This window comes from Hemitrygon akajei, chromosome 10, assembly GCF_048418815.1.
Source record: "Hemitrygon akajei chromosome 10, sHemAka1.3, whole genome shotgun sequence".
Classification (NCBI taxonomy): domain Eukaryota; kingdom Metazoa; phylum Chordata; class Chondrichthyes; order Myliobatiformes; family Dasyatidae; genus Hemitrygon; species Hemitrygon akajei.
The window spans coordinates 169,794,863-170,067,222 of record NC_133133.1 but is presented as its reverse complement, the minus strand read 5'-3'; the positions used below and the strand labels follow the sequence as shown (position 1 = coordinate 170,067,222).

Sequence of the window (272,360 nt, the reverse complement as noted above, 5' to 3'; positions counted from 1 at the left end):
CACACCCGCACACAGAGAAACTCAGCAGAGCAGACAGCATCTATGGAGAGGAATAGACAGTGGCCGTTTCGGGCCGAGACCCTTCTTCAGGCCTCCAGCATTGTGTGTGTATTGCCCTGAGTTAACAGCGTCTGCAGAATCTCCCGTGTTTATCACCTATCACCTGCCAGTGTGTACTCTTCCCCCCCCCCCCCGCCCCACCCTCTTATTCTAGCTTCTGCCCTCTCCAGTCCTGATGAGTGGTCTCATAGAATGTCTATTCCCCTCCATAGATCCTGTCTGGTGTGCTGAGTTTCCCCAGCATCCTGTATGTGCGCCACTCTTGCGATCTGCTTTTATATTTCTAACTTAATTATTCTTCGCTGTTTCGTTTAAATTCCATCCAATCTGATCTCCCACCCATTCTCACACAGTTGTTAATTATTGGTTTTTTAGAGCCCTGGAATCCTGCTGCCCAGGATGAGTCCTTTTGGCCCAGCATCTCCTTACTGACCCTCTATACTCATCTCATTCACCAGTACAGTTCCTGGCCATTTTTAAGAATGATATAATTTTTTAACTTTTTAGTTCAATACAAACGAAAGAACCTCCCCATAAGATCATTTATTTCCTTTTCAAATGTACCGTAATGTAGATAATACCGGTGATACAAATCGGTATTGATAGATATCAGCTGATCGAACTGTTGGCAACATGATACATCACTTTGCTGATGATTGAGTGTACATGGATGGCTGAAATTGGATTTGTTGTGCTTTTTGCAGATAAGAGAAACTTGGGCAATTTTCCAAACCCTTTGTTAAATGCTTGACATGGTGGCATGAAGCAGAGGAGGCCCTTTCTACAGGGTAATTACATGATTCAAAATGCAGCGCCAGTCAGCGGCAAATGGACAATGATAATGTCTCAGATAACAGGGAAGACATCAGTCATTTCAATTCAAGACCCTTATACTGGTCCAATAATAGAAAGCATTGTCTTTCAACTCATCCTGCATTATCATCTACCACTGTATGTCCTCCGAGAGTCTGCACAGGTTTTTCTCTGGGCGGTCCAGTTTCCTCGGACTGTCCAAGGATGTACCAGTTGGTAGGTTAATTGGTCACAGTAAATTGTCCAGTGATTAGGCTCGGATTAAATTGGTGGGTAGCTGGATAGCATGACTCAAAGGGCCAAAAGGCTTAGTGTGTGCTGTACCTCAATAAAATAACATAAACTAAACTCTCAGCCACTACTTTATTAGACACCTCCTCTTTCTAATGAAGTGGCCACTGAGTGTATGTTCATGGCTTTTCCGTGACTGTAACCCATTCATTTCAAGGTCTGATCTATTGTGCGTTCAGAGATGCTTTTCTGTGCACTACTGATATTGTTAGGAAGTATTCTGGAGTTATGTGAATATAACAGTTATTATTTCAAACAAATCCAGCCTTCAGATCCTGATGCAAATTTAAATTGCAAGCAGTAAATTAAAGCTGAAAGCATGCCTTTGCTAATAAACAATAAGAGATATGATTTGCAAAATGGTGACCATGAGACATTTCCATATGCATCAGCCAAACTTTAAGACAATGGGGTTGTGTTAATTGGCCGGCGTCAATCCAAGCAGGCAACTCTGGGTTTCGTCTTGCTCTCTGTCATCAGAAGTTTTTAGAATATCAGTGTTAATTATTTTCTCCCAACAAAGATGTCTTATCAATTGCAATGTCCCTCAAAGAAACCGTTTGTCAACCGAAAGTATTGAATAAACAATGTCTTTGTGACTATTGAAATTGTATTGAATTACCCACTGTTAACTTTGATCTTAAGCGTGTAAAAATGTGATGTACTTGAGGGTTTGTGAACCTCTACAAGTGTCTCCATGAGCGTGTCTGTCTGTCAAGATAAATAAAGATTTCTATCAGCAGCTTCACTGCCATTCCAGTAACTTTGATTGGTCACAACTGTCACACTTGTCTTTTTAAGTTACTGTTTCCTTTCTGTCAGCTTGAACCAGCCTAGTCAACCATCATTAACAAGGCAAATCTGACTACAAACTGCTGCTCATTCAATGTTTTTTTTTGTTTTTGGCAGCATTCTCTGTAAATGTTAGAAACTATTGTGCATGAAAATCCCAGGAGACTGGTAGGTTCTGAGACACTCAAACCACATTCATTCTGTGGTTAAAATCACTTACTTCACATTTCCTTCCCCTTTCTGGTGTTTGTTCTGGACTCTGAACAACAACTGAACCTCTGACCATGCCTGCATGCTTTTATGCACTGAGTTGATAGCTGACTGGCTGATTAGGTATTTGCATATATATAGCAGGTGTCCCTAATAAAGTGGCTACTGTGTGTACTTCAGACAGACATGATATGAAAGAAGGAGAAAATCTATTGTGAATGGATAGAAATGCAGAGTTGAGATTGCTGTCAGATCAGCAATAATCTTATGTAAGGATGGAGTGGGCATCTCAGGGTCCTACATCTATTCATGTGGTTAAGTTCAAAAGTTCAAAGTAAATTTTGTTATCAAAGTACATATATTTCACCATATACAACCCTGAGGTTCATTTCCTTGTTTACTACTCAATAAATCTATAGAATAGTAACCACAGCAGAATCAATGAAAGGCTGCCCAACAAGGGCAGTACCTCCAGAGAAGTTTGCTCAGATTGTAAAATGGGAAAAACATTTGATTGAGAAACATTGGAAAACTGAAGTCTTCTCTTCCAAAGAAGGTTTAGATACAGGGTTAATTGGATCTTCAAAGACAGATCATTCTCTAGTCTTCAAGGAATGCATGTAATGATGAAGATCCCAGTTTCCCATCATCTGTTCTGTTTATTTTGGGAACTTACCAGTTATCGGTTATCGGCCAGCTTACCGGTGTTTCTTGATCTTGTTACCAAAAGGTTCTCCCTACTTCCCAACCAAAGGAAACAATCTCTCCACATCTAACCTATCAATTGATTGACATTTTAAATAGCTTGATTAAATCATGTCTCAGTTTGTTATATAGAATACCAGTTTATGCAAGATTTTCTCATAATTTATTCCACAAAATTTATGGTGTTTTTGAAGGCAAGAATGGTAGAGTGTTATAGACAGTGTAAAGGATTATCAAGGATACAGTGAAGGGTGGGGTGGAGATGCCCCTAGCAAGGGAGTGTAAGGCACTCCTTCCCTCCGCTAGCCTGCAGGTCACCCTTGGTCAAGGTGTAGCACCTGATTAGCCCTCAATCAGGGTCACATGAAGCCACGGAACCAGGTAGCAGATGGTCACGTGAGAATCTGGTGCATGTCATAAGTCCTGGTTATGCGACCACTGACAGCAGACAGACTATCTCTGAAGAGTATTGAAAATGTCTAGGGTTAGCCATCTTGTAAAGACACTGCCCGGAAGGAGGCAATGGCAAACCACTTCCGTAGAAATGTTTGCCAAGAACTACCATAGTCATGGAAAGACCATGATCGCCCATGTCATGCAACACGGCACATAACAAACGAACTTATAGATCAGTTACAGACATGGACAGAGAAGTGGCAGATAGAGTTTAATCTGGGAAAGTGTGGAGTGTTGTACTTTGGGAGAAGAATGTATACAATTAATGCTAGGCCCCTTAGTAGCACTGAGGTACAGAGACATCTTGGGGTCTAAGTCAATAGTTCACTGAAGATGACTATGCAAGTGGATAAGGTGCTAATAAAAACATAAGGTATACTTGCCTTCATTGCGGGGGTGTTGAGTACAACAAGGTTCAAGGTAGATTTATTAACAAAGTGTGCATGCAGTGTACAACTCCGACACTTGTCTTCTCGGCACAGCCACGAAACAAAACAAAAACAATAGAAGCCATTCAAAGAAAAAACATCAACCATCCCATCCACCAAAAAAAAACCCCTCCCCACCCTCAAGCATAAATAAACAAGTTTTGCAAACAGCACCAAGAAAAGAACTGGCGAAAACCTAGAACATACAGCACAAAACAGAAAGACTCTAAATGAGCTATAATCCAGTTCTTCAGTCATAGACCCAGAAGCAGAACAGTAAGAAGGTCACGCTTCCACAGTATAAATGTTGTGGGCCGAATGGTCTGTCAATTGTTGTACTGTTCTTTGTTCTATAAAGTCCTTATGTTAGTCTGGGTCGTGTTATTTCTTGAACTGATCGATGATGACTGTGATACTGAATGTCACACCCAGCTTGATTCATTGGTGACTCAACCTCACTGTGATGTGGTTGACTCTGAAATGCTTTTCTTAGAAAACTGCTCAGCTGTACAGTAATTAGGGCTGGACTACTCAGCAGTCACAAGTTCTGAGGTTGAATGATGAAGAAAATTCCAGATGAATACAACCAATTCTCTGGCAACATGAGTGGATCTGCAGATGCTGGAAATAAATAAAAAACACAAAATGCTGGCAGAACTCAGCAGGCCAGACAGCATCTATGGGAGGAGGTAATGACGACGTTTCGGGCAGAAACCCTTCATCAGGAGTGAAGTAACAATAGACAATAGGTGCAGAAGTAGACCATTCGGCCCTTCGAGCCTGCACCGCCATTTTGAGATCATGGCTGATCAATTACTATCAATACCCGGTTCCTGCCTTGTCCCCATATCCCTTGATTCCCCTATCCATAAGATACCTATCTAGCTCCTTCTTGAAAGCATCCAGAGAATTGGCCTCCACTACCTTCTGAGGCAGTGCATTCCAGACCCCCACAACTCTCTGGGAGAAGAAGTTTTTTCCTTAACTCTGTCCTAAATGACCTACCCCTTATTCTCAAACCATGCCCTCTGGTACTGGACTCTCCCAGCATCTGGAACATATTTCCTGCCTCTATCTTGTCCAATCCCTTAATAATCTTATATGTTACAATCAGATCCCCTCTCAATCTCCTTAATTCCAGCGTGTACAAGCCCAGTCTCTCTAACCTCTCTGCGTAAGACAGTCCAGACATCCCAGGAATTAACCTCGTGAATCTACACTGCATTTCCTCTACAGCCAGGATGTCCTTCCTTAACGCTGGAGACCAAAACTGTACACAATACTCCAGGTGTGGTCTCACCAGGGCTCTGTACAAATGCAAGAGGATTTCCTTGCTCTTGTACTCAATTCCCTTTGTAATAAAGGCCAACATTCCATTAGCCTTCTTCACTGCCTGCTGCACTTGCTCATTCACCTTCAGTGACTGATGAACAAGGACTCCAAGATCTCTTTGTATTTCTCCCTTACCCAACTCTACACCGTTCAGATAATAATCTGCCTTCCTGTTCTTACTCCCAAAGTGGATAACCTCACACTTATTCACATTAAACGCCATCTGCCAAGTATCTGCCCACTCACCCAGCCTATCCAAGTCACCCTGAATTCTCCTAACATCCTCATCACATGTCACACTGCCACCCAGCTTAGTATCATCAGCAAATTTGCTGATGTTATTTTCTATGCCTTCATCCAAATCGTTAACGTAAATGGTAAACAGCTGTGGTCCCAATACCGAGCCCTGTGGCACCCCACTAGTCACCACCTGCCATTCCGAGAAACACCCATTCACCGCTACCCTTTGCTTTCTATCTGCCAACCAGTTTTCTATCCATGTCAATGCCTTCCCCCCGATGCCCTGAGCTTTGATTTTACCCACCAATCTTCTATGTGGGACCTTATCAAATGCCTTCCGAAAATCGAGGTACACTACATCCACTGGATCTCCCCCGTCTAACTTCCTGGTTACATCCTCGAAAAACTCCAACAGATTAGTCAAGCATGATTTACCCTTGGTAAATCCATGCTGGCTCAGCCCAATCCTATCACTGCTATCTAGATATGCCACTATTTCATCCTTAATAATGGACTCTAGCATCTTTCCCACCACCGATGTCAGGCTGACAGGTCGATAGTTCTCTGTTTTCTCCCTCCCTCCTTTCTTAAAAAGTGGGATAACATTAGCCATTCTCCAATCTTCAGGAACTGATCCTGAATCTAAGGAACATTGGAAAATGATTACCAATGCATCCGCGATTTCCAGGGCCACCTCCTTTAGTACCCTAGGGTGCAGACCATCTGGACCTGGGGATTTGTCAGCCTTCAGTCCCATCAGTCTTCTCATCACCGTTTCCTTCCGAATGTCAATCTGTTTCATTTCCTCTGTTACCCTATGTCCTTGGCCCATCCATACATCTGGGAGATTGCTTGTGTCTTCCTTAGTGAAAACAGATCTAAAGTACTCATTAAATTCTTCTGCCATTTCTCTGTTTCCCATAACAATTTCACCCAATTCATTCTTCAAGGGCCCAACATTGTTCTTAACTATCTTCTTTCTCTTCACATACCTAAAAAAGCTTTTGCTATCTTCCTTTATATTCCTGGCTAGCTTGCGTTTGTACCTCATTTTTTCTCCCCGTATTGTCTTTTTAGTTAAGTTCTGTTGTTCCTTAAAAACTTCCCAATCATCTGTCCTCCCACTCACCTTAGCTCTGTCATATTTCCTTTTTTTTAATGCTATGCAGTCTCTGACTTCCTTTGTCAACCACTGAGGCCCCTTTCCCCCCTTTGAATCCTTCCTTCTCTGCGGGATGAACTGATTTTGCACCTTGTGCATTATTCCCAAGAATACCTGCCATTGCTGCTCCACTGTCTTTTCTGCTAGGCTATCCATCCAGTCAACTTTGACCAGCTCCTCCCTCATGGCTCCATAGTTTCCCCTGTTCATCTGCAACACTGACACCTCTGATCTGCCCTTATCCTTCTCAAATTGCAGATAAAAGCTTATCATATTATGATCACTACCTCCTAATGGCTCCTTTACTGCAAGATCGCTTATCAAATCCTGTTCATTACATAACACTAAATCCAGAATAGTCTTGTCCCTGGTCGGCTCTCATACAAGCTGTTCCAAGAATGCATCCCGTAGGCACTCTACAAACTCCCTATCCTGTGGTCCAGCACCAACCTGATTCTCCCAGTTCACCTGCATGTTGAAATCCCCCATAACTACTGCGACATTACCTTTGCCACATGCCAATGTTAACTCCCTATTCAACTTGCACCCAATATCCATGCTACTGTTTGGTGGCCTGTAGACAACACCCATTTGGGTCCTTTTGCCCTTACTGTTCCTCAGTTCTATCCACACAGACTCTACTTCTCCTGACCCTATGTCCCCCCCTTGCAAAGGACTGAATCTCATTCCTCACCAACAGGGCCACCCCACCCCCTCTGCCCACATTTCTGTCCCTACGATAGCACGTATACCCTTGTACATTCATTTCCCAGGTCTGATCTCCCTGCAGCCATGTCTCCGTTATCCCAACAACATCATAGTTACCCATTCACACCAGGGCTTCAAGCTCATCCGCCTTATTTCTGACACTTCGTGCATTCAGATATAGAATTTTTAACCCATTTCTCCTCTCTCTGTTTGAATCACTGCCTATTGTGCTTAACCCAGCTCCCCGAACTCCCATCGGGCTATACGCCCCAAGAATTTTGTTGTCCTTCCTACATTTACTTATTCTTTCAACACATTTAACTCCATGTTCCGTCAGACCAGCCCTCTGTACGTGGGATGGTCGAGGGGGGATAAGAAGTGGGGGGAGGGATAAAGTAGAGAGCTGGGAAGTGATAGGCTGGAGGGAAATGGGCTAGGGGGAAGGTGGAGAATTATGGGAAATAAAAGAGAAAGAAAGGTAGGGCTGGGGGGAGAGATTATAGTGAGGGGGGAAAAGAGAGAGAAAGAGAACCAGACTAAAATAATAGATAGGGATGGGGGTAAGGGTGGGGGGCAGGGGTATCAACGGAGGTCAGTGAGTTGGATGTTCATGCCGGCAGGAAGGATAGATAGATAGATAGATACTTTATTCATCCCCATGGGGAAATTCAACTTTTTTCCAATGTCCCATACACTTGTTGTAGCAAAACTAATTACATACAATACTTAACTCAGTAAAAAAATATGATATGCATCTAAATCACTATCTCAAAAAGCATTAATAATAGCTTTTAAAAAGTTCTTAAGTCCTGGCGGTAGAATTGTAAAGCCTAATGGCATTGGGGAGTATTGACCTCTTCATCCTGTCTGAGGAGCATTGCATCGATAGTAACCTGTCGCTGAAACTGCTTCTCTGTCTCTGGATGGTGCTATGTAGAGGATGTTCAGAGTTATCCATAATTGACTGTAGCCTACTCAGCGCCCTTCGCTCAGCTACCGATGTTAAACTCTCGAGTACTTTGCCCACGACAGAGCCCGCCTTCCTTACCAGCTTATTAAGACGTGAGGCGTCCCTCTTCTTAATGCTTCCTCCCCAACACGCCACCACAAAGAAGAGGGCGCTCTCCACAACTGACCTATAGAACATCTTCAGCATCTCACTACAGACATTGAATGACGCCAACCTTCTTAGGAAGTACAGTCGACTCTGTGCCTTCCTGCACAAGGCATCTGTGTTGGCAGTCCAGTCTAGCTTCTCGTCTAACTGTACTCCCAGATACTTGTAGGTCTTAACCTGCTCCACACATTCTCCATTAATGATCACTGGCTCCATATGAGGCCTAGATCTCCTAAAGTTCACCACCATCTCCTTGGTCTTGGTGATATTGAGACGCAGGTAGTTTGAGTTGCACCATATCACAAAGTCCTGTATCAGTTTCCTATACTCCTCCTCCTGTCCATTCCTGACACATCCCACTATGGCCGTGTCATCAGCGAACTTCTGCACATGGCAGGACTCCGAGTTATATTGGAAGTCTGATGTGTACAGGGTGAACAGGACCGGAGATAGTACGGTTCCCTGCGGCGCCCCTGTGCTGCTGACCACCGTGTCAGACCTACAGTCTCCCAACCGCACATACTGAGGTCTATCTGTCAAGGAGGCTACCTAGGTGGGAGATAAGGTATTGCTCCATCGACCTGCGTGTGGCCTCATCTTGACGGTAGAGGAGAATTTTCTCTCAATTCCTCCGCCGCATCTGCTCTCAGGGTGAGGCCTTTCATTCTAGGACAAAGGAGATGTCTTCCTTTTTTAAAGAAAGGGGCTTCCCTTCATCCACTATCAACTCTGCCCTCCATCGCGTCTCCCGTATTTCACGCACCTCTGCCCTCACCCCATCCCCCCGCCAGCCCACCAGGGATAGAGTCCCCCTGGTCCTCACCTATCACCCTACCAGCCTACAGATCCAACGCATAATCCTCTGAAACTTCCGCCACCTCCTACGTGATCCCACCACCAGCCACATCTTCCCCTCACCCCCACTCTCGGCTTTCCGCAGGGATCACTCCCTACGCGACTCCCTTGTCCATTCATCCCCCCCATCACTCCCCACGGACCTCCCTCCGGGCACTCATCCCTGCAAACGGAAGAAGTGCTACACCTGCCCCCACACTTCTTCCCTCACCACCATCCTAGGCCCCAGACAGTCCTTTCAGGTGAGGCACCACTTCACCTGCGAGTCAACTGGGGTGATATACTGTATCCGGTGCTCCCGATGTGGCCATTTATACATTGGGGAGACCCGCCGCAGACTGGGAGACCATTTTGCCGAACACCGGCGCTCAGTCCTCCAGCAGTGGCGGGATCTCCCTGTGGCCACACACTTCAATTCCACAGACCACTCCCACTCTGACATGTCTGTCCATGGCCTCCTCTACCGTCAAGATGAGGCCACACCCAGGTCGATGGAGCAATACTTTATCTCCCGCCTAGGTAGCCTCCTTCCTGCCGGCATGAACATCCAACTCACTGACCTCCGTGGATACCCCTGCCCCCCACCCTTACCTCAATCCCTATCTATTATTTTAGTCTGGTTCTCTTTCTCTCTCTTTTCCCCCCTCACTATAATCTCTCCCCCCAGCCCTACCTTTCTTTCTCTTTATTTCCCATAATCCTCCACCTTCCCCCTAGCCCATTTCCCTCCAGCCTATCACTTCCCAGCTCTCTACTTTATCCCTCCCCCCACTTCTTATCCCCCCTCGACCATCCCATGTTACTTCACTCCTGATGAAGGGTTTCCACCCGAAACGTCGTTATTAGCTCCTCCCATAGATGCTGTCTGGCCTGCTGAGTTCTGCCAGCATTTCGTGTTTTTTACAACCAATTCTCTATTCATCTGAACATTACCTACTGCTCTTTGTAGCCACATATTTGAGATAAACAGTTAGCAAAACGCTTTACAGTACCAGTGACCAAGATTCAATTCCCACTGCTGCCTGTAAGGAGTTTGTACGTTCTCACCATAACTACTTGGGTTTCATCTGAGTGTTCTGGTTTCCTCCCACAGTCCAAAGATGTACCAGTCAATAGGCTAATTGGTCATTGTAAATTGTCCCGTGATTAGCCAAGGATTAAATCCAGGGCTTGGTGGGCCGAAAGGGATTATTCCACACTGTATCTCAATAGATAAATAAAATAAATAAATAAATAACGATCAGCACTCCATCAAACATTTTGATAGTTTTGATTATTCTGGTCCTCGTGAACTTGTGATTCCAAATGTTCTTACTACTCCATACTCAGACTGGCATGAGTCTTGGCCTGTATCACAGTTGAAAAGATTGTGGGGCAGTATCCAAACAAAATGAGGATGAAGTTGCAAAATATATGAAATCTTTTTTTATATTTTATCACACAAATACTATTAATACAGTAGACCAAATGCCACAAATAATGAAGAACGTCACATCTGTATTTAACATGCAATATCAAGATCACTTAGCCAAGGACCGCTTAGTAGCTTACTTGTGTTGGTGCATGGCCAAGTTAAGACATTCATCTAGTGATCTGAAGGTCGCTAGTTCGAGCCTTGGCTGAGGCTGTGTGTGTGTCCTTGAGCAAGGCACTTAACCACACATTGCTCTGCGACGACACCAGTGCCAAGCTGTATGGGTCCTAATGCCCTTCCCTTGGACAACATTGGTGGCGTGGAGAGGGGAGACTTGCAGCTTGGGCAACTGCCGGTCTCCCATGAAACAAAACCTTGCCCAGACTTGCGCCCTGGAAACTTTCCAAGGTGCAAATCCATGGTCTATTGAGACTAACGGAGGCCTACACACACACTAGGTAGCTTACTTGCATTTAGTAGGTTTAAAACAACTTCTAGTGGCACAACGTGAAAATATTTATCTAACACAATGCTATCCACACCAATCTGAGAATTCTAGAGCTCCATTAAGGAGGAAATTTAACACAGAAAGCTAGATGGTGCGAAACTAAATACAGTTGGCGTCACAACTGGTAATGTTTGTGTTGAAGCTGTTGACAGCCTGCTTGGAACACGTAGAACAATAATTCCAGGTTAAATTTTTTTCTTCTGTCTTCTTGAGTCAATGCTAATTTATTAAAACCAACACGATATTTATGTGGCACCTTTAATGTGGTTAGATAATCACAGGGTATGTCACAGCAGTATCATCAAACAAAACTTAACATTCGATCACATAAAGAGATTGGCCAGTGGAAAACGTAATGTGCACCATGGAAACATTCTGTCTGGATTTGATGACACCAAGAAACTACAGGGGGTTATAGACACAGCTCAACACACCACAAGAACCGGACTCCCCTCTGTGGATTCTGTTTATACTTCTCGCTGCCTTAGTAAAGTAGTCAGCATAATCAAAGACCTTGCCCACACAGACATTCCCCTTGGGCAGAAGATCTATCACTAGGCCCAAGGACAGCTTCCATCCCACTGTTATCAGGCTCTTGAATGTACCTCTTGGCCTCACAATCCACTTCTTTATGATCTTGCACTTTACAGTATTGTTTATCTGCTTACTTACTTACTGCTTGTTATACCACTGGTGTTCAGGGCAGCAATGAGGGTCCTCCATCTCTGGTGCTGTTCAGGGCTTCTGTCATCATGTCAGTAGCTCGGTTTTCACCACTGTCAGTCAGGGGAGTCCCTGGTGGAGACTCGGGAATACTGTTGCACACAGATGTAGAAGGATTTTTCATTGCTGTTTTACCGTTCAGGGTTGTTAGCCCTGAGCTGAATCTCCCCGAACCTGGAGGATCGGTGGACCACTCTTAGTCTGGCCTCTACCCTTTGACCTGCTCGGCACGGGTGACCCTACCAAGAGCCAAAGCATAAAGTCCTGTCTCCAGCTAACATAGCTCTCCGGGTCATTGAGGCACAAAAGCCTCCAAACTTAATGGCAAGGTTGTGGTCCTCTTGGAGGTGTTTGCCCGCATTGCATTTTTGTTTTTGGTAGTTTTTACACTTTATTCTGCATCATTATTGTTTTAGCTTTATTCCAACTCAGTGGCCTGGGCAATAACTTAATCTGTATAAGCAGTATACAGGTTAAGCTTTTCACTGTATTTTCACACATGTGACAATAAAAACCAATGCCAATACCAGTGATATAGATTTTTTAGAATGTTTTTCAAGGAGAGCCCTGTTGGCAGCCAATGGGGTAACATCTTTTTAAATTTTGCTCCTACCTCACCTATCTTTTTATTTCCTACCAGTTTTTTGAAACCTTATTATAAATCTGAATATTGCTCTAATATGTCTTTGAGAAAGACAAGAGCCTCTGCAAAAGAAAAAGAAAAAGACTCTCCAACTATTTTGGAATCAATTGGAGAGTTCCTTAAAAAGCAAAGAACAGAACTCTCTGAGGAATTTCAACATCTTAATGTTAAGTTGGACGCTATTCAACAAACTTTAATCAAACATGAAAAGCGAATTAAAGAGAATAAAGAAGCTTTGTCATTACTGGAAGTGGACTTAGAAGACATGAGCAAACACAAGGAAATCTGCAGATGCTGGAAATTCAAGCAACACACACAAAATGCTGGTGACCAACACAGCAGACCAGGCAGCATCCATAGGGAGAAGCGCTGTCGACGTTTCGGGCCGAGACCCTTCATCAGGACTAACCGAAAAGAAAGATATTAAGAGATTTGAAAGTAGTGGGGGGAGAGGGAAATGCGAAATGATAGGAGAAGACTGGAGGGGGTGGGATGAAGCTAAGAGCTGAAAAGGTGATTGGCGAAAGTGATACAGGGCTGGAGAAGGGAAAGGATCATGGGACGGGAGGCCTCAGGAGAAAGAAAGGAGGGGGGAAGTACCAGAGGGAGATGGAGAACAGGCAAACAACTAACTATGTCAGGGATGGGGTAAGAAGGGGAGGAGGGGCATTAACGGAAGTTAGAGAAGTCAATGTTCATGCCATCAGGTTAGAGGCTACCCAGCCGGTATATAAGGTGTTGTTGCTCCAGCCTGAGTTTGGATTCATTTTGACAGTAGAGGAGGCCATGGATAGACATATCAGAATGGGAATGGGACATGGAATTAAAATGTGTGGCCACTGGGAGATCCTGCTTTCTCTGGCGGAACGAGTGTAGGTGTTCAGCGAAACGGTCTCCCACTCTGCGTCGGGTCTCACCAATATATAAAAGGCCACACCGGGAGCACCGGACGCAGTAAACCACACCAGCCAACTCACAGGTGAAATGTCACCTTCCACCTGTGACACCTTATATACCGGCTGGGTAGCCTCCAACCTGATGGCATGAACATTGACTTCCCTAACTTCCGTTAATGCCCCTCCTCCCCTTCTTACCCCATCCCTGACATATTTAGTTGTTTGCCTGTTCTCCATCTCCCTCTGGTGCTGACCCCACCCCCTTTCTTTCTCCCAAGGCCTCCCGTCCCATGATCCTTTCCCTTCTCCAGCTCTATATCACTTTCGCCAATCACCTTTCCGGCTCTTAGCTTCATCCCACCCTCTCTGGTCTTCTCCTATCATTTCGCATTTCCCCCTCCCCCCACTACTTTCAAATCTCTTACTATCTTTCCTTTCAGTTAGTCCTGATGAAGGGTCTCGGCCCGAAACGTCGACAGCGCTTCTCCCTATAGGTGCTGCCTGGCCTGCTGTGTTCCACCAGTATTTTGTGTGTGTTGTTAGAAGACATGACTAAGCTTTGCAAAAAATTATCATTATCTAATGAAAAATTAACAAAGAAGATTACCAACCTGAAAAGCAGAAGTGGAAGGAACAATCTACGTATTCTGGGTCTTGAAGAATCAATTGAAGGTGCCCACCCCATGGAGTTCTTAGCAAGTTTTTTAAAGCAGCTATTTCCTGATTTATTGCCATCCGTGCCTAAGTTGGACCACGCCCAACGATCACTGGTCCCCAAACCAAAGGCAGGAGAGCCTCCCAGGTCAATCATTTTATCTTTTCATGAATTTCACACTAAGGGGCTTTTAATCTGACATACCCGTTGAGTTGGAATGATTGATTTCAACAGGAAGATGACTAGATTCATGGAAGATTATGCACTGAAGATTATGGCTGAATGTGTCAGGTATAAAGAGGTCACGTCGCTGCTTTATAAGGAAGGGTTTAAGCCCTCCCTTTGTTTCCCCACATGTCTTAGAATCGTTTTGAAAAATGGTGAGCAGAAATGGCTGGGATTGGTTGAAAATGCACAGAAGTTTTCGGAAGCATAAGATTAATTGCATTATATTTCTTACAAGGGCCATTATCTTTTAAATGTTGAACAGAATAAGGTTTTAACAAACTTACGTTTTGATCATTTATATATCATGTTTTTTGATTTTTTTGGTATTTTTCACTATTTTATCATTTGTGAGGTTTTTTAATATATATTTCTTTTGAAATTGTTAAAATGAATCCTCTTATGTTTTGGATTTTTGATCTAAGTTTTTTCTATGTTTTGTCTGGGTAGGAACATAACATCTTTGGATGATTTTGGAATTTTGCCAGCAGGATTCCATGCAGAGGGTTGTCTGTAGGGTTAGTATGCCAGCTGTCCTTTGACTGGCTTTTTTGGCTTTGAGAGGGGGAGGGGGTGGGGTTTCTTTTTCCTTTTTTTCTGGAAACTGGGTTGGGCTATCATCCAAATTTTTTGTTTGGGTACCTTATTTTATGGTCTGTCCTGTAGATCTAATAATTTATGCTCAGACCTCTTAACTCTTCTGTTAATTTGAATGTCAAATGGAACGAAATATTAACTTACTTAGTTTTAATGTGAAAGGGTTAAATCGTCCTGTGAAACGGCATAAGATCTTTGTTTATATTAAAAAGCTAAAGGCCCCCATTATTTTTCTACAAGAAATGCATGTACGTGGCTGTGATAATGCATGCCTTTTTAATAGCTGGAGGGTTTACAATTTCATTCTTCATTCAGAGCAAAATCTAGAGGGGTCTCAATTTTTATAGATAATACAATTTCTTTTGTTCAACATAAAGTTGTCTCTGACCCTAATGGGCCATTTGTCATAGTGTCAGGGAAACTATACAATGAATTAATTGTATTTGCTAATGTGTACACTCCCAATGTGAATGACCCAGGATTTTTTGAGTGTTTCTTTTCATTCTTGCCAGATTTGAGTTTTTATTCTTTAGTGATGGGAGGAGATTTTAATTGCTGTCTAGACCCAGTATTAGATCATTCTTCTCTTAAATTAGCCACACCTAATAAATCAGCTTTATTTATTCAATCCTTTCTAATGAAATGTGATATTGTTGATGTCTGGCGTTTTCTTCACCCAGCAGAAAGGGAGTATTCATTCTTCTCTCATGTCCATCATTCCTATACTAGGACTGATTTTTTTTTTATTGATAGTAAAATGACTCCACTAGTTCAATCTATTGAATATAAAGAAATAGCTGTGTCCGACCACTCTCCTGTATTTCTATCTTTAGATCTTCCTGGTTTCACTCATATGAACTGATCCTGGTGTTTTAATTCAACTCTATCATCTGATAAGGACGTTTTAAAATTTCTGGAGAATCAAATTATTCTTTTTTTTGAAGAAAATGTGTTGGAAGAGACTTCTTGTCTTATCATTTGGGACGCCTTTAAAGCATATATCAGAGGACAAATTATCTCTGATACTGCATATAATAAGGAAAAGCTAATAAAGAGAGAACTGATTTAGTTAATCAATTAAAACAAGTAGACCAGAAATATGCTTTGGCACCAGACCCTGAACTGTACAAAAGACGTATTGCAATTAAAACTAAATATGATTTTCTTATAACATATCCAATTGAAAGCCAACTTTTAAAAGATAGAAGCCAATTCTATATACATGGAGAAAAAAATGGTAAACTATTGGCTAATCAATTGAAGACCTTTACAGCTAAACGGCAAATTAAAGACATTTGTAAAACCAATGGTGATATGACAACTGATCATTTTGAAATAAATGACACTTTTAGAGAATTTTATTCTAAATTGTATAGTTCTGATTCTGTTAAAGATAATACTGCAATGAACAATTTTTTAGACCAATTAAATATTCCTGGACTTTCGGTTGATAATCAAAAGCAGTTGGATCAACCTATTTCCCAGGAGGAAATCACTGAGGCTGTACATTAATTGCATTCTGGGAAATCTCCAGGACCCGACAGATTCTCTGGAGAATTTTATAAGGCTTTTTCTTCATTGCTTTTGCCTTATTTATGTTCTACCCTTACTGAGTCCTTCAAGGTTGATATGTTGCCACAGTCATTTTATGAATTTTCCATTTTGCTTATTCTTAAAATGAATAGAAATCCCACTGAATGCTCTTCATATAGACCAATCTCTTTACACAATGTTGATGCTAAGATCCTATCTAAAGTTTTGACCTGTAGACTTGAAAATATTATGCTTTCTATAATATCTAATGATCAGACAGGATTTATTAAAAATCAATATTCCCATTTCAATATACTGCGACTATTAAATGCTATCCATTCTCCGTCCAAATAAATATTGAAATGTGTGATTTCTCTAGATGCAGAGAAGGCTTTTGATCGATTTTAAAACCTTAGAAAAATTTAATTTTGGGCCTAATTTTATCCATTGGATTAAATTACTTTATTTATCTCCCTCGGCTCGGGTCCTTACTAATTTTCAGATTTCTGAACCAATTAAACTCCAACATGGAACCAGACAAGGATGTCCGCTGTGTCCTGTGCTTTCTGATTTGGTATTAGAAACTTCAGCAATTGCCTTTCGAGAGTTTAAAATATCACCGGTATCTTAAGGAAATGTACTATTCATAAAGTTTCACTTTATGCTGATGACCTATTGCTTTTCATATCTAATGTTACTACTTCTTAACCCTCTATGTTTCGTTTACTGACTAATTTTAGTCAGTTTTCAGGATATAAATTGAATTTACATAAGAGTGAATTGTTTTCTTTAAACAATTTGATATTAACTGACATTAACCTTTCTTTTAAAATTGTAAGAAAGTTATTTACATACTTGGGCGTAACAATCACTAAGAATTACAAAGATTTATTCAAAGAAAATTTTTAACCTTAATGAATTATGTGAAAAAGACACTTTCTAATTGGTCGCCTCTCTCTTTATCATAGATTAGTTGAACTAATTCTATTAAAATGAATATTTTTCCTAAATTTATACACTTCTTTCAAGCTGTACCTGTTTTTATTCCTAGGTCTTTTTTTGATTCTCTAGATTCGATTATTTCTTCCCATATATGGAAGAATAGAAAAGCCTGATTTAAATAAAGCCCACTATCAAAAAAGTAAAAAGAATGGTGGCCTTGCTTTACCTAATTTTAGGTTATATTATTGAGCAATTAACATTCGAAATCTTACATTCTGATTATATTATATTAATCGTGAGGCTTGTCCAATATGGGTCTTTTTGGAAGCTGATTCTGTTACGAAATTTTCTATTATTTCTCTTCTTGGATCCTCTCTTCCTTTATCTGTAAATAAATTAACAGACAGTTTGGTGGTTAAACACACTTTGAGGATCTGGCTACAGTTTAGAAAACATTTCACTTGATTGAGATTGATATTGAGGGAGCTGATGTACGGTTAGAATGACAATAAAGTTTTTGAATCTTGAATTTTGAATCTCTTTTTCCAGTCATATTTTTTCTAATTTTTTTTAAACTATCTACGACCGATCTTTTTTTTAGAGAATGGGATCGATTAGCCATTAAAAGATTTCAGGATCTGTTTGTTGGATTGAATCTTTCTTCTTCTGAGCAGTGTTCAGTGAAATATAACCTATCAAATACCCACTTTTTTCAATATCTACAGATTAGAGATTTCTTACACTCTAAACTACGTACATTTCCTACTAGCCCAGATAAGAACATAAAATTTAAAAAGATTGAGAAAAAGATCTATAGACTTCATTATCTGATGACACCTGGAGGGTTATTTTCAAAATGGTTAATTCTTCATCATTATGTGCTCATCATTCACTTCTACAATTTAAAGTAGTACATAGGGCTCATATGTCTAAAGACAAGCTCTCTTGTCATATTGCAGATATATCTCTTTACTGTGACAGATGTAGTAATGGAGAGGCTTCATTAATTCACATGTTTTGATCATGTTCGAGCCTTGAAAAATATTGGAAAGATGTATTCCAAACTTTTTCTGTACGTTTTAAAGTTAGTTTTAAGCCCAATCCTTTGACTGCCTTATTTGGTATTGTTGAGGAAAGAGTTATAATTTTGAAGTCTTCTCATTCGCGGGTACTGCCTTTTGTTTCTCTTATGGCTAGGAGGGCGATTTGCTTAAATGGAAGGAGGTTGCCCCCCCCCCCACACATGCTCAATGGTTATGTGATGTTATGTCATGTTTAAATCTAGAGAAGATTCGATGTTCGATTTCTGATTCTAACCAAGATTTTCAAATGTTATGGGGATCCTTTCTGAACTATTTTAAAAATCTTTGAATTGTTATTAAAATATAGATCTGGGCTATTATTATAAAACACTATATGGTAAAGTACTCTTTTTTTCACTTGTTTTTTTTTACCAGCCAGCTTTGTCTTGGTAGGGGGTATAGATTATCTTTATAATATACTTAACCATATTATTGTATTTCTTCATTCAATTTATTTTATTTGATTGATCATCATTATGGGATACCATGATTGTACCAGTCTGATTTATATACAGTGTATTTTGTGCTATTTTATTTTGATTTATAATAAGTATCCTAATGAATTCTGTGTTTGTGTATATCAAATTTAATTTTAAAAATTGGGGAAAAAAAAGAAAAGTTTTTTTTTGGAGAAGGTGGGGACTTTGTCAGCTGAATAGTGGAGTGTTAAGTTATTTCTGATCAAGAGCATGCTATTAGAGGAACACAGCTACTTGTACCAAGAAAAGTATTGAGACAAATAAAGATATGGTTATGGGTTTTCCTGTATTGTGTGTGGCCTCCATCAGTTGGGGTCAGCCATGGGTACTGCACCTCTGGTAGTCACTGGTTTGTCACGCAGCATTGACTGTGGTTATTGAGGCCGATTCTAGAACAGCAGGCTCTGCCACAGTTGCCGCAAGTGTAGGGCATTGTGAAATTGTTGTCTGCTGTCCGCTGTGCTCTCTGTTTAGCTCTCCGCTCCTCAAACTGACTCAGGATCACTCTTTCGCCTTGCTCTAAGTGTTGCTGAAGAGTACCTCGCCATTTGTTGCGGTCAGCTGCTGTATCCTCCTAGCACCCTGTGTTTCCTGTAATGACGTAGTTGTTATTATTAGTTCAGATAAAGTCTGGAGTATCACTTGCAGCTTTCTGTTTCATGAAGTTATCTATACCTTGCTGATTACTGTATTTATCTTTCAGTCATGTTTCCACTCCTTTAGAAGAGTTCTGGGAGTTTTTTCATACTTTGATAAACTTGGTAAGTTAGCAGTTAGTTTTATTATTGTCACATGCACCAAGTTACAGTGAATCCTTGTCTTGGATACCATTCATATGGATCAATTCATTACAGGGAAAAACAATATCAGAGTGCAGAATAAGGTCTTGCCATTATGGATAAAGTACACTGCAGGTAGACGAAGGGCAAGATCATAACGAGATAGATTGTGAGATCCAGAGTCCATCTCATCATATCAGAGAATCGTTGGGGAGGAGAAGGGAGGGAGTAGGGGTAGGAGGAGGGGAGGGGGAGGGAGAGGGAGGAGGGGAGGACAGACAGGTGGAGTTTGAGTGAGAGAGAGATTGAAATTGAGAGAGAGAGAAAGAGTGAGAGAAAGTGAGTGTGAGAGAGTGAGAATGTGAGAGTGAGAGTGTTAAAGACAGTGTGAGAGAATGAGATAGACAGTGAGAGAGAGTAAGAGCAAGTGAGAATGAGTGAGAGAGAGATTGAGGGAGAGATTAAGTGTGAAAGAGTGTGAGAGAGTGAGAATGTGAGAGTGTTAGAGAGACTGAGAGAGTGAGAGTGAGTGAGTGAGACTGAGATTGAGAGCGAGAGAGACTGCAAGTGCAAGTGCAGGTGAGAGTGAGAGGGAGTGTGAGTGTGAGAGAGTGCAAGTGCAAGTGCAGGTGAGAGTGAGAGGGAGTGTGAGTGTGAGAGAGTGCAAGTGCGAGTGCAGGTGAGAGTGAGAGGGAGTGTGAGTGTGAGAGAGTGCAAGTGCGAGTGCAGGTGAGAGTGAGAGGGAGTGTGAGTGTGAGAGAGTGCAAGTGCAGCTGTAGATAAGAATGAAAGAGTGTGTGCAAATGCAGGTGAGACTGCGATTGAGAGTGAGAGAGAGTGTAAGTGCGAGTGGAGGTGAGTGTGGTCACTGCGACAGGTTACACCTGGTGCCTGATCAGCAAGGCCATTCATTTCACTAGATCCCACAGCTGCAGACAGAGAAGAGAAAGAGAAAGCTTCTGTTTCACTTACTTATATTTGCTGTTATGATATTATGGAGACTTTAAGTAGGCAAGGTAGCAAAATACCTGGTACTTCTTCCTCCCCCACACCACACCTTATTCTGCCTTCTTCCCCCTTCCTTTCCAGGATCTCAGCCTGAAACATCGACTGCTTATTCCCATCCATAGGTGCTGCCTGACCTGCTGAGCTCCTCCAGCACACTGTGTGTATTGCTTTCGATTTCCAGCATCTGCAGTATCTCTTGAATGTAAGATTTTTAAATTGTTTATATTTTAATAAAGGCATTCACAACTTTAGATTTAAATTCAGCCAAATTTCATGAATTGTATTATCTGTATTTTGGTAGAGTGTGTTCTAATGGGCAATGAGCAGTGAGGAGCAGGTGTTTAAGCCATTCAGCCCTTCAAACCTGCTTTCCCATTCAATATCAACATGGCCTCAACTCCTTTTCTGTGCCACTTCTTCATCACCTGCAATTCCCTGATCTTTACCTACCTTCATGTTAAAGATCTATAATTTAGAGGAGCAAGATATACCAGCTAGTTGAGTGGTGTCACAGCAACAACCTTGCACTCAATGTCAGTAAGACCAAGGGACACAAATCAATCCTCATAGAGGGATCAGAAGTGGGGAGAGTGAGCAATTTCAAGTTCCTGGGTTCAATGACTCTGAGGATCTATCCTGGGCCCAACGTATTGTTGCAGCTATAAAGAAGGCAAGACAGTGGCTATATTTCATTAGGAGTTTGGGGAGATTTGGTATGCCACCAAAAACACCTGCAAATGGTTACAGATGTACCATGGAGCATATTCTAACTGGCTGCATCACCGTCTGGTATACGAGAGGAGGGGGTGGCTATTGCACAGAATCGAAGTAAGCTATAGAGTGTTGTAAAATTAGTCAGCTCCATCATGGGCACTAGCCTTCATACTATCCAGGTCATCTTCAGGGAGCGCTGCCTCAGGAAACCAATGCCCATCATTAAGGATCTCCACCATCCAGGACATGCCCTCTTCTCAATGCTACCATCAGGAAGGAGGTACAGAAGCCTGAAGGCAGACTGTCAACAATTCAGGAACAACTTCTTCCCCTCTGCCATCCGATTTCTGAATGGACATTGAACCAATGAACACTACCTCACTACTTTTTTCTTTTTTCTATTTCATATTTTTTGCACTCATTCAATTTAACTATATATAATATATAGTTCCATTGGCATGTGGCCAGGTGGTTAAGGCATTCGTCTGGTGATCCAAAGGTTGCTAGTTTGAGCCTTGGCTGAGGCTGTGTGTTGTGTCCTTGAGCAAGGCACTTAACCACACATTGCTCTGCGACGACACCAGTGCCAAGCTGTGTGGGTCCTAACGCCCTTCCCTTGGACAACATTGGTGGCGTGGAGAGGGGAGACTTGCAGCTTGGGCAACTGCCGGTCTTCTATAAATAAAACCTCGCCCAGGCTTGCACCCTGGAAACTTTCCAAGGTGCACATCCATGGTCTATCGCAAATAACACATATATTTAGTTACATTTACAGTTTATATATTATTCAATTCACAGTGTTCTTTATCTCTCTATTATCATGTATTGCAATGTACTGCTGCCACAAAGTGAACAAATTTCATGACATGTGCCGATGATATTAAACCCAATTCTGATTCTGATTTTAATTCTGATTCTTGATATGATCTAGTGTAGAGAATTTTAGTGATTCTTCACCATCTTTAAAAAGTCATTTCCATGCGCCTTCTGTTTAAATGACTAACTCCATGCATGATATCTATGCCCCCTCATTCGAGGCCTTCCTTTCAAGCATCTCAACATCTACACTGACATGCTTGCTCAAGATCTTGTCTCTAAAAGATTACACTGTTCATTATAGCAATAGAGCCTCATTCTGTGATGTGGGTTTCTATAATTCAATGAAGATCATTAATAATTTCTCAAATCATTTTGTTCCAAAAGACTCTCTGTTTAAAACTGCTCAAACTTTGTAAAGTGTGTGTCCTCTATTCAAAACCACTTCCATGACAGATTCAATCATGATGGTTGCCATAGTGATGTGATCTCTAGTTAGGCTAAGTCTTTCAAAATGATCTTATATTGCTGGTGCCAAATTTGTAATCATTTTAACATGACATTGATTTCTATATGGAGCTGAGTTATAAATGCCTGCAAATTTTCTTCCATTCAGCTGCACGTTCTGTTACAAATGTGCCACAACTCTGAGGGGCTGAAGGGTACAAAGTAGCCCCCTTCTTTTCGAGAATCGCAAGATCGCTATTAATTCGGGTCTGGGACCCAGGAAATGAGAGAGAGATGTCCAGAATACACAGGTTTTGGAATGTGTGCCCTGGCCCCAGAAAGGCAGAACCATTGATAACGGCCATTGTCTCTTGGAGACGGAATTGTGTATTGAGTACTGTACTATTCATTGAAGCCCTCAGCGAATGACCAGAGTGGGCTGGTTGAGGGATTGCATCATCCCAACCTGATTGACATCTGAGACCCCGTGAGTAAGGATAAAAGAGGGTCTGGGGAACAACCCCTTTAGATGCACCAGGAGAAACATATGAGACCGGTGGGGGCTTGTGTGTGTCCATCCTTGCCCGGATGACAAGTCTTCCACGGAACGGCCTTGCTAAAGGACGAATACGGATCAAGATCGGATAAAGGAAAGCTGGCAAGTTTCTAAAAATCTGTCTCTCTCTCCAACCAAAAAGCTGCAGCCTGAATGAACTGAGTGACTTTTATATTTCTATCGGACAATACATTATCCCCTAGACAACGATAGAGCTTATTTCTTATTGATTATTATTATACCTGCACTTTTAGATTTAGTATTGACGACGTATATTATCTGTATGTTTACATTGATATTATTTTTGTGTATTTTTATCAATAAATGCTGTTAAAAATAGTACCATCAGACTTCAACGGACCTCTCTATCTTTGCTGGTAAGTGACCCAGTTACGGGGTTCGTAACAACTTGGGGATCTCATCTCGAGATTTGATACCAAATTGGAGGGCCAGTGAATCGGGCTTGTAAATCCAAACTTGGATCTGGTTGTGCGGGTAGCCAGACGGGAAACCACCAAAGATGGACGTGGGTGAATTTATAGAAAACCCGACTCTGGAGGCGCTAGAGGCGGCCACAAAGTCGGAATTGATAAATATTGCAAAAGGATTAAACCTCGCAGAGGTGAGGCTGTCGATGAAAAAGTGGGAGGTGCGGAGGGCCATAACTCAGTATTATATTGTGAAGAATGTGTTTTCAGCTGAAGTATTGGAGAATATCCCTGAAAAGGTACCAGCTAGTGGGACGGCTCAGTTAGAGTTGGAGAAATTAAGGTTGGAACATGAAATTAAGTTAAAGCAGCTGGAAGCAGCTGAAAAAGAAAAGGAAAGAGCCGAGAAAGAAAAGGAAAGGGCCGAGAAGCAACGGGAGCATGAGCTCCAGCTAAAGGAGTTAGAGGTGAAAAGGGAGCATGAGCTCCAGCTAAAGGTGAAAAGGGAGCAGGAAAGAGCTGAAAAAGAGCAGGACAGAGCTGAGAAGCAAAGGGAGCATGAAATTCAGTTAAAACAGCTGGAAGCAGCTGAAAAGGAGAGAGAAAGAGCTGAGAAGGAGAGGGAGGCAGAGAAACAGAGGCAACATGACTTGGATATGGAGAAGTTAAGGCAAGAGCGAAGACTTCAAGGGTCAGACTGAGAGGAGCGGTTTAATGTTAGTCGGGAGTTGAGGGTAGTACCTCCGTTTGAGGAGATGGATGTTGATAGTTATTTCTTGCATTTTGAAAATGTGGCAGCGAATCAGAAGTGGCCCAAAGAGCAGTGGGTGGCGTTGTTACAAAGTGTGTTAAAAGGGAAGGCACAACCGGCATATGCGGCGTTGTCCATGGAGGAGGAAGAGTCTGAGAATTATGAAAAAGTAAAGGAGGCCATTCTTTGGACCTACGAATTGGTACCTGAAGCGTATAGACAAAAGTTCAGAAATTTAAAAAATGGGTGGAATCAGGTGTATACCGAGTTTGCCTATGAGAAGGGTGTGCTCTTGGATCGTTGGTGTGCAGCAGAAATAGTGGAAGAAGATTTTTGGCGTCTCAGGGAGTTAATTCTGATTGAGGAATTTAAAGGTTGTGTTTCGGAGGATATCCAGATGTATTTGAATGAGAAGCTGAATAAGTCCATCTCCGAATTTGCTAGGTTCGCAGATGAATATGCCCTAACCCACAAGACAAAGTTTTCCTCGAATAAAAGTTACCAGAGAGACCGTGGGAACGGTAGAGAAAGCCCGCCGGCTGAGGCAGAGGTCCCGCCGGGAGCTAGTGGTAAGATTGAGGAGGAGAGGCAAGACGGCAGGAGAGTTCCTGGCTTGACCTGTTTTAATTGTGGAAAGGGGGGACATATTGCATCTAGGTGCCTTGCTCCGAGGAAGGAGACAGGAAAATGGAAAGCAGCAGTCCCTATAGGATGTGCTGTGGTAATCAGTAAATCGAAGAGAAAGCCCCAGGTAGACAGAGTACGAGAAGGGTCTGAGCAATGTATGTCAAAAGGAACCGTGTCTGTGAGAGAGGGAGACATACCAGTTCCAGTGCGGATCTGGAGAGACACGGGAGCTGAACTGTCATTGATTAGCAGTAAGGTACTGGATTTTGGTCGCAAGACGGGAATGGTAGCTTTGAAAGGAATAGGAAAAGGGACAGAAACGGTGCCCTTGCATAGGATCATTATAAATTGTGATCTGGTATCTGGACCAGTTGAAATAGGGGTGCGATCAGAATTCCCGAGAACTGACGTGGACGTCCTTCTTGGTAACGATTTAGCCGGTGGTAAGGTTTGGTCAGCAATGAAGCTGATGAGCCAGCCTGTGAATGTTGAGGTCCCGCCCCTAGATTCCAAGATCTATCCCGCATGCGTGATCACTCGCAGCATGTCAAGAAAGGCAGCTGAGAACGAGAGCAGTTTAAATCCGGCCAGTATCGATTTGGCCGAGACGTTTTTACCAACCCTGTACCACGAGGGTTTAAAGGGTGGTAAAACGGAGAGTAGTAAAGTGAAAGAGAGTAAGGGAGAGGAGGTAGTTCTACCCTTAGCCAGAAGAAAATTTATAAAATTTATAGAGGCACGAGGTAAAGATGAGAAACAGATAAAGCTGTTAAAAGGTCCAGGGTTGGACACGGATGATCTGTCTGGTTTGGCAGAACTGTTTGAAGAAGTTGAAAATTCTAAAGGTGTTCCTGATAATGAAATGAGGGCAGTCCTAGATGAAAAGGATGCCATTACCTTGAAGAAGTCTGCTGGGTTGGCAGATGAGGTTGTTTCAGCCCGCAGAGTTGAGTTTACTCCGGAAGGGAGTTGCCCAGAGAGTAGTTGGGAGGTTCAGGGAAATTTAGAATTTGAAAAGGATACGGGTATTGAAAGCCTGGAAGAGGCAAATGTCCTGTTTGAGTGTGTTCAAGATGTGGATGCACGTGGTACTGAACCTAGTAATGGAGCTCAGAAAAAGTCTGAGGTATTTGATTCAGTTGAAAAGGAATGCAGTTCTTGTGGGTCAGATGGACTTGGTTCAGTGAAGAAAGGGTTAACCTTGGTAATAGTGGGAAGTGAGAATTCCCAGTTGTTTGTGTTCGAAGGTGTGTTAAAAGTTAGTGGGGAGATAAAAGGTGGTGATGTGAATCTAATTATTGAAGGAAAAGGGAAAAGTGTAGTTCCTAAGTTGGATGAAGTCTGGATTGATGTCAGAAGCAGCAACCAGGCTACAGAAACAATGGCTTGGTAACACGGTGCCTGCGAATCAATTACAGGTTGAGTTGGAATGTAAAGGTGCCCCACACGCTATTGTTATTCAAGGGTGTGGTGTGAAAAAGCAGAATTCGAAATGCTGTTTGAACAAAGGGGGATCGCTTTCAGATCTTAAATTGAGAACTAATAGCCTGAAGGATCCTGAAGAGAAAACTAGCAACTTGCTTAAAATTAAAGAATTCTGTGGAAATTCGGAAAATGGTCTAAGTTTGGAACACATTGTTGATAAAATAACTCCTATGAAAGGAGCGGGCGAAAGCCTATTTCGCCATGGTGCACAAACTCACCACGTGGGAGTTAACTGGAAAAGGGGCGAGGGTTGACGGGCTGCCATTTTTAAATAGCAGGATCTGGTTTTAAGGGATTTCGACAAAGCATGTGAATAATAAAGACAACCCCCATGGAAGATTGACTGTTAAGTTTGAAAGTAACATAAAGATTAGTATTTGCATGAACTTTTGTAGTATACACGTAAGCTAAGATCACAACTCTTTAGTTTTTGTTTGCTGAAGGAAAGAAATTAAAAAAAATAGGTGGTTATTAAATTGAAGTCTGATACTACAAGACTTTAGTAAGGTACAAGCTGTTAAGATATTAAAGGCAGCGACAATGTAATCGTTAACTGTTTAGATGCTGAATTGAATGTATAACTGTATTACTCTGTAGTGGAAAAAAAACGTTTGTATTGTGTTAGATTCTAAAATCCTGTAAGACTCTGTATTACTTCGTTTTTACCGATGGTAAAAATGCTTTGAAGGAAGGGGGTGTTACGAATGTGCCACAACTCTGAGGGGCCAAAGGGTACAAAGTAGCCCCCTTCTTTTCGAGAATCGCAAGATCACTATTAATTCGGGTCTGGGACCCAGGAAATGAGAGAGAGACGTCCAGAATACACAGGTTTTGGAATGTGTGTCCTGGCCCCTGAAAGGCAGAACCATTGATAACGGCCATTGTCTCTTGGAGATGGAATTGTGTATTGAGTACTGTACTATTCATTGAAGCCCTCAGGGAATGACCAGAGTGGGCTGGTTGAGGGATTGCATCATCCCAACCTGATTGACATCTGAGACCCCGTGAGTAAGGATAAAAGAGGGTCTGGGGAACAACCCCTTTAGACACACCAGGAGAAACGTATGAGACCAGTGGGGGCTTGTGTGTGTCCATCCTTGCCCAGATGACAAGTCTTCCACGGAACGGCCTTGCTAAAGGACGAATACGGATCAAGATCGGATAAAGGAAAGCTGGCAAGTTTCTAAAAATCTGTCTCTCTCTCCAACCAAAAAGCTGCAGCTTGAATGAACTGAGTGACTTTTATATTTCCATCGGACAATACATTATCCCCTAGACAACAATAGAGCTTATTTCTTATTGATTATTATTATACCTGCACTTTTAGATTTAGTATTGATGACGTATATTATCTGTATGTTTACATTGATATTATTTTTGTGTATTTTTATCAATAAATGCTGTTAAAAATAGTACCATCAGACTTCAACGGACCTCTCTATCTTTGCTGGTAAGTGACCCAGTTACGGGATTTGTAACAGTTCTGAGACGCTGTGACCTGTAGTGTGAGAGCCTGCCATGACATCTAGTGGCCACATGGTCTTAGTCAGGTGTGTCAGACATGGCTTTAATTCAACAGAAACAGTTTAATGATAAAAAGGAAACTACACTAAGAGGCCACTCTTGTTACATGCTCTAGTTACATGCACGTGCAGTTCAACCCTTTGAGTAATTATGTAGAAAGTTTGCAGTTCAGAACTCATCTCCTTCTACCTGAGGCCACGAACTTATCAATCACCCATCTGTGGACACTTTCTGGAGGTCCAAGATCCATATGTTCCACGACCGCTGGACTAAGTGTGTAAATGTAGGAGGGGACTATGTTGAAAAATAAATGTGCTAGGTTTTCTAAAATAGACTCCTACTACCTTAGGCCACGGATTTATCAACCACCCCTCGTAGTTGCCACACAGTGTTGAACTCAACGTAGGACTACCTTAAGGACACGAGGTCCAGATTTTTCCCTCAGGGTTTACTCCTGAAGCCTCCCCGTGTGTAGGTATAGCTGCAAGGCAGCGGAGGGTTGAGATCAGAATTTTCTTTCTCCTGAGTGAGCTTCCAACCGTGGCTGACAAGCCCCATCTGCGCAAAGCAACTAGTTTTAAGGTGCCAGTAACCCACACTTACTCCTTCTCCTGTCAGTAGAAGCGGTTCTGCTGGGCTTAGTAGCTAAGCCACACATGAAGGCCAGGAGCTGGACTTGGTTGTCAGAGGCTATTTGAAGTGCATGGTATTGGGAGCATTTGATAGATAGTGGGGGTTTGTCCCCATTACTATCCCCAGTTATAACAACCTTAAGGAATCTAAGAGCAAATTAAATGAAAAGAGAGCAAAATAAGTGAGAAAATTTCAGATTTATACAAGTCACTAACTTAATAGTTCAATATCTATACATAAGAAATTACTAAGTGCAAACATTTGGACAATTCCAGCATTCATTAGCAGTGATTAAGTTAGTTGTAGTTTGGGAGTAATTTCTCATCTTAACTGTAGATCACGAACTCAAATCTACATCCTCTTGCAACCACTGCGACGTCTCGCATTACTATTATTGGTAGATCTAAGTGCAAGAGTCTTGGGATCCATATGCAGGGATTGATCAGAGAGGCTCTGGACTTGTTTTGGAGGACTTTGGGGTTCTTGTTACGTGTGTTCCTGGATTCTGGTTACTTTTCTTTGCAGTTTTTGAGCAGTTTGATTGAAGCAGTCGGGGGCACTTCAGCAAAAAATGCTTTACCTTGCGGCCTGCAGTGGGCTAGCAGCGCGAAGCGGAACTGAGCTAAACTCCTGAAGTACTACTGGAGTCCTGGTTTGATGCTTGATATTCTGCTTGCTCCTTCCATTTGCGCAATGTGTTCTTTATTTTGTGTGTTGGGAGTTCAGCATTTTCTTGAATGTGTTTTATGGTGTTTCCTTGTTTTGTGGCTGCTGGCGGGAGGATGAATCTCAGATTTGTATACTTTCATAATAAGTGTACTTTGAATCTTTGATACATACCATAGCGAAACAGGATTAACTTAATGGGCTCCGAGATTATTAACTTCAGTAATAATGTATAAGTGTATGATTAAAATCTCATTTCTGGTCAAGCTATATCATCCTTCCTGTGACCTCTGGACAAGACATCCGAAACTCCAAGGGCTACAACCAGGAGTGTAGTTGGGGGATCACAAGTAAACAAGGGAATAATAAATACAAGGTTCCTTAAGGTTGTTATAGCCAGCGGTAGTAATGGGGATACACTCCCGCTACCTATTAAATGCTCCCAATGGTGCGTTTCTCAAATAGCCTCTGACAACCACGTCCAGCTTCTGGTCTTTGTTTGTGGCTTGGCTACTAAGCCCAGTGGATTTGTTTCCACTGACAGGAGGAGGGGCAAAGATGGGTTACTGGTGTCTCAGAACCAGCACGGGGCAGATGGGACTTGTCAGCCGTGGTTGGCAGCTCACCTAGGGAAGGAAAACTCTGATCTCAAGCATCCGCTGCCTTGCGGCTATACCCACTCATGGGGAAGGCTTCGGGAAGAAACACCAAGGAAAATCCAGAGTTGGTGTCCCTAAGGCCGTTCTACATTGAGTTCAAAGCTGACTGGAAACTCAGGCGACACCTCTGCTGCCAATATCGATCTCAGCCGCCAATATCGATCTCTGCCGTTCCTTTGGATTCATCAGCTGCGTGGAGAGGGGGAGCCTGCCACTTGTGTGACAGCTTGTACTGCCCTGGCTTGTATACTGGCTGGTGTGTCACATAGACATCCATGGGCAACGGAGGGTCTCGAAAGCAAATATGTGATCCAGAATCTGAACGTCGTGCTAATGTGTCAGCAATTTCCCATGTAATAACTTCATAGTCTTTGGTTTGTTAGTGGGAAAGGTGCCAAGCAGAAGTTGTATCTTTCAATATCTGTTCAATATCTGTTCAATTTTCAGTTCCAAGAAAAGAAGTTGTCACACACAAACCACTGGAGCAACAGATGAAGATATTAAGGGCAATGCACTGGTCAAGGAAACTGGCTTTTAGGCCCGATACACTGAGCTATGATACTTCTTGTGACCCAGCTATTGACTCTTCTCCTATCATCCATTTACAGCTGCCTGCATTGAAGCTCCAGACACCGGATACTGAGACACAAACAAGAGAAAACATGCAGATGCTAGAAATCAAAGTAACACACACAAAATGCTGGAGGAACTCAGCAGGCCTGGCAGCGTCTATGGAAAAGAGTAAACTTCCAATGTTTCGGGCTGAGACCCTTCATCAGAACTGGAAAAAAAGAGATGAGAAGTCGAAGAAGGTGGCGGGAGGGGAGGAAGCATGAGGTAAGAGGTGATGGGTGAAACCAGGAGAGGGGGGGTGGGTGAAGTAAAGAGCTGGAAAGTTGATTGGTGAAAGAGATAAAGGGCTGGAGAAGGGGGAATCTGATAGGAGAGGACAGAAGGCCATGGAAGAAAGGGAAGGGGAGGAGCACCAGAGGGAGGTGATGGGCAGGTAAGGAGATAAGGTGAGAGAGGGAAATGGGAATGGGGAATGGTGAAGGGGGGAGGCCATTACCAGAAGTTCGAGTTATCAATGTTCATGCCATTAGGTTGCAGGCTGGAGGCTATCCAGACTGAATATAAGGTGTTGCTTCTCTAACCTGAGTGTGGCCTCATCACACCACTAGACTCAAGAGCAGTTACTGTGCCCAAGCTGTCAGGCTGATCAATACCTCCATTCATTAACCCACCCCACCAACCCCCAACACCACTACATACACATCACCTAGCGGCACTTTATGTACATACAAGCAGTCTATGTATAGAAGTCATTTGTACATTGTGTTTTATAGGATTGGTATTATTTTATATTTACTATATGTTTTTGTTTCCTATTGTGATTGTTATGCTGCATCAGGTCTAGAGTAACAGTCAGTTCGGTTTTCCTTTACACTTGTATACTGAAGAGTAATGTTAAACAATACTAAATATACAATTGAATATATAAAATGTTTCAGTCTGAAACATCTGTTTACTCTTTTCCATAGGTGCTGCCTGGCCTGCGGAGTTCCTCCAGCATTTTGTGTGTGTCTCTTTGAGTGTGTGTCGCTTTGATTTCCAGCATCTGCCGATTTTCTCTTGGATATATTTGGGAAACTTGCAGATTTTTTCACCTTGCACAGCAGGCGGCAGCACTGTTGCAAAAAATGGTCTGTTACAATCACTGCAATGGGAGAAGGGACATGGTTTTAACCTTTGGTTTATACCAGCATTTGGATGAGTACAGCACCCAGCCAAAACGCGAGGAATAAAAATTTTGTAATTCAATGTGTAACCCTCTCATGTTGTTGACTGTGTACTGCACATCTATAAGAGAGGAATTTTGGAACAAAAGTTGGAGCTACAATTTCAACTTCCCCATTTCATAAATCTAACAATAAAATCACATGAATGAAAGCATACACGAGGAAATCTGCAGATGCTGGAAATTCAAACAACAACACACACAAAATGCTGGTGGAACGCAGCAGGCCAGGCAGCATCTATAGGGAGAAGCACTGTTGACGTTTCGGGCCGAGACCCTTCGTCATTCCACCAGCATTTTGTGTGTGTTGAATGAAAGCATGATAGCATTAGTTGGTTAGTAAGCTTCATAAAGTATACTTGTGTGACTAGATGATTTATACTAAAGGTTCTTTTTTAAGTAAACTTCTTAATAAAATCAAACTTAACAGACAGGATACAGTGATTCCCGGAAACGGAAACCTCAGAGGGACAGTGCCTGCTTTGTTCTAAACATCAAAAACAGACGGTGGATACTTTTGGTGGCTGTTTTACAATATTTTATCTGTGATCAGAGGGCTTCTGGAAATGAATAACAGAAGCAAGAACGTGATACTCTTTGCCAACTTTGCCAGCCCCACCTCACTTTGTTCGACTGTAAACAACGTGGAGTGGAATGAAAAGCAACAAAGGAGAGAGGGGGGAAAACACATTTGTGTGCAGGAGCAAGAGGTCCAAAGGATGCATTCCGATTGATTGAGTTTATTAGATAGAAGCGTACAGCGCAGAAAGTGATTCTTTCATCCCGACTCGTCCTTGTCATGTGATGTTTATCTAGAGTAATCCCATTTGTCTACATTAGGCCCACATCCTCTCTCTCCATTCCTGTCCAAGTACCTGTCCAACTGCCTTTTAAATACTGTAATTGTACCTGCCACTATCATTTCTTCTGAAAACTCATTCCATAGATCAGCACCCTCTGTGTGGAAATATACCCATCAGATCTCCTTTGGATTTCTTCCCTCTCACTTTAAACTTATGCCCTCTAGTCTTAGATACCTCCACCCCAGAAAACATAACTGTTCTATCTATGCCCTCCTCCAAGAGGACCACAACCTTGTCATAGTGTTTGGAGGCTCGTGTACCTTAGTGACCCAGAGAGCTATGTTGGCTGGAGTCAGGGCTTTAGCTTTGTCTCTTTGTAGGGTCACCCATGCCAAATAGGTCAAAGGGTAGAGGCCAGACTAAGAGTGGTCCACCAAACCTCCAGGTTCAGGGGTTCAGCTCAGGGCTAACAACCCTGACTTGTAAATCAAAATTGTAACAGAAACAGCAATGAAGAATCCTTCCACATCTGAGTCTGACAGTTTTCCTGAGACTCCACCCGGGACTTGCATGACTGACAGTTGAAAACTGAGAGGAAGCTACGGACAAGATGAAGGAAGCTCTGAACACCACCAGGGATGGAGGACCTTCATTACTGACCTGAACACCAGCGTGTAACTGGCAACTTATTTATCTATGCTCTGTGTAATTTTATAAACCTCTGTAAGGACGTAAATCAGCCTCCTATATTCCAGTGAGAATAAACTCAACCTACACATGCTCTCCTTATAAATTAGGCTCTCTATTCCAGGGAGAATCCTGGTGAATATTTTCTACATTCCACCTTTTGCTGCTATATACCTTCTGTACTACAATGACCAAAACTGGACACAATATTCCAAGTGTGGCCGGACCAATGTTTTGTAGAGATGCAACAGGACATCCAACACTTATGCTCAATGCCACAGCCTATGAAGGCAAGCCAGCTGAATGCCTTCTTCACTACCAAATCCATCTTTGTCGCTATTTACAAAGATCTATGGACTTGCGTCTGTTAGGTTTCTCTTGAAGTACCTTCCTTTTACTGTACCATGTGTGTATACATATATATATATATATATATATATATATACACACATACACACACATATATGCCTAAGAAATTTGCACAGTACTGTATATAACAGACAATAGTCCCCAGCACTGATCCTTGCAGTACCCCATTGCTAATGATTCATCAGAAAAACACCCATCCTCTACTACCATCTGCCACCTCTCACAAAGATAATTCTGTATCCAGTTTACCCACACACTTTGGATCCTATGTGCTCTAACCTTCTGGATGAGCCTGCTGTGTGGGACTTTGTCAAAAGCCTTGCTGAAGTCTACGTGAACCCTATCTACTGCACTTAGTTACCTCCTCAGAAGATGCAATCAGATTTGAGAGATAGGTTTTCCTCCGCACAACTCCACATTGACTCCTTCTAATCAGTCCCTACCTTTCCGAGACATAAATCCTGTCTCTTTAATGTTTTTTCCAGTAATTTCCTGTTCTTGATGCTTGGCTTGCCAGTCTGTAATTCACTGGCTTATCCCTACTGTCGTCTATGAAAACGGGAACAACATTAGATACATTAGAGCATAGAATATCGATGACCATTGGAGTTCATCAATGTTTCTGCAATCCATTGTATCCACTGTACAGGCTTTGGCCTATAAAGCTTCACCACAGCTTGTTGGCTGGCCTTACCCATTTCTACTTCTCACGATGGGGGTGTACAATTGACATATGCTTGCTTCCTTCTTATTTCTGATCAAACCTTCAATTACCGTTACACGAGAAATCCTTCAGTTGCTGGAAATCCAAAGCAATTCACACACAAAATGCTGGAGGAACTCGGCAGATCAAACAGCTTCTATGGAAATGAATAAATGGTCGATGTTTCAGGTCAAGACACTTCTTCAGGAAATTTGCCTTTCAAATTTCCTTAGTTAATTAAGATTTTCTAATGAAGCCATCTTTGCTTCTGCCATATTGACTCTGAACTCTTACAACCTTGCCATTAAACGCCTCCCACTTCTCAGATGTTCTTTTTCTCACCTCCAGCAGCTGCTCCCAATCTTGTTTACAAGATCATACATTACACAATGTCAGTCAATTTAGTTATTTATTTAATGAGATACTGTGTGACATAGGCTTTTTCAGCCCTTCGAGTTGCGCCGCCCAGCAGTCCCCCAATTTAATCCCAGCCTAATCATGGGACAATTTACAATGACCAATTAATCTACCAATCGGTCTGTTCTTGGGCTGTGGGAGGAAACCAGAGCACCCAGAGGAAACCCACACAGTCACAGGGAGAACGTATAACTCCTTACAGACAGAAGTGGGAATTGAATCTGGGTCACTGGTACTGTAAAGTGTTGTGCTAACCACTACGCTACTGTGCCACCCTAATATTTAATATCTTTATTCCAGAATCAGCCTTCGTACTTCTCCATGACTACCTTGAAGGTTAGTGAATTTTGGTCACTGTTTCCAAGTGATTCCTCCACAGATTATGGTCTATGATCATTCCCAAAGATAACACTGAATACAACCCTTTCCAGTAGGGGTCTCTGTATTCTGCTTTAAAAAAACCTCTTTAATCCACTTCATGATTTCCTCCCCATCTATGCCCCTTATATTAAGGCAATTCTAGTCAATATTGGAAGAGTTAAGATCACCCACCACTGCAACCCTATTTCTTTTATACAGCACCTTGCTGCACTTTGCTTACATACATCAGAATCAGAACCAGGTTTAATATCATTGGCATATGTCATGAAATCTGTTGTCTTTGAGGCAGCAGAAAATGCAATACATAATAATAGAGAAAAAATGAATTACGGTAAGGATATACATAATAGTTAAATAAGTAGTACAAATAAAAGATAGTGAGGTTGTGTTCATGGGTTCAATGTCCATTCAGAAATCTGATGGTAGAGGGGAAGAAATTATTCCTGAATCGTTGAGTGTGTGCCTTCAGACTTCTGTACCTCCTTCCCAATGGTAACAATGAGAATAAGGCATGACCTGGGTGATGGGGGTCCTTAATGATGGATGCCGCCTTTTTGAGGCATTGCTCATTGAAGATGTCCTGGATACTATGGAGGCTAGAGCCCATGATGGAGCTGACTGAGTTTAAAACTCTCTGCAGCTTATTTTGATCCTGTGCAATCACCCCCACCCCTGTATCCTATCTGTTTTAACTCCATCTTAATATTGGGAGGCCTACAGTATAACAGTATCAAAGTTATTACTCCTTTCTTATTTCTAAGTTCTCTCCATATCTTCCCTGAATGCTGCCATAATGTTCTCCCTAACCAGCAGTGCAATGGCCCATTCCTTTTATACCTCCCTCTAACATGTCTAAAAACTTCTGTACCCAAGCTACCAGCCCTACCCTCCAAAGAGAAAAGCCCAAGCTCACTCAAACTTCCCTCGTAAGACATGCTCTCTAATCTAGGCAGCATCCTGGTGAATCTCCTCTGCATCCTCTCTAAAGCTTCCACATCCTTCCTACAACGAGGTAACCAGAACCGAACACAAAGCTCTGAGCGTGGTCGAACCAGAGATTTATAGAGCTGCAACATTACCCTGTGGTTCTTGAACTCAGCCCCCTGACTAAAGAAGGCCAACACACTAAATGCCTTTTAACCACCCTGTTAACCTGTGCTGCAACTTGAGAGATCCATGGACACAGCTGAGAAACCTCCATTAACAATGTATTCTACCTTCAAGATTGACCTTCTAAAGCGAATCACATCAAACTTCTCCGGATTGAACTCCTTCTGAAAATCCTCATCCCAGCTCTGCATCCTGTCCATGCCCCATTGTAACCTACACCAACCTTCTACACTATTCACAACACCACCAACCTTCAGGACTTCCTCATCTAAGTGACTTCTAAGTCACAAAGAGCAGGATACAAGAACAGATCCTTGTGGACCAGCAGTAGTCATGGACTTCCGGGCGGAATACTATCACCGGCCTCTGCCTTCTGTGGGCAAGCCGTTTCTGAATCTACAAAGGTAAATTTCCCTGGATACCAAATAATGGTCATCATTGTAGGGATGCCAGGGAAAGGTGTCCCTGAGGAAAGTATATCAACCATGATGGTCTTATTGTAATTCTAAAGGTTCTTCCTTTGAACTTTCTTCTAAAGTCCCAAGTTTTCTTTGTAGGATGTCATTTTTCTTCTGCACTGTGATTATTACCAACATGCACCATGTCCTCTGGTTTATTACACCTCTCCCTCCCCTCCGAGTTGATGTGTACCCTGTCCAAGACAGCTTGACCGTGGCACAAGAGAGGCAACACACCATCCTAGAGTCAGTGAAATGCCTGTCTGGCCCCCTGTCTGGAGTCTCCAATTACTACCGCTCATCCAGATCCTGTCCTTCCCTGCTGTACCAGACAGCTGGTCATGGGGTGGAAGGAGCTAAAGATGGCACCAGAGGTTTTTGCGGACCTGGGCAATTTCTTCCAGTTCATCCATGAAATAGTTTAAATCTCTTGTTCTCTTGTCTCTTTTTCCCTTTTCAAGGTGGCTGGGGTCCTGTTGGAATCGATGATCTACATCAGAGAGGGGAAAAGCCACAGGACTCTTTGCCTTCCCATCCTGACCATCACCCACCAACATCTGGCTGAACTTGTGGTGTCTCCACCTCCTTGGAGATCCCACCTATTGCACTTCCTGCCTCTTGTACATTCCACTGTGAGGCCAAACATCACTCCACTGACTGATGCAGTTTGAGGGACACAATTCCTGCATACGTAATAAGAATGAATTGGGTGAAATTGTTATGGGAAACAGAGAAATGGCAGAAGAATTTAATAAGTACTTTAGATCTGTCTTCACTAGGGAAGACACAAGCAATCTCCCAGATGTATGGATGGGCCAAGGACATAGGGTAACAGAGGAAATGAAACAGATTGACATTAGGAAGGAAACGGTGATGAGTAGACTGATGGGACTGAAGGCTGACAAATCCCCAGGTCCAGATGGTCTGCATCCTAGGGTACTAAAGGAGGTGGCCCTGGAAATTGCGGATGCATTGGTAATCATTTTCCAATGTTCCTTAGATTCAGGATCAGTTCCTGAGGATTGGAGAATGACTAATGTTATCCCACTTTTTAAGAAAGGAAGGAGGGAGAAAACAGAGAACTATCGACCTGTCAGCCTAACATCAGTAGTGGGGAAGATGCTAGAGTCCATTATTAAAGCTGAAATAGTGGCATATCTAGATAGCAGTGATAAGATTGGGCCGAGCCAGCATGGATTTATCAAGGGTAAATCATGCTTGACTAATCTATTGGAGTTTTTCGAGGATGTAACCAGGAAGTTAGACAAGGGAGATCCAGTGGATGTAGTGTACCTCCATTTTCAGAAGGCATTTGATAAGGTCCCACATAGGAGATTGGTGGGTAAAATCAAAGCTCATGGCATTGGGGGGAAGACATTGACATGGATAGAAAACTGGTTGGCAGATAGAAAGCAAAGGGTAGCGGTGAATGGGTGTTTCTCGGAATGGCAGGTGGTGACTAGTGGGGTGCCACAGGGCTCGGTATTGGGATCACAGCTGTTTACGATTTACGTCAACAATTTAGATGAAGGCATTGAGAATAACATCAGCAAAGTTTGCTGATGATACTAAGCTGGGTGGCAGTGTGACATGTGATGAGGATGTTAGGAGAATTCAGGGTGACTTGGATAGGCTGGCTGAGTGGGCAGATACTTGGCAGATGACGTTTAATGTGAATAAGTGTGAGGTTATCCACATTGAGAGTAAGAACAGGAAGGCAGATTATTATCTGAACAGTGTAAAGTTAGGTAAGGGAGAAATACAAAGAGATCTAGGGGTCCTTGTTCATCAGTCACTGAAGGTGAATGAGCAAGTGCAGCAGGCAGCGAAGAAGGCTAATGGAATGTTGGCCTTTATTACAAAGGGAATTGAGTACAAGAGCAAGGAAATCCTCTTGCATTTGTACAGGGCCCTGGTGAGACCACACCTGGAGTATTGTGTACAGTTTTGGTCTCCAGGGTTAAGGAAGGACATCCTGGCTGTAGAGGAAGTGCAGCGTAGATTCACAAGGTTAATTCCTGGGATGTCCGGACTGTCTTACACAGAGAGGTTAGAGAGACTGGGCTTGTACACGCTGGAATTAAGGAGATTGAGAGGGGATCTGATTGCAACATATAAGATTATTAAGGGATTGGACAAGATAGAGGCAGGAAATATGTTCCAGATGCTGGGAGAGTCCAGTACCAGAGGGCATGGTTTGAGAATAAGGGGTAGGTCATTTAGGACAGAGTTAAGGAAAAACTTCTTCTCCCAGAGAGTTGTGGGGGTCTGGAATGCACTGCCTCGGAAGGCGGTGGAGGCCAATTATCTGGATGCTTTCAAGAAGGAGCTAGATAGGTATCTTATGGATAGGGGAATCAAGGGATATGGGGACAAGGCAGGAACCGGGTATTGATAGTAGATGATCAGCCATGATCTCAAAATGGCGGTGCAGGCTCGAAGGGCCGAATGGTCTACTTCTGCACCTATTGTCTATTATAGTTGACAGAGACGCTGGACTTCTACCTGATGTCCATAGAAGGATCATACTACTGCACTGCATTTCCATGCTGTTCTGCTGAACGTTGTGGGCGTGCTCAGTTTGCGCTGCAATGTCATGGCGACACAGTGCACCATGTTGGTGTGTTGGCTGTTAACACAAATGACACAGTTCACTGTATGGTTTCGATGTATCTGTGATAAATAAATCTAAACTTGAATCTGAATCTACCTGCTATTTCTGCTCCCCATGTTGCCTTAAAAGAAACTTGTTTTTAAAATGCCTTAAATGAAAATGATAGCTCTTACCTTACTTTGTCACTGTTCAGACTCCCCACCCAGGCTTCCTTCATCACTTCAACTACAAATCAGCCTTTCTCAAAATGGCCACTCCAAAATGTCCGCTCAGTCTAAGCCTCAGAGTCTACAGCTTGCTGTTCTTTTATATGGTGTTGCTTAATTAAGCTAAAGCTTAATTACTTATATACATAGAATATAACGGTTCACAGACAGAAAAATAACTGGAAAGCTTCTGTTTGGAATACCAAATGGCCATAAAGATAGGAATTAGTAAGAAAAGACTGGCAATCATTTTGCTGGTGTTATAGTACAGGCAGGTTGAGTGGAGGTTTGTCTCTACAAAAGGAGGTGAAAGGTACTCCTTGCCTCCACTAGTCTGCAGGTTACCCTTGGGCAAGGAGTGGCATTTGCTTAGGCCCCTTAGGATCACATGAAGCCATGGGAGCAGGTGGTGGACAGTCGCTTGAGTGGCTGGTGCATATCGCAAGTCCTGGTTATGCAATCATTGACACCAGGCCGACAATCTCTGAAGAGTATTGATAATGGTGGGGTCTTGTTAAGGCATTCCCAGAGGAAGACAATGACAAATCACCTCTTTTCAAGGGAGAGTTAGCAAAAATTCAAGGACAGCATATCCTAGGGTCATTATTTTGCAACTTCACAGAACACTGATTTTGCCATATTTGGGGTACTGTGTGTACAGTGTTAATGCCCTCACTATCGGGAGGATGTGATCCTATTGGAGAGAGTGGAGAGAAGATTCACCAGGCTGTTGCTTGGATTGGTGGATTTTAGTTATTGGGGAGATTGGATGGGTTAAGTTTCTTTTCCCTGGAGCAAAGGAGTCTCAAGGGGGTGACCTGATGGAGGCATATAAGATCATTAGAGGCATTCATAGGGTCAAAACTTTTTTTAATGGCAGGGGATTTAAAAACAAGAGGACAATGGTTTGATGTGTTGGGCTGATGGGCCCAGTTCTGTGCAACTCTATGTCTCTAAATGAACTCTGGAAGTAAAGCCCTAAATGTTATTATCTCTGTGGATTCTGCTTTTTGGCAAATGTGGGGTTTAATAAATGTAGTGGTGTTGAAAGTATTTTATGTGTATAGTTGCAGATCTAATTTTAAAAATTGTGAATGAAATATCCTATATATTATATGGTTCCTTAAGATTGTCATAACTGGGGGGTAGTAATGGGGACAAGCTCCCACTACCTATTAAATGCTCCCAATGGTATATGTCTCAAATAGCCTCTTACAACCAAATCCATCTCCTGGCCTTCACATGTGGCTGAGCTACTAAGCCCGGCGGAACCGTTTCTACAGACGGGGAAGGGGAAAGGTGGGTTACTGGCACCTTAAAACCAGTTGCTTCAGGCAGATGGGGTTAGTCAGCTATGAGAAGGAAAACTCTGATTTCGAACCTTCGCTGCCTTGCAGCCATACCCACTCATGAGGAGGGCTTTGGGAGTAAACCCTGAGGGAAAAATCCAGAGCTGGAGTCCCTAAGACAGTCTTATGTTGAGTTCATGCTGACCGGCAACTCCTGCGATGCTGATGCAGCCTGTTGGAATGCTGTCTATGGTATATCTGCAATAATACACTGTCAGAGTTGGGATGAGACATCAAACCCAAATCCTGGTCAACTCTCACAGGTAGATGTAAAATACCCCATGCTCCAAAGCTGAAAACATCCTTGGTGACCTGTCCAATATTTATTTCTATTCTGTCATTGCCAAAATATCCAACACACTTCTTTTCTTATGGTTTCTTTAGCTTTCGAAGCACTTTCTGTCATTCTTGGAGATTTCTTTGGATTGACTCGCTAACCTTATATTCCATCATGTGGACTTACTAATTCGCCTGAAAAAGCAAAAAAAAATTGTAAATTCTGAAAATATGAAGTAAAAGAAAATAATATGCCAGAATTATTCACATGAGAAAGTCTGCAGATGCTGGAAATCCAAAGCAACTCACCCAAATGCTGGAGGAACTCAGCAGGTCGGGCAGCATCTACGGAAATGAATAAAAAGTCCATGCTTTGGACCGAGACCCTTCTTCAAGACTGAGAAGGAAGGAGGAAGTTACCTGAATAAAAAGGGTTGGCGGGGCGGGGGACTGGAGGAGGCTAGTTGGAAGGTGATAGGTGAAGCCAGGTTGGTGGGAAACTGAAGGGATGGAGAAGAAGGAATCTGATAAGAGAGGAGAGTGGACCATGGGTGAAAGGGAAGGAGGAAGAGACACAGGGGGAGGTGATAGGCAGATGAGAAAGGTAAAGGGTCAGAGTGGGGAATAGAGGAAGAGGGAATGGTTATGCAACGGGTCAGTCAGCATTTTTGGAGACAGAAACCAAATTAACATTTCAGTTCAATGACCTTTCAGCACTTCATGGCCTTACTAGTTCTGAATCTTTGTGTTTTCCACTGCATAACAAATCTTATCTGTTCTCTATGATGTCAGATTCGTTTCTGGAAAAAATATTTTCTCACACTCCAGTCTGTAGTTCCAAGCACAAATCTGTCACTGAGTATTTCTTCCACATAAAATTCACAACTTCAATTATTTTTGCAATGTTATTCTACAGGGATCATACAGTTCTCCTGTAAATTCATAGCTCTCAAAGGAATTTTGTTTTTGCAGTTGTCTGCACTGAGAAAATTTCCTCTTTTTTGGTCTGGTTCATCCAAGTAGTAAAAACATCACGTTTCCCGTCCCAACCCATGGACTTTTTCCATTTCCAACCCCATCAACACAACGTACACTCATGTACCTCCTGCACCTAATAAAGAGGTTACTGAGTGTATATTTGTGGTTATCTGCTGGCCATTCTCCTCTGACCTCTCTCATTAACAAGGCATTTTTGCCCACAAATCTACTGCCCACTGAAGATTGATTTGGTTCTCTCAGCATTCTCTGTAAACTCTAGAGTCTGTTGTGTGTGAAAATCCCGGGAGATCAGCAGTTTCTGAGATTCAAACCACCCCATCTGGTATCAACAATCATTCCACGGTTAATGTCACTTAGATCACATTCTACCCCATTCTGACATTTGGTCTGAACAACAACTGAACCTCTTGACCATGTCTACATGTTTTTATATATTAAGCTGCTGCCATATGATTGGTTGATTAGATATTTGCATTAATAAGCAGGTATACACTGAGTGCAATTCTGGTAAAACTACCTTGAGTATCCTGCACCTTTCTAGAACAATTATGTTTTTGAAAACTTGTGGGACTGGTAGTGCACATTTTGGAACCATCATGCACACAATTAAGAGTTCAATTAATGTTAAAATATCATGACCAACTCCAAGATATTTAACAAATCAATATTGTCCACAATGCATCATTTCCTCTTGAATTATAGTTTCAGCCAAGATTTGTCACAAAGAGAAACTGGCTAAAGTTGTGTAACTTCATTATTTTTGGACAGTTTAGACTGCTGATTTCACTGGGACAATGCAAGTGTACAAATTTACTCTGACCTCACTGCAGTAGGACTTACTTAGTGAGGACATACCATTTTTTAAATTATTTATTTGTTTTTTTTTGAGACATCAGAGTAACAGGCCCTTTGGGCCCAAGTTACACCCGTGTGACCAGTTAACCCACTGACCTCTGTGTCACTGGGATGTGGGAGGAAATCAGAGCACCCAGAGGAAATCCGCATGGTCACGGGGAGAACATACAAACTCCTTACAGGCCGTGGTGCAATCTGAACCCCAGTTGCTGGTGTTGTAAAACATTACACTAATCACTACACTACCAGACAGACAGACAGACATACTTTATTGATCCTGACGGAAATTGGGTTTCGTTACAGCCGCACCAACCAAGAATAGTGAAGAAATGTAGCAATATAAAACCATAAATAATTAAATAATAACAAGTTAATCATGCCTCTGGCTGAATGTACTCCTGTGCCTAACCAGTACATTATGAAGTGGATGGGAGTCATTGTCCAAGATGGCATGCAACTTGGACAGCATCCTCTTTTCAGACACCACTGTCAGAGAGTCCAGTTCCACCCCCACAACATCACTGGCCTTACGAATGAGTTTGTTGATTCTGTTGGTGTCTGCTACCCTCAGCCTGCTGCCCCAGCACACAACAGCAAACATGATAGCACTGGCCACCACAGCCTCATAGAACATCCTCAGCATCGTCCGGCAGATGTTAAAGGACCTCAGTCTCCTCAGGAAATAGAGACGGCTCTGACCCTTCTTGTAGACAGCCTCAGTGTTCTTTGAGTAAGCAAGTTATACATTATAGCTGGGGACGCTTTATATGAAAGCTTTATTATATCTGATTTGCATGCAGCAAGGCTCCACAAAAAGCGATTAGATAATGACTTGAAATTGCTTTTGGAAGCTGGCCCAGGGATGGATGGCGTCCTTAATACTAGCAAGATCTCCTCGAGTTTTCTTCACATAATGTCATGGGAGCTTTCATTTGCAGCTGAGAAATTTGAAGGGGCCAAGGCTTAAACTGTCATCCAAAAGAAAGCAGATTTGCCAGTAAAGGATTCCTTCTGCACTGTACTTGAAGTGCCAACTTGGTTTGAGTTCGGGCCAATAAATAAATTCAAGGCATAGTTATTAGCTTTTGAACCACCACCTAGCTACTCACTCATTCCTGCCAAGCAGAGGCCCTGACCAAGTCTCCTTTCTGAAGCTTCTACTATCTCCTTGTCCACTGTCTCCCACGAATTCCAATAGACTAAGTGATGCACTGTCCTGTAGATGAACCAGGGAAGCGATTTGTTGAATTATTCTCACTCCCACAGATCTTCTTCTAAATAGTGCACTCTGTGTCACTCTCTGTGGGTTCTTAGGGAATCCCACTGCAACTTTAATTCAGAATTCTTGTAACCTGATCGCTGACTTTTCTCACACATGATCCAAAACATGGATTGTACTTACTGTTGCAGTCCAGTTAAAGCCCAACTATGACAGTAATCTATCAATTTACTAAAGTTTATCATTTAAATTGTTTCCAGTTTCATAATGATTATCAACTATCTTCAAAGTTCAAAGTAAATTTATTATCAACGTATACATACTGTATCTCACTGTGTACCTGAGATTCATTTTATACAAGCATTCATGGTAGATCAAGGAAATACAATGGGATCAATGAAAAACTAGACAAAGACTAACAAGCAGTCAATGTGCAAAAGAAAACAAACTGTGCAAATGAAAAAGAAATAACAAATAAAAATTATAATAAATAAATAAATAAATAATACTGAGAACATGGGATATAAAGACCTTGAAAATTAGTCCATAGGTTGTGGAATCTGTTCAATGTTGAGGGGAGTTATCCACGCTGGTTCAGGAGCCTGATGGTTGAAGGGCAAGAAATATAATCTTAGGGATTATATTTGTTTAACAAACTTTCACCGATGTTTATTACTGTCTAAGCAATCTATATTTTACAACAAGACCAGAGACTTCATCAAAATACTGTAGACTGTTAATCAAATTTCTCCAGTAAACATCCACGCATATTTTTGTTATATTCCAGATCTTCCATGTTGTTTGTTAGCCTTTCTCGGTATTTTTATTCCTGTCCTCATGACTAACCATAGAAATCAATCACTTAGCAAATTAGCAGATAAAAACTGCTCGAGAAACTCAGTGGGTCAAACAGTATCTGTGCAGGCAAAGGGATAGTCAACGTTTTGGATCAAGACAGATGCAAGGTCTTGTCATGAAACATTGACCATTCCTTTTCCTCCTTAATTCCTGTTTAACCCATTGAGTTCCTAAACTGTTTTATGTTCTGGCATAAAAACATGCAGTCTCTTGTACCTTTGTTTACATAGAAAATTAGTTCTCTTACACCCATCTTAATTTTACTTCTATTTCTATGCTATTTAAAAGCCTCCTTCTCCTTCTCCTATAACTACACTTTTAACATGTTTCCACATGGTTTATTTTGACTTTCATTTGGTTAACCTCACCCCAAACCTTTCACTCACAGGTTTTCAGGTCATTCCTTAAGCAACAGTCAGAAAAGGCCACATTTGAAGTTTTAATTCTTAAGTCCAAGGTGATAATTTTGGGAATAGTAAACAATACCCTCAATAATTTTAATACTTTTTGTCATAAAGATGAAAATCTGACTTGAGTTTTGACTCCTTTTGCTGGATATGTTCTAAATTATCGACCCTTACTTCTAGTACTTCTCAAGTTATTTCAATTCAATTCACTTCAAGTGTAACTGTCATCCACCCATACATGAATACTCATGAATACAGCCAAATGAGACACCGTTACTCCGGGGTCAAGGTACAAAACACAGAACCAACAGTCAAGCACAGCAGAAAGCACACACAAGTTAGCAGGCCCAAATGGTATCACAATCATGCAATAAGATTCCTAAAACCTGTGCGCACCATCACTCTACAGTCGACCACAATAGAGGCTGTCTCCTGCTGAGCAAACTCAGTGTAGTGCACCAGTCCCAATGCCCCCCTCGCCCCACCGCTGGCCCCATGACTTGCGGCCTAGTCTTCGCACATACAAAGCAACAAGCAAGGCAGCAAGGCATAATATGTCTAAAGTTATTGGCTCTTATTTCTAACATTTCCTAAATTATTTCTAATACATCGTAAATTACCAACTCTTGTTTCTAATATGTTTTTAAATCCAACTAACATCAGTGGATCCGTTTTCCAATGGTATCGCGCATTTATTTATTTTTATTCCTCTTTGTCGATTTTGTGCTCCTCCTGTCACTGTTTAAATTAGACAGCAAACATTAGGCGACACAAGCCAGTTTTAGACCATCACATGGAGCAATCGACATGATCTTCACAATATGACAACTACAAGAAAAATGTCGTGAACAACTTCAACCTTTGTACATGGCATTCATCGACCTCACCAAAGCCTTTGACTCGGTATCGAAGGAACTCCTATGGGATGTCCTATCCACCTGTGGATGCCCTGTAAAGTACATTCGAATCCTGAGACTCCTCCACGACGGCATGCTTGCCACAGTCGTGGTCAGCAATAGTAACTGTGAGCCTTTTCAAGTTAGATCAGGGGTAAAACAGGGATGCGTGATTGCCCCAACTTTGTTCACCATCTTCATTGTGACAATCATCCACATTATCAAGGACAACCTACCCCCAGAAATCGAAATTGTCTACAAAACAGATGGCAGACTTTTCAATCTTGCCCATCTCAAGTCCAAAAACAAGATATCCACGAGTTCCCTCATCGAGTTCTAATACGCAGATGACAACAGTGTTGCAGCTCTCTCAGAAAACCACCTACAACAGATTCTGACTGCCTTCGACCATGCATTCATGAAACTTGGACTTACCGTCAATTCCAAAAAGACTCAGATCATCTACCAGCCGTCACCAACTGAGACAAATTGGATAGAACCAACAATTCAACTTGGCAAAACAACTCTGGAAAACGTGGACCACTTTCCGTATCTTGGAAGTCACCTCTCCTCCAATGTCGACCTTAATGATGAGATCCAACAATGTTATAAATGCGCTGGAACAGCTTTTGGACGTCGCCGAACAAGAGTCTTTCATGATTGTGACATCTGAACAGACACCAAAATGCTAGTGTACAAAGCAGTGGTGATCCCAACACTCCTGTATGCATCAGAAACCTGGACAACATACCGACAACATCTGAAGGCACTTGAAAAGTTTCATCAGTGCTGTCTTCCAAACATCTTAAATATCAGCTGGGAAGATAGAAGAACCAATGTCAGCATGCTAAATGAAGCAAAAACAATGAGCATTGAAGCCTACATCATCAAGAACCAACTAAGATGGAGCAGTCATGCTGTTCAGATGAAAGATGAACGTCTGCCAAAACGAATCTCCTACTCCAAGCTTAAAGAAGGCAAACGTAAAAGAGTCAGACAACAGAAGAGATTCAAAGACATCTTAAAAGCCAACATGAAGAAATGTAACATTGACATCAACAATTGGGAAACCAATGCCAAGGACGGAAAACTCTGAGAAGCCATCACCCAACAAGGAACAGCAACTTCCGAAGCCAACAGATGTGCAGAATTAGAAGAAAAGAGAAGAAAAGGGAAAGAGAGGCAGCAACAACCAAAGCCCGACCTGCCATCTGGAACTACTTGTCCTGAATGCAGAAGAACTTTCAAAGCCACTTGAGAGTCCATAAATACAAACGTTTGTAGATCAACGGAATGAAGACCATCATATTTGATCTTGAGGGATACACACGGCAACGATGATCTCCTTCTCCCATTCTGCCTCCTGCTCCAATTTGTTTCCTCTTATCTACAACATACTGCAACAAAAAAAATGCATTATTAAGAAGTGTCCATCAGCAATTCTACAGAGAAAGAAAAGTAACTAAGCTAGGTCTGGCAGAATTAATATTTTCCACCCCATTCCTTGTCTTGGAGCTCCAATGCACAATTATTTATTATGAGTTTCTCCTTCAAACTTCAAGGCTTCAAAACATTTCTATTCAATTATCCTGCCAAAACTTGCCCTGAATCATAAATAATATTCATAGTGCACTAAACATATTTTTGGAATAAGATTAAGAGTTGAATAGAAAACTTCCCCGTTTGTCATATATAAAACTTGCATCTGGATGTATTTACCATCAGATTCCACAATAAATTCCAAACCCCAGTGTTATAATAGAAACTAACTTTGTAAATTACTAATAGTGTAATTACAATTTCTCATTATTCACTGGTATTGCAGAGACATCAGTATGAATGATTCTTACAGCAACACATTTCCATTATGTCTATCAGACTTAGATTTATAATGGCAATTTAACTATCTGCAGAATACTTCACATTCAAATGAAGACACGATTACACCTGAGCACCCTGTCTCAATTATTCAGCCAAGTACCAACATGAAATCCAGAACCTGGGCTGTTGAATTTGAATCCAACATCAGCAGCAGGAAAAATTAAGTTAAGTAAATAAATAAATAAATCTGTGATAGAATAATACAAACCTGGCTGATATCAATAACAGTCGTCCTTTAACGCTCTGTGTTATTGTAAAATTACCATTCAAATAATCAGAACTAATTGTTTTCCTAGCATCAAATATCATTGCCATAGAACGTATTAATTTATATCTTTGTGGGTTGAACTGTTTTCAAACTTTATTCTTGCAGGGCCTGGTTCTAATTAATAAATCTTGCCATTAGTCAAAGAATCTATAAAGACCGTGGAAAAATTGCTCCTTTTGCAGTCCCTTACAGTCTCTCCCCTCTAAAAGGACCACAAACTTGTGGTGGTTTGGACATTTGCTTGCCTCATTAACCTAGAGAGCTTTGTTGCTTGGAGTCAGGGCTTTATGCTTTGGCTCTTGGTAAGGTCACCCATGCCAAACAGGTCAAAGGGTAGAGGCCAGACTAAAAGTGGTCCATTGGTCTTCCAGGTTTGTTGGTTCAGTTCAGGGCTAACAACCCTGCCTGGTAAAACAAAATTGCTACAGAAACAGCAATGAAATATCTTTCTACATCTGAGAGGCCAAGAACAGACAGAGATGGAGGACCTTCACTGCTGCCCTAAATAGCAGCAGTGTAGCTGGCAGTAAGTAAGTACAGTCTCTCCAACTTTCTTTTAGTTGTCCTCAATAAATTGAACACTTTGATCTTCATCTGCAACAATCTATTCTTTAGAGAATTCTGTAAGGGTTGCGTAAGCTCTTATTTTCTGTGCCTTGGTCTCAAGTATTGCCATAATAAACCTTTCATCCAAAGTCAATATTTTCTGCCTTTCTTCACATTTCAAAAATGTGTTTTTGAACTGATGTAGTTATATCCCATTTCTATTTCCCTTCATTAACTGTGTGTTCCTGTCAAATTTGGCAGCTTGAGAAGTAAATTTTCCAGGCCTATAAACACCACCTTCAACAAATTGAAATCAGCCATTATGCCTTCCTTACCAGTCATAAAATCTGATTTCTTTTGTTAGCTCTCTATGAATCCCTCTAGCCCAGAGGCTCCCAGTCTTTCTCATGCCATGGGCTAATGCCATTAAGCAAGGTGTCCATGGACCCCAGGTTGGGAACTTGTGCTCCAGCCTCAAACACAGATACCTTGCAAGATTGTTAGTGTTGTTGAGCTGCGAGGTGAGATAGAACGAGGCCTTTGTACAGCTGTATGATGACTTTCACCCCCCCCCCCATGTAGTAAAGTAATGTTCCTTTGATCATATTGATTACTTTCTGTGTCTTTCTGTGACTTTGGGCATTATGGTAGCATAGTGGTTAGCCCAACACTTTGCTGTACTGGCAACCCGGGTTCAATTTCTGCTGCTGCCTAGGTGGAGCTTGTACGTTCTCCTTGTGATCATGTGGGTTTCCTCCAAGTACTCCTGTTTCTTCCCATTGTCTAAAGAATTACTGGTTGGTAGGTTAATTGGTCATTGTAAATAATCATGTGATTAGGCTAGGGTTAAATTGGGAGATGCTCAGACAGTGTGACTCGAAGTGCCCAAAGGGCCTGTTCCACACAGTATCTCAATACATTAATAAGTCTTGCTGATCCATAGACATCCTTTTTTTTGAGTTTCTTTGGACTTGAACTGTTCTTATCTTTTCTGATGGGCTTTCTCTTTAACAGAATGATAGAAAACAAAACTGATAGAATGATGGAGAAGGAATTGGGCTAAATTAGAGTCAAATTAGAATTAAGTGGAAAGTAAAAAGAAAGCAGTGGAGTGAAGAGAAAATAACGAGAAAGGTAAGCACCTTTTAAAAAGAACTAATTGAAAGAATATATTTTAATTCAATTGTGAGAGTTAAATGTTGTTATAGTCTATAAGAAACTAAGTGGAAGGCCGGATAGTTGTGCAAAATAAACCACAAGGTATTCTTGAGCCATGAGGTATTGAACTCTCTCAAGATAATTATGAACAGTATTTTACTAAAGTAATGGAAATCCAACTAGAATAAAGGCAGAACCATTTTATTTACCTTCCAACATGCTGCTGAATAATGATCATGGAGTTGCTGACTCATCACATCAATCAGTCTCAATTATTTATTTTACACTAGGCTCAGAAATGAGTGGGAAACCCCAGTTTTTGGGAATAGGGGTGAAGTCATCTGTTCCTCCCAAGCATACGATACCTACTGTTGTATGTCTCAAATGACTCAAATAATGTAATTTTTTAAAGATACTGATTTTTTTTAAAAACTTTGAATGCTGTCCATTACTTCATTAATTTCTAGTTTTCTGGTCCCAGCCAGTTCATTTTCATCACAGACTTACAATACCTTGGTACTTCCATCCCACATCAGGAGTGCGTGAAGGTCCTCTGCCTCTTTTTGAAGAGAGGCTCAACCATTTCCCATTCATCAGCACGCATAATGGACTGGTTGAACTCATCCTCGCATTGAACAACTTCTCCTTCCACTGCAATGTTTTCCAAATCAAACACATGGTTACGGGTACTCATCTGTTCCTGTCTTTTTGTGAGACACATGGGATGATCTTTGTTTCAGTCCTACATCGTTAATGAATACATTGTTTCTGCTTCCTGCACTCAAACAGAACTCAAATGTGGTCACTTTTGCTGCCAAATCCTACCCTGCCCTCACCTTCACGTGCTCCATCTCTGGCTCTTCCGTTCTGGGCCTTGCAGTCACCATCTCAAGGTTGGCCATGAATATCTATAAAAAGCCCTCAAACTCCTCAACTGTCATGACTACGCTTCCTCATACTCTTCCTCAAGAACATTTTTACAGTCCCTCCATTTCCATCACAGGTGCTCTGATGATGAAACATTTGACGTGCCTTCTGTTGGCCAGAAGAAACTACAGTCTAATCAAGGACAGGGGAGGCAGACAAACCAGTTGTCTTTTTTTCCCCCTATTGTGTGGACCCTGAACTGAATAGTGCTTTGGCATAATCTAATCAGAGCAATTGAATGTGGACACAAGAAGCTTCAGGTAATGGCCTGCTAAATCTGAGGCCATTCTCAGAGGAGTAGCTACTTATTACCTAAAATGCCAGACCCATCAAAGAAGCGATCTGTAATCTCATTCGACTTCAGCTGAGTTGCCTCATTTAACTGGTTTGGACCAGTCAGAGTGTAAAGGCACAAGTACAGAAGGCTGGGATGGGCAGAACCATCAAGCAATGTTGGTTGTAGCCCCGTACAATGACCAGCAAGAAGATGACCCAGGTAGGTCAGGTGACCTTCAGCCAACGGGATGGAGATCCACCAATTCAATTGATGAGGGACTCTATAAGAGTCAGGAGCTCCAAATACGCAGAGACGATAACTCTCTGGCAACCAGAGACCAACCATCGCGGATAAGGAGGACGCCACAGACCATGAGGAACACCTGGCCAGCATAGACTCCTTTCCCAGATAATACCTTTTATCTTCATTGACTGTTCCTGGGGTGGTCAGGGATTCTAGTGGGGTGCACACAGGTAGTTAGTTTGTGAACCCATGTGCTTTTTTAGCTGAGACAATAAAAGTTACTCATTGGAAAATATGGAGTCTATCGATCTCACTGATCATTATTACAAGGGGTGATTCTTGTAACACTTCCTTCTTCCTGAACTATGTCTGCCCCTCTAACATAGCAACAGAGCTCTTGACTACATGTTTCTATTTTCTGCATGTATGCTCTTGCACTCTCCTTCTCAACAGAGCAGGAACAAACATACCATGGTCCTCATCTTGCACCTCACTGCACTCCAGTTTCAATGGATTACCATTCTCAGTTTTTGCCAGTTCCTCAGAGTGATTCCATTGCACACATATTCCCCTTCCTTTCCTTTCAGTGTTTTGAAGGGTTCAAGCAAAAGGCCTGAAGGGATCAGCAGTATCTATGGAATAGGCATCATTATGGAAATGAATAAACAGTCGTCATGTTAAGCCGAGACCCTTCATTAGGACTGGAAAGGAAGGATGCAGTGCCAGAGTAACAAGGTAGAGGGAGGGGAAGGGAGGAGATAGTAGGTGAGTGAGAGCGCGGAGAATGAAGTAAGAATCTGGGAGGTGATAAGTGGAAGAGATAAGGGCTGAAGAAGGAATCTAATAGGAGAGGACAGTGGACCATGAACAAACTGAAAGGGAGGAGGTGGGCAGGTGAGGAGAAGGGGGTGGGAGGTTAACCAGAATGGGAAATAGAAGAAGAGAGAAACAGGGAGGAGAAATTGATGTCCATACCAGCAGGTTTCAGTCTACCCAAACGGAACATGAGGTGTTGCTTCTTCAACTTGAGTTTGGCCTCATCATGGTGTTATATACCTCTAGGGTTCATTTTTACTGTGGACTGTCACTTTAAAATGCCGATAGAATGAGACTGACTTTTAGACACTGTTGGATTTCTGCTGACTACAAAAATCGCTTGGTTACTATGGTGAGAGAGGTGGAGTTATTTGATGGACAATGAATGTTTATGGCTTCTCGTGGCTTGTTTTGAATAGACAAGGACACACAGAGGCACACACAGTTAGAGTCAGATGGACTCAGTCAATGGAAGACACCAGTGTGTCGGTCGCTGGTTTAAACTTTCAGTAGCCCAAAAGGGGTGAGTTGAGATCAATCCAGAGTATTGATAAATGACTCTCACAAACTGCTGCAACTAGAAGCCATTGCAGGAAGAAAGGGGAGGAGAGGAAGGTTTGAAACAGAAGAAACCTAGTGATAAAGAGATCACTGCTTGAACTATCTGTCCAAGTAGCCCGTAAGGGTGAGTTTGTTTCTGTTTGGATATGGAAGTGTGATTGTCACGTAGTTAATCCACAGAAGTGGGTTCTCTGGTGAGGGGAAAACCTTTGTGAATACCACATGTGTGTTTACCCTTTGTCTGGTCGTGATTATTCACTGAAGAAAGGCACCGATGTGGCAAATCACTGTTGGAGTTATTTCGTATGTTGTGGAACTGGATAAGTAACTATCACGTTGTGAGTGATTGGGGTAACCTTGTGGAATCTACCGGTGTGTCGACCCTTGCCTGGGTGGTGGTTCCCTTGAAGATGGTCCCCTTTGTGACAAGCTGCTGTCGGTGATATTTTGTGTGCGGATTCAGAGGACAACGGGAAGATCGATGACACCTGTTTGTTTGGATTACAAATATCTCTCTCTCACTTCAAATTCCATGGATTGAACTGAACTGAACTTTCTTACATACCATCGTAAGACTGTAACTCTTGCCACTCTTGAATAAGTTTGGGAACTTTATTTTTTTCAACTATATATGCATAACACTGCTAACCCTTGGTTCACCTGGTTTAAGTTACTGTATTACGTAGATACTAATAAAATAGTGTTTGTTAACAGCAAAACCAGACTCCAGGTGTGTTCTGTTGCTGCTGAAACTTTTTAGTGTTGCATGCATGTCAGAGGTACTTTCCTCAGGGTTGTGTGTACGTAACAATGGCCAAGAACAGACCTGTCGGAAATGAAATGAGTGGCCACTGTGATGTCCTGTCCTTTGCAGTAGACAGAGGGAAGATGCTCAATAAAGCAGTTCCCCAATCTGTGTTGCGGCAGATCTATTATGCCACAATGAAGCCCAAAACAAGCCTGGGACATAATACTTAATCTTCTGTCTGTGCATGTTGCAGCCCTTCTGGCTCACTATTGAATTCTCTAGCTAAAGGTACCTCACTCTTTCCTTATGTATCAGAGCTGGTTGCTTCAATCTGTCATCATTTTGCCTCAATTTCACTAACTCCGTTAGTGAAGCTGGAGTATTGTGTTCAAGAGCTGTGAGGTAATGTTCCAACTCTTTAAAACTTGATGGAAGTATACAAGACGATAAGAGGGATATATTGAGTGGATAGACAGAGACTTTTTCCCCAAGGAAGAAGTGGCTAGTATGAGGAGGGCATAATTTAAGGCAAATGAAGGAAAGTATAGGAGTGATGTCAGAGGATGTTATTGTGTGGTGAGTGGATGAAATGCCATGCCAGAGATAATGATAGAGGCAGAAACATCAGCAGCATTTAAGAAATTCTTAAATGAGACACATAGATGATATAATAGGGAGGGCTACGTAGGAGGGAAGGATTAGACTGATCAGAGAGTCAGTTAAAAGGTTGGCATAACATCTTTGGTGGAGGGGCCTGTACTATTCTGTGAAGCTCTAGTCTGGCTTGCTGGCCATGTCCCACACTTGCTAGTTTTGTAGCACCTAATCTGATTCTAAGGGCAACATCAACTCCTTTGGTTTCACCCTATTAGAGATATTCCCGTTGCTTGAACCCCATTTTCTCTGCTACTGAAAACTAACATGTTTTCTTTCTACTCGTCACTGAGGGTCTATGACTTGACACATTAGCGACTTTTCTTTCTAGAGGTCCTGCCTGACCTCTACATTTCCAGCAATTTTTATGCTTGAAATATAATTATCTGGAAAAAGTCCACTTGCTTTGCATTTATGAGTTTCAACTTTACATCCTGAAAAATACTGTCATTCAACACTGAGGAGAATGAGTGGAAAAACTGATAAATAAAGCCAAGGGCAATAAAACCATCTGGCAGCTGCTCATGACTTATAGGAGTTCTGAAGTTCATTTGGGAGACTTGGGTGTGATTATATTTTCACGAGTGAAATTGTTTTGCAGAATGTGACATATTGGAACTCATGGGCCAAAACAGCTTCATAACTGCTCTCCGGAGAATACTGCAATTCTCCTCTACACTGGGGTGACTAAACACCTTTGGCAGCCCCTGGGAATTGAGGATTCCTTGCTTCCACTCCAGTTGTGCCTCCATAATCTGTTTTATCTAAGAGTCTTTCTAATACCCCTAAAGTATCTGCCTCTACCATTAATCCTGGCAGGGAATTCCATACACTCACTATTCTCTGTATAAAAACTTCCCTTGGACATCCCTCCAATCACCTTAACATTATGCCCTCCCCATACTTGCCATTTCTACCTTGTGGAAAAAAAACCTCTGCCTATACACTGGATTTGTTCCTCTTTTAATCTTGTGCCGCAAGGCCCAAAGTGTGAACTGCCGGTTGTCCACTCAAGCATCAGGAGATGACTGACAGGGCAGGTGAATGGTAGTTTGGGAGGTGCTGTGTTCCTTCTACCACTTGTGTGTGGGTTCCTGAAACTGGGCCCCATAGTACCATCCCAAAAGCTCCATCGCCACTTGGAATGGTTATGACCAGAGACTCTCAGGAATCAATGGGGGGTGTCGATTTGTTGGAGGAAGCGTTGAACACAGCTTTGAAACTTTATCTCTTCTGTTGGTCTTCTCCCAGGGCAGTGCTCGGAACAGAGTCAGTTTGTTTGGGAGTCTGGTGTCAGGCACGCAAGTGACTAATCAGAGGCAGACCTTGCAGAACACCTCAGGTCAGTGAACCCGTTCCTGCCCAATCTTACTCGGACCTGTCTCCCACCGGCCTCATACACTGTTCGAACGAAGTCGGCACCCGTTAATTCTCTGACCCAGCACGGTACAGCCTTACAGATTCGGCCTTAAGTCCAACAATTTATTTAAAAGATTAAAAAAAGGATTAGCTTTATTTATCACATGTACGTCGAAACATACAGCGAAATACGTCGTTTGCGTCAAATCGAATCAGCGAGGATCATGCTGGGCGGCCCGCAAATGTCGCCGCGTGCAGCCGGCGCCAACACTGCATGCCCACAACTCACTAACCCTAACCCGCACGTCTTTGTAATATGGGAGGAAACCAGAGTGACTGGAGGAAGTCCAGAGAGTCTCGGGGGAAACGGCGGGACTCTCCCACATCCACCCCACCCCCGTCTCCGCATTTTTCACCTTGCGCTATTCCTGACGAGTCCCAGTTGCGATCAAAGTTAAGTTTATTGTTCTCCACACAATTGCTGGCTGAGCATTTGCAGTATTTTTGTGTTTTAGTTCAAATTTAAAACACCCGTGATATTTTGATTTTATAGTTTGCTTCCTTACAGATTGATGGATTCTGGATTGCCAAATTTTCTCCAGCTATTTTTTTTCGGGTAATGTGGCTACTTGGCCAAGGAATGTGAGTGGCAGTGAATAGTTTACAGGGTGTGTATGTGTGGGGGAAGGGGGTGACGGTTAATTGAATTGCTCTGAGAGCCTGCATAGCCTTGATGGGTCGAGTGCCCCCCCCTACGTCCTGCCCCTTACGACGGGGTTGTATGAGAAGGACGAAAATGGGGGCAGGCGGGGGGGGGGGAGCGTTTCTCATCCGTCGCTTCTATTGCATATTAACTCTTAAAGCCATCGTAATAACTTCAGCAAGGGGTGGGGGGATGTTTTACATGAAATAGCGTTCACCTGCCCTCTGCTTTGAAATTTTAACTGGGTTGTGGCTGGGGTGTTACCGAGGTCGCCTGTAGGAATTAAAATCGCGGTTAATTTTATGAAATCATGATGATAATCTATTAAGTATTTCATTGCAGTTTAGGTTGAAAGCAATCCCGTTTGAAACAATAAATGTTGCAATTTAAAGAGATGCCATGAGCGTGTCCCGCCTTTAACGGCATCGGGCAAGGTTGCATTTCTAACATTAGTGGGTCCCACCAGGTGATTTTTAAATTTGAAGCCCTGTGAAAACAGAAGGGTTCTTTGACGTTCTGAGAAGGCAACTCACAAAGGCGGGGTGGGGGGGGGGGGGGTTGTACAAAAGAAAAACAAACTGCACAAAGCTGCAAGACCTTCCCATTATCTCAGCCCCAGGAATACATTCCACTAAAGTTCGGCACCTTCACTCCCTCCCTCCTGCTCGCTCTCAGCCCATTGCTCACTCAGTGTCCTTCCGTAGTAGGAATGTAAGTTATGTCATCTCCGGGACGGGAAGCAAATTACACACATTTTTTTTAAAAGAGAGAGAAATAATGACTAATCCTGGAAACATTACACCAGGTGCGAGGTCTTTGTCTACCAAGAAGCTTATAATTAACAGAGCAGATCGCTGAATGCTCAGGGCATCAGTCATCCAATAGAGAAACGCTACCTCTTCCACTTCATAACTGGCGAGCTGCGGCCAATGTCTTAGAGCCAGCAGGGAACTGCAGGCTGCATTGTATCGTATCCAGCACCTGGATGTTATCACATTCCCACGAACGGAGTTACAAAGAAAATGTAAACTTCCATCTACATTCAGGACATTGTTTCCGGGGCTACGTTGTTGCAACTACGCGTCTAGATGACAGAGAAATACTTGATTGTGCGATGTCACAACCATTTCCTTCTCCTTTGCTCAGTTAGAAAATGATCGAAAGTAAAATTGTAAACACTATTGATACAGATTGATTACATAACACATCTAATATACTCGGCCTAAAGCAGATTCGATATTTTCTAAGTGCCAATAATTCCCGCGGATTGTCGCATATGTGACAGTCCGGGTTAAATGGTGGGAATTAGGTGATGCAATTTCAATTTAAGAAAACTTTTATAGAACGTGCATTTAGTTAGCTGGGCACACAAAATGCTGGGGGAAACTCAGTAGATCCGGCAGCATCTATGGAAATTAATAAGCTCGACGTTTCGGACCGAAACACTTCTTCAGGACTAGTTAGTTCGTTTTAATTTCGTTAGTCTTCGCTTTCTTTCTATACTGTATACTATTCACGTTTAAATATTTGAAAATATTTTTGTGATAGAGCAAAATGGACTGGCCCTTCAGTGGTTTGTTTTAAGATAGAATCAATTGATTTTTGTTTCATTCTGTTAGACGGTTTGTTGCTCTGGTGTGCGTACATGAACAGTCGGATTGCAAGCTCACGTGTTTTATATGAAGAAATAATATTAATGACATTAATCAAATCTATTGTCATAATTTTTAAACATTATTCCAATATAGTTTTAAATGGGAAATTGGTAAAGCGAAGAACAAAAGCCCTTTTAAGTAACGATGTGGTGATTAATTTCACACATTGAGGTAGAAACTATTTTCCATGTGTTAATTTGGCTCCTCTTTTCCCGTAGTTTCTAATGCTCTTTCCTTACCTTTCCCTGCCTCTCATAGCTTGCCAGTCGCAGTGCCTGAGTCCCAAGATTTATATGTTCCGGCATATCTACCAGTTTCTTGAGATTTAGAAGTGGCACCAATAACAACTTTCCAAAGTAGTGGAAATCTTGGTAGCTAAATGCTAAAAAGTAAAAAATGCTAAATGTTTAAAAAAAAACACCGCTTGGCTTCATCCCAAGTACGGATAAATCTTCATGTTATTCACCAAAAAACTTTGAAAAAGTAAACTTTATTTATTTATTTATCTATCGAGATACAGAGCAAAATATGTCCTGCCAGCCCTCCGAGCCATGCCTCCCAGCAATCTCCAATTTAACCCTAGCCTAATCACGGGACGCTTCACAATGACCAATTAACCCCTGCTAAGTCTTTGGACTGTGGCAGGATATCGGAGTACCCGGAGAAATCTCACGCAGTCCACCGGCTCCACCGGTACCACCGCCATACAGATGATGCCAAGATTGAACTACAAACTCCGGCGCCCCGAGCTGTAATAGTGTCGCAAACAAAACCTCCAAAAATTTAAACTTTAACTTCACGTATCAAAGCGTGACTTTTGGCAAGATATCAACCAACACATAATTAACGGAGCAAAACGCAACAAAAAATGCCGGAGGATCTCAGTAGGTCAGGCAGCATCTATGGAAACAGTCGACATTTCGGGCCGAGGTCCTTCATCAGGACTGGGAACAATAAAGTGCTTAATACAGGAAGGAAACGTACAGGGGGCTCTGGGGCATGTTCTGAGTGTGGATGTAACTGGTGGCTCTAACGCGAGGACGAAGAAAACGTTATGTTTAGTGCTGCGCACTATTTGGTTGTTACATACTTACAGAAGACTCTCTCAATTGAACCTTCTCAAAACATAGTCAAAGTAAAATTTATTATCGAAGTACGTACATTCTATGTTACCTTGATCTGCATCTTCTTGCAGGCGTCCACGGAAAATCAAAGGAATACTATAGAATTTACGAAAAAACATTTAAACAAAGACTGATAAATAACAAATAGGTTAATACTTTAAAAACTCGATCAAATCGTATTTAGCATGAATATATCTAAAACGCTTTTCTATTACTCCCTTCCTGCCGCGGAAGCCTAATTAATCTCCGTAGTTTATTGGAAATTAAATAAGCTTTTTTCTCTCTCTCTTAGAATTTTGACGCGGATTAGGTTCTTGTCTGAGATTTTAAACAGACCTTCCGATTTGGAGTGGAACAGCTCCTTTTGTATATATCCAAGAAAAGAATTACTATGACTTCCAGAATTTTAAATACTCTGCACTCACATTAAATAAAAAGCTATGCAAACACGGCCACCGCAGCTTACATTTCAACTGCAGGATTTTCCTTCCTTCCCACTCTCATAACGAAATGTCAGCGCGGCATCATAATGCGAGTTTCATCCGCAGGCGGCTTGAAGTGGAAACACGCAGTTACAGATATTCACTGAGGAGACTACAAGGTCCCAGGATCACCGCGGTCCTGGGACCTTGTAGGTCATGTAATGGAATTGTACCGCACGGGGTCGAATATGCATTCAGGCGGCTATTAATGTAATGTATCCAACATGCACAATGTATGCAGAGCGGTGTACGCTGGGTTAGGTACAATATGTATTTGGAAGGATATGCATTAAGATAGTTCTGCGCTGTGGCTACATCACTGTGATGGATGTGCATTGGTGACTGTGCGCTCGGATGGGTATTCGCTGTCAGAAATCGGCCCCGCGACATTCACACGCAGTGATGGATATGTTGTGTGCCTGGAGCGATGTAACTTAATCATCTGATTTTATGTAAATTTCGATTAGATTATGATTTATTGTTGTTATCATCATCATTATTATGTGTCGTGTCGCATGACGTGGACGATCATGGTCTATTATAAATTATAGATTTGGTTAAAATGTTACTTATTTTAATAGAGTCGCCTCTACTTCCTGAGGATACTGAGGTCCTTTGGAGTATGCAGGCCTCTCCTTCACGTGTTCTACCAGTCTGTTGTCGCCAGTACAATCTTCTATGCGGTGGTGTGCTGGGACAATGGCATCAACACGGGTGATGCCAACAGGCTCAATAAACTGATTGGAAAGGCTGGCCCTGTTATAGGAGTCAAACTGAACATACTGGAGGTTGTGATACAACAAAAGACTCTGCGGAAAATCCTGGCAATTCTGGACAGTGTTTCACACCCTCTGCATGCCACTTCGGCTGAACAGAGGAGCACTTTTAGTAATAGAATAAGACAATTGTGCTGCTCCAAAAATCCCTATGAGAGGCAACTGTTACCCTCGGCCATTAGGCTCTATAAAGAGTCAACCTACAGAACTGATGAACCGCCCCCCCCCCCCCACCCAACCTCCTGTTAGACTGAGGTAACTTTTTTTTTATTCTTTCTTACTTCTCTTCCATTATTTGTATGTCTGTGCACTTGTAATTTCCACTGCGACACTGTAATTTCCTCGGGGATCAATAAATTATATATCATTCTGTCCGTCTTGAGTTATAAAATCGAAACAGTGAGATTATTGAATGTTTATCAATGACTTAGTTCGTTTTCAAGATACTGTATTACTAAAGGATGAAATCCTGAGTATGCAATCAGGCAGGAGTTTGTCCCAAAAAGATGAGACTAGAGACTGGAATCTGAAACAACAGACAAGGTGCTGAAGGAAATTAGCGGGTCGAGCAGCATCTGTGAAGGGAAACGGACAGACAACCTTTTGCGCCAAGACCCTTCACATGACTATCCATTTTCCTCCACAGATGTTGCGGGGCCCGCCGAGTTCCTCCAGCATCTTGCTCGTTGCTCGACTAATTCCGAGACATTTTTTTCCACCTCTCTGGAGTTGGAGCGTCTTTTTGAGACGAGCACATGTTGTGGTAAATCAACATTTTCCTGATGATTTTCTGGGGATTTATTGACGTGCTTATGACGAGTATCTAATGCCAGCCGAGCGTCAGTCTTGATTCTATGAGATTCGCTCTTCACCACCCCTAGCCAGATTCCCAAGTCTTCCACGGCAAACTATGCCTTCCAGCAATACCTTGAGATTGCTGTCTTTCGTCGGAAGTGCCCGATTGTGCTTTTTTCTCTTATCCATCCATGACATCTTCCTTTCCCTCCATTCGCTCCATTCCACCTTCATATACTCCACCCCCATCGCCACATTCATCCCACATCCCAAAGTCACCAAACTTCCATCCGGCTCCATGTTGCTTCACCACTTCAACCAGAATCTCCGTTTCTTTTACAGAGAGTTCGCTCTATTAATATCTATCTAAAAATCTAGTATACTAGGAGAGGTTTATAGCAAAGTGTGATGGTTATCCACCGTGCTCAACATGACAAAAAACCTGCGTGGGAGAGTTTTTAACGTGGAAAGGCCGTTGCGCAGGGGCAGTTCCGTTCTCTCGACCTCAGAAATCCATTCCCAGTGGTACAAACAAGCGTCGCAAGGGCTCTTCCTTGGTTGTTGGGGATGACCATGACGCCTTCTGTGCCTTGGCTCTCCACCGAGCGTTGGATCTCACTGTAGATCTCATCCGCCGGAGGTGACAATATGTATGGTCCAGATATTAACAAAAATGTATTTTACTTTCAAGACGCGACATTTCATCTCAAATATATTTAACATTTAGCGTACAAATACATTTAATTTTAAGAAGCACGAATACCATTGACCGTATAAGTTTGACGTATTGGAGTTGCACTGCATATTTGCAATACAAGACCATTAGCCTTATTTTTAATTAATTTTATTACATAGCATGCGACATTCGAGGATACCAAGTCCAAACGATTCGAGATCCTGTAAATGTTTGTAAAAGTTCGGAAAGCAGTCCTGCCCATTTTCAAGCAGATCTTCAAATGCCCTCCCGCCGAGTAAACTGGATTTCATTCGTAAACGGAACAGCCGACCTCATTTTTAATGCGAGTGAGTTTCATTCGCACTGTTATAAGATAGTAATGGCCGAACGTTGGGAGTTTGCGGTAATGTGACAAAGGCAGGTCGGTTTGTTCACGAAGGGGCGTAGTGGGGAGACGTTGATCAGAATCAGAATCGATTAATTGTTGCCAGTATGCAAAACATACCAGAATTGATTGTGGTTCGGGGCCAAGCGTGAAACACTGGACAAAACCGTAACGGACAACAACAATAGCAACCAACAATTTATAAGACAATCGTGCAAGCAGCCCCGAGCAATCAGCAATTAACAGAACGGTCACATGCACAAACTTCAATAATCCGACTTAAATAAATGTGAACATGTGACCAGACTCAATAATTATCAACAGAACACGGAGAGCAGGGAAGACCATTTAACGGAGGTTGTGCAGGGACAGTCAGAATATTACACCTGAGTGAGTTCTGTTGAGAAGTTGGCTAGCTAAAGGAAATAGGAAATACTGTAGTTTCGGAGATGTGTAGTCCCACTCACTTTTGCTGCGTGCCGCATGATTTATGTATTTGATGCCTTGTCGAGGCATGATTACGAAGGGGTATTGCTTTAATGCCTGCGCTTTAGGATGGGACGTGTATGCATTTTCACTGTGCTTTAAGACGAAAAGGTGGAAGTTTGCGGTGACCTTTGCCCACGCCCCGAAAACGACTTTGCATTCCAACCATTCTCCGCCTCCATCCCCTTCAAAACACTTATTATCCCACTATTTCTTAGAGACAACTCCGGTCAGTTCCTATTCCCTTTTTAAAATTCATTCCCTCTGCCTCAGCCGCTTAACGCTATATACTTGCAAGTGAAGGTTGATACTATCATGAGCATTTGAGAGTTTCGACTGCACGGACAATACTTGCATGCATTGATAGAATCACATTTTTAAAATAAAGTTCGAAGTAGATTTTATTATCACAGTACATGCGTATATGTCACCATATGCAACCCTGCGATTCCTTTTCTTGTGGGTACACTCAAGTAATCCATAGTTATAACTATAACAAAATCAATGAAAGACCGCCCAGCTAGGACGTTCGACCAGAGGGCAAAAGACAACAAACTGTGCAAATAAATGCAAAAAAAAAGCAAAAAAGAAAAACACAATAATATAAATACTGTATATGCACCAATAAACATCGAGGACATGAGCTGAAGACTCCTTGAAAGTGAGTCCTTAGGTTGTGGGAACAGTTCGGTGATGGGACCAGTGAAGTTGAGAGAAGTTATCCCCTCTGGTTCAAGAGCCTGATAGCTGAGGGGTTGTAACTGTTCCTAAGGCTCCTATACCTTATTCCTGATGGCAGCGGTGAGAAGAGAGCGTGTCCTGGGTGCTCAAGAATCGTTCACATCTTCCCAAGGTGGTTCATATTTGCTGGAAGGCATCCAGAGTGCTCAGGTTTGTTTTAACAATCGAGTAACTCTTTCGAGTTAGCAGGGTGATTGACAACCCGTTATTGGTGTGGAAATAGGTGACTGACAGCTACCCCGGGGCCGGTGGGTGACACGGGGGTCCACTCACGCGTGTGCGCTGCTGCCCTTTGCCCAGGAGAGCGTGGATTGGGAAGTGGGACGGGGAATGGATGGGATGGGGACAGAGGTTTGGAGAAGAGCGCTCGCCTCTGTGTGATGTCAGAGATGGGCGGGGCGCTTATTTAAAGGGGCCATGCTACCACTGCTCTGGAACTTGAGGCTGGCGCCGGCGCGGCATGTGGCTGCGTGGCCGGAGTCCGAGCCCCTTCGCCGACTGCCCGTAGAGACATGAGGCGGCCGCGATTGCTTCACCTGTCCCTGCGCCTGCTACTGGCTTTGCCGCTCTGCTTCCCCTCCTCCCAGCCAAGGAAAGGCGGCTGCCCGTCTCCCTGTCGGTGCGAAGAAGACGGCGTTCTGGTACGAGTCGACTGCTCGGATAGTGGGCTGACGACGATTCCTGCAAACCTCAGCAGTTTCACCAGCTATCTGTAAGTGTGTTTGATACCCAATGTCGGCTGAGTCGGGGTTTGCAACGTAATTATGTCAGGCATTTAATGAATGAAGTACTAACTCAATGGCTCCTCTCCCGAAAGTAGTACTTTGCAGGTAACCCTTTGCAATAAAAGTAACTCGGACTCCTTCAACTGCATGGATTTATTTACAGCCACTGCATTGAAATCAGCAGCATTCGGGGTCAAAGCAGCTTGGCGGGACGAAAATCCGTGACACCTGTAAGCAAGTGTGGGGTGCGAGAGAAGCGCACAGGGCAAAGATCCCTGGTTTGCTCATTCAGAAGCTGTCGATGAACCGCGCGAGCAACCAAACGGGGAAGAAGTGCAAACTTAGCTCCAGTCTGCAGTTCGCCTCCCGCTACGGCCATTAGTTCCGCGCGTGTAAAACGGCGAGTCGATCACTATTTAGCGACGAATGCGCGTTGTGTAAAAAAGTACTTTCAAAAGGAACTTACCTTGTCAATAACTGTGCTATTTTATTGATTGTCGTGAAGGGGAGTTTGGTTGTAAGGTTGTGAACTGGGTTTGTTTGCTGGTGAACAGAAGACAAATAATTCATTCGCTGTTATTTATACCTGTTTCGATACTTTGACGTGAGAGTAAAACCGAAAAAGTATTGAAGGCAGACGGGGTAGTAACTTTCAACTCACCTTGAAAGGGCTATTGAAGTTGAAATGTTCTGTTGAAGAGCCAGGGCAGACCGCCGGCTGTAGATATCGACTGGTCTTTTGCAGCGCAGTCTAATACTCCGATTCCGAGCGGCTTGTTCAGGCAAGCCACGGTTTTGCTGGGCGCTGTGAAGTGCGGACATGAAATGTCCCTCAACATTGTCTGATTTTTTTTTAAAAAATCACGCTCGCCGGTCTTTCTCCTGACAAAATGTCTGTGTGCTCATGATCTGAGGCGTCCCTGCACCTGTTTGATGTCGGCATTCGTAATGTAAAACTTACGGGACAATGTGTCATGCGCTCAGCCCCGAGACTCTGCCAAGCCGCCTGTTACTCGACTTACCCCGCGATGTTTAAGTGGGCGATTTCCCCGAACGCGAATGAAGATAAACCGGAGAGGAAGGAGCGAGATCAAATCAGAGCGAGAGCGACTCGAGGCTGCGATGCGACTGTGAAATCTTGTCAGATCAGGTTGCTGTTCTGCATATCACCGAGTAAACATACTTAGTGATTTAGATCAGCACTGAATGTGCATTTCATTATAAATTAAAACATCCACTTAGCAAGTTAGAACCTTCGCCGGTGGTCATTAAACTTAAAACCTTATTTTTTTCTTTACAATAGTTTCCTTTTGTTCTTAATGAACGGAATTGTAACTTATTCTCCGCTGAATGCTGCTGTCTCCGAGCAGCAGGGCTGAAGGGGATTCGGGAGCGCGCGGAGCCACCTCGCGGGCTCGTTCCTGATCTTTAGGTATCGCTTTCACGGAGACTGAGAGAGAAAGCGATCGGCCTGGGCTGAACAGTGGCTCAAAATAATCATCTTTCACACTTCACTGGAGGCATTCAAACGTGTCCTTCAGAATTCGGCACCAGATACAAATGGCAACGTGGAACCCCTTTCTAAAATAAATCCTCGGTCAATTAATCGAAAGACCAAGAGCAGCCGGCTCGTAACACGCCACAAACTAAAGAATTGTGATGTTATGCACCGGAAAAGTCAAAGACCAGGGAAAAGTTAACTGCCAGCTGTTAGGTTGGAGACAACAATCGTTTTTCTATCTACATTGGGATTTAATTTTATCTGAAAAAAATAAAAGTATCTGGTAAAGTCCTGCTGAAGGGTCTCGGACCGAAACATCGACGGTTTACTTTTTTCCACAGATGCAGCCTGGCTTGCTGCTTCTTCCAACATTTTGTGTGTGTTGCTTTGGATTTCCAGCATCGGCAGATTTTGTGTTTCTGTTAAAGTTAACTGTTCTTCGGATGATTTGGAAATTATGAGATTGATGCTTGTACAGTATTTAGTTCTCGTACGTTCTATGAGTGGTTAAGACATAAATCGTAGGGCCTAATGCGACTGAATCCCGGGTTTCGTGTGATTTCTGTTGGTCCGCCGGGGTCAGTCCGTAATCATTCAAATCCAGCCCTGTAGAACCCACGAGTGGGCTTTTCCAGCACATTTCCCATTAAATAAGTTAACAGATTACCACTTTCTTTGAGAGGGATGCAGTTCCTTGTAAATAGCCTGACCCCTCAGTTTGCTATTTCTCTCGGAATGCAGAAATATTGGACATTAGTGTTAGTGTTCCAGGAATCTGAACGGTGACATTCATAAGGTCTGTCCTCACGTGGGTGTGTGAATAGATCGAGTGATGGCAGATGCCTCGTTAACTTCATTTGAGAATACAAAAGGAGCGTTTTGAAAACAAACCAGACAATGAATGCTTATGGAATCAAATACCAATCGCGTATAATGGGCTAACCATGACTCATTCCATAGATTTCTGTGGTATAATGAACGGCTTTATATTTTCTAATACTCCTCTTTAACGGAGGCGCGCGGAAGAGTCGGTGCAATCTGATTCTGTCCGAAATATATCAACAGTCCGCCTGTGTACCTCAAGCACACGATGAAGTAGATATAAATATGTTGGCTCCCTGGCGGGATAACATAAGCAGCCCATTGTTTTCTGTATTCTTGTTTAAATGTGTTTTTTCTTCGCGCACTGCAGTCTCGCGATATGGATTGCAGTGAAATTCCAGTCGGGGGGGAAGGTGTTTTCTCTTTCAGACCCTAACAATTGAGAATTCTCACCCAAGGAGCGGGTTGTTGCGATCATATGGTGAATAATGTCACACATTATCTCCTGCATCAGTTTGACGGACAGGCAGACAGGGAAAGCATAAGGTCCTGCGCCGGGGCCACACAATGGAAGGCTGCAAATTGGAGAGGATGGCGCTTTCGTTGGCTACTTGGCGCTCTGGTCGGAAGTGGGCTGCTGAAGGCAGCCGACTCCAGCGGTGAAGGTGTGGCTCCTATTGAGCGGGAACCTAACGTGCTCGGCGACCTATTAGCAGCCGTGAGCCAGCCGCAAAGGAGCCGTAAGGCCCTCTGAAACTCACGTATCCAAAAAGCCACAGAGAAAGCCACCTTGTCACTTGTAGGCCCGCAAAAAAAGAAGTTAGTGCAAGGGACAAAGGCTCTGCGATTGATATATCCGAGAATGAGAATCAATGCTGACTTATATTTAGAAAAGAATGGAGAGAAAAAAAGTAAAACGGTTTAATAAACCCTTAAAAATAAACTGAGATATAACAAGATGGCTTTGTTCATTTCCCTCAATCTTCACCGTTTGGATAAACGTTAATCTTAGTCTATGCATTAGTATATGGAATGGGCTGGATTATTAGACTCACAAGTCCAGTTCGAGTGTCCAGGAGATGTGGTAACCAGCGTACAAAAACAATAAAGTAACTTAAAAGTAAATTAAAAGAAGCTACAGAAAGTTGTAAAATGACGCAGCACCATCTTGGGTACGCTAGCCTCCGTAGCATACAAGAGATCTTCAAGGGCCGTGTCTCAGAAAGGCGGTGTCTATTATCTAGAACGCTGATCACCCAGGACATGCCCTCTCCTCATTGCTATCATCAGGAAGGAGGTGCAGAAGCCCGAAGGCACGCACTCAACGATTCGGGAACAGCTTCTTGCCCTCTGCTATTTGATTGCTAAATGGACATTGAACCCATGAACATTACCTCGCTCTTTAATATATATTATGTCTGTTTTGCACGATTTTAATCTATTCAGTATACACATATACAGTTACTGGAATTGATTTATTTATGCAATTTCTTTCTATATGATCATGTTTTGCATTGTGCTGCTAAGTTAACAAATTTCACCACATGCCGGTGGTAATGAACCTGATACGGGTTTATTATCATAAAACAGAAAACATAAATATACCACACAGAATACTACGTAGCAAGTTACAAAGATTTCAGAGCTCAGGATCCTCAGCCGACACTTCACTGTCGCCTTTGCCGGGGGAAGCTCCGAATTACGACATGTGAAATCACCCTGGGTCCGTCCTAGGCACCTATCGAGCGGAATCCTTGGTCTAGGCGAAGTCCCAAGAACTGAGTGAAAGGTGCTTCAGTAAATCAGGACTCAATCCGCAAACACACAGAGAAAGATAAATATTTTGGTTTTTGGTTCTCCTGCCATTAGTGCCTGAGGCTAAGAAAGAATCCAGGGGTTGATTAGCAAATATTTAACAAAACCTATAGTGTAAGAATACAACAGCTATGAACAAACATTTAACACATCTACAGTGTTTAATTTGTATAGACACTTTATATGCTGCAGGCTCACAAAGAGCTAAAGTGTCTCTTGGAATTGTTCAGACTTTCATCTAATATTTTTACAAAATTTAATACACCTCGACACAGTACGCTCTGATGATATTCATTCACTTTGTTGTAAACATTCAAGAATGCATTTGGATTTTAGCACCTTTCACCTTTAGGAGATTATGCACAGAGCTTTACAGCTGCAGAATTATTTCAGTAACTGGTTGCAATTGTAATTAGGCAAATGCAAATACAAAATGCAAATGCTAAATGCACAGAACAATATCCAACAGAGCGAGAAATAAATGGCCAGTTCAGTCTAACAAACCATCACACAAGATCCTTCAAAGACACCCAGCTCATCTCATCATCATCATCCATCTATTTAGACTAATCCTATAATTATTTATTTGAGTCATAGAAATGGTCCTGTTGGGCCATCACATCTGTGCTGACTCTAATCCCATTTTCCTGCATTGGGTAACATCTTTCTGTGCCTTGCCTATTTGAAGTGTCTGCCGAAATGACTCCAAGATACAGTAATTTTACTGACTCTACCAGTTCCTCTTGGCAGGTGTTCCAGGTATCAGCAACTTTCTGTGCTAAAAATAATTACAACCAATCCCTTTAAAAATTCATTCCTCTCACCTTAAAACTATGTCTTCTAGTTTTTAATGCCTCTCATCATTATGTGCCTTGTCATACGACATGGGCAATCATGGCCTTCCATCGGTCTTTAATTTGAGAAGTTCTAATAAGCTCTACAAAACTTTTGCACGTCCAGCCCTTAATGTAACTCGGAATGTCATGATAACTCTACCATGGGAAAAAGATTACGATTTTGTGTCCTTTCTATACCTTTTCAAATTTGATATTCCTCACTCACGTCATCCCTTAGTCTCCTCTCCAGGGAAAACAAATCCAGCCTATTCCCTCTCTCCCCATAACTAAAGACTTTTAATCTAGGGATAATCCTGGTTTATCTCCTCCAGTTCTTCTTATACCATGGCAACTAGAACTGCACACAATACACTAAATCTGGTCTACCTAGCTTTCTGTAAAGTTGGAACATAACATCCCAACTTATATATACATTGTACATGTCCTGAGAACAATCTCAATCTCAATGATCCACATCTCCTCCTGCACCGTCTCTTTAGCCACACATTCACCTACCTTATCCTCATCCTTCTACCCTCACAGGAAATAAGCCCAAAATTATGACCCTAAAACTCCTAGTTCGGCTGAACTCTGCAAACTCACTTTGTTGGACAGTATCCATCTTTCTTCCAATGTCTAATGTATACCATGACCTAAAGCTGTTCTCCCTTTCCCACTCACAATGTTTAGCATCCAGTCTGAAACATTCCCAACCATTCCCACAGTCTCAACAACTGTCCTCGAATCCCACCGCTCACATACAAACTGGGCTAGTTTTCCATGTGGCCAGTTTACAATCCATAAACCTTTGGGAGGCGAGAGGACTACATGTTCATAAGGGAAGTGTGCACACTCTATGCATACAGCATCCAAGGTCAGAACTGCAGCAGGGTCTTTCATTGTAACTTAGCAGTTCAACTAGCTGCACTGTTGCACAGGCCATTATGTCCAGCTAAACAAGCTAAAATAGACCATAAATCACAGGAGCAGAATTAGGCCTAGGTTCCCAACCTTTTTATGTATGGACCCCTATTGTTAAGCAAGAGGTCCATGCACCCGGGTTGGGAACCCCTCAATTACACCATTCAGCCTATCAAAGCTGCTCCGCTATTCCATTATGGCTGTTTTATTATCCCTCTCAACCCCATACTCCTGCCTTTTCCCCATAACCTTTGACTTCCTGATCCTGATGAAGTGTCTCAGCCTGAAACGTCGACTGTTTCTTCGTCTCACAGACGCTGGCTAACCTACTGTGGGCTCCCCAGCACTTTGTGTGTGTTGACAGAAATGTCAATTGCTTTTCCACAAATGGCAATTGACATCAGGTCAATTGTAAATTTTGGAATTTGAGCCTGAAAAAAAATTGTTTAACTTCTTTGATAACCTGGAATGTTACGAGATAAAGGGTAAAGTTGGGGGGTATGGGGCAATGGCAAACATCAGCCATGTTCCCATTCGATGGTGGAACAAGTTCAAATGACTAAATGGCTGGCTCCCACTGCATTGAACATCTGAGCATGGGAGAAGATTGGGAGGTCATTTGATTATTATTTTCAGAAATCCAAAGAAAACAGATACGGCAGGCCATGACAAGTTATCTTGTCCAGGGCAGTAGAACCAGAACACTGGGCCTCCACTTGAAGGGATACATTTAAAACAAATCTTTGGAGTTATGAACAAGTAAGACATCTGTGAACCAGACTCACAATGAAAGCATTGGAAGTAATTACATGGATCTGTTCAGACGCATATTATATACTTAATATTCAGGAAATGTCAATTGGAATAAACTATCTGAGTAATTTGGAGATGATAGGGTAAGTGTTTGGGATGAACAAATAAATCACTTGGTCCTGAAAACCTGTTATACTGAGGTCTTGGTGGTCCCTTTCTGGATCTGTGCAAATGAATGGAAAGTAACTGATTACTAATTGAGCAATCATCCACATCTCATGGCTCTGCTAAGAAGGCAGAGGATGACCCAGCAGTTCTCATGTTTCAAATAATGTTTAAAGCTCAAACTAGAGAACATCTGCTGGAAATACAAAGCAACACACACAAAATTCTGGAGGAACTCAGCAGGCCAGGCAGCATCTATGGAAAAGAGTAAACAGTTGACATTTCGGGCTAAGACCCTTCTTCAGGATTGAGAGGGAAGGGGAGTGATGCCTGAATTAAAAGGTGGGTGGGGGAGGGGGTGGAGGATAGCTGGAAGATGATAGGTGAAGCCAGGTAGCTGGGAAAGGTCAAGGGCTGGAGAAGAAGGAATCTGACAGGAGAGGAGAGTGGACCATAGGAGGAGCAGACCCAGGGGGAAGTTATAGGCAGGTGAGAAGATTGTTGGCAGGTGAAAGCTGACTGTTATGCATAATAGTTCAGTCAGTGTCACATGCATCTTTGCTGGGCATGAATATAAAGCAGGGATATGTTCCAAGCTGAGCTGTAAGAGGAATGCTGAAGATATAGTAGCGGTTACCATGCCATTCACTGGTTTGTTTATTATGTGTCGTATCTTATGACATCACCATTATGTGCTGTGTTGTAAGACATGGGCGATCGTAGACTTTCCATGACCATGATTGCTCTGGGTCAGTGGTCATATAACCAGGATTTGTGATATGCACCAGCCATTGGTACCAATGATTAAAAAAAACATTTCTAGTAAACTAGAAAGTTTTCAATTTAAATACAATCTGCCTTAATAATCATCAAATATAAACTTGTTACACTTTATAGATTGAGTATTAATGTGTTCTTCATCCATAACAGATGGGACATAGCAACCACGAATGATTGAATATTTTCAGATAATTTACATTTGTGGTTGAATTTTCTACAAGATAAACACAAAATTGTCTTAGTAAGCTAATTTTCAGCAAAGTAACAGCAAATTATTGTAACACACACAAAATGCTGGTGGAACACAGCAGGCCAGGCAGCATTTTGTGTGTGTTGCTTGAATTTCCAGCATCTGCAGATTTCCTCATGTTAGCAAATTATTGTACCTAGAATTAGTTTTCATCTTTGGGAGGAGTGAAAAAAGAATGCTTTCACGTAACTAAAGATGAAGGTTAGACCAAGATCGAATACCAATTAGAGGCCATTGTAGAACATCGAAGAGTACAGCACTGGGATAGACTCTTCAGCCCGTGATGTGCCAAACTATTTAAACTAATGATGCCTAAGTAAACTAATCCCTTCAGCCTCCACGTGGTCACATCCTTCAGTCTCTGCAGATTCATCTGCCTATCTAACAGCTTCTTGAACTCTTTGTCATACCTGCCTCCATGGTGGTGCATCCAAGTATCTACTACTCTGGGCAAATAAACATCTCCTTTGAACTTAAATGCCTGCTCTCTGGTATTAGACATTTCAACCTTTGAAAAAAGATATTGATTATCTATGGTCCTCATAACTTCATACACTTCTGTTGTACTTGCAGGCAAGTATTTTTTATCATCCCAATGGCTACAATGCCATTGGCTAGAAACATACTGAAATCCCGGCACTGTTTAGAAATGTTCAAAGTAGTCAGGTGGCAGACCTGCCCCTGTGGACACCTGTTCCTAAAACAACGCCAGAAATCCTGCCTTTCGGCTGATGTAACTCTAGTGGGATGCATTGCCTGAAAATTCAACCCTTAAGAGTTCCTGACTTCAAGTGTTACTGTGTGCTGTTAGTTTGCTTACTTGGAAGAACAGTTGGGGTGTTAATCATTAACCCCAACTAAGAAAAGGAGAAAACAAAGACAGCAGAATTCTTTGTTGAGACCCTGAGACTCATTTCATCAATTAGACAAAATAATCTGTCTGGTTGCAGTCATATACCAAACAGCTTGCTGCTCCTCCCTGTCATTCTCATTGCTACCATCAGGGAGGAGATACAGGAACCTGAAGGCACAAACTCAACAATTCAGGAAGAGCTTCTTCCCCTCTGCCACCAGATTCCTGAATGGACATTGAACCCATGACCACTACCTCTACTTTTTTTTTCTCTTTTTGCACTACGTATTTCATTTAACTTTATATATATATTATATATGTACTGTAATTTATTATGTATTGCAATGCATTGCTGCTGTAAAACAACAAATTTAATTACATATGCCGCTGATATTAAACCTGATTCTGAAAGACTGGCAAATGAAAATTATGGTTGTGCTAGGTATGAGGTGATTGTCAGCCACTTCTGAAGTGAATTTCAGTTTCAGAGAAGCATAGAGAAGATTAGAGAACAGAGAAGGACTGGGAGTGAGGTAGAGTGGGGCAGTAGAGGTAATGGTGAGGAGGAAGGAGATTATATGAAGCTCAAGGCTGATAATAGAATGGCTAGAATTATAAAACGGCATGAAGTAAAATGAAGATGGGGAACTGCATGTCTTCAAAAGTTGACATGGTTTATTGTTTCAAGAGATCAGCTTAATGAATCATACAGCAGGCTGTCTGTGGTCACTGATTTCATCCCCAGATTGGTGCATGTGTTTAAACTTCCACTGACCTGAACTAAGTTTTAGTGCATAAATGCCATTTCCAGCAAACATAAAAACTATACATTCAAGGATTTAATGTATACATGTCAGATTTTCACTTTATATACAGTGGTGCTCTGTTTTTCTGAACTGAATATTGTTTGAGTGAATCAGTATCATTAGAACTTTTGAACTGACAATGGCTTGTGTTCTTAATTTTCAACTGTAAAATTTCACTATGTAAACACACTGAAAGTTTGGCTTAATTACCATTTACATTACTGGGTGTAGTCCTGTGGCATCATTCCTTTATTAACCCAGCTACTTTGAAATGGTTAATAATTCTGCTGTGGAAGAGAACACTGGCTCAGTAGCACTACCACTGAATCAGAGGATTATGAGTCTGTGCTGTACTCCAAATAGCAAATAGAGACCTGAGTCTTTGTATATTGACTTGACACCCAGCAGATATTTGATATCATTTGTATAGTTTAAATTTAAAATAATGGTCAATGGTTACTAGCTTATCCAACAAGCAGTGCTTTACAGCACCAATGAACCGAGTTCAATTCCCACTGTTGCCTCTGGTTAAATCAGGGTATTGCTAGGTGGCATGGCTTGAAGGTCCCAAAGGGCTTATTCCACACTGCACCTCAAGAAAAAAGTAAGTAAATAAACAAATGAATGAAGGGAAGGGATTGCTGGGCACCACGGTTTGAATGGTCAGAAAGGCCTGCACGTAAATAAAAATATAAGTTAAAGAAGGCTGGCCTGGAGACCAGGGTGGTATCTGGTCTATCCTGGGTAAAATGAGAATAGCATTAGGTGCTTTAGTCCCTGTGTGGTATGAAGAAGAGAGACATTCACATTCTGGCTGCAAATTAGTAGTGCCAGTAGGAATGGGTAAGTGCATAGGTTAGCATGGTGTTCACGGCTGTGCCTTGATTGATTAGCCTACAGCCACTGGTTGCCAAGATAAACAAGCTGTACCCTTCTTCTGTGAACTATAGCAGGAATCCTGTTGCATCAATCAGTTAAGATCTCCTGAACATGTTGAGGAGTGGAGGTGGGAGGAGGTTGCAAAATGAATGTTGGAAATTTGGCAATTTGTGTCCTATTGGCTGATGAGGCTGAGTTAAAGAGATAGACTCTGCACAGCGAACACATGGTCACTGGAAACTCATTTATTTACTTAAGTGAGTTGGACTGAAATGTGCTGGAATCCTTCTCACACTATGTCCTGGAAGACATTTAAACCTCCCTCCTGATCTTCGCAGGAGATGGCATGAGTACTGGCATATGGGGAGATTTGGCAGTTGTGCTGAGTATGATGGGCTTAAAAATTCTGCTAATCTTTAATCCACTTTGTACGTTTGAAGCTACATCCTTTTAATGTTAGCATGTAATTTGAGACAATATCCAAAAAAAAGCGTTATTCCCTTAAGCTGTGTGGGTGCACGGCCACACAACAACTGAAATGCTCCCACGCACATAGTCTTTGTTGCCGTGCAGGCTGGAATTTTCTCTTATAGAATACTAATATAATTTTGAACTTTAAGTTAACATAATTGTGAAATACGCTGTAGAAAATTAATTAGAATTAAAATTATTTTTTTCTTAGTTTTAGAAACTTTTTCTTAATTCTAGAAAATTAATACATTATTAATTGTGTGTTAATGAATGTAATCCATAAATTTTCTAAATAATAAATGTACCACAACCTTTACTTCGACATGTTTTAGAGCTACAATGTATTTACATTGTGTTTCAAGTTACAACTCTGTAACAAATTGTAACAATATACACAGAATGGAAGTCAGTAGCTCTTTGTTAATAAACCGCCAGCCTGCTGACTTCTGAAGCTGTAGCATACATATTTTTTTAAAAAATTTAAGTGCTGTGCAGTTTTCAGGTCGTGCACAAATTTTCTGCTCAGAGTGATGGCTGGTCTGCAGAACTGTAAAAAAATAGAGGGAACATTGAAGAAGAGCATCTTCCCATCAGAACTTCCTTGTTTGTTTTTAAAACAACTATATAGAAGCTTATAAGAGTTGCATCAAAGAGAAAAATGAATATTGATAATGGCTAGGAAAAAGCAAGAGGCAAGGGGTTAGCCTCAGATGTAGACCATTAGTGGTGGTTGCAAAGAAGCTTATAAGGCAGCCCTGTGGAATCTACAGTGACTCATTGGAATTTGTTTTCTGATCTTAATCTTAATGATTGCCTTTGATCATGATGATTTAATACTATTTATAAAAGCACAATAAATTATTCTAAACACACCATCTTGTTGTTAGTAAGTAATATTCACTGATTATCAAATAAAGCAATATGGGGAAATAAATACTTTACTTTTATTGCTTTGATAATTAAATATTCCAGTGTTATAGCTATATTTTTATGGAGCACAAATTGTACTTTGAACCCACAGCTTGGACTGATGAGGATACTTTGTGCGCACCAGTACTTGGCAAATGATGTTGCTTACCGCCTCTTGATGGGAAGAGGGGTGAAGAAGCAACTATTCTTTTTAAAGCAAGACCCATCAGTAAAACAAGAAGGAATGCACCAAAATTCAAGACATTTCATCTCATCTTTATGTACGCACTGAACCAGATAAAATCCTGAGCAATGTTCAAATGCTATTACTTTGGGGTTTGAGACTATCTTGCCAACAGGGATAATGCAACTTCTGCATTACATTCAGCACTGATAACTGAGGCTGAACCAGACTCAGTTAAAATGTAGTCTTTGTGTTTCACAGAGCATTGAACTCTACAGTATGCCATAACCAACTCTGCCTCTCTTTCAGCTCAATTGCTGATCAAGCCTACATAAATGGCTCTGTTCCCTCTGATTTGAGTACTCCAAAGCAACCTTAACCATTATCTCTCATTATATGTGTTGTCACGTTGTCGTGGAGGAGAAGCTTATGTGGTCCTGAGATACCGAGAACGATGCCGTCTGGAGCTATGCTCCTGATAGGGTCACCCATGGTGGTAAGGTCGAGGGTGAGGTCCCTGACAAAGAACAATCTAACCAAGACCTCGACAGTGGAACAGGCAGACGAAGTTACTTTGAACTCAACGGCTGTGAAGGCGGATGAAGGCTGCAACAAATCCATCAGCTCCAATCGTCACGGTTTCCATGCTAGTGGAATCAGTTGGTTGAGTTGTGAAGTATTGTGTGCTTCTTGGAGTGCAACATCAAGTACACGTTAAACAAATACACACACAGGCATCTTTGCTCCGTGGAAACGCAACAAAGACCATCATCCTCGACCTCAAGGGATACCCATGATGCGCTTTAATGAATCTTCTCAAAGCTTCATTGCCCATGTTTCAAGAGTGACTATATTCCTTCCACCAGTCACTCCTGTGCTTAAGACCCACTTTGGATCCTAGTTCACAATACTCCTCATAAAACCACAATTTTTTTCAATTCCTTCCATGTCTCTCATATTTCTATAATTCCCTCTGGCCTCACAACTGTACAAATTACTTATTCTCCTCCTATTATGGAAGGAGAAATTGATATTCATGTCATCAGGTTGGAGGCTACCAAGATGAAATATAAGGTTGGTACATCGCCTCATCTTGGCACAAGAAAAACCATATACTAACATGTCAGAATGGGAATGGGAATTTAAAAATTTGTCCACCGGGAATTTCCCTTTGATGGAGCTTAAAGCAGATGGAAGGTATCTTAAAAGGGCAATATTTTACATATTGTGCTAATTTCCTATGTTTGTCACGATCATTTGAATTGATACATTTCTTTGATGTGTACTATATTTGATCTTCTGCTTAGTTTTACCATCTTTACGCATCACCTGGGTCCCCTTGACACATCAGCTAAACAACAATTAGATTTGTTCCTCCAGCATCTTGTGTCTGTTACTCTGGCTTTCCAGCTTCTGCAGAATCTCTTGTGCTAACAGTGATCTATATTTCAGTGCTCAGATCCGGTTCATTAACATTTCCTCTTTACATTGTGTCTCTAACTGCATTGGAAATTGATGAGTAATTTTGACATTCAAAGTAAATTCATTATCAAAGAACATTTATATCACCTTATACAACCCCTGAGATTCGTTTTTATTTTATGGAGATACTGCCCGGATTAGGTATTCTGGCCCTTCAAGCCATGCCACCCAGCAATCCCCCAATTTAAGCATAGCCCAATCATGAGACAATTAACCTACCTTTGTTTGGACTTATGGGAGGAAACTGGAGCACCTGGAGGAAACCCACGTCGTCATAGGGAAAACAGGCAGCAGGAAATAAGCCCAGGTCACTGGTACTTTAAAGCATTGTGCTAACCACTACACTACTGACATCCCAATATTCTTGTGGGCATACTCAATAAATCCAATCAACGTAATAGAATCAATGAAAGACCACTCTAACAAGGAAGACAAGCAGTGGTGTGCAAAAGACAACAAACTGCAAATACAAAAAGAAAAAAATAAATAAACAATAAATATCGTGAAAAGAGTTGAAGAGACCTTGAAAGTGACAAAGAGTGTGGGAACAGTTCAGTGATGGTGCAAGTGAAGCTGAATAATAATATTAGGAGTCTAAAACCAGAATTCACAACCTTATTGGATTTTCAATGAGTGGGTTGAATGACAGTTAATTTAAGCATTTCGTACTTTATTTCCTTTTCTATTTAGAAAGTGTTTTTGCTCTCTCTTGTTTCACACCATCCATCACTAATCTTATTTGTTTATGTTGAGACTTGCAACATTCCAATTTGTTGAGATAATTAACTTGTTCCTCATCCTTAATCAGATACATTAATGAGTCCTTTGTCTCGTGGATTTAGGAGATCTCCGTGTGTGAACTGTTTGGAGAATTTGCTACTTGTTAGGAGGAATTTACACTTCAAGATGAAGTCGCATAGTTACCTCCTTAGGTTAAAATCTGGTCCTTCGGTGGTCAATTTCTAATTTGGATCAAGCACACAAATCAAAGCACCATTTGAGATCATAGAGATAACTTCTAATTAGCTATTTTAAAGTAATTGGAAAAGAATCCTATAACAAATAAAAAGATGATGCATTGGGCCAGGACCTTTTATCAGGTCAGGGAAGAAAGAGGTCATAAATCAGAATAAAAAGGGTGGGAAGAGGGGGAGGAGCTGGAGCTAGCAGGTGATAGGTGAATCCAGGTGAGAAGAGAAAGATGCTGGCAGATTGTACTCTGAAATCTCATTCTAGAATATTGGCTTCAGGCCATTGTAACACTCTTCATTGTCTCAGGTTACTGTAAAGCTCCTCATTGTTTGATTACATTCTGCAATGACTCACGATTCAAGACTATTTTTCAATCTTCAGTACACTAGCGCAATGGAGAGCAAAATGATTGTTACTCTGGATCTGATGCTGTATAAAAACAAATTGCATTTGTTCTAAGCTTACAAACAAAAATAAAAAAACACAATAAATATAAAAGCAATCCTATAAAATGCTGTACAAGTAACCGTGGCAAACATAGACTGTATGTAGATAAAGTGACACCAGTTGATGTGTGTATAGTGGTGGTGGTGGGGTGAATTAGTGGGTGGATGTGTTGATCAGTCTGACAGCTTGGGGGAAGTAACTGTTTTTGAGATCAATGTTCAAATTAATTAAAATTATTATATCATTTATACTATATTTTATTTTCAATTGTGTTTAGAAAATAGAACATAGAATAGTACAGCTGTGTATTAGCTATGTAAAAACAGGATACATGTGAACTCCATAAAACTATGTTACATTGTATTTAAATTCTAATATGTAATTTATCATCATTGTCATTAAGATTATGTCTATGCTTTCAAGTATGCTGTATACTGTATGTGAATAGATAAGGGGGCAAACAGTTTGAGCATTAAATCGGTTCTGAAAGGACTGAGATGTAACTCCTTTCCAAGTCTCGGATTTTTAAGATTAAATTCTTCACTGGGCACACTGTTTCTACAGCTCATGAATTTTATTGAACACCACAGAAACGCAGTGATGTGTAGTCACCTAACTGTGTTTGTTTTACAGCTTAATAGTCTCTGCTGGTAGCCTTAGATGTGTATTCAATTCATTAACATTGAATCAACAATTAGAGCTTCTTTCTTCTTTTCTTTAGTGGGATTAATGGATATTGGCAGGGTTAGTACATCCACCAGTGCAATCTCTTGCTGGGAAAGCTAGCAAGCTTGACTAATTCCCAGCAGCACTAACTTCATGACTTTATTCTGTGCTTTTAAGTTTGACTGAGGGGTTTAAAGGTAATGCCATCATGCTGTTGCCTTTGTAAATGGGGCAGTTTGCTCAATAATGCATTGTGAACATTGTATAATCACTAAATGGGAACCGCACATTAAATTGCAATGTAAAGTACTTCTACATTGTATCAAAAGGAGACTGTAGTGCAAGCTATCGTGTTAAATTTGGAATTTATTTCTGTACCAAGCACTAAATTTTTCAATTTCAATTCGATTTGTCTATTCAACAAATCTATCAACTAATCTGATGAAATTAAAACATCCTTACAGAGAAAAATTGCAAATAGTGTTTCCTTTTGACAAAACTGCCAAACAGCTATTGAGCAGAGTGGAATTAAATCCACACAAAAGACTGTGCCCAAACACTGGTGTGACAAATGACAATCCTGTCCATTTATTGCGATTTATTTTCCTACTAAAAATGCAATTGCCAATGTGTAATTGCCAAAAGAAAAGTTCTGGCTGAATCGCATTCTCTGGTGCCTAATTAACAGCCTTGGCCTGAAAGAGAGACCCTATGACTATGCCATGAAATGTTGCAGCTGCATTGTTCTTCCGCTTCATCAGTTCTCTGAAAAGTCGGCTGGACATTGGCAGCGGTGTTAAAAGAAAATTCAATAGGTGTTTTGTATTGTGCCAACTGAAGTGAAAAAAGGCAGCGATTAAACTTTCAAATGGGCAGCTGCAATCTGCTCGTTAAATGGAGCTAAATATGAGATTTACAGTTAATTCATAGTAATTACATATAAATAAAAACAGCAACAATATCTTTATATATGCACGAGAGACTGGGGCAGTTTCTAAATGCAGGAAAACTGCATTTTAGTTTAAATGTTTATAATTTACTCTGTCATTTAACAAGGTATGATATTCTCAATTCCCAACAGTGAATAGTTATTATTTAAAAATACAAATTAAGAGTTTAATTCATGTCATAAACTCTTATAACACGGGAGCATGCATTCAATTTAAAGTAGACTTTAATAATAGACTTTAAAATAGACTTTTATTAATCTCAGATTAAAATTGTACAAATATTGTGTTTACTGCTTGTGGCCTTTTTAAAGCAACTTAAAACGTTCAAATGCCAACATCTTTTAAAAAGCACCATAATGACGGAATAAAGATGACATTTAACTTTGCCCAGATAGAGCTTCCATTTTAAAAATGCAATTAAAATGATTTAAATTTAAATGTTTGATGAAATGTTAGCAGAGAAGTTCGTAGCTCCCACTGCACAAAGGCTGAACTAAGGAACTTTGGTCACTGTATAAGAACCATTGTCCTGGTCGCTATGTCGGTTAGAAACAGAGTCCAGCCTGGTCGTGGGAAATACCTACATATCTGACACTAGACTCATTTCTTTGAGAAAAGGGGTGGAATAGAAAGTGTGGTAATATTACTGTTGCATTCCAATCAGCCATGGTCTGCCTAATTTTCTTTGATCTGTAAGATAAACTAATTTTCTTATAGGCTGGACAAAAGTAGTTAGCTATGTAATGCTTTTATGTTGCCTGAATGGTGTATAGAGAGAGGGCAGGAATAGTAATGGTGGGAGCACAACCTTTCTCTCAAACTCATCCGCAGTCACTACTGTTTTGAAATCAGAGCCACAAGCAAGAACTACTGGACTGGCATCGACTGTGCAGTCTTCCCTGATTGGTAACTTGTAAAATAAAGAGCGGTTATATTAGCGTTGGCTGAAATGGAGTTTATTTAGCCAAATGTTTTCTGTTTGCCTCAAGAACTAACTGTGATAATTAGATTACATGTGTGAAAACACTCGCATTGAATTTCAGCAGTCTTTCTGCATTACAAGGCAGGCAACTTGCTTCTTAATTTTTCTTTAGCGCAAGCGGGAAGAAATTTTCTAAAGCATGCAGACATTGCATTCTTTTTTTTACGCACAAAGTAACAGAGAAGAGTTTTGTTTCAGGAAAGATTTAATCTAAGTGGATTGCTTTTCCTGTCAAAAGGCCTAAAAGGAAGGGGTTGACACAATGAATTGAGTAAAATACCGGATAGGAGATTAAAACTGGCCAGATAGTGGGTTTTGTGAAGAATCATACTCAATAGTGCATCCGACCAGGAGTTTAACAGATACGCCGGCACTTATGTTTATTGTTCATTGTGTGGATCAAGTGCCTTTTAGACTCCTGAAAAAGTATCTTCTGTTGTGAAATTGAAGTTGAAGGTTACATTTGCCTTATTTCTGCAGAAATACCGAAATGTATATTCGAGTAGCGCCTTTTTCCTTTCAGAACGATTGACCAACATTGCAATATCATTTTTGAAATGTAGTTATCCCAACATAGAAAATGTGAGGGTTTGTGCTAGTCTGCAAATGACTAGATCCCCTAAATAACAATTGTGCTAGTGAACAGAAGGAGCATTAAGTTCATGTATCAACCAAGCGAGCAGAGATAACTTTTCCTCAAAATAGGGCCGTGCCATATTTTACATTCATCTGACAGTGGCATTTCATCTGAAGAGTGACATAGTATGCTTTCAGCATCATAGCAGTGTATTAACAATCATAAATAAAGAACCAGGATGCTTACTCAGCTCTACGCTGAACTGAGTTTGTAGCTTTACGTCTGTCGACGACGACTCTCTTTCATGTATTTTGAACTTTGAACCTCAACGTGTTATGGAGTTACGTTTGGGCAGAAACGAGTCCTTCAATCTGCAGGGGTGTGCTGGACATCATTCACTCCACTAAAACCATTTTATTCAAAGATTCAAAGTGCATTTATTATCAAAATATTTATAGTATACAGCCCTGAAATTCATCTTCCCCATGGACAGTCACGAAACAAAGAACAAAAATACCATGCAACTCGTTCAAAGGAAAACATCAACCCCCCCCCCAACACGCAAATGGCAAAAAATGAGCGAAAAACACAGAATAGAAAACATCAGACCACAGAGTCATTGAAACAGTCTAGGAACGTTCAGTTCAGTTCAGTTCAGTCAGTTCATTTTAGTTCTGTGTCATTCATTGTCCGCAGGCCGCAGAGTAAGGATGCTCCAATCAAAATCAAAATTCTTCTCACGTGCTCATAAACTCCCTGCAGACTCTACACCTGCCGGCACACTAGGGACAATTTATGGTAACTGACATTGGAGAGGATCCAGAGGAGATTTACAAGATTGATTCGAAGGTCGAAAGGGTTAATTTACGAGGAACGTATCGTGGCTCTGGCCCTGTACTCATTGGAGTTTAGAAGAATGAGGGTGAATCACATTGAAAGGCCTAGATAGAGTGGATGTGCAGAGGAAGTTTCCAATAGTGGGAGAGTCTAGGACCAGAGGGCACAGCCTCAAAATACAAGGATGCCCCTTTAGAGCAGAGGTGAAGAGGAATTTCTTGAGCCAGAAGATGGTGAATCTGTGGAATTCATTGTCACAGATGGCTGTGGAGGCCAAGTCATCTGGTATACTCAAAGTGAAGGTTGGTAGGCTCTTGATTAGTAAGGATGTCAAAGATTAAAGAGAGAAGGCAGGAGAATGGGGTTGAGAGGGATAATAAATCAGCTGTGATGGAATGAGGGAGCAGACTCGATGGGCTGAATGGTCTTATTTTGTTCCTATGATTTATGGTCTTATGGTAACTAATTAGGCAACTGAGGAGGATGTCTTTGGAAGGTGAGAGGAATTCAGGTAGAGTACAAGACCAGGTCACTGGAACTGTGAGTCTTTACTAGTTGTTACATTAGTCTAGCCTACATTTTCTGTCTCTGATGACTGCATCCAGCTGCAGCTTCCACCAATCTGTGCAAAGAAGTTGGAATGAGAATTGGATGAACTCCAGATCATTCAGGAGACTGAGGGGATGATAGGTAAGACATACAGAGAGCTAGTTACACTCAGGGTGCAGGACACAGGAAACTGGGTGACAGTCAGGAAGGAGAAAGGGGGTTAAGGAGCCAGTGCGGGGTACCCCTGTGGCCACCCCCCTCAACAACAGGGGATGACCTAATAGAAGAAAGTCACAGTGGTCAGGTCTCTGGCACTGAGTCTGTCTCTGTGACTCAGAAGGGAAGGGGGGAGAAGAGGTGCACTGTGGTGATTGGGGAATTGTTAGTTAGGGGAAGGGACAAGAGGTTCTGAGGGCGAGAATGAGATTCCCGGATGATATGTTTCCTCCCGGGTGTCTGGGTCTGGGATATCTCAGATCAAGTCCTTAGCATTCTTAAGTGGGAAGGTGAACAGCCAGAAGTCGTGATCATGACATGGGCAGGATGAGTGACAAGGTTCTGCATTGGGAATTCAGGGAGTTAGGTGCTAAGTTAAAGGGCAGGAACTCCAGGGTCATGACCTCAGGATTGTTACACGTGCTAGTGAGGCTAGAGCTAGGAAGATTATACAGTTTAATACATGGCTAAGGAATTGATATAGGAGGGAGGGAGGTTTTTGGATCATTTGGCCCTCTTCCAGTGAAGGTGGGAACCATACAGAAGGGATGAATGCACCTGAACTGGGGGGGGGGGGGGGGAACTAATATCCTAGCAGGAGGTTTGTAAAGCTGCACGGTGGGGTTTAAACTAGAGTTGCTGGGGGATGGGAACCACGGTGACACAACAGTTAGTGGAGAGGTTGCGGAGGAAGATTTTGGTAAGACCTCAGACAAAGTTAAGAATCAAAAGGTTGAGCATGGTGTGACTAGTGTCCTGAGCTGCAAGAAGTATCACAGGAAAGGTGGACAGTAGTGCTGAGGATGAGGTAGCTGGTTTACAAACAGAGGCAATGTGTAGTGAGGAGAGGCTTCTCAACGGGCCAAATGGTCCGGTTCTGTTCCTATATCTTATGACCTTATAAACAGAATTGCTACCAACTAAGTCACAGCTGACAATTATACAGTACTACATTGCTTTCTGTCCATGAGTAAAAGTTGTAATCTCAGCATTAAATCTAGCTGACTTGTTGTGCATCAGTATTTACCACATTTACAATATTAAAGCTTTAATAATTTCCTTTTCCATGCAATAAATGGGTGTTTTCTTGTCTGAAACTGAAGATAATCTGTTTAACCTCAAGGCATCTTTTCCTTGTAAACAAGGTACTAGACACCTGGAACAGCTACAAAACTTGTTGAATGTTGAATCTATTGGAAAGCTGGAATGATGAAGAAGATGTTTAACATTAAGAATATTTTCTAAATGATTTTTTTTTACTTTTTCTGCAATTGGCTTCAAATTTGTGGCTTTGTATCCTTTATTAAACTCAAGCATCATGTGTTCATGGAAAAATACGGTGTTGTGCTTTCACAAACATGCAAAAGTCTGCAGATGTCGGAAATCCAGAGTTACACAGACAAAATGCTGGAGCAACTCAGCAGCTCAGGCAGCATCTGTGGAAATGACTAAACCGTTATGTTTCAGGCTGAGACCCTTCTTCAAGACTGAGAAGGAAGGGGGACCAGAATAAAAAGGTGTGTGGGGGGGAGGGGAAGGCGGATAGCCAGAAAGTGATAGGTGAAGCCCGGTTGGTGGGAAACGTCAAGGGCTGGAGGAGAACGAATCTGATAGGAGAGGAGAGTGGACCACAGAAAAATTCGAAGAACGAAGGGACCAGGGGTGGGGGGAGGGCGTGAAGAGGCAAGAGGCCAGAGTGGGGAATAGAGGAAGGGGGGAGGGGGAGGGACAAACTTTTTTACTGGATGGAGAAATCAATATTCATGCCATCAAGTTGGAGGCTACCCAGACAGAATATAAGGTGTTGACTCTTCACCCTGAGGTTGGCCTCATCTTGGCACAAGAGTTGTGCTTTCAGTTGCCAGGAAAGATCTATAAGGTTCAAGTTCATAGTTTCATACTTTTCAGCCTCCTCAATGCATCCTCTGCTAAAAAGTCAGCTGCTGACTGCACTGAATTTTATAGCAGAGGGAATGTATTTGCACTAGGAAAATGTGGTGAACCATAGCGACCTGTGGCACAAAGGGAAAGAATTTAGTCCACCTTGTCTGCCGGCACAGAGAACGCTATTCACACTTCTTGTCTATTTGATTCAAATATCAGTCTATTCTCCCTTTGTACATTATTGTAATTGCAATCAAGAGAAAATCTGTAGATGCTGGAAATCCAAGCAATTGGCTTTATACCTCTTTAATGCACCAAAGGTTTAATGTAAATATATTTCTCCTCATCTTGCTGGTAACCTCATTGTTGTCCTTGTCTCATTCTCATTGAATCTACAACCAGTAGAAATAGATATTGCTTGTTCACATGATAAACTCTTCATAATTTTGAACCCCACTCTATTATCTTTTGGTTTTGAGGCACATCACTGACTGCTTTGTAGACCACAAACATAACGCAAAAGATTAAAAGAATCAGGTTTAATGTCACTGAAATTGTCACAAAAATTGTTGTCACGGCAGCAGTACAGTGCAATGCATAAAATACTATACAGTGCCTATAAAAAGTATTCACCCTCCCCCCCCCCAGGGAAGTTTTCATGTTTTATTGTTCTACAACCTTGAATCAGAGTGGATTTAATTTGTTTTTTTGACACTGAAAGACTCTGTCCCTGACCGTGTCCGTGTGTGTCTCTTTGGTGGATGCCTGGAACCCTGGAATGAGCTACCTGGTTATGGTGGTAGAGGCTTTTAAGAGATGTTTAGATAGGTACATGGACGTAAGGAGCATTGAGGAATATAGACATGGTGTAGGTAGGCGTCATCAGTGTTTGGGTGTTTTCGATTTGCTTTCTAACTGGTTCAGCATAACATTGTGGGCTGAATGGCCTGTTCCTGTGCTATACTGTTCTATGTTCTATGGATTTATTTATTTGCTTGTATATACACAAGCACACACAAACACACTCACACACCAAAATACAAAAAGGTTGTCATCTGAGAAGAAGTGAAACAGCTTGGGACTTTCTGGAGTTTAGAAGAATGGGAGACAATTTTATTGAACCAAGTGGAAACTATTGTTGTCAGAATTCCAGATGGAGTCAAGAGGGCGTACAGTCGCGAGATATATCAGCTGGTTGAGTGGTGTTGCAGCAAGAACCTGGCACTCAACATCAGTAAGAACAAAGAATTGATTGTAGACTTCAGAAATGGTAAGATGATGGAACACATACCAATCGTCATAGAGGAATCAGAAGTGTAAAGAGTGAGTAATTTCAGGTTCCTGTGTATCAATGTCTCTGAGGATCTATCCTGGCCCAACATATTGATGCAGCTGCAAAGAAGGCATGACAGTGGCTATACTTCATTAGGAGTTTGATGTGTCGCCAAAGACACTCTCAAATTTCTACAGATGTACCATGGAGAGGGTTCCAACTGAGCGCTTCACTGAGCAGCTACATTCCATTCACTAGAGAAAGTAGGATTGCCCAGTGGCCACCCATTTTAATTCTTCTACTTCCCATTCCCATTCCGATATGTTAGTCCAGGGCCTCCTCTACTGCCGTGTTGAGGAGCAAGACCTTGTATTCCGTCTGGGTAGCCTCCAGCCTGATGGCATGAACATCAATTTCTCAAACTTCTGGTAATGCCTCCCCCCTTCTCCATTCCCCATTCCATTTCCCTCTCTCACCTTATCTCCTTACCTGCCCATCACCTCCCTCTGGTGCTCCTCCCGGTTCCCTTTCTTCCATGGATTTCTGTCCTCTCCTAACAGATTCCCCCTTCTCCAGCCCTTTATCTCTTTCACCAATCGACTTCCCAGCTCTTTACTTCACCTTTCCTCCTCTCCCAGTTTCACTTTTCACCTTGTATTTCTTTCTCCCCTTCCCCCTTCTCATCTTTTTGTCTCCAGTCCTAATGAAGGGTCCCAGCCCAAAACGGTAACTGTTTACCTTTTCCCATAAATGGTGCCTGGCCTGCTGAATTCCTCCAGCATTTCATGTGTGTTGCTTGGATTTCTAGCGTCTGCAGATTTTCCCCTTGTTCCTAATTTGGAGTATTATGTGCACTTTTGGTCATCTGCCTACAGGAAATATGTAAATGAGGTTGAAAGAGTAGATAGATAGATAGATAGATAGATAGATAGATAGATAGATAGATAGATAGATAGATAGATAGATAGATACTTTATTCATCCCCATGGGGAAATTCAACTTTTTTCCAATGTCCCATACACTTGTTGTAGCAAAACTAATTACATACAATACTTAACTCAGTAAAAAATATGATATGCATCTAAATCACTATCTCAAAAAGCATTAATAATAGCTTTTAAAAAGTTCTTAAGTCCTGGCGGTTGAATTGTAAAGCCTAATGGCATTGGGGAGTATTGACCTCTTCATCCTGTCTGAGGAGCATTGCATCGATAGTAACCTGTCGCTGAAACTGCTTCTCTGTCTCTGGATGGTGCTATGTAGAGGATGTTCAGAGTTTTCCATAATTGACCGTAGCCTACTCAGCACCCTTCGCTCAGCTACCGATGTTAAACTCTCCAGTACTTTGCCCACGACAGAGCCCGCCTTCCTTACCAGCTTATTAAGACGTGAGGCGTCCCTCTTCTTAATGCTTCCTCCCCAACACGCCACCACAGTACAGAGAAAATTTACAAGGATGTTGCCAGGTCTGGAGAACCTGAGTTTAAGGAAGGATTGAAAAGGTTAGGACTTTATTCTTTAGAACATAGAAGATCAAGGGGAGGTTTGATATAGGTGTACAAAATTATGAGAGTTATAGATAGCGTAAATGTAAGCAGGCTCTTCCCAGTGAGGTTGGGTGGGAATACAACTAGAGTTCATGGATTAAGCGTGACAGCTGAAAAGTTTAAGGGAAACATAAGGGGAAATGTCTTCACTCAGATGGTTGGGAGAGTGGAATGAGCTGTCAGCACAAGTGGTGCATGTGAGCTTGATTTCAATGTTGAAGAGAGGGTTGGGAGTAGGCAGTTTAACTGGTTTGGCATGGAATAGATGAGCCAAAAGGCCTGTTTCTGTGCTGTACTTTCCCAAAACCTATAAATACTGTGACTGCAAGAGCAGCTCAGAACTGGATACTGTTGGCCACTGACACACCAAGAGGTGCAAATCAGGAGTGAGGTGGAATATTCTCCACCTGCTTGCATGTATGAAGCTCCAAGACTCAGAAAGCTCCATCCCATCCAGGGCAAAGGGGCTACCTGACTGATACCCCATCCCTTCCACACCAGCATGTACTATCTACAAAATGGACTACAGCTCCTTGCCCAGGCTACTTTGACAACACTTCCCAAACCTGCAACTTCTCACACCAAGGACAAGGCTTGAGAGACAGGACAGCAACAGCTGACTGCAAAATTCATGCAATTTGTAGGAATTTTCCTGGATTGAAATAAAAATCGTGTTGGCTGAGGTATAACAATAAACTGTCTAACACTCTTATTTTGCTTTGCACTAGTTTGTGATTCACAACTTGCCTCATTTGGATAATAATTTCTCCCCAGAAATGGAGAAACATGTTCTAGGCACCTAGTGAGGGTTGAGGTGAAATAGCTTGGAGAGTGTAGAATTGTGATCATTGGCCCAGTCAGTAAATAAGTGGTTGAACACTTAGAACTGAGGGGAGGAGGAGCATCTTCACCCAGACATTTGTGAACCTATGAGATTTTCTGCCTCAATCCCAGCAACTGTATACTTTAAATGAAAATCAATAGGTTTTTGGACATCAACAGAATCAAAGACGGTGGTGATTATATATGATGGAGGGGGTGTTGCTCAGCTTATAACTTTCTCGCCTCTGAGTTAGGAGATGGTGTGTTGAAGTTCCAAACCACAGAAGCTCTGGCTGACATATCCATAGGACCATAAGGTATAGGAGCAGAAGTAGGCCATTTGCCCCATCAAGTCTGCTCCACCATTCAATCATGGGCTGATCCAATTCTTCCAGTCATCCCCACTCCCTTGCTTTCTCTCCATACCCCCTTGATGCCCTGGTTAATCAAGAACCTATCTATCTCTGCCTTAAATGCACACAATGACTTGGCCTCCATATCCACTCATGACAACAAATTTCATAGATTTACCACCCTCTGACTAAAGTAATTTCTCCGCATCTCTGTTCTAAATGGACGTCCTTCAATACTGAAGTCATGCCCTCTTGTCCTAGACTCCCCTAGCATGGGAAATAACTTTGCTATATCTGATCTGTTCAGGCCTTTTAACAATATCAGTGCAGTAACGAATTGTGTAGTACTGTTGAAAGCACCATCTCTTTGAGATACATACATGAAGGAGAGGAAGAAATGCAGAGTTGGATACTAACCTAGGTCAATGATTATAAGATAAAAAGATGAATATTAGCTTTATTTGTCACTCATACATCGAAGCATACAATGAAATGCATCATTTGCATCAACCAAGAAACACATTCCAATAATGTGCTGGGGACAGCCTGCATGTGTCACAAGGCTTCCAGCATAAGCATAGCATTCCCAGCACTCACTAACCTTAACTTGTATACTGCTGGAATGTGGGAGGAAACCGGGGCACCTGGAGGAAACCCACACCGTCACAGGGAGAACATACAAATCCCTTCCAGGCAGTGGCTGGAATTGATCCCTAACCGCTGGCAAGGTAAAGTATTGTACTAACCGCTATATTACAGTGCCAATTGTCCATGCTATGCAACATTACCTTGTGTTCTAAGCATCAGAAATTGCAGAGATATAAATTACAGGCTAAGTTGTGTAATAAAGGTAAATAATTGCAATGCCCCTCAGAACCAAAATTGTATCTTGCATCATTAAATCTTTTGCCTTTGGGTTCTGGAGAAAGATTGCCACTATACATTAACATCATCTAAGCCCCTTGTGTTTTACAAAAGTGATTAAAATAATTCACAAAGGGAATTCATCATTGTCCTGTCTACCATTCTATTAAAGAAACTTGATAACTCGAGTGGAGAGTCCTTTAGAAGGTTAATTGCAGGAACATTAAAAAAGAGGCCTTCAGTAATAAATTGATTCTGACAAAGTAACTTTAGCAACTGCAGAAGTGCAAGTGAACAGGAGGACAATAGGAAAGTGTTCTGGTTGGATTTCACGTCCGTCGTTTTGATAACTCTGTCCATTCCCGGCACGTTACCACAATTGACATTCTTTGTATCAGTGTTGCAGAAGAGACTACTGAGGTGTTTATTGTTTTTGAAATCCATCCTGTAATATCTTATTTATCCACACACTCACACCTTCAACAGAATTATCAATTTTAATGCATACCGGAAAACTCAAAGCTCTATGAAAATTAAAAAAAAACAAGTTGTGTAAATGAGAGGTTTCTACTGTGGCTTCTTTGTTGCCCGAGTCAGACAATGGTGAGTCAGAAGGTTGTGAACCCCACTCCAACCTGCTGAGCTTATTTATTTACTACCCATTACGCTGCTGGTGTTCAGGGCAGCAGTGAAGGTCCTCCATCTCTGGCGGTGTTCAGGACTTCCTTCATCCTGTCAGTAGCTTCCTCTTGGTTTTCACTACTATCAGTCATGCAAGTTCCGGATAGGGACTTGGGAATACCGTCACACTCAGCATTAAAATTATCTGCAAGATCACAGAACACAGAACATTTCAGCACAGCACAGGCCCTTCAGCCCACAATGTTGTGCCTACCTTTTAACTTGCTCTAAGATCAATCCAGCCTTTCCAGAGCCCTCCATTGTTCTGTGATTTACTTACTGCCTGTTACACTGTTGGCATTTAGGGGAGCAATCATGGATCTTCATCTCTGGTGGCATTCAGGGCTGTCTTCATCATGTCAATAGCTTCCTCTCATTTTTCCCTACTGTCAGTCAACAAGTCTATAAGACCATAAGGTATAGGAGCAGAATTAGGCCATTTGGCCCAACGAGTCTGCTCTGCCATTTCATCATGGCTGATCCATTTCCCTCTCAGTCCCAATATCCTTGTATCCCTTCATGCCCTGACCAATCAAGAATCTATCAACCTTTTCCTTGAGTATCCCCAATAACTTGGCTTCCACAGCTGCATGTGGCAACAAATTCCACTTATTGACCAATCTCTGCTTAAAGAAGTTCTTCCTCATCTCTGTTCTAAAAGGAGCCCCTCTATTTGGAGCTTGTGTCCTCTGGTCTTAGACTCTCCCACCATAGGAAAAACCCTCTTCACATCCACTCTATAAAGGCGTTTCACCATTCCTTAGGTTTCAATGAGGTCACCCTCATTCATCTGAATTCTAGTGAATACAGGTCCAGAGCCATCAAATGCTCTTCACATGAGAAGACATTCAATACTGGAATAATTTTCATGAATTCCTTTGAACCCACTCCAGTTTCAGCACATCCTTACTAAGATAAAGGGCCCAAACCTGCTCACAATACTCCAAGTGAGGCCTCACCAGTGCCTTATAAAGTCTCAACATTACATCCTTGCTTTCATATTCGAGTCCCCTTGAAATGAAAGCTAACATCACATTTGCCTTCTTCACCACTCAACCTGGAAATTAACCTTTAGGGAATCCTGCACAAGGACTCCCAAGACCCTTTGCACCTCAGTTTTTTTTTGTGTTTTACCTCCATTAGAAAGAAGTCAACCCTTTAATTTCTTCTCCCAAAGTGCATCACTATTTACTTTCTGACACTGTATTCCATCTGCCATTTGTTTGCCCATTGTCCTAATCTGCCGAAGTCTTTCAGCAGCCTCCCTACTCCCTTTAACCTACCATCCCCTGCATCTTTCTTCATGTGGTCCGCAACAAAGTCATCAATTCCATCATCCAAATCATTGACATATAATGTAAAAAGAATCAGTCCCAACACAGACCCCTGTGGAATCACTAGTCACTGGCGGCCAGCCAAAAAAGGCTGCTTTTATTCCCACTCTTTGCCTTCTGTCAATCAGCCACTGCTTTATCCATGCTAGAATCTTTCTTGTAATACCATTCACTTGTAGCTAGATGAGCAGCCTCATGTGTGGCACCTTGTCAAAGGCCTTCTGAAAATCCAATATACAGCATCAACCAATTCTCTCTCCTTTGTCTATCCTGCTTGTTATTTCTTCAAAGAATTCCAACAGATATGTCAGGTAAGATTTTCCCTTGAGGAAACCATGCTGACTGTGGCCTATTTTATCATGTGCCTCCAAGTACACTGAGAACTCGTCCTTAATAATCGACTCCAACATCTTCCCAACCACTAAGATCACTAACTGGCCTATAGTTTCCTTTCTTCTGCCTCTCTCCCTTCTTGAAGAGTGGAGCGACATTTGCAATTTTCCAGTCTTCTGGAACCTTTCCAGAACCTAGTGAATTTTGAAAGATCATTACCAATGCTTCCACAATCACTTCAGCCACCTCTCTCAGAACTCTGGGAAGTACACTATCTGATCCCGGTGACCTATCTACCTTCAGACCTTTCAGTTTTCCAAGAACTTTAATTATAGTTATGATAACTTCACACACTTCATCATCCCTGACCCCTGGAACTTTCACCATACTGCTAGTATCTTCCACAGTGAAAACGGATGTAAGATACTTATTCAGTTCATCTGCCATTTCATTCTCTCCCATTGCTACCTCTCCAGCATTCTTCCCCAGTGGTTCGGTATCCACTCTCACCTCTCATTTAAGCTTTATGTATCTGAATAAACCTTTGGTATTGTCTTTAATATTATTGACTAGCTTACTTTCATCTCCCATCTTTACCTTCTTAATGACTTTTTAATTGCCTTCTGTTGGTTTTTAAAAACTTTCCAATCTTCTAACTTCTCACTAATTTTTCTTCTATTATATGCCCTCTCTTTGGTTTTAATGTTGGTTTTAACTTCTGTTGTTAGCCGTAGTTTTGACACCTTTCCTTTAGCATTCTTCTTCATCTTTATGATTATATATATATGTATGTATGTATGTATGTATGTGTGTGTGTATATATATATATCCTGTGACTTCTGAATTGCTTTGCTGCTCTACTGTCATCCCTGCCTGTATTCTTTTCCAATCAATTCTGGCCACCCCCCCTCTCATGACTCTGTAATTTCCTTTACTCCACTTCCATCAGGGTCATTTTAGCCTTGCAGTTCCTGAGCTCTATCCACAGTCATTCAATATCTTCGGAACCTATGTCACTTGTTCCTAATGATTTGGTTTCATTTTTTTACTGACAGAGCAACACCACCCCTCTGTCTTTCTGGCTATCCTTTCGATACAATGGACATTTAGTTTCCAGTTATAATCTTTCAGCCATGATTCAGTGATGCCTACAACATCATTCATGCCAATTTGCAACTGTGCTGCAAGTTCATCTACCTTATTCCATGTACTGCGCACATTCAAATATAACGCCTTCAATCCTTTAGTCTGCCTTTTACATTGCAACTCATCCTGGTGACTGCAATTTTGCCCTATCAGCAGCCTCTCCTCACTACACACTGCCTCTGTTTGTAAACCAGCTACCTCATCCTCAGCACTATTGTCCGCCTTTCCTGTGATACTTCTTGCAGCTCAGGACACTAGTCACACCATGCTCAACCTTTAGATTCCTAACATTGTCTGACGTTTTACCAACGTCTGAATCTACAACCTCTCCACTATCTGTTCTGGCACTCTGGTTCCCATCCCCCTGAAACTCTAGCTTACACCCCACCGTGCAGCATTAACAAACCTTTCCTCTGGGATATTAGTCCCCCTCCAGTTCAGGTGCAAACTGTCCCTTCTGTACAGGTCCCACTTTCCCTGGAAGAGAGCTCTATAATCCAAAAATCTTATGCCCTCCCCCTACACCAACTCCTTAGCTATGTATGTTGTCTCTACCTCGCTGTGCAGATATAAAGAAGAGGGAAAAAAGACTTGAGCTTTTCTTCCCTTTGCTTTCTCTGAATGAAGCCTCAACGAGCTAAAGCCTCAGGATCACCACTCTGACTACGATGTCCACCACTGCACTGCCCCTGCCTTCGTTTAGTTTGCATTTACTAATCAATCCCAAACACCGTTTGATTGCTGGTCAAAGTCCCGGGTGGAGATTCAGGAATATCTTTATACTCAAATGTTAAGGATTCTCATTAATGTTTCCGTAACACTCTGTCATCAAAGAGTTCCCTAAATGCCCCTAATGTATCTGCGTCTGTCACCACCCCTGGTTCACCCTGACCCCCACTATACATTTTTCCAATCACCTGAATATTATGTCCCCTCATATTAACCATTTCCACTCTGTGGATAAAGGTGTCTGGTTATCCACTGGATCTGTGCCTCTTATCATCTTGTACACCTCTATCAGGTCACCTCTCATCCTCCTTCACTCCAAAGTGAAAAGCCCTAGATCGCTTACCCTGTCCTCCTGAAACATGCTCTCTAATCCAGGCAGCGTCCTGGTAAATCTCTCCTGTGCCCTCTGCAGAGCTTCCACATCCTTCCTATAATGAGGCAACCAGACTGTCTAGCCCACAGCCAGCTTCATAAATTGAGATGGCCCTAACACTTAACTCTCGCTGCTTTTGAGAGTGCAAAACATCTGCCCAGTTTTCTTCATTACAACAGCAATTGCGCTTTGAAAAATCACTTCACAGACTGTAAATAGCTTTGGCATTTATGGATGGCGCTATCTGAAGGCAAATCCTCAAAAGTTTTCAGATTTTGTATTGTCAACAGGTCAAAGTTTTAGATCTGACTTTTAGGCATTTCTATACTTCCTTTATTTAGCAAAAGCGTGTTGCTGTCTGGCTATTCACTGTTACAGAACTGAGGCATTCTGTGGAACCAGTCAAACAGGTTTTAGATTTACACTTATCTATTGCATGCCCTCAGAAAGAGGAGATGTTACTTTCATTATCAACAAAGAATTGCTTCAGCTGGTTGTTATTTAGACATTAAAAGGGATTACGTTTTCAAAGGGAGGAATAGTTACCCCTAATGTAAGACTAGGTTTACTTGAAAACTTCCCAACTTGCCGTCACAAGGCACCCAGTGTTGTTCATGACACAAATGCGGACTGAAATATTCGCTGATAAATGTCGCTTGTGAAATGGCTGTGTACACAAGGTGAAGGCTGAAGCCTTCCCTTCTGAATGGACCTTTTAATCCAGGCATTATCTTTCCTTTGACAAAGAAGAAAGTTTTCGGTTGCTTGACGTACAGATTAATGGAACATGCCAAGGCTTCGATTTTGGGGCTATTTGCGAAAAAACAGTTTTAAGGATTTACAGGCAGTTGACAAGTGCCATTTATTCTTTCAAAGTCTTCGAAATGTCATTGAAAAGAATCTGAAGGGAAAGCCTCCCACTAAAGAAGAGAAGACATTGGAAGGATCTCTCTGTTAGCTTCTTTTGCCCACATCATTCATTGCTTCGCTTCAGGAGAAAGAATTGAGAAGCACGTGGCTGTGGAGCAGGGAGAGTAAGGCCCTCTCTTAAAAACATTGGAATGAAATAGAATGTGCCAATCTGCTTTTGTTAGTAACCATGAGAACTGAATACAACTGTTTCCACAAAATCTGCCTCTGTACTTGTGGGTACGCCTTTGAAAGGCTCTGAGCTCGTTTAGTCTGGTAGAATAGAACACAGGGAACACCTTTGTTAAATGCTGTATTCACCAAGAACCAGAAAAGGCTGCTTTGAGAGTCAATGTTTTTTTTTCCCCTTTCCTGGCCTAATTCTAGTTGTTTACAATTCTGTGTTGATTTGAACATCTTTCTTATTACTTACTGAATGGAGAACATTCTGTTGTTCTCAACTCTGCAGTTTTAGGCTTCATGGTGAAACTCAGGTTGTAATGTGGAAAAATAAAAATACTTGCATTTGCACACAGTGGCCACTTTATTAGGTACCTAACAAAGTAGCCACTGAGTGTATGTTTGTGGTCTTCTGCTGCTGTAGCCCAATCCCTTCATGGTACGATGTGTTGTGCATTCAGAAATGCTCTTCTGCTCATCCCTGTTATATGAGTTAATATCGCTTCCTATCAGCCTGGCCATTCTGCTCTGACCTCTTTAATTAACAGGGCATTTTCACCCACAGAACTGGTGTTCACTGGATATCTTTAGTTTCTCGCACCATCTCTGTAAACTCCAGAACTGCTGTGCGCGTAAACCCCCGGAGATCAGCAGTTTCTAAGATACTCATACCACCCCATCTGGCACCAACCATTGGTCAATTTACAATGAACATTTTACCCACTAACAGGTACATCTTTGGATTTGGGGAGGAAATTCCGGAGCACCTTGAGAAAACCCACAGGGAGAATGTACAGTGGATGCCAGGATTGAACTCTGAACTTCTGTCCCCCGAGCTGTAATAGCATTGCACCAACCACTATGCTGCCAAAAAATACCAGGGTCATAATATTGATCATATCTTAAACATATTTTCTTTGCACGGAAATCCCAGTTTGAGCCAGATTTGTCCTGTTTGTATTTGATCCTCTATCTCGATGGATGCCAATCTCATTTGCAAATTTTCTCTGTGAAATTAGTTCTTATTTTACTAAATTGCTGTAGTAATTACTAAATCGGCTGTACTTTTGATGTTCTCACACTTGTCATTTTGTGCTGCTTCCTATTAGTTTCCACGAATGCAGCTTGATCAAGTTCTTCCTGCATTTCAGAGAATGTATGCAGTACGCAGCCCGAAATTCTTACTCTCCACAGACAGAGATCCCATAGAATGCATGATAGGAACATCAGAATCCCAAAGCCCCACCGCCCCATTTATGTCAGAGATGTTAGAGCAACTGGAGTTTTTATTTGCTTTCCCGTTGTTGCACAGCTTCTAATCTTGACAAACCTGTTTTCTGGAGGTTGTAACCAAACATGGCAGGATTGCTTAGGGAGAAACTGGGCTTCAAAAATGGCTGGAGGATTACCTATACTATTGCAGAATACATTACATATCTGTAACATTCTACTAATCAATAATAATATGTAATATGATTTGTTGCTGGCATAAATATACAAGGGTCATCATCATTATCATTTTGTGCTGTGTCATATGACACAGATAATCTTGGCCCAGTGACCATGATTGCTGTTGGCAAATTTTTCTGCAGAAGTGGCTTGCCATTGTTGCCTTCTGGACAGTGTCTTTACAAACGGGTGACCCCAGCCGTTATCAATAGCCTTCAGAGATTGTGTGCCTGGTCTCAGTGGTCCCATAACCAGGACTTGTAGTATGCAAACACGAGGAAATCTGCAGATGCTGGAAATTCAAACAACACACTCAAAATGCTGGTGGAACACAGCAGGCCAGGCAGCATCTATAAGGAGAAGCACTGTCTCGGCCCGAAACGTCGACAGTGCTTCTCCCTATAGATGCTGCCTGGCCTGCTGTGTTCCACCAGCATTTTGTGTGTGTTACTTGTAATATGCACCAGTTGTTCATAAACCATCCACCACCTGCTGCTGTGGCCTCACGTGACTTTGATCGGGGGATGGGGGGGGGGCTGAGCAGGTGCTACACCTTGCCCAAGGGTGATCTGCAGGCTAGTGGAGGGAAGGAGCACCTTACACCACCTTTGAAAGTGATGTATCTCCACCCTGCCACCCAAAACTTCATGCCATCTTTCCTAATTACTTGCTGTGCTGTAGTGTATGGTAGTGTAGCAGTTAGCATGAAGTTACTCCCATGCCTGCAAGATGGGGCTTCAGTTATGCTGCTGGCTGTAAGGAGTTTGTACATTCTCACTGTGACCACATGGCTAAGCAGGTGCTACACCCTTGCTGAAGGGTGACCAGCAGGTGGGAAGGAGTACCTTGTACCTCATTTGGTAGAGACATATCTCCACCCCACCACCCACAAAGGGCAAGAGCACAGAAAATTGTTCTATAACTAAAATGTAATTTTTTTAAGTGATTGTTTATTTACTTAGAGGTATGGCATGGTAACAAGCCTTTCTGGCCGAACAAATCCATGTACACCCATGTGATCAATTAACCTACTAACCCGTACGTCTTTGATATGTTGAGCAGAAACCAGAGCACCCAGAGGAAATCCATGCAGTCACGGGGAGAATGTACAAACTCCTTACAGAAAATGGCAAAATTGAACCCTCTTGCTGGACAGTAAAAGCGTTACGCTAACTGCTACACTACTGGGGGGTTGCACCTCCAAGAGGACCATCACCTTGCCATGCCTGAATGACCTGGAGAACCATATTGGCTGGAGTTTGGTAGGGCCACCCATGCCAAACAAGTCAATGGATAGAGGACAGACTACAAGTGATCCACTGGTCTTCTAGGACCCTGACGGGACAAAAAAAATTGTTATGGAAGCATCAATGAAGAGTTCATCCATACCTGCGTGCAACGGTATTCCTGAATCTCCACCAGGATCTGCATGACTGACATAGTGAAAATCAAGAGAAACTACTGGCAGGATGAAGCCCTGAACACAACTAATATCAAGCTTGCCAAGAAAGATCTCAAACCACGCCCTACTCCTTCAGTATCGCCAAGAGGACATGGTCGCAATCATCATGAGGAAACAGAACTGCATTGGACACATGATGAGAAGAGAGGCCAACTCCATCATCAAGACAGCACTTCATGGGACCACTGAAGGGCAGAAGAAACATGAGAGACCAAAGACAACTTGGCACCATAACATGGAGGCAGAACCACTGAACCACACCTGGTGAATAGTGACTAGTGAAGAAGGCCAAGGACCAACAGAGATAGAGGACCTTCATTGCTGCCCTAAACACTAGCGCCATATCAGGCAGTAACTAACTTTGTGTTGCACAGTTCTGCAGCATTCCCGCAGGAGAAACCTTCATTCGGTCCTCCCCTTAAGTGCTGTCTGTTTGAAGCTTACACATTCTCTTTCCAATCATGTGGGTTTCCTCCGGGTGCTCCAGTTTCCTCCCTCATCCCAAAAACGTGCTGGTTGGTATGTTCTTTGAGTATTGTAATTGTACGTTGTGCAGGTGCGTGGTTGAATCTGGTACATGGGCATGGGTGGGGGTAGAGGTTGGGGAGAAGTTAATGAGGACATTGGAAGAATGAAAAATAGAATTAATGTAAGATTAGTGTAAATGGGTGGGTGGTAGTTAATTGCTGTTGAAGAATCAGTGGGTCTATTGGACTGATTCTGTGCCATAGCTTTCTAAATTTTTGACTGCAAGGAGTCTTTCTAAATAAGAGAAGGTTCACATTTATATAGTGAGAAGTGGGACTTTCTTTAGACTTGTGGCCAAAAGTTTACAATTTCTCTTCTAATTGTAGAATTAGGAGATGAGTTGTGATCTTAAATTGAAGTTGAAGAGATCCAGAGTTAACAGTATAGTTACAGCCCATTATGACTCTGGCATTTAGGGCAGCAATGAAGGTCCTCCATTTCTGATGGTGTTCAGGACTTCCCTCATCACATCAGTAGCTTCCTGTCCGTTTTCACTACTGTCAGTCATGCAAGTCCTGGGTGGAGAGTCAGGAATACCGTTACACTCAGATGTAGGAGGAATCTTCATTGCTGGTCTGTAACGATTTTGTTTTACCAATGAGGGTTGTTAGCCCTGAGCTGAACCCTCAAACCTGGGGGACCGGTGGACCACTTAGTCTGGCCTCTACCCTTTGACCTGTTTGGCGTGGGTGACCTAGCAAAAGCCAAAGCAAAAAGCCCTGACTCCAGCCAATATGACTCTCTGGGTCATTGAGGCACTCAAGCCTCCAAACGTTATGACAAGGTTGTGGTCTTCTTGGAGGCTGCATTATAGGGAAAGGTCGAATAGGTTAGGACTTTGTACTCCGGAACATAGCAGAGTGAGGGGAGATCTTATAGAGGTATACAAAATTATATGTTGTAAAGCTTCTTCCTCTGAGTTTGGATGAGAAAAGGCAAGAGGTCAGATTTAGGGAGAAAGGTGAAAGCTGAGGAGGAACAACTTCTCAGATGATGCAGAGATGAAATAAGCTGTCAGTGGATGTGATAGGTGTGGGCTCAATTTTAACACTGATGGAAAGTTTAGACTGGTACTTTTATGAAAGAGTATAGAGGGTTGTGGTCTGGGAGCAAGTAGATGGGACTAGGCAGAAAAATAAGGCAGCATGGACTAGATGGGCTGAAGGGACAGTTTCTGTGCTGTAGTGCAATATGATTCTATCACACATGCAGTGGCCCAAAATAATAATATACTGGGGTTTAGTGCCAATCAGAACACTAATGCAACCTTTCCCAGTTCTGACTATACTTGCACAGCAGAAGAAATTGTCAAAGAAAACATACCATAGAGAAAACTGATCATTTCAACAAAGAAGGCAATAATACAGAGGGCAAGGTAGGCAATTATTCACGGTACAATTTTTGCAAAGCGGACAACAACGTATGGTTAGTTTTAAAAAAGCACATTAAAATGGCCAGTTCCTACTTGCATACTGACTTTGTATGATCAAATTACAGGCTAGAGCCAGCACTTCCCCTGAAATCCTCAGGTTCATCACCAGATCTAGTGTTTCATTTCAAATGTAGATGACATATGCCAACAGTACTATCTTAACCACAATATACACGTTTGTATAAATGTAGCTGCTTCACATATAGATACTGAAAACTAGGGTCTAGATTTTCAATTATCACCTCTCAACAGCAAGTCTCTATGGAGCTGACAGGTTCTTGGCAAATTCACAACTTATTTATGAACTCTGTGTTACAATTCCTTCATATATGGCTGACACTTTACAAATTAATTTAAAAATGCACATTTGCAGCATTACAACAGTGCTCTGCTTATTGGAGAGTTATGGTGGCAACCCCCCCCCCCCCCACCCCATTAACACAAAAGCTATTTCCCTGCATTCTTGACACAAGGCTTCAGACCTTTAAGTTCTCAAATAATTTTGATGTGAAATCTCTTCTTGTACAGTGAACTCATTCACACCATCTGCAATCAAGCAGAAGTGTCTTTGTCAATTTTGTTGGCACTTTGCCCTACACCATGCATTTTCTGTTTGATCTTCAATCTCTTCTAGTGATTGCTTCTTTGTCCTGCTCCCTCTACTGGAGTCTGGGCCATACTGAATGCCAAAATATCACTCAGTGGCCACTTTATTAGGTACCTCCTTTATTAGGTGGTCCTCTGCTACATCCTGCACTTGGACATCCTTCTGCACACCACTGTTTTATCACGTGCTTATTTGAGTTACTGTCACCTTCCTGTCAGATTGAACCAGTCTGGCCATTCTCCTCTGACGCTTTTTCATTAACAAGATGTTTTTCCCACAGAAATGCTGCTCACTAGAAGTTTATTTTTTGTTTTTCGCACCATTCACTGTAAACTCTAGAGACTGTTGTGCATGAAAATCCCATGTGGTCAGCACTTTCTGAGATACTCAAACCCCGCTCCCCACCGTGTGGCATCAACAATCATTCCACGGTCATGGTCACTTCAATTACACATCTTCCCCATTCTGATATTTGATCAACTAAACCTCTTGAGCATGCTTTTTATACATTGAGTCGCTTCCACATGACCTGATATTTGCTTTAACAAGCAGGTGTACAGGTGTATCTGATAAAATGATCACTGAGTGTATATTGTGCCCTTCACAGACTAAGGAAATGTTTACGGCCATTGAAGTACCACCAGTGTGGTGTAGACAATATGGCAGCCAATGAGTGCGCAGCAAGTTTTTATTTATTTGATGAAGTAGATATGGGTATCTGTTAGTGAGAGAAACCAGGGGAATGGCGTCCCTGTTCTCATTGTTACCATCAGGAAGGAGGTACAGGAGCCTGAAGGCACACACTCAACAATTCAAGAACATCTTCTTCCCCTCCATCTGATTTCTGATTGGACATTGAACCCATGAACACTACCTCACTACCTTTTTATTTCCGTTTTTTGCACTGCTTATTTAATTTAAGTGTGTGTGTGTGTGTGTGTTGCACACTGCGATTCAGGCAGCATTGACTCGGTGATGTCAAGTCAAGTCAAGTCACTTTTATTGTCATTTCGACCATAACTGCCGGTACAGTGCATAGTAAAAATGAGACAATGTTGCTGACGAGCCTCTGAAGCATTACCTTAGCCCGGACCTTTCCAGCAACAGAAAGGTCTGTTGACACTACTCACTGTTGGTGATGAAAAGCTGCCAGTAGCGCCATCTTTCAAATATCTGGGGAGCATTCTCTCTGAGGATAGCGGCATTGACAACGACATCCAGAGCCGCATTAAACAGGCAACAGCTGCCTTTGGGAGACTTCGGCGTAGAGTCTTTCAGAACAGGAGACTTCATCCCTCCACAAAGGTCGCTGTATACCAAGCGGTCTGTGTCACCACCCTCCTTTATGGCTGTGAAGCTTGGGTAGCCTACAGCCGTCACATCAAGTCCTTGGAGCACTTCCGCATAAGCTGCCTTCAGCGCATCCTGGGAATTACCTGGCGTGAGCGGGTGCCTCACACTGAAATACTTGTAAAGACCAACTGCAGAAGTATCGAGGCCATGATCACCCAGCATCAGCTGCAGTGGCTGGGGCACGTGATAAGGATGCCCCCATGTCGGCTACCCCACAGAGTGTTATACAGCCAGCTACATCATGGTTGACGCTCAGCTGGACGGCTGAAGAAGCACAATAAGGATCAGATGAAGAATGCTTTAAGGAAGAGCAAGATCAGACCTGAGGACCTGGAGGATGTTGCTGCTGACTGTAACACTTGGCGACAACTGTGTAGGGACGGGGTTTGTATTCTGGAGATGGAAAGAATAACCAGAAGACAGCAGCAGAGAGCCAGGAGAAATGCAGCCATGGTTGCCATCACTACCATCACTACCACATATACATGTCCCACCTGCAATAGAACTTGTGGGTCCAGGATAGGATTGTATAGTCATCAAAGATCTCACCGTTAAAGGAGTGGACGGATTCCGATGGACAACCGAAGAAAGAGTGTGTGTATAATACATATAATATTTGTCTCTATTATTATGTATTACATTGTACCGCAGCAGCACAGTTAACAAATTTCACAACCTATGCCTATGATATTAAACCTGATTCTGATGGCCTAGCATGTAAAGCTCACCCCATGTATGCATGCTTTCATGCATGGAGTTGCTGCCACATGATTGGCTGATGCAATATTTACATTAATGAGTGGCCACTGAGTGCATTTCCCAAACTGATTAACCATCCACTCAATTCATGCCCAACCTAGTCATGGAACTCTATCTGGTTACTATCTGACCCTTGCCTTTGATTTTTCAGATGTTTACAATCAAAGCCATATAAATAACATGCAGATGAAATCATAATTGAAATCACAGGCTAATGGAGACTATTCAACCCATTGCACCTGCGTCTCTTCTGGCACTTACCTGCAGCCACGCACTCCCATTTCCCTCATAACTTCATGTCTTTTCTTTTCAAACTCTTATTTCAGCACCTATTAAATTATACCATAACCTTGTTTTTTTTATTTCACATGTGCTTCCCATGACTGCAATATCTCAATCCACACATAATATAATTTCATTGTCGTCCAACAATGTATGTGTCAAAATTACATTGGATTTGCCATGGTGCCTCTGTGATAAAACCCAGAGTGGTATCAGAATTTTTACTGTTCTTTTTAGTACATTCCATCCCTTTAACATCTATGCACCACCTGGCCAGATTATTACTTAGGATGGGCATCCTTTCCTGCCTCTTTTATGCGGAATGATCTTATTCACATTTATTGATGCCAAAGACCCATCTGCCTGCATTTTTTAGTCCGATATCTATCTAACTGTTCTGTTTCTTCCTCAAAGTTTGTTGCCTAGCAATTTTGAATCATCAGTAAACTTTCTTTTGTGAGAAATCCTCCAAATTATTTGTTATTATTTTCATTGCACCTCGCTGACGATCAACACTGGCACATCTCAGGCAAGCCCACTGCACCCATGACTGTGTGGCGAGGAACAGCTCAATTGCCTTCTATAAATTTGCTGATGAGATCCTCGAATGGTGACGAGAGGGCGTACAGTACTGAGATAAATCAGCTAGTTGAGTGGCATCAACCTTACACTCAATGTCAGTAAGACCAAAGGACTGATAGTGGATTTCAGAAAGGGTAAGATGAGGGAACATACACCAGTCCTCTGTGAGGAATCAGAAGTGGAAAGAGTGAGCAACTTCAAGTTCTTGGGTGTCAATATCTCTGAGGATCAATCCTGGACACAACATATTGATGCAACTACAAAGAAGGCATGGCAGTGGTTATATTTCATTAGGAGTTTGAAGAGATTTGGTATGTCACCGAAGACACTCACAGATGTCTACAGATCTTCCATAGATTCTAACTGGCTGCATCATGGTCTGGTGGAGGGTCGACTGCACAAGATCAAAATAAGTTGCAGAGAGTTGTAAACTTAAACATTATGGGCACTGGCTTCCATAGTATCCGGAACATCTTCAAGGAGTGGTGCCTCAAAAAGGTGGCGTCCATCCTTAAGGACCCACATCATCCAGGTCATGCTTTGTTCTCATTGCTACCTTCAGGGAGAAGGTACAAGAGCCTGAAGACACACACTCAACAATTCAGGAACAGCTTCTTCCCCTCTGCCATCCGATTCTTGAACGGATATTGAACCCACAAACTCTACCTCATTACTTTCTTATTTCTTGCACCACTTATTTAATTTAACGAATACATATATATATTTACCGTAATTCAGGTTTTTCTCTATTACGCACTGCATTGTACAGTTGCCATAAAGACAACAAATTTCACAAGCTATGCCAGTGATAATAAACTTGATTCTGATTCTCTCAGAGTCAAACATCCATAAAATGTACAATTTGACCCTAATGTTTCTGTCCTCCAGTTTTTCCTCTAGAGCTTTAATTTTCCACATATTCTTTGCAAAGGTCTTGCAAAAAGTGAATAACTTATTCATCCCATTTACCTCCTACCTCATCTCCATTCAGGACCCCAAACAATTCTGCAGGTGAGGCAACACTTCACCTGTGGATCTGTTGGGATTGACCATTGTATCCGATGCTCCTGATGCATCCTCCTCGACCCTGGTGAGACCTGACATAAATTGGGGGACCACTTTGTCAAGCACTTCTGCTCCATCTGTAAAAGTGGAATTTCCCGGTGGCCAAACATTTCAATTCCTACCCCCATTCCCATTCTGACATATGTCCTTCTCTTCTGCCATGATGAAGCCACACTCAGGGTGAAGGAGCAACACCTAATATTCCATCTAGGTAGTCTCCAACCTGATGGCATGAAAATTGATTTCTCATTCTGGTATATTTTCTCTTTCTTCCCCCCCCCCCCCCCCCCTCTATTCCCCATCCTGGCCTCTTGCCTCTTCTCCTCACCTGCCTATCACCTCTGCCTGGTGCCCTCCTCCTTCCCTTTCTCCCATGGTCCACTCTCCTCTCCAATCAGATTCCTTCTTCTCCAACTATGTGCCTTTTCCACCTATCACCTCCCAGCTTCTTAACCCCTCCCACACCCACCTGGCATCACCTATCACCTTTTCGCTAGTCCTCTTTCCCCTCCTCTCACCTTTTTATTCTGGCATCTTCCCCTTTCTTCTCCAGTCCTGAAGAAGGATCTCGGCCCAAGACATTGCCTGCTTATGGATGCTCCCTGACGTGTTGAGTTCCTCCAGCATTTTGTGTCTGTTATTTTGCTCTGGATTTCCAGCATCTGCAGAATCTCATGTTTTGATTATTCTGGCTGCTTTACTGAGGCAGTGAGAAGTGTAGACAGAGTTTTTTTTAAGTGTTTCTGCTTACTGAGAACAATGAAGAAGTTAATGCAGTTGTGGTGATGGAATGACACACGGAGCTGGTGAGGCTTGAAATAGTTGCAGACGGCCATCACTAAGCTCATCGTTTCCACAACCGTTACCAGCTACTCAGCAGAACTTGGGGTTCTAATTATGTGAGAAATCTCAAGTGTTTAATCAATGCTGGCTACTTGATTACCTTAAGGAGCTGAGACAGAATTTCTTGGTGTTCTTCCTGTAATTGATCGCAGTTTAATTTCAGTTTCTTTTTCCAGAAATGACTAATCTCAGTAAAAACCTGTTGTGCAAAGTTGTATGATTAATGGACCACAGTGGTTTTTCCATCAGTTTATTATGGTTAGTTGAGAAACTTGTACATATTTGCATTGTTTTAGGAGACTATTTTAGAAAATGCTTCTAAAATGCCAACAAAAAGTTGGTATTTTATTAATAATAATTTGATCTCCTTGCAGATAATCTTACACATGTGCAACCTAAACTACTCCATTAATAATTTGTAAAATCTGTGCACAGTCAAACAGCAAAAGGCAAAAATGTCTTGTCGAGATACAGATTAGTGGGTGATGCGTTAGGGCATATTGAGGGAAAGAAGGGTCAATGTAAGGTTCAATCCCCATAGTTTTATTGCTTTGCTGGAATCACTCATTTATAAAGTATATAAATTATTTTAACTAATTTTCATATTCTGCATAGCTGGGAGGAGATTGCAATCTGTACTGTGGACTTGTACTCAAAGAGAGTGATGAAAATATCATTGGAAGACTACCTTAAATACATAGCATTTTAAAGCAACTTTATGAAATCTTTGCTTTCTGCACACCTTAAATTACGGATAATAAAATTCAGATTTACTTATCATATGTACATGGAAATATACAGTGAAATGTGTTATTTGCGTTAACTTCCAACATTCCTGAGGCTTTGTGGGAGCAGCCTGAAAGTATCACTACAATGATTTATTTTATTTGATTGCATTGATTATAGATTCCCAACCTGGGTCCATATGTTGCTTTATTAATGGCTTTGGTCGATGGCATAATAATAAAACAAAAAGTTGAGAACCACTGTTGTAGAGGGACCTTGAAGTTCAGGTACATGGTTCCCTGAAATTGGTCTTATGGATAGACAGGGTGGTGAAGCATTCTTTTGCACACTGGCCTTCATCAGTTTGAGTATAGAAATACTCAATATAGAAATTGGGAGGTTATATTGCAATTGTACAAGATGTTGATGAGGCCACCCTTGGAGTGTTGTGTTCAGTTTTGGTCACCCTGCTATAGGAAAGGTGTTATTAAACTAGAAAGAGTGAAGAAAAGATTTACAAGGTTATTCCCGAAGCTCAAGAGACTGATTTAAAGAGGGAGGTTGAAAGGATAGGACATTTTTTCCTTGGAGCATTGGAGATGAAGAGGGGCATGAAATTGTGAAGACCATAGATAGGATGAATGCACTTAGAAACATAGAACCAAAGAACATTACAGCTCAGAAACAGGCCTTTTGGCCCTTCTTGGCTGTGCCGAACCATTTTTCTGCCTAGTCCCACTGACCTGCACCTGGACCATATCCCTCCATACACCTCTCATCCATGTACCTGTCCAAGTTTTTCTTAAATGTTAAAAGTGAGCCCGCATTTAACACTTCATCTGGCAGCTCATTCCACACACCCACCACTCTCTGTGTGAAGAAGCCCCCCCCTAATGTTCCCTTTATACTTTTCCCCCTTCACCCTTAACCCATGACCTCTGGTTTTTTTCTCCCCTAGCCTCAGTGGAAAAAGCCTGCCTGCATTCACTCTATCTATATCCATCATAATTTTATATACATCTATCAAATCTCCCCTCATTCTTCTACGCTCCAGAGAATAAAGTCTTAACCTTTTCAATTTTTCTCTGTAACTCAGTTTCTCAAGTCCCGGCAACATCCTTGTAAACCTTCTCTGCACTCTTTCAACCTTATTAATATCCTTCCTGTAATTCGGTGAGCAAAACTGCACACAATACTCCAAATTCGGCCTCACCAATGCCTTATACAACCTCACCATAACATTCCAACTCTTATACTCAATACTTTGATTTATAAAGGCCAATGTACTAAAAGCTGTCTTTACTACCCTATCTAGCTGTGACGCCACTTTTAGGGAATTTAGTATCTGTATTCCCAGATCCCTCTGTTCTACTGCACTCCTCAGTGTCCTACCATTTACCTTGTATGTTCTACCTTGGTTTTTCCTTCCAAAGTGCAATACCTCACACTTGTCTGTATTAAACTCCATCTGCCATTTTTCAGCCCATTTTTCCAGCTGGTCCAGATCCCTCTGCAAGCTTTGAAAACCTTCCACACTGTCCACTACACCTCCAATCTTTGTATCATCAGCAAATTTGCTGATCCAGTTTGCCACATTATCATCCAGATCATTGATATAGATGACAAATAACAATGGACCCAGCACTGATCCTTGTGGCACACCACTAGTCACAGGCCTCCACTCAGAGAAGCAATCCTCCACTACCACTCTCTGGCTTCTCCCATTGAGCCAATGTCTAATCCAATTTACTACCTCACCATGTATACCTAGCAACTGAATCTTCCTAACTAACCTACCATGCGGGACCTTGTTAAAGGCCTTACTGAAGTCCATGTAGACAACATCCACTGCCTTCCCTTCATCCACTTTCCTTGTAACCTCCTCGAAAAACTCTAATAGATCTGTTAAACATGACCTACCACACACAAAGCTGTGTTGACTCCCCCTAATAAGTCCCTGTCTATCTAAGTACTTGTAGATCCTATCTCTTAGTACTACTTCCAATAATTTGCCTACTACCGACGTCAAACTTACCGGCCTATAATTTCCCAGATTACTTTTAGAGCCTTTTTTAAACAATGGAGCAACATGAGCTATCCTCCAAACCTCCAGCACCTCACCCGTAGATACCGACATTTTAAATATATCTGCCAGGGCCCCTGCAATTTCAACTCTAGTCTCCTTCAAGGTCCGAGGGAGTACCCTGTCAGGTCCTGGGGATTTATCTACTCTGATTTTTCTCAAGACAGCACACACCTCCTCCTCTTCCATCTGTGTAGGTTCCAGGTCTGAGGAATCAAGAAACAGAGGGCATCAGTTTAAAGTGAGAGGAAAAAAGTTTCATAGAAATTTGAAGGAAACTTTTTTTATGCAAAGGTTGGTGTGTAAATGGAACAAGTTGTTGGAGTAAATGGTTGGTGTAGATACAATAATAACTTTCAAAAGACATTTGAAAAACTTAGAGTGAGGTAGCGCAAACAGAGCAGATGGGACTAGTCTGGGTGGACATCTTGGTCAGCATGGAGCAGTTAGGCTGATTGGCCAGTTTCCATTATGACTGACTCGAGGACTCTGTGAAACATAATCAGTTTGTAGGCTGTTTAAGAAAACTTCCAAAATATTTGTGAGGATTTAGCTGAACATAAAAAAATGATAAATTATTCACGCATTCCAGTGTTCTGATTTCCAAGGTTTTCTCTCATTTTAAGAGTTCAGTATCAGCAATAAAAGCACGCGGTGTGCTATGTAAAACTGTGGGTACTGGCAGTGATCAGTGGCGTTGATCATAAAAGTTTCGTTCAGTCAAAGTTGTTTTCTATTATCTCTTGTTGATATTGTCAAGATTTTACTTTACCAGTTCAACTTTGACTCAGATTTCCTGCATTGTGCAGTTAAAACATCTGACAGGTTTCTGCCATGGTCTGTAGACTACATGATAAAAAAACAAATGCAAGATCGTGTTGCTCAAAATTGTAGATGTTTGGGCAACAATTGAAGCGTCGGCTGGATCGGAAAGGTTGAGTACAGGCTGAATCAAAGAGTGGGGTTTGGGCCACAGAACATATCGAAGTGATGGAACATGATGGTTGGATGATAATTTAAGCACTGGGCTGAATTGGAAAGGTCGGGTACAGGCTCCAGGAGCATGACAAAGTGTCTGAACTTGACGTTCGGACAATTTGTGTGCCAGGCCAGATTGAAATAATTAGGGTGTTGGGGCCTGAAGCAAGAGATGGGCCAGTTCAGTTGGCTGCCCTTCTCTGCACTGAACCAATGGACTCTGGACAGCACTGTCTTTGTGGACTTCTGTTCAGAATGCTAATTGCTTATGTTTATTGTTTGAATGATTCATTTTATTTTTTCTGCACATTGGGTGTTTGATATAGTCTTTTCCTTTTAATGAGTTCTTCAGGGCTTCTTTGTTTTGTGGCTGCCTGTTCATGAGATGAATCTCAAGGTTGTATAATGTTTACAGTTTGATATTAAATGTACTTCAAACTTTAACTCCTTTGACAGTTCTCTTACTAGTTTACTTCATATATTTTTAACAAAAAGTATTTCATACCATTAATCCAAAACCATGGAGGATTTAGCTGATTATACCTGCCCAAGAAAGACATGCAGGAACAGTGTTTACGTTCAAATATTTTGAGGCAAAATTATCTATGGCATTTTGTCTTCTGGTTCTGCAGCCTGAAGTTGATGAATGACACAGAGTTAGATTGAACTGAACTGAGCTGAGCTGAACTGAATATGCCTGGACTGCTCTGATGATTCAGTGTTTTATATTCTGTGTTTATTTTGCTTTTTTTTGGCTGTTTGTATGATTTGTTCATTTCTTTTTTCTTCTATATTAGAGGTCTGATGTTTTTCTTTGAACGGGTTCCATGGTTTTCTTTGTTTTGTGACTGTCTGTGGGAAGATGAATCTCAGGGCTGTGTACTGCATACATACTTTGATAATAAATGTAGTTTGAATCTTGGAATTTTCAAATGATCCTGAGTGCCATTTTCATATGTAACATGAAACACTTCAGAAAGCTGTTGGTTGATTTTAGAAGGAAAACTTTGAAGACCTTTTCAAACAGAATTGACCTTGAAATGAGTTTATTGACCCTGTTCCACAATGGACTATCCAATTCAACCCTGCAGACAAGCCTTGCAGGCCATTTATGAATTCAAACTTAACCAGTCCTCAGAAGTAGAAGGAAACTCTGTTGAAGTTCTAAACCATGGCAGAAAGAAACCATCTGGAAAGATATGGCCAACTGTCAAGAATCCTTGATCATGAGTTACCATGATCATGACAACCATCAAAAAGGGAGATGTCTAACTGGTAACTTCAGAGGGTTGCCTTCCTGTCAGCCACAATGAAAGTCATCGTTAAGGACCTCATCAAATACTCCTCACATAGGCTAAGAGCTACTCCTGAATGGTGGTGTGGATTCTGGTCATCTAGAGAGACAATGCATATAATTGGCAACTCTAAGTAAAATACAAAGTGGGATTGGGTACTATTCATGTTCTTCCTTGATCTCACAAAATCCTTTGATACCATAAGTCAAAAGAGACAGCAGGGCATCTTGCTCTCTAGCAATTAGTTTCCGTCCTTTGTCTACTTCGTGCTGGTATGTCAGCTGCAATCTCAACTAGTGGATTCAACGGAGACCCCATCATAATGTAGACAGTGTCATTGCCCACACACTTCAGAATCTTTCTTTCTGCGATTGTCACAATGAGTGCTGGCAATGGTTGAAACCAGGTGCAGAGGAATGGGTTCAATTGTTGCCTGCACTCTGTAGAAACAGATACAAGAGGTTATACATGGGAACTTCAGCTGAACATTAGTGGTACGACCGAGTGACAATGTGAGACCCTCATTTTGAACTCAAGGATCCCACGATGAGCGCCAAACAAGAGTTGGTATTAGATAATCATAGAATGTGGAATACCTGTGCCATTCACAAATAACTAACCAGCTTAATCAGAAGGCAAAGGGCTTAATGGCTCTAATTAAGACAACAATTAGTAAATACAGGTACTCGAGAAACCGAGAAGTCCAACGCTCTATGGCTCACCACAGAGGCCTGCAGGGATCATGACAGCGAAGCTGTCCATTATATCCAGTAAGCTTCCTGCTGGTGTGAAGTTAATCACATGGGAAAATGTTTAGTCCTGAAGAAGGGTCTCGGCATGAAATATCAGCTGTTCACTCTTTTCCCTAGACGCTGCCCGACCTGCTGGGTTCCTCCAGCATTTTGTGTGTGGTGCTTTGGATTTCCAGCATCTGCAGACTTTCTCGAGTTTGGAAACTGTTCACCTTTTCTTGCCTTTGCTTGAGAGCAAAGATCACTTCAACTTCAGCCAACAAACTGCAGTTTGCAGACAACACTTGCATGTGTATATGTTTCAAGGTCAAACTCAAAGTCATTGTGGACTTGTTTGTTACTATGCATGGGAGAATACAAGAGCTGCGTGTAAGGAGCTTGTAGTTCTCCCCGTGCCTGAGTGTGTCTTCTCTGGGTTCTCCCGCAGCTCACAGATGTGCTGGTTGGGAAGTAAATTGGTCATTGTAAATTGGGCAGCACAGATCGAAGGGCCTATTCTGCATTGTATCTGAGCAAACAACAAATAAGAAAGGACCTGGATGAGGAGACCAAGCTTAATGTGGCTACATTTAATGGTAATACTGAGCAGCATGTTTGTGTCTCTGTGTGTGTCTCTCCCTCTGTGGGACGGACAGTAGTTTTCGATGGACTCTGGATCACGGTATACATACCCTGATATCAGATTGAACCTTTGAAATGTACACTCACTGACTTTTGTAGAAAAAAGTATTTTTTAAATAATGAGAGTCTTAAAGATGTTGGTGTTAAAATGGATTTTGATGTCTTTGAATTTATTTAAATCTTACATCTGTCCCACAACGTGAGGGAGTAAATATCTTTGCATTATGACTCTGAATCAATGTACAGGCATGTGGATTTATAAGTCTAATGGCTTGTAGAAAGAAGCTGTCCCGTAGCCTGGTGGTTTTGTCTTTAATGCCGTGGTACCATTTGCCAGACAGAAGCAGTTATGGTTGGGGTGACTGGTGTCCCTGATTAATTTTCCAGGCCTTCCTTATGCACCTGCTGCTGTAAATGACCTCATTGGAGGGAAGTTCACATCCACAGATGTGCTGGACTGTCTGTAGCACTCTCCGCAGTGCCCAGTGATCAAGGTTGGTGCATTTCCCATACGAGGCAGTGATACAGCCAGTCAGGATGCTCTCAATGGTGCCCCTGTAGAAGGTCTTGAGGATTTGGGGCTCATGCCACACTTTTTCTGTTACCTGAGGTGGAAGAGACACTGCTGTGCTTATTTTGCCACACAACCAGTGTGTACAGACCAGCTGAGATCTTCGGTGATGTGTATACCGAGGAACTTGAAACTACTCACCCTCTCAAATGCAGGCCCATTGATGTTGATCGGGCCAAGCCTGTTTCCGTTCCTCCTGTAATCCACAGCTCTTTTGATTTTTGGACACTGAGGGAGAGGTTGTTATCTTGGCGCTACTATGTCAGGGTGTTAACCTCTCCACTGCCGGTGCAAATTTGATCAGCGGGTTGGAGCTGTGTGTGGCAGTACAGTTGTGGGTGTACTGCCACACACAGGAAGTAGAGGAGGAGACTCAGGACATAACCCGGGGGGCGGCACCTGTCTTGAGGGTCAGAGGGGCAGAGGTGAGGGAGCCCATCCTTACCGCCTGTTGGCGATCCAATAGAAAGTCTAGGGTCCAGCTGCACAAGGCGGGGTGCAGGCTGAGGTCTCTGAACTTCCTGTCAAGTCTGGAGGGACTTACGGTGTTGAATGTTGAACTGTAATCCAGGAACAGCATTTTAACATGTGCATCCCTTCTCTCCAGGTGAGTAAGGATGGTGTGTAGCACTGTGGCTGTGGCATCGTCGGTAGACCGCTGACTGAAAACGATCATGCCGATAGAACAAGCAAAGCTACTCCCTGAACCACAGGGTGGATCCTGACACCTAGACCAGGGGTTCCCAACCTCTTTATGCCATGGATCAATGCCATTAAGCAAGAGGTGTATGGACCCCAGGCTGGGAACCCCTGACCTAGAAAGAAAATACACAATGCATATCAGCAACTAGTAAAGCAGGCAAGGAATGCTGGATGCTGAATTGTGAATGCTGGAGGAACTCAGCACATCTGGCAGCATCTATGGAAAAGAGTAAACATTTTAGGCCAAGACCCTTCTTCAGGCCCTGTGTGGGTTACTTTGCATTTCCAGCATCTGCATACTCTCTCATGTTTGTAAGGCCTTATTCCAAGAGGATTTCAATACAAAAACGAGTATGTCAATAAGTTATACAAGACACTGATGAGGCAATAGCTGGAACCGGTATGCAACCGGTAGAGGGTATGATTGATTTGTGGGATCAAATGTTTGTCCTAAGAGGAGAGGTGATTAGAGGTGATATGGATACCTCTTTCCTGTGACAGTGTTTCATGTAGATATGCTCAGTCATTGGGAGAGCTTTCCCTGTGATGTACTGGGCAAATCAGTTTCTCTATGTTCAGTATTAGTAAACAATGAGCCAAGGTGTAGCTTAATGGATGCATCAAGAAGTAAGGGATATCTTTTTAAAGTACAGGATTTAGCAGAACTCGAAGTAATTCTACTGTTAAATTTTCTGTAAATTCACTTTGTGATACACTTGATTAAATTCTGCATTACACAGATATTATTAATTTCCTGTACGAGGAACTATTGTGGAAGACTATCAGGAAATGCTATATATAACTGGATACACATTTCACTAGCTTAATTCGTAAACTTCCTTGCAAAAATAAACACTTTGTTTATGCAGAATCAGTTAAGTATACAAAAGAAACATTCCTTTTTATAATTACTTTCAATTGTTTTATTTTTAGTAATAGCTATATTATATATTGCAACTTCACAGAGATAATTTTCAAGATATTAGCTATTTCCTTTCTGTTTCAGCATAATGTAATTATTGTCATCTTACTAAATTTAATCTTTATTTTGAAGTTGTTAAAGGCCCATGTATATAAGATGTAGAACAAGGAAAAGATGCCTGTTGTACTATTCAGTAAATCTTGGGAGATCTTAACCTCATCATCACTTTTCTCAGTCTCGTCGTATTTCATGATTTCTTTAGAAACCTTCTTATAGGTTATGGAGAGAAGGCTGGGGAATAGGGTTGAGGAAAGGAAAAAAAGGATCCAAGAATTCCAAAGATTCACAGGCTCCAGAATGAAGAAACTTTTCATCTCCATGTGAAAATCCAATTTGAGTCCAACACTGTCAAAGGCATTTTTGCATTAAATTTTTCTTACCAATTTATGAAAATAGATATTCACAATTGTTGAACATTTTAATTTTATAGAATAGCGGCAATTAATTGTCAAAAGCTGATTGTGAATATTGTGCAATCACTTGACGTATTCTCACTTTATTTACCTCTCTTAGAGATCTCAGCATGAACAATATTACCGAGCTACCCCAGAGAGGCCTGAGCAATGTCCATTTCCTTGAGGAGTTGTAAGTATGACAATGCTGCTGTTGGCCTTAAAAGTGTCACATCTGGATGTAAAAATTACAAAACGTTTGGTTAGAGTTAATTGGTATTTGTAGATCGGAGTACAGGATGTTGAAACAACTGCTGATGAAGAGCAAGACAAACAATGACTTTCCTTCTTATTCATTGCTGGCAAACTCACCAGAATGCCTTCAATCCGAGTGCCTGGCTGGGACACTTCAGAGGGTAGTAAAGAGTCAATCACATTGATGTAGGTCTGGAGTGACACATATTACAGAATGAATGGAGACAACAGACTTCCCTAAAAGATATCGATGAGGCAGATGTTTCTTTCTCTGTCAATAGTGTGTTAGTTTCATATTCACCAATGCTAATGCTGCTATTTTTCAAGATTTATTTAATTAATCAACTTTTCCACAGCTGCTGGAAATCTGTAATGCAAATAAGACCATAAGACATAGGAGCAGAATTAGACCATTTGGCCCATCGAATCTGCTCCACCATTCCATCATGGCTGATTTATTGTCCCTCTCAAACACATTCACTGCCTTCTTCCCGTAACCTTTGACAACCTTACTAATCACGAACATATCAACCTCTACTTTAAATATACCCAATGATTTGGCCTCCACAGCTGTCTGTGGCAATGAATTCCACAAATTCACCAGCCTCTGGCTAAAGAAATTCCTCCTCATCTCTGTTCTAAAGGGATATCCTTGTATTTTGAGACTGTGCCCTCTAGTCCTAGACTCCCCAACTATAGGAAACATTCTCTATGTCTACTCAAAAAGTTCAAATTACATAAATGTCACCATATACAGCTCTGAGATTCAATTTCTTTCAGGCCTACACAATAAATCCATAACAGAATCAATAAAAACCACACCACTTGGGTCTTTATCAACTCTATCCAGGCCAGGGGTTCCTAACCTTTTTATGGCTTTAATCAATACCGTTGAGCAAGGAGTCCTTGTTGGGAACCCCTAACTTTTAATATGCAATGGGTTTCAATGAGATTCACCTCTCCACCCCCACCCCACCCCCATTCTTCTAAATTCCAGCGAGTACAGGCCCAGAGCCATCAAATGCTCCCCATATTCCCTTTATATCCCCATATATACCCTTTAACTCCTGGGAATATTCTTGTGATACTTTCTTAGATAAGGGGCCCAAAACTGCTCACAATTGACAGTGAGATGTAGGGAAGGTGCAGGAAACCACATAATGGGTTTGAAGTGGAGAATAGTCATGATTTTGCCTAGTTGGAGCCTGGATAAAATAAGGAGGAGAGACATCTTTTCCGTAGCTAAGGGATCAAAAAAACAAGAGCAATTCATTAGAAGAGACATGACAAAAGAACTCTAAAGCAGGGCTTCCTAACCTGTAGTCCTTGGACCCCTTGGTTAATGGTAAAGTTCATGGCATAAAAATGGTTGGGAACCCCTGCTCTAAAAGATTTTAGGAGCCTATTACTCACAGCCTGAAGGACAGTAGAGGCAGAAACCTTCCAAATATTTAAAGTGTATCAAGGAAATGTGAGCTCCAGACCACGGCCACGTACTGCACTGTGAGGCAAGGCTGCACAGCTCCAAGTGACCTCTTCTGTCTTGTGGCTACCTCTGAATCTTTGATCTTAAAGAACTGAGGTTCCCAACCTGGGGCCTGTGGCCCCCTCGGTTAATGATAGGGATCCGTGGCATAAAAAGAGGTTGGGATCCCTGTAATAAAACAGGAAAAGGCCCTTCAGCCCATCATGTCTCTGCCGATCATGATGCCAATCAAAACCAAACCTATCTGCATGCATTCATTCCTTATGTGCCATGTTGTATGACATGGGCGATCATGGTCTTTCCATAACCGTGATGGTCGTTGGCAAATTTTTCGACAGAATTGGTTTGCCGTTACCTTTAGGGCAGTGTCTTTGCAGGACAGGTGACCCCAGCCATTGTCAATACTCTTCCGAGATTGTCTGCCTGGCATCAGTGGTCGCAAAACCTTGCCCAAGTCTGACCTGCAGGCTAGCAGAGGGAAGGAGCACCTTGCATCTCCTTTGGTAGATACACATCTCCATCTCAGCACACCGCCTGCACGTGGTCCAAACCCTGTGGGAATAGACCCTTCCTGTCAATGTGTCTGTCTAAATGCTTCTAAAGCTGTTGCTTCATCCACCTCACAGCAGGTTCCAGGTACTTACAAGCAACACACACAAAATGCTGGAGAAACTCAGCAGGCCAGGTAGCATCTTACCACTCACTGTGTAGGGGGGAAAAATTGTCCCTAAGTCACCCTTAAACTTTCCTTTTCTTACCTATGCCCACTATATTTTACATTTCCCGTATCTACTGTATTTATTAGAGTGACGGGGAGGAGCTGTGAGTGGGATTAGCATAGATAGGTAAATGGTTTTAGCTCAGTCATCATAGGCCAAAGGGTGTGCTTCTATGCTATGTGAATCCATTATGACATATTTGTGCATTTGGCAGCACGTGAATAGAAGGCCCAGATCGACTTCCACTTAAATGGCTTCGTTTCAGCAGCACTGCTCGAAGCTGTTGGCATGTCAGGATTCTTCATCATCTCCTGCTTTATGTTTCACACTTCTGACAAGTGTGAGTTTCACATTCTGTGTTGGTAACTGGTTGTGCCTTGAGTTCACAAACCAGGCACCATCCTGTCAACGATCAGATTTGTTTTATTTTTAGCAAAATGACATCAAAGCGACAAAAAAATGGAATGAAATGTTGGCATTACTATTTTACCAGATTCAGGGAATCTTTCACTGACTGGTCCGTCATTCAAAGGGTGCAACATGCAGGGTGACACTTAAAGAGATGTTTGGTTTGATTTATTGACCAAGGATTGAGTTGAGCAGGATTGGCAGCTGCATTTGAAAACCTTGCCAGCAATACAGGGCTTGGACTGGCTTTATGTTGAATGCCCAATTTCAGTTTAAAAATATGTTAAGTAGGCATTTTCACAAAGAGTGGCTTCATGTATCATGGAACATAATCCATTTGATGTATTTTTACCACAAGACCAGAACAGGTGTTCTCAGGAAAGCACTGAAACCGATATCAGCAAGTATTCATTCAGAGGAACGAGTGGCTTTTGTCTCCTTGGATAATAACTTCGGAGCAAACTGCCTACTTACTTCAAATAACACCTGTTCCTCACAAAATTACATATAAACATAAAAAGAATTAAACTCAAACAGAGTTGGTGTGGACAGCAGGTAAATCTGTATGTGTGCTATATGGAGAAAGACTATAGAGCTGTTCTGAAATGTAGGATTATTGAGGTTCCCTTCAATCATTGAAAGCACAGAGGACTTCAACCTGAAATGAAACATTTCTCAATTGGTTCAAAGTTCAAAGTAAACTTTATTGTCAAAGTGCATATGTGTCACCATATACAATCTGAGATTCATTTTCTTGTGGGCATACTCTATCATGGTCCGGATCGGTTCCCCTTTAAATTTAGTTAGGTTGCGTTATGATCCGGACCATTGACTCGTTGTTCCCTTCTAATTCCGTTTCACATGACCCTTGAGCTTGGCAATTAAGGTGATCTACTCTCGACCCGAACCGGCAGTTTATAAACCCCTGGCTTTAGCTGTTCGGGGTGAGAGTGTTAAGAAGCATTAGCAAGTTGCCGTCACTACGACAAGCCAGAGTTATCCAGCCCGCATCGGAGTACCAGCAATTCGCGTTCTTTCGCCAGAGTGGGTCTAGGCAAGGTCAATCTGCCAGGGGTGAGTTGAAGGCGGAGTCCTGGCTCGATGTTCATGCCCCTTGTCTGTGTCTACCCCTCGAAGAGTCCCGGCCCGGTGCCTGAGTGGAAGGTGGAGTCCTGGCTCGACGTTCATACCCATTGTCCGTGTCTACCCCTCAAAGAGTCCCGGCTCGGTGCCTGAGTGGAAGGCGGAGTCCTGACTCGCTGTTCATGCCCATTGTCTGTGTCTACCCCTCGTAGAAGTCCCAGTGTCCAAGTCCCAGGTCCGCGGTGATCCAAGTCCCTAGTCCCCTAGTCCGAGGTTCGTGTTCCTCTTTGTCCTCCTTGATTTCCCGATTTTCTGTGTACCGAGTAATAAACGCTATTTTATTGAACCTAAGAAAGACGTGTTTGTGTCCTGCGTGTGGGTCCTCTCCCAGCACCCTTGTCCCCACCTCGTGACGTACTCAGCAAATCTATAGAATAGTAACTATAACAGGACCAATGGAAGATCAACCAGAGATCAACAAACTGTGCAAATGCAAATATAAATAAATAGCAATAAATAACAAGAGCGTGAGATAATGAGATAAAGAGTCCTTAAAGTGAGATTGTTAGTTGTGGGGACATCTCCATGGATGGGCAAGTGAGTGTAGTTATCCTCTTTTGTTCAAGACCCTGATGGTTGAGGGGTAGTAACTGTTCTTGACCCTGGTGGTATGAGTCCTGAGGCTCTTGTATCTTTTACCTGTTGGCAGGAATGAGAAAAGAGCATTCCTGGGCTGGGTGGTGGGGATCTCTGATGATGGATGCTGCTTTCCTATGACAATGTTTCATGGAGGTGTGCTCAATAGTTGGGATAGTGTATATCCATGATATACTGGACTAAATCCATTACCTTTGGTAGGATTTTTCCATTCAAATACACTCTGAAGTTTGTCGAAGTCTTAGATGTCACACCAAAGCTCCGCAGATGCCTAAGGAAGTAGAGGTTCACAGGTTTCAGTTTCCTTCTGAAGACTTGTGTACTCTAGCTTTATACTGCCACTTCCTCCCAGCAATTCCTGAGGATGAGAAATCAATTTGTACGGGTGGTTTCCTCTTTTTCATCCAAGCATTCATCAATCACTTGACAGCATGTCTATTTTACCTAAATGACACAATGGTTGAGTGTGTTCTGGTTCCCTTCTGGCACCCACACCCAGTAACTAGGAGGTATCCACTGTTTAGGTGCAGCAAACCTGTCATAACTTCCCCGTTTTGACTGAGATTACCCTAATTCAGCTCCTATGTCTTATGGTCTTATGGCCTAAGACTATTTCACCAATCACAGACTGCATTTTCAGATGTGGAAGAGAACTGCAAGTTTCAACACCTCTGAAAACCCTGACCCCGATGTTCAGACTATGTCCCCTGGTCCCAGAAACTCCAATCAGTAGAAATTGTTTCTCTCTACCACGAGTTCCACTTAATATCTAGAAAATTTCAAGCAAGTCACTTAATCCTCTGAAGAGAAAAGCCCTAGTTTGCTCAACCTTTTCTATTAAGATATTCTTTCCAATGCAAGATCCCCTAAAGATAAATTTGCAAGTTAGTTACTAGTATAGAAGGGGCAGTCAAAGCAGTGTCTTTGAATGTTTTTAAGGACAAGGTAGATTATTGGGAAGCAAAGCAATGAAAGATTATGAGGGGTTGGCAGGAATGCAAAGCCGAGGTTTCATCCAAATCAACCAGATCTTACAGAAGGTGGAGAATGCCAAAGAAAATGAGCAAACTATTCCTGTTCTTAATAGGCACATTTACTGTGGAAGAATATTAATAACATCAGTAGTAATGCCTACAGTAATGGCAATTACACACCACAACTGAACCATGAATGATTGTCTAAGTGCTTTATTCAAAGCATTCTTCAAGTCTAATGAAGAACAGTTTTACCATCATTGCCATGTAAGAATCTGTTTCATCGCTGGTTCTGAGAATTTCCTCTGAGCTCTTCCTTGAGACTAGTGCAGTGGTGACCCTGGCATAGATCAACCTAGAATGACTCCATGATTGACGACAGTAGAACAAATTTCTGCTGGTCATGAAATATTTGGGATCTGCTGTGTTGATGACTATTGGGATGACACCATAGTGGCAGAGTTTAGGGGAGGTTGCTTAGTTTTTTGAGCATGTAGGTGGCAGATTTCCCAGTCAGATATCTTCTTTAATAGTTATATAATTTCCAGTATACAAGTGTAAAGGATAACAAAATAATTGTTACTGCAGATCCCACGCAGCACACAAAAGAACACAATTAAATAAAGAGCACAAAAATAGAAAAACACAATGATAAATCAGCTTCTATCCAAAGATTGAATGAGTTTCCAAGATCAGGAAGCATTTTTGTTGACAAGAAATCAACAAAAAGAACAGAAGTTTTAAAAAGCAATGTACATTCAATTTATGATCCATGGAGTGTAACTTCATTATATTGCCAGGATAACAATGTGTGCATTACATGGTGAACTGCCTTTGTGTTTGCTCAGTTCTGAGGAAGCCGCTGTGAAAAATTATTTCTTTATCAGAGAGAGATAGATTCTTTAAACTTTAGAACAAATGATTCAACATGATCAAGTGCATCATTTAATCATTTCCTTGTTTTACATAAATGAGTTATTGTGCGAGCCACACAGAAATATCAAAATTACCCAAGCCTTAATACTTAAATGTCATAGAAAAAGGTCCAAGGTTAAACTGGTCTAGTAATTTTATGTTGTGAATATCCACGCCTTTGCTATCTGAGATCATCAAACTTACATTCAGTAATTGTCTGAAATTCCGAGGGGTTTGTCATTTGCCCATTATTTTGCGGAAGAACATTTGGGCCCCATATCTCAGAAATGATGTATTGTCATTGGAGGGAGTCCAGAGGAGGTTCACAAGGATTCCAGGAATGAAGGGGTTAACATATAAGGACCATTTGGCCGCTTTGGGCCCGGACTCTCTGAAATTCAGAAGAGGGTGGGGGGGGGGGGGGGGGAATCTCATTGAAACCTACTGAACATTGAAAGAACTAGATAGGGCGGATGTGGGAAGGATATGTCCTACGTTGGGGCTATCCAGAACTAGAGGGCACAGCCTCAAACCTTTTAGAACAGAGGTAAGGAGGAAATTTTTTTTTAGCCAGAGAGTATCTGTGGAATGCTCTGCTCCAGATTGTGGTGGAGGCCAAGTCCATGGGTATATTTAAGGTGGAAGTTGATAGTTTCCTGACTGGTCAGGGCATCAAAGGATATGCTGAGCAGGCAGGTGTATGGGGTTGAGTAGGATCCGGGATCGGCCATGATGGAATGGCAGAGCAGACTCGATGGGCTGAATGGCCTAATTCTGCTCCTATGTCTTATGGTATGTGGTTTAATTTGTAGTGGGCATTTCTACCAAACCAACTGCCACTGCTGGTGACCTACCATTGTTCGTTATCCTTGTATGACAGACCCACTGATCAGCCCAGGAATGATGTTCCACAAAGTCGAAGAACTGTATTCAATTCTTTATTAGCAACTAGCAAAACATACTATCTTGAAGTTATGTGATTAAGCCTAATTAAATGGCCAACAAAAGATGTGACACCCAGTGGTCCTCAGAACCAACTGCGCAGAACGAAGCATGAATACGTAACTTATTCCCTTGCAATACACAAAATGTGCTGGAGGAGCTCAGCAGGTCAGGCAGCATCTATGGATGGGAATAACCAGTTGCCATCTCGGGCCAAGACCCTTCATCAGGATCTTCACTCTTACCACGTGACTAATTCCCACAATAAACTTAACAAATGTGCAGCATAGGATACAATGCAGATAGAGAACAGATGTATGGAATTTATCATTTGGCCATTATTTTGCAAAAAGTTAATTGTTTAATTCATGCAATAAATCTACGGTAAGTTAATTTAATTTGGCCAAGATCGTTTGGTGAGAGAGCTAAACGATCTGTTCATGTGATATTGCCTTTCTTGATTCGAATGCCAGCAATTGGATGAGTTGGTCTAAAAGGTTAAACAAAGTTGGGTTTGAGGGCCCATTAAAAGATCAGATTTAATGGGGTCATTAACCATTTATGACTTTATTGCTAGCAGATGTTGGTAAGATTCTGTGAGCGTTTGGCACCTAGCCTATCTGTAATGAATGTTACCGAAGATTGCCTGGAGTGATATTTCAAGTCCTGAATGTACTTTGCTTACTCCTTTCATAATTTGACCCCGGGCTTGGATACCAGTAGCCATTTCCCAGTGAACTCCAGAGATGCCCTGCTCCTGTAACCTCTGACAGTGTGTCAGGGTTTCCAGGGTCTCTGTGGATGCAGGTTCTTCTCCACCTACTCCACACTGTTTCCAGTGTTTTATCCAGCAACACTAGAGCCCATTCCCTTCTACATCAAACATAGAACATAAAGCAGTGCAGCACAGTGCAGGCCATTCGGCCCATGGTGTTGTGCTGACTCTTTCTTTAACCTACTCCAAGATCAATTTAACCCTTCCCTTCAACATTTCTATTTCATCCACTTGCCTATGAGTCTCTTAAATGTCCCTAATGTATCTTCCCCTACCACCACCTCCAGGAGTGTGCTCTCTATCTAAAGAAAACCTACTTCTGACTATCCCTTATAATTTCTTCAAACACTTTAAATTATGCCATCTTGTATTTGCCATTTCTGCCCTGAGAAAAAAAATGTCTCTGGCTGTCCTCTCTATCTATGCCTGTTATCATCTTGTACATCTCCATCAAATCAGTTCTCATCCGCCTTCACTCCAAAGCCCTAGTTCACTCAGATATCTTCATAAGGAGCAGGGGGCAGGGATTCTGATTTCTGGATCATTGGGAACTCTTTTGGGACAAGAGTGACCTGTACAAAAAGGACGGGTTGCACTTGAAACCCAGGGGGACCAATATCCTGGCGGGGAGGTTTGCTAAGGCTACTGGGGAGAGTTTAAACTAGAATTGTTGGGGGTGGGAACTGAACTAAAGAGACTATGGAAGAGGAGGTTAGCTCACAAATAGAGAAAGCTTGTAGACCGTGTGAGAGGGAGGATAGGCAGGTGATTGAGAAGGGACGCACTCAGACCAAAGGCTTGAGATGTGTCTATTTTAATGCAAGGAGTGTTGTGAACAAAGCGGATGAGCTTAGAGCGTGGATCAGTACTTGGAGATATGATGTGGTGGCCATTACAGAGACTTAGATGGTTCAGGGACAGGATTGGTTACTTCAAGTGCCAGGTTTTAGATGTTTCAGAAAGGACAGGAGGGAGGCAAAAAAGGTGGGGGCGTGGCACTGTTGATCAGAGATAGTATCATGGCTGCAGAAAAGGTGGACACCATGGAGGGATTGTCTACGGAGTCTCTGTGGGAGGAGCAGATAGGGAAACAGATCCTGGAAAGGTGGAATAATAACAGAGTTGTTGTGATGGGAGATTTTAATTTTCCAAATATCGATTGGCATCTCCCTAGAGCAAGGGTTTAGATGGGGTGGACTTAGTTAGGTGTGTTCAGGAAGGTTTCTTGACACAATATGTAGATAAGCCTACAAAAGGAAGAGGCTGTAGTTGATTTGGTATTGGGAAATGAACCTGGTCAGGTGTCAGATCTCCCAGTGCGAGAGCATTCTGGAGATAGTAATCATAATTCTACCTCCTTTACAATAGCATTGGAGAGAGATAGGAACAGACATGTTAGAAAAGCGTATAATTGGAGTAAAGGGAATTATGAGGCCATCAGGCAGGAAATTGGATGCTTAAATTGGAAACACATGTTCTCAGGGAAAAGTACGGAAGATATGTGGCAAATATTCAAGGGATATTTGTGTAGAGGGAAATTATGGTAAGGTGCAGGAACCATGGTGTACAACGGCTGTAATAAATCTAGCCAAGAAGAAAAGAAAAGCTTACAAAAGGTTCAGAGAGCTAGGTAATGTTAGAGATCTAGAAGATTATAAGGCTACTAGGAAGGAGCTTAAGAAGGAAATTAGGAGAGCCAGAAGGGGCCATGAGAAGTCCTTGGTGGGCAGAATTAAAGAAGACCCAAAAGCATTCTACAAATATGTGAAGAGCAAGAGGATAAGATGTGAAAGAGCTATTAAGTGTGACAGTAGGAAAGTGTGTATAGAACTGGAGGAAATAGCAGAGGTACAAACGTTGTACTTAATGAATACTTTACTTCAGTATTCACTATGGAAAAGGATCTTGGTGATTGTAGTGATGACTTGCAGCAGACTGAAAAGCTTGAGCATGTAAATATTAAGAAAGAGGATGTGCTAAAGCTTTTGGAAAGCATGAAGTTGGATAAGTCGCCGGGACCAGACAAAATGTACCCCAGGCTACTGTGGGAAGCGAGGGAGGAGATTGCTGAGCCTCTGGTGATGATCTTTGCATCATCAATGGGGACGGGAGAGGTTCTGGAGGATTGGAGGGTTCCGGATGTTGTTCCTTTATTCAAGAAAGGGAATAGAGATAGCCCAGGAAATTATAGACCAGTGAGTCTTACCTCAGTGGTTGGTAAGTTGATGGAGAAGATCCTGACAGGCAGGATTTATGAACATTTGGGGAGGTATAATATGATAAGGAATAGTCAGCATGGCTTTGTCAAGGGCAGGTCATGCCTTATGAGCCTGATGGAATTTTTGAGGATGTGACTAAACACATTGATGAAGGAAGAGCAGTAGATGTAGTGTATATGGATTTCATCAAGGCATTTGATAAGGTACCCCATGCAAGGCTTATTAAGAAAGTAAGGAGGCATGGGATCCAAGGGGACATCGCTTTGTGGATTTAGAACTGGCTTGCCCACAGAAGGCAAAGCGTGGTTGTAGACGAGTCATATTCTGCATGGATGTCGGTGACCAGTGGAGTGCCTCAGGGATCTGTTCTGGGATCCTTACTGTTCATGATTTTTATAAATAACCTGGATGAGGAAGTGGAGGGATGGGTTAGTAAGTTTGCTGATGACACAAAGATTGGAGGTGTTTGGATAGTGTGGAGGGCTATCAGAGGTTACAGTGGGACATTGATAGGATGCAAGACTGGGCTGAGAAGTGGCAGATGGAGTTCAACCCAGATAAGTGTGAAGTGGTTCATTTTGGTAGGTGAAATATGATGACAGAATATAGTATTAATGGAGGATCAGAGGGATCTTGGGGTCCGAGTCCATAGGACGCTCAAAGCAGCTGTGCTGTGGTTAAGAAGGCATATGGTGTATTGGCCTTCATCAATCGTGGAATTGAATTTAGGAGCGGAGAGGCAATGTTGCAGCTGTATCGGACCCTGGTCAGACCCCACTTGGAGTACCGTGCTCAGTTCTGGTCGCCTCACCACAGGAAGGATGTGGATGTAGAAAGGGTGCAGAGGAGATTTACAAGGATGTTGCCTGGATTGGGGAGCATGCCTTATGAGAAAAGGTTGACAATAGGTTTTCTCCTTGGAGCGAAGGAGGATGAGAGGTGACCTGATAGAGGTGTACAAGATGATGAGAGGCATTGATCATGTGGATAGTCAGAGGCTTTTTCCCAGGGCTGAAATGGTTGCCACAAGAGGACACAGGTTTAAGGTGCTGGGGAGTAGGTACAGAGGAGATGTCAGGGGTAAGTTTTTTACTCAGAGAGTGGTGAGTGCGTGGAATGGGCTGCCAGCAACGGTGGTGGAGGCGGATACGATGGGGTCTTTTAAGAGGCTTTTGGATAGGTACATGGAGCTTAGTAAAATAGAGGGCTATAGGTAAGCCTAGTAATTTCTGAGGTAGGGACATATTTGGCAGAACTTTGCAGGCCGAAGGGCCTGTATTGTGCTGTAGGTTTTCTATGTCTCTAAGACATGCTCTCTAATCTAGGCAGTATTCTGGCAAATGTCCTCTGCACTCTCCCTGAAGCTTCCATGTCCTTTCTATAATGAGGTGACCAGAACTGAACACAATAAACAGAATGGGAACTAACCAGGGTTTTAAAGAGAATTGTGCCATTTTTCATACTTCCCAGGTCAGATTCTCTTTCTCTTTAATGGCCACCACCATAGTGCATTTCTTCTTTATGGGGCTGACATAACATTTAAAAGATCAGCTTTAATTGTGCTAGCAAGTTACAATTCTGGTCAATTCTTGGATTCATATTGTTAACAAGGAGCACTGTTAGCACTGGGGGCATGCAAGAATCACTATAATAAGCAGCCAGCACGAAATTGGCAAGTGTCTTACTTTGCAATCAGTGTGGGTTAATTAAGTATCCTGATCTCTGCACCCATCTTTAGGGAGTATCTTGTTTAGGCAGTGTCATGCCAGATGACATTTGTGCCTGAGGAACTACGGTCACAAGAGATGCCAAAACATTCCCGGATTGATTATGGGCCAGGGGACTTTCAATGTAAAAAGTTCACTGCAAGTCACTTAATCAATACCAGATTGATCTTTTGGATTAATGTAAGTGGAAAAATTAAAATTCAAAGTTTAAATGATTACAGCCATGCTGCTTCCGGACTACAGCAATCTCTCTTCTCTCTGGGCAACCAAACAACAAATAGCTACAGGAATCAAGATCGATCTTGATATTGCTCCTGTCTGTGTGGAGTTTGCAGGTTCTTTCTGCGGACGTATCTATTTCCTTTAGGTTTTGCAGTTTCCTCCCATATGCCAAGGTAATCCTCATAGGTTAATTACTCACGGCAAATTTTCAATTACTGTAGGTTAATAGCAAATAGAATCAGAATCAGGTTTAATATCATCGGCATATGTCATGAAATTTGTTGTCTTTGTGGCAGCAGTACATTGCAATACATCATAATAGATAAAAAGCTGAATTACAGTAAATATATAAACTAGTTCAATAAGTAGTGCAAACATAGAAATAAAAAGGTAGTGAAGTAGTCTTCATGGGTTCAATGTCCATTCAGTAATTGGATGGCAGAGGGGAGGAGGTTGTTTCTGAATCACTGAGTGTGTGCAAAAAAGCATTGTACAAACGTAAATAAATCCACCCAGCCTAGCATGCTCTTTTCTTAAGGATCAAGGATCAACTTCATTCACCCTGTGTTTTAGGAATGTATTGTACATATTACAAACTTGCTGTGGTGTGTAGGTTCGATGTCCAACTAAAAAAAAATCATTCAACAATGATAAAGAATTACAGAAAAATAAAGCTGGAAGTACAGATAATCTACCCAGGCTGCAGGAAATGGGCCACGGTCATGGCACCAAAGCAGGGGGTTCCCAGCCTGGGTCCACAGAGCCTTCAGTAAATGACTGGGGTTTCTGGCATAAAAAAAGGTTGGGAACCCCTGCTCTAGAGTTTGGAAGTGCAGTGACCTCATTCATCAAGAGATTGAGCCTGGGAGAAATAGCAAAGCATAACTCTCTTAACCTTCTGCTTTCTAAGTCCATTCTACCCAGAGCTTGTCAGTGTATGCTGTTCTCCTGCTCCTGGTTACATCCCACCTTCCACATCACCTGCCCACAGGTATTCCATCTTTAATGTAAAGTGTATTTGTGCCTTTGTTTCTGACACCTCCAAAAAAATTAATACACCTGATTGTTGGCTTACGCTCAAGAGATGCTGGAAATCCAGAGCAAAACACAAAAAATGCTGGAGGAACTCGTCATGTCAGGCAGCATCTATAGAAATAAATAAACAGTTGACATTTTGGTCATCAGGGCTGGAAAGGAAAGGAGATTCTGACTTCTTTCCCCTTCATCTCCTGTCCTGATGAAGGGTCTGGGCTGGAAGCGTTGATTGTTTACTCCTCTTCATGGATGACACCTAACCTGCTGAGCTCTCCCAACATTTTCTGATTGTTGGGTTACCAGGTGAAGAGATTTGCCCTTAAGTTAACCCTTGATCCAGTCTCACAAATTTAATCACCATGAAGTATTTATTGTTTCTTGCAATCCCAATGAAAGGTCATGTATAATTTGCTGTGCTTCCTAGGTAATGATTTGGAGAACAACTGATATGATTTTACTCTCTGTGACTCCCTTGTCCATTTATCCCCCTGAATTGCTCTCTCTCTTGGCATTTATCCCTGCCAGTAGAAAAAGTGCTACACCTGTTCGTTCACCTCCAGTCAGGGTGCCAAGCTGTCCTTCCAAGTGAGGCAACACTTCACCCATCAGTCTGCCAAGATTACCTACTGTATACTGTGCTGCCTCCTCTCCATCAGTGAAATTCAACTTAGAAAGGGGGACTGCTTTGACACTCTATCCACAACAAGCTGGATTTCCCTGTGGCCAACTATTTTAACTCCAATCCCCATTCCTATTCTGACATAACAGTCCATGGCCTCCTTTACCATCACAATGAGGCTAAACTAAGATTGGAGGAACAGCACCTCATTTTTCATCTGGGTAGCCTCCAACTTGACGGCATGAAAATCAGTTTCTCCATCTTCCAGTGATTTGTCTCCACTCCCCTTTGTCTCTTCTTCCATTCCTCATTTGGCTCCCCTCTTAGCTCTTCTCTTCTCCTCACCTGTCTATTACCTTCCCCGATGCCCTTCCTCCTTCCCTTTCTCACAGATTCTTCAGCACTTTACCATTTCCCGCATCACCTCATTCCCTATGACCCATCCATTTACCTTCCCCTCACCTAGTTTCACCTATCATCTTCTAATTTGTATTTCTTCCACTCTCCTCGCCTTCCTATCATTACTTCATCCCCCTTCCTTTCTAGTTCTCATGAAGGGTCTCAGGCTGAAACATCAACTATTTATTCATTTCCATAGATCTGCTAAATTCCTCCAGCATTTTGTGTGTGTTGATCTGGATTTCCAGCATCTGCAGGACCTCTGGTGTTTATGATGTGATTTCACACCAGGATTTGTTATATCATTGTCAGGGTGTAGCTGCATCCCTACCGAAGGAGGTGTAGCACATTCTTAGCCCCTGACCAGGGTCATATGAAGCCATGGGAGCAGGTGGTGGGTGGTCGTATGAGCAGCCAGTGCATATCACAAGTCCTGGTTATGTGACCACTGATGCCAGGCAGACAGCCTCTGAAGAGTATTGATAATGGCTGGGGTCACCTGTCTTGTAAAGGCACTGCCCAGAAGAAGACAATGGCAAACCAAATCTGTAGAAAAATTCACCAAGAACAATCATGGTCATGAGAGCATGATTACCCACGTCGTACAACAGGACACATATTGATGACGATGCCCTGAAGTTATTGTCTACAGCTTGTGCAATTGCTTACTAAACTAGGCAGGTTGATGTGAACGACAGTTTGTAACCTTGTCTGCAAACTTTATTATATGCTGAGGTCACTAAAGGTGCTATATAAATGTATTTCTTTTTCATCTGGTAAAACATTAACAAAACAGAAAAATAGAGGGCTATGGGTGACCCTAGGTAATTTCTAAAGTAAGTTCATGTTTAGCACAGCATTGTGGGCTGAAGGGCCTGTATTGTGCTGCAGGTTTTCTATGTTTCTATGTTTCTAAAACAGAATTAGAGTTGCAGTAAGCGTAGCAGTGGGCAAAACATCTTGTATAAACATTAATGGTTTTGACCTTCCTGAGTTTATGTATTCAATTAGAGCTGCAATTAAAGTCAATTAAATTTAAAGATGTTAATACAGAATAAAATAAAACTGGATTGTAAAATGGAAAGTTGAACTGATCCCGTCATTTCCTTCTATGCCGCAAGCTGATTTATGTGACTTTTTCCACTTTCTAAAATGGTGACAAAGAGTTTACAAAACTTCTTAGTCCATGCACAGTATTCCAGTTTATAGCAAAAGTATAATTAATAAATGGCAAGGAATGACAGTAGTCAACATTGTTAAGTCCTGTACACAGAAAAAATGGAAGAAGAAATGACCAAGGTTCAAAGTATGTATACAGTATACATCTCTGAGATTCAGCTTCTCGAGACAGTCATGAAACAAAGAAACCCATGGGCGCTGTTTAAAGAAAAGCATCATGCACAAAAAAAAAGTCCCTCAAAATGACAAGAAGAACATCACCCTCCCACACAAAAAAACAACAAATTGCACAAACAGCAAGAAGATTAACCTCCCCCCACAAAAAAACAACCAAATGTACAAACAGCAAATAGAACATTAACCTTCCCCGCACAAAAAACAACAGATTGCACAAAAGGCAAGAACATTAAACCCCCCATTCAAAAGAAACAATAGATTGCACAACCAACAAAAGCAACATTAACCGCCCCTCCACACAGAAAAAAACAGATTGCACAACTGGCAACAAAAACCTTAAAAGCCCCCCCCCCCACACTAAAATACAATAAATTGCACAATCAGCAAGAATATTAACTCCCCCATCACACTTAAAAAACAAGTTGTGCAAATGGCAATAAGAAAGAATGGGCAAAAACACAGAATATAAAAACATAAAATGGAAAGAGTCCAATTTGAACTCTGTCCAATCCATAAATTGCAAATCTTCGGTAGCAATTTATTGCAAAGTGATGCCTACTTCTCCCACCCATAGAGTAACAATCGAACTTAAACATGGACGCCAGGTATTTATGGGGAAAAAAACTACAAACTCCATGTGAAGGAATTAAAAATTAGTGAGTTCACATGGTCACATTCCTTCAGGGTTATATTGAAAGAGTAGACAGACATTATGCGCCGTTGGGTGCTGCAGTAGGGCACCAGTTAGCACAACACTTCACAGTTTGGGGTGTTCTGGAGTTCGGAGTTCAATTCGGTGCCGTTCTGTAAGGAATCTCTGCATGTCCTCTCTGAGGAATGCTTGGATTTTCCCCAAGTCCTCTGGTTTCCTCACAAAGTCCGAAGATGTACTGGGTAGGTTAATTGATCATTGTAAATTGTCCCGTGATTAGGTTGGAGTTAATCAGGTTTATCTGGAGTTGCTGGGGTGGCATGGCTCCACACTGTATTGCCTAGTAAATAATAAATTATTTTAGACCTAAATATCCTCCTCACACGTGGGTAGGTGACAGGGCCCAAACCTAATCCAATGCAGTGATTGGAAAAGCAAATTCACATCCTCTTTCTGTATTACCCCTCACCCTGTGGCTCTTGAACCACAGGAGATAACTTCACTTGACCCATCATTGAAATGTTCCCACAACCAATGGACTCACTTTCAACGACTCTTCATCATCCTATATTCTTGATATTTATTACTTATTTGTAATTATCTTAGTACTTGTACAGTTTGTCACCTTTTGCACTCTGGTTGTTTGTCCATCCTGTCGGGTGCGACTCTCGATTCTATTACTGTATGTGCCCACAGGAAAATGAATCTCAGGGCAGAATATGTGATATACGAGGGGTGATTGATAAGTTCATGGCCTAAGGTAAAAGGAGTCAATTTTAGAAAACTTAGCACATTTGTTTTTTTTTCAACATAGTCACCTCCTACATTTGCACACTTAGTCCAGCTGTCGTGGAGCATACAGATATTAGACCTCCAGAAAGTGTCCACAGATGGGTGATTGATTTCGTGGCCTAAGGTAGAAGGAGATGAGTTATACAGCTCTCATTACATGCACATGCAGGTCAACTCTGAGTGATTATGCAGGAAGTTTAAAGTTAATAACTCATCTCCTACCTTAGGCCACGAACTTATCAATCACCCCGATGAGTTATTAACTTCAAACTTTCTGCATAATTATTCAAAGAGTTGAACTGCATGCGTATGTAATGAGAGCTGTATAACTCATCTCCTCCTACCTTAGGCCACAAGCTTATCAATCACCCATCTGTGGACACTTTCTGGAGGTCCAAGATCCGTATGCTCCAAGACCGCTGGACTAAGTGTGTAAATGTAGGAGGGGACTATGTTGAAAAATAAATGTGCTAGGTTTTCTAAAATTGACTTCTACCTTAGGCCACGAATTTATCAATCACCCCTCGTATATGTACTTTGATAATAATTTTACTTAGAACTTCACTGTAAATATTGGTAAATGAGAGAGATAACTTGACTCTCCAGCCCAGCTTACGCTGGCAGCAGTGCAAAACACCGTGCTTTTCTGCTTGGGTTTAATGCAACAGAACTTCTTAAACTTTGAGAAATTGCTACAAATGTTATATATGTATCCATAGCTTAGTGCTGCCTACACTTTGTTAACGTAAAATGTAAAGGACAAATGCCAAGTTTCTATAGATGTGTGATGGGCAGTATCCTGACTAGTTGCATCACAGCCTGGAATGGAAACAACAATACCCAAGAATAGAAAGTCCTCCAAAAAGTAGTGGATCTGGCCCAGTCTATCTCAGGCAAAGCCCTCCCACCAGTGAGCACATCTACATGGAGGGCTGTCACTGGAGAGCAGCATCTATCATCAGAAACCCCCCATTGTCTCTTCCTGCTGTGTCACCAGGAATGAGGTACAGTACAGGAGCCTTAGGTCCCACACCACCATTTCAAGAACAGTTATTACCCTCCACCCATCAGGCTCTGAACCAGCGTGGATCACTTTGCTCACCACAACACTGAGCTGTTCCTGCAACCTCTGGACACACTTTCAGTGACTCTACAACTCACGTTCTCAGTATTCTTTTTTGCATTTGCACCGATTGTCATCTTTTTCACATTGGTTGTTTGTCAGACTTTATGTGCAGATTTTCATTGATTCTATTGCATTTCTTTGTTCTGCTGTGAATGCCTGCAAGAAAATGAATCTTGGGGTAGTATACAGTGACATATACATGCTTTGATAATAAATTTACTTTCAACTTTAAAATGTGGAAGGCCTGTTCTCACACGCAAGCTTTTTCCTGAATCTGTACAAATCGGAGCGATATAAGGAAGACGGAAAGACTGACTGAGACTGGTATCCTTATCGTGACTACACTCTAAGGGTCTCGGAGCAGCCTGTAATATAACGATGCAAAATCCGAAGAGGAAAGGAACTTTCTTTCCAATGTTTCTTTTAGAGTCATTGTGCACAGGAAGTCTGGACCATTGACATTCACAAGCAGCCAATTCACAAACATCTAAACAATATCAACCCACCAGCAGACACATCAACACATCTGTCTCGCAGCTAATGGCTGAGTAATGGACCCCAGGTCCATTAAAAAAAAAGCCACAGGAATGCAGCCAAGAAATAAAAGAACCTCTATCCCTCTGGCCAGGCTACTGGAACTTATAACAGAACCAATGATCCAAGACAGAGATTTTTTTTAAAAAAAATTAGCATTCATAAACACTGGAAAAAAAGAAAAAATATTTAAGGTTCTAAACCTCATGGCTCACAGACACTCACATTGAGGATTATTGTTGATGAGTTAGGTTCTGTGTTTATTCCTGTGTGTAGAACAGTGGGTAAATTCTTCCAGCTGACCGAAATTGCTAAAGAAAATTTCCAGATGCCACTGAAAACAGGATTAAGGTGGAAACAAAGTACATTGAAAGTAATGTACATGTTAATCACCACTGATTGCTAAAAAACAGAATTACCCAGACTTTAGAGAGCAAATTATGCACACCGGTGCCCAAGCACAGGAGTCAGGAAGTTTTCCTTGCTCACTCTCAGGTGGATAGAACTACACCTGCCCATTCTCTTCCTCCATCACCTCCATTCAGGGCCCGAAACAATCCTTCCAGGTGAAGCAACACTTCACCTGCGAATCTGCTGGGGTCGTCTATTGTGCCGGGTGCCCCTGATACGGCCTCCTTCTGCATTGGTGAGACCCATCATAAATTGGGGGCCACTTTGACAAGCATCCCAGCTCCATCCACCAAAAACGGAACCACCTGGTGGCCAAACATTTTATTCTCATTCCAACATGTTGGCCTATGGCCTCCTCTTGTGCCAAGTTAGGGCCATCCTCAGGGTGGAGGAATACCTTATATTCTGTCTGGGTAGCCTCCAACCTGATGGCATAAATCTTCTACCAGTAAAAAAAAATCAACCCCCACTCCCCTCTTCCTCTGCCCCCCACTCTGAGCTGTTACTTCTTCATACCTGCTCATCACATCCCTCTGGATCCTCTCCTCCTTCCCTTTTTCCTGTAGTCCACTCTCCTCTCCTATCAGATTCCTTCTTCTCCACCCTTGACCTTTCTCACCCACCTGGCTTCACCTATCACCTTCCAGCTAGCCTCTTTGCCCTCCCCCCACCTTTTTATTCTGGCATTTTCCCCCTTCCTTTCTAGTCCTGAAGAAGGGTCTCGGCCTGAAACGTCGACTGTTTATTCATTTCCACAGTTGCTGCCTGGCCTACTGATTTCTTCCAGCATTTTGTATGTGTTGCTTTGGATTTCCACCATCTGCAGATTTTCTCATTGTTTATGAATAGAACTAACATTCAGGACATGAAATTTCTTTACTGACCTTCATAGCAAAGGGAAAAAAAAGCTATATTTTGGCTATATTTTATGTGTGGACTAATTCCCTCAGAAGAGAGCCAGTATTGAAAATGTATTATTTCTTTCTTTTCATCCATCTTTTTTCCTGTAATTTTGATTCATGTACATAATTCAAATCTCATTTATTCTTCCTGACATACCTCAGTCACAATTCTTCATCTGAGAGCAGCAGTTCAAATCAGTGTCCCTTACCAATTTTGGCTCCTGTCTGTACTTTCAGTGATCACATTGTTTCCTCACACACGCCAAAGGTGCTGGTTGATAGGGTAACTGGCTACCCTAAATTGCCTCCTATTGCAGCCAGGTGACAGGAATATTGGAGGAAGAGTATACAGAGATGAGAGAGGAAAATGGAATTAGTGTGATCAGGGGTTGTTGGTCAGTATAGATAGCAAAGGACCTGTTTTTTCACGCTCATTCCATGACTCTTTGAGCTTTTGAAAAGACATACTCTGCTTTACCTTGCTCACAAACTGCTATTGATAATGAAATATTAACGTCAGTCTGTGCTCCCAATGCAGCTTCCTCTACATTGCTGAGAGCCATCGTAAATTGGGGTACCGTTTCATTGAGCACCTCTGCACTATCTGCCAAAAGCAGGATTTCCCACTGGCCAATCATTTTAATTCTGATTCCCATTCCTGTTCCGACGTGTCAGTCCATGGCCTCCTTGTGTGCCATGATGAGGCCACCCTCCGGGTGTAGGAGAAACTCCTTCTATTCCATCTGGGTACCCTCTGACCTGATGGCATTTTCAGTGAACACAACTCCCCCTCTGCCTCCTCTATCCCCTGCTCTGACCTTTCATGTCTTCTAACCTGCCTATTATTTCACCCTGGGTCCCCTCCTCCTTCCCTTTTTCCTATTGTCCACTCTCCTCTCTTAACAGATTCCTTGTTCTCCAGCCCTTGACCTTTTCCACCCACCTGGCTTCACCCATCACCTTCCCCTAGACTCCTTCCCCTCCCCTCCCCACCATTTCCCCCTTCCCTCTCAGCGCTGAAGAAGAGTCTTGACCCAAATCTTCGACTGATTATTCAGTTCCTTAGATGCTGCCTAACCTGCTGAGTTCCTCCAGCATTTTGTGCATGTTGCTTTGGACTTGCAGCATTTGCAGAATTTCGGGCTAAAGCGCACTGATAACCATTATAACCAGTTGTCATTTAAAACCTTTCGAGAGTCTTTGGACATCCATCAGAGGAGTGGCTATTGAACACCTTTCTTCTTTGCTGACTAGCAAATTGGAGAGTAAGAGAGAATAATCAGCAAAGCTCCAGAATTTTCTTCAAAACTTATCTAAATAGTGTATCAAATGATTCATTAATACATTCATTGCAGAGAAAATATCATTTGTCTGTAAATTATGAGGACTCATAAATAAATCTGAACTCATGCCTGGTTTAATACTTAATTCCTTCAATCATTGGCTGTGTTTACCCTAGTTTATGGCCCTTTAGGTAATGTCTACCTACTGCTCCTCAGAATGAAGGACATTTCTGCGGACGTTCATCAAGGTGGTGGCCCAGGCTCAAGTAGTTTCTGCTTCTTTACCCATGAGCGTAGCTCTGTCAAAACATAGGGTTATCTGCTGATGTTTGCACAGTATCTTGTTCCAGTTCCTTTGAACTTAGCAGCTCCTTTGAAAATCAATACCTACATACTGAAAGACTTGGGCAACTTTCAGGTTTCAGCTACTAAACAGCAAGTAAAGTTCATTCCACATCTGTGCCCACCCAACAATGTCTGATAACAGATATGGTAATTATGCCCACTATCACTGAAGCTCTAACAGCATTGACATCCTGAGGGGTCATAATTGACCAGAAACTTAACTGGAACAGCCATATGATGGCCTTTGTCGATGAGGACATCATGCGGTAAATGGCCAAACTCCTCATTCTCCTTTCCACTCTCCACAAGACACAGGTCAGAGATGATTGAATAGAGCCATAGAGTCATAGGAAAGTACAGCACAGAAACAGGCCTTTCAGTCCATCTAGTCCATGCTGAACCATTTAACCTTCCTACTCCCACTGACCTGCACCAGAATCATAGCCCCTCCAGATCCCTACCATCCATGTACCTATCCAAACTTCTCTTAAATGTTGAAATAAGCAGTTTCTGAGAAACACAAACCACTCCATCTGGCACCAACAATCATTCCAAGTTCAAAGTCACTTAGACCACATTCCTTCATCATTCTGATGTTTGCTGTGAACAACTGCTGAACCTCTTGACCATATCTACATACTTTTGTGCATGGAGTTGCTGCCACATGAGTGGCTGATTAGATATTTGCATTGACGAGCAGGTCTACTGGTGTCCCTAATAAAGTGGCCACTGAGTGTACGTTACTCTTCAGCTTTGTTAGGGTTAATATCCTGGAAACCCCCATCTCATCCCAACACCAATACATGAGTTTGTTCAACATCAAGGCTGCAATGATTCAATAAGGTGTCTCTCCATCCCCTTCTCAGGGACATTTTGGAATAGCAGCAATACCAACCAACTATTAGAAAATGAAATAAACATAGAATATTGAACGTAGAAAAATAAATGTCAAGGCCATTTGGCCCATGATACTCTGCTGATCCTTTAACCTACTTGAAGATCAGTCTAACCCTTCACTCTTAAACAGCCACACACACAAAATGCTGGTGGAATGCAGCAGGCCAGGCAGCATCTATAGGAGAAGAACTGTCGACGCTTTGGGCCGAGACCCTTCGTCAGTCCTGTGTGTGTTGCTTGAATTTCCAGCATCTGCAGATTTCCTCATGTTTGCCTTTTAAACAGCCTTTCCTTTCCTCTTTCAAGGATCAAAGATTAACTTTATCCGCTGTATACATTTACACGTATTGGGAATTTGGTGTATTGGTCAAGGTGCAACATGCAGTTAGTAACAACATCTAACAGTTATAAAGACTAAAGCATTAAATAAAAATAAAGTTAGAGGTTAAAGTACAGACATGGAATAAAATATGCATAAACACATAAATGCCAGTATTTATTTACAATGTAAGCTGCATTATAAAAAGTGGTTTAATATATTTATCGTGCAGTAATAGAGGGATAGAGGAGGGTGGAGTGAAATAACTAGAATGGTCAATCAGATGATTCTAACTGGAATTTGATGCTGAGGAAGAAACTTTTAAGATTGTGTGAAGTTTTTTTTTGGTTTTAGTAGCCCTATAGTGTTATCCAAAAGGGTGCCTTTGGGTGGGCAGTGTCTGCAATGATTTGTCCTGCAGTGACGGGAGACTGCAGTCAATGACCTTCTCTGCTGACACGACAGTTCGCAGTTGTCCTGACGAAGGGTCTTGGCCCAAAATGTTGACAGTGCTTCTCCCTATAGATGCTTCCTGGCCTGCTGCGTTCCACCAGCGTTTTGTATGTGTTGCTGACAGTTCGCTATAGTTTTTGTAGTGGATGTTGCACCAACCAGACAGTAATGGTTGGTGTGAGGCTGCTCTCTATGCAGTATAGAATTGTATACTGAGGAAGACATAATTTTACCTACTGGCACAAGAAATGCGTTCTCTGCTGAGCCTTTTTGATAATGAAGGAAATATGGTTCTCCCACATTATTCCTGTGAAATAATGATTCCCAAGAATGTGAATGTTGCAAAGGTGCTAACTAGAGTTGTTGATGATGAGTGGGTAGAGAGGAGACTCATTTCTCCTGAAGATGATATGCATTTTCATGGTTTTGAGGGCATTCGGCTCCAAGTTCTTGTGACTGCTTCTCTTCCTAGTGGTGCTTGGATTTGTTGCCTGTGACGATTAGTCCAGACTGATGACAATTTCATACATACACCTAAGAGTCTTTTAAATGCCCCTAATGTATCAGCCTTGCACAATGTATCAACCTCACAATTTTAATGCCATTTATTTCTTAATTTAAGTATAAAATGTTTTTCTCAATGCATGATGCCTTTATTTTCATGTACTTTGAGGATTAATGTGGCTTTTACTGAGGAACTATTCACTGCAGTCTGCAGAGATTTTTTTTATAATGGAAATTCTTATTTTTGTGTATTTATGTTGCAATTCTTAGCTTTTAAATGAATTCCACATGAAGAAATGTGTTTGATTATTCTCCCCCCTCCTCCCCACAGGCGTCTTGCAGGAAATGACTTGACGAACATCCCTATGGGAGCATTTGACGGTCTTTACAATCTTAAAGTCCTGTAAGTAAGCTTTTCCTTTATTTGCTAACTTATGTAGCTTAGATCGTGAAGTTTTTTGTTCATGGACCAAACAACAAAAATGATGAAATTTGGCTTTGTCCTCTAGAACATGGTGACCTGAATCTGAATTGGATTTCATTCTCAAAAAGTTAAATTAGACTTAGCTGTTGGGAAACTGGTATGATCTGACTCAGCTGATACTGCTGTGGTTTAAATTGCTCTGCTTTAAAAATGTGGCCATTTATAAAATTATCTTTTACCAATGAAAATTACCTTCCCAAGCGTAATTTATGATTAACATTATGAGGTGCAAATGGACTTGGGAGTCCTTGTGCAGGATTCCCTAAAGGATAATTTGCAGGTTGAGTTGGTGGTGAGGAAGGCAAATGCCGTGTTAGCATTCATTTCAAGAAGAGTGGACTAGAAAAGCAAAGACGTAATGTTGAGGCTTTATAAGTCACTGCTGAAGCCTCACTTTGAGTACTGTGAGCAGTTTTGGGCCCCTTTTCTAAAAAAAGGATGTGTTGACGTTGGAGAGGGTTCAAAGGAGGTTTACAAAAATGATTCTGAGATTGAAAGGCTTGTCACGTGAGGAGTTTTTGATAGCTCTGGGCTTGTACTCACTGGAAATCAGAAGAATAAGGGGGAATCTCCTTGAAACCTATCGAATGTTGAAAGGCCTTGATAGAGTAGATGTGGAGAGGATGCTTCCTGATTTGGAGAAGTCCAAGACTGGAGGACACAGTCTCAGAATAGAGGGATGTCCATTTAGAATGGAGATGAGGAGGAAATTCTTTAGCCAAAGAGTGATGACTCTGTGGAATTCTTTGTCACATGTAGCTATGGAGGATAAGTCATTGGATATATTAGAGTCAGAGGTTGATATATTCTTGATTAATCAGGGTACAAAGGGTTATGAGGAGAAGAAAGGAGGTTGAGACTGAGAGGGAAATACATCGACCATGATGAAATGGCAGAGCAGACTCAATGAGCCAAATGGCCTAATTCTGCTCCTAGGTCTTATGGTCTAAACTTGCCATGGACAGGTAAGGACAATGAATTTGATCATGTTGGTCCATCTGGCTGGGCCTGGAGTTTAAATATTAAAACATAGGGACAAATATGTGGTAAAAAAAATGTTGACAGATTTTTCTAGAAGTGTTATCATATTTGTAATGTGATTAACTTAACTGGTATTATTTTCTACAATTTATTCGTAGTCATTTTTATTGTTGACTACTGTTTCATTGTATTTGATTGTAGTGAATATTAACCTTGCAGAAATTCAGGTCAATGTTCACTTAAGCACAATATAACGGAAATGTCAAAAAATTAGCATCGCCTTGTATTCATGATTGTTAAAGGGTAAAACTATTTTGTTTAAAAAGAGTGTACTTCATATCTCAGGACCCTTTTAGCCACAACTTTTTTTTGCATGTGTGCATGTTTGGAACTACTAAACAGTATATCAACATTTTATCCTCGTAGAGCACCAAAACCTTGTCAATGGGTTTGGAGGATTGCGTGCCTCAATGACCCACAGAGCTATGTTGGCTTTATGCTTTGGCTCTTGGTAGGGTCACCCAAGCCAAACAGGTCAAAGGGGTGGATGCCTGACTGAGATTGGTCCACCAGTCCTCCAGGTTTGGGGGTTCAGCTCCGGGCTAACAACCCTGACTGGTCAAAAATAACTATTATGGAAACAGCAATGAAGAATCCTTCTACACTAGAGTGTGGAAGTATTCCTGAGTCTCCACCTGGGTCTTGCATGACTGACAGGAGTGAAAACCAAGAGGAAGTTACTGACATGATGAAGGAAGCCCTGAACACCTTGGGAGATGGAAGACCTTCATTACTATACTAAACATCAGCGGCATAACAAGCAATTGTCTCTCTCTTTTCAATGTTATGTATTAAAACATTGAATTGGTAAGTGAGACTAGAACTAAGGGACATAGCCTCAAAATTTGGGGGAGTAGATTTAGGACGGAGATGAGGAGGAACTGCTTTTCCAGACTTGTGGAAACTGTGTGGTGGTTTCTTTCAAACTTATAGCCTTTTAACATCTTTGGACTATTTTTACCGTGCCCATGGTCTGTTTTTCTTAAATCAAATTATGGTATTGTTTGCACTGTTGTAACTATGTGGTTTTGTGCAGGTCTTGTAGCTTTAGTTTTTGGTCTTGTTTTGTCTGGTGGATTTGGAGCTCCTTTCTGGGGAACGTGCTAAGATGGTAGCGCGATATTAATACGCAGCAGCCTCTCTGGACTCTGGATTGGGGATTGCCAAACGTTATGTGGATTTTCTGGTGTAGTCTATTTTGTCATGTGCTTTGTTGATATCATTCTGGAGGAACGTTATCTCATTTTTTTAACTGCATTGCATTTGTGGTTTTTAAATGACAATAAACTAAATCTGAATCTGAAATCTGAAATCTGAGCAGTGAATCAGTGGAATTTTCTGCCCAATGAAGCAGTGGAGGCTACCTCAGTAAATATATTTAAGATAAGGTTGGATAGATTTTTGCAGAGTAGGAGATTTAAAGGTTATGAGGAAAAGGCAGGTAGGTGGAGATGAATCCATGGCCAGATCAGCCATAATTTTATTGAATGGTGGGGCAGGCTCAATGGGCTGAATGGCCTACTCCTGCTCCTGTTTCTTAGCCATAAAATTTCAATGTGAACGAGTGGGTATTGCAGTACACTTTTCCAGAGAACCTATTTGAAGCTAAGTGAAAGGGTTGTAATTTGAGGTCTGTTCATTAATCATCTTCTCTGCCTATTAGGAAAGTGTTTGTTTCTGCTGCCGAATACACATCGCATTGAGCCAGAGAGGTTTAGAACATACACTCCCAAGAGGGATACATAAAAGGTCTTTGTCAAGTAAACAGTTGTTGACAGATAATGTATTTGGTTTCTGTAAAGGAAGTGGGGCAAGGTGTGAAGAGAATTGTTCTAAAGAGGTATTTAGAAGCAAAGAGAGATAAACTCAGACTTAAAATCCTGGTTGGGGGTGGTGGGGGTTGAGATAGGAGGTTGCTTGTTTGGAGGAATATTATAAAAGTGGTATACTATTTTCTTCTAACTATTTTCTAGATATTTTTGGAAGGGGCTCAATCAAGGGCAGCAGACGATCTGTACACCATTGTGACTTATATAATTGTATGTGTTTGATAATATTAATTTTTGGTCGATTTCAAAACCATGGTTGTGATACCTTAGTTTTAAATTTTATCCATATTTTACTAAGTATTACTTTTTAAACAACAACATTGTAAAACATAATTTATACATTATTAATCAGAAAAAATGAAGATCCAAATTTTGATTTTTCCTATTACAGAGTCATACAGTATTACAGCATAAAATCAGGCCCTTCAACCCAACTCATCCATCCCGACCACAGTCCCTACCAAGCTAGTCTTGTTTCCTGTGTTTGGCCCATAGACCTCTAAACACCACCTCTCCATATACTTAGCAAAAATGTCTTACATTATAAAAAATTATCAGCCTAAAAGTTTATTGAGGAACGGCTAGAAGTATTCTAAACCTAATTCTAAGAACAAATGGAATTACTTATGTACCAGATTTTGGAGTATTCCGCAGATCTCAAAATCGTCACAACCCTATTTAAATTAATGACATTAACTTTCTATTGCTGCTGGTTACAGGTGAGTTAATCATTGTCATCTTTCAACATGCAATCTCAACAAAGTAAACAAGCGTCTTGCACAGCAAACATCCTTTGAAGGTGCTGCCGAGATTCTTCCTCCAGTTGAATTGTAGATCTTCCCATCGCCAATACTTGCTGCAGTGACCTGAATAATGTCTAAGTACTCAAAGTATATTTATAATCAAAGAATATACATGTCACATATAGAACCCTGAGATTCATTTTCTTGCGTGCAGACTCAGTAAATAAACATAGTTGAATTAATAAAAGACTGCACCCAACCGGACAAACAAACAACCAAGAGACAGCAAACTGTGTAAATACAAAAGAGAGAAACGAATATTAATAATAGAAAGAAGAAATAGAAAACAATGATAATAAATACATAAGCAATACATATTGAGAACAGGAGATGAAGGATCCTTGAAAGTGAGTCCATAGGTTGTGGGAACAGTTCAGTGACGGGGCAAATGAGTGAAGTTATCCCCACTGGTTCAAGAGCCTGATGGCTGATGGGTAATAACTGTTCCTGAAGCTGATGGTGTGAGTCCTGAGGCTCCTGTATCTTTATCCTGATGGCAACAATGAGAAAGAGAGTATGTTCTGGGTGGTGGGGGTCCCTGATGATACATGCTGCTTTCCTGTGACGACACTCCATGCTCCATGTAGATGTGTTAAATGGAGAGGAGGGCTTTACCTGTGATGGACTGGGACATATCCACTACTTTTTGTAGGCTTTTCCATTCAAGGGTTTTGTGTTTCCATACCAGGTTGTGATGCAACCAGATAATCTTCTCTCCACCACACATCTATCAAAGTTTGTCTGAGTTTTAGATATTCCCTTATAGCATCAAAGAGATCTATTCAGCTTTCAGCACAATCCCATTCCACCACTTATTTTCCTGGAAACCATTCTGTTCACTCCTGGTTAGCACAACACTTTACAGTAACAGCAACCCTGGTTCAATTCCCGCCGATGCCTGTAAGGAGCTTGTACATTCTCCTCGTGACCTTGTGGGTTTCCTCCAAGTTCTCTGGTTTCCTCCCCCAGTCCAAAGACTTGCCGGTTGGTAGGTTAATTGGTCACTGTAAATTTTCCCATGATTAAGCTAGGATGTATTGAAGTGGTGGAAGAGCCAATTCCGCAATGTAGCTCAATAAATAAATAAACAGTACAACCCCCTCCTCCACCCCCGCTAATCCTGCAGATTCTCCCCCAAGCCACCTACACTTGGGACAAATTGCAGTGGCCAGATAGCCTAACAATCAGCTCTTCATTGAGATGTCCGAGGAACCCCACACAGTCACAGTGAGAATGTGCAAGTTCGACTCAGACAGCACAAGAAAGCAGAATCAAACTCAGATCACAGGAGCTATGAGACAACTAAACAACCCAGCTTGCCACTGAGCCCCCATCTGTAAATGCAACTCAAAGTAATGGATTATATGTGACAAAATTCAGAGTATACCTTCAAACCAACAGCCTCAGGTCACTGAGGGAATTAATCGCCCACAGAGAGGTCCGCATGTTAACTGAAAGATTAACATTGGCTGAACCTACCTACCATCTGCCTTTTTATCGTAATCTAGCAAAAATTGTTTATGAGACAAAATGCCTCCATCCAAGGTTACAACTCATGGAGTTAGAGAGTATGATCAGGGAACAAACGTAAGAAAATAAAGTTACTTTTATTTTTAGGATAACTTCCCTCAAGATTATAAACTGCCTTGCTATAATAAATTTAAATCATTCAATAAACTCTAAAATACAATGGTATAGAGTTATTCCAAACACTTTATCCTGGAAAACATCCTGCTCGTGGTTTTATTTTCAATTGAGTTTGACTGCTTATGCAATGGTTAGCACATTCAGATCCAGTTATTGGTTGCCAAAGGCAAGCAATTGAGACCAGGTGAAATGTAGTGAAATATCAGGCTTCTCACTGTGCCAGCAATTAAAGCATGCAACGGATTCTGAAGTCCACACAATGTCAGTAAACTGCCCAAGCTGGACTATTAATGACTTTTGTAGAAACTCATTTCCCCCACAGTCTTACTGGTGCCAAATGCACTGTATGGCTGCCAGCATTGACTTAGTGAGTATTTCTGAGAAAGATATCGCTCTGTTTTCAATTCATTATCAGTAAAAATATGTAAAAGCCATGACTTAGCAACATTTTTGCTAAAAAGAGGAAGAACTTGGGGATTTTTCAGTGTTTAAAACCTGTTAAGTCCCAAAGCATCTCATGATAAATGAAGTACTTTTTAAACTGCAGAAAATGCACCAGTCAGGAACAGGATCATGGTAAATGACTTAATAAATCAGAGTAAATTTTATTATCAAAGTATATATATGTCACCATATACAACCCTGAGATTCATCTTCCTGCGGGCATACTTAGCAAATCGATAGAATAGTAACTATAACAGGATCAGTGAAAGATCAACCAGAGTGCAGAAGGCAACAAACTGTGCGAATGCAAATATAAATAAATAGCAATAAATAGTGAGAACATCAGTTAATGAGATAAAGGGTCCTTAAAGTGTGATCATCGGTTGTGGGAACACCTCAGTGGATGGGCAAGTGAGTGTGGTTATCCCCTTTGTTCAAGAGCCAATGGCTGTGGGGTAGCAACTGTTCCTAAACCTGGTGGTGCGAGTCCTGATAGCAGCCAGAAAAGAGCACGGCCTGGGTGGTGGGGATCTCTGATGATGGACGCTGCTTTCCTATGACAGCTTTTCATGTCGATGTGCTCAGTGGTTGGGAGGGTTTTACCTGTGATGTACTGGGCCAAATTCACCACCTTTTGTAGGATTTTCCATTCAAAGGCAAAGGTGTTTCCATACCAGGCCTGTGACCAGTAACTTGTTTAAATGATGTTGGTAGAACTTCCCTGATCTTCCATGATTAGTGGTTCACTATCTTCTCATGCCTCTGAAAAGGTATTTGAAAGAAGATACTATAGCACCCCCTCATTATTGAACTAACATGTGAGCATAGAGTACAACTTGCTTTCTATTTTTACTGTCACATCTGGGCAGATATTGAGAGAATCTTTTTCATTAACAAAAAGTACTTATGATGAAAAGTCATCACCCTGAAACATTCATTGCCTCTATTTCTGTCATCACAGTTCTGCTGAACATGGACTCTAAGATGGTGCTAGCAAACAATTCCTTGGGCAGCATCTTTCAGATAGCAAATCTATCCAATTATTCCACTTTTTCTATGCCTTTCGCTCGTTCTTTTTGTCTTGTTTGTGTTACAGAAACTGTTGCAAGCCTGTGACTTAATATAAGCCTACAGCTTCTCACTGCTACCTGGACTATTCCTCTTCCCACCCTGTCTGTTGCAAAAATGCTATCCCCTTCTCACAATTCCTCCGTCTCTGCCTCATCTGCTCTTAGGATGAGGCTTTTCATTCCAGGACAAAGGAGATGTCTTTCAAATCTCTTACTATCTTTCCTTTCGGTTAGTCCTGATGAAGGGTCTCGGCCCGAAACGTCGACAGCGCTTCTCCCTATAGATGCTGCCTAGCCTGCTGTGTTCCACCAGCATTTTGTGTGTGTTGTACAAAGGAGATGTCTTTCTTTTTTAAACAAAAGTGCTTCCCTTCTTCCACCAACAACTCTGCTCTCAAACGCATCTCTCCCATTTCCCGCACATCTGCCCTCACCCCATCCACCCGCCAACCTTGTCCTCACCTACCACCCCACCAGCCTCCAGGTCCAACGTATAATTCTCTGTAACTTCCGCCACCTCCACCGGGATCCCACTACCAAGCACATCTTTCCCTCCCCCCCCCCCCCCTTTCTGCTTTCCGCAGACTTCCTTGTCCACTCGTCCCCCCCATCCCTTCCCACCGATCTCCCTCCTGGCACTTATCCTTGTAAGCGGAACAAGTGCTACACCTGCCCTTACACTTCCTCCTTCACCACCATTCAGGGCCCCAGACAGTCCTTCCAGGTGAGGCGACACTTCACCTGTGAGTCGGCTGGTGTGGTATACTGCGTCCGGTGCTCCCGGTGTGGCCTTTTATATATTGGTGAGACCCGACGCAGACTGGGAGACCGTTTTGCTGAACACCTACGCTCTGTCCACCAGCGAAAGCAGGATCTCCCAGTGGCCACACATTTTAATTCCATGTCCCATTCCCATTCTGATATGTCTATCCATGGCCTCCTCTACTGACAAGATGAAGCCACACTCAGGTTGGAGGAACAACACCTTATATACCGGCTGGGTAGCCTCCAACCTGATGGCATGAACATTGACTTCTCTAACTTCCGTTAATGCCCCTCCTCCCCTTCTTACCCCATCCCTGACATATTTAGTTGTTTGTTTTTTTTCTCTCTCTCTGCCCATCACTCTGCCTGTTCTCCATCTCCCTCTGGTGCTCCCCTCCCCCTTTCTTTCTCCCTAGGCCTCCCGTCCCATGATCCTTTCCCTTCTCCAGCTCTGTATCACTTTTGCCAATCACCTTTCCAGCTCTTAGCTTCATCCCACCCCCTCCGGTCTTCTGCTATCATTTCGCATTTTCCCCTCCCCCTCCTACTTTCAAATCTCTTAGTATCTTTCCTTTCAGTTAGTCCTGACGAGGGGTCTCAGCCCGAAACGTCGACAGCACTTCTCCCGATAGATGCTGCCTGGCCTGCTGCGTTCCACCAGCATTTTGTGTGTGTTGTTTGAATTTCCAGCATCTGCAGATTTCCTCGTGCAAGCCTGTGACATATAGTTAGGAACTCGATCGAACGATCCAGCACTATGCCGTGTCTGGAGAGCTGCCTCTGGAGATCAGAGACAAGAGGCTGAAAGGGTCCAAGAACACAAGCTAACTCATGGAAAAAAACCCAAGACGCAGTGCGGGGTCATGAATTACCCCATCTGAAAGCGACAAGGAGGACTGAAGATTCGAGTTGAATGCAGAGGGGGTCAGAGATGACTCCCAACAGATTTACTCAGCAGCCAGATTGGCACGTTCGATACGGATCGGCGGTGTTTGGACCTGGGTCAGCCTGTTCGGCCCCGGATCGGCACATTCGACCTGGATTAGTGGCGTTTGGACCTGGTTCGACATGTTCGGACCCAGGTCAGTGGTCACTCTTTACGGAAGGACTGAGTTCATGCAGCCGCTCTCCTCGTATGCAGACGAAATGATGTTTCCCATATTCTGAGGTTTATGTGATTATTGGACTGTACTTTATACTGTATTGGTTTCCTCAGTTTTCTTTCTTGTAGCCGGTTGGCGGGCGGGTGATCTGTTAATTTTTGGTGTGTGGAGGGGGGGTTGGGGGCTTGGTGCTACTGTCTCTGTTCTTTTCTGTGAGTGAGGGTGTCAGGGATTGGAGATTTTTTTTGGGGGGGTTAGTGACTGTTATTGTGGCTGTTCTTTGCTGCAGAGGAGGGGGGAGTTTTGGAACCCGTGAGTTTTGTTTCTTTTCTTTTTCATATGGTTGGGGGGAGTTGATGTCTTTTCTGTCATCAATACCCATAGTCTTTCTGTATTTCATGACTTTCTGGAGAAGACAAATACCAGAGTTTTATTGTACGTGCATACTTTAACAATAAAATGTCTTTGAGGTGGGGGAGGGAGGCAATGCCTTGCTGCTTGTGCAAGGGAGGGGGGGAACTGGAGGGGGCTTTGGGGTTCTAACGTTTAACTGACAGTCATTCTTTGGGGCACTCCCTTGTTTTCGTGGATGCTTGTGAAGAAAAAGAATTTCAGAATGTATTTTGTATACACTTCTCTGACATTAAATGTACCTTTGAAATCTTGGAACCTTTGAGCATTTCCAGAATTTCCTGCTTTGACTTCAGAGTTTTTGCATCAGCAGCTTCCCGCTTTCAAAAATAACTGATTGATTTACCCCTTTCTTTGAACTGGTGGCCAAGTCAGAGGTTGATAACCACACCAGGTACTTTGAATTTATTCATGCGAATTCAAATAGACCCAGTTTACAATGATACGTCTGGTAATTCATCTGCATAACCGCTAAAAGAAATGGCCCAATTCTGCTGCTATGTCTAATGGTTTCACTGTGCTGGGAGTGCCAGGTACAAGAGATGACCCCAACGTTCTTGTAGGTGAAGAGTTGCCTCACCTGGAAGGATAGTTCGGGGCCCTGAATGGTAGTCGAGGAGGAGGTGTAGGGGCAGTTGTAGCTCTTGTTACCGTAACAGTGGTAAGTGCCAGGAGGGAGATAGGGGGGGAGGGACAAGTGGACAAGGGAGCCATGTAGAGAACGATCCCTGCAGAAACCAAAGTTTATGGGGAGAGTGAAAGATGAGTGATTGGATCCCATTGGAGATGGTGGAAGTTGTGGAGAATATGTGCTTGATACCGAGGCTCATGAGGTAAGGATAAGGGGAGTCCCTATCCTTGGTATGACAGTGGAGGGGTGAAAGGATGGCTGATATGCAGGAAATAGAGGAGCTACGAGTGAGGCAGTATTGATGGTGGTTGAAGAGAAATCACGATTGTTTTAAAAAAGGACATCTTAGATGTTCTAGAACAGATGCAGCAGAGACTGAAGAACTTGGAGAAGGGAATGGCATTTTTGCAAGTGATTGGATAGGAAGACGTATGGTCAACAGGCTTGTAAAAGATGTCAATAGACAGACTCTGGAGATTGAGAAAGAGGTAAGAGAAGTCAGAGATGGCCCAAGTAAATGTGAGGGCAGGATGAAAGTTGGAGGAATTTCCCTTACCTGGTCTCACCTATCACTTGCTAGCTTGTACTCTTCCCTGTCCCCCAGTATTTTAACCTGGCTTTTGTTCCATTCCTTTCCTGTCCTGATGAAGGCTCTCAGCCCAAAACATTGACTGTTTATTCCCCTTCTTAGATGCAGCCTGACTTGTTCACCTCACCCTTCCCTTTCTTCCATGGTCTTCTGTCCTCTCCTATCAGATTCCCCCTTCTCTAGCCCTTTATTTCTTTCACCAACCAACTTTCCACTCTTTACTTCATCCTGTCCAGTTTCACCTGTCAGCCACCCTCTTATACTTATTCCTCCCCTCCCCCCACCTTGTTACTCTGACATCTCCCCTTCCTTTCTAGTCCTGAAGAAGTTGTCTCGCCCGTAAAGTCAACTGTTTACTCTTTTCCATAGATGCTGCCTGACCTGCTGAGTTCCTCCAGCGTCTTGTGTGTGTTATTTTGGATTTTCAGCCTCTACAGATTGTCTCACGTTGCAGAGTATCTCCAGCATTTTATGTATGTTGCACAAGATTTCCAACATCTGCTGAATCCTTATAAACTTATTAAGAATTTAAATGTAAGGAAATAGCACAGAATGATGGCTCGTTGTCCTGACCAATTGATTTTTTTCTCTCCCAAATAATCAGCATGTTGCAGAATAATCAGCTATGGACAGTTCCTGAAGAGGCACTACAGAATCTGAGGAGTCTTCAGTCACTGTAAGTACACTGTAACTCCTTGAGCACACTCCAGGATATACTTCAGTATGAAAGCTGCCCTGCCCTGCCATTAACTCTCTATCCAGAACTTGGTGCAAGACAATCATAATTGCTCCCTTTCCTTTTCTACAATGAGGATGAAACACTCATCATTACTTTTTCCTGGACCTAACAAGGAAAGTTAGTGACCACTTTCTAAACCATTAATACATTGTATTTAAAACTACTGCCAACACTGATTCTCACCTTTGTGTGGGAACATTTAGCTTCCAGCTGACATTTGAAAATTTCAGTGTGATCAGGCAAGATTAGCTTTATTTGTCACATGTACAGCACATCAAAACATCAGATCATACAGTGAAAAGCATTTTTTGCATCAGCACTGTCCGAGGATGTGCTGGGGGCAGCTCTGCGAGAGTCGCCATGCTTCTGGTGCCAACATAGCACGCCCACCACTTAGTAACCCGAACCTGGGCATCTTTTTCATTCAGAATGTGGGAAGACACTGGAGCACCCAGAGGAAATTGACGCCCTCACAGGGAGAACGTACAATATCCTTACAGATAGTGGTGGGAATTGAACCCCGTCTTCTGATCGTTGGTGCTGTAAAGCATTGTGCTAACTGCTATCCGCTACCCTACCTTGCTGCCCTCGCAACCTTAGAACAAGTTAGCCTGCAGGCGTGATCCTATGTCCCACACTTTGAGATGCCTTAATGTTCTAGGGTGGTTTTTGGCCATATTTTATAACCCCCAATAAAAATTCTGTTTTATTTAAATCATATTTATAGCGGCATTTATGTCAATAAATTTTATAATGTTCTATTCTCTGTCAGTAAGAGGAATAGAGGTTCAATTGCAGGATACACCTAACATGATTTGCCACAGATATGAATCGGAAACATAAAATTGTTATTCTTTCTATTTTGAAAGGAAGGGCTTATTCATTAACTTTGTAGCAATGGAAGTTTACATCAATAATGACCTTGTGGTGCTGGAACAATCCAGTTGCACCCACTGATGCTTAAATTGAGATTATTTTGAAGACAGGATGTAGACAGTATTGCGTTAGCAGTTTTGCATCTGTCAGCCAACAGTGGATCTTCATCCTCAAAGATAAAAATGCATTGATTCTTTCCAGCATCATAATGAAAAAAGCTCTTTATAATCACACACACACACAATTTGTACTGTGTACTGGGACTATATATTTATAACACAGTGCTGAAAAAGGGCCAGAATCATCATGAAGGTTAGCAGCTACGCTGCTCATGGACTGTTCGTCTCACTCCCATTGGGGATGAGGCTCCGTCACATCCATGCCAGACCTACCAGACCCAAAATCAGTTACTTTCCCCAAGCAGTAAGGCTGATCAACACCTCCACCCACCCCTCCATACCCACAACCACCACTACTTCGTCACTTCCTGTCAGTCATCATATGGACAAGCACTCCTCTGCCACGTACAAACACGCTGGAGGAACTCAGCAGGTCGGGCAGCATCCGTGGAAACGAACAGTTAACGTTTTGGGCCGAGACCCTAGGTCAGGACTGAAGAAGGAGGGGGCAGGGTGGGAAGGAGAAGGCTGGTAGGTGCCAGGTGAAAAACCAGTCAGAGGAAAGATCAAGGGGTGGGGGAGGGGAAGCAGGGAGGGGATAGGCAGGAGAGGTGAAGAAGGAATGTAAGGGGAAAGCACTATGGGTAGTAGAAGAAGACAGAATCATGAGAGAGGTGATAGGCAGCTGGAGGAGGAGGCAGAGTGAAAGTGGGATGGGGGAAGGGAGAGGGAGGGAATTACTGGAAGTTAGAGAATTCGATGTTCATACCAAAGGGCTGGAGACTGTTTGTTTCCACGGATGCTGCCCGACCTGCTGAGTTCCTCCAGCTTGTTTGTACATGTTGATTTGACCACAGCATCTGCAGTGTGCTTTGTGTTTACTCCTCTGCCAAGTGTCAACTTATGGTCATACAATCAATTTAAGCTCTCTAATGTATTTACATTTATTGTGTTCTTTATCTTATTGTGTTTTTTGGGGGCTGCATCGGATTTGGAGTAACAATTATTTTTTTCTGCTTTATATTGTGTACTGGAAATGACATGAAGCAAACTTGAATCTTGAATTAGAACCAGCCAAAACCAAATATCTGACTTAGTTTTCCAGGGCAGTGGATCATTGTCAGAAGCAAACCTGAGCCATTTATAGTTGCGTGCTTGTGTTTATACGTACAGTACTATGCAAGAGTCTTAGGCACATATATATGTGGTGTGCTGTGGGAGTGGTGTGAGGCAGGTGGCAAAGGAAGAGTGCCAGGGTCGGGTGGTGGTGAGGGTGCAGACACCCTGAGACACCAGGGAAGGTGATTCCAAACAATTGGTTTATTGATCATTACAGAATGTCTCTCTGTGCTTCCCGCACCCTCCCCTCTCCATTCCCCTTTTCCCAACCATGATTCTCCTCTCCCTGCCTCTCAGTCCACGATAGAGACCCATATCAGAATCAGGTTTATCATCACTCACATATGTCGTGAAATCTGGGTTTTTTTTGGCAGCAGTACAGTGCAATGCATAAAAGACTGTAACAGTCTTAGGCACCTTAACTATATATGGTATGTGTGCTTGAGACTTCCGCGGAGTACTGTATGTAGTGACATTCAGTGTAGAGACAGATCTCTTTCCAAATTATTCCTATGCTGACCATCAACAACCTACAGACACTCGTCTTGTTCACCAGCAATTAATCCATTGCCTTCTACACCGTGCCAATTCAAGTGCTTCTTTATATGTTCACCTCTGTAACTTATATGTGATATGTGATTCTTACGTACATGAACCGTAATTGTTCCTGCAATGTTGTCACAGCTTGAGGAATTGTTTCCTGTGACTGATTGCAGACAAAGTGTTACAGTGGGTTTCGGGGATAGAATAAGGTGAGTGAAAGGAGAGCGACTGTGAAGATGGAGCTGCACTGTGGTCTTCCATCAACGAAATAACATCAATGATATTTTACATCCATTCACTGAGAGACAGAGAGAGGGAGAGAGGCGCCAGTGAATGAATAAAGTTTTATGGGGATGCAACAGCTGTATAAAATACAACTGAAACAGCAGCAAAGAAGAAAACACAATAATCAGCACAGAAGAAAACGCATTATCCCTTTATGGATTTTTAGCGCAACAATGGAAGTGACTGGTGAAACTAAGTGTGTGTGTGTGTGTGTGTGTGTGTGTGTGTGTGTGTGTGTGTGTGTGTGTGTGTGTGTGTGTGTGTGTGTGTGTGTGTGTGTGTGTGTGTGTGTGTGTGTGTGTGTTTTTGTGGGTGTGTAACTGCGGGAGAGTGTGTATGTGTTTCCCACTATTTGTACAGTTGTGAGTGTTTATGGCAACGTGTGCAACAGTATGTTTCTGTGTGTTATGCTTTGTAACTTCAAAACATTCAACGAATTCAAGGGAAGACCCGAGAGTCTGAAATGGGAGTCTAACTTTGTGTTTTACTTTAAGCGAGGCGCACGTATCACGAGGTAGAGTGATGGTGTATGCAATTCACGCATCTATACCTGTAATGAATTATTTAAATAGGCAGGAATACTTAATCAACCAATTTCTATACAAGTTTATTCAAATATTACTCAAATATAAAATACACAACACTGCGAATTTCTGCATGTTTGTGCACACGTGTTTCTCCATTTGCACTCTATGCTTCTCTGTGAATCTGTCCACATGCATTTCTTTTGTGTGTTCATACAGGACCCCATGTTAGGTACTGCTAATAATTAAAGGTGCACCCACCCCCCCCCAAAAAAAATTCCTGTTTCAGTTAATGATGTAGGGTGTTCTAACTGTGACAAATCTGTCCATTCAATCTCTGCACTGAAATCTAAAGAGTTCTATTTTTTCTACGATCATGATTTTGGTAAGCACAATCAAATTCTGATCTTTAATAATCGAGACCTTTTTATCAAAGAAATCCCCAACTTGACATTTATTTATTTATTGAGATACAACGTGCAAAAAGCCCTTCCAGCCGTGCTGCTCAGAAACCACCAATTTAATCTTAGCCTAATCAAGGGACAATTTACAATGACCATTAACCTACAGACCGGTAAATCTTTGGATTGTGAGGGGAAACTGGAGCACCCAGAGGAAACCCACGCAGTCACGGGGAGAACATACAGACTCCTTGCTGGCAGTGATAGGAACTGAACCCGATCATCTGCAGTTTAAGAAGCAAGATGGAAATGAATGTGGATTTCATTGGGATGAAAACACAGTTAAAATGGCGGCAAGGCAGGACAGTCACACTACCAAGTACAGAGAGAAACGAAAGTAAGCAGGTAACAGATGATTGCTTAAAATTTACATCATTATGTCATCCTCCCACACAGATGAAGGTGTTTGGTGGGATTCACAGACCATTTACCGGGCACAGATATCCCACTAATCAATGTAGTGTGTGTGTGTGTGTGCACGTGCACCTGTGCCCTTGTGTACCATGGCCAGTAGTATCAAGCTATCTGTAAAAGTACAGCAGGATCTAATGGGACCCTAACAAAGGACATCTGTTACTCATTAGGAAAGCAATCTTACGTGCGTTCAGCTTCTAGCCAAGCATTTTATACCCTTGTGCTCAGTGTCACAAACATAGATATAATTTTCCCATTTGATTTTATTGATGCAATCCATTTCTCAGGCAGAGTGGCAGCTCGCTCTGCGCTGATTAACAGCCTCGAGCTAACCAAATGGCCTCAGTGATCCTGGCCAGTCCCACCCTGGCGCTTTGCAAATGCCTGACATATGGCAATATTTGTCCCAGCATTCTTGTCAGGCTCCACCTGGGTATTCGTTATAATAGACCTGAATGGGGACAGATGACCAAAAGTCAATGCAAAATAGCAGGAGTTATTGTCAGCTCAAGTTAACAAATAGAAAGTGTGTGGTGCAGAGCTTAATCAAAGTGATCTCTGCAAAACTGACAGGGTCTAGGTGGGAAAAGGAGGCCTGATCTTTGTTAACGTGTTATCTCCATTCTTCCCTCATGGTTTGAGAAATCTCTTTTCCAAGGCAGAGGTTGGTAGAACCTTGATTAGTCAGGGAATGAAGGGATATGGGGAGAAGGCAGGAGATTGGGGCTGAGAGGGAGTGGATCAGCCATTATGAACTGGCAGAGCAGACTTGATGGGTCAAATGGCCTAATTCTGCCCCTATACCTTATGGTCTAAACAGACAGCACTCTTGGGGAAGAAAGAGAGTGGAAAATAATGGTTATTTTACATAGACACTGCTGGTTGGGGGTGACCATGGATGCTGCATCCTGGCCGTCTATGTGATAAGCAAGCCAGCACAGTACATTACAGACAGCAAGCTCCCCCTCTCCAAATGGCTGATGAATCCAAAACAGCTGCAGAGACCAACACAGTTTGCACCATCAGCATCGCAGGAGTTCTCAGTCAACATTGAACTCAGCGTAGGACTGCCTTAGGAGCTCCAGCTCCCGAATATTCATCGAGGTTTACTCCCGAAACCTTCCCCATGAGTGGGTATAGCCGCAAGGCAGCGGAGGTTTGAGATCAGAATTTTCCTTCTCCACAATGAGCTGCCAGCCACAGCTGACGAGTCCCATCTGCCCAAAGCATCTGGTTTTAAGGCATCAGTAACCCACCTTTGCCCTTACCACCAGATTTAGTAGCTAAACCACACGCAAAGGCCGGGAGCTGGACTTGGTTGTCAGAGACTATTTCAGACACATGCTATTGAGAGCATTTAATAGGTAGTGGGAGCTTATTCCCATTACTTCCTCTGGCTATGACAACCTTAAGGAATCAATTTTACTACTTGACATTAAATAAACACATATCTTCTTACCCATTCCTGGCATAGTCCTCTGTGGAATTTTCTTTCAACTGGTTGCTATCACAGGAATCATTGAACAACATTTTAAAATTAAGAGCCATTCTCCCCACCACCTTCCTCAACTGTAGACTGAGCTAGACACCTTATTTTCTCCATGGTTTGGTTCCTTTCTAGAGAGCTGTAGGTCCCACGTCAATATTTCTTTTCATGGTCCGTGACCTCCCTATTCAGTCTTTTGACCACTTTCTCTCACTATGTAGAGGAAAGCATTGACTTCTTAATATAAGTTGTCACGTACCCCGTGACCGGGTTAAGAACCAGCAGAAATGAAAAACACTTTGGAATCTAATAGTGTTTATTAGTAAACTAAGCAATACAGTACTATAAATGCAAATATATCAAACAGATTAGCAATGATATAGATATGGATATATGTATATGTGTGGAAATAGGATCAAAACCAGGCTCTTTCAGAGCTAGGGGTAAATGGATACAGTCTTATGATATGATGCAGAGTTCAGTTCAGTTCAGGTCGGGGTAGTTGTTTGAATATCGTTGGAGAGAGAGAGAGAGAGAGCGGTGATGAGAGGTGATGCCGTTGCCGTAGATCTTCCTGTTGTGGTCACCGACTATGACCATACCACATACGACCGTTCTTCAGTGGCAGAACTGTCACCCAGGCGAGGGTGGACACACAAACAGTTCCCCACCGGTCGCACCTTGTTACACTGTGAGCCACCTTCATATGAATGCACAACGCTTGTTCAGTGTCCCGTGGTGTGTTTGTCTCTTTGTCTCTCTCTCTCTTACATCTGCGCTGGACGCCTCCCAACCCCTCTCTCAATAGCAGCACAGGTCAATAGGGTCAACTGGACCTCATCTCAAACTCGGTTTGCCCATCACAAAGTAAACTAATTCTATCAAGATATTCCTTCATATAACTTAGAAATAATTTCAGTTTTGCATCTATAGTGTGCCCTTTGATAATTTATTTTGAGAATAGGTTAAAAATTTAAAGTACATTTATTATCAAAGCAACGCACACAAAATGCTACAGGAACTCAGCAGGTCAGGCGGCAGTATGGAGAAGAGTAAACAGTCGATGTCTCAGGCCGAGACCCTTCATCAGGACTGGAAAGGAAGAGGAGAAGTCACAGTTAAAAGGTGGGGGAGGGGAAGAAGAAGCACAAGGTGATAGGTGAGAGGTGAAACTGGGAGAGGGGGGAGGGGATGAAGTGAAGAGCTGGGAAGTTGATTGGTGCCAGAGATAAAGGGCTGGAGAAGGGGGAATCTGATAGGAGAGGACGGAAGAGCACGGAAGAAAGGGAAGGGGGAGGAGCACCAGAAGGAGGGGATGGCATCAAAGTATGTATCCTGAATAAAACTCTGAGATTCGTCCTCTCGCGGGCAGCCACGAAGGAAAGACCACGGAAACCATTCAAGGAAACATCAAACACCCAATGCGCAGAAAAAGACCACATTGCACAAATGGCAAAAAGCAAGCAGGTGTCACACAGAATATCAGACTTCAAAGCAGGAGGGCATTGTATTCAGTTCAGTGCTGTGCCAGGATGCAAGGCTAAGCATTCTTCGCAGGAGCACCAAACCCCACTGATGGCCCCGAACAAACCGCTCAAAACAGCAAACAAAGAATAATCAGAATCCATGCTCCCTTTAGATCATGTCTTAACCACTCTCTTTAGTTAATTGAAAGGAATGATGTTGGACATCTGGGATTCCAATTTAAGCACAACGTGTACATTTTAAAGTGTGTTTGGCACCACTTCCAATGTTGTGTCTCAGTGTGGCCCACATTCATTCTCTATGGGAAATAGTTGGTAATTTCAGTTCTCAGTAAAGTAACTCTATTAATGAAATGTGCTATGGAGCCAGCCAGCATTATTATAGTCACCTTCATTGCAACTGCCTTCTCCTGGAATGCTTTACCTGTTGTGATACTAACCAGCAGCTTGTAACATGAAACAACCTCGAAAAAGTTAATGTATGAAAAGAATAGTTACCCACAGTCACAAACATGAGAAAATATACAGTTGCTGGAAATCCAAAGCAACACACACAAAATGCTGGAGGAACTCAGCAGACCAGGCAGCATTTGTGGAAAAGAGTAAACAGTCGATGTCTCAGGTTGAGACCCTTCATCAGGACTGGACAGGAAGGGGGAAGAAGACAGAATAAGAAACTGGGGGAAGGAAGTAGTACAAGGTGGTGGGTGATACCTGGAGAGGGGGAAGGGGTGAAGCTTGGAAGTCGATTAGTGAAAGAGATACATGACTGGAGAAAGGGGATTCTGATAGGTGGGGACAGAAGATCATGGAAGAAAGGGAAGAGTGAGGAGCACCAGAGGGAGGTGATGGGCAGGTAAGAAGATAAGGTGAGAGAAGGAGACAGGAACAGGAAATGGTGAAGATGATGATGATGATGACGTTGACTCAGGCCTGAGAGGCCAGTGTCGGGCATTTTCATGCCTTACAAAGCGCGGAACGAAAGACTGTGTGGCTTGCCACTCCTCACTCCTCACAATGGTGAAGGGGGAGGGGACAATTACCAGAAATTAGAGAAATTGATGTTGATGCCATCAGCTTGGAGGCTACCTAGAGGGACTTGGGTTGTAGAGCCACCAACTTGTCTCTGAAATGGCCTCAAGGGTCATTGACAATGGGCTAAGTGCCAGTCTTGCCAACCACACCCATCTCTTGTTTATTTATTTAGTGTGGAGTTGGCCCTTTTGGCCCTTCGAGCAATGCTGCCTCAGCAACCCCTGACAAACCCAGTTAACCTTAACCTTAATCACGGGACAATTGACAATGACCAGTTAACCTAGCTGGTACGCCTTGGGGCTGTGGGGGGAAACTGGAACACCCTGGAAAACACACGGGGGGTGTACAGAGACTCCTCACAGAACGGCGCTGGAATTGAACTCCAAGCTCCTGAACACCTCAAGCTGGAATAGCGTCACACTAAACACTACGTTACCATGGCACCCAACTGGAGTATTGAGAATGGATACTCCAGTGATCTGACTGGAAGCGCCAGATGTGGAGGAGGTGAAGGAATAAGCAGCCAACTGGCAGTCAGAGAATGGAAGGAATGGGCCAATGGGTCTCTCCCCACAGAGCCAGTCCTGGAGAAAAGACGATCCTTCCGGAAAAAGGGAAATGGAAAAAAAAGAGAGAGCACTTAAAAAAACTTCAAAGCATTTTATTTTCTGGTAGGTTTAACAATTTCTCCTGTCCCTATCAAGGTCTGGTTTCAGATAAATTAGGTCAAACTCTTAATGCAGCATTTTGTATTGAGTGTCCCGTTGTTAAAGTTTATACTACAAAGAAAAGAGGTAATCTGTGATTGTTCATGGTCAAACTATTCACCATATCTACTGTTCAAAGATAGCTCCCAGTAAAACAAAGGGTCGATTGTTACATGTTTGAAACCTGATGCAGATTCCAAATGATGAGACAGCATCGCTTCTAATTCTTCTGTAACCTGAAATCTCTTCCCGTTGAAGAAATTAAATGAAGCTGTCGGGCCAGGAGAATGGTATTCAGTGACCACAGACTGAAACGTTCTGGTCAATAGAAGTCTCACGCCAGCTGGGCAGCAGACTCGGAGATAGAATGATAAAAAAACTGCACAGCATGTGTGCTCTTGGCAAGAGTAACTCTAACAGACAGAGAGAGAGAAAGTAAAGCAGCCATCTTTTGTTCATCTGGAATTGGGTTGAGCTGATCAGGTAAAGATGTGCTGAGATTTGGTTACATGCTCTGTTTTGAGATTTTGATCGTTAAACAGGCCTCCACGCTCAGTGGGAACTTCGAGCAGTTTCAAACTCCTGGGAGTGTATACCTCACACAAACTCACATGGTCCCAGAACACGTTCTCCACGGTCCTGAAGGCTCACGAACACCTCGACTTTCTGAGGAGGTTGAGGGGAGCTGGTCTGTGCATGTCAATACTCATGACCCTCTGCGGATGTGCAGTGGAGAGCTGCATCGCTGTGTGGTGCGATGGACAGGCGGGCCCTACTGTTAAAACTGCCCAATGAAACACCAGCACCAGCCTACCCACTGTCAATGACATGCATACAGAAATATCATGAAGGATCCCGTGAACTGTTGTCCCACTCCCATCGGGGGGGAGGCTACATAGCATCCACGCCAGGACCACCAGACTCAAGAACAGTTACTTTCCCCAAGCTGTCCGGCTGATCAACACCTCCACCCGTTAACCCACCTAAACCACCACCCCATACACATCATTAGTATCACTTTATGTATACACAATCAGTCTATGTATATAATAATTACCTGTGTATTGAAAAACACAAGAAAATCTGCAGATGCTGGAAATCCTAAGTGCACACATAAAATGCTGGAAGAACTCAGGAGGTCAGGCAGCATCTGTGAAAAAGAGTAAACAGTTGACGTTTCAGGCCGAGACCCTTGTGCTTTATTATAGGATTGCTTTTATATTCATATTGACTGTGTTCTTCGTGCTTCCTGTGTTTTTTAATGCTGCATCAGATCTGGAGTGACAATTATTTTGTTCTCTTTGACACTCCTGTAATGAAGAATGACAAACTTCATTCCTGAATCTTTTCCTCAGACTTCCAAAGGCTGCACTAGTGCATGTAGGACCGTGGTGAATTGGATCATCAGTGTCTATGCTCGTTGCAAGGTAGCTCCCAGGATATAGGACGTGGCTGTTGTTTTTCCAGATTTTTTCCCCATTACGGCACTGGCATTTAGGGCAGCAATGAAGGTCCTCCATCTCTGGCAGTGTTCAGGGCTTCCTTCATCATGTCAGTAGCTTCCTCTCAGTTTTCACTCCTGTCAGTCATGCAAATTCCAGGTAGAGACTCAGGAACACCATCCCATTCAGCTGTAGAAGGATCCTTCATTGCAGTTTCCATAACAATTTTGTTTGACCAGTCAGGGATGTTAGCCCTGGGTTGGACCCCTGAACTTAGAGGACTGGTGGACCACTCTTAGTCTGGCCTCTACCCTTTGATCTGTTTGGTATGGGTGACTCTACCACGAGCCAAAGCATAAAGCCCTGACTTCAGCCAACATAGCTCTCTGGGTCATTGAGGCATGCAATCCTTCAAACCATGACAAACTTGTAGCCCTCTCAGATGTGCTTTTCAAGAGTTTCCCTCAATTAAATACTTTATCAATCTATCTGCTCCTACCCTTGTCTAAGGCCATAGTAAATGTGTAGGAGTTGTGGTCATTGTCTCCAAAATACTCTCCTACAGAGAGATCTGTCACCTGACCAGGTTTGTTTCCTAGTACCTGATCCAGGAGAATGAATTAGTTATGGGCCTTAAAGCAGAAGGGTAACCCTTGCGTTCTGGGCAGTGCTGATGTGGAAAATGTCTGCAGACATGTTCTCTCTGTGTGTTCGTGCTTCTCAGCTATATGACATTATGCTCTCCCCTAGTGCACTGTTCCTAAAGCAGATGTATTTGGAATATATGGAAGTGCTTTCTGTTCTGTTGTGGAGAAGGTCTGTGTTGTTGCGGGAAGGTGCTGTGCTGCCAAATCCCACGCCCAAAAAGCTTCATTCCTAGATGAATTAATTCCTCATACCATACCTGGGTCACCTGTCTGACGCAGCAGTGAGCACCAAATCAGGAACTATGACAGACATCTGCTTAGTGAGATCCCATAGTGAGGAAGCTGAGAGTCAAGGTGACTTTGACCTCCTAGGGGAGAGCAGTCCAGATACGAGCGCTAGCCAGCAATCTTTCCACAACATTTCACAAACCTTGGTGATGTCAGCCTGGGAAAATTCAAGCCTGGTTTGTTGTTTTTTGTCAGAGAAATCAAGTGGATTTGGTGCTTGTAGAATGTTGTGGCAGGAGGTTATTCACTGAAGGGCACCTCTTTGCCTCCTTCTTTGAGATACAAGAGGTCTGCCATTGCCACAATGACACTTTGAAGACACGTATGAAGTGAGAAACACAGCAGCTGAGAATGGAGAAAGGCAGTGCTGGAACTTCTGAAAAACATTAGGAATGGTAAGTCTAAATCCCAGTTTACTACAAGACGCAAAAGAAGAAATCTCTGTTAGTCGTGGAAACATTCTGTAGACTTCAGAAAGTGTCTGGATAGACTGCAGTCAATTCTGAACCTGCCCAGGCAGATCTGTAGCAGTCTGTGGAGTGTCCCTTTAACTACCAGGAGGCTTAACAAAGTAGCACAATGTAGTCTTCAATGGTTCTTCAACGAAAATTGTAGCTTGCACCCAAAAGCTTCAGTTTAAGGATATGAATGGGTGATTCACAAATTACTGATTCATCTATGGATTTATTGAGTATGCCCACAAGAAAATGAATCTCAGCGTTGTATATGGTGACAAATATGTAATTTGATAATAAATTTACTTTGAACTTTGAACTATTTGGACACCAGATAAACATCAGACACACTAATGAATAGCACATGAGATGTGATGCCCAATTTCCTGATGAACGCAACTTCACCCAGACCAGTTAGCACATGCCAGACAGGAACTACGTGATCCAAGTTCCATACAGTATAATGTTACTGTGCAAGTAAATATACATAATTGCAAGTTGCAACAGCAGATTAAATCACAATACAATATTTAAACATTGTCAGATAGTTTCAGTTATTTTCCAACAGAAATATCAGGCAAGGTTCCAAAGTCCTTATGATATTTTTCTAAAGAGTTTTATCATCTGGGCCTCCTGATTAGATTTCTTAGTAAACCCCCACCCACCCCCCCCAACCCTTGCTGCCAAAGGCACTGGTTCCTGTCTGTGTTATTCAAGGGTGTTGCCTAGCATCTGTGGCCTCACCCGAGTGACGTGGTGGCAAGATTACAGCAGGCCCTGGTCCTACTCCCACTCATCATCCACCTCTGACTGTTTGCCGACAGGTTCACTGGATGGTCTGAAGGGCTGTTCTCCTTTATCTCGGCAACTGTTGTCAAATGGAAAGCATTTATATAGCAACAGGGGAGTGTGTGATAGTCAGTGAAGTACATTTGAAGTGTTGTCACCATTAGGATATAGAAATGGGGCTGCCAGTTCCACAAACAACAACTTGATAATTTCCAAATTATGCTGAAGGTTTGTTCACATACAATATAGAACACTGCAGCACAGTACAGGCCCTTCAATCCACGATGTTCTGCCAACCTTTTAACCCACTCTAAAATCAAGCTAACCCTTTCCTTCTACGTAGCCCTCCATTTTGTTATCCATGTGTCCATCTAAGAGTCTCTTAAATGGCCCTAATGTATCTGCCTCTACCACCCCACCCTCCTGGCAGGGTACTCCATGCACCCACCACTCTGTGGGTAAAGACCTTCTCTCTGAAAACCCAGCTATGCTTCCCAACAATCACATTAAAGTTATGCCCCCTTGCTTTAGTAATTTCTGCCCTAGGTGGGAAAAAGTCTCTGGCTCTCCAGTTTATCTACACCTCTTATCATCTTGTACACCTCTATCAAGTCACCTCTCATCCTCCATTGCTCCCAAGACAAAAACCTTAGTTCACTTGAAGAAAGTGATGTTGTATTATTTAAAATCAGCTTAACCTGGGGTAGACCAATTTTGCACACACTTATTGTGCCAGGATACCTGTCATTTGACCCCTCATTTTCCTGGCTTCAATCCTGGCCCTGTGTGTCATCTGTATAGACTTTGCACATTCTCCTTTTGATTTGGGGCAGCATGGTAGCATAATGGTGAGCACACCGCTTTGCAGTACCAGCAACCTGGGTTCAATTCCCGCCACTGCCTGTAAGGAGTTTATACATTCTCCATGTGACCGCAGGAGTTTCCTCCCACAGTCCAAAGAAATACCAGTTGGTATTTTGGAATAGAAGTGACAATCTCACACTATTCCACATTAATCTCATGTGCTCACCCAACCTGTCCAAGCAATACTGCGGCCCCTTCGCACCCGCCTCACAGCCCACGTGCGTGCACACGCCCACCCGTCTCACAGCCCACGTGCGTCTGCACACGCCCACCCGTCTCACAGCCCACGTGCATCTGCACACCCACCCGCCTCACAGCCCACGTGCGTGCGCACGCCCACCCGTCTCACAGCCCACGTGCGTCTGCACGCCCACCCGCCTCACAGCCCACGTGCATCTGCACGCCCACCGGTCTCACAGCCCACGTGCATCTGCACGCCCACCCGCCTCACAGCCCACGTGCGTGCGCACGCCCACCCGTCTCACAGCCCACGTGCGTCTGCACGCCCACCCGCCTCACAGCCCACGTGCGTGCGCACGCCCACCCGCCTCACAGCCCACGTGCGGGCGCACACCCACCCGCCTCACAGCCCACATGCGTGCGCACGCCCACCCGCCTCACAGCCCACGTGCGTCTGCACGCCCACCCGCCTCACAGCCCACGTGCTTGCGCACGCCCACCGGTCTCACAGCCCACGTGCGTCTGCATGCCCACCCGTCTCACAGCCCACGTGCGTCTGCACGCCCACCTGTCTCACAGCCCACGTGCGTCTGCATGCCCACCCGCCTCACAGCCCATGTGCGTCTGCACGCCCACCCGCCTCACAGCCCACGTGCGTGCGCACGCCCACCCGCCTCACAGCCCACGTGCATCTGCACGCCCACCCGCCTCACAGCCCACGTGCATGCGCACGCCCACCTGTCTCACAGCCCACGTGCGTCTGCACGCCCACCTGTCTCACAGCTCTGTCATCTGCTGCAATAAAAGCCCTTCTAAAGATGAGCTTTATTTGTCACATGCACATCGAAACATACAGTGAAATGCATGGCTTTGCGTCGACAACCGACACAGTCCGAGGGTTGTGCTGGAGGCAGCCTGCGAGTGTTGCCCACATAACATACCCACAACTCACTAACCCTAGCCCAAACCATGCATGTTTGGACTGTGGTAGGGAACTGGAGCACCCAGAGGAAAGCCACACGGTCATAGGGAAAGCGTACCAACTCCTTACAGACAGCAGTGGGAATTAAAGCCCGACTGGTGATGGCTGGCACTGTGAAGCATTACATTAGCCACTCTGCTACCATGCAGGTGTTACGTTTAGTTCCCTCATTCAATTTACTGTAACTAGCTGAGGCCAGGATATTCTTACACAAAACCCACATGTCATTGCCTACCACCCAGATTCTGTCTCTCAACAAACTCTCACGCGGCACCAGTACATACTCATGCCTCCTGTTCACATGTGCTTTAATTTTGCATATTAACTTCAAGTTCAAGTTTATTCAACTATACACACATATACAGCTAAACAGAACATCGTTCCTCTGGTGCTAAGGTACAAAACACAGTACATGTAGTTACGATCCAGCTATATGTAAAAGATTTCTTATGTCAGACCTGATCAAAATCTTTCCAATCCTCCTAATTCTTCAGCCTATGAGTTACATCTTTAGAAATCTCCAGTAGATTTTATCAACATTGTTCCCCTTTTATAAACCTGTACTGAGCTTGTCCAATCCCATTAATGCAATCCCAGCGTAGCGTTGTTGCAATTCTTCCCGCTGTTTATAGACTTACTGTCCTGGAATTCCTCATTTTTTTTCCTTCCTCTTTAAGATCATCAACATATATTTGCCATCCTCCTATCTGCAGAAATGGAAACATTTTTGGAAGCTGACCCCCAAAACATCCATTTTTTTTCAGCCACTTCCTTTACTAATCTGAGATGTAGATTACACTGGGCAACACATTTTTTCAAAAGTGTTCCTTCTTCAGAATTATTTTTTGTTTATGATACATCATTTAAGCTGAACACAAATATAATTTCAGACTACTCATACCATATAGGAATTTGGAGAAACAAATTAACTTTTATTGAATATAATGCATTTAATTACACAATGGTGCTGACGCTTTGCAATCGTTCAACTAAACAAAAAAATGTTTTGTTGATAGTTTTCGTTTGTACTCAGTGTCTGACACTTCTCACTTAAGTGTCCAACAATAATCAGCCAGCAGTGATGGATTCCAGTTGCCATGAGACCAGTTCTCCATGTTTTCAGTGTCCTGGCGAAACCTTTCACCATGCTCATCACTGACAGTGACAAGGAAGAAGTGACATGTTGCACTTCATGATTTTGTGTGCTTGAAGCATGTTGTCAACCAGTTGCACGTAATTTGGTGCTCTTTAGTCGCTAAGAAATTTTTCAACAACATCCTTGAATGCCTCCCATGTGATTTTCTCCCGTCCCACTAGAAGTTCTTCTAATTGCCTGTCATTGATGACCTGTTTGATTTGTGGACCAACAAAAATGCCTTCCTTAGTCTTGGCATCAGTTATTCAGACTTGAATTATGAAAACATAGATGCCTTCAAAAAATGGTGTGTGATAGGGAAACTGCATGGTGATTTTCATGACCATCAGCCCCAAAATCCATAAGATGCACCCAAAAGTACTCAGGAAGCAAAATCTTTATTTTCTAGTGTTATTGGACCCCTGGGGATTTTGTTAGTTTTAGCCCCAATGATTTCCCTAGCAATGTTTCTTTATAATGCTGTTTTCCATCAGTTACTTCCTTCTCTCTCCAGTCCCTTGGTTACCAATATTACTGGGAGGTTTTATGTATCCATTAGGATTCATTAGGAAGAACCTAAGTATACTGGATGCCATGGTTAAAACAGAAGTACGTTCCAGTTCTGTTGAACCCATTGACATGACTGAAGACTTAATGCTTCACTGTATGTAACGATAGCAGTTATCCTGAGAAGGTGCCTTGATGCCACTTAACAAAAAATTTCATACAACAAGAGGTCTGTTTTCTGAGGATACTGAAGTTGGCAAAGGACTCAAAAATCTGTGATCTCGATAGAAGAAAATCATGCAGAAACTTAGCACAAAATGTATAATGGGAAACTAAATCTCCTACAATGGAAATAGAAGAGGTATTGTTCGGATAAGTATGGCAGGCAAACAAAGAGAAGCCATTTCTATAAATCCACACTAGCAGTTATGTACTTTTAACTGAACTAGCCAAGCAAGTCCAATATAAAAAAAATTATCATTGTAATATATCTTAACATAATGGCCTGTGCAAGATGAAAGTATAGCTTCTCAATCATGTTTTGACTGTCCTTATGAAGCACTTTAATTATGCCATAGGAGGACAAGGTAAATTATTGAGGCCGTGCAATTTAATTTCCTGCTCAATCTACTGTAAGGTTTAAATTGCAGGGGTTGTTCCTATATGGGGTGTCATAGGCCACCAAGTCGAATCCATTCTCAGTGGGAGCTGAGACAGACCTCACCTCCTGGTTAGTGAACAATCGCTAAGTAACACACCCTCACTGTTATTTCATCAACTTAATTGCCTTCAAGAAGAACAGGAGCAGAACAATAAGGAGCAAAGTCCCCTGTTTTCATGGAACAGTGTTTTTTTAAAAATAAATTACGTCTGATTATTTGTCCAGTTTACAATAGTTTACAATGGAGTAATCAACAAAGTGCCACACAATAATGTTGTAGAATGAACAAGGCAAGGCTTCTTATTAACGAGAAAAATCCATCCAAACATACTATAAAAATTAACTTTCCTTGTAACCTGTGCTGATCATGTTCATAGTATTCCCCTTCAGCAGATGGCCAACTCGGCATTAGTATTATGTATTAGGAAGATATTTCTTTTAATCTGAAATTTTTGCTTTTTGTTAATCTTTCTTGCTTTCAATTTTGTTCCTGAAAAACATTTATCTAACTGGGTGCCACGGTAGCATAGAGGTCAGTGTGATGCTAATACAGCTCAGGGCGTTCCAGAGTTCAGAGTTCAATTCCGGCAAGGAGTTTCTGTACGTCAGCCCAGTGTTATGTGTGGGTTTCCTCCCACAGTCCTAAGATGTACCAGGTAGGTTAACTGATCATTGTAAATTGTTCTGTGATTAGCTGGGGGCTATCTGGGGTTGTGAAATTGCTGGGGGAGCATGGCTCAAAGTGCCAGAAGGGCCTTCTCCGCACTGTACTGCTAAGTAAATAAGTAAAGTTTAGATGTGCTTACATCCTCCTAGTCCCATGACCTTGCTCTACTGTTGGATTGTAGTGAAAAGCAGGAGCTCCAGGCTTCATTCACCTAGTGCAATGCACTTCTGGTGATGGAATTGACTAGCCATACTCTCCTCCCTAGCAGCGGGATTCCCGGAGACACAGGAGATGGCAGATACTGGAATCTGGAGACTGCAGGTGCTGGAAGAGCTCTGCGGGTCAGGCAACATCTGTGGAGGGAAATAGACAGCCAGGTCCCTTAGTGAGGCGAGTGGGTGAAGCAAGCGATTGGTGAGTCTGTGTGAGGAGGGTTGATAGGCAGATGGAGCACGGAAGAGTGGAAGGATAAACTGCTTCCTTCATGCCCATAAGGACAATTTATTTGTTGAGATTTAGCGTGGAGTGGACTCTTCCAGCCCTCCGAGCCGTGCTGCCCAGCAACCCACCAATTAACCCCGGCCTAATCACAGGACAAGTTACAATGAATACCAACTGGTGTATCTCTGGACTGTGGGAGGAAATCAGAGCACCCAGAGGAAATCCACGCGGTCACGGGGAAGAACGTACAAACTCCTTACAGGCAGGAGTGGGAATTGAACCCAGGTCGCCAGTACTGTAGAGCGTTGTGCTAACCACTATGCTACTGCACCACCCCAAGTTCCAGATGAAGAAAAGAGACTAAATAGTGAGAACCTTTTCCCCAAAGCAAGGATATTTAGGGGTTATGCCTCACTGGTTTCACATGCTGCCCTGTGACTGCAACAATATTGGAGGTGGGTTTTGCTCGTTGTTGGGTCAGTGCAAGAGAAACCAACGGGTGATGGAGCATCTGAAAGAAAACCTGAGACCAGGGTAACGCACCAGGCATTCTCCTATCCAAAGCTAGTGTGGTGGGATCGAAAACTGGGTACAGAGTTAGACACTATGCAGATAGGACAAAAATTGGCAGAGTCATTGATAGTGTGGAAAGAGGTCTTAAGCTGCAGAGAGATCTCAATTTGTTCATGAAATGGGCTGAAAAAATGGCAAATGGAGTTAAATCCAGACAAATATGAGGGGGAACATTTTTGGATGTACTACTGAAGCTGGTGGGTGGACAGGTGAGGATACATCTCCACCAAAGGAGGTGTAAGGCACTCCTTCCTTCTGCTAGCCCATTGGTCTCCTTTGGCAAAAGTGTAGCTCCTACTTTCCTACTCAGCCTCCAATCAAGGTCACGTAAAACCATAGGAGCAGGTGGTGGATGGCTGTATGAGCGGCTGGTGCATATCACAAGTCCTGATTATGCAACCACTCACGCCAGGCAAACAATCTCTGAAGAGTATCGATAATGGCTGGGCTCACCCGTCTTGCAAGGACACTGCCCAGAAGAAGACAACGGCGAACCATTTCTGTAGAAAAATTTGCCAAGAAACAATCATGGTCATGGAAAGACCATGATCGTCCATGTCATACAACATGACGTGTGATGAACAAATGAATGACATACAGCATGAATGATAGTGTCCTGGGGATTATTGAGGAACAGATGGAACTTGGAGAAAAAGTCAATAGATCTTTGAAGATGGCAAAATAGATAAATAATATGGTTAGGAAGGCATATTAGACACTAACTTTTATTAGACAAGGTAATGAATACAGACTTTGGGAGGTTATGCTCCCAACTTTATAAAACCTTCATCAGACCACAGTTGGACTATTGCTTGCAGTTAAGGTCACACACTATAGGAAAGATGGTGCTGGAGAGGGTGCACCAGGATATCTCCTGGGATGGAGCAGCTTCATTTCAACTGCAGAAGCTAGGTCTGTCTTCACTAGACTGGATGAGGCCAACTAAGGATATAATTGTGGTATATTAAATTATGAAGGTTATAGATAGGATAGACTGCAGGAAACCTTTCCCCATATCAGAGGACAAAGATTGAGGGTAAAATGGAAGAGATTTGGATGGGGATTGAGGGAGATCTTCAATCAGAGCCAAAAAGATAGTTGAAGTTGGGTCAGTGACAACATTTACCAAGTAACTGGATTACCCCTTGGATCTCTTAGGATTAGGAGACTACAGACCAAGTACTGGAAGATGGGATTAAAGGAATGGATGCCACTGGTCAACGTGGACGGTTTGGGTAGAATGGCCTTTTTTCATGCTGTGTCATTCTGTTACCCCATGGCTGCCACGATCCCAAGGCCTGTAGTAATAGAAGGCAGTAATGGAGAGGGGTGGGGATGTCCTAGGGTTCACTTCACAGCTGGAAATGATGGAGAAAGGCAACCCAGGCTGATGAAGTGACATCCTCAATGCTGTCTCCTTCCCTCCACTATTCCTGCTTCTCTGTGGGTTTTCACAAGGAGGATGGATTGGGGGTTGAACAGCCCCCTCCCCAACCCACCATACCACTTTGTAACATTCACCAACAGTTCTGCAATCTGGAAACAAACAACACTGAAAAACTCACAAATAGATAAGAAAGCAATAGTTATCTTTCTTTGGAATGTTGGCCAACATCAATTACATTCCAAAGGGCTACACAAAGATACCACAGCAAAGGCAGAGGAAAATACACTTTCCATCTGCTTTTCTCATTATTTTGAGCAATTTTCATTTCTATGGAGCATTCTACCCAATAACTCAAAGCACATAAAAGCTCTGAAAATGTAGTGAAGACATCATTTAATACTGTTAAAGCACATCTGAATTTCTTTACTGTGAGGCCATAGACCAGAAGACAAAGCAGCAGAATTGGACCACTCACCCCATCATGCACCATCCCATCATGGCTGATTTATTATCCCTCTCAAACACATTCCCTGCCTTCGCTCCATAACCTTTGACACCTGTACTAATCAAGGACCTATCAACCTCCACTTTAAATATATTCTTTGACTTGACCTTCATGGCCAGCTGTGGCAGTGAATTCCACAAATTCAATACCCTCTGGCTGAAGAAATTCCTCCTCAAGTCTGTTCTAAAGGGACATCCTTGTATTCAGAGGCTGGGCCCCCGGTCTTAGACTCCCCTACTACAGGAAATATCCTCCCCATGTCATTACCTTTGAAATCATTGTTACAGAAAATGTGTAGGTTAACCAGTCAATTCACCAACTCTCATTTTCTCATTCAGTGAGAAAAATTAAGGACGAGCAGCTTTTAATTTGGCTTTTCACCTTTAGAAAAGATTAATATCTGTGAGTGGAGGAAAGAACATATTGCAGGAGTTACAACAGGTGAATAGAAGTTTGGTCGGAGTGAGCTTCTTTGACTTTTTGAAGGCAGAGGAGGAGGTGACAAGCTTGAGAGGTTTAGGGAGGGAATTCCACAGGTGCAGAAAAGCACTCGGCTCTTGCTGGAACTTTCTGGAAGCAGCCATGAAAAAAAAATGAAGGACCAGAGAGTAGGAGAGCAGGGTCACCCCATTCCACATCATCAACCAAGCTTATGACGGTCTTGAGAACCAACAGTTATCTCCAAAGAATACTAACACATCTTACCTAGCAGATGTTCCACCTGAACAGATTATGGTCACTGTGTATTTCAGGGCAATTGTTCTTTTAGCAAAACTAATTTTGAGGTGAATAACTAAAAATGATTAAGATTTAAGAAAACTATTAGTTTTATTTGTCACATGTACACCGAAACATATCATGAAATGCGTTGTTTGTGTCAAACCAAATCAGCGAGGATCATGCTGGGCAGCCTGCAAGTATCACCACATGGCACTTGTGATTAGGGTGAGGTTAGCTGAGGTTGTGAGGTTGTTGGGGTAGCATGGCATGAAGGGCCAGAAGGGCAAGTGTTACCAACATAGTATGACCACAACTCATTAACCCTAACCTGAAGGTCATTGAACTGTAAGAAGAAACCGGAGCACCCAGACGAAACCCACGCCTTCATGGGAAGAACGTACAAACTCGTTACAGACAGCGGTGGGAATTGAACCCAGGTGGCTTGTGCTGTAAAGTGATGTGCTTACCACTATGCTACTGCGCTACCATATTTAGGAGAATACTTTACAGTACAGGCGACCTGGGCTCAATTCCCAGCGCTGCATGTAAGAAGTTTGTACGTTCTCCCCATGACCACATGGATATCCTACATGGTAAAAAAACGTACCAATTGGTAGGTTAATTGGTCATTGTAAGTTGTCCTGTGATCAGGCTAGGGTTAAATTGGGGGATTGCTGGGAGCATGGTTCGAAAGGGCAGAAGGGCCTGTTCCACACTGAATATTGATAAATAATTTCCAACCAATTTATAAGCAGAGGACAACAACTGACTGCCTGGCTCAGTGGAGTTGATGGTGTCACATGACAACAAGAGACCTATTAATCCTTCTTTGAATCATTCCTTGGGATATTTTCCATTCCTCTCAGTTAGCCACGTTTTCAATCCAACTTTGCACCTGAAAGGTATTCCTTATTGTCCTTCAGTAAGTAATTACTACATTTGTTTGTCCCCATTGATGGGCCTGACTGCATAAGGATGGTAATTTCCATCGCTGTCGCCCCCCACCCCTGCTGGATCAAGGAGATATTTAGGACAATCTGGTAACTTTGTGTCTGGAGCTCCTAATGCAGTGTCCTCTACATTGAATGGACCCATCGTAAATTGGGGGATCACTTCGTCGAGGCTCTCCGCTCCATCTGCCGAAAGTGGAACTTCCCGGTGGCCAAACGTTTTAGTTCCAATTCCCATTCCCGTTCCAACATGTTGGTCCATGGCCTCCTCTTGCCCAAGATAAAAACACCTCAGGGTGGAATAGCAACTCCTTACAATCCATTGGAGAGTAGCCTACAACCTGATGGCATGAATATCAATTTCTACTTCTGGTAAAAAAAATTCCCTACCACTCCCCTCTTCTTCTATTCCCCACTCTGGCCTCTTACTTCTTCTCACCTTCCCCTGGGTCCCCTCCTCCACCTCCTTTCTCCTATGGTCTACTTTCCTTTCTGATCAGATTCTTTCTTCTCCAGCCCTTTATCTTTCCAACTCACCTGGCTTCACATTTCACCTTCTAGCTATGCTCCTTCGCCTCCACCCTGCCTCTTTATTCTGACGTCTTCCCCCTTCCTTTTCGACCCTGAAGAAGGGTCTCGGCCGGAAACAACAATTGTTTACTCTTTCCCATAGATGCTGCCTGACCTGCTGAGTTCCTTCAGCATTCTGTGTGTTGTTTTGCGTCACCTGTATGAATGCCAGGCTTTTATCTGAAGTTCGACATGATTAAACTGAATTTAAATGCCACATCTCTTAATTGAACACAGATCTCTGGATTGCTAGTCTGGCAACATAGCCATAGTAAAAATTTGGAAAGAATAACCATTAAATTATATAATCCCTTGTCATATTGCCTCAACTGAAGTGAACAATTACCAGTTTTTTTCTCAGCCTATAAATTCAAGTGAACTCTGAAGTGCCTAGAGCTGCGTCAGCAAACTAGTCAACTATCAGATGCCGCGGGGCTCAATTTATACAGAGAATAAGATATATTGATGTATTAAACCTCAAAAGAATTCCTCAATTTATGGATATTTGATTTATGAATTTTCACTTTTAACCCTTTGATTTTTGGAAGTACTGTATGTACGTTTGTTCCTCTGAAGGTACTTTTCTCCAACAATTGGAGCACAACAATCCCCACCTTTCTCTCCCCACCTTTGAACACACCTACACAGCACATGGTTAGAGGAAAGCAGCATCCATCATTAAGGACCCCCACCACCAGGGCTTTCTTTTCACTGCTGCCATCGGAAAGAAGATACAGGAGCCTCAGGACTCACAGCACCAGGTCGGGAACAGTTATTACCCCTCAACCATCAGGCTCTTGAACCAAAGGGGATAACTTCACTCAATTTCATTTGTCCATCATTGAACTGTTCCCAAAACTTTCAAGGACTCTTCACTTCATGTTCTCGATATTTATTGCTTATTTATTTGCTTGTTTGTTTATCTTTTTATTTGCTCTATTTATTTTCTTTTACACACTGGCTGTCTACCCTGTTGGGTGTGGCCTTTCATTGATTTTATCATGGACTAAAGTGATAAGCGACTCCAGCCTTTTTCCTTTGGTCATACCCACATATCTAACAGATGGGCTTCGGTGATGCTGAAGGTAGAACATAGAACATAGAATAGTACAGCACATTACAGGCCCTTCGGCCCACAATGTTGTGCCAACCCTCAAACCCTGCCTCCCATATAACCCCCCACCTTAAATTCCTCCATATACCTGTCTAGATCTCAGAATGAAGCCAAGATGAATCACTTATTCTGCACTCCCAGCTGAACGTGGTGAGGAATGCTTTAGTCTCACCTTTACTATTCAGATGCTGGGCACAACCATCATTGACAATGGGATATACATGGTGCTTTCTCCTCCTCCTCCTATTGGCTATTTAATTGTCCACCACTGTTCACAAACAGATATGAACTTCAGTCTGATCTATTGGTTGTGAGATCTCTCAGATGTGCCTTTTGCAAGTTTTTAATATTTAGCACACACTTTGTCCTGTGATAAATTTTCAAGAGGCTGGCAGCTATTTTTCTCATGACTCAAACTAAATTTTGAAAACCTGATTGCAACTTATGTATGTATTTGTTAATGATAAAGGAGAAACACATTCTGCAGTGGGCCATGTTTCAGTGACCATTGATGTTCTATATAATTTTATTATAATATTGATTGGAAAATACTTCTCTGAGTTACTTCAGCCCCAGAGTTGGCTGTTGTAACATGAAAAAAGTCACTGGAGACGCACTGAAGCTAGTGGATATAGAAGTGTTTTATTCAATAAAAATGAGCAATAGACAGCATACTGAGACCTTCTTGGAAGAAGAGGCCTGCCCGGCCCAATATTACGTGACATTTTTATATGCTAAAGATCAAAGGTAACAGCAGGACTATTCTATAGTTACAATGTATCTACAATGCTTCCTTTGAATTACATATAGTTTTCACACACCTCCTTCACACCCATACTTCAGACACCTACAATTAATATTAATCAGCAACATGCTGGAGGAACTCAGCAGGTGGGGCAGCACCAGCTGAGTTCCTCCAGCGTGTTGTGTGTGTTGCTTTGACCCCAGCATCTGCAGAGTATATTAAAGAGCACTGTCTGGTTTGCAATCAACTCTAGTCCGCAGCTCCAGGAAAGTTATTGTTTAGGGTGGCATTTCAAATTCAGTCTACAATCCACATTCATGTCTGAAGACTGGTTGCTGGTGAAATTAATATTTGCTATATACCCTAACTTTAGAATAAGCCCTAACACTGATAGTACCCTGTAGGCAATGGTACAAGTGAAGCTATTAGCAAGGGCAACACAAGGCTCAAAGATCTGAGTTTACCTCCTTTGCTGCCTTCAACACGTGCCGTGTTTGGTGCTAATGCTCCCACAAAAAAATCACAATGTTGGGTAAAAATGTGGAAGATATATGATCTAAATCAGGATCTGTAACCATCAGGACACAGCTGTCACATCATTGTCACACTAACCACTGCATCGGAATCAGGGTTATTATCACTATTAAATGATGTGAAATGTGTTATTTTGTGGCAGCTGATAGGTCAAATCCTGGTGTTAAGGTATATAGCAAATATTAGTTTTTAACGGCAACCAATCTTCAGATTTGAATGTGGATTGCAGATTGAATTTAAAATGCAGTTCTGAACAATTAGACCACAGATGCCTGCATAGGCGTGAATGCAGCCTAGAGTCAGTGAGGGATTACATTCATTTGGGTGTCTGGACTGTGGGTGTGAAGGAGGTGTGTGAAAACTGTATGTAATTCAAAGGAAGCATTGTAGATACAGTGTAACTATAGAATTGTCCTGCTGTTACCTTTGATCTTTAGCATATAAAAAGGTCATATAATATTGGGTTGGGAAGCCTCTTCTTCTAAGACTGTCTCAATCTGATACCTGCTGCTCGTTTTTGTTGAATAAAACACTTCAGTGTCTCCATCAGCTTCAGTGTCTCTCTGGTGACTTTGTTCACATCACAACAGCAGCATTACAGTGCAAAGACATAATTATTTTATAAATTGCAAAATAAATAATCAGTGCATGAAAATAAATAATGAGTAGTGCTTATGGGTTCATGGACTATGAAAAAAAGTGATTGACTGAGAGGGAAAAACGTTCCTGAATCATTGAGTGTGGGTCTCCAAGCTCCTGAAACCTTGCTTCCATGGCGTCAGCGGAGGTGGAGAAGACTCAGGGGTACGGGCACACGAAAGTCTCTAATGTGTCTGAGACCTCCTCCACCCAACCCCAAGCAATGAACTGACTCAATTCCACTCCCCCCACCATCAGAACATTTACAAAGACAGGTGTGCAAAAAGGGCCCGAAGGATCACTGGGGACCCGAGTTACCCCAACCACAAACTGTTCCAGCTGCTACCATCCAGAAAATGGTACTGCAGCATAAAAACCAGGACCAACAAGCTCCGGGACAGCTTCTTCCACCAGGCCAGCAGACTGATTAATTCACGCTGATACAATTGTATTTCTAGGTTATATTGACTGTCCTGTTGTACATACTATTTATTATAAATTACTATAAATTGCACATTGCACATTTAGATGGAGATGTAACATAAAGATTTTTACTCCTCGTGTATTTGGAGGATATAAGGTTTAGTCAATTCAATTCAATTCCAAAGTAATTTGAGCCAATGATTTCTGCATCCGGACACCAATACGGTTTAAAAATCAGACTGTGCTCAGTACAGGGACTTCCAGGAAATTATTTAACACAGCACTGATCTTTGGTTAAAGAACCATGGGCAATGCAATGTGTATGTGCTTTGCCTTCATTAGTGCGAGAATGAAACTGGACTAATGTCGGCCATGTCAAGGGGAATCGTACACGGATATGTTTGTGAGCCAAACCCTGATGGTTGCAACTCAGCTTGAATGACGCTAGCACCAGCTAATATGCATTAAATGTTTTTATGTATTAATGACATATAAAAGTATGCAGTAGGGTGTCCAATATTGAGGCAATAAATAGTTTACAGTTATAGTCATTTCAGGAGCTCTTTGTGATTTCTCCAGGGCCAAAATTGCAGCTTCCCAATGAGTTGATAAATGTAATCAGAAACATGCCAAAGAAAAACAGGTTTCTGATTAGAAGGAGCCAGAAGGCTGATACTGTAATCTTTATGCCAACCATTACTTAGCTGATCGCCGCCCTAAGACCACATTGCAACACTGTGAAGACTGCCTTTGCATTGCTGATCAGTCATATTCTCCCAGCACATAATCCCCCATATCTTCCGTCATCTCCAGCAGGATCCCACCACCAAGCACATCTTTCCCTCCCCACTCTTTCCGCTTTCTACAGGGATCACTCCCTACACAACTCCCTTGTCCATTCGTCCCCCCCCCCCACCGATTTTCCTCCTGGTATTTACCTTTACAGGCGGAACAAGTGCCACACCTGCTCTCTCACAACCATTCAGGGACCCAAACAGTCCTTCCAGGTGAGGCGAGACTGTTGGGGTCATCTACTGTACCCAATGCTCCCAGCGTGGCCTCCTGTATATCGGTGAGACCCAAGTAGATTGGGAGACTATTTTAGCTACTTTATCTCTTTCACCATCCAAATTCCCAGCTCTTTACTTCGTGCCCTTCCCCTCTCCCAGTTTCACCTACCACCTTGTACTCCCCCCACCTTCCTACTCTGACTTCTCCTCTTTCTTTCCAGTCCTGATGAAGGGTCTCGGCCCAAAATGCTGACTGTTTATTCATGTCCATAGATGCTGCCTGACGTGCTGAGTTCATCCAGCATTTTGTGTGTGTTGCTCTAGATTTCCAGCATCTGCAGATTTTCTCTGGTTTGTGATATAATGCCAATGTTTGCTAACATGCTGGAATATGTAACTTCAGCCCATTAGGGCATTTCTTGGGCACCTACAATGCAGTGTGGGCTGGTCATGTTTTTATGCCTGCTAGTTAACACTACTGACCAGAACTCACTGATGTTTCTTTGCAAATGGCCAAGTTGTTCTCTGGGGGAAAAAAATCTTTGAAATGACGTCTCAGTAGCAGGATTGCATCTCGTTTCTTAGCTATAAAGGAAAAATACACTGTGCAGTTGGCTGTGTCACAGTGACCTTTGATATTCCTTATGATGTTATTGCGTTATTGATTAGAAAGCTTCCCAGGGTCACAGCAGAGCCTGGGCTGAGAGTGGTTTCCAGGCAAATATTAATATGTGAAACTATTTTGACACATCAAAAAACATAAGCTGAAAGGCTGAGATGTGTCTTACTGGCATGCTAGTTACATTTCCCTGGCTTGAGGCTTCAACTGAGATCAGTAAGTTTCAATAGGTGCATTTAATGTCAGAGAAATCTAAACAATATACATCATGAATAAAAAACACAAAATGCTGGCAGAACTCAGCAGGCCAGACAGCATCTATGGGAGGCTCCTGATGAAGGGTTTCAGCCCGAAGCGTCGTTATTACCTCCTCCCATAGATGCTGTATGGCCTGCTGAGTTCTGCCAGCATTTTGTGTTTTTTATTTATTTCCAGCATCTGCAGATTCACTCGTGTTGCCTTTGAATATACATCCTGAAATTCTTTTTCTTCGCAAACATCCACGAAAACAGAGGAGTGCCCCAATGATGAATGACAGCTAAATGTTAGAACCCCAAAGCCCCTCCCAGCAACTCCCCCACCCACGCAGAAGTAGCAGCAAGGCAACAAACCACCCTCCCCCACCAGTAAAAAAGCATCAGCACCCTCCACCAAGCACTCAAGCGTGCAGCAAAGCACCAGTAAAGAGACAGACCCCAAAGACTATTCCTTCACCCGGTAATTCAACATACTAGAGGCTCTCTCTCTCTCCCTAATACTGGAGAAAGAAGTGTCCCCGTTTCACAGCGAGAGGGGAGACATAACAAACAACTCGCTGATTTACGATGTTAAAAGTCCGTTGCGTTGCTTTTCTCGAGCTCTGCGCCCGAGAGTCGGCACCAAAAAGGCGCAACACAACCCTCGGCAGCTAACTCAATGTTCTATGTTCTCCTGCGATGTTTCAGTCAGTGGTACTGGTCTAGAATCAGCATGCCCCCGGAGCCACAAAATCCCAGAACCCTGAAGGCGCGCTTGTCTTCCAGGCCACGTCCTTGGGATACCAGAAAGCGGCCAGTCATGAGGCCCAGAAAACGGGTCCCATACCCACAAAGAACTGAAGTCAGAGTGTAACTACATGTCAGGGTCTTCAAAAGAACCCCCCACATCCTGAAAAGGAAAAAAAAAGAGATATCAAAAATAGAAATAAAGCTGTTTCTGATGCAAGCGAAGGAGTCGCTGTTTAGCGGCATCTTAACTTCGCCCCGCCTCCAGTCAGTGTGGGTCTCAGAAATGGAAGGAGAGCAAGATATATGTGATGTTTACTTGTTCAATCTAACTGAAATATTCTAGTACATTTTCAACATGGGCGTCTATTCTACACTATGGAAAATTGCCAAATACATTATCCCGTCTGTGCTGTTATCACCTCATTATCTACTCAGTGGTGATAGAACAGTTTTACACAAGTGCTTTCCTCATCTATAAGGTCAGAGTCGCTCAGCTAGGGCTTTCATCTCTCAGCCTCATGACAGTTTGCTTTTGATGTGGACAGACAAGCAAAATTCCAGTGGTCACTCCTAGGTATCATTTGACTAATGTAGGAATTGGGTGAAACTGTCCTCCAGAAAGTACTAATCCCAGTTGTTTGAGGTCAATCATCTCAGATGCTAGATAGGTTTACAGGAGCTCCTTAACCAGAAGAACATAAAGCTAGATAATTTGACCCAGCATGGCTGCACCTCCATTCAATCAGATCGTGGCTGACCATTGAGTTCATCTTTCCTGCGCTGTATCTATACTGTTTGATTCTTATAATGTCTAAAAATCTATTAATCCCTGTCTTAAATACACTCCCCAGCTGGGACTCCAAACACAGTACTTACAAAGATTCACCCACCTTTTGGCAAAGAAGTTTCATCTCATCTCTGACCAGAACGGCTGGCCCTCTCTTCAGCTCAAACATCTTCAACAACTGCCTTCCCTCCATCATATGACCAGAATGGAGTTCTTTATTAACTGCACGACATCCTGTTCTAATTCTAGTTAATAACTTGCTGATCTATCTCACTCCTGTATGCCCTCTCATCACAATCTGAAAATCTGCCAACCATAGTTGTATTGCCAACAATACTACCTCACTACTTTTAAACTTCTATTTTTGCACTACTTACTTAACTATTTAATATAGATATATGCTTACTATAATTCACTTTTTTCCTGTTATTATGTATTATACTGTATTGTTGCTGCAAAGACAAAAAAATTCATCACATATGCCAATGATATTAAGCCTGATTCTGATTCTAAGTCAAGGTTCCTCAGGAGTTGAAGCACGATGTCTTCCGCATGCAAGACATGGGGAATAGGAGTTTAGTGCTGAAACTCAGCAGTTAACATTTCCCAATAGAAGACAGTCCAACTGATTCCTTTTGTATGTAATGATATTTCTAGTGCTGAGTCCCCACCTCGAAATCATCATGGACTATAAACTTAACAGAAGTACTGTGGCTGTAAGAACAAGAGTGTTAAGTATTCTGCAGCAAATTCCTTAAGCCTTTCCACTTTCTCCAAGGCTGATCAGAAATGGAATTCTTCTAGTTAGAAAGATTCTTTCAGCTCCAACCATACCCAAGAAATTCAAATAATTCTGGATAAAACAATCCAGTAGGATAGTACTCTATCCATCACACAGACACTATAACCGCATTTCTCTTTCTCCGTCATCCCGGCCGGCCCCTGTTGACACTAGTCCAGCTTCTCCATTCAACAAACAGCTCACTGATAGAGTAGCCCTGGGTTGTCCTGTGATCATAAGAAACACTTTTAACAAAGAAAAAAGCACCTTTGGTTGGCCCCTGAGAAGTCGCTCCATGGTTTTATACATATATTTGTTTTTCTTTTGCGTCAATATGCTTTTTTGCTTGCTATTTTGTTTGTTTTGCACCTTGGCCTCAGAGGATCACTGTTTCATTTGCTGTATCTGTGTATGGTTGAAAGATAATTAAACTTGATTTAATTGCACTATATATAGCTTGCATGGCATTTGATTGCCAAACAACACCTCCCAAATTCTCAAACTCCAGCACCTAAAAGGCCAAAAGAACGCAGCATTTCCAAGTGTCCCTCTGAGTCACACGCCATCGTGACTTAGAGTTCTACTGGTGCTCCTTCTCAGTGGCTGAAGCTCCAACGATACCCTAACACCACTAATGGAGCGCATTCAACACTTGGGCTGTAGACTTTCAGGGAAGGTATGTAGCTCACTACCAACTTTTTAAGGATAGTTAGGAATGGACAATGCATTCTGCCTCTGACGATGGTCATTCCAAGCTCGACTCTTTGCTATTCTACTCTGCCTACACTCGTGACCTGTTAATGGCCTAATTCTGTTCCTATGCCTTATGGTCTTATGGACTGTGTGTCTAGGCACAGATGAAATACCATCTATAAATTTGTTGATGATACCACTCTGGTCAGTAGAGCCTCAGATGGCAATGAGAAGGCGTACAGGAGTGAGATGGATCAGCTGGTTGATGCAGTCACGAAGAAGGCATGCTATACTTCATTAAGAGTTTGAGGATGTTTCATATGTCATGAAAGTCTAGCAAATTTCTACAAATGTACAAGGGAGAGTATTCTGACTCTGAATCACCATTTGAATCGGAAGTACCAATGTGTAATGAGCTCTTCGGGCTTGTGTGAGGAGGCGGAGAGCATTGGGCGCCAAGGTTTTTAGAGCTCCTGAATTGGGTAATTGTTGTTTACTGACAGTCATTAAATATTTAGATTTCCTTGTGTTTTTCCTCGAGTGACTCGCTCTTTGTAATGCGGTCTCCTGGTGATTTCTGTTTAAACTTGTTGTGTTTATTTTGATAGGCTGAAGATGCACACTCATCGTTGCTTCTTCCCCTCGGCCGTCAGATTCTGAGCTGTCCACAAACCCATGAATACTACCTCACTATTCTTCTCTTGCATTATTTATTGATTTATTATCATAAATTGCAGTAAATTTGTTATCTTGCTACCCCAAAACAGCAAATTTCATGACAGGGTGCTCCTCTCCTCCTTTCTTTCTCCCTAGGCCTCCCGTCCCATGATCCCTTCCCTTCTCTAGCTCTGTATCCCTTTTGCCAATCACCTGTCTGGCTCTCAGCTTCACACCACCCCCTCCGGTCTTCTCCTATCATTTCGCATTTTCCTCTCTCCTCCTACTTTCAAGTCTCTTACTATCTTTCCTTTCAGTTAGTCCTGACGAAGGGTCTCAGCCCGAAACGTCGACAGCGCTTCTCCCTTTAGATGCTGCCTGGTCTGCTGTGTTCCACCAGCATTTTGTGTGTGTTACTTGAATTTCTAGCATCTGCAGATTTCCTCGTGTTTAAATTTCATGACATACGTCAGTGATAGTGAATGTAACTCTGATTCTGATTCTAATTCTGAATAAATAAGACAAGCACTTTCAGTTCGATGTTCCTGACATTGCTTAAAGTCGAAGTATGTGCCTGAATATTTGGTACCCAATAACTGGGTCCTATATATCAGAAATATGTGTTTTCAGAAATCTGGGTTAATTCTAATGTTCTCATTTTTAAATTGGCAAGCCATTGGTAAAAAAAAAACTTACAATAAATGAATTTAGTTTATAGTTGGATCTTATTTATATTTTTTACAACTAATAAATTTCCGAGAAAATTAAAAATTAAAGATATATGAGAGGAAATGGCAAGAGATTTATGATGCAAGACAAACCTACTGCAAATCCAATAAACTACCAAATAAAAAAAATTAATAAATGGTTTCCTCTTTCATGTTATAGAAATATAAACTAACATCAAAAGCCATACAACCCAGTCCTGATGAAGGGTCTCAGCCTGAAATAGTGACTGTTTATTCCTTTCCCAAGGTGCTGCCTGACCTGCTGAGTTCCTCAGGCATTTTGGCAGTGTCGCTCTGGATTTCCAACATCTGTAGAATCTCTTGTGTTTATCAAAATCCATTAGCTTTATGCAAAACATCTGATTTGCACTTCAGTCTTAAATAAGTACAACTTGTGGATTTTGGGTTGACTATTGAAGTATATGGGTGGCAGGGTGGAGATATGTCTCTACAAAAGGAGGCGTAAGGTGCTCCTTTCCTCCACTAGCCTGCAGGTCACTCTTGGGCAAGGTGTAGCACCCCTATTCCTTCCCCCAGCCGGTCAGAGTCACTTGAAGCCATTGGAGCAGGTGGTGGATGGTTGTATGAGCAATTGGTGCATATCACAAGTCCTGGTTATGTGACCACTGACACCAGGCTGACAATCTCTGAAAAGTATTGATAATGACTGGAGTCAGTCATCTTGTAAAGACACTGCCCAGAAGAAGGCAATGGAAAACCACTTCTGTAGAAAAATTTGTAAAGAACAATCATGGTCATGAGCCATGATCACCCACGTCATATGACACAGCATATAATGATGATGTCATACGACATGGCATATAATGATGCTGATGATGAGATGGTGATATTCTATCAAGTTCAGCATGTACTTTTCATAGCTTTCACATGAAAGTTCATTGTTTGTAAGGTTATCTTTGTTTCTCTCTCCAGATATGCTGCCTGAACTGTTGAATATTTCCAGTATCTTCTGATTTTATTTCAGCATACCAGCACCTGCAGTATCTGGATTTTGATTCATTTGGTTTTAATTACCCAAGTTACAGCTCTCACTGCGACATCCATTGGCCTTGATCAAAGCACAAAATTGGTGGGATTGTAGGGAGATTAAATGAGATTGAAGTAGGATTAGTGTTAATTAGGGGCTCCCAGCCTGGAGTCCACAGACCCACAGTTAATAGTAAAATTGGGATTCCCCGGTGTAAATGGCTCTTGATGGTCAGGCTGAAGGGCATTTTCAAAGCTGTATGACTCAAAGAACATAGAATAAATCTAATGTCCTAAAGTAGGATCTATTAGCTATGAAATGATTTAACTATTTTTATGGAATGATTTAAACTTTCGAGTGGGATGTGTAGCGGTTATTTGAAAACAAACCAGAACTGCTCAGAGACTAAGCACGATACTGTCGTTGATACTCTATGTCACGCTATCCACAATAACAAAGTTGTGTAGTCAAGGAAAGTACATTTGATTCTTTATTAGGAAACCAGCAACAACGAACAACCTTGAAAAGATAAAAACTAATGAGACTAAAGCTGGCAATATAATGAAATAAACAGTTTTAGCCTATTTAAACATACTTAAGCCAAGCATTCTTAAACATATTTAATAGTATTTAGTGGTCAACAAAAAAAATATCACCCCTGGCCCATTCTCTGGCTCTACCCAAACTAAACTGAACTAAAGATGAAGCATAAATATGTAACTAAACTCTTCATTTGTACCAAGCCCAACCCATGTGACTAACTCCCCATAATAAACATGTAATGCAAAATACAATACAGGCAGAAAATAGATATATGGCTCCTGTAGTGTGTTAAAGATTGCAGTAAAATCATAGCCAAAGATTTTTTTATTTTGTTCAGAGCTCTTTGATTAATTGTATCGGTTGGTGCCTGAAAGTTGAAACGCATTCTGAATGCGATTAAAGAGATTTGCCTTATTTGTCACATGTGCAACGGAACATACAGTGAAATGCATCATTTTGTATCAATGATGCATGAAGTAAGCAGGAAATTATAAATAAAAATATAGATTAAAGGCTCCAATGTTCTGACTGCTACTGAGAACTTAGTCCACGCTGCTCACAATTGTAAGTGGAACAGAAGTTGAATATACAGTACCAGGCTACAAAGTCTTTCCAAAAGGTTGGGAAGTTATTGGAAGAGGAGGAGTGGCTGTATTGATTAAAGATATGACTTCAGCACAAGATAGGATATGGAAAAGGGAAATCCATTAGTGTAATCTCTGTAGTTAGTATCAAGTAATACAAAACAGATTTCAAACTGTAATTGGAGTTATCTATAGATGTTCTGATATTAGCCACGGTATGGCAGATTGTATTAACTCAGAGATTAGAGGATTGCAGCCAAAGCAGATTTGATTAAATGGTGACCCTATTTTCATTCAGATGTGAAAAAGCAGAACTAAAGTGAGAAAGGCATTGTTCATACAAAATGGTCTTCTGGGGCAGTACATTCTTGAATTCACGCATAGCACATTTCGTAAAGAGCACTCGTCAAGCATAATTACTAACTAATTGTAAAGGGACAATTTGCCAACTAAACACTAAAAATGTCAAACCTTTAATGATTTATTGCAATTGTCACCCACTCTTTTAGACTTTGCAAAATATTTATTATTTCCTTAAAGGACATCCTGCCCACATATTGTTTATAAATGTTTCAACTATTAAAATTTACATGACTACGATTGTTAGCAATGAAACCTACATACTACCAGTTTATATCTTGTGTGGTTGAATAAATTCAAATGCATCCAACAAATAAATACAGCATAATGTGTTTGCTTATGCGTAGACTCCAGTATATTGTATTTAAAATCAAATTGATTCTGGTAAATGTTATGCTGGTCTTGAACGTTATTGAAACTAATTCCGCTTTACCAAATTCATGTAAGATATTATGCCTGTCACCTACACAAAATCTACTAAAGGCAATTCATACTGTTCTTAAAGAAGCAGCAAAGAGTGACATAATTTGGCTGAAGTGAATCTGGCAGAGTGGTGGTATAAAATTGAAAAACAGAGCGTAGTTTTGTTGGACAGAACATGGATATTTCTGGAAAATAAGTCTCAAACTTTTTTTCATTTTCTAGACGACTGGATGCGAATCATATCTCCGTTGTGCCACCGAACTGTTTCAACGGGCTGGTTTCACTTAGGCACCTTTGGCTGGATGACAATGCTCTGACAGATATTCCAGTTAAAGCCCTGAGCACTTTACCTTGCCTACAAGCCATGACCTTGGCATTGAACAGAATTACTCATATCCCAGACTATGCATTTAGGAACCTTTCCAGTTTGGTAGTTCTGTAAGTAATTTTACTTTATTTCACTTTTGACAATTCACAATGAGAAGACCTTGTAAAAATATTTTCTGCACAGATGTGCTAATCTTTTACTTCAGTCAATAAACTGCGGTTTTTCTCAATTTGCAGTTCAATAAGAAGTCATTTGACGTGTCACACAGACAAAATAAACAGTTCAAATGAAAGTAGGTCTATTCATTAGGACATTAAAATTGTCTTGGTTCTACACTGAATATGCGTCAAAGCAGGTTTAACGTAGCTTACCTCAGAAATGTTAATGCAAAATGTTTTGTTAATGTTACATTCAATATAAGACCATAAGACATAGGAGAAGAACTAGGACATTTGGGCCTATCGCGTCTGCTCCACCATTTAATCATGGCTGATCCATTTTTCCTCTCAGCCCCAATCTCCTGCCTTCCCCCCCCCCCCCCCCCCATGTCCTTTCATGCCCTGACTAATCTAGGATCTATCATCCTCTGCTTTAAATCCTCCACAGCCACCAGTGGCAATGAATTCCACAGATTCAGCACCCTCTGACTAAAGAAACTCCTCCTCATATGATCATGGCTAATCAGCCCCAATTCACCATAGCGCTGAATTCCCTCAATTTTTCAATTATTATCTATCTCTGGGGCAGAGATTCACAGTTGAAGTATTCTATCAAGGAAATGTGAAGCATGAATGACAACAGAATATGTGAAATTCAGCTCACTGCCTGAAGTTGTTTGAATTTTTTTTCCCGTATGCAGGAGCAGTGTGTGGTTAAGTGTCTTGCTCAAGGACACACACCCTGCCTCGGCTGAGGCTCGAACTAATGACCTGCAGATCACTAATCCAAAGCCTTAACCACTTGGCCACATGCCACACACAATAGTAGGAAAAGAAGTTGCTCTTCAGTTTTGTAAAACCTTCTTACTGATTTAACTCACCTTTCATGCTTAAATTGTTTGTCAGTAATGGGATTCTCTTGTTAATCTGTGCCGGTGCCTATACCAAAGATCTCACTCATTACAGTTACTTCTCCATTTTTGATTTGCACTAGAAAATTAACTACAAAATAATTTAACTTCCTATTGCTGCTACTCAATTGAACACAATGTACGTTATCCATCGTCAGGGACCCCCACCACCCAGGACATGCTCTCTTCTCGTTTCTGCCATCAGGAAGAAGGTACAGGAGCCTCAGGACTCCTGTAGGTACAGGACTCATACCAACTGCTCAGGAACCCCTCAATCATCAGGCTTTTGATCCAAGGGGATAACATCATTCAACTTTGCTTTTGCCCCATTATTGACAAGTTCCCAAAACCTTTGGACTCACTTTGAAGGACTCTTCATTTCATGTTAACCATATAACCATATAACAATTACAGCATGGAAACAGGCCATCCTGGCCCTTCTAGTCTGTGCCAAAAGCTTACTCTCACCTAGTCCCACCGACCTGCACTCAGCCCATAACCCTCCATTCCTTTCCTGTCCATATACCTATCCAATTTTACTTTAAATTACAATATCGAACCTGCCTCTACCACTTCTACTGGAAGCTCATTCCACACAGCTACCACACTCTGAGTAAAGAAATTCCCCCTCATGTTACCCTTAAACTTTTGCCCCCTAACTCTCAACTCATGTCCTCTTGTTTGAATCTCCCCTACTCTCAATGGAAAAAGCCTATCCATGTCAACTCTATCTATCACCCTCATAATTTTAAATACCTCTATCAAGTCCTCCCTCAACCTTCTATGCTCCAAAGAATAAAGACCTAACTTGTTCAACCTTTCTCTGTAACTTAGGTGCTGAAACCCAGGTAACATTCATAGCATTTGTAAATCTCCTCTGTACTCTCTCTATTTTGTTGACATCTTTCCTATAATTCGGTGACCAGAACTGTACACAATACTCCAAATTTGGCCTCACCAATGCCTTGTACAATTTTAACATTACATCCCAACTCCTATACTCAATGCTCTGATTTATAAAGGCCAACATGCCAAAAGCTTTCTTCACCACCCTATCCACATGAGATTCCACCTTCAGGGAACTATGCACTATTATTCCTAGATCACTCTGTTGTACTGCATTCTTCAATGCCCTACCATTTACCATGTATGTCCTATTTTGATTATTCCTACCAAAACATAGTACCTCACACTTATCAGCATTAAACTCCATCTGCCATCTTTCAGCCCACTCTTCTAACTGGCCTAAATCTCTCTGCAAGCTTTGAAAATCTACTTCATTATCCACAAAGCCACCTATCTTAGTATCATCTGCATTCTTACTAATCCAATTTATCACCCCATCATCCAGATCTGGATATTTTCTGGATATGTTCTGTTTATTTGTTTATTATTCTTATTTCTTTCTTTTTGTATTTGCACAATTTGTTGTCTACTGCACTCTGGGTTGAATGCCCAAGTTGTATGGTCTTTCGTTAATTCTTTTATGGCTATTATTCTATAGATTTATTGAGTATGCCTGCAAGAAAATGAATCTCAGGGTTGTATATGGTGCTGTATCAGTTCTTTGATAATAAATTTACCTTGAACTTTGAAAGTGCGAAGGCTCAAATCAGGAGTACAATGGAATAACTGCATTTGTAAAAAATAAGGAGAAAGTTAAGATAAATATCCACAACAGTTTAAACATTGTTTGGAATGAAACCCTTTTGCCGTTTGATTTAACCTCAGCTTTAAGCCCATAATGTCTGATGTGAATTTTCAGACATATTTCAAAAGGATTGGAATTTAATACCATAATTTAACACCAAAACAAATGTGAACCTGAGCTACTGTATAAATGTAGGGAGTGTCATTACAAACTCCATTTTCTTGACCTGGAGCAATGATTTAACATAAACCCCAGCATTATTTTCTTACTGTTTAAAACTGATTTTGAGCATACATCTCCTAGTGTAGTAGTTACTGTTTATATTCCAACGAGTAGCCTATGTATGACCTGCATGAAGTGAGTGAAAAGAATGAGTGAGGTACAGGGTTCTTTTGATACAACCAGGGAAAAGTTGGCGTAAGCCTGCTGTGTGCATTGTCTTTTCGTGACTGTGCAGTTAATATTACCCTACAGGCATCTCCACAACAATCAGATTCACACCCTGGGAAAGAAATGCTTTGATGGTCTTCACAGCCTAGAAACATTGTAAGTTGACCTCTGATTTTTTTTTTGTTATTCTCCTTGAGTTTTTCAGTGTTTTAAACCAAAATTCAAAGAAAAGATTCCAAGATTAAAGCATTTTTAAGTATAGTGAGAAAATACAGCCAATTTATTTCTAATTCTTTTGTTCTGTCATGTAAAAACATACTTCATACTTCAGCAATAATGGAAAATTCACAAGAGCTACATGATATGTAAGCCTATCAAATTCAGGACGTATGCAAGTGGCATCAGTTTTGCACAACATTCTGTTTGGGTTGCCTACCTAGTTCTCCATTGCTAACTAAGAAAACATAAAACTATTTGCCTACTCTGACAGGACAGTTTGATTGTTATCTAAGACCAATGCTTCAGATGTTTGGGCTAATCAGGAAGCAGGAACTATGGAACTTTTGGTGTTTTGACTTCATTCTTTGATTTGGAAACTATTCCACAAACTTAATTAAAAGCAGCCTTCATTCACTTGATACCCAACTCGGTCTCCTTGGGCTGAAATCCCAGAGACCTGAGGATGAAAACCAGGTCTAGTCTAGACCAGGAGAGATCAGAAATCAAGGACCTGGTGGTTAAGTGCCTCCAAGAGAGCCACAACCTTGTTGTGGTTTGGAGGCTTGCATGCCTCAATGACCCAGAGAGCTACATTAGCTGAAGTTAGGGCTTCCTTTATATGTCTCTTGGTTGGGTGACCAATGCCAAACAGGTCAAAGAGTAGAGATCAGACTAAGAGTGGTGCACCTGGACCTCCAGGTTTTTGGATTCAGCTCAGGGCTAACAACCCTGACAGGTGAAACAAATTGTTACGGAGACAGCAAGGAAGAATCCTTCTACATCTGAGTGTGACGGTATTCCTGAGTCTCCACCTGGGATTTGTATGACTAACAGTAGTGAAAACAGTGAGGAAGCTACTGACATGATGAGGGAAGGCCAGAACACCATCAGAGATGGAGAACCTTCATTGCTGTCCTAAATGCCAGTGGTGCAATGGGCAGGAAGTAAGTGAGCAGTGTCAATTGGCACCATGTGTAAGGGCATTAGACATTGTACCTCCAGTATCTTCAACATTGCTTATCCTTCAATCATCATAATTAATTATTGGTTATTGTGATATTTCTGCCTGTGGAATCTTGCTGTGCATAGATTAATTAGCCCTCATTACCTTAATGATTCCAGATCCTTAGTACTTCGTTGAGAACCGTTTGCAATAACCTAAATGGGAGATAAAGGACATTGTGGAAGTACAATTCTTTCCTTTAAGACCATAAGATATAGGAGCAGAATTAGACCATTTGGCTCATCGAGTCTGCTCCGCTATCTCATCGTGGCTGATTGATTTTCCCTCTCAGCCCCAATCTCCTGCCTTCTCCCCGTAACCCTTCATGCCCTGACTAATCAAGAATCTATCAACCTCTGCCTTAAATACATCCACAGTGAATTCCACAGATTCACCGCTCTCTATCTAAAGAAATTCCTCCTCATCACTGTTCTGAAAGGACTCCCCTCTTTTCTCTGGTGTTCTCTCGTCTTAGACTCTCCCACCATAGGAAACATCCATTATACATCATTAGATAGGTTTCAATGAGATCACCTCTTATTCTTCTGAATTCCAGTGAGAAGAGGCCCAGAGCCATCAAAGACTCCTCATATGACCAGGCTTTCAATCCCAGAATCATTTTCATGAACCTCCTTTGAACATTCTCCAATGTCAGCACATCCTTCCTTAGGTAAGGGGCCAAAAACTATTTCTTCATATTTCTTTATGACACAGAAAGAGCTTATTTGGCCCATCAGGTTTATAGAAGATTTCAGAGCAATCTTATTATTCTGATTCCCCCACTTATTTCCCAGTAATCTATTCTCGGTCACATTCCCATTAGCTCCCCACCTCTCTACACTAGGTGCATTTTACAGTGGCCAGTTAACTTACCAATCAGTACATCTTTGGGATGTGGCAGGAAAACAGAGCCCCTGCAATATTTCAGGCTGTAGCAAGTCCTGGTTATACGACCACTGATGCCAGGCAGACAATCTCTGAAGTGTATTGACAATGGCTGAGGTTGCCCATCTTGGAAAGACACTGACCAGAAGAAGGCAATAGAAAACCACTTCTGCAGAAAAATTTGCCAAGAACAATCATGGTCCTGGAAAGACCACAATCACCCACATCATACAACACATAATGATCAAATGGTAACTTCACCTGATGGTGGAGATGGGGGCCTCAGTTTAATGTGCCATTCAATAGATGGCACCTACCTGAAAGCCAGCCCCTCAATACAGGAAGACAGTGAGAGCCTAAATTACTGTGCTTTAATCTCTGGAGTGGAAGCTAAAGCCCCAACCTCGGGCTCAAAGGCAGAAGTACAAGTTAGGCCACAGCTGAACCTTTTGTAAGGCATTGTGTGTACAACTTTTTACCAGAATGAGTCAAATCAAAAGGGCATCTCTGTATGTAAGTCTGTGCGCCAATGAATAAATTAATTCAGTTTTATACGTGTGGGAACTGAATCACAAAAACATAGTTGAGGGACCACCAGTGCTGTACTGGCTTAGTGGAGAATGAAACCAAATGGCTTCAATTCAAATCAAATGGTTCATTTTCATATCGCAGAATTTATATAGTATACAACCTGGAATTCTCAGTCTTCACATCCATGAAACAAAAGACCCCAAGGAATGAATGACAGAAAGATCAGAACCTCAATGTGCCCTCTCCCCACCTCCCGTGCACAATCAGCAGCAGAAACATCAATTTCCCCCTCCCCCGTGTTACTGCCCGTTACGCCGCTGAAGTTTACGGCAGCAGTGACGGTCCTCCATCTCTGGCGGTGTTCAGGCCTCCTCCATCGTGCCAGTAGCTTCCCCTCGGTTTTCACTACCATCAGTCATGCAAGTCCCAGGTGGAGACTCAGGAATACCGTCGCACTCAGATGTAGAAGGATTCTTCACTGCTGTTTCCGTAACAATTTTGTTTTGACCAGTCAGGATTGTTAACCCTACGCTTGAACTCCCAGACATGGTGGATTGCTGGACCACTCTTCGTCTATCATCTGCCTTTTGCCCTGTTTGGCATGGGCGACCTTACCAAGAGCTAAAGCCTAAAGCCTTGACTCCAGCCAACATAGCTCTCCCGGGCATTGAGGCACACAAACCTCCAAACCACAACAAAGTTGTGGTCTTCTCCCCCTCCCCCTTGCACCAGTAAAAGCACTGAGCCCCCACCATGCTAGCAATAGCAAAAAGCCCCCAGAGACCCTGATCTCAAGTCCATCAAAAACTATGGCCCAGATAGGCTCTCCCTCGACAGCAAGGGAAAGAGACTGCTCCAATTACAGTGAGAGCAGGAGACCAGCAACTTGCTGTTCCAAAGTTACAATTTCTTGCGTCGCTTCTCCAAGCCCCCCAATTCGAGGACTGACCAGCATTTCAACAGAACGTTTCAAGGACCACACTACAAATGCGAGAAGTTACTTGACAGCTTGCTACTGACTGTAGGTTTTAAAGGTTATTGGAAAGAAAGAAAGAAAGATTAGATAGGCTTTATTTGTCACATGTACATTGAAACACGCACTGAAATGTGACCGTTACGACACATCAATGAGGATTGGACTGGGAAGCTTGCAAGTTTAACCATGCTTCCGGTGCCAATGTAGCATGCCCACAACCACTAATTCCAACCATATGTCTTTGGAATATAGGAGGAAGCTGTTGTGTTTGGAGTAGATCCATATGGTCACGGGGAGAATGCACAGACTCCTTACAGACAGTGGTGGGAGTTTAACCCCAGTTGGTGATTACTGCTGCTGTAATCATTGGGAGTGGCATGGTAGTGTAGTGGTTAACACAATGCTTTACAGTACCAGTGATCCGGGTTCAATTTCCACCGCTGCCTGTAAGGAGTTTGGACATTCCTCCCCGTGACCGCGTGGGTTTCCTCTGGCTGCTCCGGTTTGCTCCCACAGTCCAAAGACGTACCGGTTGGTAGGTTAATTGGTCATTGTAAATTGTCCCGTGATTAGTCTAGGGTTAAATCAGGGGACTGCAGGGCAGCACAGCTCAAAGGGCCGAAAGGGTTATTCTGTGTTGTATTTCAATAAATAATGTTCCTCATAGGGTAAGCCTTAATAATAATAAGAATAATTATCCAGAATAATTACTCCAGAATAATTTTTGTGAACCTCTTTTGAACCTTCTCCAGTCTAAGCATATCCTTTCTTAGATAAGGGGCTGAAAACTGCTCACAGTACTCCAAGTGAGGTTTCACCAGTGAGGTGCATTTGGAAGAGGTGTCTACTGTGTATTTCATATTTCATTAATCTTTGACTTCTATTGTAAATATATTGTTTGATTAAGTATTCTTTGTTGCGTGCATAATTCATTATGGGTTATATATTTATATATACAAGTATATGAATGGCAAACGTCATCATGTCTCCGCGTCACAAGTGCGCACCTCTCAAAGTAAAAATGAAGCGTACATGAGTTATCCCTGGCCCCGTGTTTTATTTTGATTAGTTTTATGTTTGGAATTACTTAGCAGTGTCTGCCAGTGCCTCAGGCACCAGCCTTCATCACAGGCCTCTGGCTGCTAAGGAGCTCAGCATCATTGCTTGGCCACCCATACTGTGTGGGTCCATCGTGTAATTTCCTGCTTACTGACATGTGCACGGATTTATTAGTGGCATGAGGACTTGCAGCAACCCGAACAGTAGGTAACAAACCACCAAACGACTAGAACATAAAAGCAAGGCTGTAATGTTGAAGCTTAATAAAGCACTGGTGAGGCCTCACTTGGGATATTTTGAGCAGTTTTGCAAAAGTCTAATATACATCATCATCATTATGTGTTGTGTCATATGACGGAGGTCTTTCCATGTCCAGGATTGTCCTTGACAAACATTTCTACAGAAGTCATTCACCATTGACTTCTTCTGGGCAGTGTCTTTACAAGACGGGTGACCCCAGCCATGATCAATACTCTTCAGAGATTGTCTGCCTGGCGTCAGTGGTCACATAACCAGGACTGCGAGATATGCACCAGCTGCTCATACGACCATCCGCCTCCTGTACTCAGGGCTTCACATGACTCTGATTGGGGGGCTAATCAGGTGCTACACCTTACATAAGAAACATAAGAAATAGGAGCAGGAGTAAACCATCTGGTCCATTGAGCTTGCCCCGCCAGTCAATAAGATCTGTCCGTAAACTTAGCTCCATCTACCTGCCTTTTTCCCATAACCCTTAATTCCCCTACTATGTAAAAATCTATCTAATTGTATCTTAAATATATTTAGTGAAGAAACCTCAACTGCTTCCCTGGGCAGAGAATTTCACAGATTCACCACTCTCAGGGAAAGACAGTTTCTCCTCATCTCCATCCTAAATCTTCTCCCCTGAATCTTGAGGCAATGTCCCCTAGTTCTACTCTCAACTACCAATGGAAACAACTTTCTTACTTCTATCTTATCTATCTATCCCTTTCAAAATGTTGTATGTTTCTGTAAGATCCCCTCTCATTCTTCTGAATTCCAGAGAGTACAGTCCCAGGCGACTCAATCTCTCCTCATAAGTTAACCCATTCATCTCTGGAATCAACCTGGTGAACTTCCTCTGCACTGCTTCCAAAGCCAGTATATCCTTCCTCAACTATGAAAACCAGAACTGCACACAGCACTCCAGGTGCGGCCTCACCAGACAACTCCCACCAATGATTTTTTTCCCTTTACTATTATTAATTTCTACCCAAATACACTCAACATTCTGCTCTGTAGATCTTATATCGTCTCTCACAATCATCCTGATCTCATCCTTAATTAAGAGCACCACCCCACCTCATTTGCCTTCCTGCCTATCTTTCCAAATTATCTTATACCCTTGGATATTTAATTTCCAGTCATCTCCACCTTGCAACCCGGTTTCTGCAATGGCCACTAAATCAGATGCCTTGGTACTGATCTGTGCCACAAGTTCACTAACCTTGTTTCTAACACTACAGGCATTTAGATAAAGTGCCCTTATTCTCATTGTCCTTTTAGAACCTAGTGACCTATGTGATTTTTGCTTTTTACTTTTATGCAATCTACTCTTACTTTTTTCTTCACCAACTCTAGCTTTTGTCATCACTCCCCTTTTCTTTTCTGTGTGGGTTCCCATCCCCCTGCCATAGTATTTTAAAACCTCCCTAACAGCACTAGCAAACTATCTTCCTAGGACATTGATCCCGGCCCTGCCCAGATGTAGACCGTCCGGATGGTACTGGTCCCACCTCCCACAGAAGTGGCTCCAATGCCCCAAGTATCTGAAACCCTCCCTCCTGCACCACCGCTCAAGCCACATGCTCAATCTAGCTATCCTGCTATTCCTACTCTGGTTAGCACGTGGCACCGGTAATAATCCTGAGGTTATTACCTTTGAGGTCCTACTCTTTAATTTATCTCTTTGCTCCCTAAATTCAGCTTGTAGGACCTCATCCCGCTTTCTTCCTATATTGTTAGTACCTACATGCACCACGACAGCTGGCTGCTCACCCTCCCCTTTCAGAATGCCCTGCAGCCTCTCCGAGACATCTCTGACCCTTGCACCCGGGAGGCAACACACCACACGGGAGTCCCGTTTGCAGCCACAGAAGCTCCTGTCTATTCCCCTCACCATGGAATCCCCTCCCACAACAGCTCCGCCACTCCTTTCTCTTTTTCAAGCGCAGCAGAGCCACCCACGGGTGACCTGCACGCTAGCAGAGGGAAGGAGTGCTTTTCTACTCCTTTGGTAGAGACGTACAGTATCTCTGCCCTGCCACCTGAAAAAAATCCAATAGATATACAAAAAGAATCTATATAAATCTATCATCATTTTAATTTATTCATTTATTCTATTGGATTAAAAATGCATATGCTTGTAATAATGTCACAAAAAGTGGAGCTATAATGAAATGCCTCAACATCAGTAGCTTGACTATCTTAGATTCATGTGAAATTTAACAAAATTCATTCTGATTACATCTACAAATAGCTTTTTTCATTCATTTCCTGATACAGAGACCTGAACTATAACAATCTGGATGAATTTCCTATTGCCATGAAGGTTTTGGCCAATCTCAAAGAATTGTAAGTAGTCATTGCTTTTGATCATTGCAACTCAGCTAGTTGTGGTCTTACAACTAAAGTATAGCTAGCTGAGTGTATGTGACAATCTGGAACATAATCAACCAGACTTTTTCTTCACTAGGTAAGGGTACCACCCCCACACACAAGTTTTCCAGGGCAGGGGGCAGGCAGTAGGAAAAAGAGCTTCAAGTGGGGCTTCCATCCATTGAAGGTTGTTGTTTCAACCCACTGTGGCCCGTCTCTCAGATCTTGGCACTCTTACCTTTGTGCTCATTTGCAATATTGCAAAACAACGCAACAAACTGGTTCTGCTGCTATGGCTAGTATTTACCTGACTCCAGTCTGGGAAATAACCAAATCAGAAGCTATGATTTGTATCATATCAGTAACTATGATGTTGTTGGGATAACGGAGACATGGCTGCAGGGAGATCAGACCTGGGAAATGAATGTACAAGGGTATACGTGCTATCGTAGGGACAGAAATGTGGGCAGAGTGGGTGGGTGACCCTGTTGGTGAGGAATGAGATTCAGTCCTTTGCAAGGGGGACATAGGGTCAGGAGAAGTAGAGTGTGTGTGGATAGAACTGAGGAACAGTAAGGGCAAAAGAACCCAAATGGGTGTTGTCTACAGGCCACCAAACAGTAGCATGGATATTGGGTGCAAGTTGAATAGGGAGTTAACATTGGCATGTGGCAAAGGTAATGTCGCAGTAGTTATGGGGGATTTCAACATGCAGGTGAACTGGGAGAATCAGGTTGGTGCTGGACCACAGGATAGGGAGTTTGTAGAGTGCCTATGGGATGCATTCTTGGAACAACTTGTACGAGAGCCGACCAGGGACAAGACTATTCTGGATTTAGTGTTATGTAATGAACAGGATTTGATAAGCGATCTTGCAGTAAAGGAGCCATTAGGAGGTAGTGATCACAATATGATAAGCTTTTATCTGCAATTTGAGAAGGATAAGGGCAGCTCGGAGGTGTCAGTGTTGCAGCTGAACAGGGGAAACTATGGAGCCATGAGGGAGGAGCTGGCCAAAGTTGACTGGACGGATAGCCTAGCAGAAAAGACAGTGGAACAGCAATGGCAGGTATTCTTGGGAATAATGCACAAGGTGCAAAATCAGTTCATCCCCCAGAGAAGGAAGGATTCAAAGGGGGGAAAGGGGCCTCAGTGGTTGACAAAGGAAGTCAGAGACTGCATAGCATTAAAAAAAAAGGAAATATGACAGAGCTAAGGTGAGTGGGAGGGCAGATGATTGGGAAGTTTTTAAGGAACAACAGAACTTAACTAAAAAGACAATACGGGGAGAAAAAATGAGGTACAAACGCAAGCTAGCCAGGAATATAAAGAAAGATAGCAAAAGCTTTTTTAGGTATGTGAAGACAAAGAAGATAGTTAAGAACAATGTTGGGCCCTTGAAGAATGAATTGGGTGAAATTGTTATGGGAAACAGAGAAATGGCAGAAGAATTTAATGAGTACTTTAGATCTGTTTTCACTAAGGAAGACACAAGCAATCTCCCAGATGTATGGATGGGCCAAGGACATAGGGTAACAGAGGAAATGAAACAGATTGACATTCGGAAGGAAACGGTGATGAGAAGACTGATGGGACTGAAGGCGGACAAATCCCCAGGTCCAGATGGTCTGCACCCTAGGGTACTAAAGGAGGTGGCCCTGGAAATCGCGGATGCATTGGTAATCATTTTCCAATGTTCCTTAGATTCAGGATCAATTCCTGAGAATTGGAGAATGGCTAATGTTATCCCACTTTTTAAGAAAGGAGGGAGGGAGAAAACAGAGAACTATCGACCTGTCAGCCTGACATCAGTGGTGGGAAAGATGCTAGAGTCCATTATTAAGGATGAAATAGTGGCATATCTAGATAGCAGTGATAGGATTGGGCCGAGCCAGCATGGATTTACCAAGGGTAAATCATGCTTGACTAATCTGTTGGAGTTTTTCGAGGATGTAACCAGGAAGTTAGACGGGGGAGATCCAGTGGATGTAGTGTACCTCGATTTTCAGAAGGCATTTGATAAGTCCCACATAGAAGATTGGTGGGTAAAATCAAAGCTCAGGGCATCGGGGGGAAAGCATTGACATGGATAGAAAACTGGTTGGCAGATAGAAAGCAAAGGGTAGCGGTGAATGGGTGTTTCTTGGAATGGCAGGTGGTGACTAGTGGGGTGACACAGGGCTCGGTATTGGGACCACAGCTGTTTACCATTTACGTTAACGATTTAGATGAAGGCATAGAAAATAACATCAGCAAATTTGCTGATGATACTAAGGTGGGTGGCAGTGTGACATGTGATGAGGATGTTAGGAGAATTCAGGGTGACTTGGATAGGCTGGGTGAGTGGGCAGATACTTGGCAGATGGCATTTAATGTGAATAAGTGTGAGGTTATCCACTTTGGGAGTAAGAACAGGAAGGCAGATTATTATCTGAACAGTATAGAGTTGGGTAAGGGAGTAATACAAAGAGATCTCGGAGTCCTTGTTCATCAGTCACTGAAGGTGAATGAGCAAGTGCAGCAGGCAGTGAAGAAGGCTAATGGGATGTTGGCCTTTATTACAAAGGGAATTGAGAACAAGAGCAAGGAAATCCTCTTGCATTTGTACAGGGCCCTGGTGAGACCACACCTGGAGTATTGTGTACAGTTTTGGTCTCCAGGGTTAAGGAAGGACATCCTGGCTGTAGAGGAAGTGCAGCGTAGATTCACAAGGTTAATTCCTGGGATGTCTGGACTGTCTTACGCAGAGAGGTTAGAGAGACTGGGCTTGTACACGCTGGAATTAAGGAGATTGAGAGGGGATCTGATTGAAACATATAAGATTATTAAGGGATTGGACAATATAGAGGCAGGAAATATGTTCCAGATGCTGGGAGAGTCCAGTACCAGAGGGCATGGTTTGAGAATAAGGGGTGGGTCATTTAGGACAGAGTTAAGGAAAAACTTCTTCTCCCAGAGAGTTGTGGGGGTCTGGAATGCACTGCCTCGGAAGGTAGTGGAGGCCAATTCTCTGGATGCTTTCAAGAAGGAGCTAGATAGGTATCTTATGGATAGGGGAATCAAGGGATATGGGGACAAGGCAGGAACCGGGTATTGATAGGAATTGATCAGCCATGATCTCAAAATGGTGGTGCAGGCTCGAAGGGCCGAATGGTCTACTTCTGCACCTATTGTCTATTGTCTATAGAAGACAAAATAAGCAAATGAGACAAGATTGCTGTAATAATTGTGCCAAAATGAGGCAGTCTCAATGTGGAGGAGCAACACCTCATATTTCATCTGGGTAGCCTCCAACCTGATAGCATGAACATTGATTTCTCCTTCCTGTAAACAAATCCCCACCTTTCGTCTACTCTCCACTCACACGTTGTCAGCTACCTATTACTTAGCCTGAATCCCCTCCATCTTCCCTTTCGCCTAGGTTCCACTCTCCCTTCCTATCAGATTCTTCCCTCTCTAGCCTTTGACCTTTCCCAGCCAGCTGGCTTCATCTATCATCTTCCAGCTAGTCTTCTTCCCTTTCCCCTACCTTTTTATTCTGGCATCTTCCTCTCTCCTTCTTCAGTCCTGAAGAAGGGTCTCGGCCTGAAACGCCGACTGTTTATTCATTTCCTTAGATGCTGCCTGACCTGCTGAGTTCCTCCAACGTTCTGTGTGTGTTGCAGTTTATTCTTTGGTCTGTTACCTTGTCTCTGCAATATTTTGCTGCTCTGACCTTCTGTTGGAAGTGACTGTGAACCATGTGGATTCTAAAACTATCAGTGGAAAGTTCATTGGTAAAAGTTGTACAACTTCCAGCAACTATTAAACAGTGCTTCGCACCAATAAAACCCCAGCGCAGTGAAATCCCAGTGATCTGACATCCTTATCACTTGGATACGTTCAGGATTTGTGGAGTTTACACCTATAATATCCCAATAAATGTGATTTTACATGTTACGTAGCAGAGTAATACATTTTCAAGTAAGTTTAAAAGGAGTGGGATATACACATTCCAGACCATGATCCTGACATAAATGTATCCATGTTCCTTACTCCTGGTGTTCCTGACTCAGCCTGACCCCAGTTGTACTAACCCGTGGACCTCGGGCTCATGGTCCAAATGAATGATACAATCAAATGTCAAACTCTCTGAATCAAAATGAGAATCAGGTTTAAAATCACTGGTATATGTTGAACAATGGAATGATTGATTGTCAGAATATTACTGTCATCAGAAGCGGGATATAACTATTGGGAGGCCTCACCTGAGGTAAGGCATTGACACATCGGGTGGACATGTCTACAGTGGTGCAAGAGAAAGAGTCATGTTGAGCAAAGATCAAGTCCTCTTCACAAAAGGCAAAGGAACATTTGGCTTCAACAAACCTGTGGAGAATGTTCTGGCAAAGCTCCAGATAGCAGCTCTAAAGTCTATTGGCAGAAGCAGGTTGTCCACAGCAGGTCCATGACTTCGGGAGATCAGGGTGATGAAGGGGGGGGGGGGGGGGGGGAAGAAAACTAAGAGAAAGAATGTTTCCAGTTCAAGAAAAAGTTTGAAGGTTTTCCATTTCAAATAGCTTATCATGCAGATCAGTATTATGAGAATTTTGAAACCAGCCCTTTTAACAAAAACAACAAAAATAATTCCATTGTAAGATATAAATGATGAGACTATTTCAATGCCCGTTTTATTGTCCCCTGGGGAACCACACTACACTGGATCCAGAACCCCACCCAGCACCCTGTCCTTCCCAGTCTAGGCGCTCTACAGGTCACTGCTACCACAGCATCATAAAACTTACACACTGCTGCATTGACTGCTCACTTCTGTTCCACTGACGGCAGCAAAGAACTTCAGCTACCTTGCTTCCTACACCCAAGGGATCCTTCACCCACATTCCTTCGCCTTTCCATATCTCTTCTAACATTTGACTGTCCCCTAAAACCCATCTCCCTCCACCTTGGGATGTTTGTTTGTTTGTTTATCTATGTTTCTATTTACTTGTTTATTTGTTTGTATGTTTGGAGATACAGTGTGGAATAGACCCTTTCAGCCCTTCGAGCCTCACCATTCAGCAACCCCCAATAACCCCTGATTTTACCTCTAGCCTAATCACTGGACAGTTTACAATGGCCAATTTTCCTACTAATCAGTACTTCTTTGGACTGTAGATGAAAACCTGAGAACCCAGAGGAAACCCACGCATTCCATGGGGAGGACATACAAACTCCTTATGGTGGACACTGGAATTGAACTCGAACTCCGATGCCCTGAGCTGTAATAATGTCACCCCACCATGCCACCATTGGTCATGGTGTATCTGCTTATGTGAAACTGTAACCTGCTGTTAATGTTGAAGGGGCTCTTTTTATGTCTTGGGTATAGGGATACTCTTCACATCAGAATATCTCAAGATATTTCACACAAGTGAAATGCAGGGTGTACTATTACAAATAGGAAATGTATTTTAAGAGGCCAAGATTCTAACATAAAATTAGCCCTTACTTATCAATCTGCAAATTAATGCCCAATTTTCAAAAGAAAGGTTCAAAATTTTGAGTTTATCTTGACGTAAGTAATGTGTCTGGAAGTCTAGAGTATTTGTATGTGTTCATTATCTTTCAGAGGATTCCACAGCAACAAGATTCAGTCAATCCCTGAACATGCATTCTCCAATAATCCGTCACTTACAACAATGTAAGTTTGCTCACAAGGTTCATTTTTCTAAACTAAGTCTGCGGAATTTGCTGGAATGCAACTTGGCAAAAATCTTAACAGTTTTAATTAGTGTTCACTTCTTTAACAATTACCATTTGATAAAATGTATGCCATATGAGAAGTCAGCTCTTGAAGCATATGATTGCAGTAATGTTCTACATCTGAGCACCTGGCTCACTAACAAATAAAATCATAAGGGAAGGATTCTTAATCTGCATTCACATCTCACTCCCATCATTTTTGGGAATGTTGATGTTTATTCTGTTCTCCAGTTTTGAAATATCTATTTCTTTTACAACAGTCCTTTATATATCTTTGGCTTGTATTCTGATTCATTGCTCATTGTATTACCACTGACTGGTTATTTCATCAAGGCGTTCTGCTTGTATTCCAAAAGCTTTTTTAGTCTGGCTCGCTCACATCTTGGACCTGAAACAAGGTAGTCTTCTCCTGTGCCTCAACTGATACACCCTTTCCCTCCTGCACCAGTCCTATATCTGTGGAGTAATCTTATCCCATTTTCCCCTTCTTCATTGGTGAGTGTGAGACACTGGGAGCCTAGAGATGGCCATCTTAGTGACTGATGTGCTGAACTCCCATAAGTCTTCAGAAAGTGGACAGTTTCCTGCCGCTATAGCAACAGAAATCCGTTGGTTTTACCCTCAAAATCACTCTCTTGGAACCAGTGAACAAAGAGAAATGTATGCCTCCATTGTACTATGTGTTGTCCATGTGATTATGTGAGTTTCTCTCAGAAACCCTGATCTTTATCCATCTTTCAAAGATGTGCTGGCTGTTGGGTTAATTCGCTATGATAAATTGCCCCTAGTGCAGGTGGGAGGACTGTTGGTGAAGATGTAACAGATACAATTTGAAGAAATGGGGTTGATGGGAGTGCTCTGAGAGCTAGCTGAGACGTGATGTGCTAAGTGGCCTCAGTCTCTATCCTTGGGAAACTTGGAAAAGAAAATATCCATGTCAACATGGGCCATGACATTTTGCCACACTTTCTTTCCAACTGTTTGGCCAACCATCCAATGTCTTGCAGAGCAGAACCTAAGTCTCCTGGTCTCAGCTAAATAAAGTCTGTCTTAAACCTACACCTACCTTGGCGTATTTCCCAAGAGCAACCTTCTCTGACATGGACTTGTCTCTCACCTGGTGTCCATTGGATTAATCCCTGCGGCCCTGAGAACTCCCTTTCTTTTTCCTTGGAATTGGAACTGGAATTGGCTTATTATTGTGACATGTACCAAAGTACAGTGAAAAGCTTGTCTTGCATATTGTTCATACAGATCAAATCAATACACAGTCCTTTGAGGTAGTACAAGGTAAATCAATAACAGAATGCAGAAGAAAGTGTAACAGCTAAGGAGAAGGAGCAGTCAGATAGACATTAAGACCACAAGACCTTAAGATGTTGGAGCAGAATTAGGCCATTTGTCCCAATGAGTTGGTTCCACCATTTCACCATGGGTGATCCAGTTCCCTCTCAGCCCCAATCTCCTGCCTTCTCCCCATATCCCTTCATGCTCAATCTAATCAAGGATCTATCAACCTTTGCTTTAAATATACCCAAAGCCTTGGCCTCCACAGCTGCCTGTGGAACAAATTTCACAGGTTCATCACTCTCTGGCTAAAGAAATTTCTCTTCATCTGCATTCTAAAAGGACGCTCCCCTATTCTGAGACTGTATCGTCTGGTCTTAGACTCTCACACCACAGGATACATCCTCTCCACATCCACTCTATCAAGATCTTTCACTATTCAATAGATTTCAATGAGGTCACCCTCATTCTTCTGATTACCAATGAGAAGAGGCCCAGAGCCATCAAATGGTCTTCATATTAAGGTGCAAGATCATAACAAAGTAGATTGTGAGATTAAGAGTGCATCATATAGGACTAGGGAACCATTCCGTAGTCGCCTAACAGCAGGGTAAGGCTGTCGCCGAGCCTGGTGTGAAGTGCTTTTAGGCTTTTAATTCTTCTACCCAATGGGAGAAGGCAGAAGTGAAATGCCTGGTGCATGTGGGTTCAAATGCTCAGAAGCATCTTTGCAGATTACCCCAGTCTCATTCATAGCTAAGATTTTTTTGATGGCTGTATCTTACTGATACCTTTATGTGCTTGCTATCTTGTACGTGCTATGTGTGCTTTGTGCTGTGCGTGACTGTTGGTTCTGTGTTTTGTACCTTGGTCCTGGAGAAACACTGTCTCGTTTGGCTGTATTCATGGGTTTTCATGTATGGTTAAATTATAATTAAAATGGAATTGTTTTGAAGAGAAAGCAAACCGGAAATCCTCCTATAGTATTGCAACTATGTCCAGATGTTGTTTAGCCTAGCGTTTAAAGGAATTAATTTACATCACATACTAGATGTTACACTGACTTGGGATATATAATGAATCTTTAATGCTTTGTACGGTTGTTTTTCACACACATCCAGGTGGTTCTGTTTTCCTGTACAGGGCTAAAGTAGTAAGCACTGAACTAACATCCACATCTCTGTGGAATTTAAATTCAGGAACCTGAACTTATTTAGAATTTTTTAAAAAAAAGTTAGTTCCAGTAACTGGAAATAACTGGATTGACTTTAAAAAACCAACAAGTCCACAGATGTACCGCAGGGACAGAATCATGCCATCCAAATATAGCCTGGTAAAGTGCATTTTCAGACCCTCGGACCAGGAAGAATACAGATGAACAAGAAATGCTAACTGCCAGTGACATCCATATCCTGAATAAATATGAAATAGTACAGCATTGACCTGAACAACAAGGACATCTTATCCTGAGATTGCCAGGTCTTTGCTCTCCTTTGACCTCTTCCAGCTGGGCACGGAGCTGTTGTAACTCAGCTCAGTGTAACGCTGGCTTAACTTCCAAATGCTGGCCTTTCGCAGTGGCTTAAACAAATAATCCAAGCAGTGGCACAAGAGTGAGTAATCAAACGCACTTCTTGTAGCTATCTACCACCACCTCAAACCGACACAGAGATAAACACCCATAGAAACGTAACTTTAAATAAATCCTTCCACTCAACTGTTGAAATATAACAAATGAGAACTAAAATATATATATTAAATCTTTAATAACACACACAAATTGCTGGAGGAACTCAACATGCCAGGCAGCATCAATGGAGAAAAATAAAGAGCCCATGCTTTGAGCCAAGCCTCTTCACTGGGATTGTAAAAAAAGATTACATTTTTAGGACTCTTGGCCCAATTGCTGACACTTAGGTCAAAAGCAAGACCATTCTGAACTTCAATTCTGCACCCAAAGCTTGAAACTCAGCACGTAGATGGGAACAGAGTATGAAAGGCCTGAATGCAGGTTTCAGTTCAGGTGACCACTTGGCTGAGGTACTGATAATTCTCCAGCCTTGTGCAACGATGTTCCGGAGTAGGGGCCCCCAACCCGGGGTACACAGACACCTTGGTTAATGGTAGGGGTCCATGAGATAAAAGAGGTTGGCAACCACAGCTCCAGAGGGAATCAATGAAGGAACTGGAAGAGGAGAGAGATTTGGAGGGAGTTTCCACTAATTTAAAGCAAAAACATATAACCATATAACAATTACAGCATGGAAACAGGCCATCTCGGCCCTTCTAGTCCATGCCGAATGCTTACTCTCACCTAATCCCACTGACCCACACTCAGCCCATAACCCTCCATTCCTTTCCTGTCCATATACCTATCCAATTTTGTTTTAAATGACAATACCGAACCTGCCTCTACCACTTCTACTGGAAGCTCATTCCACACAGCTACCACTCTCTGAGTAAAGAAATTCCCCCTCATTTTACCCTTAAACTTTTGCCCCCTAAGTCTGAACTCATGTCCTCTTATTTGAATCTCCCCTACTCTCAATGGAAAAAGCCTATCCATGTCAACTCTATCTATCCCCCTCATAATTTTAAATACCTCTATCAAGTCCCCCTCAACCTTTTACGCACCAAAGAATAAAGACCTAACTTGTTCAATCTTTCCCTGTAACTTAGGTGCTGAAACCCAGGTAACATTCTAGTAAATCTTCGCTGTACTCTCTCTATTTTGTTAACATTTTACCTATAATTCGGTGACCAGAACTGTACACAATACTCCAAATTCGGCCTTACCAATGCCTTGTACAATTTGAACATTACATCCCAACTCCTATACTCAATGCTCTGATTCATAAAGGCCAACATCCAAAGCTTTCTTCACCACCCTATCCACAGGAGATTTCACCTTCAGGGAACTATGCACCATTATTCCTAGATCACTCTGTTGTACTGCATTCTTCAATGCCCTACCATTTACCATGTATGTCCTATTTTGATTAGTCCTACCAAAATATAGCACCTCACACTTATCAGCATTAAACTCCATCTGCCATCGCTCAGCCCACTCTTCGAACTGGCCTAAATCTCTCTGCAAACTTTGAAAACCTACTTCATTATCCACAACACCACTTACCTTAGTATCATCTGCATACTTACTAATCCAATTTACCACCCCATCATCCAGATCATTAATGTATATGACAAACAACATTGGACCCAGTACAGATCCCTGAGGCACACCACTAGTCACTAGCCTCCAACCTGACAAACAATTATCCACCACTACTCTCTGGCATCTCCCATCCAGCCACTGTTGAATCCATTTTACTACTTCAATATTAATACCTAACGATTGAACCTTCCTAACTAACCTTCTGTGCAGAACCTTGTCAAAGGCCTTACTGAAGTCCATATAGACAACATCCACTGCTTTACCATCATGAACTTTCCGCGTAACCTCTTCAAAAAATTCAATAAGATTTGTCAAACATGACCTTCCACGCACAAATCCATGCTGACTGTTCCTAATCAGACCCTATCTATCCAGATAATTATATATACCATCTCTAAGAATACTTTCCGTTAATTTACCCACCACTGATATCAAACTGACAGGCCTATAATTGCTGGGTTTACTCTTAGAACCTTTTTAAATGGAACCACATGAGCAATACGCCAATCATTCGGCACCATCCCCGTTTCTAATGACATTTGAAATATTTCTGTCAGAGCCCATACTATTTCTACACTAACCTCCCTCAAGGTCCTAGGGAATATCCTGTCAGGACCTGGAGACTTATCCACTTTATATATTCCTTAAAAGTGCCAGTACTTCGTCCTCTTTAATCGTCATAGTTTCCATAACTTCCCTACTTGTTTCCCTTACCTTACACAATTCAATATCCTTCTCCTTAGTGAATACTGAAGAAAAGAAATTGTTCAAAATCTCCCCCATCTCTTCCGGCTCCACACATAGCTGTCCACTCTGATTCTCTAAGGGACCAATTTTATCCCTCACTATCCTTTTGCTATTAATATAACTGTAGAAACCCTTTGGATTTATTTTCACCTTACTTGCCAAAGCAACCTCATATCTTCTTTTAGCTTTTCTTATTTCTTTCTTAAGATTCTTCTTACATTCTTTATATTCCTCGAGCACCTCATTTACTCCATGCTGCCTATATTTATTGTAGATATCTCTCTTTTTCCTAACCATGTTTCCAATATCCCTCAAAAACCATGGCTCTCTCAAACTTTTAACTTTTCCTTTCAACCTAACAGGAATATAAAGATTCTGTACCCTCAAAATTTCACCTTTAAATGACCACCATTTCTTTATTGCATCCTTCCCATAAAACAAATTGTCCCAATCCACTCCATCTAAATCCTTTTGCATCGCCTCAAAGTTAGCCTTTCTCCAATCAAAAATCTCAACACTGGGTCCAGTCCTATCCTTTTCCATAATTACATTGAAACTAATGGCATTGTGATCACTGGACCCGGAGTGCTCCCGAACACATACCTCCATCACCTGACCTATTTCATTCCCTAACAGAAGATCTAACACTGCCCCTTCTCTAGTTGGTACCTCTATGTATTGCTGCAAAAAACTATCCTGCACACATTTTACAAATTCCAAACCATCCATCCCTTTTACAGTATGGGCTTCCCAGTCTATGTGTGGAAAATTAAAATCTCCCACAATCACAACCCTGTGCTTACTACAAATATCTGCTATCTCCTTGCAAATTTGCTCCTCCAATTCTCGCTCCCCATTAGGTGGTCTATAATACACCCCTATTAGTGTTACTATGCCTTTCCCATTCCTCAACTCCACCCAAATAGTCTCCCTAGATGAGCCCTCTAATCTATCCTGCCAGAGCAGCGCTGTAATATTTTCTCTGACAAGCAACGCAACACCTCCCCCTCTCGTCCTTCCGATTCTATCACACCTGAAGCAACAAAATCCAGGAATATTTAGTTGCCAATCACACCCTTCCTGCAACCATGTTTCACTAATAGCTACAACATCATATTTCCAGGTATCAATCCATGCTCTAGGCTCATCCACCTTTCTTACAATGCTCCTAGCATTAAAATAAATACATTTAAGAAATTCTCCACCTCTTCCTGTCTGTTTATCTCTAATGGTACAAAGAACTTTACTGTCTTCTTTTTCTTCCTTCTCCCATACATCTGTTCCTACACTCTGGTTCCCCTCCCCCCTTGTATCTAGTTTAAATCCACTGGAGCCTCTCTAGCAAACCTACCTGCAAGAATATTTGTCCCCCTCCAGTTCAGATGTAAACCGTCCCGCCAGAACAGGTCCCACCTTCCCTGGAAAACTGCCCAATTATCAATAAATCTGAAGCCCTCCCTCCTGCACCATGTCTTCAGCCACGTGTTGATCTGCACTATCTTACTATTTCTAAACCCACCTGCACGTGGCACTGGTAGTAATCCTGAGATTGCTATCCTGGAGGTCCTGTCCTTTAATTTGGCACCTAACTCCCTAAACTCACCTTTCAGGACCTCCTCACTCTTCCTACCCACGTCATTTGTCCCTACATGGACCACGGCATCCAGCTGCTCACCCTTCCTCTTGAGAATACTGAGAACTCTATCCCAGATATCGCGGACCCCGGCACTAGGGAGGCAACAGACCATTCGGGATTCTCGATCTCTTCCACAGAACCTCCTATCTGTCCCCCTAACTATCAAATCCCCTATCACTACTGCTCTCCTCTTTTCCCTCCTTCCCTTCTGAGCTGAGGGTCCAGTCTCGGTGCCAGAGACGCAACCACTGCAACTTGTCCCTGGTAGGTCATCCCCACCAGCAGTATCCAAAACGGTATATTTATTGTTGATGGGAATGGCCACAGGGGTGCTCTGCTCTTCCTGCCTACTCCCCTTCCCTTTCTTGACAGTCACCCAGTTACCTGTCTCCTGATTCTTAGGGCTGACTATCTCCCTGTAACTCCTGTCTATTTCTGCCTCTGCCTCCCGAATGATCCGAAGTTCATCCAGCTCCAGCTCCAGTTCCCTAACACGGTTTGTCAGGAGCTGCAGCTGGATGCACCTTTTGCAGGTGTAGTCATCAGGGACAGCTGTGCTCGCTCTGACTTCCCACATACTGCAAACGGAGCACTCAACTGCCCTAACTGCTGCCTCCATTACCTACTCCTAATCTAATTAGATTAATTAAAGGACCTTACCCGGCCTTACCTCACCTGGAGTGAAGCTTGTACTCAGCCTCTGCTCGCTATTTAAATTCTCCCGCTGCCTCATGGGCCGACTTTCATGCACTTGCGCAGTTGTGCCCCGTTCAAACCTCGCCTCTGCCTGTTCTCGCGAAGCCTGATTGAGCCAAAGCCGTCCCACTCTGCCTCAGTCCACTCCGACGATGGCCGCTGTATATGGCGGTCTTTCTTTTTAAACCTTTGGCGCGTAACGTCACGCGCCTGCGCAGTCTAGCCTCTTTGCTGCAATCAGTTAGAAAAAACAGCTTCTCTCCGAGCTTCTTTTACCTCTTCCCTCTCCGTCTCTTGCTGCGATTTAAATAACCGTTGAAAACTTCCTTTCATTTTTAAACCTTTGGCGCGCTACGTTTAAAGTCCTTTGGTCTTCTGTTATTTTCTAAAACTCCATGTGGTGTCTGAGGTAATTCTTTGTGTGTGGCACAGAAACATATTATAAAACTGTAAAAGGACTCTAGACTGCACTACAAGGAGCTGGGTGCAGTGGTTTGTATTTTTTATTGAGTTAAGCATGGAATAGGCCCTTCTGGCCCTTTGCACCCTGCAAAACCCCTGATTTAATCCTAGCCTAATCACAATTAACAATGATCAATTAACCTACCAACCGGTCATCTTTGGACTGTGGGAGGAAACCAGAGCACCTGGAGAAAACCCACGTGGTCACGGGGAGAACGTACAAACTCCTTACAGACAGCAGCTGGAATTGATCCTGTGTCACCTGTACTGTAAAGCCTTGTGCTAACCACTGCACTACCGTCCCACCCCAGAAAGTGAAATGAAGGGGTAAACGCTTCAATGTGAGATTGATCCCTTACTTCAAAACCTTTTGCCTGATGTTTAAGAAATTACTGTACGAGATTCCTTCTACACAAAGGCCTAGTTACGCCATTCCATTAAAAAGCTGTAGTTCGCAGAGGGGAAAATATAAACATGATCTATATGACGTATCCAAAAATTAACACCAAACAATCTTGATTTAGTTGTATCGATAGCCTAATTTGGGCAAACATGAATTGAAAGCTAAGTATAAATTGAGGGAATTGCACCTCTGCTCCATCTGCAAAAAGTGTAATTTCCTGGTAGCCAACCACCTTAATTCCTATCCCCATTCCTGTTCCGACATGCCCGTCCAATGGTGTCCTCTTCTGCCACAATAAAGTTGGAGAAGCAACACCTCTTATTCCTACCTGATGGGATGAATATCAATTTTTCCAGCTTTCCATTCCCCTCTCCTTCCCTCGTCTGTTCCACACTCTGGCCTCTTACCTCTTCTCCTCACCTGCCTATCACCTCCCCCTGATGCCTCTCCTCCTTCCCTTTCTCCCATGGTCCACTCTCCTCTCCCATCACATTCCTCCTTCTCTAGCCCTTTGCCTTTTCCACCTAACACCACCTAGCTTCTCATTTTGTAACCCCTCCTCCACCCACCTGACCTCATCTATCACCTTCAGGCTTGTCCTCCTTCCTCTACCCCCACACCTTTTACTCTGGCATCTTCTCCCTTCTTTTCCAGTCCTGTAGAAGGGTCTCAGTCCAAAATGTCGACTGTTTATTCATTTCCATTGATGCTGCCTGACCTACTGAGTTCCTCCAGCATTTTGTGTGTGTTGCACCGAACTGAAAGCTTTTTGAAGCAATGAAAATTCTTGTACTCAGTGTTAGAAACATTGATATAATGAAATGTTCTTTCTTTTTAGACACTTCTATGACAACCCCATTCAATTTGTTGGAAGATCTGCTTTCCAACATCTACCTGAATTACACATACTGTAAGTAGATCTGTACAATGAAACCCTTTCCCCCAGTGGGAACACACCTAATATTTACATGGGACAAGATCTGTTTCTTAATTATTGATTCTATTTCTCTATCTAGCTCACTTAATGGAGCCACAGAAATAACTGAATTTCCTGACCTTACTGGGACCATCAATTTGGAGAGTCTGTAAGTTTGCCATCATGAAATTTTGAGTAATTTTATTCAAAATACATCTGTAAGAGAAATCTTATCAACTGACACATGCGTCAAAGTAACAACTTTTACTTTGTCAGGACTCTGACAGGAGCACGAATTAAGTCCATTCCGAGCACTGCTTGTCAACAGTTACCGAATCTTCAAGTCTTGTAAGTTGTTCATCACCATTTTGTAACATGTATTTTAATGCTATCCTATATGTGCTTGCTATCTTATCTGTACAAGGACCAGGCCTCAAGCTGTGGGGTCACCTGTTTACGGCCAGCAGGAGAGAGCCGTTGGAATTGCTGCGCTCCACTGGGGGCAGTGTGCTGCCCCCCAGTGTCCACTCGGCAGAAGACAGGCTCTACTGTGGTCGACTGTAGCTTGGACTCTTTTAATGTGTGGCTAAGTCATGCTGATATCTTTACGTGCTTGCTGTCTTGTATGTGCTATGTGTGCGACTGTTGGTACTGTGTTTTGCACTTTGACCCCAGAGTAACTCTGTCTCGTTTGGGTGTATTCATGGATATTTATGTATGGTTGAGTGACAATTAAACTGGAATTGAATTAAACTCTATCACTCAACACTGTGTATGAGTAATTTCTGGAATTGGACATCTAAAGGATTTAAAATATTTTAAAGAATTTCAGGAATTATAAAACTGATGGCCTCTTCAAAATGAATGATAGTTTCTTAGGTCTGTGCCAACAAGGTGGGAACGTATCACATTTGGATATCTCGGTATTAAATAATTGAAGTAATGAATGACTGAATATTATTTTAAAGTGACACTCACTCTCAGTGTCTCATATACCTCATGCAAGTTTAGGAATTTGGGCAAATTCTGCAGGGCAACTGCTCACTGTGGGCTGTGTGCAAGTTCATGAGAGAAGAAAACCAGATGGAATACAGAATCAAAGATCGACTTTATTCACCATTTACAGCACTGTATAAATGTCTTGGGCACATACAGTGTATGTTACTAGGGAGTCTAAGACTTTTGCACAGTACTGTACTTGTCAACATGGAGTAGAGAGCGGGTTTGTAAATTTGGTGGGAGCAAAAGATATTGGAAATGGTGAGGGTAGTAATTTTATGTATTGCACTGTACTGCTGCCACAAAAAAAATCAAATTTCATGACAGATGTGAGTGATGATAAACCTGATTCTGATATGGGTCTCTATTGTGGACTGAGAGTGGGAAGGGGCCAGGAAGAGGGGAATCATGGTTGGGAAAGAGAGGAAGTGGGAAGCACCAGGCAGACATTCTGTAATGATCAATAAACCAATTGTTTGGAATCAAATGACCTTACCTGGTGCCTCAGGGCTGGGTGTGTCTGCACCTATACCAACCCCAACCCTGGCACTCCTTCTCTGCCACCTGTCTCACACTCTTTCCGCAGTGCTCCACCCTCGCCATTCCCTTCCCAACATCCTTTGCTCCCATCTGATTTAGAAACATTCCACATTGACAAAAGTCCTGGGCACCCTAGCTATATATACGGTATGTGTCTAAGACTTTTGCAAAAAAGGGTACCATACATTTACATGGATTAGGAATTTGTCGTGGTGTGTTGGCCAGGGCAGGACATGGAACAAAAAAAAACAAATTTCACAAATTATAAAGAATAAAGAATTACATAAAATCAAGGTTAAAATTAAAAGGTTAGGGCGGCAAGGTAGCGAGCAGTTAACATGACAGTTACAGATGAGGGCACTCCAGAGTTCAGAGTGCAATTCCAGCGCTGTCCTAAAGGAGTCTGCATGTTCTCTCGGTGGAATGCATGGATTTCCCCTGGGTGCTCCAGTTTGCTCCCACAGTCCAAAGACATCCAGATATGTTAATTGGTCATTGTAAATTGTCCTGTGATTATGTCCGAGTTAATTGGGATGGTCAGCTGCTGCTGGGGCGGCGTGGCCCAAAGGAGGGGAAGGGGCTACTCCATGCTTTATCACTAAATAAATAGAAGTATAGATATGGAATAAAATGTGCATAGGCACATAATTACCAGCGTGCATTTACAATATAACCAGCTTTATAAAAGTGCAGTGTAGTGACAGGGGTGGGTGATAGAGGGGGTGGTGGGGGCTAACTAGAGTGGTTGATCAGATTAACTGCCTGGGGGAAGAAGCGGACAGGAAAAAAAACATTGTGACACTACCCACCCTGTAAACGGTCTTTTCCAAAAGCTCTTTCTGGAAAGTACAATAGGGCTATTAAAAGAAAAACTTAACAGTTTTAAGATGAAGTAATGAAGTGTCATTGGGCTTGGTGCAAACTGGGAATGATGTCACGCTTCATTACAATTTTAATGTTGTTGGATTTGGGTGGCAGGGTGGAGATAAAGGAGGTGTCAGGCGCTTCTTCCCTCTGCTAGCCTGTAGGTCACCCTTGGGCAAGGTCTAGCTCCCCCCCACCCTGGATCAGGATTATGTGAAGCCGTGCTAGCAGGCGGTGGATGGTGATGCATAAAACAAGACCTGGTTATGTGACCACTGCCGTCAGGCAATCTCTGAAGAGTATTGATAATGGTTGGGGTCACCCATCTTGTAAAGACACTGTCCAGAAGAAGGCAATGCCTTGTCTTGTCTTGTCCATACTGCACCAACCGCCGCCACTGGGTTATAAACGTGCAGTGTGTGGTTAAGTGGCTTGCTCAAGGGCACACACGCTGCTTCGGCTGAGGCTCGAACTAACGACCTTCAGATCGCCAGCCCAAAGCCTTAACCACTTGGCCACGCGCCACACACAAGGGCAACCAACTTATGTACAAAATTTGCCAAGAACAGTCATGATCATGGAAAGACCATGTTCACCCATGTTATACAACATGGCACATAATGATGATGACGACCATAATGATTGCTGGATTATTTCCCTTAATGATTTTAACTACATATTTGGGAAAAGAACTTAAATGGCTCTCTGGCAACACTGCTTTAGCTGTATCTGTGCTCATCAGCTGGCTGAAATGTATGATCTTATGTTTAACAGAGATCTATCCTATAACCGGATCAATCATCTACCAAGTCTCAATGGCTGTCAAAAGCTTCAGACACTGTAAGTTAAGAGGGGAATGGGGTTGATGTAGTGAAGTATACTGAGATAAAAGATCAGTCACAATGTTTTTGAATGGTGGAGTAGGCACAGTGGGTGAATGACAATCTCCTGCTTCTGTTGTTTATATTTCTATGTAAGCTTGCCTCTGTTTGTGATAGAGAACAACTTTAGTCCATCAGACCAAAGCTATCGGAGCAGAATCAGGCCATTTGGCCCATCAAGTGTCCTCCACCATTTCATCATGGCTGACCCAATTTTCTCTCTTAGCCCCAATATCCTGCCTTCTCCCCACATTCCTTCAAGCCCTGACTAATCAAGAATCCATCAATCCCTGCCTTAAATATAACCAATGACTCAGCCTCTATGGCTGCCTGTGGCAACAAATTTCACAGATCACCACTCTCTGCCTGAAAAAATTTCCTCATCTCTCTTCTAAAAGGACAGGGGTTGAGGGCTTTATTCTGAGGCTGTGTCCTCTGGTCTTCGACTCTCCCACCATAGGAAACATCCTCACTACATCCACTCTATTCAGGCCTTTCAACATTCAGTGAAGTCACCCCTCATTCTTCTGAATTCCAGTGAGTACAGGCTCAGAGGCATCAAACTTTCCTCGTATGACAAGCCTTTCAATCCTTGAAGAATTTTCGTGAACCAGTTTATGCCTCTTTACAATAAACATGAGGTTATTTGCAGTAAACTAAAGGTTCATGCAAGGAAAAGACAGTCTGTGCAGAAGTTTCTGTCTGGCAATCTTTCCCATTAAACAAGCAAAATTTCTCCAACAATTGGAGTCTGATCTTTAAAATTTATTTCTCAAACTGTTTCCATTTTCAGTGACCTGCATCACAACAAGCTTAATGAAATCCAGCAGGATACTTTCCGACAACTCACCGCCCTGAGATCACTGTGAGTATTCCCTGGTTCAGTTCTCCAATGAATTTCTTGTTAATGCCTTGAATCAAAAGAGGTTCAGTTTGGAGTTCAGTAAGAAAAAAATATGTGTTCCCATCAAGCAGTGAATCAGCAAGGTGCAGAAGGCGGGTGTCAGTAAATGTGATCAATATGCTGTAGATGGGTATTTGATGGGCAGCATTGATGTGGTGAGCTAAAAGGCCTGGCTCTGTGCAGAGTGTACAGTATAACAGTAATTCAGCTCACCGTATATTTCAAACACAGAACATAGTACAGTCCAGGAACAGTCCCTTCAGCCCACAATGTTGTGCTGAACCAGCTAAAAAGCAAATCAAAGACACCCAAACACTAATCCCTCCTACCTACACAATATCTATATCCCTCCCTCTTCGTCACATCCATGTACCTATCTAATCATCTCTTAAAAACCTCTGATGTGTTTGCCTCTATCACCACACCAGGCAGCGCATTCCAGGCATCCACCACTCTCTGAGTAAAAAATTTACCCCTCACATCCCCCTTGAACCTACCCCCTCTCACATTCAATGCATGTCCTCTGGTATTAGGCATTTCTACCTTGGGAAACAGATACTCCCTGCCTACTCCATCTACGCCTCTCATAATCTTATAAGCCTCTAACAGATCTCCGCTCAGCCACCACTGCTCCAGAGAAAACTCGAGAGGTTTATACAGCCTCTTGTGATAGCACATGCCCTCTAAACCAGGCAGTATCCTGGTAAGCTCTTCTGCACCCTCTCCAAACCCTCAATATCCTTCCTATAGTGAGGCAACCAGAACTGTGTGAAATACTCCTGATGATCGAAGTTCAAAGTAGATTTTATTATAAAAGTACACATGTCACCACATAAAACCTGAAATTCATTTTTTGTGGGCACACTCAGCAAATCTGTAGAATGGTAACTATAACAGGATCAATGAAAGATCAACCAGAGTGCAGAAGGGAACAAACTGTGCAAATGCAAATATAAATAAATAGCAATAAATAACAAGAACATGAAATAACAAGATAAAGAGTCCTTAAATTGAGATCATTGGTTTTGAAGATCCTGAGAAACTTTAATCCTCTAGTAGGCAAAGCTGTTTATAACATGACCAGACCAATTTATTTCTCTCAGTTTGGCATTAAATGCTTCACATTTTCAGAAATACACATACAAAATTTTGTATAGTATCATAGTGGTTATAGAGTCATATAGCATGGAAACAGGACCTTTGGCCCATCTAGCTGATGCTAAACAAGATTTCCATCTAAGTTATTCCCATTTGCCCACTTTTGGCCGAGATCCCTCTTACCAGAGGGGTTCCCAACCTGGGGTCCACAGACCCCTCGGTTAATGGTAGGGGTCCATGGTATAAATAAGGTTGGGAACCCCTGCTCTAAGATGTTCATATCCATGTAACTGTCCAAGAACCTTTTAAATGTTGTTAATGTACCTGGCTCAAGCACTTTGTCTGGCCGCTTTTACCATATACTGGGTGAAAGAGTTTCCCTTTAGATTCCTGTTAAAACTCTCCCTCTCACATTAAACCTATGCCCCATCCAGTTCTTGGTTTCCCCAACCCTGGAAAAAGACTGCACGTTCAACCTATCTACAGTATGCCCCTCATGATTTTATACACCTCTAAGACCACTTCTTATTTTCCTATATCTAATCCAAGCTGTCAAACCTCTCCACAATTCAGTCCCTTGAGTAGCAGGAACATCCTCATAGGTCTCCTCTGCACTCCTTCCAGCTCAATGGCCCCTTTCCTAGAGCAGGGTGACCAAAACTGGACATAATGTTCCAACTGCCTGCCCCACATGGGTGTGCACTGAGCCCACTTTTCTTCTCTCTCTTCACCTATGGCTGCACTCCTACTCATTGTACAAAGTCAATCATCAGATTTGCAGACGACACAACTGGGATTGGCCTAATCACAAAACAGTAACAAATCTGCCCATAGAGAGAGAGGTTGTTCAGGAAACACAACCTATTAAAAAAAAACCACCAAGAACATCAAGAAGACGAAAGAAAGATAATTGACTTCAGTTAGGCAAGAGGAAATGTGAGCCTAACTTTGAGTTCACTTTAAGCGAGGCACACCTTTCACATGGTAGTGTGATGACGTATGCAACTCACATGTAACCCATAATGAATTATTTAATTAACAAGAAGGCTTAATCAATCAATATATATACACACAAAATTTCTCAAATATTACTGAACTATTAAATACACAAATGTGTTGTGGTTTAGAATGTTGCTAAATTATGAATGTAAGTATAAGAATGCAGGAATTTGATTTATCTTTTAACAAAACAAGCTGATGAATCCTGCACTATGCTTAACAAATTGACTGGTGCTGTTATCAGAGAAGAGGAAAAGGAAGTGAATGGGTTTGGGGTTTGTGAGTGAGTTTTCAGTCAGAGATGGAAGTAATTTGGAGGGTGTTGTGCAAGCATAGTTTAGAGGCAGGACAAAGATTGCTGGGCTCAATTGCTTGATGTTTCTGGACCCCTGTCCCCTCAATTAGCAGTACTATCCAACCCCACCATCTCATATTCTCAGACAGTGATCCACCTCCAGCAATCAGAAATCGGGGGGGGGGGCACAGTAACAAAGTGGTTAGCAGAATGCTTTACAGTACCAGCGACCCAGGCTCAATTCCTGCCTCCGCCTGTAAGGAGTTTGTACGTTCTCCCCGTGACCACGTGGGTTTCCTCCCACAGTCCAAAGACGTACGGGTTGGTAGGTTAATTGTTCATTGTAAATTGTCCCATGATTAGACTTGGATTAAATCGGGGGATTGCTGGGCGGCGTGGCTCGAAGGTCTAGAAGGTCCTATTCCACAATGTATCTCAATAAATAAATAAATCCACTCCAGAACCGTAAAATTAAAATAGTGTAGTCATAGATTCATCATCATCACTATGTGTTGTTTTGTAAGATGTGGGTGATCATGGTCTTCCATCTGTCATTAATCTGCTTATAAGCTCTTCTTGTTCTTTTCTCCATTCATGACCGTAATTGTTCTTGGCAAATTTTTCTACAGTTGCCTACTTCTGGTCAGCATCTTTACAAGACAGGTGACCCCAGCTATTATCGATACTCTTCAGAGATTGTCTGCCTGGCATCAGTGGTCGTATAACTAGGACTTGTGATGTGTACAAACTGCTCATATGACCATCCACCACCTGCTGCATGGCTTCACATGACCCTAAGCAGGTGCTACACCTTGCCCAAGGGTGATCTGCAGGCTAGCCTTACATCTCTTTTGATAGAGATTATCTACACCCCACCACTCCTAAGAAATTATTCAAAAGAGAAACACATTATTTAGCCAACACAACGGGCTGAAGGGGTTGTTTCCGCTCCGAGTATGAGTCCATTCCCACTATATTAACAAAACCATTTAGAAATACTCAGCAGGTGAGGCAACTTATCAACAGAAAATAGTTTGGATTATTTTAATTAAAGGAGCATTATAAGAGGAGCAGTGTGCAGTTATACAGCACATTTCGAGAGGCAAAGTGTCCCAAGGCATGTTATCAATAAAAGTCTGACACCAGGCAGTGCCAAAACCAATGACCAAAATCTTGGTCAAAGATGTAGCATGCCAAAGGGTGAAAGGAAGGTAACAGGGAGAGAAGGTTGGGGAGGCAGTTTCAGAGACAAGGCCTATGCACTTAAGGATATTAACTACTCATGGTGGAGTTGTGAACACCGGGCATGGAGACAGTGTCAGAACTAGAGGAGTTCACGGCTTGGAGGTTAAAGAGATATTGAGGGGCTAGAAGACAAGAGTGAAAATTTTGATATGGACCAGCATATTTTGATATGCACTAGGCAGGAGATTGGGGCTGAGAGGGAAGTGGATCAGCAATGATGAAACGGTGGAGCAAACTCAATGGGCCAAATGGCCTCATTCTACTCTCATACCTTAAGGTCTTATAGTCTAAAACTGAGGTTTACCAGACCAGGAGTCCATGTAGGTCATCAAGGGTAAGAGTGAACAACAGCAAGGCAGCAGAAATATTTCAGCAGTTTGGTAGGGAAGTCAGACAGTGTTGAAGACATCAGGTCTATATAAATGTAAGCTTCTCCACAAAGAAGTTCTCTTTTACTTCATAGTGCCCAGGTCACATTTCATTTGATTGGTGAGTTTGCACAGAAACAAGATAAAATATACAAAATGGCCTTAAGAAGGGACCCATAAGGATAGGGTTGTCTCCTGAGATGCGTGTGATCTCTAACCATATTTTCCTTGCTGTGTAATTCATCCTTAACACACAAGATCCATTAAATATTAATAAAGATACTTAGCCAAGGAAAGTAAACCCATATTCTGACAGTCAAAACACTTTATTGTTAAATTGAAATCTAAGATTTCAGTGAAGTTCCCGGAACGATTCGGTAAAATTGTTGCCCTCAGGCCATCGTTCTGCGTTCTGTGATGTTCTAAATGACTCTGGCAATTGCAGTGACACTAATTCAGTAAACTCACTTTTAATGGGAAGATTGGATGATCAGCCATCCAATCTTTCCAGCATGTGTCTCTGTGAAGTGGATCATAAACTCCAGCTATTTATGGAGAGCCGTTGCCACTTAAAGCTGAAAATTCAAGTATACCCTGGCTTTTAGCCAATAAAAAATGAAAAATAAAATCTCCAAGAGCCTTCCCAGATTACTTTTCTCTGCCTGTAGAACTTGAACTTGGCAATAAATGCAAACAAGCAGAATTTATATTGATGCTCATTTAACTTTAACAAACCTGAAACTGGCTTTCAAGTTGTTCCACTGACCAGGTGTATTTGTGTGGGGATCAGACTGGTCATTGGCATGACACCATCGAGAAAGGGCAGAAATGTAGAAGTGGAATTGAGGCAGAAACCAAAATTGTTTGCAATCATAAAAAGTAACTGAAGATTGTGCTGAAGAAACAGTTAAAGTATGAGCCAAACTAATCTGTAGTTGTTCACCATGACATGAATTTTGAAAAGACCAAAAGATGAGCATCTGCAGGGTTGAATTTTTTTAGTAAGCAAGGATACCCAGTTTTGTTAAATTCTGACAGAAACATGAAAAACACATCTGAACCGCCAAAAATAAAAAAAAACCAATCAAATTAAACATCAGATTATTGTATACTGTGTGGTTCCTCTTTAAGAAATGATGTGACAACTTTGGGGAGAGTAGACAGATACTAAAATAATGTTTTGGAAGATATTGTTACCATTAGATACAGTAAATTGAACTGGAGTTATTACTTAAATAGAGATTTGATTTTTTTAAATTGAGATACATGTGGAATAGGCCCTTCTGCCACCCAGCAAGCCCCAATTTAATCCTAACCCAATCACGGGACAATTTACAATGACCTACCAGCTGGTATGTCCTTGTACTGTGGAAGGAAACAGCAGCAGCCGGAGGAAACCCACGCGGCCACGGTGAGAACTGCATATAGGCAGCAGTGGGAATAGAATCAGGTCGCCTGTACTACAAAGCATTGTGCTTAGCACGAGGTTACTGTGTCACCCAAGTCATTTCAAATAATAAAGAGTCAGCACAAGTGTAGATAGAGAGAAATTGTTTCCAGTGACTGAAGGGTGAGCAGCCAGAGGGAGGAGATTTGTGATTTACCGGAGGTTAGAGATGCCAGAAAGAAAATATTGTTTATCTAATAAATGAATGGGATTTGGATTGTATGGCCTAGAGGGCATGGAATGTCAATTCAACAGAATGAGTTGAAGATGAGCTGGATAAATACTTGTATTACAGGGCTGCTGAGAAAGAATGGATGACAGGAACAATTTGTTTTGGATTTAGAAACACTCTGACTCAAAGGTCTGGATGGGCTTTTTTTTTAAAAAAGCACTGCATTGTGATTCTACATCTTTATCTGCATCTCTTTCAGCATCCATTGAGTGCCAAGGGAATAAAAAAAACATAATAGTTTTGGAAATAATGAGTTTTCACTTTAAGTGCTGATATAATCTGACAGATGGTCTCATTTCAAAATGTTTATACCTTACCACTACACCCATGTGATATTAGTATTATATCGTAACACAATATTAAATACACATGAGAAATTCTGCAGATGCTGGAAATCCAAAGCAACATACACAAAATGCTGGAGGAACTCAGCAGGTCAGGCTGTGGAAGGGCCAGACAGTATTCTATGGAAATGAATAAACAGTCGACATTTCAGACTGAGACCCTTCTTCAGGACCGAGAAGGGAAGGGGAAGGTGCTAGAATAAAAAGGTGGTGGGGGGGGGGAGGGGATGGGGATAGCTGAAAGGTGATTGGCGAAGCCAGGTGGGTGGGAAAGGTGAAGTGCTGGAGAAGAAGTTATTGGTTAGAAGATTTTTGACAGTAGGAGAAAGAGAAGGAGGAGGGGACCTACCTTATCTTTAATGCCCTATTCCCAATTTTTCTGATGCTATTAGATCAGAGACTGTGGATAATTCCCCAACTGCCTTGCCATTGCGCTGATTTTAACACTGAATCTATTATTTGGTCTTGTTAGCTCTGACAGTTACCTCTGAATTTCTATAGTTACATGCATGTCCTACAAGTTGCTGAAAGGTTTCCTTTGCTCTCCTGAATGTAAAAATTAGGATACTTGCTTCAAATTTGAGCATTGCCTAAAAATAATCATGTGCGAATACAGGATAGTCTTGAATGATTTTTTTTGCTGTGGCCTGTTCTATAAGAAAGCTGCAGAGGCCCAAGTTCATAAATGTTTCAGATAGTATTTGATTTTCTTCTCTATTTAAATTAAGTGGTGTGGTAACATAGTGGTTAGCACAGCACTTTACAGTACAGGTGACATGGGTTCAATTCCCGCCACTGCCTGTAAGGAGTCTGTACGTTTTCCCTGTGACTGGGTGGGATTCCTCTGGGTGCTCCAGTTTCCTCCCACAGTCCAAAGACATACCGGTTGGTAGGTTAATTGGTCTCCTCCTTGTCAACTCCATAGTGAAGTTGGTTTCAAATTCTATTGGAAAAACTCAGATTTTCCAAGACATCTATTCTGTGCTTGCTGCAAAACATCACCTAGGCTACATATTTACTGGGGTGTTTCCTTCAACATGTTGGGCAATTCCCAGATAAATGAAATCAAATCAATGGATTCGATATAATTAAATCAGGTTAATTAGCATTTTGAAGTTTATAAATTAAAATCAAGCTAAAATGACAATGCTGAAAATCTTACATGAAAACACTGTCAAATGGAACCAGTCAAAACGCTCAGCATCACCAGAAAGAGAAGCAGAATTAACAGTTTCAGGTTACAGATGAAGGATCTTTGACCTGAGACATCAATTTTGTTTCCATTTGGTGTTCCTGGTTTACATAAATTTATTTCTTAAAACCTAGATATTTGAGTTCCTGATGCAAATGTGTAACAGACATTTGTTTACACCAAAATATTTTGGGGAATTGTGGATAATTTTGGTACAGAGGAAGTAATTTTGCCCAGCAAGCCCATCCTAATTGGAATGCTCCTCCCCTACAGCTGCAGTCCTTTGACAGAGAGCTGAGAAAGTTCAAAGAAAATTTATTATCAAAGTATATGTATGTCACAAAATAAAACCCTGAGATTCATTTTCTTGCAGGCATACTCAATATATCTATAAATATAGGTAATTAAATACAATAAATATAATAACTATAACAAAGAAAGATTATCCAACTTGGGCATTCAACCAGTGTGCAAAAGACAACAACCTTTGCAAATACAAAAAATTTTAAAAATGATAAATAAGTAAGCAATGAATGTGAATAATCGTGTTTTTTCCCATTTCAAAATAAACTTTAATTATCAAAATCTACAGGAAATACAACAGTGGTAGTTCATGTCTTCCTTTACATTAAAAGTGTCCAAGCCATCAAGTCCGTCCATTCTATTTACGAAGTACTGTTATTGTTGTTGTTCAGACTTTAAATTCGACTCTTCGTGTCCTCATGGACCATAGGGTCCACAGGGTTTTCATGACAAGATACAGAAGTAGATTGCCACGACTTTCTTCTGTGCAGACACCGTTGGGACCTGGCTGGGTTTGAACTCAGGACCATTTGCCCTGAATGCTGATGCCACTACACTACCACCACTGTTACTCAACACTTTTCCTGACTGAAGGGCTGCTGTACTGGACAAAGCCCCTCAGTGTCCAGTGACAGCAGAGCCTTAGATGGCAGTCCATCCACACAAAGCCTTTGAAATAACAGGAGGTAAGAGAAAAACAGCTTTGAGAGCCAGGCAGCAGCAGAGGTTACTGTGAAAACTACCGCCTTACACAAGTAACATCACAGGACACATGAATCCAGCGCAACAGAGTTCAGTCTTTTCTTTCCAACTTCATAACATAGCATAGGCATCCGTTAGTCTCGAGAGACCATGGATTTGTGCCTTGGAAAGTTTCCAGGGCGCAGGCCTGGGCAGGGTTGTAGGGGAGACTGGCAGTTGCCCATGCTGCAAGTCTCCCCTCTCCACCGAAGTTGTCCAAGGGAAGGGCAAGGGCCAATACCACTTGGCACCAGTGTCTTGCTCAAGGACACAACATGCTGCCTCAGCTGAGGCTCGAACTAGTGATCTTCAGATCACTAGACCAACGCCTTAACCACTTGCCACACGGCAACTTCAACTATGTCCCAAAAGGGAGAGGGTACCACTTCCAGAGGCAATGCAATTCTGGGTGGATTCCTAAGACCAAAGATACTCATCAGATACCAAAACAACAAGATGTCTTTATTTAAAATTTCAAATTAAAAAATATGTATGTACCAGAACTACAAAAGCAGAGCATTACTTTCTTTGCATTGATGCTGACATCTGCTCTATACTTTCATAGCATTATCAAGGTTACAACTTTTTATGTGCTCCTGAAACTACCTGTTAGATGTGCTGACAAGTTTGCTTCTGTCATCTTCTTGGTGAAAATTAAACCCTTCATCTTCCCTCCGATTCTAACTGGGTGAGTTTCACTTCTACTGATTGCTTACTGGGCAGTATCTCACTGATGGCTTCCTTACCAGCCAGGCCACATTTCATTAACCTCTTGCTTTCCGGTGAGATGACAGAGTGCCATCTGAAGGATGCTGTTTCAGAACACGCATTCAGCTTGCATTGCCACTCTTCTCACAGTGTCCACTCGCAGTCCGATTGGGTGAAGCATTTGAAGAAACAACATAAAGCTTAGGAAACCAAAAAGCTGTGGATGTTGGAAATCTGAAATAAAATCAGGTAGTCCTGGAATTACTCCACACATTAGACAACAGCTGAACAGACAGAAACAGAGTTCTCCTAGACAGCTCATTAACCTGAAATGTTAACTCTGTTTCTCTCTCTACAGATGCTGTCTGATCTACTAAGCATTTCCAAGATAATGTTTGTGTCCATGAAATCAACACGGTGGTGCAGAAGTGAGAAGCAGATAGATTGTAGAATATTTATACCCACCGGAAAAGGCCATTTGGTCTATTGTGTTTGTATAGATCAAAAATGAGCTACCTAGCCCGAATCCAGCAGTTAGGTTCATAATCCTCCAGGCCAGTGCTCTGCAGTACACATACAAGCAAATGTGATGAAGGCTTTATCCCTCTAACACTCTTCTACACAGTGAGTTTGGGACTCCAGCCATGAAAACTAACTGTTAAATATGATGACGTGAAAACAGAAAGCTCATCTTTCTGATCCGTCTGCCAATTGCTTTGAATCTGTATCCTTTGATCCTTTTACTCACTAATGGAAGTCTGTTCTTCCTATTGACTCTCTCCAGGACCCTCATAATTTAGTGCACCTCAATTAAGTCTCCACTCAAATTCTTTTGTGCTAAAGGAAACAACCCCAGCCAGTCTAACCTTGCCTCATAGATAAAAATTTCCAATATTGATGTTAGCCTGATAAGTCTCTTCTTGCTTGCAACCTATCCGATCCTCAACATTCCCAGTGATTCTCCCACCATCCACCTTCAAATAACCTAGACAACGGACCTTGCAACCAGTCTTTGGATCACAGGGGAGGAAGCTGGGACATCCAGAGGAAAGCCACGTGGTCACACAGAGAATGTACAGGCAGCCCAAGAGGTTGTAAACTATGCTGTGGTCAGTTTATTTCATGAGCAGGGAGGACTAACAAACAACAAATTTATCAGGTCAAAAGCCCAAAATATAATTTTTGTTTTTTTTTACTTCTAGAGTAGGCATTCCCACCCTTTTTTATGCCATGGACCAATACCATCAAGCAAGGGGTCTGTGGACCCCAGGTTGGGAACCTCTTATTTAGAGTTTTTCATTATGAATTGACATGGATTGAATTTATTCCTGGACTTTTTTTTATTGTTAATGTCCATGAAGTTATGCAGTAAGTGTATGTCCTGAAGCATTAAATTCCCAGGGAACATTTGAACCCTAACTTACCAGTCATAAATAATAATAGGCAATTGGCTTTAGCAGCAGTGTTTATAGTTGACAGAGTTGGAATGATTAGTACTAGTGCTTTCCATTTGGCAGTGGTAACACAGCTCAGCTATCAATGTGGATCTGATTTTACACCAAATTTACTGCTAACTGTGAAAGGCAGCTGTCAGGATTCAGTAAAAAGGCACTGATTGGAAGGAGGGTGGGGAATTTTTTTTCAACTTCAAGATCAAACCACAGTTTTAAAAGTAGCAAGGTTTTCTCTACTGCACCCTGACATCCCTTTGTACATCTTCCAAGTTAAAAGCTCTGTGTAGGGTTTGCATTCGCACAAAGCACGCAAGATTTTTTTTTTTCTCTAAAAACGCATTGATCCCTATGTGGGCATGTGGCCACTGGCTAATGATACAACTGTTTCCATGTTCCCTTGCTTGAGTCAGTTGCAATAACTTCTCGACTCGGACTGGTTACTTGGCTGAGATGATCACAAACTACTTGCACTTACTACAATCATCAAAATAACAGACAATTAAAAAACACAAACTAAATGCAATATTCATCCTGACTAATGTTCCCTGTAATTTTTAGTTGTCAGCATGCCCAAAAATCTTACGTTGTGCAAATTCTTTTCCTGTGACAAAAGAATGTGTGCATTGAATGCACACATGGCACAGTTTATGTAGGTTTACAAAATATTTGACATAAAACTGCACAGAATAACAACAAAATAACATAAATATTTAAGTCACTCAGTTATTTTTTCTCTCTCCCGTCTTTGGCATTTACCCATTCTTTGTAAACTCTATCTAGACGAATAGAACTTCCATCCAATTGATAGCTTTTGATTCTCATTAACATATCCAAATGACATTCACCTAAATGGTTTCTCAGCTTGTTTTTGAGTTGATTCATTAGGCTAAAACCTCGCTCACAGTCCGCACTAGACGCAAGAAAGGTTCCCCCAATGTCTATCGACTGTGCAAGGTTGCAAAACTGTTCATTTTGAAGTACAAATGCCACCATTTGATGAAAGTTTGAAATGAGTTTGGATTTAATTTTTTCTTGCACGGAAAATTTGAAATCATTAATTAGTGACATGCACTGTGGTATTTGAAAAACCAACTAAGTAGTTAACAGAAATATTTACCTAAAGGATTATTTTCAATAAGTATAATTATTAATTACTACATTATTTTAGGTTACTAATCTTCTGTGCGCACATTAATTCCCTTTGTGTGCCAGTTGAGAAACGTGTGTGTGCGCACAGCTTCGAGGGAACATAGATCCTGACCTCTGCACCCAGGTGATCAATGAGTAGCTTCTTGTTTCTAGAGATTATGCCACTTAAATAGGTTATATAGTCATGGCTGGTTCTTCGCTTGTGAAGATCAGGAGGGAAGAAGGGTCCTCAGCAGCGACTGCGCGATTGTTCTTCCCGTCTGCACCACGTAGGTTTATAGTGAGGATCGGTGCACGCAGATCGATTCCACCCTTTAGACCAGGGGTCGTTCCACAATGGCACAGTGACCTGCGATGTCTGCGGCAACCACAAGGCTGTAGGTTGAGTATCAGAGTTTCCCTTCTCCTAGCCAGACTGTCTGGCAAAGCTAATGAGTCCCTCTACCTGGGTTTCAAATAGAAATTCTCCTTCTCCCAGAGTGCCTGCCCAATTATACCACTGGACACTCAGTCGTGCCATGACGTTGCAAACTCGGTAAGAAGAGGGATGCCACGTGACGGCGTTGCCATTGGCACAGTAGTGTAGGAGAGGCCATATACGAGTTACCACCTGCATGGCAAGCCAAGCAGTGGTCCTGTGGCGATGACTACACCTGGAAAGGAGAGGCTAGTGGAAATGCTTCACCTTCCTTAAGTGAGCAGTACGTCCAGTCCAGGACTCATCTGTCCCCAAATATAAATATCTGAAAAGTTATGAGTTCAATTGTGCGATCAGATATTTGAAATCAAAATTCAAAAACAATAAATGAGGATGATGGTGAATATTAAGGAAGACAGCATGGTCTCATATATTTTGGAACTATCCAATACTGTCAAGTATGCAACACAGGACCACAAAGGTTTTGCTTCCGGAATACTTTTGGGTGTATCTTATGGATTTCGGGCTGATGATCATGAAAATCACCATGAAATTTTGCTATCATGCACCATTTTTTTGAAATAACCAATGTAAGTTATTTCAATTCATAATTCAAGTCTGATTAACTGATGTCAAGATTAAGGAAGGTAATTTTGTTCATCCACAAATCAATTTGAAGAACTTCTAGTGGTACCAGAGAAAATGGCATGGAAGGCATTTAAGGATGTTGTTGAAGATTTTCTTGGCAACTACAGAGCACCAAACTATGTGCAGCTGGTTGACAACATGCTCCAAGCACACAAAACCATAAAATGCAACATGTCACTAAAGATTCATTTTCTGCTTTTCCCATTTAGACTTCTTCCCTGCAAATCTTGGCACTGTCAGTGACGAGCATGGTGAAAGGTTTCACCAGGACATTGCAAACACGGAGAAATGGCAACTGGAATCCATCAGTGTTGGCTGATTATTGTTGGACAATTAAGCGAGAAGCCACAGACACTGAGTACAAATGAAATCATCAACAAAACATTTTTAGCTTAGTTGAGCAATTACAAAGCATCAGCACTGTCATGCAATTAAATGCATTATATTCAGTAAAAATTAATTTCTTGTTTCTCCACACTCCACACTTATATTTGTGTTCAGCTTCAAGCAGTCTATCATAAACAAAAAAAAATTCTGGGGTTGCAACACTTTTGAAAAAATTTGTTGTCCAATATAATCTGATTTGCGTAGTCATGTTGACCATTTTGCATACCATAATTTCCCACAGAGCAACCATGATGAATAGGCCAGTTAACTGATTTTGGTGTTCTTAAATGAGAAGAAAAATCACTCAGTTGAATCCATGCAAACTTCTGACTTGGAAGGAGCCAGTTGGCCCAAGCCAAAGCCATGGTAAATCCAGCTGGGAAATCTGACGGGAAAACCAACAGATTTAGCAGATTACTCACTGACTCTTAATCCAAAGATCATCCACTCAAAATGTTTATACTGTTTCTCTTTTCAAAGTGGCTATCTAACCCCTCCTGGGTGTTTTAGTAAGATTTGTTTAAATCCAGCATTCGCCATGTTTCACTTCTGTAAACACAACCATGTGTAATACCAGAAAAAAATTATATTTTTATTTCCCACCAGAAGAGTAGTGTGGTGACATTTTTTCTCTACTCCAAAGCAGATTTATGAAAAGTAGTGTAAACATTCCCTGTTAGAATGCATAAACACTGCATTGCACTAAGCGTAAATTCACGGAGATTGTCACACCTCACTGATAACCTTTGTTTATCTGTCCACTTCTAGTGACCTCAGCTGGAACAAGATTGCATTTATTCACCAAGAAGCATTTATTTCTTTACCGTCCTTAATCAAACTGTAAGTGTCTGCTCCTCTGATTTGACTAAATATAAATATTTAGAAAAATGTTTAAATATGTAATAGCAACAGTTTTCTCAAATTTTATCTTAATATAAACTGTAAGTTTGAATAACTTTATGGCAATTAAATTGTCACAATTTAAGTCTATGTCTTACAGTAGAAATTTATTGGATTAAAATCTTGATTGAGTTTGGCATGCGCCGAAGGCAGTCTTGAACTTTGTAAACACAAGAGAGTCTGCAGATGCTGGAAGTCCTGTGCAACACACGCAAAATGCTGGACGAACTCAGCAGGTCAGGCAGCATTTATGGAAATGAATAAGCAATCAACGTTTCGGGCCGAGACCCTTCTTCAGGACTGAGAAGGAAGGGGGAAGATGCCAGAATAAAAAGGTGGGGGGAGGAAGGATAGCTGGAAGGTGATAGTCATGCCAGGTGGGTGGGAAAGGTAAAGAGTTGGAGAAGAACCTCTGCTAGTTTTCCTCTCCCCCCGCCCCCCCCCCCCAACCGCCTCCCTTTTTATTGTTTTCTGTTAAATATTTTAGGCTGATTTTATCATTTTAACAAACCAAAGACTAAATTGCTATTTAATTGGTTTGCTGTGTGCCTATTGAAGATAAGGGAGGATTTTACAAGGAGCTTGATACCTGAAAGAAGCAGTCTTCACGAGAAGAACACATCAAAACAGCTGGCTCATCACTAAATAATTGTTCAATACTGTTCAGTAAACTGAGGGCCACAAATGCCAAAATTTCTAGTATTTTCCCCATTAGTGCTTCTCATGCACTGAATTTTTGGAAGATGTCACACTCTGAACCAGTCCATAAGACTTGGGAGGAGAATTAGGGCATTCGGCCTACTGAGTCTGCTGTGGCATTCAATCCACCAGGCCATGGCTCCATTATTGACACTCTTACAGTGGAGGCAGACGCTCAAATAGAGACTTAAACTCAAAAAAGCTGATATGGGACTAAAAGATTGGTGCACCATCAGAGGGTCCACCTTTTGGATAAGTTGTTAAGGTGAAGCGCTGACTGCTCTTGCAGATCCCAGAGCAGTAACTGGAAAAAAGAGCAGAGGATTATTGCTGATATTGCGGCAAAAGATCCCTCAATCGATATCCCAATATATTGTACTTGCTGTCTGTGTGATCTTGCTCAGCCCTACGCACGTCCTGTCTTGTGTCTGAGAGTATTCAGGAGTATTTCAGAAATGGGGCCTCCTAAATTGGAAGTGTCGGTGCTACGTAAACGCAAGTTATCAACACGCTTCCAGAAAAGGCAGTCACTTGTAGGTTAACTTACACAATTTCTGTGCAGCTGCTGTGAAATTTCGGCATTTTCTCTGCTGTTGACCCATCTCAGCAAAATTACCTGTGTTAGGCAGCTCACACTTCCATGAGAGTTGGAATTTTCTTTACAATTTTATTTCTTAACATAGTATTTTTATTCACTTACATCACTTAGAAGGAACACTGGCATTCCAGTGTACTAAATGTTGCATATGTATGTAACTGATTCACTTACTGAAATTAATTTCTTGCAGGGACCTTACCTTCAACTTTCTGACATCTCTTCCTCTGTCTGGGCTAAGTGGCTTGACACATCTGAAACTAACAGGCAATCAAGCTCTGTTAGACTTGCTGCCCATAGAGAGCCTCCGTAACCTAAGGTGAGCACATAAATAAGACTGTCAAACAATCTCCTGGAGGAACTGGGTGGGTTAAGCAGTGTCTGGGGGGCATGGAAGGAATTGTCAGTAGTTTGGGTTGAGAGCCTATAGTTTGGTTTGAATTCACTGGGCCCAAGGACTGATTCAATGAATGGTTACAACAAAACACATCGCTGGAATGGCCCTGACAAAGCAAAGCCAATCAAACTCACACAATTTTTAAAATAGCACTTTGAAAATTAAAGTCTTTCTACTTGATTTATCCTCCTTGGAGTACAAAGTTTGTAAATGTGCTTCACCACCTCCTGAGCATAAGACCATAAGATATAGGAGCAGAGTTAGGCCATTTGGCCCATTGAGTCTGCTCTGCCCCTTCATCATGGCTGATCTATTTTCCTCTCAGCCCCAGTCTTCTACCTTCTCCTCATATACCTTCATGCCATACTGAAATGAAGTCAGAAAGGTAATCGAAGAAGAAATATGATACAAAGTTATCTTTCCAAAGCTTATACAGTACATAGTAATCTATTTTATTTCCTAAATACCTTCAAAATTTGTAACTGTTTCACTAATCATAAAAATCAGGTCTTGAAACCTATTGTGAACCAACCATATCTTCACTGAACTAAGTTAGGTTCGCATTTTTGTAATACATTACACTTATCCCACATAGTTTGAGTATAAATGAGCAGTCTTATGTCGTGTCTACTACCATATGTCCTTTATTCCCAAGATCAGCGTCAACATAAATAGTGGAACTCATCATCCATTTCAATAAATAGGGCTAATATCCATCCATGACTCCCCAGCACACTGAGTGACCTTCACCAGAAGGACAGCACCTCACCACCACCTCCTCATGGACTGATGAATAAATGCTGGTGTTGCCCAATACTTTCATCCAAGAAAAGAATGAGAAACAAACACACCTTTGTAACTTTGTGTCCGCAATTAAACTCTTTAAAGATGGATGAGGAAGGCAGACTTTCGAGTGAACATCATTTTTCACAAACTCAGGCTGTCCTATTATTTTAAAGTGTAGTCATGTTATAAATATGCTTTCAGTTTGTGTGCATTAAGATTCCCAAACTGTAATAAATAGAAACTTTATTCCAACAATGCTGACTTGAAAAATTAATACTAGCCATGAGACCTGGGAGAGTGCTCTTCCCTCTTATTCGGATAGAGCCTTCTGATCTTTAGTGGGGCCTACATTTAAGGTTCTGACTAAAAAGACATCAGCACTAATAGTGTTGCTGTAGGGGTTGTGGTGGCACCTCTGTAGTGGTACTCGAACTCACGACCTTCTAACCCACAGAATAAAATGCTGTCAAAATCAGATTCAGATTTAATATGATGGAGTACGCTGCAATACATAATAATAAAAACTGTGAATTACACTAAATATATATATATAGTTAAATTAAATAAGTAGTACAACAAAATTAATGAGGTAGAATTCATGGGTTCAATGTTGATTCAGAAATCTGAGCCACAACTTACACATTACACCTTCCATTCAAGGTGTCACTGGATAACTTGTTCTGTACGCTTCAATATTTAATTTATACACTTTACTTTGCTTATCGATGTGTAATTCATTTGTAGATTTAATTCTTACTTTCCTAAGTTATTGTGTGTTACATACACTACTACGCTTTACACCCTGACAGGAGAAAAGTTGTCTTGTTTGGTGGTATACATGTATATAGATAAATGACTATAAACTTGACACATAAATTCTTATGAACCACTCCAGGTTACACAGACTATTTCTTTAATTGCTCAGTGACTTGATTCTTTAACTTCAATGTATAACACTGCACAACAAAGATTTTGCTTCCTGAATACTTTTGGGTGTATTGTATGGATTTTGGGATCATGAAAATCACCATGAAATTTCCCTATTACACACCATTTTTAAAAAAAGTTACCTGTATTTGTTATTTTAATTCATATTTCAAGTTGGAATAACTGGTGCCAAGATTAAGGAAAGCATTTTTGTTGATCCACAAATCAAACAGGTCATCAATGATAGGCAATTCAAAGAACTTATAGTGGGACTGGAGAAAATCACATGGAAGACATTGAAGGATGTTGTTGAAAATTTTCTTGGCAAACTACGTGCAGCTGGTTGACAACATGCTTCAAGCATACAAAACCATGAAGTGCAACATGTCACTAAAGATTCATTTTTTGCATTCCCATTTAGACTTCTTCCCTGTAATTCTTAGCACTGTCAGTGATGAGCATGTCAAAAAGTTTCACCAGGACATTGTGGTCATGGAGAAATGGTACCAGGGCAACTGGAATCCATCAATGCTGGCTGATATTTGTTGGAAACTTAAGTGAGAAGCCTCGGACACTGAGCACAAACAAAAATCATCAACAAAGCATTTTTGCTTAGTTGAACAATTGCAAAGCGTGAGCACAGTTATGTAATTAAACACATTTTCAATAAAAGTTAAGTTTTTGTTTCTCCAAATTCCTACATGATACAAGTAGTCTGAAATTATATTTGTGTTCAGCTTCAAGCAGTCTATCATAAACAAAAAAAATTCTGAGAAAGCAACACTTTCATAAAAATTTGTTGTCATGTTGTAATTACAGCTTTCCAAACACATTCTTTAACACCCCCAGCACAAAAAGCAAATAAGTATTTTGCATTCATTTTGTGAAATTGTTTTCACTGTGTTTTAATACATTGATTTTAATACATTCACAGGGTACTGGAAATGCCATATGCTTATCAATGTTGTGCCTACACACCTTGTGAAAGTTCCTACAAACTTGCAAAGCAACAGGAGCAAGTAGAAAATAACAGTGATGAAACTTACAAACGGGATGCTGGAATGCTATCTGGTCAAGGTCGGTAATACAGAAAATTGGTGGCAACACTCAGTAGGTCAGGCAGCATCTGTGGATAGAGAGGCAGAGTTAAAGATTCACATTAAAAATACTTCATCCGAACTTAGAAAGTAAAATCAAAGTTCCCCTACATCTCTACACTTAAAACTGATTTAATTTCTCTCTTTCCCAGTTCTGATGACCTGAATTATTAACTTTATTTCTCTTTCCACAGATGTTGTCTGGTCTGCTGAATGTTCTCCTTTCTGTTTTAATCTCAAATTTCCATTTGATTTTCAGTTAAACATTCACATTAATTTGACTTGATATTTTGATTTAAGCTTCATTGAATGTTCTGGTTTAACTCAAAAACATTGCATCTATGTCTGTTCTAATTATTGTTAGAAAATAAATAGCACAAACATTAACATTTTAATTTGTGATTCAGAGAACGGATCTAGAAATTGCCAGTGAAATTAAGATGTTTATTGCTGTTTTAAACTATTTAAGAAAATAAGTTTTACAAATTGAAAAACTGACCAATTGCTGAATGTTTATACATATATTATGATGTGTAATTATTGAACTATGTGATGTACAGATGATCAGGACATAGATGATGCATTCATGGAACTTGAGGAGGTTCCAAAAGTCCATTCTGTCCAATGCACTCCAACTCCAGGTAAGGAAGGATGGTTTTGCAATTTTATTGTAGAATTAATCTTTTCTACAGAGCATTGCAATGGGAACTTGCCAAGAGAAAGGCTAAGGTTAAGTTTTCCCAGAACAATCTGGTCTTTCCATCCCAGTGTCCAACTGGGACTGCTGAAGGTAGATCAGCAATGCAGCTTGATCTGTCAGTGCTCAATTCTGCGTGTTATTATATTCTCTCCAAATATTACACCTTCCTCCCCCATTACCATTCTGCTGTTCCCACAGCTGCCAGGTCCCAGTGTTTGAGGGGCTATTCCCCAACTCGCTCTCCCAAAGTAGACTGGCAAACCAGTGTTGTCTAGTGTACTGCTGGGAACAATTATATTTCTGGGTAATTAGATTCTCAGCTTCATTCATATCTTTCCCAAATTTTATGTTCATTGACAAGAACAGTTACCACCTTTCAACCATCAGGTTCTTGAACAAAAGGGGATAACTATACACTCTTATTCATCCATTCAGATATTCCCACAACCCATGATCTCATTTTAAGGACTGTTTATCTCAAGTTCTCATTATTTATTGCTATTTATATTATTTGCATTTGCACAGATTGTTGTCTTCTGCACTCTGGTTGATCTTTCGTTGATTCTGTTATAGTTACCATTCTGTAGATTTGCTGAGTATGCCTGCAGGAAAATGAATCTCTGGGTTGTATATGGTGACATATATGTAGTTTGGTAATAAAATTTTCTATGGACTTTGTACAATTGATCAACATCTAAAAATAATCACATTCTGTGGGTTTCTCTATATATGAATAATATATTTACAAAAATTAATTTTTTTAATTTTAGGACCCTTCAAGCCTTGTGAACATCTGTTTGGCAGCTGGATGATACGACTTGGAGTTTGGACCATTGTTCTACTCTCTCTGGCTGGTAACTGCTTGGTCGCCACAACTGTTTTTGGATCTCCAGTGTTTATTTCCCCACCCAAACTTCTAGTAGGGCTCCTGGCAGTGGCAAACTCACTGATGGGCGCCTACAGTGGTATATTGGCAATTGTGGATCTATTAACATTAGGCAAATTCGCAAAATATGGAGCATGGTGGGAGAATGGAATTGGCTGTCAGGTCGCAGGCTTTCTCTCCATCTTTGCTTCTGAACTGTCCATTTTCCTGTTGACGGTTGCAACTGTTGAACGCAACCTATCCACAAAATGTGACATAAGCCAAGGGAAAACTCTAGCTAGCATCAAACTGGCAGCAACGTTCTGTGTGATTCTGGCTTGCATTGTAGCAATGCTTCCACTGTTCCACATTGGAGATTACAGGATCTCGCCACTTTGTTTTCCATTACCCTTTGGGGAGCCTTCCACTTTAGGCTTTCTTGTGGCTTTAGTCTTGCTGAACTCTCTTTGCTTTCTTGTCATGACAATAACCTACACAAAGCTGTACTGCGGTTTGGAAAAGGGAGATGTGCACAGCTTCTGGGACTGTTCAATGGTAAAACATATCGCCTGGCTGCTGTTCACTAACTGCATCCTGTACTGCCCTGTGGCTTTCCTGTCATTTTCTTCCTTGCTCAACCTCATGATTATTAGTCCAGACGTAGTGAAGTCAATACTTCTAGTGATCCTTCCGTTGCCAGGATGCCTGAATCCCTTGCTCTACATTCTTTTCAACCCACATTTCAAAGACGATTTTGGGCTCTTGAGGAAGAATCAGCGACTATGGAAGAAATCAAAGCAGAGAAGCTTGGCTTCTTTAAGCTCAGAAGATGCTGAGAAGCAGTCTTGTGATTCTACTCAAGAACTTGTTATACGCTCAGGCAGCCATGCAGCCTCTGGCACGTCCTGCCACTCAGTAAACAACTGTTCAGTGCAGACAACTTACCAGATGATGGAGACCTACCAACACCCATCAGTAACATTCACTCACTGCCACTAGAGGGAAGCACTGAGAAGATTGATCTTGCCTCATGAAATTGCTATAGATAATTGTGTGTGTGTTTTTTTAAAGATACATTATTATGCCTGCTGCTTTCTGACAAAAACATTCAATGTGCAGAAGGAACAGATTATGTTCTGAAACAGGACAGGAGATCCAAGAAATTATTTTGTTCATTCTGTGAGGTTCCCCAATGGACATGTTCGCATACCAATTACTGCAGTAACTTTGTCATGAAAATATGATTGTTCTACATGAAATTTCATGTTCACCAATTAAGTATTTGACAACTTCAACATTGATTTGGTGGATTCAAAAGTTGGGGTGGCACGATAGTGCAGTGGTTAGCACAACATTTTACAGTACAGCCAACCCAGGTTCAATGCCCACTTCTACCTATAAGGAGTTTGTGCGTTCTCCCCATGACCACGTGGGTTTCCTCTGGGTGCTCCAATTTCCTCCCACAGTTCAAAGTTGTACCAGTTGGTAGATTGATCGGTGATTGTAAATCGTCCCGTGATTAGGCTGGGATTAAATCAGGGGATCGCTGCTCTGCATGGTTCAAAGGGACAAAAGGGTCTCACTAAGTAAAGAATTAATAAATAAAACCTATTAAACAGCCTTTAAAATTAGCTGATAACTTTCTCCATTCAGCCTCACAGATGAGCGGTATAAAAAGACTTCAATATAGGTGATACTATTTCAAAGGAAAGGAGTACTTTATCTTGTAATTGCCACCAAATGCTACATTCTTTGGGTTCAAGGCTTTAACTGTAAATCCTGTTTTCTATTTGTGACACATTTCATGTATCAGGTGTACGTCCACGTCATAGTTTCTGAGGTGTAAAATCCCCTTTTAAACAATTTGATCTTATACAAAAGTAGTTGTTAACAGCAAGACTTTTCCCATTAAGACACACAAGTAACAGCTCGGTGGTCCTTCCGAGATGCTTATATGAGAGGAGGGACAGGTAAACGCACGATTTCATCTGCAACTCATAATGAGTGCTATGTTTGATGGCTATTTTCTCTTTCCCACGTCATTAATTTTGTGCAGAAATAGCTGAAGGGGGCAATGAAAAATCACCTTGCCTAACTAACATTAAACAAATACTGTACATTGGACAAAAAGAACTCAGCATGTCAGGTTGCATCCTTGGAAAGAGAGAGGAACAGTGAATATTTTATGGATCAATGCCCTTTCATCAAGATGATACATATGTCTTCCTATAGAACAACCAACATAAATATTCGGTTTGCTTGATTTCAGTGGAATTGAATGTTGAGAGTGCTGTTCAGTCAATGTCTAATACTGTAACACCTATCAGAACAAACAGAACTCCGCTCCTTGCCTTTACCTTTAAGCTCATTAACTTTCGGGTGCCACTAGGTGAAGCAGTTAGTTGCACCACAACATCTAATAACAAGGTACATGAAAATATTAAGGCATGAAATTTTGCAGATGTTGGAAATCCAAAACAATTCACACAAAATGCTGGAGGACCTCAGCAGGTTAGGCAGCGCCTATGGAAATGAATAAACACATCAATGTTTATTCAGGACTGGAAAGGAGGGGGAAGGTGCCAGAATAAAAAGGTGTGGTGTGGGGAGGGGGGTGGGGTGGAGAAGGAGGCTAGCTGGAAGGTCAAGCAACACACACAAAACGCTGGTGGAACGCAGCAGGCCAGGCAGCATCTATAGGGAGAAGCACTGTCGACGTATCGGGCCGAGACCCTTCATAGTTCCACCAGCATTTTGTGTGTGTTGCTTGAATTTCCAGCATCTGCAGATTTCCTCGTGTTAGCTGGAAGGTGATAGTGAAACCAAGTGGGTGGGAAAGGTCAAGGGCTGGAGAGGAAGGAATCTGATAGGAGAGGAGAGTGGACCATAGGAGGAGCGGACCAAGGGAAAAGTAATAGGCAGGTGAGAACATAAAAATGTTTGATTACACAGTCTTAATTGGTCACAACACCAAAACTTCCTTCAGTGGTCCAATGGGACAGAGCACATAATTCCAGACTTTAAAACACTATAGCATGTTATCATTTAACTTTGTACATTTAATTCTCATTACTTTATTAAAAATATAGCTGTGGTTTTATTTCCAGCATTACAATTCTATGATGAAAATCTTCCTGGCTTAAGATAACTGTGGCATAGCAGTGTTTGTATTGTGTAATTCCAGCATCCTGAGTTCAAATTCAGACCTTTTTTAAACTTGATACATTCTCCATGGGTCTTCTCTGGGTGCTCCAGTCTCTTCCCTTATTACAAAGACATGCTTGTGGGTTAATTGGCTACATTCAATTACTCCTTTCTGTAGAATGGTGAGAGGAGAATTGGGTAGGATTGATAGGCATGTGAGAGAGGGAAGGTCACATGGAGATAAGTGGGAAAAAGGGGAATAATGGGATTTCTCTGAGAGCCAGCATAGATTTGATGGGCTGAGTGGCCTCCTATTATGTAAGGAAATCTCAATAGGTCACATATTTATTCATGTGTTAACTTAAATTTGTGTTTCTTATGCAATTCACTTTGGTGATAACTGCATCTTTGGGTGAAGAGAACGGCACTTTTCCAAAACTAAAATAGTAAGTAGTTTAGCAACAGTTATAGGGAAAGAATTTGAATAACATTACACCCAATTAAAAATGCACATTCCTTCCAGACTTGCAGTATATCTTTGCATAATACAACAAAAGAAAAAACAATAAATATTCAAAAGCAATTGTAATTTTTTAAAATCCAGATGTCTATAAAATATATGTACATTTATGATAATAAGAATGTATTTATTTCTGTTATAAGAACAACTAACAATTTTGTATCCAGTATGATCTCAAGTAACCTTTGTCAAGAAGAACAGAATCATAAATTAGGCCTCTATTGTTAAGTGTTACGTTCTTTGTGCATTTTAAAAATCCTGAATGAAGAAGGAATATATTACCATGTATTAATGTTTGGGTTGTATATAATGTATGTAAACATTTAGCTGTAGATAGTTTGGCTACTTCAGAGTGGAAATAAGGAAACAAAAATAAATACAATAAGCAACATCTTATTCTTCCATCTCTGTCTGTCCATACTGTCACACACAGATGGAGAACGATTCTTCATTGCTGTTTCTGTAACAGTTTTGATTTACCAATCAGGTATGTCAGCCCTCAGCTGAACACCCGAACCTGGAGGACTGGTGGATCACTCTTATCTGGCCTCTGCCCTTTGACCTGTTTGGCACGGATGACCCTATCAAGAGCCAAAGCATAAAACCCTAACTCCAGCCAACACAGCTCTCTGGGTTACTGAAGCGCTCAGGCCTCCAAACCATGACAAGGTTGTGATTATCTTGCAAGTCATAAGCTGTGCTGTCATGAAATTTCCTTGTTAGCTACTATAACAGCAAAATGGGAAGTAGGCCCAGTTACAATGAAGATAGGAATGGTGTGCTTTAGGCAGGAACTTCCAGAGTACTCAAAAACCTTTGAATAAATTATTCCAATATGCAAAGTGCAGGTTTTATTGTTCTTGAGGCCTTGGTTAAGAGAAGGCATCCTGACTTCTGAATCAGAAGACACTTAAAAGAGTCATAGAAAAGCACAGCACAGAAACAGGCCCTTTGGCCCATCTAGTCCGTGCCGGACCATTTAAACTGCCTAGTCCTGTTGACCTGCACCGGGACCATAGCCCTCCATACCCCTACTATCCATACACCAAACCAAATTTCCCTTAAACATTGAAGTCAAACTTGCATGCACCACTTGTGCTAGCAGCTTGCTCCACACTCTCACGTCCGTCCCTCTAAGTGAAGAGTTTCCCCTCGTGTTCCTGTTACAACTTTTCACCTTTCACAGGTGGGGTGGGGGGTTGTGGTGGAAGTCTTGGTCTGCAAGATCTGATTGAGATGTGAAACTATCAACAAAATATCCTTTACTGAAGTTTTGTACCAGCAGTGTCTGGAAGAAAAGTATATCAAAAGTATACCATATGGAATATTCATATCTTAGAAGTACTCTTAAATACATGACAGGTGTGAAGTTGGGAAATTGCTCTGGACAATATTCATCATCCAGCAGTACTATGGTTTGCAAGTTGGTGCTGTGTAGGTATTGACAGCAACAATTCCCTCAATTACAAGCAGGTGTACTTCAAAAGCAAGATGGATACAAGGAGACCGCAGATACTGGAATCTGAAGGACCTCAACAGCTTAGGCAGTACTTATGGAGGGAAATGGACAATATCCATTTGAGGTCAAGACCCTTCATCTTTTAGTGGTCTCATCTGTCCCTCTCTTCAAACTGGCTATCTTCCCTTTTCGTTCTCAGTCCTGAACAAGGGTTTCAACCCCAACCATCAATGATTCCTTCCCCCACCCATCAAAGCCCTCAGATGCTGATCAACCTGCTGAGTTCCAGCAGATTGTTGCACCAGATGGCAGCATCATTGGTCTCTTGTGCCTCGTTTTCTTCATGACAGCCTGACTCATTCTTCCATTTCCACTGACCAGAATCTTCATGGGACTTACCCATGCATGTTTTTCCCCTGGTTTCTCCCCACCATCCATGGAATTGTTCTTCCAGATCAGGGGTTTTCAATATGATCGAGTTCACTTTGAAATCTGAGAAGGAGAAACTAAATTCCAATGTGTCGGTATCTCAGCAGAATAAAGGAAATTATAATGGCATGAGAGGGGAACTGGCCAAAGCTGACTGAAAAGGGACACTAGTAAGAAGGACGGTAGAGCTGGAGTTCCTGCAAAAAAATTAGGGAAGTGCAAGACAGATATATTCCACATAAGAAGAAATTTTCAAATGGTAGAAGGACACCACCATGGCTGACAAGTCAGAGGAAAGTAAAAGCAAAAGAGAGAGCATACAAGGAAGCCGAAGCCAGTGGGAAGATAGAGGATTGGGAAGTTTTTAAAAACTTGCAGAAGGAAGCTAAGAAGGTCATTAGGAAGGAAGAGAAGAATTATGAAAGGAAACTGACGACTAATATCAAAGATGATACTAAAAGCTTTTTTTAAGTACATTATATAAAGGGCAAAGGAGAGTCGGGAGTAGATATAGGCCCAATACAAAATGACACTGGAAATATTGTAATGAGAGACGCAGAGATGGCAGAGGAACTGAATGCGTATTTTGCATCAGTCTTCACAGTGGAAGACATCTGCGGTATATCGAACATTCAAGAGTGTCAGTGAAGAGACATACATGCAGTGAAAATACGACTGTGAAGGTGCTCAAGAAGCTTAATGGTCTGAGGGTGGATAAATCTCCTGGACCTGATGGAATGCACCCTTGGGTTCTGAAAAAAGTAGCTGGAGAGATTGCGGAGGTATTAACAACGATCTTTCAAGAATTGATAGATTCTGGCATTTTACCAGATGACTGGAAAATTGCAGGCGTTACTCCGCTATTTAAGAAGGATGGGAGACAGCAGAAAGGAAACTATAGACCTGTTAACCTGACATCAGTGGTTGGGAAGTTGTTGGAATTGATTGTTAGGGATGAGATTACGGAATATCTGGAGGCACATGACAAGATAGGCAAGAGTCAGCATAGTTTCCTGAAAGGAAAATCCTGCCTGACAAACCTAGCGCAATTTTTTGAGGAAATTACAAGCAGGGTAGACAAGGTGGTGTACTTGGATTTTCCGAAGGCCTTTGACAAGGTGCCGCACGTGAGGCTGCTTAGCAAGATAAGAGCCCATGGAATTACAAGAAAGTTACTATTGTGGGTGGAGCATTGGCTGGTCGGCAGAAAATGGAGAGCAGAAATAAAGGGATCCTATTCTGGCTGGCTGCCGATTACCAGTGGAGTTCCACAGGGGTCGGTGTTGGGACCGCTGATTTTTACAATGCATGTCAATGATTTGGACCATGGGGTTAATGGATTTCTGGCTAAATTTGCCATGATAGAAAGATAGGTGGAGGAGCAGGTGGTGTTGAGGAAACAGAGAGCCTGCAGAGAGACTTAGATAGTTTAGGGGAATGGGCAAAGAGTGGCAAATGAAATACAATGTTGGAAAGTGTATGGTCGTGCACTTTGGTGGAAGAAATAAATGGGCAGAGTATTTTTTAGATGGGGAGAGAATTCAAAATTCAGAGGTGCAAAGGGACTTGGGAGTCCTTGTGCAAGATACCCTAAAGGTTAACCTCCAGGTTGAGTCGGTGGTGAAGAAGGCGAATGCAATGTTGGCATTCATTCCTAGAGGTATAGAATATAAGAGCAGGGATGTGATGTTGAGGCTCAATAAGACACTCATGAGACCACACATGGAGTAGTGTGTGCAGATTTGAGCTCTTTATTTTAGAAAGGATATACTGACATTAGAGAGGGTTCAGCGAAGATTGACAAGAATGATTCCAGGAATGAAAGAGTTACTGTACGAGGAACATCTGGCAGCTCTTGGGCTGTATTCCCTGGAGTTCAGGAGAATGAGGGGCATCTCATAGAAACACTCCGAATGTTAAAAGGCCTGAACAGATTAGACATGGCAAAGTTATTTCCCATGGCAGGGCAGTCTAGGATAAGAGGGCATTACTTCAGGATTGAAGGACATCCATTTAGAACAGAGATGCAGGGAAATTACTTTAGTCAAGAGGATGGTAAATCTGTGGAATTTGTTGCCACGAGCAGCTGTGGAGACCAAGTCATTGGGTGTATTTAAGGCAGAGATAGATAGGTTCTTGATTAACCAGGGCATCAAAGGGAATGGGGAGAAGGCAGGGGAGTGGGGATGACTGGAAGAACTGGATTAGCCCATGATTGAATGGCGAAGCAGACTCGATGGGCCAAACAGCCTACTTCTGCTCCTATATCTTATGGTTAATGTAAGGCTTCATGGCATAAAAAATGTTGGGAAACCCTGTTCTAGATGAAACAGCAATTCACTCATACTTCTTATAATCTAGTGTTTTGCATTCTGAGTTCATGATGCGGTCTCCTCTGCATCAGAGACATCAATTACAAACTGAATAGTTGTTTTGTAGAACACCTCCATTCAGAGCACAAGGGTGACTCTGAGCTTCTAGACTTTATAATTCCCCATCACGTTCCCACTCTGACTTCTCTGTACTTGGCTTCCAACACAGTTCCAAACAACCCCAACATAAATTCACAGTACAGCACTTTGGCAAATGTCTAGATTCCACTGCAGACTGGGATTCAATATTAAATTCCACAATTTTGTGTTTGCATCAAAATTGGCTGATTTGGGCGCAAGGTCAATTCTTGTTCCTCCTTCCTTTAGAGTAAGCAATTAAAGTTCTTAATTCCATTGCATCATCATCCTCGAGGCCTGACATGGTCATTCTGTCAAAAACCTCAAAGCAGATGTTCAAGGCAGAACTGACAGTTCTTTGAGAAGACTGGATTGAGGAGGCTTTTGAGTGTAAGAAGGCCGAATACCGGGAGCTGGTAGAGACAGGGATGGAGGGAACAATGGTAGCCTGTAGAAGTTGGGTGTAGAGGTTTTGCTGGCTGCTCACTGTGAAGAACTTTCTCTTTGCTTGGATTTACAAGGACTGTAAAGAAAAGAGCTATCAGGACTGTTACAGTGGCACCTGAACAAGCCTCCAGATGGAAATGGATCAAGAGGTGTGATCCATGGACCAATGCTGCTGGGACGCAAGCCGGGGTCTGATCAAGCCAGGCTGGGTCACCTGGTTGAAAGACCCAGGTCAATTTCATTACTTAATGTTGATACTAAAGTCCTTTCTAAAGTTCTGGCTTGTAGGATTGAAAATATTCTACCTTCTATTATTTCTGATGATCAGACTGGATTTATTAAAAATCGACATTCCCATTTTAATACACGCCGTGTACTAAATGTTATTTACTCTCCCTCCCAGGAGATATCGGAATGCATGATATCCTTAGATGCTGAGAAGGCCTTCGATCGGGTTGAATGGAATTATTTATTTAAAACCTTAGAAAAATTTAATTTTGGACCAGATTTTATTCAATGGATTAAATTACTTTATCTATCTCCTTCTGCTCGGGTTCTTACTAATTTTCAAAATGCCAAACCATTTAAACTTCATCGCGGAATGAGACAAGGCTGTCAGTTGAGCCCTTTGCTCTTTGATCTAGCTTTAGAACCCCTTGTCATTGCTTTTCGAGAATCCAATGACATCTGTGGGATTTTAAGGAGACGTATTACTCACAAAATTTCACTTTCTGCTGATGATATATTGCTGTTTATCTCTAATGTTGAGACCTCGTTACCTTGCGTACTTTCTTTACTCTCACATTTTAGCCAGTTTTCAGGTTATAAATTGAACCTACATAAGAGTGAATTACTTCCTTTAAATAATTTGGTATCAATTAATACTAATCTCCCTTTTAAAGATGTAAGGAATCAATTTACTTATTTGGGTGTAACAGTCACTAAGAATTACAAACACCTGTTTAAAGAAAACTTTCTTACTTTATTGAATCATGTAAAAAGGATATCATTAAATTGGTCACCTCCTTCAATATCATAGATTGGATGAATTAATTCTATTAAAATGAATATTCTGACTAAATTTATATATCTTTTTCAGGCTTCACCCGCTTTTATTCCTAAATCCTTTTTTGACTCTCTTGATTCTATTTTATCCTCTTATATATGGAAAAATAAACACCCTCGTTTAAATAAAGTTCATCTTCAAAAATCTAAAAAGTTTGGAGGTTTAGCCTTACCTAATTTTAGGTTTTATTACTGGGCAGTTAATATATGATATCTTACGTTTTGGTTAAGATATATAACGATATCTTACATTATATTAAGATAATGTAATATCTTACATTATTTCTATTACAAATAATAGAAATAATTTTCTATTATTTCTCTTCTTGGATCCTCATTTCCTTTATTTGTAAGTAAACTAACTGATAATTGAATAGTTAAACATACTCTGAGGATCTGGATACAATTTAGAAAACACTTTGATTTATTGAGATTTTCCCTTTCAAGTCCCATTTATTCTAATTTTTTTAAACCCTCCATGACTGATTTAGTTTTTAAAGAATGGAACATGTTGGGTATTAAATGTTTTTGGGATCTGTTTGCTGGAGGAAACCTTTTTTCATTTGAGCAATTGTCAGCTAAATATAGCTCACCTGAAACTCCCGTTTTTAGATATTTACAAATCAGAGACTTTTTAAGATCTCAATTATGCACATTTCCTATAAGCTCAGATAAGAACATACTAGACCAGTGGTTCTCAACGTGGGGCGTATGCCCCACAGGGGGGTAATTTGATTTTTAGGGGGGGCAATTCGAGAATGAGTTATTAACAGTGAATTTTTTCTAGTAAGTCTGTGTGAGTATGAGTGTGTGTGCGAGTTAATACATATGTGTATATACAGTATGCATACATAAAAATACTTGTGTGTATGTACATGTGTAATTGCGTATGTACTGTATATATAGTGTATCACCATCATTACAACCATCAAATGATCAAATGGCTTTCATAATTAAATTAATGAATTGACTGATGTAGGAAGGAACGAATGAACAAGTCCAAACGCGTAAGAAACTCGTACGAGGTCGTGCCAATGCTGCTTTTTGCAGTAGCTTTCGGTTCTTGGTGGTGTGAAGGTGTGTACATTGCGTCATCTCTTTTAAACGGTGTATCTGTCTTTGTATGCTGTAGAAATGAATCGGCGTTGTTTTATTTATTTATTATTATTATTTTAATATCACTTAATGTTCTTTTTTTTACAATTTCTTAGTAATTTCTTCCTCAGAACTTTAACAGTCCTTTGGTTCTTTTATTTTTCTCTTTCATGAATGCCATGTTCTTTGGAAGCTTGTTTAAACCAAGTTAATGGTCTTTTAGGCTTCCTCCAGGTGAATAGGAGTTCACATTTTGAATAATAAGAATTATATATCACCACAGGGGGCATCAGGATTTTAGAGGTGATTAGGTGGGGCTTGGCCAAAAAAAGGTTGGGAACCACTGTACTAGATGTAATTTTTAGTTTGACATCTTTTCATAATGGTTCTGTATCTAAGATTTATGGTATGTTACTGGAGACGAGGAATATTCCTTTAGACAAAATTAAGAATCTCGATTTACAGACATTGATATCTGAGGAAACTTGGAATGAAATTTTTAAACTGGTTAATACTTCATCGCTATGTGCTCGTCATTCCCTCATACAACTTAAGGTGGTACATAGAGCTCATATGATTAAGGATAAGCTATCTCTTTTTTATTCGGATATATCTCCCTACTGTGACAGATGTAATAATGGAGAAGCTTCATTAATTCATATGTTTTAGACTTGTCTGGATCTTGGAAAACATTGGAAGGAAGTTTTTCAAACTTTTTCCTTACTTTTTAAAGTCAATTTTAAGCCTAACCCTCTGACGGCCCTATTCAGTATTGTTACAAGACAAGATATTAAGCTGAAGGCATCTGATTTACATATTTTGACCTTTAGCTCTCTTATAGCTAGGAGGACGCTTTTGTTTAAATGGAAAGATGTTCTTCCTCCTACTCATGCTCAATGGTTATGCGACATTATGTCATGTTTAGATTTAGAGAAGATTCGTTGTTCAATTTCTGAATCTCGTCAAGACTTTCAAACATTGTGGGGACTTTTTCTGAATTATTTTCAAAACCTTCAATTCATTGTTTAAACTCAGATGTTGGCTATTATAAATTTTTATTATATGAGAAGCTATTTTACCTTCTTTTCTCCTTAATGAACAGCTTCGGTCTTGGTAGGGGTTAGATTCTTTTTTTGTAATAAATTAGTATAGTTCAATATAATTATTGATTAATTTACATGAAAATTGAGTAATGAGATTGTTATTCTGAACAGATATAATGTAATTGATACTTATTTAAAATCTTTTTTGACCTTTTATATACACTTTCTATGTAGAAAATAGTAAAAATATTGAAAAGAAAAAGAAAGACCCAAAACACCCGATGACCCGATGTTACATCACTGATGATGTATCCCAGCAACAGATACTGTCTGAGTTGTTGTTGAGCCACACCGTTGCAGCATTACATTTAATTTTTCATTGTCTCTAATTGTTCCAATGGTTGCAAAAACATTGTATTATCTGGACACAGTCAGTCTCCACCCTGTGCTCCTTCAACATCTACCCACTGCAGCTTAAGACATCACAAACAAGAGAAAATCTGCAGATGCTGGAAATCCAAGTAACACACACAAAATGCTTGAGGAACTCAGCAGGCCGGGCAGCATCTATGGGAGAGAGTACAGTTGACATTTTGGGCCGAGACCCTTCAGCAGGACTGTTTATTCCACCCCCACCTTCAGTGATCTATTCCAAGTACCTGCATCCTCTGCATAAAAAACTTGCCCCTCTCATCACCTTTAAACATTCACCTTCTAATCTTAAAAGCATGTCCTCTGGTGTTTGACATTTCTACCCTGGGGAGAAAGATTCTGACTTTCTACCATTTCTATGCCTTGCATAATTTCAAAAAAGCTCTATCAATCCTCCCCTCATTCTCTGATACTCTAAGACAGGGATTCCCAGCCTGGAGTCCGCAGACCCCTTGCTTAATAGTATTGGTCTACGGTGTAAAAAAAGCTTTGGAGTCTCCGCTCTAAGGAAAACAACCCAAATTTGTCCAACCTATCCATCTCATTCAGGCAGCATCCTGGTAAACCTTTTCTCCACCATTTTCGCAGAGACATACTTCCTATAACGGGGCAACCAGAACTGCACATGATCCTCCAAGTGTTGCTCAACTAAAGTTTTAATGAGCTGCAGCATGACTTGTTTACTCTTATATTCAACACCTCTACCAGTGAAGGCAAAGCATGACCCCCTTTACCACTTGTGAGGCCACATTCAGTGAACTGTGGGCCTGGACCCCAGATCGCTCTATAAGGCAATGCTGTTAAGAGATCTACCATTAACTGTATATTTTCTCCTATTGTTTGCCCTCCTAAAGTGCAACACTTCATATTTGCCTGGATTAAACTCCATATTCTCTGCTATATCTATAACTGATTGATCTCTGATTGATCCATTGGTCAGGGTCAACTATGGATGTTGCATCCTAGCTGGCTAGATACATAAGCCAGGGAACTATGATATAGGGAGAAAGCTGTTGCCCATGAAGCAAGCTCCCCCCTCTTCACACATCTGATCCAAAGGAACGGCAGAATCAAATACAGTTTGGTACCAGCAGTATCACAGGAGTTGCTGGTCAGCAAGGAACTCAATGCAGGATTTTTCCTGAAGCCTCCCCCATGACTGGGTATAGCGCAAAGCAGTAGAGGTTTGAGATCAGAGTTTTCCTTCTCCTAAGTGAGCTGCCAACCATGGGAGATGAGCCCCATTTGCCTGAAAATTGACCTATATCCCCCTGCATTCTTTGATAGTCCTTTACACCATCCACAACTCTGACCTTGGTGCCAATCCACATTTTCACTGATCTTTGTGGGGCACCACTGGTCATAGACCTCCAGCTAGAGTAACAGTCTTCCACCCCTACTCTGTGTCTTCTATGGGCAAACCAGCCCTGAATCCAAATTTGAAATGCACTCTGGAGCCTGTGCACCCTTATGTTCAGAATTAACCTGCCATGTGGGACCTTATCGAAGTCCCTTACTGATGCACCATCAATAACTCTCGGAGACGTGAGGCGATCCTGGAGACTGAGGCCGGGGCTGTGCCTCCAATCGCCTTTATACCGGGGTCCGTGGGAGGAGCCACGGTCTGTGGGAGGAGCCACAGGAGCAGTCAGCAGGTGGGGGGGGGGGGGGGGGTGCGTGTCCAGACAGGTATATGTAGTTCACCACACTTACTTTGCAAACAATGGTTTGATGCTGCTTAAAATAGATTGTTACAAAATTCAAGTTCACAACAGGCAATAAATATTAACTTTAAAAGTTAACTCATCAACCCATATACTGTACTGGATACTAAAAATTTAAATACACCATTTTTTCCTCACACCAATTACTTTGGGATTGAGTTGACAATAGACTCAATAAGTTAACAAACAAAATGTCAAGTATTTTAAAGACAACAATTTATAAATAATACCCTTAATTAACCTGGCTCAATATCAGCAGATATTGCAGGAGGAACTTAAGAGTTAGCAAGTCATTGAAACCACTGTTCCGAGTTGTTGTAGAGTTTAAAATTAAAATGACTGCCACTGATTTCATGGGTGCAAGCTTAAACAAGAGTATAGTGTAATTACCTCATCGGTGTGATCACGGTTATTGTGAGGTTCAGTAGATCCTGGAATAGAACATAAATATTTCTATCATAAATATTACCAGCCTCAATATTTTAATTATCATTGTAAACATCAGGTAATGACAGATAAAATGAAGTGATATTGGAACATCAGTTCCTGAAGTATTTAAAGACAATGTGATGAAGCTATTAAGTCACAAACAATATGATCAGAGTAGGAATTGCAATTATAATACTAAATAGGTTGATGGAAGAATAATAGGTACTCTCAGCTGTTATTAATGTTGACAGACTTTGTCCAGTTTTTTGTTAATTGAAATGTTACAACTGATGAGTAGTTTATGAAACATGACCAGGTCAATTCCAGCTGGTTTCATGAATCTTCTAACTGATCTCCAGTTGAAAATGGCACTACTGAAGATGGATGATAACTTACTGGCAGTTCCCAAAGCAAGAATTACAACTAAATACTTTATTAGTAACACTTTCTCTGTAAAAAAAAATTATGGTACGGGGTGAAGCAGGGGGTGGGGATGACTGGAAGAATTGGATCAGCCCATGATTGAATGGCAGAGCAGACTCGATGGGCCAAATGGCCTACATCTGCTTCTATAACTTGTGATTTAAATGATTACTGCAAACAATGAAGAGGTGAGCGAAGGCGAGGTTGACTCGAGGGTCGAGGCATGCGGATGCCATGCAAAGTCAGAGTGAGGTCAAGGCATGTTCAAGGAGGAGTGGTCAGAGCGAGGTTGCGACATGGTGGAGACGGAGTCAGGGCACGCGAAGTGGAGAAGTTTCGGAGCCTGTCCTCCTAAACCGTGAGCGAGGTCTGACCGATCTAAGCGCTGGGCTGATTTGGAAAGGTCAGGTACGGGCTGGAACATGGTGGCAGGATCCAGGCCCAGAGCATATCAATATAACAGGCCCCGGGTCTTAGCTCGAGGAACAGTAACATGGGAAGATTTTCTTCACTTTTTGTGCATGATTTTCTCTTCAGAGGCTGTGACTATTAATTACTCTCCCTCAAGGACTAAAGAATGTGTGCCATACTGCCCGGTTTATTTGGTAACTGATCTAGTTATTACAGATATAGAGAAGTCATGGTGATCTCCTTTAGAGACGTGTCAACCTCTCCAAGAATTCTATGGCAAATGTACAATATATGACAATCCTTTGGATAAACAGGGTCAGCCTGCATGACAAATGCTTATGTAAGTGTAATCTGTGCAGAAAGCTATATAATCCATGACTCTAAAATAGTTATGCTATACTTTATGGAGCAATGGTGTTTTTATTTAAGGAAAAATGTTAATGTATTGGAGGTAGTTCTGAGAAGGTTAAGGCTGTTACAATATGGGCCTCTAGTTGCAACACCACTGCCCTTTGAGTCACTGTGCAGGGGAGAACACACATGGGTGTAATTCCAGTGGAGAGAATCCTCTCAACCCTCCCCCTCACAACTCTCTGCTTTCTACAGGGATCACTCCCTCTGTGACTCCCTTGACCATTCTCCGCTCCCCACCAATCTCCCTCTTGACACGTACAGTATCTCAGCAAGCGGCAGAGATGCGACACCGGCCCATTCACCTCCATTCGGGGCCCCAAACCATCCTTCCAAGTGAGGCAACACTTCAGCTGCAAATCTGTTGGAGTCGCCTATTGTATCTGGTGCCCCCGATGCTGCCACCTCTACGTTGATGAAACTCGACTAATTTGGGGGACCGCTTTGTTGTGCATCTCCACTCCATCGGCCAAAAGCAGAATTTCCCAGCGGCCAATTCCTGTCCCCATTCCCGTCCCAACATGCCAGTCCACAGTGTCCTCTTTTGCCATGATGTGGCCACTTTCAGGGTGGAGAAGCAATACCTCATATTCCGTCTAGGTAGCTTCCAACCTGATGGTGTAAACATTGATTTCTCCTTCTTGTAATTTTCTGCTTCTTCTTCCCTCTTCTTTTGTTCCCAACACTGGCCTCTTACCTCTTTTCCTCACCTGCTTATCATCATCTACCCCGGTGCTCCTCCTCCTTCCCTTTCCCCTATGGTCCACTCTCCTCTCCTATCAGATTCCTTCTTCCCCAGCCTGTTACCTTTTCCACTTATTACCTCCCAGCTTCTTACATCCTTCCCCTCCCCCCACCATTTTACCTCCTACCCCCTTCCTTTCCAATCCTAAAGAAGGGTGTCAGCCTGATACGTCGACTATTTATTCCTTTCCTTAGATGCTGCCTGACCTGCTGAGTTCCTCTAGCATTTCATGTGTATGGCTTTGGACTTGCAGCATCTGGAGAATCTCTTTGTGTTCATAAACTGCATAGAAATTACTTTTCAGAAATAAGATAATTTGTCAACACCTTATTTTGTATTCTACACACCGTGAATGAAATTATTCTCAACAATTTAGGTTTTAATAGGATGCCCTTTTAAATAAAATGATTATGAACACCAATAAAATGGAATTAGCAAAAGCATATATGTTAATATCATTTATGCCCTCAAAGCTTTATAAGCAGCTAAGGAAATACTTCTTAAGTATTGGCACTGTTCTGATGTCGTAAATGCAGCAATTTGCAAATAGCATGCACAGACAGCAACTTGGTACGTGGCCAGATGGGTGTTGGGTTGTGAATAAACTCTACTCAAATCATAAAGAAACTCTCTATGGAACCCAAACCACCATTTGAGGGAGATGGTACCTTGATTCATTACCTTGCCTAAAAGACAGTCTTCTAAGAGTGCAACATTCACTCAGTTCTGTACTGCGGCAAGAATCTAGATTCTGCGCTCGAGTCTGTGGAGTGAGATTTGAACCTATCAGAATCAGAATCAGGTTTAATATCGCCAGCGAATGTCGTGCAACTTCTTAACTTTGCGGCAACAGTAAAATGCAATACATAATAATAATAGAAAAAACCTGTGAATTACAGTTAGTATAACACAGATTAAGTAAGTAGTGAAAAATAGAAATATAAAAAGTTAGTGTGGTGGTGTTCATGGGTTCATTATCCATTCAGAAATCATATGGCAGAGGGGAAGAAGCTGTTCCTGAATCGCTGAGTGTGTGCCTTCAGGCTCCTGTACCTCCTTCCTGATGGTAGTAATGAAAAGAGGTCATTTCCTGGGTGATGGGGGTCCTTAATGATGGATGCCACTTTTCTGAGGCATCACTCCATGAAGATGTCCTGGATACTACGGAGGCTAGTGCCTATGATGAAGCTGACTTAATTCACAACGTTCTGTTTGATCCTGTGCAGTAGCTGTTCCTCCTCCCCACAGCAGACAGTGGCACAGCCAGTTAGATTGCTCTCCACAGTACATCTGCAGAAATTTGCGATAACCATAACCTTCTCACTCAGGATAATACTACCAGTGAAGGCATGACTAGTATTAATACAACATAAAACTGAAATGATCCAGAAATCTAACCCAAATTGCACTTTAACACGTCACTGTAGAAACATTGAAAATGGATCCAGAGAGTTGAATTGAAAAGCGTCACAAACATCCTAAAATATTTGACAAGTGCTTTGACATTTAGCCATAGACTCAAAGCATGAGTTTGAAATAAATATGCAAAGTAACCACTACCTCCAAGTATTCAGAAGGGACAACATAAGCAACATGCTGTTCCTAAGCAAAAACATCCCAAGTAAAATCAACCACTTTTCTCGGAATGAGTTGTAAGTCCAAGACATTGTAAATGGGCTCAAAACAAATAATTCCTCCACACAGATGTTTTTTATCACGGGGTGTTGAGTGAGATTGGGGAGATTTGTGAGGCACTGACAGCCATTGAGTACGTCAATGGGCACTATGAAGAAGAAAGTTCCACTGTCTGCATCCTCTTCTCCTTAACCTTTACAAGCCCAACCAATTTTCTCTTCAAGGTTTCTTTGTTTCATTGTCCAAAGTTCTGGAGTGATGGAAAACAACATGCAAATGATTATTTAGACAAGAAATGATTATCAACATCTGATTCCGCAGATGTTGGTAATCCAAAGCAACACACAAAAAATGCTGAAGGAACTCAGCAGGTCGGCCAGCATCTATGGAAATGAATAAACAGTCGAAGTTTTGGGCCGAGACCCTTTATCAGGACTGGAAAGGAAGGGGAAAGGAGTCAGACTAAGGTAGAGGGAGGGGAGGAAGTACAAGGTGGCAGATGATAGGAGAAAATGGGAGAGGGGCAGCACAAGATGACAGCAAAGAAGGAAGGATATATGTCTGTGGTAGTGGATCTGGGTGAGCGTATGGTCAAGAAGTCAGAGAACAGCAGGGATCACCGATGGAGAGCGGTGATAGAGGGTTTCACTAAACTCACGTTAAGGAAAAATTTAAATTTCTTCAGAGTAAATGATTATTGACATGATTCAGTCTGTGGGGGGAGGAAAAAGTATCTCCTTTCTGTTACTTTTTACCCATGACTGTTTCAATTTAATTTAGGTCACCAGAACTAAATTGATTTCACAAAAATTTATTTATTATTTACTTACCACCTGTTATGTGACTGCAGCAATGAAGGTCCTCCATCTCTGTCTGTCCAAAAAACAACTTTGTTCTTAGTCTTGGCAGTGTTCAGGGCTTCCTTCATTGTGCCAGTAGCTTCCTCTTGGTTTTCAATACTGTCAGCCATTCAAGTTCCAGGTAGAGACTATCGCACACAGATGTAGAAGGATTCTTCATTGCTGTTTCCATAGCAATTTTTTTTACCAGTCAGGGTTGTTAGCCGAGTTGAACCCCTGAATCTATCCTTTGACCCGTTTGGCAAGGGTGACCCTACAAGAAGTCAAAGCACGAGACCTTCATTCCAGCCAACATGGCTCTCCAGGTCCTCGAGGCATGCAAGCCTCCAGACCTTATGAAAAGGCAGTGGTCTTCTTGGAGGCATATGGATTTCTAGTGTTCTGTAAATGATATTTGAACAGCCAATGATGAACGTGAAAGAGACACATAGTTGTCAGTAATGTTGAAACACTACAGGGTAATGATGCCAATCAAATATTTAATGGCAGAGTCCAAATGGTCAGAGAAAGGAGTAATCAAATTCATTAACAATCTTTTCTTCAAATACGGCCCTATGATCTTTAAAACTTATCCAGTAGAATGAGGCCTTGTTTAAAACTGGTATCAAAACTCAGCACATATGGCAATGTAGGATTCTTTCACAATATTACCATAAAATCTAGGATCAGAATTAGGCCATTTGGTCCATCAGGTCTGCTCTGCCATTTCATCATGGCTGATCCATTTTTCCTCTCAGCTCAATCTCCTGCCTTCTCCCCATATCCCTTCATGCCCTGACCAATCACGAATCTATCAACCTCTGCTTTAAATATACCCAATGACTTGTCTGTGGTGACGAATTCCACAGCTTCACCAATCTTTGGCTAAAGAAATCCTCCTCACCTCCATTTTAAAAGGACGCCCCTCTGTTCTGAAGCTGTGTCCTCTAGTCCTACAGCCTTCCACCACAGGGAACATCCTCTCACTGGAACATCGGCAAGATCATATACCAAGCCTTCAAAAAAGGGGTTCCCTACCTCTTTTTATGCCGTGGACCACCACCACCATTAACCAAGGGGTCCACAGACCCCAGGTTGGAAACCCTCGCATTAATGCATTTCAGCCCAGGAGATTCTGATTCTGATGGGAGGTGTAAATGGCCTGGCCTCTCACAACTGCAACAACATAGGCTCGATTAAATCTCTGGTATTTTGCTCTGTTCTCTCTGTGACTGCGTAAGTTTCACCCATCATCCCAAGGATATATCTAGTAGATTAACCAGCTGTTGTGAAGAACCTGTGGTGTGGTTGACTGATGGGAGAAACATAGAGTTTGATAGGCTTGTATGAAAGAGAAGGTATTAGGAAATAAATGGGGAATGAGATCAATGAGATTTATTTTTTATTTTATTTATTGAGATACAGCACAGAATAGACCTTTCTAGCCTTTTTAGCCATTCTGCCCAGTTATCCCCTGATTCAATACTAGCCTAGTCACAGGACAATTTACAATGGCCAATTAACCTATCAACTGGTACATCTTTGACTGTGGGAGGAAACTGGAGCACCCGGAGGAAACCCACATGGTCACAGGGAGAATGTACAAACTCCTTACAGGCAGCAGCGGGAATTGAACCTGGGTTGTTTTTACTATAGTGTTGTGCTAACCAGTACACTACCATGCCACCCGCTACATTGCCCCTGGAGCTTGCAATGCCCTGATGGGCCAAACAAACCTCTGCCTGTATCATTACGAATATAAAGAAAAGGACAGGAACATTGACTGCTGGAAAAAAAGCAATTATAAAGAATTGTTTATATACTTAATGGTCTAGAAAATTGAATCACTGGGGTCAATCACTTTCCATATGATGGGATTCAGTCTTGTTTCTTACATGAACGAAAAGGCTAACTGGATAACAAACTATGTTTTAAGGGAGAGGAGGACCAGCCAGTTAACTTAGCAATTAATTATGGTCATAATGTGTAAATATACTCACTGCGCTAGGTAAAGCCTTGGGAAATGGAAGAATCCCGAGCTGTGGGAATGAATTATGTAGGGTAAATTAAAGTCAAAATTTTGTTTTTGAAAGCAGCGTGGTACATAAAACAAAACAGTTCTCATCAAGACTTGTTAATGAACATAATTTGGTTTGTCCAAATTTCTTTATATTGCTGTGTGCTTCTATATTTATATTTATTAGACAGCAAGATGCCCACAGGCAGCGAGATGCCAAAGTTTTATTTGTCTGGAAAATGAACATTATTCAATCATTTAATAATGCATGGAAGAGTTAATGGCCAGCAAGTAGAGAATTATTTGCAATGCTCTTAAGATCGGGAGGAATAAAGTTATCTTCATTACAATCATCCCTATTTTCCAATTAAAACATGCATTGTTTAAAAAAAAACACACACGTGGATAATTAGTCTGCTTAAAGTGGCAGATTTCCAGTCTTCAGTGACTCAGTTATGCTTAAACCACCTCAGATCACCATAAACTTAAATTATGGATGTGTGTCACCAGTTTCAGTTTGGCTAAGAAAGCACACTTTATTTCTAAAACTTGGTTTGGCGATACCAGCTGTGCGTGATGGCCAATATTCCACACACTCATCAGTTACTATTTTGATAAGTGTTCCCTTAAAACAATAAGGACTTCAATCCATTCATCTGTCATCATGTCAGAATCAAATCAGATTTAATATGACTGGCATATGTTGTGAAATTTGTTGTTTTGTGGTAGCAGTATACACTGCAATACACAATAATAAAAACCAATGACAGTAAGTATGTATAAAAATTAAATTAATTAAGCAATGCAAAAAGAGAGGAAAAAAAGAAAATGACTGAGGTAGTGCTCATGGGTTCGTTGTCCATTCAGAAATCTGGCGGGAAGCTGTTCCTGAAATGTGGAGTGTGTGGCTTCAAGCTCCTGTACCTCCTCCTTGATGGCAGCAATGAGAACAAGGCATGCTCTGGGTGGTGGGGGTCCAGCTTTTAGAGACATCGCCTTTTGAAGATGATGCTGGGGAGGCTAGTGTCCATGATGGAGTTGGCTGAGTTTACAAATTTCTGCAGTTTTTGTCTAACCCTGTGCAGTGGCCCTTCCATCCCAGACGGTGATGCAGCCAGTTAGAATGGTCTTCATGGTACTCCTGTAGAAATTTGTGATGTTTTGCCTAAGGGTAGTAAACTAGGCATCCAAGCCTTAGACAGCCAAGTTTTTTTTTTAACAAAGCCACATCTTTCTAGGTGAAATAAAAGGTTTTAATTCACAGTATAGATGAAATTGTCCTCTAAAAGAAACACCCTGAACAAAGGTGATTCTTGTATTCAACATGGCATAAGCTAGGCCGCAGCTGAAGAGCACTTCACTTTTTCGTCACCACCAACATGGCTTCATCCTGTGCAACCTGCAATTGATGTATGACTCACATACACACACACACACAAAAATCTACAGATGTTGGAAATCTAAAGCAACACACACAAACTGCTGGAGAATGATGCCTGGGCATGTCTTTTCAATGGCTTCCTTCAGCAGGCAGTCTCAAAATCCAGTTGCATGGCAGAGTAGCTTTGGCCATTGATGTCAATCCTATGGTGATTGGAAAATCTGTGTGCTCTGCTACCGCTAATTTCTCCGGATAACCCAAACGGATACACCTCCTGTGCTCCTTGATGCGGGTCTCCAAAGTGCATCTCATCTGGCCGGTATATGCTGCTCTACATTCACAGGGAATCCTGTAAAAATGCCAGCCGACCTGAGTCCGAGGTCATCTTTGACCCGCACAAGCTGTGACTTAGGCTCCTTTACGGGTTTGTGGATGGCATTAATCTGGTATTCCTGCCGATCCTTCCAAAAACCGTGGAAATATAGGGAATACAGGTTGTAGCGATGCTTCCTGCTCATTGTTAGGTTTCCTTTTTTTAAAAAAAAGAGTTGATGTTTCGGGCTGAGACTCTTCATTAGGGGAGTTGCCTGGCCTGTGGAGTTCCTCCAGCACCTTGTGTGTGTTGATCCACCCTTTTGCTTCCTCCTCTTCCCACTGTCCAATGTCAACAAACACATTTTCTCTTTGCTGGGGAGACCAAATGCAGTCATAGTTCTTACCTTGTAAAATACACTAGGCATAGACAAACCAACTGTCTCCTGGGTTACTGACTGCCTGACTGATGGACCCCAGTTTGTACGGCTGGATAGTTCTCTGTCAGTTTTGCGGGTGAATGAGACAGTGCTGTCTCCGTTTCTGATCACACTGTACACCTCAGACTTTCAGTACAACTCGAGTCTTGACCTGTAGAAGTTCTCTGATGACCCTGCAGTGGTTGGGTGTATCAGGGACGGGCAGGAGTCGGAGAACAGAGGACTGGTGGACAAGTTTGTGGAGTGGTGCAGGAGGAATCACCTGCTCCTGAATGTGGCGAAAACCAGGGAGATGGTGACTGATTTTAGGAGGAAGAGGACGGTGACGGGTCCTGTATACATTCTGGGGAAGTAGCTGCGGTGGTGGAGGAGTACAAATACTTGGATGTTCACCTCGATAACAGACTTGACTGGAAAACCAACACCAAGGCTGATTACAAGAAGGGATGAGCAGACACTATTTTCTAAGGAAGCTGAGATCCTTCAATGTGCGCAGCAGATTGTTGGAGATCTTTTACCAGTCTGTTGTAGCAAGTCAGTCTTCTTTGCAGCTTTATGTTGGGGCAGCAGCATCTTTGCTGGTGATGCAAAAAGACTGGATCCGTCCTTGGCGACAACTCGGATTCTGTTGAGTTAGTGGTGGGGAGGAGGTCACTAAACAAACTGTTATCCATAGTGGACAATCAGGCACATCCTCTACATGACCCACTGAATAAGCACCGGAGCGCCCTTTCAAACAGACTCATTCAGCTCCGCTGTCACAAGGATCGTTACAGAAAAACTTTCCTACCAAATGCAATAAACGCATACAACAGTTCATCTCTGTGTGACAGGAGAACACACATCATAGTACAATAGTCTGTTTTATTATTTTGTAAATTATTATTGCACATTGGTAAATTATTAATAAGCATATTATTATTCTGTACTTTATTATTAGTTAAGTCTGCACACTGCTAAGTGTGTTTTTAAATGTTGTTGCTGTAACAAAAGAATTTCCCACTCGGGATCAATAACGTACTTACTATTATTATTACTTTGTGCAATAGCAGAACCTGCACTTGTCAGTCTTCCAGCATGTCATTTCAATTCGTTGTCCTACTTCCATTCTGACCTCGATTATTTCTGTCCCCTGCACCACCAAATCTTGCGGCACCACCAAAGATGAGTTTCAGATCTGTTACCAGCCAGACTGTAATTTATTCATTAGAATGCACATTTTTCATTTAAAACATCATCCATTATATAATGAACTGAAAGCAATTAAAACATATGCTGAATTAATTTCTCCAAAATAAACTGAATGCTAGAAAGTAGTTGAAAGTAGTTCAGTAAATCTGAAAATGCTGGAACACTCAACGAGTTTGGCTGTGTTGACACAGTATGAAGAGTTGTAGCAGTGAAGAAAGCTGAATCAGGAAGTGGTGGTAAGGAAGCATGGGAAATGAGTAAAGCTATGCAGATTCCAACATGAACGTGCAATGGAAGATGAAAGACATCTTTCAGTGGTGTAGGTCACTCCACGAACCCACCACCCTCAGAACCACAGATAAGTCTTTTCTACATTACTACCGTCCATACTGAGGGAGGAAATGGGAATCGAGGTTAATATCTATCGTCTTGGAAGTCAATGGTTAGGTTAGATGATCTTGTAAACTACAGTTCGCTTTGAGCCTAGGCTGAGTTAATTGCAGTCCTGCAGAAAGCCTGGGAGAGAGAAGCCAGGATATCAGTTACATTTGCAGTCAAAATGAGAGTATTCAGCAAGACAATTAACCAAACAAGCATTTTATCTTTCTCCAGCCATCATGGTGAGCAGCAGTCAAACTACTTAAAAGACAAATCATATCACATTTCTATCCTTTACAGCGATATGTGGTGAACTACACAAGGACTGTGAAATATAGGCATTCCTTGATTCCCAACAATCTGCTTATAATTTTCTCCGTATAATGTCAATGACTCTTTAGAAAACTGTCTTTGATTTCTTTACCTACTTTTTTGTTACAATGAATAGCCACCATTCCCATGCATTACTTATTTAGTTATTGTGATAGAGCGCAGAACAGGCCCTTCTGGCCACTTGAGCCACACTGTCCTGCAATTCCCTAATTTAATCCTAGCCTAATCATGGGACAAGCCACATGGTCACGGGGAGAACGTACAAACTCCTTACAGGCAGCGGCGGGAATCGAACCTGTGTCGCCTGTACTGTCAAGCTAACCACTATGCTATCCATGCCACCAGTCGGTAAAAGGCCAATCTTCCTATCACTGTTATTGTCACCAAAACATTCATAGTATACTTTACTTAACATTTTCAATTGCTTCTAGGAATGCAACCTTCTTGCAGAAGTTGGGGTATTTTCTTTTTTGTTTGTTTTCTGAAGGTGATTTTATAAACCTTTTTGCCAGTCGTTATGTTGTAATATCCTGGAATGAGAGAATTGCTGTTTCCAAAGTTAGATTTATCTAACAGTTTTCTCAATGAACTACTATCCTATAATGTTGCAGGATGTGTAGTGATTGCTGTGTTCAATGCTATTTCTAACGCTCTTCATTTTGACCAGGTAAAGGGCCGGGGTATTCATCTTCACCTATCAATGAGGATGTTACAAACTCTCAAGGAGCCTTTGAGAATATATCAAAGCATCTCTCATGCCTGTTTTAGGAGTTTAGTATGGGGCATGCAGACAGCTAGACCTGCCCAACAGTGTCCTCTTTAATTAGGAGCACGACCCTAGGAACGGAGGTCTAGGATAGCACATTGGTTTGCTTACCTTGCCAATGGATTTGATAGATAACTTTGTTTTCTCTTCACTGTTCTTAGGTATCTGCTACAGTAAGTCCACATATGAGAATCATGCTGAAGGGCCTGGATCACTGTGGTCTGGTAGACCATGAGCTGGGTCTTTTATTGTTAGGGCTGCTGTGCAGGGGTGGCTACTGGAGCAGGGAGTTGGAAGACTGTCTTTGATTTTTGCTGATGTTAGTGCAAGTTCAATTCACAGTATAAATGAATCAACCCCGGCTTGAGCCCTGGCCTCCAAACACCTACCTGCACAGCAGCACATACAAAAGGAACTCAGCAGGTCAAACAGCATCTATGGTGAGGAATAAATAGTGGATGTTTTGGGCCAAGGCCCTTCATCAGTACTGGAAAGGATGGGGGAAGAAGCCAGAACAAGGTGGGGGGGGGGGGAGAGGAGAAGGAGTACAAGGCTCCAGGTGACGTGGAAATGGGCAGGTAGTGAGAAGTTGGGAGGTGATAGGTGGAAAAAGTAAAGGGCTGAAGAAGGAATCTGATAGGAATAGAGAGTGGACCATGCGAGAAAGGGAAGGAGAGGGGGCACTAGAGGGAGATGATAGGCAGGTGAGAAGAGAAGGGTTAAGGGAGGAACCAGAATAGGGACTGCCAACAGAGAGAAGGTGAGTTGGGGTGGGGGGGGGGGAGAGACCAGAAATGAGAGAAATTAATGTTGATGCCATCAGGTTGGAAGCTATGCAAATGGAAAATGAGGTGTTGCTCTTTCAGCCCAAGAGTGTCCTCATGATGGCAGTAGAGGAGGCCGTGGATCAACATGTCAGAATGGGAATGGGAAGTAGAATTAAAATGGGTAGCCACCGGGAAATCCCACCTGTTTTGGCGCACAGAGCGAAGGTGCTAGACAAAGTGGTCCCCAATCTACTTCAAGTCTCACCTACGTAGAGGAGGCCACATCAGGATGACCCCGACAGTGCCTTCAGGTGAATGTTGCCTCACCTGGAAGGATCATTTCTGGTCCTGAATGGTGGTGAGGGAGGAGGTGAAGGGGCAGATGTAGGACTTGCACCCCTTACAGGGATAAATGCCAGGAGGGACTGCACAGACATCTGCAGTTGCAGCTCAGCAACTGACTGGAATGGAGGTAATGTAGATCAGACTCAACATCACCAGCAAATACTTTAGATCAGGCCTGAACACCAACCAATCAGTTATCCATGATTTTGGTAAGGAACGCTGGCAGTGTTTATCTTACCAAAGGTCCTCAATCAGTTATTTACTACGTTTATGATACAATGCAGTAGGCCAGTCAATCCATCATGTCTGTGCTAGCCCTTTAGTAGAGTTGGCCAATTGCAGCTTTGTTCTTTATGTGCTGTATCATATTACGTGGGTGATCATGCTCTTTCCATGACCATGATTGTTCTTGGCAAATTTTTCTACAGAAGTGGTTTACCATTGCCTTCTTCTGAGCAGTGTCATTACAAGATGGGTGACCCATACTCAGAGTATTATCAATACTCTTCAGAGATTGTCTGCCTGATGTCAGTGGTTGCATAACTGAGCCTTGAGGTGTGCACCAGCTGCTCATACGACCATCCACCTTCTGCTCCCATGGCTTCACATGACCCCGATCAGGGTGGGGAGGGGACTAATTGGGTGCTGCACCTTGCCGAAGGCTGATCTGCAGAGGGAAGGAGCGCTTTACACCTTCTTTGGTAGAGATGCATCTCTACTTCTGCCACTCAATTGCAGCAACCTACTTTTTCTCAAGCTCCAATAACTTTTTAATTCTTGAAGTCTCTTGAATCTACTTATCCTACTTTCTGGCAGTGTTAAGGCTGTTGATGTTACCTTTGGTTATCTTTCCAATCACCAACCTCTCCTCCAGTGGAATGTTCCTTGCTCTATAAACTATATAAAGCACTGAACTCATAGAAATATAGAAAACCTACAGCACAATACAGGCCCTTTGGCCCACAAAGTTGTGCCGAACATATCCCTACCTTAGAAATTACTAGGCTTACCCATAGCCCTCTATTTTACTAAGCTCCATGTACCTATCCAAAAGCCTCTTAAAAGACCCTATCGTATCCGCCTCCACCACCATTGCCGGCAGTCCATTCCACGCACTCACCACTCTCAGAGTAAAAACTTACCCCTGACATCTCCTCTGTACTTACTCCCCAGCACCTTAAACCTGTGTCCTCTTGTGGCAACCATTTCAGCCCTGGGAAAAAGCCTCTGACTATCCACACGATCAATGCCTCTCATCATCTTATACACCCCTATCAGGTCACCTCTCAACCTCCGTCGCTCCAAGGAGAAAAGGCCGAGTTCACTCAACCTATTCTCATAAGGCATGCTCCCCAATCCAGACAACTCCATCAAATCTTCGTTTCACTCTCTCCATTTAAGTGCCAGATCGGAAAGTTCGGGTCCAGGCCCAATCGAGGCAGCGGGGTCCAGGCCCCAGAGTGCATTGATGCGACTGCACCTAATGTTTGGGTGACAATTTAGACATCAGGACAGACTGAAAAAGTCAGAGTGTCAGACTGGTTCAGATCGCTGCTCCACTCTGCACTGAGAACCTGTAGACAAACTCTCTTCGTGGACTTCAGTTCAGAATGCAATTTGATTTTGTTTATTTTTGCCTGATCTGTTTTTTTTCTACACAGTCTTATTTTTAAATGGGTTCTTTGGCTGCCTGTTTGGAGACAGATCTGAAGGTTGTATAATGTATACATACTCTTATGGTATATGTACTTTGAACTTTGATTCTACGCAAAATTATCTTAGCTTCAGTCTTACCATAGAAGAAGGAACAATGAGACCATTTTGGTAAATCTCTTCTGCATCCTTTCCTAGGCCTCAGTATCTTTTCAAAAGATAGCACCCAGAAAAGATCATGACACTTGATGAACTGTCACATAATAGTCATGGTTTTGCATACCATCCCTTAATGATCCAATTTATTTAAAAAGCCTTCTTAAAAGTACTATTGAAATGGGATATGGAAAATCTTCTCCTTCTTCTATAGTCCATCGGAATCTGATGACGGCGTCCACTCCTTTAACGGTGAGATCTTTGATGACTATGCAGTCCTATCCTGGGCCCGTAAGTTCTATTGCAGGTGGAACATGTATATGTGTTAGTGGTGGTAGTAATGGCAACCATGGGTGCATTTCTCCTGGCTCTCTTCTGCTATCTTCTGGTTGTTCTTCCCACCTCCAGAATACAAACCCCATCCCTACACAGCTGTCGCCAAGTGTTACGGTCAGCAGCAACATCCTCCAGGTCCTCAGGTCTGATCTTGCACTTCCTTAAAGCATTCTTCATCTGATCCTTATCGTGCTTCTTCGGCCCTCCAGCTGAGCGTCGACCATGATGTAGCTGGCCGTATAACACTCTGTGGGGTAGCCGACATGGGGACATCCTTATCACGTGCCCCAGCCCTGCAATGACGCTGGGTGATTATGGCCTCAATACTTATAACCATATAACAATTACAGCACAGAAACAGGCCATCTTGGCCCTTCTAGTCCATGCCGAACGCTTACTCTCACCTAGTCCCACTGACCCGCACTCAGCCCATAACCCTCCATTCCTTTCCTGTCCATATACTTATCCAATTTTACTTTAAATGACAACACTGAAATATAACCATATTATATTAAACCATATTAAATATAACCATATATCTGCAGTTGGTCTTTACAAGTATTTCAGTGTGAGGCACCCGCTGACGCCAAGTAATTCCCAGGATACGCTGAAGGCAGCTTATGCGGAAGTGCTCCAAGGACTTGATGTGATGGCTGTAGGTTACCCAAGCTTCACAGCCATAAAGGAGGGTGGTGACACAGACTGCTTGGTATACAGTGACCTTTGTGGAGGGACGAAGGCTCCTGTTCTGAAAGACTCTACGCCGAAGTCTCCCAAAGGCAGCTGATGCCTGTTCAATGCGGCTCTGGATGTCATTGTCAATGCCGCTATCCTCAGAGAGAATGCTCCCCAGATATTTGAAAGATGGCACCACTGACAGCTTTTCATCACCAACAGTGAAGGCAGGTAGGGTGGGTGGGACACTAGTACTCCATTGGCAAACCACTTCTGTCTTGGTGGTATTGACAGTCAGCCCCATCCTGCTGTACGCTCTCACCGCCACAGCAAGTTCAGTCTGAAGATCCTGCGGAATATGGGCCACAAGAGCACAGTCATCTGCATACTGCAGCTCCAGGACCTGTTCTCTATGGAGTTTGGTGGTTGCGTGGAGCCTCTGGATGTTAGGGGTTGCCATCTAATCTGACGTCCACTGCCACACCGCTGCTATCCTCAATCTCGTTGTGGAGAAGCTTGGTAACAAGAGGAAGATGTTGAAGAGCACTGGCACTAGCATACACCCCTGTGCGTACAAGGAAGGGCTCGGACTCTTCTCCTCCTATGGTCACCCGAACAGTCATTCCATCATGGAACTGGCAGAGGATGTCAACAAATTTATTGGGACAGCCAAACCTGAGGAGAACATCCCACTGTGCACTCTTTTTGCACAGTGTCGAATGCTTTGGAGAGGCCGACAAAGGCCATAAACAGGTTTTGATGTTGCTCCCAGCACTTTTCCTGAAGCTGCTGGGCTGTGAAGATCATGTCGATCGTGCTCCTGTTCTTCCTAGATCCACACTGCGATTCAGGCAGCATTGACTCGGTGATGTTGCTGATGAGCCTCTGAAGCATCACCTTAGCCAGGACCTTTCCAACAACAGAAAGGAGAGATATGCCCCTACTATTGCCGCAGATCACCTATGTTCTTATAAATGACAACGATGTTTGTATTTCTCCATTGCTGTGGGATGTTCTCATCAGTCCAGGCCTTGGTGATGTACTGGTGGAGGGTGGGCATACACATGTACCCTCCGTTCATCAGTAACTCAGCAGGGATATTGTCAGTGCCAGGGGACTTATTGTTTTTAAGGGAATGGACAGCTGATAGAACCTCCTGGAAGGCTGGTGGTAGACTGAAGTCGTGGATAGGAGGAAGTTCAGGCAGTCCATCCAGGATGGTGGGATCTGCGTCAGAATCCTGATTAAGCAGGGTGTTAAAATGCTCAGCCCACCTCAGAAGAATGGTATTCTAATTCTTCATACATGTTTGACCATCTGCTGTTTTCAGGGGAGTAATGCATCGATTAATTGGGCTGTAGATGGTTTTGACGGCATTGTAAAAATTATGTCACGTCATTATCATTGGCAGAGGACTGGATTCCATGTGCCTTTTCAGTCCACCACTCATTTTGTATGGCCCATATTGCCTTTTGCACTTTCCTCTGAGCTGCCTGCCAGTGCTGTCTGATGCTGATGAATGAAGGGTTATCTAAAATTTCCCGGTGTGCTTTGTGCATGTCCTTAAGCAAGTTGAAGATGGTATCTAAGTTATCGTCAAACCAGTCTTGGTGGTTTCTGCTCTTATGGCCAATGGATTGGGCTGCTGCCTCGTAGAACACAGAGCTGATATAGGTCCACTGTTGTTCTATGGTATTTTCTGAACTCAGACAAGGTTCCAGCTCCCTTAGTTTCTCAGCTAGGATGCGTCGAAACTCACTTCTTGCTTCTGTGTTTCTCAGGCGGTTGCAATTTAGCCGCTTTTTATTGGGGTTTTGCAGCCGCAAGGGGGGGATGCACTTTCATATGGAGCTTGGCCAGAGTCATATGATGGTCAGTCCAGCACTCAGCACCTCTCATGGCACGGGTGATGAGAGCATCCTTGATGTCACTACATCTCACAATTATGAAGTCGATCATGTGCCAATTTTAGAGCGAGGGTGCATCCACGAGGTCTTATATTTTGCCTTCTGCTGGAAGATTGTGTTGGTTATGGTAAGGTTATGCTCAGAGCAAAGAGTAAGTAGCCTCATTCCATTTGCATTGACCTTGCCAATACCAGGCTTACCTAGCACTCCACTCCATATCCTGTTGTTCTGTCCCACCCTGGTGTTGAAGTCCCAAAGCAAAAGGATCTTATCATTCTTAGGGATCTGGCAAAGAGCTTCATCCAATGTATGATAAAAACATTCCTTAGCCTCATTCTCAGATGGCAATGTTGGTGCATAGGCACTGAGAAGCGTGGCATAATGTTTCTTTGCCAGGAAGATACGGAGGGTCATTAGTCTTTCACTAATGCCAACAGGTGTTTCTGTGAGACTTGGTAGAAAGGTGTTCTTGATGGCTAATTCTACTCCGTGGAGATGTTGTCCACCTGGGGTGGGGTTGGGGGGAAACCTTTCCAGAAGAAGGTGTAACCCATCCCTTCCTCTGTTAAAGAGCCTTCATCCAGGAGCCTGGTCTCACTCAGCTCAGCAGTGATTAAGGCTGTTCTCCGGTGAGGTCTGTCAGAGATGCCATATGAATCCAGGAGAGTCCTTACATTCCACGTCACCAGTTTTAAGTTGTATTGTTTCTTATTTCGACTGCAGTAGTGGAATAGCCCAATAGGCGTGGTAACCTATCCAGGTGAGTGATTGAATGAGCAATTTTTAGGCCACCTTTTCTAGGCCCTTCCCCAATTGGGGGTGAGCAGTGCAGTCCCTAAATAGGGCTGCTCAGTCACACAGGGGTCTGCCAAAAACAGCTGCCACTCAGTCCCAGCTGCTAGTGACCAAATACCATGTCGCTGCCATGCAGGGTTCTCACTAGGAGCTCCCAGTCCATTCGTACCTGCTCCCGTTGCCAGACACCCATCACTGTCAGACTTCAACCATATGTAAGGTCCAGATATTGTTCCACGTGGTCAGAGGTGGAGACCTGCGCAAGGAAGATATTAAAGTGCCACAGGGGGTGTGCCACCCCAAGTAGCACTATCTTCACCATGATGAGGTAAATCCCGGTGGCAAGGGTGAAGCTAGGACACATGGTCCCACATCTTGGCTGCAGGAGGCTACTGGGGTCCTTGGTCTGTTCAGGCCCGCCTATTGCGCACTGCCAGCGCATTGCTTTTCTGTCAGGGTGTGCTCCCTTAGCCTTGTCTCAACAGAGGTGTGGCGTGCAGGCCCACCACTGTGTGGATATGCCCTACACCCCTCAACCACTGTGGCAGCTATGGGTAAATAACCCCACTGCCTTGTGATAAGTCTGTTGAGACAAGGAAAATCTTACACTTCACTGCAACAGCCCAAGTGAAATTTGTCTTGACTGTTAACTATGGCTACTTTGTGAAGTATTTTCAGAATGACCAGTATGCCAAACTCAAATTTCAATGAAAGGAACTTTTCAATAGTATTTCTTTTAATAAGGTTTTTTAAAACAATTGGATCATTCAATAGTCTAGTTAGAGGACCAAAATTATGTTGCCTTGCACTCCAATTTTGTAAAGATGCTTTCTCACTCACTGCTGCATAAGATGTCCGTGACAGCCCAGCTCCCTTGCTGCTCTGCCTTGGCATTCAATGGCTTTTCTCTCTCCCTCCCTCAAGGCTGTCAGAAGATGTTACCGAAGATGTGATTTATGGATTAGTCTCTATTTGGTTTTGTCTTTTTTTATTGTTTTCTTTGCCCGTTCTTTCTTTTTGCTGACTAAACAATTTGTCTCTTTGTACGTGTGTGTGTGTGTGTGTGTGTGTGTGTGTGTGGGGGGGGGGGGTTGTTGGTGAGCAGTTTTATGTCCTTGTAGGTTGTGTATTCAGCAATTTGTTTTTCTGCATGGGCAGGGTTGATGCACTTGTCATTACACTTGTTTTTTCACATAGGGGAGCTGATGATTGTGCTGCTGGTTGAAGTGATTTGTTAGTTATCTTGTGCAGAGCAGGGTTTGATGGTTTTCTTTGTTTCATGGCCATCTGGAGAATATCTCAGAGTTGCATACCGCATACCTACTCTGATAATAAATGAACCTTTAAAACAGGTACATAAATACCATCTTTCTTTCCATAAAAGTAGCCTACAGTGGGCTAGCGGTGTGACACTGAACTAAATATAGTACTACCAAACTCCTAGTTTGATCTTTGATATTCTGTGTTGTCCACTTGCTTTTTGCCATTCATAATTTGTTCTTTTTTCATGTGTTGAGTGTTTGGGTTCCATGGTGTTTCGTGGCTTCCTGTGTGAGGACGTATCTCAGATTTGTATTCTGTATACATATTCTGATAAGTGTACGAAGTACCATGGAGTATGCCTGCTTATCATGGATGAATGCCTCAGAGTGTCCTCAGCCAGCATGATTCTATTCAAAGAAAGGCTCTCGGGATTATAGGTGTAGATGAAGCCACAGCTCATGAGAAGCTAGCCATCAGTAGTTTACACCAGGTGACAGGTTGCTGCAGCTACTGTGCTATACAAAATGCACACCAGCCACAGCCCTGCAAACCTTCGCACCATGCTGCCTTCATCTTATGAGACAAGGCACACCAAGTTTATCTGTGCCTGCTCATGCTGTTTCTACGCCTGATGCGAGAACCTACACACTGGATAGAAGCTTCCTTTCACTGCGCTATCAGAATATGGAAGCCTTCCAGATGCTGTGGTTGGAAACATCTGCGACAATGGGGTCCAAGCCTTCAAGAGTCCAGTGCACAAACACCTATCAACTCTGGGAGGGAAGTCATATGCTTCTTCATAAGCTATCATGAGGGGGTCCAGGATGGCAATGCTTGGTTTGTTGGTAGGTAGGGTTAATACCTGACTTTCAAGAGTTATGTTCCAGCTGGACTTAGTCCTTAAACTGCTGGAGAACAGTGCAGTAAGATCAGGTGCTGTTTTCTCCCGGTAGGGACTAGTTTTTAGTTCTAAGTGCTCCTGCCACGTTTTGTCACCCTGCAACCTTATCCTTCAATTTCTTTGGAGGATAGCATGTGTATAAATGTCTCTCTCCAGCAGTCTTCATCATGATTCCAGTAATTTCTAGTATTTTTTAATATTTCTTAATTGTACATATGAGCAGCAGTGAACCATCTGAGTGGCCTATCAGAGTTCTCTTTGAGAACTAGTTGACTTGATCAGCATTTCTGATCTGGCTATTGTTCACGATTGCACTTCATAAAAAAAGTGTACTTTGAATTTTCAAATGTTCCTTGGAATGTATGTGTTTTAGTTTTCTAAATTGGTGCAATTATTACAGCACCAGCCATCACCAATCAGTACTCAATTTCCACTGGTTTCTAAGGAGTTTGTATGTTCTCCACGTGGGTTTCCCCAGGTGTTCCGATTTCCTCCCACGTTCCAAAGATGTACAAGTTAAGGTTATTGAGTTGTGGGTGTGCTATGTTGGTGCTAGAAACATGGCAATACTTACAGGCTGCCGAGCACAAACCTTGCTGATTTGACACAAACATTTCACTGCTTTTAATGTACATATGACAAATAAAGCTAATCTTTCTTTATCTAACATAACATGTTTGGACTTCTTTGCTTTCCGAGTGCAACATACTTTGTTTAAAAGGAAATATTAGGAATCTGGTTCACAGGAATCAGTGTTGTGTCCACTATGTTTCATATGATATGCTCATAATCTGGATAATGGAATTTATGGCTTTGTGGCCAGATTTGCACACCCACAAAGATAGATGGAGTGGCAGATAGTGCTGAGGAAGCAGGGAGCCTCAGACAGATTAGGAGAATGGTGAAGTAGCAAATGAAATACAGTGTAAGTAAGTGTATGGTCATACTTTCCTTGAAGGAACAAAGGCATAGACTATTTTCTAAACAGGGAGCATATTCAGAAATTGGAGGTGTAAAGAAACTTGGGAGTCCTAGTGCACGATTCCATAAAGGTTAATTTGCAGGTTAAATTTAGGAGTAAGAAAAGCAAAGGCAATATTCACCTTCATTTTGAGAGGACTAGAGTATAAAATCAAGGACGCAATGCTGAGTTTTTATAAGGCATTAGTCAGACCACATTTGGATTATTGTGAGCAATTGTGGC

General features: G+C 42.1%; 1 protein-coding gene and 1 long non-coding RNA gene across 4 annotated transcripts; one reads left to right on the top strand and one right to left on the bottom strand.

Annotated features, from left to right (window-relative positions):
• The first annotated feature begins 63,980 nt into the window (after positions 1-63,980).
• On the top strand, positions 63,981-240,887 carry LOC140734940 (leucine-rich repeat-containing G-protein coupled receptor 5-like). Of its 3 annotated transcripts, XM_073059662.1 has the most exons (18): positions 63,989-64,337; positions 115,987-116,058; positions 140,206-140,277; positions 151,296-151,367; positions 187,083-187,298; positions 190,383-190,454; positions 197,501-197,569; positions 203,202-203,273; positions 212,580-212,651; positions 212,758-212,826; positions 212,934-213,005; positions 215,835-215,900; positions 216,735-216,806; positions 230,642-230,713; positions 232,261-232,386; positions 235,112-235,254; positions 235,835-235,915; positions 236,745-240,887. In XM_073059662.1, the coding sequence occupies exons 1-18, from the start codon at positions 64,138-64,140 to the stop codon at positions 237,836-237,838; spliced, it is 2,712 nt and encodes a 903-aa protein (XP_072915763.1). In that variant the 5' UTR covers positions 63,989-64,137; the 3' UTR covers positions 237,839-240,887. The 3 variants fall into 3 exon arrangements, with proteins under 3 accessions (XP_072915765.1, XP_072915764.1, XP_072915763.1); XM_073059664.1 differs by lacking the exon at positions 190,383-190,454 and having other exon boundaries at positions 63,981-64,337; XM_073059663.1 differs by lacking the exon at positions 203,202-203,273 and having other exon boundaries at positions 63,983-64,337.
• LOC140734942 (uncharacterized) lies at positions 232,276-255,727 on the bottom strand. Its single transcript, XR_012100644.1, has 4 exons — positions 255,532-255,727; positions 251,038-251,078; positions 235,224-235,303; positions 232,276-232,381 (listed from the first exon to the last, which is right to left on the bottom strand). It is a non-coding gene; the product is annotated as an uncharacterized lncRNA (long non-coding RNA).
• Between the last annotated feature and the right edge of the window lie 16,633 nt (positions 255,728-272,360).

Coding starts and splice junctions, on each gene's coding strand:
- LOC140734940 (XM_073059662.1), top strand. CDS start 64,138: ATGAGGCGGCCGCGATTGCTTCACCTGTCCCTGCGCCTGCTACTGGCT. Junction 216,807..230,641: donor CTCACCGCCCTGAGATCACT/GTGAGTATTCCC, acceptor GTCCACTTCTAG/TGACCTCAGCTGGAACAAGA. Junction 235,916..236,744: donor CCAATGCACTCCAACTCCAG/GTAAGGAAGGAT, acceptor TTTTAATTTTAG/GACCCTTCAAGCCTTGTGAA.